At 42.6% G+C, this 245,999-nt stretch overlaps 1 protein-coding gene across 1 annotated transcript; it reads left to right on the top strand.

Annotated features, from left to right (window-relative positions):
• The first annotated feature begins 12,929 nt into the window (after positions 1-12,929).
• Positions 12,930-228,720, top strand: adamts17 (ADAM metallopeptidase with thrombospondin type 1 motif, 17). Its single transcript, XM_034222448.1, is given in 24 exon segments — positions 12,930-13,094; positions 13,416-13,783; positions 58,132-58,248; positions 58,251-58,305; positions 101,952-102,124; positions 103,379-103,462; positions 104,166-104,323; positions 133,042-133,085; positions 159,686-159,791; positions 166,016-166,156; positions 179,128-179,278; positions 181,762-181,863; positions 197,348-197,493; positions 198,810-198,979; positions 203,896-204,023; positions 206,526-206,646; positions 215,462-215,542; positions 216,279-216,436; positions 219,477-219,636; positions 220,869-221,004; positions 222,216-222,420; positions 223,760-223,912; positions 224,616-224,793; positions 226,119-228,720. Coding segments are annotated over 24 exon segments (3,345 nt in total). The 5' UTR covers positions 12,930-13,036; the 3' UTR covers positions 226,271-228,720.
• The last annotated feature ends 17,279 nt before the right edge of the window (positions 228,721-245,999 follow it).

Here is a 245,999-nt window from a genome sequence, read left to right as displayed (position 1 = left end):
TCATTGACTTAAATGTTCAAATAAATGTTGCTCTTCTGTCTATATTGGTCACATGATGCCCCTTGACTGAAATGCTTCCTGTTTAATATCCCCACTGATTTCCTTAACATTCTGGGATGATAGTCCACATCACAATTTACTCTAAACTGTCATATCCCTTTCATCACTCACCTCAGCAATGGACCTCTCTCCACTGTCCCTGTGTTCTGCCTCTGACTCACTCTCAAGCGCCTAGATGTCAAGAGAGGTGGTGAAGGGATCATTATTCATTGAGCAGTATACTCTTTCACATTGAATCATAACAAGTCTACTGAATGTAAATACAACTGACTCTAAAGTAAGTCCCAGTCTGTGACATTGGACATTTTGAAGACTCCAAGCCCCAAGCAGTAGGTAGAATATTAGCTAGTCTATGTAATGTGCAAAGAAAATAAATAGTTAACTGAATACTGGGATGGAAATTGCCTATAAGCACTCAGTAAAACATAAACACACACAAAAAGCTTCTGAATGATAAGAAGTATAATTAAAACATAATGCACATTACCATTTTGAGAGAGAGTACCTAAGTTAAAGAACTCAGAAAAGAATCTCTTATCGAACTGAGGCTCCAGTAAAACACACTGACTCTACATGGACATCATGGTGTTTACATGAGCACAGAGAGATGGGGTTATTCATGTTCCCTGTTGTTGAATTATGAAATGTAATATATGAATTCTGTTTATTTAATATTCTTATACTAATCACTTCCTGTATTCCCGTGATAAAAGGGACATGCGCAATAAAACGTGTCACTTCCGTTTGAAGCACAGCTGATGGTGTATGTGTGTATTTATTCCTCTGTCACGTTAACTATGTTCACGGTATTCCTGCCCTAAGATCATGGCATCGCTAACAGGTTATGGGCCCAGGAGGGACCATGGAAGCCGGTGGAACCGTTTGTGTTTCGACGGAGATGAGAAGAACTACGAGTTATGGGAGACAAAGTTTTTGGGTCATCTGCGACTGCTAGGATTGAAGGCTGCCATCCTAGAGGAGCCAGGTGAAGAGGATGAGGCTGATGATCAGAAAAACGATGAAGCCTATGCGGAATTGATCCAGGTACTGGACGATAAAAGCCTTTCACTGATCATGAGAGAAGCAGCGGACAACGGAAGAAAAGCGTTACAAATATTGAGGGACCACTACGCTGGGAAAGGGAAACCACGGGTGATCAGCCTCTACACTGAACTAACGTCGCTGCAGAAAGCCGCTAATGAGAGCGTCACTGACTATATTATTCGTGCCGAAACGGCAATTACAGCACTGAGAAATGCTGAAGAGACTCTTAGCGACGAGCTGCTGATAGCCATGATTTTAAAGGGACTGCCAATCTGTTTTAGGCCGTTTGCCATCCACATTACACAAGGGGATGAGAAGCTAACTTTTGGTGAGTTCAAAACAAAGTTGAGGAGCTATGAAAGCACAGAAAAATACAATGCCAACTTGAGTGAGGAATCTGATAATATTATGAAAGCGAGTGGCTGGGTTAAGTGGAGAGATGGCCCCAATATCACCTGCTACAACTGCGGTCAGAAAGGACACCGGGCTCGTGAGTGTCGAAGTGCGAGCAGCAAAGACCAGAGACGGTGGTGCAGTTTTTGCAAAAATTCCACACATATAGATGCAAACTGCAGACGCAAAGAGAGAGACAATGCTAAACAAGCAACTGACGTTGAGGACCACTCATTTGTTTTTAAAGTACGTGACAGTCCAGTAACCGGAGTTACACAAAAAGGGCTGATGGTCGACACCGGAGCAACGTCACACATAATAACGAACATCGACAAGTTTAAAAGGTTCGATGAGACTTTTCAACCGAAAGACCACTTTTTGAATTGGCTGACGGGACAAGAACAAGTGGTGTCGCTTTGAAGAAAGGAGAGGCGGAGGTCTGCCTGCAAGACACGGAGGGACGACGAGTGACAGCGATGCTGAAGGACGCGCTCTATATACCGTCCTATCCTCAAGACATTTTCTCTGTTAAAGCAGCGACAGCCAACGGAGCATCAGTGAACTTTCGTCAGGGTTGTAACCAGCTGATTCACCAGAGAGGTAAAATATTTGACATCAAGGAATATGATAGACTTTATTTTTTAAACACTGTGGACTGTGAAGCTGAGGACGATGCATGTTATGGATGTTATGACATTCAAACATGGCATGAAATACTTGGTCACTGTAACTATGATGATGTGTCACAACTGGAAAAAGTCACTGAGGGGATGAAAATTAAGGGTGGGATTGATAAATCTAACCTTAACTGTGAAGTGTGTACTCAAGGTAAATTTGCTCAGAGTAGGAACAGACAACCAGATGCAAGAGCTAAAGCAGCGCTCAATCTTGTGCACACTGATTTAGCAGGTCCCATTGAGCCAGAGGCTAAGGAGGGATTCAGATACACATTGGCTTTTACAGATGACTTTTCAGGGGCAGTATTTGTGTATTTCCTAAAAGCTAAAAGTGATACTTTCAAAGCCACAGAAAAATTCATTGCTGATGTCGCACCTTATGGTAAAATCAAATGTATAAGGTCTGATAACGGTACAGAATTCACCGGGACAAACTTTCAATCGCTCCTTAGACAACATGCAATACGACATGAAACTTCAGCACCTTACTCACCCCATCAAAATGGGACAGCTGAGAGAAACTGGAGAACACTTTTTGAAATGGCAAGATGCATGCTTCTTGAGAGCAATTTACCAAAGAAGCTATGGACATATGCCGTCATGACTGCAGCTGTAATACGTAACAGATGTTACAACAGACGTGTAGGACAGACACCTTATTATATGCTGACAGGACGTAAGCCGAACCTCTCGAAAATGAATATATTTGGATCTGTATGCTATGCATACAAGCAGGAAAAGAAAAAGTTAGACCTCGAGGTGTGAGAAGGGTATTTTTGTAGGGTATGATAAAAACAGCCCAGCATACCTAGTCTACAACCCAGACACTGGTAGTGTTCGAAAACACAGGCAAGTGAAGTTTGTCACAAAAAGTATAGTCGAGCGACATACACAGACTGATTTTGAGGCAAGTGATGATGATTTTTTATGAGAAAAGGTTTGTATCCACCAAGCCAGAAACCCAGGGGGACTGACTCGTGTCCAAAAGAGACACAGGAGGCTCGAACTGAGACAGATGACACAAACACTCAGACAGGAAAGGGAGCAGAAGGTCAAAATAGAAGCTATCCCCAAAGAGAAAGGAGGAGACCTCAGTATTTACAGGACTATGAATGTAAAGTACAGTGTGACGACCAGAAGTATGTAAATATTGACTACTGCTACAGAGTAATGTGTAATGTACCAAACACCTTTAAAGAGGCCATGAATTCAGCAGAGTCAAAACTCTGGACTGATGCTATGCAGGAGGAAATCAATTCTCTTAAGGAAAATGACACATTCACATTGACCACACTACCAGAGGGCAAAAATGCAGTGGGGGGTAGATGGGTCTATACAATCAAAGAAAACACAGAAAAGACTGAGATATATAAAGCCAGATATGTTGCCAAGGGATATAGTCAAGTGGCAGGAATAGACTATAAGGAGACATTTTCCCCGACTGCAAACATGACATCAGTACGAAGTTTGATGCAATTGGCAGCTCAACATGACTTACACCTACATCAGATGGATGTTAAAACTGCATATTTACACGCTCCAATTGATTGTGAGCTCTATGTACAGCAACCTGAAGGTTTTGAGGTCAAGTCAGACACAGATGAAAAGCTAGTCTGCAAGCTGAATAAATCACTGTATGGGTTAAAACAATCTGGAAGAAACTGGAATAAAATGTTGCATGATCATCTCTGTGAGAACGGTTTTGCACAAAACCCAGCTGATCACTGTGTCTACAGTAAAGGAATAGAAAATGAGAGGATCATTCTGATTATTTGGGTGGATGACTTAGTTATCGCAGCTAATGATATTCACACAATTAATACTGTGAAAGAAATGTTGAGCACAAAATTCAAAATGAAGGATCTTGGGAAACTTAAACATTTCCTAGGCATTGACTTTACTCAGGAAAAAGGAGAAATAAAGATGGGTCAACAGAAATTCATTACAAAAATACTGGAAAAGTTTGGTATGAATGACTGTAAGCCAAGGTCCACCCCGTGTGAACAGAAACACAACTTTGATGATGATGGTGAAGCTGTTGATGCAACACAATATCGTGAAGTGGTAGGCAGCTTAATATATTTAATGACATCTACACGGCCTGATCTAAGTTGGATAGTCAGTAAACTGTCACAGTATTTTTCAGAGCCAAAAGAACAACACTGGTTAACTGCTAATCATGTATTGAGGTACTTAAAGGGCACAATTAATCAGGAGCTATGTTTTAAACAACAAGATGAAAAACTGAAACTTGTTGCATACTGTGATGCGGATTGGGCAACAGACCAAAATGACAGACGGAGTATAACAGGGTACTGTTTTAGTCTAACTAGCAATGGGCCTGTTATTTCTTGGAGATCAAAGAAACAGCAAACAGTAGCTTTGTCGACATGTGAGGCAGAGTACATGGCACTGGCTGCCACAGCACAAGAGAGTGTGTATCTTGTGCAGCTAATAGAGAGCATGGATAGTGAGGGTCAATATACTCCTGTAAAAATCTTTGAAGATAACCAGGGTGCAATTGCTCTATCCAAGAACCCAGTATGTCGTCAACGATCATTTTGTTCGAACTGTACTGAGTGATAACATGATAACCATTGACTATTGCCCTACAGCTGATATGGTTGCTGATATTTTCACTAAGCTTGCAACAAAGGTAAAAAGTGAGACATTTGTAAAGTATTTGTTTGGAATGTAAATAACCCCAGAAGTTTCAAACACTGTGTTATTGTGCAGGTGTATAAGGTGTTTACATTTGAATTCATGTTGAGAAATTGTGCAGTATAAGAGTAAGTGGGGGTGTTGAATTATGAAATGTAATATATGAATTCTGTTTATTTAATACTCTTATACTAATCACTTCCTGTATTCCCGTGATAAAAGGGACATGCGCAATAAAACGTGTCACTTCCGTTTGAAGCACAGCTGATGGTGTATGTGTGTATTTACTCCTCTGTCACGTTAACTATGTTCACGGTATTCCTGCCCTAAGATCATGGCATCGCTAACACCTGTTTACATGATAAATACTAGTGTAACGTCCGAGGTGTTAAGGCTTCAATGATATTTCTGTGTAACAAAAACTCAGGAACTTAGTACTTTTTGGAGCGTCCCAGATAGTGCCTCCGTTTATTATTGTACAGTCACACCACGCTCTCCTTCACCACACCAGGACAAACTGCGCATGCGCACAACACATGACCTCTCAACCCAATGCTTACACTAGTAACCTGGCATTTCGATGCCTTTTCTCATCTAAACTATTCAGTATTTGTATCTCTCTATCCAGTGTGCGAACTATACCACGGTCTCCGGGGGAGCCGGGATTTTTTTTTTTTTTGCGGGGGGGGTAAATGCTGATCCGTGCATTAATAGCAACAGCACAGACATAGGCCTATTATAAAGAGAACATCTGTTGCACACGGGGTGGTGCCACAGGTCTACATTTACATGAAACGTCCCGATGGATCATGTTCATATCAACAGATTTCCCGAGCATGTATACAAACGCAAACTTCTATCAACTTGATAATAAATAATCCACGGACCACCAATGTAATGTTTGACTGTTTAATTAAATCAACTTAAAATAACTCAAAAACAGGCTACATTGTTTCACATGGGCTATAGCCTATTATGGCTGTAGCCTACACAGAGCCGCACACACGCGATAAGAGCAGCCAGCGGCACCAACCATGAACAATATTCATATTAATAATACAGCTATAGCACAACACAACTCTCTCACTGCCTGGAGAGACGCGACGCCACACACACAACACAACGGCTCGTCTTCTTGTGTCTCTTCAGCCCCCAAGGTAACGTTAGCTGTCAAGTTAGCACTAGCACTGACGTTAGCTCCCTCCTCTCTCGGTTCTGTTGTAGCAGCAGTCACAACGTACGATGTGCTACCACCAGCTACATTCGGTTGGTCTTCTTGATCAGGTTGTTTGGCCGTCTTTTTAAAGAAATTGCCCAAGGTAAGTTGTTTTTTTCTTTTCGACATGTCAGCAGCAGCAACAATGCCTGGTAAACATGCAGTGCTAACTAAACGAGCTTGCGAGTGAGTGGGTAGTGGGTGGAGCTGCGGGCAGCGTGCAAGCAGGCGACACTTTTTTTCATGAATCATAAACTCTAAATATAATTTTATTTCACTTATTTTACACCTTTGAAAAAAAAAAACATGCCCAAAATGGAATTTATTTGGTCATCATATCAGTATTTTAGAGAGCTCCCCCCAAATTTCACAAACCATGTTCCCAGGGGAGCTCATGTCACCACTAGGGGAGCTATAGCTCCCCCTGCTCCCCTCCAGTTCGCACCCTGTCTCTATCATGGGCCCTTCTCACTTTTCTTATTTTTCATTTCCTCGCTCCTCGGGGTCCTTCTGACTTCGGTTAAATGGATTTCTTGCGTCTCTCACTTGCGTCGTTTCCCTGCGTCTAGTCCCTCCCACCAGGGAAGCATGGAGGGACGCAAGGAAACCACGAGAAGCAGGGAAATTAGGCCCATTCCCAAACCGCCCCCTACACCTACACCCTACCCCCTACCCAGTGGTGTAGTGGGCGTTGGACGCGGGGGTACGCCGTACCCCCACTTATTTGGAGCATGATCTTTTTTTTAATAGTCTAATAAATATAAAATAATTGCCAGTCTTATCAGTTGTAAGTGTGTATTTGTTGTAATAATGACAAAAACATAATACATTTCACAGTAATTATAATAAAAAATAAAAACGATTTCCTTAAAAAATGATGATTCTTGGAAACTGGGCTGCAAAGTTTGTTAATCCATTTCGGATGTATCAGTCTTCAAAATGCAGTGTGTGTGTGTGTGTGTGTGTGTGTGTGTGTGTGTGTGTGTGTGTGTGTGTGTGTGTGAGAAGCAGCGCTGTCTACTTATTTGCAATATAGGCTAGGCCTAATCAGAATAATTTCAAGTCCAGATTCAATGTTGTTTGCATAAGTAGGCTATATTTTTGGTTTTGTTTATTTAATAAGTTAATTTCAGGACAACTTTGGGAATTTTGTTTGTTTTGTTATGAATTTTAAATAGATTTTGAAAGTATATGTGAGATAGAGAAGCAGCGCTGTCTGCTTAGTTGCAATACTGTAGCTCAGGGGTGCCCAACCTTTTTTGAACCGAGAGCTACTTTTAAAGTTGCCAGTCTGCCGAGATCTACCAGTCCAAATAGAGAGGCGTAGCCATTACTACCAGGTAAATACACACTTCTACTTGTATAAAACTGACCTTTGTACGATTAATACTTCATAAAATACTGCAGATGCTTTATCTTACCTCTTTCTAATCTACACACATACAAGTATTTAAGTGAAGTTACACAACAATGTTGTTGATACAGAGATTGAGTTTATTCACACGTCACATACTACAGTGGGTAATGTTTTCAAGAAACATTGAACAGTGCTGCCACATATGACACAGGGAAAAAGAAAAGACTCTGAACTCTTTATTTGCCATTATATACAAATAGTGTTGCTACAAAAGTAGCAGTTAGTTAGTTAGGCTTACTAATAAGACAACTCAGATCTGAAGCTACACAGGAATCTGCTGCCAAAGTGCAATAAAAAAGACAACATTAATAGAATCAAACCCTTTTTTTGTTGCATTTTAGTAGAGTATACAAATAAATGCCTTTTTAATAGGATGCAAGCAACACTAGTTTCTTAACCTGAATTGATAATAGACTATAATCAATTTAAGTTTGCATTCTTATACCATTTTGTACAATAATTATAATGAATGAGTTCAAACAAACTAAAACTTACAGCTGATTAATAACGGTATCTAACTTGAGTTTTTATTATATCAAAAACCTGTTGAAATGCTGCTGTTATGTTTACTGTCCCCCAAAAGCCCGTCGGCAGCCTCCAGGAATGCTCCTTTCACAACTTCGCCGTCTTTGAAAGACTTCATGTGTTTCGCAAGAACGTGCCTGACACGATAAGATGCTCTGGTAGCAGCCTTGCTCTTGTTGTTGGGCCTGGTGAAAATGGACTGCTGTGCATTTAGCTGTGCTTTCAGGCCCCTCCCCTTTTGGAGCGTAGGGCAGAATTAGGAGGGAATTCCGTCTCGTAGCGTTTGTGCACTGTTTTGAAATGCCGCTCCTAAATTACCCTTCTTCGATAAAGCCACGCTCGCATTGCAGATGAGACAGATGGACTTTGAATTGGAATAGTTACACAAATAATCATTCTCCCACTCGGAGTGAAAATTATATATTTTGGGCTTTCTTGCTTCTGCCATAATTGCGGTCTTGTGTGTGTGCGGACTGTCACTCCTGTTGACACGGACAATGTCAGCGAACTAGTGCACTGCCCACTGCCCACCAGCCACGCCCCGACACAGGGGTCACGCTGGCCAATCACAAAGCTTTGATGCGTTCAAGTGCATTATTCTGGCACAGGAAGATTATGTTATAGGACGTTAACGATAAAACTGAATATTGTTGTTCTATTTTTAGACACATCTCGCGATCGACTAGGAATCTCCCCGCGATCGACCGGTCGATCGCGATCGACTGGATGGGCACCCCTGCTGTAGCTTATGCAATTTAGGCCTATAAATTGTTTATGTAATTTATGTGCCTGTGTGTCCATGGTTTTGAGTCTATGTGTGTGTTGAGCGCAGCGCCGTCTGCTTTTTGCAGTACAGTAACTAAAGTAGGACTAAGCATACCGGTAGTTTCTGTGGACCTGTTTGCCCGTTTTGTGAGTGCACTGCGCGCGTGCGCACTTGTGTGGCATTGTTTGGGATGACCTGATTAAAATAGCGTCCCCCCAGTAAAAAAAATCCCCACTACACCACTGCCCCTACCCCTCCGTTTGCGCGTTCACGCGGAGGGTCCGCCATATTGAGGGCTGTTCCAAACCAACGAGTGTGGAGCGGTGTGGAGGGGGAGTGGGCTATCAAGCCCTCAAACAACGAGTCTGCAGCGGTACTGACTTGAGACCGGTCTCTATCTGACCGGAGTCACGCTGTATGTGTCCGTCAGGAAACAAGCTGTTTACAAGTAGTTCCAGCAAACATCCGCTGATAAACTGCGATGTTAACAACCTCATGATAACCTCATATGTTTTTAACTTAGGATCGTACCTGTGTTTAGTCTAGAAAAAGGTAAATGTGTGCATTCTATTATAAAGTTGTGTATATTTACAGACTGTTGCAAAAACTAAGAAGCTTATAAACATCAGGTTTAAAACTAAAAGAGCTTTGAAACACAATGAAAGATGTTTGGAGTTTTATTTGAGTTATTCATTTAAACTTTTTGTCTAAGAGATGCTGATTTGAAACCGTTGTTACATACAGTTACGGCATTTCCTGTTTCTGCCGGAGAGAGGGGAGTTTGTCCCAAAGCTTGCTGCTGTATTTACTCCCTCCATCTGACAGGAGGGAGCCTCATTGAGCTGCGAGTGTGGCTACAGACGGAGTTCACTCCATCACGGAGGGGTAGGGTCGAGGGAGTGGTTTGGGATTGGGCCTTAATCTATTGATTCGTGTTCACCAACACGATTTTCCCCTTTTTTTCGTATCACACAGAACGATTTTAAAAGCAATGTATTTCTATTGGTAGCATGTTTCGTGCCTGCAGCACGTCTTTTTGTCCGTTCGGGTCGTGGAAGACCGGAAGCTGTGGGGTTCATAAAAACATATTCTTACTCAATATCAAGCCACGATTATTGTTTTTATTTCAAATCGTATAATGTCGGACTTTTTTTGTCGTCTGTGAGGAAAATAAATGGGGCTCAGAGCCTCAGAATATTGAACTCTGTGTTTTTTTAAATCTTTTTTTCCTTCTAATTTGTTATTCTTTTCAAAAATAACACACTGTTATTTACTTACCAATAACACACAATTATCCTTGCTTTTATTTATTTGTTTAATTCCATAATCTCGGGCTTTGTTGGCGTCCGTCAGGAACTGAATTTCAAAATAAAAATAACCGTATCGCATCATTGCGATACACAGCCACTGAACTGATTACCCAAGATCCTCAGCTATGGTTTAAGCTCGCTGATTGGATGTTTTAGCCGCAATGCATGTAGGGATATGGTGTTCATCCCATATCAAATCCGAAAAACTTTTTTTTTAAAAGAAAATAATACTTTATTCCGAGTGTTCTTGCTTTTCTCTTTGAAAGTCATCACATAACGGCATTGTAATACACGGTTCGGCTGCATTACATATTACAGATCTGCCGTAGTTCTTTATTTATAGAGCCCTGATTAGAAGACCTTTGGAAAAACTGGAAGAAATGCCGCCGAAACTGAATACTTGACGTGGATCATAAATATATCAACAATTAAACAACATCTTCAATTTCTCTTCACACAATATTATTATGGCTGTGTGTACCTTGTGTGCACCGCCTAGTGGTCAAAGCACGTTATTGAATTATTGTTTTTATGTGTTATATTTCATTAAAAAAATATTAAGAGTACATACTTTCATAGGGGGAAAGTAGAAGGTCTGTGATAGAAATATATAATATAAAAAATCAAGAAGATACTATAAGTGATCTCTACAATAAAACAGTTTAGTGCAGCATGTACAAAGATATTAATATGAGGATGTGCAAAACAGAAAAACAAATTAACCTTTATTTAAACATTAAATAATACTTTAGATTAAGGTCTTCTTTTAAATAAGAAAAAAACTTTGGGGGTATCTATCTACAGATAAATATTAAGCCTGACAAAGTATTTAACGTCTAATATATTGCTTTCCTGCAATGTTAACTATGTTGAAGCACTTATTTTAAACTGATATTATACATATGAATTATACTCTTATGTATGTAGATAGTATAAGAAATGTGCAGAATATGACAGTTTAATGGTGGAGGTATACACACATATTGATAGATGTCTTGTAATGCGCTGTTGAGGAACCTGTGACCCAAGTTTTTCATTCATTGCATAACTACACCATAGTTGTGTATATGATATGTCAATAAACCTTAGAAAATCTTGAAATCTTGAAAGGGATGTGCAAAATAGCCTTAATATACAGTCTTTAATGAACTATTAGTAGAGAATAACGAGTAATGAATATACTTTATTACTCGTTTCCATTCATGTCAATTGCACATAAATGTTTAGTCTTCTCAAGCACCAACTATCAAATATCTCTCCTGATTGTTGGCACTTGACAATCACCTTACCTGCATTTTACTCAGGTGTAACTAAAGTCTGATTTAAGGGTTGTTTATATTTCACATCATTAATCAGAATCTGCAAAGTAACTCAAATAAGTGTAGTGGAGTAAAGATACCAGGTTAACCTCTGAATTGTATTGGAGTAGAATTACAAATTATCAATGAGCTGTCATGTGGGTATTAATGCTGCGCATTATGGACACAAGCGATTTTCACCCATTTATTAATTATATGTTTTACATTTGATAACACCAATGTGTTTAATACTGGCAACTTCTAATTGTGGGAAAAACGAAAACGTTCAGTAGAGACGTCCCATAGAACATTTTGTGAAACACAATAGCCAGCATGTGTAGTTCTGGGGGGGCGTTCGATTCCAGTTTTGGATAGTCTGGCGTGGTTTCGTTCCACTTCAAACAGCTGTTTGACGCTCTGCGTAACCTTGGCGCACTGCCACTCCAACATCCAATCCCAGAGCTTGAAGATTAATCATGGAGACTGTAGTCCTAAACGATAGCTGGGGATTATGGGTAGTGTAATGTCTTCGGCCATCCTAAACTCAGAAATGTTTTTCGGATTTGATATGGCATTAACACCATATCCCTACATGCATTGCGGCTAAAACATCCAATCAGCGAGCTTAAACCATAGCTGAGGATCTTGGGTAATCAGTTCAGTGGCTGTGTATCGCAATGATGCTACGTCTGTTTCCGGTTATTTTTATTTTGAAATTCAGTTCCTGACGGACGCCAACAAAGCCCGAGATTATGGAATTAAACAAATAAATAAAAGCAAGGATAATTGTGTGTTATTGGTGAGTAAATAACAGTGTGTTATTTTGAAAAAAATAACAAATTAGAAGGAAAAAAAGATTTAAAAAAATACAGATTTCATTATTCTGAGGCTCTGAGCCCCATTTATTTTCCTCACAGACGACAAAAAAAGTCCGACATTATACGATTTAAAATAAAAACAATAATCGTGGCTTGATATTGAGTAAGAACATGTTTTTATATTATTTCCAAGGCACTCCTTATAATTATTGGGATAAACAGGTTTGAAATAATTTCAATGGATACTATAGGACAGTAAACCAAAAATATCGCTTAAAACTGGAGAGATAAAAAAATATGCATAGATAAATAAATGTAAACTGGGTAAAATAAGATATAACAAAAATAAAGCCAGCTAAAATCTCGCCTTGGGCAGCACATTGTCTAGAGCCGGCCCTGCACACACACACACACACACACACACACACACACACACACACACACACACACACACACACACACACACACACACACACACACACACACACACACACACACACACACACACACACACACACACACACACACACACACAAATTAAAGCTAATTCTCCGAACTTTCTTTCTCCACTTGAAACCACGTGTAGGGTTTCAACCTCAACAGTGACGGAAAGCTTCACTGACCAATGAAAACGAAGGATATCTCGGCCTCCCTCGGCTCAGGGTCTTATGGAACCAATGGCGCAGCAGCAGAGGCGGGGCCTGTCGGAGGAGGCGTGTCCTGCAGCACAGAGACCCTCCAGCCGGGGTTACTGCAACTTCTCCAGTTTAGGGAAACTGCGCCGTCCGCTATAGTCCCCTTAACACCACCCGCCACCTCTTCTCCTTTATTATACCCTGCTTTGCTTTACCATGCATAACAGCCTTGTTCCCCATGTGCTCCTCTCTTTTCTCTGCATCGGATTGAGTGGTAAGTACTGACTTCGAACTCTTTACGTAGGAGCTGTGAGTGTGTACGCCTATTTCTCTTAGATATAGGTCATGACTAGAGCAATCCTATTCCTCCCTCTAACAGTGTTACTAAAGAGCAGTTGTATGAAGTTGCCTCCTCCTGTCTGCTTGTTAGATCCCCACCATGGGAGTGCAGTTTCAGCAGATTGTTAGTGGAGCTGCGGCTGAACGTGGCTCAGTCACGGAGCATGAGAGCACGGTTCAGTCAGTTCACAGAGGCAGGACAGGCTGTGTATGGCCGCTGTTTGATGGAAACTAACGCCCCCCCCCTCTTCCACAGCCCAGACTGAGCTGGAGACGGATGAGGTGGTCCCCCGGCTGCTGTCCGGGCAGGAGGCGCACCTGTCCCCCCGACACACCGTCCGCTCCCTGCGGCGCCGCGGCCAGCGCTCCCTGCACGGCCCGGGCGGAGGACCCTCTGACCCGGATCACATCATCCTGTCACTGCCCGCTTTCGGAAGGAGCCTCTATTTAAATCTGACGCGGGACAGTGCGTTTCTCTCCCGGGACTTTGTGGTGGAGGAGCGGCTGAGCGGAGAGCAGAGCCCGGCAGTGAGCAGCCTGTCCCGGGAGCAGCTCTGCTTCTACTCCGGCTCCATCATCAACCACACCGACTCCTTGGCGTCCCTCAGCACCTGTGGAGGCCTGGTAAACTGTTCTTCTCTTTTTGGACCTGTTGATAGCTTTCATGTCATTCAGAAATCACAGCAGCTCCACATTGTAGAGAATGTATTTAATGATTACATTAACGCAGGCTGGTTGACAGTAGCTCAACCCCCCTGAAGCTCCTTTCGCATCAGGTTAAGGCTATGCATGTAATATGTTGGACCTGCTGACCTGCAGGGGGTCAGTCAGTTCAAAGTCACACTTTACAGTCAAATACTGTACAAACTAACACAACTGCATTTTAAATGTGGGGATGCCAGCTTCCAAAGATAAATCTGCCAGAATCAAAATTGCAGAACTGTTTCTAAAATTATTCAAAAGACCAGCGTTCAAAACATGAAGTCACTCAATTTTCACTTACTAGCTTTTATGGAGCACTGACAGCCTCTCAGTCACATCAGTAGATGGAAGATGAGCAAACTGTCTTCCGATGAAGACAAATAAAAACTAGTACGTTTATGAAAAGGTTATCAAACTGGTTTTGTAAACATTTCAAATTGATTGCGATACAGTGAAATACAAAGATCCCTCCAGCAAATTGGGATAGATAACATGGGCAACATGTATTTAGGGAGGTCAAACCCTCTAAATGACAGCACAGGCTAGCCAAAGATCTCAAACAGAAGGTTTAACCTCCGCCAGGACTCTCTATCGGCCAGTCTGCTGTTCTGTTGCACTTTTCTTTAACCTTCCTTTGGATGAAGGTTAAAGTTTAGTTTTTTAGTTTAGTTTATTTATTTTTTTCGAGCGTGTAAAACCAAAGAAAATACAAATGAAACAAAATATGATACAGACATGATACAGCAGGGGCGGACTGGGAGAAAAAAGTGGCCCGAGGATTAATTGACAGACAGGCCCACTTAATGCGCAGCATGTATCGGCCGGCCGGCGACGAAAGCATGTTACTTAACAAAAAACCCTATGCATTTTATGTTATTCTGGACCATTATTCATATAGTAATCACATTACCTGAGCCCTTGAGTTGCCTAGAGCAAAATAGTTACAGCATATATTTAGTGATTTTAATGTTAACAGATCATTGATGCATTAACATTTTGACCCAATTTGCCTGACTTGGCACATGGAATAAAACATGGGCGTAGGAAGCATCCTCAATGTGGGTGAGACAATTTAACAGGGGGTGTGGGCAGGTGGTGGACCTCACCTCCTCTAGGGGGGTCCGGGGGCAAGCTCCCCCGGGAAGATTTTTGTTTTAAATGTTGAATTTAAATGCATCAATCTGGTCCATTTTGAGAGCAAAATTAGGGACTAAATCTATGGATACATCTCTCAACACCCATATGAAACAGAACTGTAAACAGATTTACTTTTTCTTTCAACATTTATTTGAACAGCAAGTGGAGGCAAAAGTGACTGCACCCAAAACAATAAACCTGCTAGCTAACTAGCCTAAACTCAGTAACAGAATGTGGGCAACACGTTCTTCTCCACAGCCGCGCGACCTCTGAGTCAGACGTCACTTCCCCCTCTTCTATCCTACGGGTGCAGCCACTCCCCCTGAACCCCGTTTCCCTGCCAACCCAAAAAATCTTCAGTAATAGCCTATCAGCAGAGATGGGGTCGTTACTAAAAAAAAGTAATATATTACATATTACATATTACTTAAAAAAAAAAGTAATATATTACACTACTTCGTTACTCTCTACATAAAGTAACTCGTTACTTTACTCGTTACTTTACTCGCAGGGCCGGCCCGCCCCTCCCTGCAGGCAGATCACGCAGACTGCTAAAGTTTCAAATGTTCTCTTTAGTTCAGTTTCCATTGTCGCATCAGACTGATCCAGATCCTGAATGTTTTCCTATCTGACCGTGGCTGTCCTCTGTCTCCTGCTATCTGTATATTTTGCGCAGTCTATCTCTGCTCACGCTGTTGAGTCGGCGTGTTCTCCTGCGTGTTGGCCATGTGTTGCACTGGAACCAGACACCGCAAAGACTTCAGCCGAGCACGTACGAACTGCGCATGCGTGAGTGGCAATAACTCTCCTTACCAGCAGGCGGCGGTAGTGTGTATTCATCATTCAAAACAGGCAACAACCGGAAAACAGAGAAGAAGAACAGACTGCTAAACAAACAACAAATAGCTGTGCGTTAGCTTCACCTTAACATGTGTTCTTTGCAGGTGTTTGTTGAGGTTTGATTATGACTGATTTTAGTAAGTAACGCGTGTCGGGGCAATGTTAGTAACTGTAGTGTGATTACTGAATTATAAAAGTAGCGCGTTACACTACTCCGTTACCGACAAAAGTAATATTATTACAGTAACTTTGTAACGCGTTACACCCAACTCTGCCTATCAGATAGCGCTGTGGGCGGGACATTGCTCGTGTACACAGAGTGGTGACTGCAGCCAGAGAAACGGCCGCATCAGAGCCAAAGTTTTATCGGCAATTTGATAAAAAAAGGCTGATACCGATAATCGGTCAAATGCGGAATATCGGCCCCGATAATCGGCCAACCCCTAATATGCATGTTATGTACACATTATCGAAGTGATACTGACATCCACCTGAAGCCTTCATTAGAACAAATGTCATGTTTTTAATGTTGTTTAATAGTCTGCAATAATCACTAATTTATTAGTGTCAAGATTGGGAAGTCACATAGTAATAAATGTAAATGTATTATTACCTCACTGAATTAGTAATTTCTGCAGCAGCTCACTTTTCTCTACAACACCATCTATAATTTGGTCACTATCCAGCATCTTCAAAACATCTGGTTGAGTAGCCATGAGCATAAAGGCCTCCAGGTTCTGTTGAGAGAGCGAGCTCCTGAGCCTGTTTTTGATGAATTTTAGTGTTGAAAAGCTTCGCTCGCATGCTACCTGTGTGACAGACAAGGTATGCAGGAACCTATATGCAAGGCCAATGATGTGGTATGCATCTGTCAGGAGGTTGTACTGCTTAAGGATACGGTAGCAACACCATGGGCAGTCCTTGCAAGATGAGCACTTTTTATATACCATCTCCGCTTCATCTTCAGCATCCTCTGGCCCAGCCTCTGTTGTCTTGGTTGTGTATTCCTCAAATACAGATGTCTTCAACCTATTCCACTGTCCTGCCAGACTGATGAGCTCACTCTGTAAATTGGCCACCGTTGCTCTGTCATCAAATGGCAGCAAGCACTTGCTTAATTCTTGGAGTGCTGCCTCTGGGAAACCACCGGCATAAGATGTTACCTGGCTGAATCTTTTTGGGTCCAGAAGTGCCAAATCAGCATACAAAGTGCCATTTTTGAGGAAGCGCTGGTGCATGCTTCCTGTGACTGTGTCCATGATTTGATTATGGACATCAATCTTGTATGATGTTTCAGCATCAGTCACAGCCTCATCCTTGGACATCTCTCCAGGCATGGTTTTCTTCTTTCTACCCCGTTTCTGTGGCAAAGCGGCCTCAACCTCCAGCTCAGTCTCCTCACTCTGCTCCTCTGTTTGATTGTTGGCCCACTGGACGAATGTGGCGGCCGCCGTCTTGACTTTCTCGAAGTCTCTGGTCATATCTTTCAGCTGTGTTTCTGCAGCCACAATCATCCGATGAGCTGTCAGGATGTCCATTCCACTTGTCTGAAGGTATTTTGAGACTGGTGAGGTGACCTGGACAATTCTCAGGAAGATCTGAGCTGTAAGTATTGTTTCATACCTCAGAAGCTGGGTGATGTATCCACGTGCATTGACCCGTGCAGTGGCGTTGATGGTCTGTCCATGTTGAATGGCGGAGAGGGTATGAAGGACATCAACATACAGGGCATTATCTGGCTTTCCAAAAGAGCCAAATACCTTAGTCACAGCAACGTCTTTGGACCACCAGCGTGTCTCTCCAATCGGGGCGAGACGTCTGTGTCTTGGGTCTTTGCTCTCCTTCTCCCAGTTTTAGGGCTGTACAAGGGCGTGGAATCAAATGCACGATGCAGAGACAAACAAAGTATCAAAAATAAAGTGTTTTAATGTAGACAGGTCATAACACACTGAATACATAAAGAAACAAAACAAAAACTATTAATACACTAATCTAACTCTATGGACGATAACTCTATTGACAATGACAAAAGGATCTTACGCTGGAAGGCTTGGAACACACAAGACAATCTGGCAACGAGACAGGGGAAGACGAAAACTATATATACTAGACCAGGGGTATTCAACTAAAATGCAACGAGGTCCAGTTAGAGAAAATCTCCCCATGCTAAGGTCCGGAACATCATAATGTCTAAGTTGCTTTATGAATTAGTGTGATATTGAAGTAGCTGTAGCTTTATCAACGTCTGCATGTAATCAACAACTGACTGCCAATCAAATAAAGAAAGTACAATTCAAAAACAACAATATTTATAGTCAATGAACATTGAACTATACAGATATACAGTAAATACTGTGGATATGTGTATTGTTCCTCTCGGGCTGCATTTACAAATAAAATAGAGTGTAGCAGCAGCTTGAGTTTCTCTTTTTCTTTGTTAACCGTTTCACATCATGACTTAACAGTTTCAGCCGATTATAGAACAATATCAGTCTTTACACATCATAGCAATTGAACAGTTTTAAAGTTTCTCTTTCTGTCCCTCTTATATTGCAGTCCTTCACTCACTTTGTTTTGTTCAGTGCGAGAATTGAGCTTGAGCTTGTCCTGCCAGGAGTTAGTAAATCTGGGCTGAAATGGTGTCAGGGCCATTCTCACACACATGCAGGTGCTCATTGGTTTCAGTGATGCAAACACAGGTATGGTGAAAAAAGAGAGAACTATTCCAAGCAGAAAAAAAACAGCATAATATACCATCTGACAAAGGCCTGTGCTATAATGCTTCAATTAACTGGCTATTCTTTATAATATACTCAGATCAATAGGAGACAGAGATGTTAAGTTAAAAATCAAGGGTTTTTATTATTATTTACAGCAGGGGTGGGGACCCTTTTTCCTTTCAATTTTTACATCATCCTCCGAGGGTCGTACAAATGATTGAACTCAACCTCTGCTTAAAAAAACTAAAATCACAGCCCATTCATTTCGCCTTTCTTTCATGCTGTGCAAAGAAAAAGCAACCTCTTAAATATTGAAGTTAAAAGCATCAATCTGGTGCACTTTGAGAGCAACATGAAGAGATCTATGGATACATCTTTCAACACCCATATGAAACAGAACTGTAAGCAGATTTTTCTTTTTGGATATTTTACAAATCACTCCCCTTTTAAACTCTATTCCTGTTATTTTTAACAACTTTTTTGTGACTGTCATATAGTATTTTATACCTGTTTTTGATTTAGTCTCTAATGTCTCATTAATAACTATAATGATCATATCAAGGTGTGCCTTAACCTCACTGAGTTGAGGTTATTTGAGCCTCTCAGGAGAGAGCTCTCTTCCACCTGGTTGTAGAAAAGCTCTTTAAATTCGTTAGCATAGCTAGTTAACCAGATGCTAATAACAACAGATCGCCACTGTGCTTACAACTAAAGACACAGCCACGCAAACACTGCGGCATGTGTACGGCTCCTTATGGGTACTGCAATATCTGAAGGGCTGGAGCGGCGTTCCGGTGCTCTCTGTCAGCACTCCTTTCATACGAGACATATACCAGTGAAGACACGTTACACTCGTGTTGTGTTCAAGGAACCTGTCCTTGGCCAGGACAAACGGGTACTCGCTTGTTTAATTATTTTTGCGGTCTAGATTTCTTCTTCTTTTTTGAAGTGAGAAGTTGTCCGTCAATCGGACTGACGGACGGACTCCCCACCCCCACCCCAAAACGAAAACTCTTCGGTTCTCCACGAATTACACAAGTCACCCAAATCAGCGTTAAAAAAGCGGGAGGCGCCGAAAAATCCCCTATTAATGTATTGATTATAGCTCCGGGTCCGTATAGGTCGGCATCTGGGTCCGGATCCGGACCGCGGTCCGCCTGTTGCCGACCCCTGTACTAGACAGACAACACCAGGTGAAGACAATTAGACAATCACAACCGTGGGAAAACAGACAAGGCAGGAAACGTACTTTAGACACATGAGGGTAGACAAGACTATCAAAGTAAAACAGGAACCTATCTAAACACATAACATGAAACCTAAACTAGGGAACAATCTTAACAGAGCCGTCTACGCACAACACCCAGATGTTCATCCTCTGGTAGGACTCTCTGATGAAGACAGCGATGTTGTTCAACAGGGAAAAAAGAGACCCACTTGCCAATACACACTGTGTTGTGTCTGCCAGGACGAGGTTCAGGACGTGTGCGTAGCACCATACATGGACATGGGTGGGGGACATTTTGGCGAGCAGTGCAGAGAAGCCTTTATATTGCATATTGGAAGCCCCATCGGTGGAATTTCCAATACACTGCCTCACATCCAGTTTCATGGTCTCCAGTACTTCATTCACAACAAGTTGTGCAAAGTTCTGCCCAGTGGATGCCTCACATTTAATCACAGCAACAAATCGCTCATGAACCATGTCTGTCACATATCGTATGACAGCAGAGCACTGATCTTGGGCTGTGATGTCCTGTGTGGTGTCAATCTGGACAGAATACATGCCAGATTCCCGGACTTCAGTGGCGATGGTGGCCTTCATTAGGCGTTGGATGGTGGTGATGATGTTGTTGATGGTTGTTTTAGATAGGAGCAGGGGCGGATCTAGACAAATATTCATGGGGTGGCAAGAGGGTGTTAGGAGATTTTGAGGGGTGGCATCCGCTGGCAGAAGTATATGCTGATTTAAATCGCAATCATATCAATCAATTAGGGGTGTAACGGTACACGTACCCATACTGAAATTATTCGGTACGGGCCCTTTGGTTCGGTCCACGTGTGCACCGAACCAATTTGAGGAACTGTCGAAATGGCGAACGCAGATAAAGTTGAGCTCGAAAATCCTCCAGCATCATTGAAGTCTCCGGTTTTGGAACATTTTGGTTTCGCAGTTACGTACAAGGATGACGGGCAAAGACAGGTGGACCGAACCAAAGCTGTTTGTTGGCATTGTTCAACTAAAATTGGTTACGCGGCTGGCAATACATCAAACTTGCACACTCATTTGAAAAGGCATCACCCGAACGTGAATATCACCGGTACCAAAAGAAAAAAGACTGAAGTGTAAACCCAACTCCCGCTAGCATGTAAGCCTCCACCACTCGAACAAGTTCAGACCGAGCCAAAGCTATTACAAACGCCAAATATCCTTATGTTGCTATGTTAGCAAAGCGCTACCTGGCTGTATCTACTACTTCTGTCCATAGAGAGGGTTTTCTCCACAGCAGGAGACATTGTTAGTGCCAGCAGATCTGCCCTTTCAGCAAGCAATGTGGACAAGTTCATTTTTCTTTAAAAAAACATGAAAATACAATGACAAGCAAGTCCTAATGTCAAACTGGCTGCTTAGGTGCTAGTACAAATACAGATTATTTCAGTTCATCGAAATGCTGCACCTTAATGTTTATTTTATTATATTTTGTATTTATTTGAGTGAATATTCACAGTTTAATAATAATTAAAAACCCAAAACTAATAGTTTATGTTTTGTGAGTACTAGTACAGTAAAGTTCAAATACAGATTATTTCAGTTCATCGAAATGCTGCGTCTGGTGGCCGGGCTTGCCACGGAGCCCGGCCGGGCCCAGCCCGAAAAGGCAACGTGGGCAACACCTCCGCTTCTCCGTCCCGCGGGCCCACCACCTACGGGAAACATCAATGGGGTCGGGTGCGCTGCCAGAAGGGTGGCAGTGAAAGCGGAGGGTCTCGACGGACCAGACCCGGGCGACAGAAGCTGGCTTTGGGGACGTGGAACGTCACCTCTCTGGGGGGGAAGGAGCCGGAGCTTGTGCGGAAGGTGGAGCGTTACCAGTTGGATCTGGTTGGGCTCACCTCTACGCACAGCGTCGGCTCTGGAACCTTACTTCTGGATAGGGGTTGGACTCTATTCTTCTCCGGAGTTGCTCAAGGTGTGAGGCGCCGGGCGGGTGTGGGGATACTCACAAGTCCCCGGTTAGGTGCTTCGTTGTTGGAGTTTACCCCAGTGGACGAGAGGGTCGCCTCCCTACGCCTGCGGGTTATGGGGGGGAAAACTCTGACTGTTGTGTGTGCTTATGCACCCAACAGCAGTTCAGAGTATACGGCCTTCTTGGAGACCCTGGAAAGAGTCCTGTATGGGGCTCCTGAAGGGGACTCTTTAATCTTGCTGGGAGACTTCAACGCACATGTGGGCAATGATGGAGACACTTGGAGGGGCGTGATTGGGAGGAACGGCCCCCCTGATCTGAACCGGAGTGGTGGTTTGTTACTGGACTTCTGTGCTAGTCATGGATTGGCCATAACAAACACCATGTTCGAACATAAGGATGCTCATAAGTGTACGTGGTACCAGAGCACCCTAGGCAGAAGGTCCATGATCGATTTCGTTATCGTATCATCGGACCTGAGGCCGTATGTTTTGGACACTCGGGTAAAGAGAGGGGCGGAGTTGTCAACTGATCACCATCTGGTGGTGAGTTGGGTCGAGTGGCGGGGGAAGCCTCTGGATAGACCTGGTAAGCCCAAACGTGTAGTTCGGGTGAACTGGGAACGTCTGGAGGAGGCCCAAGTTCAGGAGGCCTTCAACTCACACCTCCGGCGGAGCTTTTCGGGCATTCCTGTGGAGGTTGGGGACATTGAACCAGAGTGGTCGGTGTTCAAAGCCTCTATTGCCGAAGCCGCGGCGGGGAGCTGTGGTCTCAAGGTCCTAGGTGCCTCAAGGGGCGGTAACCCTCGAACCTCCTGGTGGACACCGGTGGTCAGGGAAGCCGTCCGACTGAAGAAGGAGGCCTTCAGGGATTTGTTATCCCGGGGGACTCCCGAGGCAGTTGCAAGGTACCGACAGGCCCGAAGGGCAGCAGCCTCATCCGTGGCCGAGGCAAAGCAGCGGGTGTGGGAGAAGTTCGGAGAAGACATGGAGAAGGACTTTCGGGCGGCACCAAAGTTGTTCTGGAAAACTGTCCGACACCTCAGGAGGGGGAAGCAGGGAACCATCCAAGCTGTGTACAGTAAGGATGGGACGTTGTTGACCTCAACTGATGGAGTGTTAGGGCGTTGGAAGGAACACTTTGAGGAACTCCTGAACCCGACAACTCCGCCCTCTATGTTAGAGGCAGAGCTGGAGTATGACGGGGGATCAACACCAATCTCCCGGGGGGAGGTCACTGAGGTCGTCAAACAACTCCACAGTGGCAAAGCCCCGGGGGTGGATGAGATCCGCCCGGAAATGCTGAAGGCTCTGGGTGTTGAGGGACTGTCATGGTTGACACGTCTCATCAACGTTGCGTGGAAGTCGGAAACAGTACCGAAGGAGTGGCAGACCGGGGTGGTGGTTCCCCTATTTAAAAAGGGGGATCAGAGGGTGTGTGCCAATTACAGAGGCATCACACTACTCAGCCTCCCCGGGAAAGTTTACTCTAAGGTACTCGAAAGGAGGGTCAGGCCGATTGTCGAACCTCAGATTGAGGAGGAACAATGCGGATTCCGTCCTGGTCGTGGAACGACGGATCAGCTTTTTACTCTCGCAAGGATCCTGGAGGGGGCCTGGGAGTACGCTTATCCGGTCTACATGTGTTTTGTAGACTTGGAGAAGGCGTATGACCGAGTTCCCATGGAGTTACTGTGGGAGGTGCTGCGGGAGTATGGGGTGAGGGGGTCTCTACTCAGGGCCATCCAATCTCTGTACTCCCAAAGCGAGAGCTGTGTCCGGGTCCTCGGCAGTAAGTCGGACCCATTTCCGGTGAGGGTTGGCCTCCGCCAGGGCTGCGCTTTGTCACCAATCCTGTTTGTAATATACATGGATCGGATTTCGAGGCGTAGTCATGGGGGGGGGGGGTCTGCAGTTTGGTGGACTAAGGATTGCACCACTGCTTTTTGCAGATGATGTGGTTCTAATGGCTTCATCGGTCTGCGACCTTCAGCACTCACTGGATCGGTTCGCAACCGAGTGTGAAGCGGCTGGGATGAGGATCAGCACCTCCAAATCTGAGGCCATGGTTCTCAGCAGGAAACCGATGGACTGTCCACTCCAGGTAGGGAATGAGTCCTTACCCCAAGTGAAGGAGTTCAAGTATCTCGGGGTCTTGTTCTCGAGTGAGGGAACAATGGAGCGTGAGATGGGCCGGAGAATCGGAGCAGCGGGAGCGGTACTGCAGTCGCTTTACCGCACCGTTGTGACGAAAAGGGAGCTGAGCCAGAAGGCAAAGCTCTCGGTCTTCCGGGCCATTTTCGTTCCTACCCTCACCTATGGTCATGAAGGATGGGTCATGACCGAAAGAACGAGATCGCGGATACAAGCGGCCGAGATGGGTTTTCTCCGCAGGGTGTCTGGTGTCTCCCTTAGGGATAAGGTGAGAAGTTCGGTCATCAGGGAGGGACTCGGAGTTGAGCCGCTCCTCCTTCGCGTCGAAAGGAGCCAGTTGAGGTGGTTCGGGCACCTAGTTAGGATGCCACCTGGGCGCCTCCCTAGGGAGGTGTTCCAGGCACGTCCAGCTGGGAAGAGACCAAGAGGTAGACCTAGGACCAGGTGGAGGGATTATATCTCTTCGCTGGCCTGGGAGCGCCTTGGGATCCCCCAGTCAGAGCTGGTTGATGTCGCCAGGGAAAAGAAAGTTTGGGGCTCTCTGCTGGAACTGCTACCCCCCGCGACCCGACCACGGATAAGCGGGAGAAGATGGATGGATGGATGGAAATGCTGCACCTTAATGTTTATTTTATTATATTTTGTATTTATTTGAATACATTATTCACAGTTTAATAATAATTAAAAATATATATATAATGTTTTGTGATAATTTTTTCTGCTGTACCGAAAACGTACCGTACCGAACCGAACCGTGACCTAAAAACCGAGGTACGTACCGAACCGAAATGTTTGTGAACCGTTACACCCCTACAATCAATGTTAACTTGGAAAGCCACAATATTAATATTTTAACTCAATCACATAGGTGATATTATTGTGGCACATCAGTAAAGCCTTACATATACATATATAAGGTGGCAGACGTAATTTAATGAATTTTAACTGAACAATAACTGAATGAGTTTGTCTCACTCTTAGACCAGCAGGGGAACCAAATCTATGCAGACTGCTGCAATAAGTACATTAATTAACTGTCTCATCGATGTTTGTCTGAATGAATATGATACTATTAACAATCATATTATTCCTGTCAGCTGTCAATCACTGTTAATAAATAATAATAATAATAATAATAATAGATTTAATTTGTTAGCGCTTTTACAGGTGCTCAAAGACGCTTTACAGATATAGTGAAGAACTGTTATGATTCACATATTCATTTATTATTGAATAAACTATATTTTTTGGAGGAGTTAATGATGAATTTTCATCAAGATGCTTGCTCGCCCTCCTTCAAATTTGAAAAACAAGTAATTATATCATTATTGATATACAGTTACAACCTTGACTTTACATCAGAAAGAACAAACATTAAAGAAGTGACTAACTGCATCAGTTAGGCTTAAAAAACGTGTATTCAGCTAAAACATAAACATCGCTGCAGTTATTATCCAGTGGAAAGTCCTTACCTACTGGCCTAGTTAAATCAAAGTGGTTACTTTCTGTTGGCTGGGCAGTGTAGTTTTACACACCGTCTTATTTTACTTTCTCAGGACTTAGAACAGTTTTTTGGGGGCAGAACCCCTCAAAGAAAAAAATATATATACACGCATACAAGAGCCGCATTCACACCGCAGGACTTTCCCTGGTACTTTGTAGTGCTGGGGGGAAACGATTATTTTGAAAACGATTAATCGGGCGATTATTTGATCGATTAGTCGACTAATCGAACGATTATTTTTCTGTTGTTCAATTCATAAAAAACGTAATGTAAACACATTTTTTTTCACGATACTGTGTCTCAGGGGATCTTAATATTTAAGAACCTATTAATGTGTTATACCAGATTAACGGAAATAATCTCAGCTAACTGACGATATAAACCATATTTACCAAAACAAAACACAAGTCTCATAAGAAGCATCTAAATGACCCCTGAGCGAAAAATGCTAACGGACATTGGCACAGATCTCAAGATAAAAGTACCCTTATTACTTATCGTAGCTGCACATACAAGATATCCGATTAAAGCTGAGACTCCACAGATTATGTAGGTACATAGTATCATCACTGAGTGATCCGGACTCGCGACAGGGGAAGCAAATACAGTCATCACAACACGTACCTTCACAGAGCTTCTAGGGAGATCGTCTCACCACCGTAGCTGTCAATCTGATCAAAATACGTGTTCAATGGCATTAAAATGAGAAAAAACGCGGCTGAATCGGTTAATCCATAGGTTTTTAACGTCTATGTATAAAAAAATGATTGAATTTATAATCCATAATTCCATTTTAATGTAAAAATCGGAGAGCAAATGCTAGCTGCTAATGGTTGCCACCACAGCTAGCTGCTGCTTCCGGTCAAGCAGCAGTCTCAGTGAGATATAAATATATAAATATCTTTGCGTTTTGGACTAACTTTAAAATATTCCCATGCTTTTGAAGACCTAGGGCGAGATGTTTTCGTTTGAGGGCTTCGTGCGCAATCCTGTGAGGAGGAGTTGGTAGCCGTTTCAGTCTCCATTGTGTTAGAAGTGCGATTGCGAACTGCTTGTTGCTTTGGGTGACCCACGTGTGTGTGGCGACCATATATACAGTCTATGGTGGCGACGCGTCGACGCGGAAATATGTCGTCGACGATATTTTGAAGTCGACGCGTCGCTACAGCACTAGTACTTTGGTTCTTTAGTTCCGTTAGTTAATGTCGAGTTCACACCGCCGGGACTACTCAGTGCCGGGAACTCTTTTGGCCATTACTTTGGTTCTTTAGTTCCGTTAGTTAATGTCGAGTTCACACCGCCGGGACTACTCAGTGCCGGGAACTCTTTTGGCCATTTTCAGTCCCTGCTAGAGAGGTGGTACGAACCTGGTGATAAAAGAGTGCCAATTTCTATTCTATTTCTATTGGCTGGGCGAATTGCAAACCACGTCCCGTTAGACTCTGAATTTTTTTTGTTAGGCAGCCATTTTTTTCCTCGCTACAAAACCACATCCACACCTGAGGGAGTAGTTTTTTTGTACTTTAAAGCATGACTACACGTACAACACCGGAGCGGTGGAATGATGAGGAAGTGTCGGCGCTTCTGGCAATTTACTCCGAGGACGGGATGCAGCAGCTTCTACAGAAAGCAGTTCCCAACTCTAAATGTTTTGAGCGATGTTCGCAAAAGCTACTTGAGCTGGGAATCGTGCACAGTGCACACGGATGCCGGGTAAAAATAAAGAAACTCAGGCAGGACTATAAGAAAATTAAAGACCACAATAATAAGAGTGGTAACGATTTTCTATTGTTATTATATATATATTGCCACTGTTTTTTAATAGTGACACCTAACTTGCACTAAGGTGTGTCTGCTGCTATATATATATTCCCACTGTTACATTTTTTTGAAACTACTTACACTTTATTTTACATTCCACACTTTTATTTAACTTCAATGTACATGCATACGACACACCTGGAACAGCGTGATGCCGTTATTGTTATGTCTTGACTGTGCAATAAAACAAACAAACTGGCGAAGCTTTATTTATTGTGTCCCACCCCAAATGTGCAGAATAGAAGAATGTGAGAGCAGACAGGTGTCGGTGGTTGAATTTATCTACAATGTTACAACCTTGTGCAGCAATGGCAGGGGCAGAAACACAAGTCTTACACACATAAACACAAGTCATTTATCATGTCATTTGTTTTAGATAAATAAGGGAAAAACACCAAACAAGGGTTAATGTCCTTTTCCAAAATCAGCCTGAGGGGGTAATATATAATAAATACATAAAGATAAAGTCCATTGTTATAATGGGGTATTTTATTTGTAAATTACCCTTATGAACTCCATCATGTCTGAGGTCGGAAAGTAAACAAACGCCTCATACAGCGGGTGGGCTTTATACCCCCTCCCCCGTGTAGTTCTTCTTCTCTCGTTTTTTGTTGTACTCGCCGTGAAGTGGTTTTGCGGCCTGCCAGTAAACCCAGAGAAGAAGAAGACGAAGTGACGTCAGCGTAATCTTGCCTCAGGGAAAGTCCTGCGGTGTGAATGCGATTGGCACTAGCCCCCTGGCGGATTCAGTGCCGTGGTACTTTAGTGCCGGCACTGAAGTACGGCAAGTCCTGCGGTGTGAAAGCGGCTAAGGTCATAATCTTAACAGTTTTTTATGCTCATCGAGTCATCCGTGAGCAGAGCATCAAGTTGGCATGCCTATTACAGCTGAATGCGGCGATTACCATCTTGTTCAGCAAAACGCCTCACAAACTTATTAAGATCAACAGCTGTAGTGCGTTTTGATTCAATGCTGAGTACAGCCAAACTTGACATTCTCTTCTCTGTCATTGTAGACCGCAACTACCTCATTCCTTCCGTCTACTTGAGTCCGAAAGGCTTCTCGTTTTGCGCCGTCCCCCCGTTCAAGTGAATTCGCCACCAATCATATTTCCACTCTCGCGCCAGGGCCGGGGGAGGGGTTACAAGACTCGCGTCTTGTGCTGCATTCACTTGCACTCGGACATTAGAGATTTTCTCTCATAAATGTCCGATGAGCCACAACTTTTCTTTCAAAACAAAGATGCCAACTGGGGTGGCAGCTGGGGTGGCAAGGCTATTGTTTAGGGTGGCAGTTGCCACCCCATGCCACCCCGGTAGATCCGCCCCTGGATAGGAGAGTGACAAGGGCACCTCTACCTTGTCTCAAACCAGACTGGTGTATTTGCTTGCTCTTTTCTATACAGAGAGTGAGGTGTTCCTTGAGACACACATCATATTTCCCCAGCAAAACAATCATCTCTAAAAAGTTACCATGATCAATGGTGTCATCATCTAGTGTATATAATGCCTCCGCCTGCATGCCCCTGTAGCTCAAACCCCTTTGACCAATGAGCTTCAACACATCTATGATGCGCTCCAACACTTGATGCTTCCTGCGGACTTCCTCTCTGTGACGTGACATCTGAGGTCCCATGAGAAGGTCCTGAATTGTGTTTTTTGAGAACCTGAGGAAATATGCCTCAGCGCAACCTCTGTGAGCATGGCTCTGCTCATGCTCCTCGACTCTCTGATGTATGTGTGTGAAGTTGGTCATGCCAGTGATGAAGGAGTTGCTATCTCTAGGATTAGCAAAAGCCATACGAAGGGAGTAGAAGAGTACTTCTCTGGCTTCACTGTATGATAGCCATTTCCTGTTTGTGCCGTCTTTGCAAAAAAAAGCTCTCTGCACTACAGCCTTGTCTGCCTTCTGCTGGGGGTGAAAACGGAAGAATAGGTCTAATGTGTCTGACATCGGCCTGGTGAAATCATCAACTGGGGTGGCACTGACATCCTGGCCTTGACTATCTCTGTCAGTGTCAGCAGCAGGATCATCTTCAGCCTACATAAGTGATTAGTATTGATTAGTATGTTACGTTATTATGTTACCACCATGTTATTATTATGTATGTAAACCAAGTAAAGTCTTAAAGACAGTAACAGGCTAATTTCCACCAGACAGTAACTTTAGTCTAGGCAGGTTGACAAATAATGGACCCTTTCTTATTTTTAGTATTAATAAGGTAACCTAACGTCTAAGCTAATCAAACAAAAGACAGTATAAGCAATCATAGTAGTCTCATTGATTCACCAGCCAAGTCAAGTGGCTATAATGTTCAAATAGATTACCGTTGTCAATGAGTGAAGCAAATCTACCAGCAGCTTGCATATTTCACCAGAATTTGGTCAGTGAATGGTGTTAATTTTACCCTGTCCCTGTGAACACACAATGTACTGTAGGCAATAGCCTATCTAACGCATTAGCTAGCTAGAAATAGGCTAGCTAGCTAATATTACCTCATCTGCTACATTAAAAAGCAAGCTAGCATTAGCCAAATGAGGATTTTCACTTTCAGCATCAATCATAACATTAACTTACCATCATATTACTGCTGGTACTGGGCTCTGGATGCCGCTGTGCTGTGTCAGTTTCATTGCTGGACTCACTGCCACTGGGAATGGCCGCTGTGTCGGCTAACGTTACATCAGCTTCTCCGGTGGTGGTTGTACTACAACTAGAACCAGCTGCAGGACCAAACGAAAAGTCTGTAATTTTTTTTGATTTTGCTGAACCTTCCTCAAGTGCTTTCATTTTTTCATCCCTAAGTTTTTGTGCACCTCCTTTACGCTTTGGAGCTTGTTTATCCATCAGTAACTCACTCCTGATCTTTCACTGCGCAGTGACAGCTGCTACGGGCCTGATGGGGAGTGGCCAGAACACTTACAAATGCGGGCACTTACAAATGTGGGCCGGTAGGATTTAGTTAAGCAAAAAAAAAAGAAAAAAGGGAGTGGCCGGAACACTTTAGCCGGTAGGATTTAGGCAACAAAATAATAATAATATATATATATATATTATTTTTTTTTGGCCCTCCGGCCCACGCACAGCACCGGCCCACCGGGGAAACTCCCGGTATTCCCAATGGCCAGTCCGCCCCTGTGATACAGTACTATACAAATGAATGCAATAACAAAACGAAATATTTAATTAATAATTGAATAATCTGTAGTATCATTGTCTGATATCAATAAACAAAGCTTTAGCTAATTACACGTCCGAAAAGGGGTCGGAAGAAGTTTACACTTATTTAATCCGACCCCTTCTCCCTTTTTTTTTAAAATTACATTTTTTTTTTTTTTATTACATCTTAATATATGTATAATTTATATAATCATTCATATAATATATACAGGCAAGTTAGGAGAATGGTCTCTATATATATATATATACACATATGTACATACACAAATTCATACAAACACAAATTCATAAATAGAATACAAAACAAGAATATAAACAGTTATGGTTTAGCAATGTCATCCCTGTACCTTGTGAGAATTGTCTTTATACCTCTTTTTGAATAGTTTGATGTTTGGACATCCCTTTAGCTCCTCACTCAAATTGTTCCAGATCTTCACCCCACAAACAGAAACACAAAAACTTCTCTTTGTTGTGCGCACCCTAACATTAGTGAATATAAATGAACCAGGTAAATAATAATTCCCTTGTCTTTCATTGAACAATATCTGAATACTCCAGGTCATTGAACGTGTTTTGCCTTAAACATGATCTGTGCAATTTGGAATTCAACAAGATCTGACAGTTTTAATAATTTTAGCTCTAAGAATAATGGGTTTGTATGATCCCTATAGCCGACATTTTTAATAAGTCTTATTGCTCTTTTTTGTAGAATAAATAGGGATTGTGTTGTAGTTTTATAATTACTGCCCCAAACCTCTGCACAGTAACTTAAATAAGGTAACACCAATGAACAGTAAAGAATGTAGAGGGAATTTTGATCAAGAATCTGTTTTGCCTTGTTTAATATTGCAATACTTCTTGAGACTTTGGAATGAATATGTTTTATGTGTGGTAAAAAAGAAAAGTATACATTTCCCCAACTGTAAGCAATAGAGTTCCACATTATCTGAGGCCTTTGGATAATGCTCTCTGTGCAGGTAGGTTCAGGCTCAGCCCTGGACTCTGCAGAAACAGGCCTGAAGTGTGCTCCTTTACTTCCTCCATATATCCTCAGTGACAGTTTAAAGGTCCCATGTCATGACCATTTCCACTGATCATAATTCCATTGTTGAGGTCTACTAAAATAGATATTGTGCAATGTTCCAAACTCACATTGGTTTCTCATACAGCATCTCTGTATAGTATGTGCATCTCTGTCCTAAACGGCTTGTTGGAGCTCCTGCCCCCCCCTCCCTGTGAGCCCAGTGGCCGTCTGCGAGACAGCGAGACACAGCGAAACCTAGCCCGAACACACACACACCCGCAGCCTGGCTGGGAGTTTGTGTGTGTGCTCACACACCGACTCACAGCCTCGCCGTGTCCCGCCGTCTCAGGGAGGAGAAATCGGCGGAGCTGCAGCTGAGAAAAGATTGAGTGTGTGTGTGTGTGAGGAAGTCACGTAACTTAACGGCTCCACGGATTGGTGGACCAATGGGTCCATTTGGGTATGGGCACGTCACTGTACCCAGGAAGAAAACAAGAAATGTCCAACGAGGCGTTCTGGGGCAGCATAGACAGGTCTTCTCTGTGTTAGAGTTTTACTCCCTACAGGGTGTACTTTGAGGGTTTGTGACTGCAGACCGTTTACATGCAGAAAAACCTTCATAACACAAGGGGACGGGTGATAACCGGAAAAGCATGACATGGGACCTTTAAGCATTCAGCTGCCTACAATGAATGAGCAGATCATTGTCCAGCTGCTTACAAGACACGTGGAGGTTTATATGGGAGGAAAAACGCTGGCAGCTGCAGCGTACAGTATGAACGCAGGGCTGCATAATTCCTGGGATATTCGATTTGGAAACTAATGGGAATTAAGTGGAAATAGTGGGAAATAATGGGAGTAAATAGAAATATAGGCGTTATTTACTGAGGCTGTATTTACCACCTCATATAAAGATATAAACAAACTTTTACCACAAATAATTGTAAACCCTTCTAATATAAATGAAATAAAGTGTTAGTTAAACTTGAATTTAATGAGTTGTGTCATTAACATTGTATTGGACTTTCATTAAACAACAACAATAAGCATACAGTTATTTTCTCAGACAGTGCACATAGTTACAATTAAAATAATGGTTTATTCTTTCAACCAAACATGCCAGAACACCAAGTTTAGCTTTTTGGTATTTCCCCAAAAAAAGTTAGATATATGTGTGACATTTGAATTGTGCAACATTTCTCAGATTCCAAACATCTTCTGACCAATTGTTCAAAGGTAATACAACTTTGGTCCTATTTTGGTTGCTTGGTCAACCATTCCCATCAGTAACAATAACACTCACCAAAAGAACCCACTCAAAATAGAGTGATCCTCAGGGCATTTAGTGACAGCAATTCCAGTACATATTTTTTCCAACAGTGAGCCCATCATTTCCTTTTCATTATACCAGTCTGATAAATCCCATTTGAATGATGTGTTTACCGTCAAATATCAGTTTGAATAAAACAGTATTGTAATGGCTAAACCCACAGATATAATTGCAATTGAATCGAACAAAGCTAAGCTAAAGGTGGCTGATCTTTCACGTGATGATGTTTACTAGTCCCATTTAGCCACTTTTTTGCAATTTTGTCAACACGTAAAGCTTAAGTCATTCATCTTTTCAGCTTGTATTAACCACAGACCTTATTTTAGGAATCTAACCAAAAACACGTAAAACAAAAAGCATTGACGTTGAGGTGAGGCAAACCCTGAAGTGCTAAAATGCTGACTCATTCCTGCACGACTCCATTGTGATAAAAGCATTACAGTGTTTCCCACAGATCTGAAATATACTTGGGGGGGGTGGCGGTAAGGTGAGGTGACGCGCAACATTAACCTTTCTGTTGGTCGCTTGTGAGCAGACCCTTCACGCGATGGCAGAGCAAACAGGTACAGCCAGGGCCGGACCGAGACAATAAGTCAAGGCGGAAATGATACACCCAGCCAGGCCACTACCAGTTTTTTTTTGTGCCATTCTGCTGGATTTATTTGTCAATATTTACAGCGTTGCTGCCCGTAGGGATAGCCCTCTAGTTTAAATCTACTACCAAAGAATACATATATGGACATGGGTTACTATTTAAATAAAATTGTACATGTATTTAGGAACCTGTCCATGTGATTTTAAGTGGGGGTGGACCTCAAATCCTCTAGGGGGGTCCGGGCGATTTTGGAGTGAAATGCATCAATCTGGTGCATTTTGAGGGGGAAATAAAGAGACTAGATCTATGGGAACAGAACACCCATATGAAACAGAACTGTATACATTTCAATAATCATAAAATCATGGCCATAATAAAAAAATTTTTTGGTGCATTTATAGTTGCGAGTGTGTCTGGGCTCCTGAATCAGCCTCTCCTGTCTCGCTCCTCTCGCTCCTCTCCCTCCTCTCCCTCCTCTCGCTCCTCTCGCTCCTCTCGCTCCTCTCGCTCCTCTCGCTCCTCTCGCTCCTCTCGCTCCTCTCCCTCCTCTCCCTCCTCTCCCTCCTCTCCCCCCTGCTCCTCTTTGAGGCAGCAGCAAAGACTAGTTTTAGCTGTCAACATGTTTTAAAAGTGTATCTTACCTTTTTTCACCTAGTTAACTTTTTTTGTATTCATGCATATTTAACTAATCACTACCCTCTCAAAGGGAAATATGTGTTTACATAAATGGTGACCAAACCGTTTGAGACCCACTGAGAACTTAGACTAAGTTAACTATCTAAACACTCAGAGAGTCCTTCACCTCACCTGAGCTGAGGTTATCCCGAGCTTGAATGACACACAGAGACCAATCAAGGGCTTTGATTTATGATCTGTATGACAGTGGCCATGTCGGCAGGCCACATCATGTAGACAGCCAGTCCCCCTGTGTGAGGCAGACCACATCATGTAGACAGCCAGTCCCCCTGTGTGAGGCAGACCACATCATGTAGACAGCCAGTCCCCCTGTGTGAGGCAGACCACATCATGTAGACAGCCAGTCCCCTTGTGTGAGGCAGACCACATCATGTAGACAGCCAGTCCCCCTGTGTGAGGCAGGCCACATCATGTAGAGTCTAACACATTCCAATTTGTCCACTGCCATTCAACTCCTGCACAGTTACAAATATGAGAATACTCGTCAACACACACATGAACCTGAGCCCCACCTGGGTCAAGCTGCTGATTTAACTGACACTCTGCGGCCATGACATATTAACTGTGTGTGTGTGTGTGTGTGTGTGTGTGTGTGTGTGTGTGTGAGTAGAGTCTAGACAAATACTGACAGCCTGATCACACTCAGACTTAACATCAAACACTGTATGTGTGTGTGGAGCTACCAGTTTTACATTAAAATCATAATGCAGGGTTTCCCACACATAGACTTTACTTGGGCGGGCTGCCCAGGTATATTAACGGCCGCCCAAGTATATTTCGCAATCCATTTAGTTTTTAAAAGTTTTTTTTTGTTGTTATGTATTGTGAACGCAACGCTGCGCAAATGTGGGTCTGCCTCACAGGGTGACTGGCTGTCTACATGATGTGGTCTGCCTCACAGGGTGACTGGCTGTCTACATGATGTGGTCTGCCTCACACAGGGGGACTGGCTGTCTACATGATGTGGTCTGCCTCACACAGGGTGACTGGCTGTCTACATGATGTGGTCTGCCTCACAGGGTGACTGGCTGTCTACATAATGTGGTCTGCCTCACACAGGGGGACTGGCTGTCTACATGATGTGGTCTGCCTCACACAGGGTGACTGGCTGTCTACATGATGTGGTCTGCCTCACAGGGTGACTGGCTGTCTACATGATGTGGTCTGCCTCACACAGGGGGACTGGCTGTCTACATGATGTGGTCTGCCTCACAGGGTGACTGGCTGTCTACATGATGTGGTCTGCCTCACAGGGTGACTGGCTGTCTACATGATGTGGTCTGCCTCACACAGGGGGACTGGCTGTCTACATGATGTGGTCTGCCTCACACAGGGTGACTGGCTGTCTACATGATGTGGTCTGCCTCACAGGGTGACTGGCTGTCTACATGATGTGGTCTGCCTCACACAGGGGGACTGGCTGTCTACATGATGTGGTCTGCCTCACAGGGTGACTGGCTGTCTACATGATGTGGTCTGCCTCACAGGGTGACTGGCTGTCTACATGATGTGGTCTGCCTCACACAGGGGGACTGGCTGTCTACATGATGTGGTCTGCCTCACACAGGGTGACTGGCTGTCTACATGATGTGGTCTGCCTCACAGGGTGACTGGCTGTCTACATGATGTGGTCTGCCTCACAGGGTGACTGGCTGTCTACATGATGTGGTCTGCCTCACACAGGGGGACTGGCTGTCTACATGATGTGGTCTGCCTCACAGGGTGACTGGCTGTCTACATGATGTGGTCCGCCTCACACAGGGGGACTGGCTGTCTACATGATGTGGTCTGCCTCACAGGGTGACTGGCTGTCTACATGATGTGGTCTGCCTCACACAGGGTGACTGGCTGTCTACATGATGTGGTCTGCCTCACAAACACTTAAATGCTACATTTCAAATGTTTACAATCCATCACTAAATTCATGGCAAACCAATTTTAACATCATGCAATAACACTAAGACGACATTAGTTGCATTGAACTGATCTTTTTAATAAGTTGTACTAACAATGTAGTGAAACATGGGCTTGAGCTTCACTGAAGATCTTTGTCATTCTGACAGGGAGGCAAACTGCAGTTATTACACTTCACGTTTTGAAATATGTGTAACTCTGTTAATATAAAACCCACACTGCTCAAACTTCGTTACTTTTCCTAAAATTGGTATATTTATTTATTTTGGGGCGTGGGGAATGAAGAGAAAAAGATATGAGCATTTTATGAGCATGGGATTTTGACCCCTCATATAAACATGTGTATAATGCTGCGCTATACTTTGCGGCCACACGCCGTTGCCAAGCAACGCTTATTGTTTAGGTCCTTTGAAAAGCAGGCAGTCATATAATTAACTAGAAATAGCTAGATCTGATAGATTTGGACATAAACGCGAGTGAAGACCGGATGCGAGAGAGGGATCAGAGATCAGATCAGCTGCTGCTGACAGAGAGGGCAGCTCTGCATGATCACAGCTCCGCCGCTGTGACGGATCGTTGAGCGGAGCAAAATACACTAAGAGTTAGACCTAACACACTTAGCTATTTCATCTACTCTGGAACTAGCTAAACTAGTTATAAATATATGTATTCTTTACTATCGGGTCACTTATTACAGGTTCAGCGAGCTGCACGAGACTGACGGGCTGTCAGGAGAGGGAGAGGAAAAGAGAGCACCCCGTTTATTGTTCCCATTTTATTATCCAGAATTACTGTAAACTTTTGAATAAAGTAGTTCATCTACTATTAGTAGTTTGTTTAAATGCATTACTTATGTTTTTTTTTTCATGAACATAAAATAAATCTCACGTACCCCCTGCAGTACTCCAACGTACCCCTAGGGGTCCGCGTACCCCCATTTGAGAACCACTGCTCTACCACACAGAACAACACCATTTATATAAACACCTATCATGACAGGGCACCCACAGCCAAGTGACAATTAAAAATGAAATAAGTCGGCACGGCGGCCCACATTGAAAATGACTTTGGCCAACCTCTGATGATCAAAACACAAAGTCCATCCTCCTGTCCTTTTGGATGAAGTACTTGATGGCGGGGTCATGCAGCTGATCCTTTGCTTTTAAAGCAATCAGCAATTCCTTCTCGATCGAAATGAAGGCCAATTATTGTCACAGGTATTGTCAGGATGATGCATGAGAGGGTGGTACACCTGTTTCATGCTTTCACTCAGTTCTTTTTTGAGGAGAAACTGATGAATGTCGGCTGGGCTTTTCCCCAAAATGTCAGACATGCCGTACATCACGGCGAGTTCCGTGTGCAGTCGAAGCTGGTCGAAATACCCGCCGTAGCTCTCCATGAAACTGTTCAAGGCAGCAGTTGGGAAATAGTTACAGTAATGCAGTAATGAACTGTTGCCGGTCCAGAAGAGCCAGGAATTCCAGCTTTTTGTGGTCACTGAAGCGGTTGGCAATCTGGGTTAGCAGGCTGTCAATTACGCTGCAGTGGAGCTCCCTGTACCGTGCACAAACGTCTCCTTGAGCTCCACGGCCGCGCGGGAGGGCCAACCAAAGCCTGTGTTTCATCGTAGACGCTGTCAAAGTTCCCCTTCTCTTGTTCAATTTGTCGCTGTAGCTGATCCACTCTGGCCAGGCAGAACTGCATATCAAAACCTTTGTTTTGAAGTATTAGAAAAACAACATCCGAGTACGAGAAGATAGCGTGGAAGGTTTTCAACCAAAAGCTGAAATCGAAGCTGGTAAGGAGGGTGATGAACGGTTTCCTCATCAAACTCTGTGTGATGGTCTACGATGTGCTCGAACACCTACGAGAGTAATGCTTAGTTTAGAAAAAACAACTTATAGACCTCCAGTAAACACTAAGATTTTCATTTAATGTAATACTAGCGTAGTTCTTTACCTTCATGTTTTTATGAGTGGGTAGTTTCCAACACTATATCATTTCTTTATTATTGTTAATATTTCCATTACGTTCATTGTTATTATTATCTTACCTCTCTCAATTCCCTGGTCTTATCTGCCACTGTGCACACCAAGCGAGAATGAAAGCACCAGCGAGTAGGAGCTGTCCGTGGAAGCCTATGCTGGCAAATATCATCCAGTAGCTTGGTGCGCTTTGCTGAGCGGCTGAAAAAGGTGTCCAAGCCAGAGAGGTGGGAGAAGAGGACCTTACACTCTCTTATCTTGGAAGCTCCCTTTGCCAAGACGAGATGTAAGATGTGAGCATAGCAGTGAATGAAAAGGGCCTGTGGAATTGTTTCCTTAACTTTCGGTTGCACCCCATTCAATCCAGAGGCCATAACAGCTGCTCCATCGTAGCGCTGCGCGACCACTTTGTCAATACAGCCACTCTCCCTCAGGAACTCCAGCAGCCGTGTAGCTATGGCCTCTGCTCGTTTGTCCTCTGTCACATCTTCATACTTGAAAAACCCCTCTTTTATCCCATCTTCAGTGACATATCGAAGCACATTGCGCCACGTTGCTAATGTCTGTTGTTTCATCCAACATGATCGCCACAAAAGGTGCCTTTCTCAGCTCCTCTTTCATGCTATTACATTACATTACATGTTACTTGCTATCCGTCATTGCACTAGCGACAGCACCAGTGGCGAGCCGTCAGGGCCCTCTAGGCCCTCTGTGAGGGCCTAAAATATTCTAAAACATAATATTTGAAAACATAAAGAAAAAAAAAACATTTTCTTAAAATATTATTTTTTAGATTTTTTTGTTGTTAAATTTGTCATTAGTTTTACCAAAATAACTTGATTTAATTGTATTTAAAATAACATTTCCAAAGAAATAAATCCTTCAAATCTGCCTATTCAGTTTCTGTTGGAATGTGAAGGGTTAAATGCCGTCTCTGCGAGTTATGTGAAGACGGGAGAGCTTGTTGGTCCCTCTCTACATTCACAGAGGGCCCGCTATAGTAACTCAATGAGAGCGTAATGTCAAATGACAGTACAATTGACCAATCATATCTTCCCTCTAAATGGGCGGGCTTTATTTTCGCGGACTTTATGACAAGATCCGCCCGCTGTGAGGTCTATGCAAGTGGTGCAGTGACGCATCCTAAAACCCGGAAGTAAGCTTCGCTCGGATTCCCTCGACAGAAAGCAACGGGATTTCTCCATAGGATTTTGGAAAATAGCTGGAAATAAGGTCTGTGGAACGAACCTGTTAGATAAATGCACGTTTTGTTCAGCCGGATAATATCCACATGTCTACCCTACTTTTATTATTTTTGAATCATAAATCTAATCGATAGATTTATGATCGATAGATTTATGATTAGCATAAGTTCGTTCATGATGGCTCACTTCAGTGATAGTGATGACATCGTTGCGAAATTATTAACCGAGTCATTTTCAAGATTGAGTTCCAATGATAAACTGGAGTGGCAAAGGATCAGCTGCATGACCCGCCATCAAGTGCTTCAGGACAGGAGGATGGACTTTGTGTTTGAGTGATTTGATCATCAAAGGTAGGCCTAAGTCATTTTCAATGTGGGCCGCCGTGCCGACTTAATTCATTTGTAATTGTTACTTGGCTGTAAGTAAGGGAGCCTGTCATGATAGGTGTTTATATAAATGGTGTTGTTTTGTGTGGTAGAGGGTCGCTGTCATTGATGCGTTTTGCATCCCGGGCCGCTGTTTTGATATTCCGCTGAAGTATATGCTGTGACGTAATATCTCTTCTTTTCTTTCGAGGGAAGGGGGGGGTCAGAGGGCCTAGGTATAAAAGTCACGGCTCGCCACTGGACAGCACTGATCAGGTCATTCTGAATCCTTGAAGACGTGCCGGTAAAGACTATTGATGTGGCTACTAGGTGTGTCAGCAGGTCGCTGTCATATTCTGCCACTAAATCCAGCAACTCTATGTAATTCCCCTTGTTTGATGAAGTTACACTCTCATCGTGACCTCGGAACAGCAACTCCTGCTTGCCCAAGTACACCACACAATTTATGAGGCGTTTCAAAAGTCCTCGGTTCCTCTTCACATTTTCATTATGAGCGATGACACTCCGGCGTTGTTGCTCATCCAGCTGGAGCTCTATCCTGGTGTCCCCTAATGTTTTAAGGTGAATAGTATCTCTGAGGTGACCTGAAGCATTCTGATGGCGATGTGCTGATTTGGATAAACTTCCTAAATCAGAATATCCATCTCTAGGCAATGACCCACTGTCCACGCCAAAAAGCAAGCAATCCCAGCAGTACAGCTTTTGTTCCCTGGTTGATCCGGTCATCCAGTTGTATCTGGCGTAATTGCCGATATTAAAATGCCTCTCGAACCGTTTTTTTTTTTTAACTGAATTAAGCTGTGGTATTGCTCGCCCTTTGGTAATTAACTCCAATTTATCAGTGTAACTCATTCTTGAAAATGACTCGGTTAGTAGTTTCGCAACGATGTTATCACTATCACTGACATGAGCCATCGTGAATGAACGTATGCTAATTAGCTACTTCCGCCTAGCTTGACCCGTTGTTATAACACATGCATAAACTTGGCAGCGCAGCGGGTGAAACTTGTCATAAAGTCTGCGATAATAAAGCCCACCCATTTAGAGGGAAGATATGATTGGTCAATTGTACTGTCACTTGACATTACTCTCTCGTTGTTTTACTATAGCGGGCCCTCTGTGAATGTACAGCAGGACAACCAATCAGCTCCTGTCTTGTGACTCGCACAGACGAGCTTCTTTCATTTAACCCTTCACATTCCAACAGAAACTGAATAGGCAGATTCGAAGGATTTATTTCTTTGGAAATGTTATTTTAAATACAATTAAATTAAGTTTTTTTTGGTAAAACTAATGAAAAATATAACAAAAATAATATTAAATATATAATATACTAATTTAAAAAAAAATGTTTTTAAATATAATTTTTTAGAATATCTTAGACCCTCACAGAGGGCCTAGAGGGCCCTGACAGCTCGCCACTGGTTAATTATTTTAACGATTAATCAATTAATCTTGTTCTTTAAAAGTCACTTAATACTGCAAAAAGCAGGAATTGCGAAAAGCAGAAAACGGTGAATGTTAAGCATGTTTGCTAACTCGATTGAATGGTTTATCAGATTTGTAGATGATTAATGTTTAGCCAGTTGACTAACGGATCATTGCTTTCAGTCCTACAGATAACGATAGACAGGGGTGCACATAACCTTTTTAGTGAGTTACTCAGATGAGTACCAGGAGACAGCGTTTGGTACTCACCCCACACGTAGCGTGGTGTTAATAAGTACAGTCTTCCCAACCCAGTCTCACAAAAAAACGTGTAATAATAACTACGTTGGTCCACAACTTGGGACGTAGTATTTCTACAAAAACGCCTCTGAAATTGTAGGATCCCTACGTTTTTTTTCACCATTCCTTCCAATGGCTGGCGTCTATGTCATGTGATCTTCACATTTCTCCCTGCAGAACAAAAAAACAGGGGAAAATAACGTATCTATGCCACAATTTTAGATGCGGATTTTGTTAAACTAATACGTTTGCGCTGTGGACCAACACTATACATTGACGGGATAACACCATTAAACAGTTACACAACATGACAGAAATAATATCGATAGCAGCGTCCCTAGCAACCACCTTGGTAACAATGAAAACGTTGTATGGACACAATTTCCTGAAGTAATCTTCGTAATAACTAGCAAACTAAAGATCATGTACATCCACTGCACACATAATCTGAAATAACAACTCATATTTCTCGCATCAAATGACATCAAAACGCATTTTAATGGCCAAACTAACTTTAAAATAGGCATTTTCCACCGAGAATAAAACGAAGTTCGGCCATGTTTTCTTTTTCTGCAGGGAGAAATTTGAAGATCACGTGACATAGACGCCAGCCATTGGAATGAATGGTGAAAAAAAACGTAGGGATCTTACAATTTCAGAGGCGTTTTTGTAGAAATACTACGTCCTACGTTGTGGACCAACGTAGTTATTACACGTTTTTTTGTGAGACTGGGTTGGTCTTCCTCACTGTCCTCCTCAGTGTCTCCTTCACTGTCCTCTATTTACACTTCTTGCATGCTAGATAGTAGTGTTGCACGGTGTACCGATACTTGAAAGGTACCGCGATACCCTGCCATTAAAAACGGTACGATTCCTCCGTTTCATTAGTATCGGTACTTTAAGAATGATGGGGAAAAGTACTCCGGTGAGAAAGCGCCGTTTTAATAAGAGCCGTGTGTGTTCAGCGCTCTGCTTCCACTCTCCCTGCACTGCAGCCGTGCCTGCAGTCCCGCCCCTCTCAAACACGTTCTAAGTCCCTCCCCTCTCTCGTGCACGCGGCCACGCGCTAGCTGCCAGAGCATGTGAGAAAACTAGAAGCATGGCTGCAAGTGGGAGTGCAGCTGCCGCTGCGCCTCGGCTTGTTGACAAAAAAGACGCCAGAAGCGAAATTTGGAAGTATTTGAGCTATATCTCTGACAGTGAGGGCAAGCCTACGGACACCACGAGGCCTGTCTGTGAGACATGTTTTAGATCCCTGCAAACCAAGGGAGCCAACACATCAAACTTGGCTAAGCACCTGCCGACCGGAATCCAGAGCTGTTTAAATAATTTAAAGACAGACAGGTTAGCGAATGTGTAACATGCCCATGCCCTCAAATCTAAGTCAAACCAGTGTAATTTATTTTGTGACAAACGAGGCAATTAATGGCAATGATAACTGTCTAATATGGCTATATTTTTAGCTAACTTACCAATGTGGCTAACATCTGCAATATACATTTTGTCAATAATTATTTATATTACTGTACTATTACATGTTAATAAAATATAAAACAAATTATATTTTATAAAACAAAAAAGTTGTTTGAGATGATGCTTAATTTTATTTAATACGAATTATTGTCATTTATTTTGTTTATTGTTCTCATTGTTTAAAAGTTTGTGTTATGGTTCTGGTGTGAAATAAAGCACAATAATTACATTTAAGACTGTTTTCCTTTTTTTAAGAAAAGTATCGAAAAAGAATCGGAATCGCAATTCTTGACTTGGTATCGGTATCGAAACCAAAATGTTGGTATCGTGACAACACTACTAGATAGTGTTAATTTCGTTGACTAAAACTATGACGAAATATGTTCGTCAACGACCTTTTTTTCCATGACGAAAACGAGACGATGACGAGACGGCACCGACGGCAGTAAACAATAACTGTAACGAAATCATCATGTAATATCGTTGACGAAAAGTGACGAGACGAAAATGTAGTTTACTAAATAAAAACTATGCCAAAATCTCTCTTTACTTTCGTTGACGAAAAATGAGGAGACGAAATATTATCAAAGATAACGTTACATCTCTGATAGTCAGTTTTTCTCCCAGCAGTTCCATTTCCGGTGCTGCGCTGGGCAGCAGCTGTGTGTGTCAAGGGCGCCGGAAGCGGGGGGGCCATTGGCCCCCCCACTTTACGGCCCTGCCCCACATTTTCGCAGCAGCGGATGCCGCGGAACCCTGTACACATCCCGTTTCAATAATTCCCCTCCACTCTAAAGTCGCATCTAAAAGGAACGCCATCTGATCTAGCTGTGTATATGTTTGTTATTGTTGATTGTTATATTCAATCTCATTAGCTACAGGCATTTTTGAAGCTTGTAAAGGGAAGAACACAGCTCGCCTCTCACTCGCCACTCTGCTCTTCTACAGCGCCGCTCCCCCTCCCTCCGCTGACATTATGAATGTAAGGCATAGTAATCATAGATAACACCGCAGGGTCCGTTACAGTTTGTTTTCATCTGATTTCAAATAAACAAAGTCTTGGCTTTCAGAATATTAAACTTGTTTCGGCAAATTCAGATGATAAATACAGCTTTGAAGCTTTTAACGGCATAATTACAAGCGGAGAACGGAGTAACTTAACGTCACAGCAGGCATAACAACAGCCGGTGTTTCTCCTGAAAGTTTTCCCCGGGAAACAAACGCAAAAATACACAAACACACACACGTATACACACACACACACACACACACACACACACACACACACACACACACACACACACACACTCGCAAGCTTCCCCCAGACCAGTAATCCAAACGAAAATATCTTCCCTCCGTACTACTTTGATCATTTGCTCCGCTAATAATCAATCAGATCGATCCAGAGAAGAGAAAACTTTAAAGGCCTTTTTCTCAAAATGATGACTCGGTGACAGTCATTATATAATGTGACATATTTTGCTTAATATAGTACAAAAACAATCCTGATATCATTAGAAAGCTAGGAATCTCCTCTTTCCAACAGTGTATACAACTCAAAATGTGTCTTCGGATCAATGCGACTGATTTCGATGGAGCAGGTCACTTTGCATTAGGTAAAATACAGCAGGCAGACATAACAGGAAGAATATGTACATTTTAATCCAATCAAATAGGACATTATCACACCATTCAAATGTATCCATGTACATTACAACCAATAACAAAGCTTAGATGTGTTTATTTGTTACGTTGTTTACGTTATGTGTTACGTTGTTCAGTGTGTGTCAGCCGTTAACCTATAAACTTGCAAACATGTCAAGAACCGGTGCATAAGAAAACAAAATACAGTCAAACTAAGCTGAAATTCAACAACTTGAATGTCACATCCCTGACATCCACAACTCCGGAGCCTGGTCCTTCAACCATAGAACCAGCGCAGCCAGATGAACCCCAGCAGCAGCTCTGCGGCCGCAGAGGCTGTCAAAACCGCCGCCGCCGGCATCGTTGAACCGAAACAGGCTGGTTCCGACTGCATGGAGGTTTGTTGTCGGGACATTGTGACGGGCCAATAAAAGCTTATTTGGGCAAAGAGAAGGTACTTCAATGCAGAATGGTACAAAAACAGAGAGTGGTTAATTATATGCAAAACCACTAAACGAGCCTTCTGTGAAATATGCAGATGTGCTGCTGTCAAACGGCTTGTAACTTTCTCCAAATGTGGAGATGACAGCTTTGTAAATACCGAGTTAATAACTGGAACTTTTCACAGAGCTTACTTCAGTCAAACACCAGTCTACATTCAGCTTGTCAAACAAGAGCGTAGCAGGAAAAAAGAAGAGATGGAATGAGCAACTGCGCTGTCATATGTGTGGGCTGGTCTGTATAGTTTAATTTACAGGAAAGGAGTGAGCAGAGGGTTGAGTTGTCCATTCTTGTTCTGTTTTCTCTGACTATCTTCCTCCTGAAGACCCTCTCAGACTTTCATTTGCTCGCGCTACTAAAATTACACGTTACCATGGAAACCAAACAATGGTGTAGCTGTATTGAAGTCCGAGTGGAAACAGTAACATTTGGTGCGTTATGTTAGAATGAAACAAATCAGATTTAGTCAGAAATCGGGAGAAATGCGGGATAAATATGACCCCGGGAGGAAAACGGGAGTTTCCCGCGAAAATCGTGAGGGTTGGCAAGTAGGCTATGTCACATACACACGCACTTTTTGGCCCCCCCCACTTCTGAAATGAATCCGGCGCCGCTGGTGTGTGTCTGTACTGCGCGCGGCGGTAGATTTGAATTACACCGGGCAGCGGCAAAATATGAACTGTCAGGAAGACTCGGGTCTAACTCATGGTCTAACTAACCTTATTTAACAGAAAAATAAAATGGCAACAACAGGGCTTGGGAGCAGTGGTCGCACTCGCCTTAACCGAATACCCCCCTGTCAGCGCGTGATAAATTGTGCACTCGACGGATAATAATGGATTATGACGGAAATGTTACGATCCTGTCCGTCAAAATGACTGACAACGAAAAAGTCTAAAGCCACCACTGCTTGGGAGAAAGAAACTATGTGATATTTGGGCCCTTTTTCGCTACAATGAGGCGGAGAAAAAAAGCGAATGCATTGTTTTATCAGAAGGGAAGCAATGTGGCCATAACACAGCTGGTACAAACACCACAAACCTGACCATAATACTCTCTGCAAAGCTGCTTTCTAATCAACCTGTGTTTTTCATCAAATAAGGACAAGATATAATCTTATTGTGAAATACGTTTGACTAAAATGACAAATTATTGGTTTTGACTAGACTACTTTGACTGAAATGTTCTATATAATCTGATGACTAAAAAAGACTCATCAGTTTTCATTGACAAAAAGTAGACTAAAATAAGACTAAAATGCTCAGACTTTTAGTCGACTAAAACTTGACTAAATAAAAACAGGATGAAGGTGACTAAATATGACTAAAACTAAAAAGAAAATTTAACACAGGACTAAGACTAAAACTAAATAAAAAAATAGCTGACGAAATTAACACTAATGCTAGATGATGAAGATGCACCTCCCTGTCTCTTTTTAAACCTCCAATTTGCTTTCTCCAAAACTTGTTGCCAAAACTGTGAAGTCCTTGCATTTCCTGAGGCCAAGTTGAAGGATCAAATACTAAGAAATGATCACATGACTTGAAGTCATATCTGATTTCAGATGTGGGAAGTTACTAAGTACACTTATTCAAGTACTCTACTTAAGTACAATTTTGAGATACTTGTAGTTGACTTGAGTATTTCTATTTGATGCTACTTTGTACTTCTACTCCTCTACAGTTCAGAGGTAAATGGTGTACTTTTACTCCACTACATGTATTTATACCTTTAGTTACTTCACAGATGTGGATGAATGATGTGAAATATAATCAAGTCTTAAATCAGACTTTACTTCCACCTGGAGTAAATTCACAAGCTACCCTGCATTATACAAAGTCATTCAAACAAATGTTATAACACTTCAATGATCAATAATTATAAAACACATCATATAAATTATTATGAAATGGACCAATCTGCACAATGACTACTTTTACTTTTGGTACTTTAACTATATTTTGATGATACTTTTCTACTTTTACTTGAACATTTTGAATGCAGGACTTTTACTGTAAAAGAGTATTCCTACACAAGATCTGAGTACTTCTTCCACCTCGGTCTGATTTCAAACTCTTCCATTAACAGCTCGAGTAAGTTTGCAACTCTGTGTTTTACTCCACTTTGTTGTAAATCAAACTGCAGCAGCTTGCCCACAGAGCATGAACGTTGTGATCAGCTGATTTTGCGCAGTTCTCCAGTGTGTGCACGTGCACAGAATGTGCACAGGGGAGTCTCCCACCGCAGCCAGTTGACGTAGTTTTGGTAAATTCTGTTGTTCATACCGACGTTACTGTCTGTCTGTGCACACGGCGACCAACTCTGTCGTCCGGTGATCTAAGCCTCTGCCTCCTGTAAGCTTCACAGGTCCGTCGGCTATGGCCTGCGCGGCTCGGCCAGCACCAGTTCAGTCAGTCCAAGAAAGTCTGAAGATCTTTTGGGGAGCAAAGCGCCAAAGTGGCTGCTTAATGTCTTTGGTTTTTTGGACATGTCTAATAGTTTACTCCACTGAAACACGTGTAGACGAAATAAGTGTTTTGTTTTCATGACCTATCAGGTACGCAAAGGCGCGTAGTGACACAAGTGACGTTACGCATTTCAGATTTTTGCCGCGCATGCGTACCTGCGTACCAGTTATGTGCACCCCTGACAATAGAGTACTACAGAGCACTGACTGACTCTAAAAAATCAATATTGTTATTCATTTAAAATATTCAGTCAGGCTTAATTTGGACGATGCTGGTTGTGTCATTCTTAAATGCTAAATTAAGAGTGAACAGGCGGGAGCCGAGCACTCTGCCCTGATGGACGCCGGTGTTCAGAAATCTGACCATCAGTCTGAACGGAGGAAATCAATCATCCAGAGTCTGCTACATATTTCAGTTTTATTGGGGAGATTGTGTTGAATGCTTTTCTGAAATCAACAAAAAGCTATATAATGCAGGTGTTTTCAGGTGTGAAGGATGTGAGGAGGGAAGTAATCACATCCTAAAGGAATTTGCAACTAATGAAATAAATGCCATGGCAACATCTTTGACGGACAAGGACAGTATAAATCAGCAAATGGCCCAACCCAACAAGGAATGGATCCTCCAAAGAAAAATGGCATCAGTCACTTTTTAAATGGATTAATGACTTATGTTTACATTACATTGCATTTAGCTGACACTTTTATCCAAAGCGACTTACAATAAGTGCATTCGACCAGGAAGATACAAACTTGAAGAAAACAGAATCATATAAGTACATCAGGAGCTAAATATTTCAAGTGCTACTCAACTGGCTTTAGATAAGCCAGTCCTTTATTAGTATATAAGTGCTTTGTTAGTATATAAGTGCTTAGTTAGTATATGAGTGCTTTATTAGTATATAAGTGCTTTGTTAGTATATAAGTGCTTAGTTAGTCATTGTATCGCACGAAGTGGAGTCGAAAGAGATGAGTTTTCAGTCTGCGCCGGAAGATGTGTAAGCTTTATTCAATTGATAACAAACTACAGTGGGCATGTGAGTTTAGGCTATTGTCTGTCAGGAGGAAAATAGTTTTGGAGCCAAATCTTCAGAATCAGAATACCTTTATTCGTCCCACAGAGGGGACATTTGCATACAATCTTAACCAATCTATGGGTTTGAAAAGCACTGATAAATATGTGATCCCACTGAGAGTGGAATCAGATCAGGAAATGGCCAATATGGGTCAAAGAAAAGTCAGGAAGAAACTCCTACGACAAGGACAGATTATAACACAAGCACGGGAGAACTGATTGCCTGTCAAATGACAACATTTTACAGTTGTCACATTTAGAAGTTGTATCTTCCAGAGGTTTTGTTTTGAAGTCTTTTGTGCCAAGTCCTCATCAAATTTCAAGACATCTGTTAGTTGAAATATTTTAGTTTATTTACAGCAGAGAAACACAGGATGTCCCTAAACATAATAATAGTCATACTGATAATAATAATAATAAACAGAAAGTATGTGTGATGCCCTTGTGGGTCCATTACATTATTACATTACATTACATTTAGCTGACGCTTTTATCCAAAGCGACTTACAATAAGTGCGTTCGACCAACAAAATACAAACTTGAAGAAAACAGAATCATATAAGTACATCAGGTTTCATAGAGCTAAAACATTTCAAGTGCTACTCCACTGGCTTTAGGTAAGCCAGCCCTTTATTAGTATAAAAGTGCTTTGTTAATAGTTCTATCGCTCAAAGTGGAGTCGAAAGAGATGAGTTTTCAGTCTGCGCCGGAAGGTGTGTAAGCTATCAGCTGTCCTGATGTCAATGGGGAGCTCATTCCACAATTTTGGAGCCAGGATAGCAAACCCACGTGTTTTTGCTGATGGGAACTTGGGTCCCCTTCGCAGCGAGGGTGCAGCGAGTCGTTTGGCTGATGCAGAGCGGAGTGCACGTGCTGGGGTGTACGGTTTAACCATGTCCTGGATGTAGGAAGGGCCAGATCCATTCGCAGCATGGTACGCAAGTACCAGTGTCTTGAAGTGGATTCTAGCAGTTACCGGAAGCCAGTGAAGGGAGCGGAGGAGCGGCGTGGTGTGGGAACATTTAGGAAGGTTGAAGACCAGACGAGTCGCTGCATTCTGGATGAGCTGCAGAGGTCGGATGGCACATGCAGATAGACCAGCCAGGAGGGAGTTGCAGTAGTCTAGGCATGAGATGACGAGAGCCTGGACCAGAACCTCCATCAGTAGAGAGGGTGTGGCTGTTCTGTCTGTGCTGCATTGGCTCCAGTGATTGCATTGATTACAGTAACTCAGGGCACCTGGGTCTGGTGTCGTGCAGCTATTTGAAGCCTTTCTGCTCCTCTCTGGTCTCTTTCTGCTTTTTCCTGCAGGCACCCGGCTCTGATGAGTATAAACCATGAGTTGACTTGAACAGTGTTGTGCAAATAAACACCTTTACCTACCCGTTGACATGTTGTGTCTCCTTTTTGTTGTGGCCTTTTGAGCCAGGTCGCAACAAATGGGGGCTCGTCCAACGGGTTATTTGTTTAAAAAGTTTGTGTAGTGCTCAGAGCACATGGTGTCATTGAGCAGCTGATTCGTTGTTGTGGTCCAGCTGTGTCCTGGCTTGTCGCTGCTATTTGGGGGACACATCATGTCTTTTGGGTTTCAGGAAGCTGTAGTGTTTGACATGTCGTCAGGTTTTGTGTGCCAATCAGAAGGTAAGATGTTGCTGTTTGTTACGCTTTTGTAAAAGAGATTTTCCCCGCTAGGCTTAAGTGGCGTTTCCCCTTGGGTTGCGTCTGTTTTTTTTTTTTTTTTTCATAGTGTTGTGGTGACGTGGTTAGTGTCAGCTGTTTTCGGACAGCTGTCTCGGGGGCACGTCCGCGTGAGTTCTTGGTGTTACCTGCGTGCAGGTCGCTCCATAACTCCGCCGGGTTCCAGTGCGTAATTACCCACTGCAAACCACATGAAGACTAGGTGAGATTAGGAAGATTTTGTTTAGGCAGTTAGGGGGAAACTCTCTGTGGGGTTAATCTTATGCCCATGCGTGTTGGCAGTTTAATACTTTGCTTTCTGATTGGCTATTATGACTTCCTTGTCAGCGTTTGTGGATGCGCCCTCAGTGTCTTTCTTAGATGGTTGCCAGAAGGCGCAGTTGGTCGAAATAGCAGAGCACTATGACATTGCTGTTGTGGGGAGCAAGCGGAAACATGACATTAAAACTGTCATTGTGTCATCTTTGTTTGAGCAGGGGGTGTTGCAGAAGAGTGAGTCTGGTGCAGCAGGGTTCATGCCGGTAGTGGTTCAGACAGCTGGTTTGACGTTCGAGCAGCAAAAGGAGCTTTTGGCCATGCAGTTTGATCAGGAAAGGTTGCAGTTGGAGTTGAAGTTGGAGCAGGAGAAGTTGCAGTTGGAGTTTAGGTTGGAGCAGGAGAAGTTGCAGTTGGAGATGAGGGGTCAGCAGCAGGAGGTAGAGAAGCGTTTAGAGGTGGAGAAGATGAAATGTGAGGTGGAACATGCTAGATTACGGCTGATGGGAGAGGGCAAGTTTTCTCCAGGGGAGGATGGTGGTGATAGGTCGGCATCAGGCAGTGGCGATATCATTTCTTACTTGCGATTAGTGCCAAAGTTCAATGAGCGTGACCCGGACATTTTTTTCACTCTATTTGAACGCATAGCAGAGGCAAGAAACTGGTCAGATTCGGACAGAGTGCTGTTACTTCAGTGTGTACTCACTGGGCGAGCACAGGTAGCCTATTCAGCTGTTTGTGGCGAAAATGCTTTGGACTATGATAGAGTAAAATCAGCGGTGTTGAAGTCTTACGAACTGGTTCCTGAAGCGTATCGTCAAAGGTTCAGAAGTTGGGTCAAGGGAGATAAGCAGACACATGTGGAATTTATCCGTGATTTAACTTCTCATTTTCAGCGGTGGTGCGCGGCAGCAAAGGTTGCAAGTTTTGACGGTCTTTGTGAGCTCATTGTCTTGGAACAATTAAAAAACATTCTCCCTCAGCGTGTGGCCACTTATGTGAATGAACAGAAACCTTCCACCGCGTTTAGAGCTGCTGAATTAGCGGACGATTTTGTGTTGACACATAAGGGCAGTTTTACTGAGAAGTATTCTAGGGGTGATTGGAAACGTGGAGAAGACAATGGCTATGCCCGCGGTGGTGCAACGTTTTCACCAGGCTCCTCCCGTAGATTTGTAGGTACAGGGCGACCTGAGGGGGCCAAAGTGGACCTATGTCATTATTGCAGAGAAGGGGGTCATTGGAAGGAGCAGTGTCCGTTGCTGGAAACTAAGGGGAAGCCTCGTTTGTCACCACATGCTCCAGCCATGTGTTGTTCTGCCGTGTTGGATAAAAAACCGTTGGGTGTAGGCTCGGACATGGTGCCTGATAAGAAGCCGGTTTGTGCCGACCCGGATGCGGGTTCTGGTTTTGCGCCGTTCATCACTGAAGCTGTTGTATCAGTAGTCGGTAGTGACAAGTATGTTCCGATTAAGGTGTTGCGTGACACAGCAGCTAGATACTCATTTATTGTTGAGTCAGTGTTGCCTTTTTCGCCAGAGACAGAGACTGGGGATTTTGTGCTGATGAGGGGCATGGAGATGGGCTTGATTCCTGTGCGACGTCATACAGTAGTGTTGGATTGTTAGCTGGTACGGGGAGTTGTGTCTATCGGCGTGCGTCCCGCATTGCCACTTGATGGGGTACAGATGATTTTGGGCAACGATCTTGCTGGTAGTGCTGTGTAGGCGGGTGTGCCACCGCCTGTGGTGGTTTCCAGGCCGTTGACATCTGTAGAGCCAGATGAGAGCGCTTTGCAATTTCCAAGTGTGTCTCCAGTTTATACTATTACGCGTGTGCAGAGCCGTAGGATGTCTACTGACCTACCTGTTTCGGAGTCTGGAAAAAGTGGTCCAGCACGGTCCTTTGACTTTCAGATCGAGACAAAGAAGAAGGAGAAGACAGTCAAAGTGGTGAAGGAGAAGAAAGAGAGGAAACCCCACAAAGCGAAGGAGAGGAGGCCGAAGGAGAGGAGGCCGAAGGAGAGGAGGCCGAAGGAGAGGAGGCCGAAGAAGAGGAGGCCGAAGGAGGTCAGCGAGGCCGATGAGCGCCTACATGCTGTGGCTCAACGCCAGCCAACCCAAGGAGGAGTGGGACATAAAGGCAGTGGAGGCGAAGAAGCAGTACGAAATCGCAAGGCAAGAGTTCGAAGACAGCGGCGGAGGAGGAGCGTCCTCCAGCCCTAAGAAGGAAAGTAAAAAAGCTGGAGTTAAGAAGAAGGATATTGGGTTGTCGTGGACCCCTTTGGGGCCCCGTCTTAAGGGGGGGCTGTGATGCCCCTGTGGGTCCATCAGTAGAGAGGGTGTGGCTGTTTTGTCTGTGCTGCATTGGCTCCAGTGATTGCATTGATTACAGTAACTCAGGGCACCTGGGTCTGGTGTCCTGCAGCTATTTGAAGCCTCTCTGCTCCTCTCTGGTCTCTCTCTGCTTTTTCCTGCAGGCACCCGACTCTGATGAGTATAAACCATGAGTTGACTTGAACAGTGTTGTGCAAATAAACAGCTTTACCTACCCGTTGACATGTTGTGTCTCCTTTTTGTTGTGGCCTTTTGAGCCAGGTCGCAACAGTATGTTAAAGAGCATTATTTTTCTATTCAGAGTTTCTCACAGTACTGCAATAACTTCCATAACTAAATGGATTTATGCTTCAGAGATGAAATCAAACTTCTGCAGCTCAGAAAGGAGGGATTTCAGAACACCTCACATCCTCCCACAGCTGTCTCCATGGTTATGATATACTTCCCTCCCCAGCTAATGCCTATGAATAGTATCATGTCGCTGTGTTTGTGGAGCTGCAGAAATACTTTAATCCATCCTCCAGTCCACGTTCTGCTGGCTAACAGCATTTGTTATCCGGGGGCTCAGCCAGGAGTGGAATGTGTGTGAAGCGTTGGAGCAGAGGAGCTGCTGCTGTGTTTTATAGCATACCTCTGTGCTGCAGTCAGAGCAGGCATCAGTCTGCTCTCTGCCGCTGTGCAGACCTCACACATTTTTGCTGGAAAGTGTGCAAAACAGCATTACTACAGTTTGCACTCTGACATGAGAGCTGATTTGATTTATAGATTTATAGAGTGTCTACACTTTGCTCTCGCAAGAGTTTCTCAGAAGCAGCAGAGAGTTTCTTGACCACTTAGAGCAGTGATTCTCAAATGGGGTACGTTGGGGTACTGCAGGGGGTACGTGAGATAAAAAAAATAAAAAAAAGGTTAATTAAAAAAATAATCTTAGTAAAATAAGTTAAATAGAAAACACAATGTTAAATAAAACATTCCTAGAACCACCAAGGGGGTCCTCATATAAACCTGTCAAATGTGTGTATTGTATTTTATAGTTTTTCACAATAACATATTACTTAAATTGAAAAACTGTGTTATGTTATTTTTTTTTCATGCATAAAATTAAAATATCCTTAGTGTGTTGTAATTTATACCACGAAGGAGTTAATACATCACACCCTGAGGGAACATCACTATATTGTAATTATTCATATAGGCTTTTTCGATCAAAACATTTCGGGATCGGTCAGGGGTTACTTGGCTGAGAAAATGTTTCAAAGGGGGTACATTACTGAACAAAGTTTGAGAAGCACTGACTTAGAGGATGGAGTTGGAGCTTCATGTCGGGCTGACTGCCCAGCACATTTTATTCAAGCCCACATGTTCCATATAAAATGTGTAACAGCCAGTTACAATTTGAATGATATAAGTTATTCTGATATGATAAACAGTTTATTTGCATAAATGCAATCCGCTGTTACACCGCTGCCTTTTATAAAAGTAACATAATAGGAGGGCCTATTATGGTTTTCCCTCTCCTGTACTGTGTTGTATAGTTTTCTGTGCATGTAAATGGTCTGCAAAGGCTAAAATCCCTGTGTTCCGTCCAGAGGGAGTTTCTCCCCCCCCCTCCTTTGTTTTCTTCTGTAATATAATGACATCACTATGCAGAGGTGTGGACTCGAGTCACATGACTTGGACTCGAGTCAGACTCGAGTCACACATTTTATGACTTGAGACTCGACTTGACAACATCACAAAAGACTTGCGACTCGACTTGGACTTGAACACCAATGACTCGGGACTTGACTTGGACTTGAGCCTTCTGACTTGAGGTGACTTGCTACTTTAATTCAGAGGTCTCCAACACGCCGATCGCGAGCTGCCGCTAGAAGAGCAGACTCCCGTCGGGGAAAGCAGAATCTTCAGCCGCTCCTACTCTGGCTGAGAATCCTTGCAGGCAGGGGCGGGTCTTTATTTAGCTGGGCCACCATGCGGCCAATCATATGCGAGGACACACTAGGATCATACCATTATGTGAAAGAAGGGTGGGGGCACAGCATGTGCAGAGCGACGGGGAGACGGGGAGCCGGATTTAAATGCAAGCGCGTCGGAAAAAGTCAAGAAATGAGCGAAAACCGAAAAAAGAAGCAGCATCTGGCTGCTTTTCAATGATACTGGAGAAAGCAAAGCTGAGTGCAGGATTTCTAAAATGAGAATAACCTTCAGAGCAGGGTAAACACTCAGGATTTATTGTCAGAGGTGGGAGAAGTTCAGACAATTAAAAAAAGTTACAATCAGGGTTCCCGCGGGGTCTTAACAAGTCTTAAAAAGTCTTACATTTGATAATCAGAATTTAAGGCCTTAAAAAGGTCTTAAATATGATTCAGAAGGTCTTAAAAATTATCGGATTTGAAAGGTACTTCTGTGTTGCGATAGCGTCTAAATGTGTTTTGGGGGAAATGTCCGGGCTGCAAAGTAACCAGTACGGTAATAGCCTTTCAGTTCCCCCCAACAATTTGTATTGAATTAAATCAACATGGAACCAGTAATCACTAACTTTGTTTCCCCCGGCCCCTTGTTGGAGAACACCCAGCTAGTAACCTAGCAACCAAGCTTCAGCTCATGTAGCCTATCTTCGAATCTACTTACAAATAAATATGGGGAAGTGTAAGTTCAACCGTATTTGGTTGGAAAACATCTAATTTAGTGCTTGGTTGAAACCAGTGGAGGGAACGTGTTTGAAGCCCGCTGCACCTTTTGCAAAATAAATTAGTGTTTGTTTTGCTAATGTAGGGTTAGCTAATGTAGCGTTAGCTAGTGGAGCGTTAGCTAGTGCAGCAGCAGCTAGTGCAGCGTTAGCTAGTGCAGCAGCAGCTAGTGCAGCGTTAGCTAGTGGAGTGTTAGCTAGTGCAGCAGCTCCCGCAACAACACCGGGGGACCTCCGGGCGAAGTTTGGGTCTACGTCAACCCTAAAAGCGGAGGTGCTGTAGACGCTAAATACCGTAGATAAACACCAATCATACAACAGCAACGATGACATAGTGTAGCCAAGGCAGCAGAGCTCAGTCTGAATATAGCTCTTGTCACTCTCTCTCAGAGACACACTTCACACACACACACACACACACACACACACACACACACACACACACACACACACACACACACACACACACACACACACACACACACACACACACACACACACACACACACACTAGGGCTGCTCGATTATGGCAATAATCAAGATTATGTTGGTCAATAATTAATATCACGATTATTAAATATGATTATTCATTGACTTTGAAAACATCCATTTATTGAACTTTAAAACAGATAATAATTTGAACAGTATCTTTTGATCTGTTGATTACCCTGAACGTATAATTCAACTGAAAAACCAATACAAAAATTAATTAAATAAATGATACATTACTAAAAAATTCATTAGATCAAATATGTTGTAGTGCACTGTCACAACCTAGCAAAGCAAAATAATCGTTTTTTCCGATTATGTTGTTTTCGTAATTGTGGCAGGCCAAAATCGTAATTGCGATTAAAATATGATTAATTGCACAGCCCTAACACACACACACACACTCAAGCGCACACACATACACACTTTTTGTCTAACACGCTAACACAGTTCTGTACTGTTACGCTGTTGTGTTCAGTCATTGTTCTTATGTTGAACATGAATACATTTACTTTGTAAGTGATTATGGGACGTATTTCTTCTTTATATACATTTTCCTTCATACTTTATTGCCGTGAAATAGGTCTTAAATTCTATTCAAAGTGGTCTTAAAAAGGTGTTAAAAAGTCTTAAATTTGAGTTGGCGAAACCTGCAGGAACCCTGTACAATAAAAAGTCCTGCATTCAAAATGTTACAAGTAAAAGTACAAAAGTATTAGCATCAATATATACTTAAAGTACCACCTGCAGAGGGTTCTAGATTAAGGTGTTCTTTTCCCCATAGAGACCACCTGGCTGCACATTATCCCTTGCATAAAGATAGATTGTGGTCCCTTATAACATGTTGTACATAGTGGAAATAAACATTCTGGTCACCTTAACATCAGGGATCTTATCCATTAAACTCCTTCTGAATCAAACCGTCACGGTAGCCTTACCTTACTGATCCCTCTTAAATTAGAAAAACACACGTTACTTTACCAGCAGAGAGAAAATGGATTATTAAATTATTAATGTGACTAATAAAGAGCAATTTGATTATTAAGTATTATTCTGTTGATCGATGTCATTACATTTGGTGAAAAACACATAATGACTTGTTTATGACTCGTTTTGTCAAAGTTTAGGACTTGGACTTGACTTGAACTTGCCCATCCTGACTTGAGACTTGACTTGGACTTGCAAGACAATGACTTGAGACTTGACTTGGACTTGAGCGCAAAGACTTGAGACTTGACTCGGACTTGCAAAACAATGACTTGGTCCCACCTCTGTCACTATGTAACACTTGTGATTCTATTGGCTAGCACTCCAACACATTATACGTGATAGGCTAAGGGGCGGGACATCTCTAAGCGGCTAAGCGGCTGACCAATCACAAGAGAGCCGGCCAGTTAACCATGAACCTCAACATGAGCATAATATCTCCTTTTTAATATTCCATTGATAGTAATTCTGATCTCTGTCCTGGAGGAGCAATTAATATCTGATGGAGATATTTCTAACATCTAAGACAGGTGTCAGGAAGAGATGTGTGCACACACACACACACACACACACACACACACACACACACACACACACACACACACACACACACACACACACACACACACACACACACACACACACACACACACACACACACAAAAGCTGTACCTTGTATGCTGTCGTTCATCTTCAGGTATGTCGTACTTTGCATTGTACCGTTGTGACATTAGTCTTTATCTCTGGATTCACCATCAGACAACGTGAGGAGAACTGTCACTCTGTTAGAGAGCTTGAGTCTTTAGGGGGCGGAGGAGTGGACTTGTCTAGAAGACCACTGCAGTCCCACTTGTAGGGACACTCATTCTGACAGGGTTCTGCAGATGTTGTGCTAGTACTAGTAGATAAAAGACGTTTCTTTCAAAGCTTATGAAAACCAAACAATCGCGTCTAATATTTTCTGCAGTGCAAAATGGTTTATTATATAGAGTAGAATGAGCATTTGGTAATGGTTGTAAACCATACAAATGTATAGGGATGGAATGCTTTTATAAACTGGCTGTCAACAGAATCAATATTGTGTTAAATTAATAAGTGATCATTAGGGAAAAAAAGATACAGCAAAACAATGCTGCTGGTTGCATTATATTTAAACACGCTCCATTCACCATACAAGCTGTTAAACTGCTACTTTTCTCAACTGTAGAACAGTCTCCTAATGGGAATCACACTTTGATGTCTCGTACAGACTGGGTTCATCCACATCGGAGAGGAGCGCCTTTTCATCGAGCCACTGGGTGAACATCGCCCCTCACAGTCCTTCTCCGGACTGAAGCACCAGCTGCAGAGACACCAACGCTCTGCCCCCCCCCCGGCTCTGCTCTGCACGCTGACCCGCCACACTTCTGTGGGACTGCACAAGGTGAGTGTGACAGAGAGCCACACTGGAGAGCACCCCCCTACATACATCCATCATAACTTAGAAACAAATATTTTAGAGATGGAATAAACAGGAAACATAGTAGGGCTGCTCGATTATGGCAAAAATCATAATCACAATTATTTTGGTCAATATTGATATCACGATTATTTAATTCTTATTAATTGATTATTTAATTCATTGACTTTTAAAACATCCATTTATTGAACTTTAAAATAAATAATAATAATAATTTGAACAGTATCTTTAACAGTTGATTACCCTGAACTTTAAGTATAACTCAACTGCAAAGTATTCAGCTGAAGCCACATATTGTTCAACTTCCCCACGGCATTTGTCATATAGGGCATGCAGTGCAGATCTGGTGAAATGATGCCGAGATGGCATCGCTTGTCCATAGTGTTAACTAGTTGTCCATAGTGCTAACCAGTTGCTAACCGTACTAACTGGGCACATGTCTTTAGCTATGTAGAATGTGATGGCATCTGTTATATCTTTGTGTCTTTGCGAGCTGGTTGAGTAGGCCGTTGCACTGTAAAGCGCGTCCTTAATTGATGACTGTGATGTGGTGGATGAAGTCGAGGGGGCACGCTCGTGAACTGTCAACGGGGGGGCGGGGGAGCCTTGCTGCGGGGAAACTGTGGACCTCTGTCGCCTGTCAGCGCAACTGAAATGATGACGTTTATAAAAAGCGGGCCGAGCCGGCCCTCTGTGATTCTCCAGAACACAACGATGGCCAGTCCGCCCCTGCTGCATTTATTTTTGTTCAAAGAGCGGAATTCGTTTTACCTTTCTTGTTCACAAGTTGCTCTTGTTCTGCCATCTTTGCTCGCGCTGAACTCACACAACTATTGTCACTCACAACCTGGTTGAGAGGGCTTTTAGGGAGGGGCGAAAACGCACGCAGCAAAATAATTGTTTTATTTAGATTACGTTGTTTTCGTAATCGTTGCAAGCCAAAATCGTAATCGAGATTAAAATACGATAAATTGCACTATGTACTAAAACATAGTGCACTTGCTCATGTGAAGTCCATTTTGTGTTCAGATATGCAATCGCCTCAAATCCTTATATGTTTTCACAGCTCAGTATGGGCATTTATGTATAAAGAGAACTGGATACAGTGTTGGAGGAGGGACCCCGTTCATTCCTATGAAAGTTGTTCAGTAGCGCAAGAAGCCAAAATTGCCTGACTCTTGTGTACAAAAATACTCCTATCTAGGCCCATAGAGCATGAACAGGTTGCGTTTTTCTTGACTGACACTGAAGTTGTAGCACCTTTGTTTGGCTAGGCCTGTCGCGATAATCAATTAATTGACTTATCGTACGATAAATAAAAATGAACTCGATAACTTTTCTGAGCTCGATAAATTGCCGTTTACATGCGTGTTTGTTTACATATAGATGTGACCAACATTTTAGCCAGGCGCGCTGTGGCTGCTGGTGTCAGTACCATATGTGTTCGCCCTACCATATGTGTTCGGGGTCCGTCGCTTACCAATGACGTCACGCATTGTGATTGGCTGTACGGTAATCGCACGCTGATTGGTGTAACTAGGGGCGCTGACTAGCGTATACCGGGGGTACACGAATGAGTGTAGGTAGAGAGAGAGAGAGAGAAGGAGAAGAATAAGAGAAATCGGGGTTGTTAAAATGGTGACCGAGATTTCAGCTAAGTACTTCTCACAGGAAAAGAGGGATGGAGGGATCAGAGCTCAGGAGACCAGCAGGAGACTGATGTCCAAGAATGAGTCAAAGCAGGACTTGTGCAACCTGGCAAAGTTCAAGAAGTCAGAAGATTGATCTTTATAATCTTAACCAGTTATATATATGCAGTTCCCCTGTTAATACATATTTAAAAATGATTTGGCTTTGTCAATATAAATTATTTCCCTTATATCTTTTACTATCTTGTATAGAGGTTCGAAAGGGTAACATTGCCAATTTAGAAATACAAAACGATGTAGGTTAGTTATCCTAAAAATAAGCTCATATTTGAATTCCCCATAAAAAAACACATAATTTAGACACCCCCATGTTAGGATTTCCTTCAGATTCATGTTAGCACCTGAGTATGACCCGCCCTATTGGTGTATGATCAAATTTGATTTCTAATTTTAAATAAAGGAAACAAATTCACAGTTATTGTCAAACAGGAGTTAAATACATTTCTTGCTTATTCTAAAAATGTATTTCACCATATTCATATTTAAATGATTGGGAAATTACGTTGTAATGATAATAAATCCCCTCCCTCGTTCAGATTAATGTCGATTGTTATTTTTTATGTTTGAATGTTAAAAAATAACAATCTACAGTGTTGTAGAGCCGATGAATGGGAGTCGGAGGTGGCGTTTTTAGTATGGAAGTCACTCCACACTTTATTTTCCATCACATTACAGCAAAGCAGGATGATCTTGTATACACGCTACACAAGCTAGAATGACAACACAACAACGGTGCACTCACTAACTCGTCCATGGTGCAACACACACTATATAACCCAGTGAATTGTGTCCCGTAAATGTCACCACAGTGTAAACATAATTATGTAAATAACCCAATTTGTGTTCTGTGAAACGTAAAAGGATATTACATTGTTTTTGTTACTTTCGTTGCAGTGTCTTAAATGTCATTTAGGTTAACTTCCTGTTTTATTTAGAATTATTATTATTACCTATTGGGTTGCCGTACAGCCAATGCGTGATGTCATTGGTAAGCGTAACGGACCCCGAACACATCTGGTAGGCCGAACACATATGGTACCTACACCGGCCAGGCGTGCTGTGAGGGCTCACACACAGCCAGGTCAGGACACTCTGCGTGCAGCAGTGTAGTAGCCAAATTAATAATATAGAGACAAGCAGGAGACAACGTGTGACTTACTCGAGGGGAATTTGAAGTTAAATGGAAGTGGTTGCAAAACCTAATACCACATCTCCGGTGTGGGAATATTTTGGATTTAAGCCAAATCAACGAGGCGAACCTACGGACTTGAATGAGCCGGGTGGTGTGTTGCATTTGTTTAAAAAGGTAGCAACAAAAGCTAGCAATACGACCAACCTTAAACTGCACCTGAAACACAACCTACCCATTCCGTTTTCCCAGCTGGGAGCAAACACGGCAGCTGGAGATGGAGAGCCCCCCAGAAATCTTTCATAGGGGTGGCCAAATGGGGCCACTGAAAATCTTGGGTGGCCCACCAAAACCAATAATTTAATTGTCGTAAAAGTATAGACTAGATGAAAACAATGGCAAAGAGAATCACCTACTGATATACTGATATACTTTGGTTTCTTATTTTACATTTTCTGATACTATTCAGTGAATATAATACGGATAGTTAACATTTTACTTCAAACAACATTTAAAAGAACCTTGTTTTGTGTTATGTATACATGTGTTGGTGATTTATTGTTTTGTTTTTTATATAGTTGTTCTTTCCTTTTAAAAAGACAAATACAGCTTAATTAAAATAAGTTCCTTTATTGTAAGGCACAAAATGTTCAGCATTCTCAACACATACAATACACAACAGCAACACAACATGTTCTTCAGTTATATTATGTCTCTAGGTTATAAATAGTTTTAGACTGAACAAAGCTGTTTGTGTCACACTGGGATCAAAGATGATTGACATGACTTTATTAAATCAAGTTTTAAAACATGATTATTTTATTTCAACAGGACCCAAAAACACAAGGGGTATAAAATGGTAAATACATACTGTGATTGAACACAAAAACACCATCTATTATTGACCTTTATAGCAAATTAAAAACATTATAAATGATACAAAACACCACCTTTTAGCAGGGGCGGCGGGTGCTGTAGGCTAGGGAAGGCTAAGCCTTCCCAAATATTTGTGTCACTGCATCCTGGTAAAATAAAAATATAATGTATTTGACATTAGCGCTGCTATGCAGCCACCTGTGCACTGTACCACGAAGCCAGTTCAACAGACCCTGGATATGCTTGAGTTATCTTAACTAACCCTAACAAACGCGCTCTCGCTAAGCGGTCCTACGACGCTGGTTATCAACTCGGTAAATCAAGCCAGGATTTCTCTCTCCAGCTGAGAATGCGTTCACGTGAAAGGGGCGGGGTTAGCTACATTTGACCAATCACAAACAGGGACAAGTCAGTGTGCGAAAAAGTACACGTCCCACCGTCCGGGACGTGTTATTTACAATATCGGACAAGTAGATCTTTCAATTGACTTGTCCGGCGGACAAGTGAAGTTTTTCGGCCTGATTTATTGACAAATTATTGATACATTCAGTTTACAAAAGGCAGAACTCATTCGCAAATTGTACGTGTCCGCCATTGTTCGTTTAGAAGTGTTAGTTTCGGTTCTGCTTGTCGATTCCTAACGGCCCGTCCACACTACAGCGTCGACAGCTTCAATCTGCCCATTCACTTTGAATGGGGTGACGTCACGTTGCCTCGCTTTTTCGCCGAACTGAATTGTGGGTAGCATAGCGGTCCGTCTCCGGCGTCAGAAGTTGAACAATGTTCAACTTCTGACGCCGGAGACGATTTAGTGGTCTGTAAATCGTTGGATAATTTTTTTGAAACTAAATAAACTACCCAGTATGAACACTTGTATAGCCCTTATTAAAAACATTCGTTCCTCAAGTTGTAATAATGTGCTAATAACGTTATTCTGAGAGTTATTTCCCTCTGCATTATGAACGCGCATCTAACCCACGGGACCGCGCCGCCCGGCACGTTCATGTTACGTGTCCCGACCAATCAGAGCACACTGTGCTCACAGGGAGGGTGGGGGCTGGAGCTATTGGAGCTACAACGAGCCGTTAAAGGCAGAGAGTGAAATTCAGTGAATACACGTAGTTTACAGAGATGCTGTTTGAGAAACCAATGTGAGTTGCATTTATCTTTACCCATGGATGCACAATAAGAACGGATCCATATCGTCTCACAGAGCTGTAATAATGGATATATTGCACATGTTTGCTATAATTCATTATCATACTACATGGGCTGTATGATTAAATCTTGTACCGTAAATGTTGTATTAAATAAAGTTAATATTACTTATTATTATAAGTGTATATATATATATACAGTGCAATAATTATTTCATGCTAAATGAAGCTCTGTTGCTTGGATATCACTAGATCCTGTTACAGCGTAATATAAGTACATAACGATTGACGCAGCTGCCCCCCCCACTGTAGAGCCTTGCCCCCCCAGCTGCCCCCCTAACTTTTGTTTCCCTAAAACTGTACTAAAACAAACCTACACTATTTCCACAAGCTTCTCAAGCAACAAAACAAGCATTACATTAGTTAAAATTGAATCATTTTAAATATCATTTTAGGCCCGTTAAAAACGCAGCTACGGCCCTGCATTAAACTGCGGAGCGGCGTTCACACAGACCGCGGCTCACACCGCTGCAGAGAGGGAGGGAGCTAGCTGTCCCAGCACCTATCGATCAGCTTCCCCTGGGAGCATTTCCCTTTCCACTAGTTTTGTTTTTACTAAGGACGAGAGCTTGAAACTAAATATTAATAAAACGCTGCCGTTTGAATCGATAGCGTTTAACAGACGGGCGCTGTTTGGGGCGTTACGTTACAAAATACTACGCAGACAGCGTTAGCTGGGAGATCGATCACTTTGCTAAACTACGCGGTAGCCTACTATTAAATCCACGTAAACTACACATCACAGCCATGAGGCCAGATCAATGAAACCAGGATTCATCCTTTACCGTAAAAACTGGATCCAAACACAGCTGCATGTGTGCGCTTGATCAATACTTTCTGATGTTATATTTATGATATGCTACATATTAGCTAGGCTACATGGCCCTAACGTGTAAAGTTATACAAGCATTTGTACCAGTGCTTTTCACAAGTAGACTCTTGCAGGCCAGAGTATTGGAGTGATTCAACAACAGCAAAAAGACATATGAGAAGTGATCAGGACGAACAGAAAGAGGAAAAGGAAAAGAGAGACGAAGAGACCAGGAGGGTCAGAGCAGGAGGAAGAGGAGGAGATGAAGAGACCAGGAGGCTCAGAGCAGGAGGAAGAGGAGGAGATGAAGACATTAGTGAAGAAGAAGAAATATATGTGAGGAATAAAGATGAAGTATCAGAAAGAGGGCCAGAGGCAGGGATCAGGAGGCAGATGAAACTCCAGCTGGACCACATGGTATGTTCTTATTCTCCTTACATATTCCATTAAAGCAGCACAATCTAGCAGCTCTTAGTATTGACTAATATTGATTGAAATGTGTTGCTGCACAGGTCACCTTTAGCTCTCTGAAGAGATGGGTGATGTCATTTGTGTACTTAATTATAATTAAGTACTTACAGTATGCAGAATTCTGGGTATTCTCTGAATCGGGTGCCTTTGGGTCTTTATATCTTTGAAAAATGAAACCAAAATGTTTGGTCATAACATCTGGTAGTGGACTACTTACATTTTCCCACCTCTGGCACAACATATAAATAATTACTAGGAATTTCCTTGAAAAAATGTAACAGGGTTGAAGTTTTTGACAAAAAGTAGGCATGAGACCTTGTTTAGCTAAGATATGGCACCACATGGAAGTCAAGGACATTACAAAATTGTAATATTTTGCAAAACTATTGTTTATTTTTGTAATAAACAATTATTTACTATTATTAATTCATACAACATAGTTGAAATGTTGAGCTTGTCAATCTTAATCTGAAATATAGGTAAGAGAAGAAACTGACACTTTTGTGATGTAATTCCCTCAATGCAGATCACGGACTGATCCATTATTTTAATAGGAGGGTAAATGGTATGGCGTGACGGGGTTGAAACAAACTGAGGGACAATATTGCAATTTCATAGATAATTCAAGTATTTTTTCAGAATTGATTTTTGATCAGTTAAAGTTGACAAGCATGTGATTATATTAGCAGCAACATTTTGGGATAATTGGCCATTTTGATTTGTTTAATATTAAATTAATATGTAATAATGCTTAGTGATGACATGCAAATATGTCTGTCTAAGACAACCAATTTTTTTTAAAACAAAATATATATTTAATTTTACATTGTAATGCAAAACAACCTGTTCCATTAATTCATTGCTTTAAAATACATTTTGTAATTTCCTTTCATTTAAAATGGTTGAGGTAAGCTTGGGGGACTCAAAGGGCACCCGATTGTTTGTCTGAACACCTTGTTTCTCTTGTACATTAAGAACACTTGTGTTAGGGCATGAATTAACAATACATAGGTTATATAGAGTATAACATACCACGTACTGTCCGCCCTCCTATGCCATCCTGGCATGACCTCTTGCCTCCCCTTTGCCCCCCCCCCATTTAAAATGTTCTAGAACCGCCACTGGAACTAACTAAACAATGCAGAGATTATTTTTATATAATTGTATTCAATAACCGTAAGACATTAAACAGTATGAAGTGATTTGTAAATAGGAATACAGATTTTACTTAATGTTTTCATAAATATATTTTTCTCCCAGTTTGACTTATTTTTACCCTCTCAAAGAACCGGAATCGAGAACCGAAAATAACCGGAATCGAAAAGCAGAACCGGAATCGTTAAAATCCAAACGATACCCAACCCCATGTGTGATGCAGTACAATCTTACCGCTCACTTACGTTAGCGGTGTCGTAAAAACCGTGGGAAAATGTAAAATACGATGACAAAGAAGAAGATTCCAGTGGCCCCAATGTTTGTCCATTCTGGACAAGTGAAAAATGTATTCGGACAAGTAAATTGCCAAACTCACTTGTCCATGGACAAGTACTCTCTAAAAACTTTTTCTCACACTGCAAGTGTACTGACAGCGCAGCGTCATACTTCATTAATGAAAAGTAAACTAATATTAGACGAATATGAACTTTAAACATCCATGATGACTTAAACATATAATCCAGGATACAAGCCACATAGTTGCACCTGCAAGGAGAATACAGAACAACTGGTTAAAAAATAAATAAACTACAGAGTGTTTGAAAGCGTAACAGTTTTATGATATCACTGCCCCATCTAAGACACGAGTGGATCTGACTTTAATTACATTTGAGTTGAGTGTTTCGTCAACTTAATGTGTTGCTTAAAATAATGCTTCTGCATACAGTATGTGACACTGTGAGTGTTGCACGGCCAGATACGGCTCAGCTGACTCAGATAAGGAGATAATATAGGCTATATTATGATATTATATGATCGATGATCTGATTGAATGTGATATGAATGATAAGTGCGACACGTCGGCGTCTTCTCTGCATACAGCAGTTTAAACTGTATTTCCTTTATCCTGTAATATGACTTGATAGATTTAAACTCCGCACACCGAGCTCTGATTGGTCAGCAGGCGGTGCTTTCACTGAGTTGAGTTATTTTCTATAGACGCCGGAGGTGGGCAGCGTCAGGTCAAAAAAAGTGATTTAGCCTTCCCAAACCTGAGCCTCACGCCTATGCCTTTTAGTATTAGACAGAAAATAGGTGACGAGACATATTTCTATTTTTTTTTTTAGATTAGGCCACTGTGGTGAGAGTAATACATATAGCTTGTATTCCATTTGTTTTGAAAATGTATATTTATACTGGTTACCCTTTTTTTTATTAGCATACAGAACATTATGAAAACAAACTTGACTAATGGTCGGCTCATAACCTCAGAACACAGAAGAGGAAAAACTGCATAGATTCTCGTTTCATTTTGAAGGAGCTGCAGACCTAAAGTATGTAGAAGACTTAAATGATTAAAAAGGTCACAATCACATTAATAAAACTGTACTTAGGTTTTAGTTTCACTTTTACAAAACAGAGTTCCACATGTACTTTCTAGCATGTATAGCCATCTCCTCACTAGCCTATATGCTGCTCTCCTGTCAGCTCTGTCTCTCCTTTACTCATCTTCTTCTTAAAATAAGAAGAGATGTCTGTTGACTTTCTCTTCATTTTCTGCAAATTGACTGTGATTACACACAGTCAGAGATGGGGTCGTTACTAAAAAAAAGTAATATATTACATATTACTTTACTCGTTACTTTACTCGTTACTTTACTCGCAGGGCCGGCCCGCCCCTCCCTACAGGCAGATCACGCAGACTGCTAAAGTTTCAAATGTTCTCTTTAGTTCAGTTTCCATTGTCGCATAAGACTGATCCAGATCCTGAATGTTTTCCTATCTGACCGTGGCTGTCCTCTGTCTCCTGCTATCTGTATATTTTGCGCAGTCTATCTCTGCTCACCCTGTTGCTTTGTAACGCGTTACACCCAACTCTGCACACAGCAGTGATTAATAGTAGCCTACGCATTACACCAGCCCAGCATACCGACATCAGCTAACGTTAGCTTAGCAAGCTAAACTAACGCTAACTAGGATAGCCGCCAAAGTGTGTTTACAGACGAATTATACCTGAAGTCAAGCCAGCCTTTACTGAGCCCCGAGCCTGTTTTCCAGGTCTTCCCGTGTTTTTCTCGTTTTAATGCCATTGAACACACATTTTGATCAGAATAACAGCTAAAGGTTAGCATATCTCCGTGTTTTGCTACCTAAAGCTAACACACTAAAGCCTAAGTGTTGTGGGGCTTAACAGGCAACAAACGTATACGACTTACCTTCTAGAAGTCTGGTGGATTTTTGTCAACTCCAGTCCAGTCAGTAGAAAGAAACGTTTTGCTGCAACCTGCTGCTGTCTGTGCGAGTATCAGAGTGGTTCGCGCGAGTATCAGAGTGGTGCGCGCGAGTATCAGAGTGGTGCGCGCGAGTATCAGAGTGGTGCGCGCGAGTATCAGAGTGGTGCGCGCGAGTATCAGAGTGGTGCGCACGAGTATCAGAGTGGTGCGCCGAGTATCAGAGTGTTACCATGGTAGCAGTGGGAGAGGGAGGGGCTGCAGTATGAGCGTTGGAAGCTCAAATCAAGCGACTCTCTGGCTGTGTATTTGTTGTTAAATATCAGATAAACTACTACGCATACGTGACTGGCGAGGCGGTGTGTGTGGTGGGGGGGCCAGTGGGGGGGCCAACAAAAATATCAGGGTGGCCATGGCCCCCCCTGGCCCCCCCTGCTGGCGCCGCTGCACCTTCCCAACAGTTTACAATCAAAGATGCATTTGCCCAACAATGCAAACATGTTGTTGTTCCTTGCTCGAAAACTTTGAAATACAGATTTGGATATGGCCTGTTGAGGCATCTGGGTCTTTGGACAGTGGACTGTACACTTGACTGTTGTTTTAAGGAGGTTTGTTTTGCTTGTGAGACAATGTGTGCTCATATTTATTTGTATATATATATATATATATATATATATATATATATATATATATATATATATATATTAGGGCTGTCAAACGATTACAATTTTTAATCAGATTAATCACAGCTTAAAAATGAATTAATCATGATTAATCACCATTCGAACCATGTCCAAAATATGCCATTTATTTATGCATATTGTTGTGGGAATGGAAAGATAAATGAAAGAAGGCGGATATATCCATTTAACATACAGTGTGTATGTTTATTATAACATTTTTCTGCGTGTCAAAATGAAAGACAGCCCACACACTTATCAATCATCAAACCGTGGGGTCTTAATTCATTACGTGTTGATTTCTATCAACGGGGGAGTACTTCAGGAAAGTCGACAGGGGGGCGGCTAGTGGAGTACTTCGTGACCACAGAGTGTGAACGTTGTGATCAGCTGTTTTAGCGCAGTTCTCCAGTGAAGGGGGGGAGTCTCCCTCCGTAGCCGGTTGGCGTAGTTTTGGCACAATTCCGTTGTACAGACCGACGTTAACAGCAGCCCTGTCTGTGCACACTGCACACGGAGACCGACTCTGTCGTTCGGTGATCTAACCGCCTTCTGGAAAAGCTTCACAAGTACGTCGGTACGCAAATGCGCTTTGTGACACAAGTGACGGTACGCATTTCAGAGAGATTACGCACATAACCTGCGTACCAGTTATGTGCACCCCTGTACTACAGCAAAAGTATTCTCCGTCGGGACTTCCTGCAACAACACCACGCCGTTATCAAAGATGTTCTATTGAGAAGACGATCACTACGTGACAAAAGTTTTCAAAACCGTGGCTACTGAAATCAATCTTACTAACTGCTGTCTGTGCAATTTACTCCGCGCGAGTTGGCAGACTTTATTTTGCTTACTTTAACATCATTTTTCATGGTGGGGCTAAGCCATTTCTTGGTATGGGTGTAGCCTACCCCAGCCATACCCTGGCGCTGCCACTGGTGGCACGTATGGGGCGGGCCATTCTGCACATGCGTTAAATGCGTTAAATATTTTAACGCAATTAATTCAAAAAATTAATTACCGGCGTTAACGCGATAATTTTGACAGCACTAATATATATATTAGGGCTAACGCATTAATAACGCAAAAAAAAATTAACGCCACTAATTATTTTAACGCGATTAACGCATGTGTATTTTTTGTCCTCGGCCGCCCCGTAGTTTCAGAGCGCATCGAGTTTAAAATACCATCTACAAGCTGATGCTGACAGCCCCGCTCCTGCCGCCCGCTTGTGGCAGACCACACTTCCACGCTCACAGGCAGGCACCGACTGGCTGTTGGGAGGACCGGGAGGGTGTCTGTATGTGTGGCCCGAGCGAGCGAGAGAGAGACCTTACGTGCATTGTTGTTGTTAGCATCTGGTGCTAGCTAGCTGCACTAACGGATATGGAGCTGTTTAAATGAAAACAGAGGAGCGACATTTCGCCACAACTGCGCCGAGCACTTGACTTTATGCAGGAAGCCAGACAGTGGGACATTGTACGAAAAGACAGCACACTCAGCACGGATAGTGCAACATGATTGCAGCGTCCAGGCAGCTCCGGTTCGAGCATATGCCTTGAGTTGCACATAGCTCCAACGATCCATCACTCACACACACACACACACACACACACACACACACACACACACACACACACACACACACACACACACACACACACACACACACACACACACACACACACACACACACACACACACACACACACACACACACACACACACACACACACACACACACACACACACACACACACACACACACACACACACACACACACACATTATTGTATGAGAGAGGTTTCAGGTTGAATTGAGACGAATATTTGTAATGTTCAGAGGTTGTTGTGTTTAATATTCATGAGAATATTTGTCATTGTTCAAATAATAATAAACATTAGCATAAAGCATATTTGTCCACTCATATGATACTAAGACTATTAAAAACTTGAAAAATATTCCTCTAAGGTACATTTAGAACAGATACAAAATGTGCGATTAATCGCGATTAACTATTTTAATCGACTGACAGCCCTTATATATATATATATATATATATATATATATATATATATATATTGAGAGAGAGAGCTCTGTTTTCCAGCCTGAGTCTATTTAATTGATTGTTTTGGTTGTGTGATTTTAATTAATTTGTTATAATTAAATGTATTTGTTTTATTTATTATATATCATTTATATATTTGAATATTATTTCACATTTCATTTGCAATGTTGAATGTTCAGTAAAAAAATATGTTTCAAAGGATGTACTTGAATTATTATTATATATCATCATTATGTCAGTGGTCTAAAATGGTCCGGGAAAATGTAATGTCCAACAAAATTAATTATCGTGACAGGCCTACGTTTGGCCAGTACAGAAATGTGCTTCAACGTCCAGCGCACTTCCAGGAGGCTTGAACGGGGTTACGTATTGTAACCCTTATATTACCACAGGCGGAGCCCTCTACTGGACTCTATGGGTACTACCTTACAGAAGCTGCAGCTGATTCAGAACGCTGCTGCTCGAGTCCTCACTAACACTAAGAAAGTGGATCACATCACTCCTGTTCTGAAGTCTTTACACTGGCTTCCTGTGTGTCAAAGAATAGATTTCAAAATACTGCTGCTGGTTTATAAAGCACTGAATGGTTTAGGCCCAAAATACATTTCTGACCTCCTGCTAAATGATGAACCATCCAGATCTCTCAGGTCTTCAGGGACTGGTCAGCTTTCTGTCCCCAGAGTCAGAACTAAACATGGAGAAGCAGCGTTCAGTTATTATGCTCCAAATATCTGGAACAAACTCCCAGAAACCTGCAGGTCCGCTGCAACTCTGACTACTTTTAAATCCAGGCTGAAGACTTTTCTTTTTGTCGCTGCTTTTAATTGAACTATTCATATCTTAGACTGCACTGTAACTTTGATCCATGTACTTTTTCTTTTAATGTTTCTTTTATTAGCTTTTCTTTTTAATGACTGATTTTAGATGCCATTTTCTTAATGTCTTTCATTTTTTGTAAAGCACTTTGAATTGCCTTGTGTTGAAAAGTGCTATATAAATAAACTTGCCTTGCCTTGCCTACCTTATCCTGCGTGCATTCCCCCACTGAGACTTCTATAGACGTAGCCGGCCTAGGGCGGGCCTACCTGAATGCGCGCGCATCACACCGTATATAAGGAGGCCTTGCCTCCTGCCCATCATCCTACACCTCTCTTCCGCGAGCGAAATAGGACAGACAGTGCCCTGAGTAGAGGGCTCAGCCTGTGCTAATATAACAATGGTTACAATACGTAACCCAACGTTATATCTCTCACAGGCTCCGCCCTCTACTGGACTCTATGGGTACAGTGGGTGGAGCCCTGATGTATGTACGCACTGTCGTCCAACACCATTCCACCCTACTGCCCCTGACCGGCTTTCCTGGTCAGCAGCTGCTGCCCCACATTCTCCTTTAACCCGGTTGTGACCGAGGAGAAATCTGGGCTGTGGCTGACAGAGCAAACCCTGCTGCGCTTACCTCGCAGAAAGTGTGCTCAAAAAACAGTGCTTTATTTGGGGGGTGGACTTCACCTCCTCTAGGGGGGTCACCCCCGGGAAGAGTTTTTTTTTTAAATGTTGAAGTGAAATGCCTCAATCTGGTGCACTTTGAGCACAACATGAATTTATGGACACAGCTCTCAGCACTCATATGAAAGGGAGCTGTATACTTTTCAATAATCCAAACATCTTTAGAATATGATCACAACCAATAACAAATAATTTAAACTTGTTTATTCTTATCTTGTGTTACCTAGTTAGCATTCTATCTGTAGTTCCAATAATCCAAAATTCGTTTTACAGATAGCAAATAAGCATGACTCGGACAAGATACGTCTCAGGATAGTTTGCTTGACTCTTTACTTAAACAAAAAGGGTATCAAATACAAACACGTATTTCTCAGGTCAAAAACGATGTTGCTCTGTGCTTCTTACTCCTTCACACACACACACACACACACACACACACACACACACACACACACACACACACACACACACACACACACACACACACACACACACACACACACACACACACACACACACACACACACACACACACACACACAATCACCAGCAGCTGCCGTCGGCTATAACGTCTCGTAATCACGAACATCTGCGGTCGTCTATGTCGTCAATTTCACACGGCTGGTTCAAATAAATTATATGATAGCACTAACAACAAAGGATTATAATATTCAAATATATCAAACTATACATTTTTAACATATGGCTCCTACATTTCCGTTCCCTAATTGGCTAGGCGGGGAGCATACCAATTATTAAAATAAACCTAAATAGGACCATATAATCTAAACATAATGAAGGAACTTATATTCTTCTTTTACTGGGAGTCCATTTTGTTTTCAATATATTTCAGTACAGTAGTACTGTCTGTCCAGAAGATAGATTGCTCCAGCTGAACCTGGAGCTCTCTTCTTAGCATCTTGTCGACCTTGACAGCGACGACTGCTGCTGTCAACTCCATTCTCGGGATGGTGATGTGTTTCAGTGGGGCGACTCTGGACTTTCCGATCTGCAAGGAAACCTTTATTTTGCCTTGGTTGTTTGTTTGCACGATGTAGGTAGCCGTTCCATATGCATCCATGCTGGCATCGGAAAAGTGGTGGAGCTGTGCCATCTTCAGGGGTTCAAACCCTGCCGGTTTGACTTATCTCTGCACATAAACTTTGACAGCTGCTCAAGGTCGGCCGGCCACTGTCTATCTTTTCATCCCAGCCTCTCTTTTCCCTACAAAGGTCTCTCAGAAGGAGCTTCACTGGTAGTACCAATGGGGCCAGGAACCCGAGGGGGTTGTAGGTGGAGCTAACGATGGACAGGATTCCTCGTCTTGTAGCAGCTTTGTCCTGTGGTTGCACTTTGAACCTGAAGGTGTCTGATTCAGTGCACCACTGAGTACCAAGGGCTCTTTCCATAGGAAGCTGCTTATGGTTCAGGTCAAAATATTTGACTTCCGTTGTTCTGTCTTCTTTAGGGATGGACGACAAGACGACTCTACTGTTGCTGACCCACTTTGTTAGCCCGAAACCTCCACTGGCGCACATATGTCTGAGGTCCCTGGCCAAAGCAACAGCATGGTCTTCTGAATCCACAGACTTTAAACAGTCATCCACATAAAAGTTTCTGAGAACCGTTTCCACCACCTTGGGTGTTGTTTTGCTTCCTCCATTCTGTGCTGTTCTTCCTAGTGCATATGATGCACAGCTGGGAGACGAGGTAGCGCCGAACAGATGCACTGTCATTCAGTAGTCTTCCATCGGTTTGTTCAGATCACCATCCTGCTACCATAGGAAATGCAGAAGATCCACATCTTGGTGTTTCTTTGGGTGGTAGAGACCGTGATGAGGTATGTACCACACACGTCCATCTTCTCGGCTTAACTGTTCCATGGGGATTTTGACAGCGTAGCCTTTTCCATTTATACCCGTCATGAAGTCCTTGTAATCTTTGTACAGGTCCGGGTTTTTGCTGAGCTTTCTTTGGAGACTTGCGGCACGCTGCTCTGCCATAGAGCGGCTGTTGCATTTTGGCTGTCTCGTTTCACAGTGGTAAGCCAATGCAGTAGTGCCCATCCCTTAACTCTGCAGATTTTACCACTGACCGCATGAACTGATGATCCTCCTGGGACCTCTCTTCTTTGTCTTCACAGCTGAGTTCTGAGAAGTCTGTGTTATATTGCTTGATCAACAGTTCCTCTATGTTAGCTATGGAGATGTGGTTGGCTGTAATGTGGCTCACAACTCCATCCTGGGTGTCTTAGCGAGCAGACTTGACAGGTCATCCTTTTATTGCAGTTTCTGCTAAGGTGTCCCTGTGTAAGACATCCAAAACAGAGGCCTTTAGCTTTCAGAAACTCAATCCTGTCTTTCGGTTGTTGCTCTTTGATGATTCTGCAGGAATCGAGTGTGTGGTCTCTATGGCAAAACAAACAGGGTTTTTGAAAAGCATTGACAGGCTTTGCGGCTGAGGGGCTGTACTTTAAGTTTGAGGGCGGTGTTTTCTCTTCACTCATTGGAGCGACAGCTGTGGCAAAACTGCTTCCCATTTGCCAGCCTGACTTCCAAGCTTTAGAGTCCGTGGCCGTAGCTTTGACTTTTCCCTCCGTAGTTGTCCTGGTATCATGCATGCTTCCAAAGAGGGGGTCGTTAGCCATTTGTGATTGTCTGTATATATATGTCACTAGGTCTGTAAACCTTGCTCTTCGTTCCTTTTTCTCTTGAACCTTTAAAGCAGCACTCTTCCATCTTTCTTTTACTTTGTAGGGGAGCTTTGAGGCGACAACTCATGTTAGTTGGGTTGTTCATTTCATCCATGTGCTCTATGTCCTCCATGGCATTACGGCACATAATCAGAAAAAGGGCATAGGCATTCAGAGCTTTTCCGTCTTCAGATCTGATCTGTGGCCACTTTAGAGCTTTATCCATATAGGCGGTAGCAATTTTAAGTGAATCACCATAATGTTTCTGGAGTAGAGCCCTGGCTTCTTTGTAGCCTCTCTGTGGTGCTCACAACTGCGGACGAGCTCTTGAGGTTCCCCTCCGGTGAACTGTTCCAAGTAGTAGAATTTATCGCTGCTGCTCTCTGCCTTGCTGTCGATGACATGGTTGAAGGCTCTTATAAAGGACTTGTAGGTGAGCGGGTCTCCCTTGAACACGGGCAAGTCTCGTTTAGGAAGATAAGACAGGTTGCGCTGCCTTAGCATCTCTGTAATCTGACTTTGACGCTGCATCACATCGTAGCTGTCCCTCTCCTCTCCTCTACGGTGACCTTCCCTGGGGCCCGGTCCGTGTGCTGCATCAGAAGCTCCATCCTGCGTGTCCATCCACATGCTTGACTGTGTTGGGCGTGGCTTGACAGTTCCTTTTAGCAGGTGTGCTGAGGCAAGTTTCTCACCATATTTAGCTTTTTTGGAAGCAGTTCTGGATCCGGTGCCAGATGTCTCTGACTTGACATGACGTTGGCTGCGATTGAGGTAGCTGCTCATACCATCCTGCTGGTCTTCATACCCGTCAAGCACCTTTAACTTTGCATCTCATTCAGCTACAGCTGCATCCATCTCTAATTGTTCTCTTTGAGCTTTGAGCTGCTGGAGCTGTTTTGCTTGCTGCTGTATTAGAGAGGCTTCTTCTTCCTCAAGAGCCTGCTTCTTCTTTAAGGATGCTGCTCGAGCTAGCAGCACTGCCTTTTCAGCTTCCGCCCTTCTGCGAGCAGAAGAGACAGTAGAAGAAGCCACTGTGTGGTGACTGGCTCTGGAGGCGCTGTCTTCAGGCCTGATATCATCTACTTCAGACGAGCAGGCTTCCTCTTCATGGTCCTCTTTTGTGCCTTCGCGTACTCCTTTAACTGTTCAATGTTTGCTGACTTGGATTAAACCAGTGTTGCTGGTCTTCAGACGCCTCCTCTTCAGGTAAGAGAGTTACAAAATCCTTGTTAATGTCATTAAACTCTCCATATAATTTAGCAAAGTCATTCAGGATTTCTTCTTCCACTTTATTCACATTGCTATCATTTTCTTTAAGACGTTTCAGCTCATTAACCTTCTTGGTGAGCTGGCCCAGCTTCGCTCTCCTTAATCCATTGAGCCTGTGGAGCCTCTCCTCTTTGGCCTTTTCCGTGGGCTTTAGCTCCCTCTTGTGGCTCCTTTCGGTTAGTTCTTCCATGGCTCTTTCAAATTAAACTTACTACAGTGCTTAAACTCAACTGAAGGTGTCCAACAGTAAACACTTCGTTTTTATAGAAAATGTCTTTGTTGCACTGTCTTTCTTAAAGAACAACTTATTTAAATGTCTTTTACAAAGGAAAAGCAAAGGTAATCAGCTGGTAGTTGGAATCAGCTGATCCATTCAGACTCCCTCTTCTGTCGGAGAGTAGCGATCTCCCATCCGTCTTCAAACATTAACATAACAACAGGCCACTTCACCGTCTTTTGTTCTTCGGGTGTCCCACTTAATGCGCCGATCTCCGTGTGTGGAAGAGCAGTCTTTATGAAGAAGAAGAAGATGAAGATTCAACTTATTGTCATTACGTAGTACCGGTACTATGCAACAAAACGGTTTCTCTGCATTTGTCCCATCCTAGTGTTAGGAGCAGTGGGCTGCCATTATGTACGGCGCCCGGGGAGCCGTGTAGGGAACGGTGCCTTGCTCAGGGACACCTCGGTAGCACTTGGTCTTTCCGGGACTTGAACTGGTGACCTTCCAGTTGCCAAGCCAAGTCCCTATGGACTTCACCACCATATCTTCACCTTTCATGCGACACCCTCACTGGAATCTCTCCTTCATAGCTCGGCTTCTCCAGAGCGTAGTTTTTGACAAATGTAGTTCCAGTAATCCAAAATTCGTTTTACAGATAGCAAATAAGCATGACTCGGACAAGATACGTCTCAGGATAGTTTGCTTGACTTTTTACTTAAACAAAAAGGGTATCAAATACAAACACGTATTTCCTCAGGTCAAAAACTATGTTGCTCTGTGCTTCTTACTCCTTCTCATACACACACACACACAATCACCAGCAGCTGCCGTCGGCTATAACGTCTCGTAATCACGAACATCTGCGGTCGTCTATGTCGTAAATGTCACACGGCTGGTTCAAATAAATGATATGATAGCACTAACAACAACGGATTCCAGTATTCAAATATATCAAACTATACATTTTTAACATATGGCACTACACTATCTTGTCATTTATGCATATTTTACTAATCACTCCCCTTTTAAACTGTTTTTTACTGTCCTATAGTACACATTGGAATGATTTCTTACAACTAGGCTATATTAAATATATAAAGGTGTGCTCTCTCTAGCTCTCTCGCTCTCTCTCGCTCGCTCACAGAGGCTGTGTGCTCCTCCGTGGCGATGACGGCTTGCGTTAAACAATTATAATAAACATAGGCCTATTTGTAAAGTGGGGGGACACAAACGGGATTTAGAAAAGTGTCACGGTTAAACTCCTTAGTGGTGAGGTGCCGCTCCACATTGTTTTTTATTCCCGACTGCAACACTGTGTGTGTGTGTGTGTGTGTGTGTGTGTGTGTGTGTGTGTGTGTGTGTGTGTGTGTGTGTGTTGTGTGTGTGTGTGTGTGTGTGTGTGTGTGTGTGTGTGTGTGTGTGTGTGTGTGTGTGTGTGTGTGTGTGTGTGTGTGTGTGTGTGTGTGTGTGTGTGTGTGTGTGTGTGTGTGTGTGTGTGTGTGTGTGAGCAGAATCGGATTGGCCATCGGGAGATTCGGGACTTTTCCCGGTGGGCCGCTGGCTCTGGCATAGGTGGGCCGTGGACTTTCACAGCGCCGGTACCGCACCCGCCGCTGCAAACACCCGCCGCTGCAAACACCCGCCGCTGCAAACACCCGCCTTTGCGAGGCTCCGGCGAGTCCGGCGCAGCGGCGCTGTGAAAGCATACAGGTTCGATTCCGGCCTGAGGTCCAACATTTTTTAAATAAATAAAAAAATCTCCAGTTCATCGCGTCCATTCGCGACCCACCTATCACATCTCTGCGCCCCACCAGTGGGGCGCGCCCCACACTTTGAGAAACGCTGCACTATGGGCAGCAACGCTGTAAATATTGACAAATAAATCCAGCAAAATGGCACACAGAACTGGTAGTGGCCTAGCTGGGTGTATAATTCCCGGCCTGACTTATTGTCCCAGTCCGGCCCTGGTGTGATGCATGCGCAATCCGCGCATTCAGGTAGGCCCGCCCTAGGCCGGCTACGTCTATAGAAGTCTCAGTGGGGGAATGCACGCAGGATAAGGTAGTACCCATAGAGTCCAGTAGAGGGCGGAGCCTGGTATAACCACGCCCCCAGGAAGTGAGCCAAACGCGTCTATCAATTTTCCAACCCAGTTTAGATTTAACCACGCCCACTACATCCTCAACGTAGCTCTGCTTGACTGCGTCATGGATGTATAACGAGAACTTCGCTGTTCCCATGGTAACAATGCTGAAGAGATATCACGTCCATTCTAGCTGATACTAGAACTAGCCCATGAACTGATATGGGCTGCTAAATTAATCAATTTAGTGTTAATCAGATCACAAAAAACAAGCTAACTAATCCTCCCGAGGTCCCTCTCCCTCACTTCCTGCCATTTAGAGACATGTTCACTGGGGGATGAGCAGACTGGAGCTCTGGAGACGCTCCGTCATTAGCCGCTGTATCAACCTGATTGAAGTCAGTGCAAGTGCAAGCCATGCTGCAACACATCACAGCAGTCTGCAGCAAGAGGAATATTTAATACACTCTGACAGTGTTGGAAAGTAACAAAGAACAATAATATTTAACATTAACTCAGCTCTGCATATCGGTTGTCAGTCATATTAAAAGTGTTATTTTCATCAATCTACTTTGATAAAGATGCTCTATGAAGGTAAAGTAGCTGTAAAATTCATATTTTGTTGGACGAAAATGCCAAGGGTGAGTCTCTGGCGCTGCCTCGATGCTTTCGTAATGCGGAAGTGGGCATCTAAACTGGCTTGGATGAGAGGATTCTGTGTCAGCGTATCGGAGGAGGCGCTTAAGGTACCCACCAGTGGGCTATGGATGCAGAAGATCCGGGTACTTTTGCTCTCTAGTGTCAGTTTGTTTTGGTTTCGTGCACCACTGAGCAACTTTTATAGCAATGAGAGTGCTCTATGAAAGTATTTGAATGTGTTACATTTGCTTAGGTACTGGATTGAAACAAACTGACAGAAGTGAGGGTGTGTACCTACAGTATACAGTATCGTGTCGTGACGATAATCGCGATATGCGCATGCGCGATATTCACATCGCGTGGACGTGCGATTTAAAAAAAAAATTAAATCTTTTTTTTTTTACATCTTTTTTTTTAGGACATGCGATATTAAGGCAAATGAAGGCAAATTAACTCAAACACGTCATGTTACAATTATTTTGCTGCTTGCTAAAAAAGGAAAACTTGCGCGTCTCTCATGTCAGGGGTACTTGAGTGAGTGACATGCAGGCTCTGCATGCACAGCAAACCACTAATCACAATCAAATCCTCAAAGCAAACGGACCCGGTGATTAAAGGTAAAAACACTGAATAAAGTCGTTTCATGTGTTTCTCCAGGGCAGTTCGGCGCTGCTAACCGAGCTAGCTCAGCTTGTTGCTCTGATAACTTAAGATCCAGACGTCCGTGACTAAAATCCTTCATCCGGTTAAATATAGTTACAAAAATACCAATTGTATAGCATTAAAGTTCAAGAAAGGATGGTTTGCGGTGAAAAAAGAACGGTCTTTTCTTCAATTCCTGTATGTTTTCATATCGCAATATATATCGCAGGGGGGGAAAAAATCGCAATGGCGGTTTTTTCCAATATCGTGCAGCCCTAGTGTATGTTAATAGTTAATAATCATTACTGAAAAAGTTATACATTTTTGGTTAATACAACATTCTTTATTGATCATGTAAACTAATGTTTTAGTTTCAATATATTAAGAACAGCATAAATGACTGTGTTAGAAGAACAAAGAACCGGCATGTGTGTCATTGATCCCAGAACAAAGAGACCTTTGAGACTCACAGAAGAACCACAGAAATGAAAGTTACAGGTGAGATTCCTCTCTGTAGTAATAACACAAGTTAACAGCTAAGACTGGGAACATGCAGACATGATCAAAACAAACAAACCTTCAGGTTAGATTAACTGATTTGTAAAGAAAATCAAAGATGAACTTCCCTCTCTGTGTACAGAGCCAGCTCCTGTTCCCCGCTTCCACTTACCCTGCTGTGTGCAAACACTTTTACTGTAAAGTGCATTCATTCTGGCAGTAATAACACTCATTTTCAGTTTGCCCTCCAAATAAACTGGTTTAGAATGTGAGGATGATCTGGTTTGTTTCCACTCTGCCGCATGCTCTGAGTCCTGCTGTTGTTATTTTCAGAGCTTTACTTCAGGTTTGTACAATATAATCATAAAATAATCAGAATTAGACTGGACGTTCTTACTTCTGTAGCTCCTGCCTCCTATGTAATGATAGAAAGATCTTCACGGCTCCACTTTGCAAAGTTATGAACTTTGAACTTATGATCACCTGCATGAAATTGCTCTTTCATGTGGACAACTCAATGATACTACCCTAAAATATGATTTTTCAAAACCCATTTGTCTTGCTTGATAAATTCCTTAACAATTGTTTCATACAATTCGACAAAAAGTACTCTTTAAGCAATAAGTCCTGTTTCTCGCTTGAGGCCAGGAAAAGGCTAGTCACTGTGACCTTTTGACCTGTGCTGGACTTTGGTGATTTGTTATATATGAATGCACCTGCCAATTACCTGAGCAAGTTAGATGCCGCCTATCACAGTGCACTGAGATTTTTGACAAATTGTAAAGCACTTACGCATCACTGTACCCTGTATACCAAGGCGGTTATGCCATCACTTACTGTACGGAGGCTCAGTCACTGGTACTTTTTCATTTACAAAGCCATGTTGGATAAACTACCATCTTATATCTGCTCCCTGATCTCTCTGCGAATTGAAAGTACTTATTGCCTGAGATCGCATGCTGTGGTTTTATTAAATGTGCCAAGTGCTAGGACTGTCTTAGGGAAGAAAGCTTTTAGATGTGCAGCTCCACTAACATGGAACAGTCTGCAAAAAGAATGGAAAATTACCAAGCTAGTACCACTACATGTTTTTAAAGCTCGGTTGGATGCTACAAAATCAGATGCTGTTGGTACCTGTACTTGTGGTTAAATATGTAAATTGTAATCCCTGTACATTTTGCTGTATGATGTCCTTTTGTTGTTCTGTTGTTTATGTTTGTATGTCTTCTTGTGGAACCTACTGCTGCAGGTCTCCCTTGAAAAAGAGATCATTGATCTCAATGGGATTTTACCTGGATAAATAAAGGTTTTGAATTAAATTAAATGTAATCCCTTTGCAAGGTATATACATTAGCCATTTCTCTTCCCCTCACCTTAAAAACCCTGTAACATTGTTCCAATCCCTGCAGTGATGTGCATGCAGGGAGCTGTATGAATGAACTACTGTAAACCCCACGGCCCCCCCCGACCGCCCGTCGGAACATCCTGGGAAGCAGTGCTAATAAATCATATGTCTCAGAGCAGCATTTACTGCTATCTGATACACTTTGATGTTCATTCAGCTCCAGTGTGTTCGGATGAGTGGAATGCAGATGTTTCCTTATTTAACGTGGATCTCCTTTCTGCTGAGTTCATGTTGGAACCTGCTGAGCTGTAAACATTATCAAACACAGCAAACCCCCCGCTCTTCTACATTGATAATGAGAATATTTTCCTAACCCTTGGTGTCTCCTTGCCAACATTTTTGAGCCAGGCCCTGTGTAACACACCTGAACAGAGAATCTACTCAAAGCCCTGATGGCTGGCTTGGGAAGTCATGGAAAAGTTTGAATAGTTGCAGAATGGAGTTGTACAGTATGTAGCAAACATATTTCTGTTCTGGAGGCTCAGTGACTGAGTGAAGCCAGAGAAGCCGTCACATAGCCACAAGTCTGTTTCAGTTTGACAGACGTTTCTCTCAGAGCCTCATCGGAGGCAGGAATCATTTTGGTGCAAGCAAAACATAATCACAAAACCATACAAAAAATCATTTTCGCCGTAACCTATGTGTATTCAGAGAGTCAGGTGTAGTTGCTTTCACTTTTCTGTTGCTACATTGCAAGGAAGTGGTCATTGAAAATGGCACAGTGTCATGGAAACTCAAGATGAGTGTGGTTAGTGTAATTTTGTAAGGGGTAAATTAATTCCAGTTAAATGTAATTGAACTATTCTATAGGTGACTACTAAAATCATGATACTGGTGTGACAGTATGGGTATAACGCAGGCTCTGAAGGAAACTGTGCAAACCCTCTTGAAGGCAAACCCAATAAGTTGGCCATTTTTTGCACTTTTCATGTGCCATATTGTTTGGTACCATTTGAAGACCTTTTACTTCAAAAGTTTTTCATAAGACCGGGTTTGGTTAATACCTGCTTTATAAACGTAAATCAAAGTCCACACAATTGCAGCGCCACGTACGCTAACGGCCACTTTGGAATGCCTATCCTACTGACAGCCTGTATTGTATTTCTGATGAACCTGAAATTAACAACGCGGCTCACAGGCCCAAAAGAACCCCGCATTTCATTACTAAATAACGTACATTATTTGGGCTGTGGGAGTCCTCCCACACATGCAAGACTATTTTCATTTATATTTGTGTTTTATTTCCGAAAATATTTTCCCTTTAATTGCCAATACAGTGAAAAGAGGTAGAATCATGTTGACATTCTGTGATATCATACCATTACCATGATACCATGATGTACATGTCAGATACATGGTCCACCACTACTGTACAGCTGCTAGTTGCAGCTCAAAAATAGTTAAACTGTATGACTGAAAGACAAAGTCTCTGCTGATGAGTCCAGTCAACATTGTCACAATATCTAGACCAGCATTTCTCATGAGCTGTGATAGGTGGGTCGCGAATGGACGCGATGAACGGGAGATTATTATTATTTTTTTAAATAAACTTTTTGGACCTCAGGCCCCAGCTCACACTGTCCGCTCCTCACAGCAGCGAGCCGTGCAACGTCCCGCCAACACGGCACCCAGACCCCACGCAGCATTCTCATCTGTTTGTCATTACTGGTGTCATGTCCTGGTTGCTAACAAACGCCATTGTAAAACATAATCACTGATGTTCAGCTGTAACGGTGGTGGACTCATCAGAACAGAGTGGGCGAGCTGACCAATCAGAGCACAGTGGGCTCATAGGGAGGGGGGGCAGGAGCTCCAACAAGCTGTGTAGGACAGAGAGTGAATACACATACTATACAGAGATGCTGTTTGAGAAACCAATGTGAGTTTGGAACATTGAACAATGTAAACAGGGCTGCACATAACTGGTGCGCACCTCCGCCAAAAAAAGAGCACCGTGTGATTTGAAAAAAGGCGCATTTGCGTACCAACATTGAGAGAGAGAGAGAGGGAGAGGGAGAAGAGAGAGAGGAGAGAGAGAAGAGAGAAAAGAGAAGAGAGAAGAGAGAAAGATATTTGCGAGTTGCATATGAACTCAGGGCCGGCCCGTAGCACTGGCGTAATAGATGTTCGCCTAGGGCGCCAGATCTGGGGAGGTGCTGCGCTGGCAGCTCTGGGAGGGAAAAAAACATTTTAACCGTTGGGGCTCATCCTAATATTCGGCCTTGATGTAACAATATTCATAATTAAGTAAATGTAACACCCTTTTCACCCCGGTTACACGTTTCATTTGCCCTGTACGATGGGCGCTGTAAGTGATGAAAGCGGGGGATGTTGGCTTATCTGGCGCCCGCAGCTCACAGACAAAATGCGAGTGAGTGAGGGAGAGAGGGAGGGTGCACCGGTACCAGCGCTGTTGATATTAGAATCTGGTGCCGTGCTAGCTGCTCTAACGGATATAAGAAGGAGATGTTTCTACAATAATGTGGAGGGAGAGTCCTCTCCAGTCAGACTGAGAGGCTGATAACTACAGCTCAGTGAGGTAAGGACTCTTGAGTGTTTAGATAGTTAACTTTAGTCTAAGTTCAAACGGTTTGGTCACAATTGATGTAAACACATATTTCCAAGGCACTCCTTTATAATTATTGGGATAAACAGGTTTGAAATCATTCCAATGTATACTATAGGACAGTAACCAAAAATATCCTTTAAAACTGGAGAGATTAAAAAAAATGCATAAATAAATAAATGTTAAGGTAAAATAAGATATGAATGAACAACACAAATACAATAAGTTTCATTTGTTATTGGCTATGGTAGGTTATTGGTTATGTTCACATACTTATTTGATTACATCCACTTGTCTAAGATGACAACAGAGACTTTCGACCCAAATCCAGCTGTTGACTTGTGGATGCAAGCAGCTAATCACAGACTCAACCAGAGAGAAAGTAGTAGGCCTACATCATCAGCTACCATGTCTGACAGAGAGGAAGACAGTGAGGAGAACAGTCAGGAGGGAAGTGATGACAGCTTGTAGGATTACTGGTCGTGCTAATGTTGTCTTGTGTTCACCTCTGCATGTGTGTTCTGTGTTCACCTCTGCACGTGTGTTTAGTGTTCACCTCTGCATGTGTGTTCTGTGTTCACCTCTGCATGTGTGTTTTGTGTTCACCTCTGCACGTGTGTTTAGTGTTCACCTCTGCATGTGTGTTCTGTGCCGTGTGTCTGGCAAATAAAGTCCAGCCCCCCTCAAAAGTTACGGTTTATTTCATTTTAAGGATGAGCACCAAGCAACATCTCCAGGTGCTCCTTTGAGAACCAGGGCAAACAAGTTATGTGCACCCTGAATATAAATCTATTCTAGTAGACCTCAACAATGGAAATAAGATCAGTAGAAATGGCCATGACATGGGACCTTTAAAGTGTGTATGCTCCTGGTGTCCTGAGGTGCGATGGATGAAGGGAAGGCCAGACATTACATTCTTTCCTCTGCATTCATGTCTGCCTGGACCCAGCCAGTCCTCTATTTCCTGTTGTCCAATTCTCTCCTCTCCTTTTTCACCAAAGCTTCCATTTCCTCCCCAAAACCACATGATCTCTGGAGGGAGAGGCGAACTGAGGCAGACTTTATATCCATTAGGAGTCTGCTCTGTCCAGAGGAATTCACAAAATGACAAACTCTCTCCCTCCCTCTCAATGTCAGTCATATTCAAGTGGCCTTATTGGCAGAACTCCATACAATGCAGTATTGCTGAAGTAATACACAATATAAAATGGACAAAAACAATATAAAAGGGCTATAGATTAAAAAAAAAAAAAAGATAAAGATGTAAGCTTGGGCTCATCAGATGTTGGAAGTCTTGGCAGGCTGACACACATCCTGCTGCCAGTCTAACATGACAGAAGGGACTCCTATATAGCCATAAATTAGCAACAAAACCAAAAGGAGGAATTTCCCTCTGTCAACTAAGATGGAGTATTAGCAGTGGTGGAAGAAGTACTCAGATTTGTTACTTATATAAAAGTAGCAATACTACATTTTTAATGTAACTTTGTTACAAGTAAAAGACCTGCATTCAAAATCTTACTTAAAGGTGGGGTAGGTAAGTTTGAGAAACTGGCTCGAGATACACTTTTTGTTATATTCCATGGAATGCTCTTAACATCCCGATAGCAATGAATATCTGAAGTGCTTTGACAATAAATCCATAAAAAAATATCATCTGTGGAAGCCGTGGCTCTGTAAAAAGCACGACCAATCATCTGAGCCGGCCCGGCTAAAGTAACTGGATGGCCTACCTGACTGTCAGCCTTCCATCTGTGCACAAACTCATCTCGTGCCCTCATTGGTCATGTGCGCGTTCGTGTGTGTTGGAGGAGGGGCTCTGTGAGGAAGTGGAAGATTTTTTCCTGTATTTTCAAATTCTAGCGCACTCCAGCTGGTTTCTCCAAAATTACCTACCCCACCTTTAAGTAAGAATATACAAATATACTTTAAAGGTCCCATGTCTTGGCCATTTCTACTGATCATAATTCCATTGTTGAGGTCTACTAGAATAGATTTACATTGTTCAATGTTCCAAACTCACATTGGTTTCTCATACAGCATCTCTGTATAGTATGTGTATTCACTGAATTTCACTCTCTGTCCTAAATGCCTTGTTGGAGCACCTGCCCCCCCCCCCCCTCCCTGTGAGCCCAGTGTGCTCTGATTGGTCAGCTCGCTGCTGCGAGGAGATGACAGTGTGACCTGGCTTACTGGTGTGGGTTCCTGCTTGCTGCGAGACAGTGAGACATTGCGAATGGACACGGGAAGGGGGGGGGGTGCTGAGGGGGCTGCCCATCATCCCCCCCGCACCCCAAACGCGGCGCACTTACAGTGTAAGCGCGCCCCCCCCCCCCCCCCAACGCGTCACATTTTTGCCGCTGAAAGAGTATGTGTGTGTGAGGAGCTCCACGGATTGGTCCAATGGGTCCATTTGGGTATGGGCACGTCACTTAGTACCAGGAAGAAAAAGCTAAATCTCCAACGAGGCGTTCTGGGGCAGCAGAGACAGGTCTTCTCTGTGTTAGAGTTTTACTCGCTACAGGGTGCACTTTGAGGGTTTGTGACTCTGCAGACCGTTTACATGCAGAAAAACTACATAACACAAGGGGACGGGTGATAACCGGAAAAGCATGACATGGGACATTTAAATGCCAAAAGTAAAAGTACTTCTTATGAGTAATGTCCCTTTTTAGAATCTTATATATATTGAGTAACTGAGTTACTATTATATCACAGCTGGTAAATGTAGAGCTAATTTGTATAACAGTGGTTCCCAACCCTTTTTCAGTTAGGCCCCCTTTGAGTAATTGGAAATATTTTCGAGCCCCCCCTAACCCTGTTCCCACTGAGATTGGTATAATTAATTGTATATAGTTGTACAAACATTACATTTTCTCTGCTAATAATAACGTAAGTGTAAATAATGAGGCCTAATTGAAACAATAACAAATACTGCTTATCGATCCGGTACTGTAACAGTATTTTTATAGGTTATCTTTGTAATTTTTTAAGATATAAACTAAACAAATTAGAAACAGAATCAACATTGATTTATTTTATGTATAGTGTGGATTATGGGCTGCTTGCACACATACCTGCAGTAGTGATAGTAACTGAGTAGATTTACTCAAGTACTGTACTTATTTTGAGGTACTTAAGTATTTCAACTTTTGCTTCTTGATCTGAGCACTTACACACACGTAATTGGGGCAACATTACTCCGCGTTTAGCCCCCCCTGCAATAGCGCTGCTGATTGGGAACCACTTTTGTATAACGTTATACTCAGGGTTCCCGCGGGGTCTTAAAACGTCTTAAAAAGTCGTACATTTGATAATCAGAATTTAAGGCCTTAAAAAGTCTTAAATATGATCGAAAAAATAAGAACAGTCTTAACCCTTGGGCCCACCATCCAGTAGCAGCAGCTGCTGCGGGGGGCTTTCTTCTCACAATCTGTGAGGACACCCTGGTTTTCCCCAGCTCCTGGGAGAACGACCTTCATTCTTCTCTGTCCCCTCACTGTGGGGGTCCGGCCCACAGTGAGGGGACACACTCCACTTTCAGAGGAAGGGTCAGAGGAACTCAAAGAAATGCTGGACTCCAGAGAGCATTCAGTGTCAGACCCCCCCTCGAACCTTGTGTCTTCTTCAGATGAGAACCTTGTGTCTTCTTCAGCTCGCTGGCAGATGAAGGCTGCAAGATTATTTCTGAAGTCTCTTCTGCACTGAAATGCTTCTTCATTTTAGTTCCTTCTCTTTGCTTCAGGTCTTTCGCCTTCTCTGCTCACCAATTAAATAAGCCCTTGGTCAAACTGCATGTTTATCTTTGGCAGCTAGGTGCATAAACACACTAACAGTTGCTTTTGAGTAATCAAGCAGCTCTTCAAAGACACATCAAACACATCCCTCAAAAGATGGCCTTTTTTTTTTACCAATGAAATGATCCGTGCATGCTTACAGATTCTCACAGACACACAGACACACACATATACACACACAATTTAATTTAATTTTTTGTGTTTTTTTTTAAAAAGAGAAATTAAATAATTACAATTATTAAACAGGCATTGAAAGGGTTAAAATCCTGAAAATTATTGAATGTTTGGTAGTTTTGAGTACGTAGAAGTGATTCATGAAAAAAAAAGTTGAAACAAATATTGATGTATGATGATTTAATAGCAGTTTTTTGGGGCGGGTATGCAGAGGGTGCAAAATGCATCACGAGAGTATAAAAAACATGTAAGAGTAAACGACAATGGATTTCAAAAATGTTACTCAAAAGAAGACTTCTTACAAAATTCCATGCCAAAGGCTGTAACCAAGCTGAAATGATCACCAAATTTAAAAAAATGTACAAAAATGCCCGAGGAGGGCACAAGGGTTAAATATGATTTAGAAGGTCTTAAAAATGACTGGATTTGAAAGGTAGTTCTGTGTCGCCATCACGTCTAAATGCGTTTTGGGGAAAATGTCCGGGCTGCAAAGTAACCAGTACAGTAATACCAAGCCCCCAGGAAGTGCGCCGGACTCTGAGGAGAATATTCGTTGTGGCCAAACGGCGGTACTACACTTCCGTTAGGTTGCTGGGCCCGGAAACACTTTTTCCCATTGACTTACATTGGGAAAGAGTGGTCTGTAAATCGTTGGATAATTTTTTTTAACTAAATAAACTACCCAGTATGAACACTTGTATAGCCCTTATTAAAAACATTCGGTCCTCAAGTTGTAAAAATGTGCTAATAACGTTATTCTGAGAGTTATTTCCCTCTGCATTATGAACGTGCATCTAACCCACGGGACCTCGCCGCCCGGCACGTTCATGTTATGTGTTCAGTACTACATGCGTTTTACCTTTACCCATGGATGCACAATAAGAACGGACCCATATCGCCTTATCATTCGGGTGTTCAGAGCAGAGCTCCCTGTCGGAGCGGCAGAGCGTGATGTGAACAGAATTTTTTTTCTGTCGCAATATTATTTAAGGAATCGTTGAGCTAGCTAACTAGCATACATTGTCACTATCTGCTAACGTTAGCTTTAGCCTTCGTTTTCTAATAGTTTTTTTCATAGGCTATAAACAGAGGTGGTATAAGTATAGATCTTGGAATTGATTAAAAGTAGAAGTACTCAATCAATCAATCAATGTTTATTTATATAGCCCAATATCACAAATGTTACATTTGTCTCAGTGGACTTCACAGTTTGTACAGAATATCAGTATGACAATATGACACCCTCTGTCCTTAGACCCTCACATCGTACAAGGAAAAACTTCCGGAGAAAACCCACAGTTTAAAGGGAAAAATGGGAGAAACCTCAGGGAGAGCAACAGAGGAGGGATCCCTCTCCCAGGACGGACAGACGTGCAATAGATGCCGTGTGTAAAAACATAGGTAGTCCAAATGTTTGGAAATGCATGTGTGTATAATAAGAAGATGAATCCACGAGGATGTCAGCTATCTTGTGGGAGCCATCTCAGATACTCAGATCTTGTACTAGAGTAAAAGTATAAGTACTCAGGTCTTGTTCTTGAGTAAAAGTAGAAGTACTCAGATCTTGTACTTGAGTAAAAGTACCAGAGTGTAGGAATACTCTGTTACAGTAAAAGTCCTGCATTCAAAATGTTCCTCAAGTAAAAGTAGAAAAGTATTCTCATCACAATATAGTGAAAGTAGCGACAGTAAAAGTAGTCGTTGTGCAGATTGGTCCATTTCAGAATAATATATATGATATGTTTTATAATGATTGATCATGAAAGTGTTCTCAAAGCTGGTAAAGGTGCAGCTAGTTTGAATGACTTTGTATACTGCAGGGTAGCTTGTGGATTTACTCCAGGTGGAACTAAAGTCTGATTTAACACTTGGTTATATTTCACATCATTCATCCACATCTGTGAAGTAACTGAAGGGATTAAATACATGTAGTGGAGTAAAAGTACACCATGTACCTCTGAATTGTAGAGGAGTAGAAGAACAAAGTATCAAAAGATTGAAATACTTAAACAAAGTACAAGTATCTAAAAATTGTACCCAAGTATAGTACTTGTTGAGTTTATGAACTTAGTTAAAGGACACAGGGTGTCGTTTTCTCATACTGATATTCTGCACAAACTGTGCTGTTGTATTTGCTGTAAAGTGTCCTTACTGTAAGGTAATTATTATATGTACAGCACTTTGGCTCGACCAAAAATCTTTTAAAAATGTGCTATATAAATAAAACTTGATTTGATTTGATTAGTTACTTTACACCAGTGGCTATAAAGATAGAAAGACTACGCCTTGAACAGAGGCATGAAAATACATTTTCAAAATGCTCAACAGTGCTGCCAGAATTACAAACTGACTGCTACACTATTAAATTAAATGCTTATATATATTTATATTAGATGTGACTCTTTGGCGTTTCTGTTATTATTACCTGCTGCTTTAGTTGTTCTGACTGCTAACATCCTCTGTTATTCCTCATTTTAAAGCCGATATTCCGTGGGGTCGGGGGGCTCGGATCCTTGTCACCTTTTTCATACCTGATGAGTTTGCATCCCTGATATATATATATTAGGGCTGTCAAGTTAACGCGTTAATAACGCGTTAACGCAAAAAAAAATTAACGCCACTAATTATTTTAACGCGATTAACGCATGTGTATTTTTTTTCCTCGGCCGCCCCGTAGTTTCAGAGCGCATCGAGTTTAAAATACCATCTACAAGCTGATGTTGACAGCCCCGCTCCTGCCGCCCGCTTGTGGCAGACCACACTTCCACGCTCACCGGCAGGCACCGACTGGCCATCTGGAGGACCGGGAGGGTGTCTGTATGTGTGGCCCGAGCGAGCGAGAGAGAGACCTTACGTGCATTGTTGTTGTTAGCATCTGGTGCTAGCTAGCTGCGCTAACAGATATAAGGAGCTGCTTAAATGAAAACAGAGGAGCGACATTTCGCCGACAACTGCGCCGAGCACTTGACTTTATGCAGGAAGCCAGACAGTGGGACATTGTACGAGAAGTCAGCACACTCAGAACGGATAGTGCAACATGATTGCAGCGTCCAGGCAGCTCCCGTTCGAGCATATGCCTTGAGTTGCACATAGCTCCAACGATCCATCACACACACACACACACACACACACACACACACACACACACACACACACACACACACACACACACACACACACACACACACACACACACACACACACACACACACACACACACACACACACACACCATTTTTATTGTATTAGGTTCCAGGTTGAATTGAGGCGAATATTTGTAATGTTCAATCAATCAATCAATCAATCAATCAATCAATCAATCAATGTTTATTTATATAGCCCAATATCACAAATGTTACATTTGTCTCAGTGGACTTTACAGTTTGTACAAAATATCAGTATGACAATACAATATGTTCAGAAGTTGTGTTTAATATTCATGAGAATATTTGTCATTGTTCAAATGATAATAAACATTAGCATAAAGCATATTTGTCCACTCACATGTTGATAAGAGTATTAAAAACTTGAAAAATATTCCTCTAAGGTACATTTAAAACAGATCAAAAATGTGCGATTAATTTGCGATTAATCGCGATTAACTATTTTAATCGACTGACAGCCCTAATATATATATATATATATATATATATATATACATACATACATATATATACATATATACACATATATATATATATGTGTATATATATGTATATGTATATATGTATATATATGTATATGTATGTATATATGTATGTATATATATATGTATGTATATATGTATATATGTTACAACAACCTTTGTTGTCAAAAAACAAATAACAAGTTGTATTGTAGTGTTTATTTTAGTGTTGTTTTATGCTTATCCACATTTTGATTTCAGAGCACAGGAGAATGCTGAACAAAACCATCTAGTTATAATATTTATTCAGCTGAAAAAGTCAAAGCTCTACGAAAATGTAATTAAAAGTATATTGCACATGGTTGGTATTTAACAACAAGGGGTGTTATAGTCTGTGTTGTAGTGTGTGATATTGGTATTTATGGAAACATTTTACACCTTTCCTTCAAGTACTATATGTTTTAGTTACTTGTGGGGTACTTAACATGAATAATCAGTTACTATCCTTTTACTCCATCACATTTCAAAGAGAAATAGGCTATTGTTATTTTAACTCCATCACAGTAATCCATCATCAGCTTTACTTTTTAGATAAAGATTTAAATCACAATTGATCATAACTCAAAATACATATATATTTATATATTACCAAGTGGTTTCATGTACAACCCACAAAAGTATCATGCTAAATGAAGCTTGCTTGGATATCACTAGATCCTGTTATCAGCGTAATATAAAAGTCCATAACGATTTATGGTTACATTAGCATCATTACTAGCTAGCCGCTAGCTGCTAACTGCCGCGGCCACCAATATAATACTAATAATAATAACTTGGATTTCTATAGCGCCTTTCATAATACCCAAGGTCGCTTTACAAGGAAGAATAGAATATCAAATCCATCATAACAATCCAGTACCATGCTGTCATGAACGCGCGGTGCTGTTACGTGTACAAATTGACATGCTTAATGTGAACGAGCCTTTTGGGGGCGTGGTTAAAGTTGCGCATGCTCTATGAGCGCACATACGGGTACTTCTCAGGCATGACGGGTAATCTGTGACGTTTCGCTCTTTCAAAAGTTGTGCCATTTTATCTTCATGCGCCAATGAGCAGCTCTCATAGGAATGAATGAGTCCCACGCTGTATCCAGTTCTTATTATACATCCATGGGTAATAGCCTTTCAGTTCCCCCCAACAATTTGTATTGAAATAAATCAACATGGAACCAGTAATCACTAACTTTGTTTCCCCCGGCCCCTTATCGGAGATCACCCAGCTAGTAACCTAGCAACCAAGCTATCTTCGAATCTACTTACAAATAAATATGGGGAAGTGTAAGTTCAACCGTATTTGGTTGGAAAACATCGAATTGAGTGCTTGGTTGAAACCAGTGGAGGAGAACGTGTTTGAAGCCCACTGCACCTTTTGCAAAATAAATTAGCGTTTGTTTTGCTAATGCAGCGTTAGCTAGTGCAGCAGCTCCCGCAACAACATCGGGGGACCTCCGGGCGACGTGTGGGTCTACGTCAACCCTAAAAGAGGAGGTGCTGTAGACGCTAAATACCGTAGCTAGTGATGGCAAAATTAAGCTTTGAATGAAGCATCGAACCACTTGGACAATTGTGTCGGAAATAGGTTAATTTCTCGAAGCTTCAGTTACAGCGACCTCTCCTGGCGAAGTGCAAGGCTGCAGTGGGTTTAACGTATCTTTGCCTTGAAAAATATTCGATGCACACACACACACTAAGACTGAATATCATGTTCTATTTGCAATTAAAGATTGATAATTGTGTGTATTGGGTTATTGAGAAGAGACTAGAGAGTGCTGGACATGTTTTTGGGCGGAGAGGGCCTTTTATCAGTCATTAAAGTATTAAAGTTGAAAAGCAATGATTACAAGTTTAACTATTCCGGGCTTTGAACCAGCTGCGCGGAGGACATCGCCGCATCCTGGCCACCGGCTCTATTCACTGGGCTATCTATTCCTTACACCATTGAAGTGTTTTTATATTACTAATTGTCTTTTTGTTCACAACTTCTCCACATTTCGTAAGTGTTTCACGAGCCAGAACGACCTATCTTTCTTCCTGGCTTGCTGTATAATGATACAATTCAAATGCAATACCAACAACAGCTCAACAGCAACAACGCAAACTACGACAACAACCCACATTTTGCGCATTGTTTAGAGCGGTCATAAAGTGTTGAAGCACTCAAATTCGAAACTAAGCTTCGAAGCACTGCTTCTATGGAATAGGAAGTCCAGGGTTGAAGCTCCGTTCGAAGCTTCAGTGTCAAACTGCCATCACTAACCGTAGCTAAACACCAATCATACAACAGCATGAAGGCAGCAGAGCTCTGAATATAGCTCTTGTCACTCTCTCACACACCCACACACACACACACACACACACACACACATACCATATATGTATATATATACACACACACACACACACACACACACACACACACACACACACACACACACACACACACACACACACACAGAGAGACATACACACACAGAGACATACACACTTTTTGTCTAACACAGACAGTACTGTTATGCTGTTATGTTCAGTCATCGTTCTTATGTTGAACATGAATACATTTACTTTGTTAGTAATTATGGGACGTATTTCTTCTTTCACAGCAATTTTCCTTCATACTTTCTTGCCGTGAAATAGGTCTTAAATTCTATTCAAAGTGGTCTTAAAAAGGTCTTAAAAAGTCTTACATTTGAGTTGGTGAAACCTGCAGGAGCCCTGTATACTGCTGTTGGATATCTTAACCTATAAATATATGTCAAAGTGCATTCAATAATTTAATGAACTTTCGATTATGTTTTAGCTAATCATCTAAATCTTAAAGTAACTAGGAACTAAAAGCTGTCAAATAAATGTAGTGGAGTAGAAGTATAAAGTAGCATAAACAGAGAATACTCAGGTAGAATACCTCAAAATTGTACTTAGTAAGTAAATACATTTACACCACTGATACTCAGTGACACTCTCAGAATTTTGTTTACATTTTAGATTTAGAAGATTTATCTGAATCAGATATAAATTCCGACACTGACCCTGCGTCCTCCTGCGGTCACACAGCTTTGCTCTTGATCTTTTGTGAGATGCACTTTAGGGAAGGCGGTAAAGTTAGTGTTTGTGTGGACAATTAGCCACACAATTGTGATCTTTGTGTCTCACCAGAAGTGCTGGAGTTTCAGTACGTTTCACTCTTCTAACTGATGAAGAGCAGTTGGCAGTTTCTTCCCTAAAGGTTATTTCTTCTTTAATGTGTTCTGTGTCCCAGAGGCTCTACCACATCAGCAGAGCAATAATGTAATCTATAGCAGACTAAAGAGCATGACCTATTTCTCTTTAAATCTTGAATGAATCATTTTGTCTGACAAAGTTTGTTTCCAATTGTAAAATTGTCCTTGTGTCCCTGTATTCTGGGACGTTTCTGACTTCTTTCGTGTAACGTCAGAGGTCCAACTCGGTGTCGTGTAGCCATGCCCGCATCTCTGGTCCTAAGTCGAAGAGGCTGGCTTCCGAGGTTGGTCTATATAAAGGGCAGGTGGTTATTATATGTTCGGCAGTCTGTTCAGGGTCACCGCACTCGCATGCATCACTGTCTGCCAGGCCCCACTTCTTCATTGATGTTTTGAAGCGACCGACCCCAGTTCGTAGGCGGTTTAGTGTGGTCCATTGCCGGCGTGGTAGGTCGTCTCCTCCTATGGTGCCATCTCCTGGGTCCCAGATGTAGCGATGGATGCGGGAGGGCCCGGCTAGCTCCCACTCCTGCTTCCAAGCAGCCGCCAACCATGCATCTCTGGAGAGGTCCTCAGAGGTGGAATTGAGAATCTCTTGTGCTGCCTTGTTGAAGGGGAGGCAGGACTTGAGCCTACTTTTGTTTCTGACTGATCAGTATTGGGTTAGTTGACACGTCCCAGGTTGGGTGGGTGTGACAGCAGGACCAGGTCATCAGCATAAAGGAGACTTCAATTCAGCGTCTTTTAGATGGGGTTACTTAAAAGACATAGTGTTGGACATCAGAAATATCAACAGAAGACAGACAGGTAGTAAACACTAACAGGAACATGGTATGGGCTTAGTTATATAAAATGGTGTCTGGCTCAGGAAACAAACTTGTCTTACTCTACTTCACTTCTCTTCGTTCCAATAAGGATAGAAACAACAATCTCCCTTCACTAAATTATATCAGCATGTAGTACTTTTCTGCTTTCAGCATTAAAGGTCGTCCAGTTCAAAGTTTTTTCACCAAATCACAGCCGAAAGTTGATCGAATAAAGAATCAACGCCGCAGAAGCATAGACTAATGTCAGCGGTCCTGTGAGGTAACTAGAGTCAGTGAGAAACCTGCGCTCTGTGTTCAGGCCTCCTGTTAGACCAGGGGTGGGCAAACTTTTTGGCTCGGGGGACTTTTAAAATTTGACAGACGGGCCGGGCCAGTAGCAGATCGGTGAAAACATATTTAGCTGTCCACTCCTCATTAAACACTCGGCACTCATTGTCGACTTTTCTTTTCTTTGGTCCACTCATTGTTACTGATGCAGGTTCAAAGGTGAATTATTGTGTCATTGCGTCATCGTTTGCGTCATGACGTAACCGCTTACGTGTCTTCTTATGACCCACACAGCGTTTTACGTCGCTGATTTTCACCGCAACACCGCTCACAACAACATCAATAGAGGACTGCGTCGGGTAGTTGTTAATCATACGAAGCCAGATTAAATGAAATAACTACTTCTCCAACCTTATACCTTTCTCCAGAGTGCCGTGGTTCATTGTTTATTAATGTGGTTCAGCGGCATTACCGACAGCATTACCGCCCGCTGCAGCGCTGCTCGTCCACCGGAGTTTATTCTCCCGTTAACTCGCGGCAGCGGACGCTGTAAAGTATTCACTGTCTGACTGTCACACAAGCAGCTGATAAATATCCCCATCCCCATAAGTGAATGTGTTTTAGTCTGAAAGCTGTTTGGCATCACAACGCTGTTATGAAAGTTTCTCTGGCATTCTACAGGTGATGTTAGCATAGCAACCAAAGCTAATCAGACTATCTTGACTACTTGTTGCTATCATATTGTGGCATAAGCCGTTTTCTACATGCATATTTTACCGGCGTAGTTTTCGTTATGATTTTACTTATGATGGCCACATGTAGCCCATGTATTGATTCCATCCGATAGCTGCAATAATACAAAACAAGGAAAACGTCTGCCTCTTCATAAAGGTCAATAACAGTGAACGGATGGTTATTAAAGTAAGGTCAAATAAACAGGATCACACTAAGCCTGGTTAGTGTTGCCTGACTTTATATAAGTGTGTGCTCGCGTTCTAGTCACTTTGCTCAGCGCTACTGCTTGTTACAACTTGTATTCGCTGTACTCGCCATGAACTGTTATTGCTCAGGTTAATCTCGACCCCCTCCAATGTAAGCGTGACGTATTTGGTTCTTAGATCTTGCCGGTTGTGTCTAGAGTGCGCCATCTAGTGGGATCAACTGAAATGCCGGTTATTGCAGGAAAAAGGCAAAATGAATGCGGCCTTTACTATAATTTGGCCAATTTTGTACCAATATTCGGCAGGCCGGATTAAAATGACCAACGGGCAGTATATGGCCCGCGGGCCTTAGTTTGCCCATGCCTGTGTTAGAGGTACTATCAGTAAGGAAGATCTTGACTTGTTCCAGGGAAAGTCAACATGCAACAACAAAGTCAACATACTATGCACAATAATACAGGGGAGATCCTAAATCTTTCTTTGACTTTTCCCTTCTGGAAAGTTCAAACACTATATTAATACAGTTATTCCTGCAAAATAAGGAATACATTAACTGTGTGAATCTTTTTACATATGTTCATATTATGTATTAGAGTAGCAATAGGCATCGACGGGTATCCATAAGAAGTATCGTAAACAGTATTGGTATTGATAAATTCCCTTTGAAAACCATCCCTAATATCACCATTCTCCCAAGTTATTACGATAACCTTAGCTCTGTTACAACTAAAAGTTATGTTACAGATATTCCCTGTATTTAAAAATAAAGATTGCTTTTCTTTTAACCTGACACTGGTGAGTCACCCATGATAATATGTATCAATTATGAAAAAACTATTATTTTATTCCTTTACTTGCTACTCCTGACCACTGAGCCAGGTTACTTTTTAAGTCGTACTGCAGTCTATCTACAGTAATGACATTCTTGCTTTATGAGTGGAATCTGAGACTGTCACCCAGTCAGCAGGGAAAATAAAAGGAAGTTAAAGCAACAGTGGAGCCCAGGCATCTGCTTCTTTCATGGCTGGAGACCAAGTCCAGAGCCCCATACCTCCCTCTGGTCCTGAGGAGATACTCTTACACCCAGTGGGATGAGTCACAAGGGTCTCCCTCATGGATTTATCTTGAAAAAACATCAGTGCTAGTTTTTCACTCAGGCTGTTTGAATCAAGTTAATCTTGTCGCCCAGAAAATATCTTTTTTTTGGATCATCTGACGTTATTTTTCTACACCTGTATTAATGTGCTTATTATCCATAAGATCTGCTCAAAATAAAAATGCAACAACAATTGTGATTATATAGAGTTCCCCTTACAATTATTGCAGCTCATGTCTATTTTAGGACAGCCAAACTCCCTGAGGTGAACCCTGCCCTCAGGTTACTGTAAATCTGCATCTGGTCAGTCGCAAGTTCCTCCCCTACAGAACCCTTATTTAGGAAGCACTGCTTGCATTTGAGCTGTATCTATTGATACAGTACAAGGTGCTGCACCTAACACACATTTTGACATTACTTTTCTGATAGCAATTTATCTGTAGTAGCAATGGTTGAAAGATTTGCTTTTGCTATAGGGGATTAAGTAACCTCTGAGCCTTATGGCCAAACAGCGACTCATACTGTATGCCACAGCATAACGTGAATTCCTTGGTTGACACCATAGGTTGACACGCAGCAAGAAAATAATGTATTATTTGTTAACCATGCACTAAGCTCTGAGTTGGTTTCATATTAGGAAAGACCCCCCCATTGGCCTTTCTTTCATTCTGTGCAAAGAAAAAGCAACCTCTTAATCCAGATATCTTACCATGACTCGCGCATGCATGCACGTGCAAGGTGTGGCATGACCACCAAAACAGAAAGATATGTTGTCCCACAAAGTGCTGTGTAGGCAGACTATTGTTTTCTGTGGGGCTGCTGCTGGTTTCAAAGCACTGTGTTATTTCTTTATTTGTGACTCAAACACATCCTATTTTCTTTCCTTTTACAAGGTTTTCTCCCTTAAAGCATTGAGCAGCTCACTGAGTCATGCTGAGTGTCTCAGTGCTCTGCCTGGGTGGGATATGTAGCAACTTCATGGGACCACTTGCTCTTAGTGGTCTTTTCTCTGAGCTTACACTTGAGTTGAGTTGAGACTTGAAGAAATCCACAAAATCGCCCGAAGCCCTCAATTATTCCTATCCTTAACCATGGCAGAGTTTTAGTAGCCTAAACTTAATCAAACCTTTACCACCAACCCTGAAAATCAAGAAAGCCCACATGTTTTTTTTTTGGAGGGCAACATCAAATTAGGTTGCATGATTTGTTCACGTAATTACTGTACAGACTTTTAAAGTTTGATATGAAAAAACAATATAACCCTATGATAAGGGAGGCATTCATAGCTAGCCTAAGTCACATGTAAACATTCTGGCTGTACCCCAAACAGCTGTCCTACAGTAGAACCAGTTCAGGTCCCCCAGTCATTGTTCTGTTTGTGTTTCCAGTCTAGTCATACACTGGCTCCTTCCAGTTACAATGATTATTCTACAAAACTTTGCAAACGAGGCAAGTAACGGAACATTTTTACTCAAATATAGAGACTCAAACAACAAAAAGGAATTTATTAGATGGCTGTTTGGCTTCCGATGAATTGAGTCCTCTTGGTCCAGAGTCTGTCCTGGGTGAATTCATATTGCAGTGTTGCAGGCAGCCTTCACTCTGGTGCTGCATTGCCATCAGTCACATTTGTACACTCCAGGAAACAAGCGAAACAGACACCAGATGGGCTGAACAGTACAGAGCTCATTCAAAGAAGAGCTTGGCCCCTGCAGACGTGTTCGCTGAGTGGCTGCAGTAAGCAGTCCCAGATTGACGCTGGAGCTCCCAGCTAGCTCAATACATGGAGGAATGTTCAAACCTCCTAAAGCTGACTTAATGTCAACAGTAATAATGATGATGGTGAGGAAGATGAAGAATTGGATTGATGTACTGGAGGATCTAAGTTTGGTGTGAGCCAAGTATTTTGTCAGCTCATTATTGTCAGGGGCAGGAGGTAATCAGGACCCAAATGCAGAATAACGAGATGGGGTATACAAGTAAAGTGAGTCGCCTAAAACTAACCATATATCAACCTGTTTTTCTTTGCCATAATCTTTCCCTTATCTTTCCATGCACACAAAATGTACTGTATAAAGAAATGCTAGCATCAGATGTATTTTGCAGAATTATCCAAGGTAGATTTTAAGGATGAAAAAAGATAGCTTAGGAGAGAGTTCTATTCCCACCTACATTTCAGCCCTCACTAACCGCTGAATGAAGGGATTGAATGTTGGGGTGGCACAGTTTCCCACCAATGCAAATGCTAGACAGGAAGTTTGGAATGCTGTCACAGAATCTGACAGTCCTTGTTTGAAACACACTCTGACCTTCTCTTCCTTTCCTATGGGCGGGGGTTGCTGTTGTTGTGGGGGTTCAGTTTATTGGCGATTTTCAGCACTTGACTGTTCATGTAGTTGTTACTCAGTTTGACTGCGCCACACAGTACAGAGGGTTTTTGTATATCAGTGTATTTCACCACCTGTTTCTGATGACAGCTCCAGATAAACGTCTCCTGATGCAGTCCTCTGATTCTTGGTGTCGTGGATGTTTTGATTCTTAAACAATATCAAATGTTTTGTTGAAATGCAAACCATTTGAAGACTCAGAGCCTTTTCCAAAATAAAGCATTTAGAAATTCTGGATTCCTGTCCTTACAGAGTGGTAGCTATGGGAACGATCAGGAGGAGGTTAGTTGTTGAACTAGACGTGAGCCAAACCCAGAGATAAACATACACTTTCAGTGTAAGCACATGTTCTGACAGAGTTCATCATAATATCTCTGACACTGTCACTATGTGTGCACAGCTACATACACTGAACAAAAATATAAACGCAACACTTTTGTTTTTGCTCCCATTTTTCACGAGATGAACTCAAAGATCTAAAACATTTTCTATATACACAAAATAACCATTTATCTCAAATATTGTTCAAAAATCTGAAAAAATCTGTGATAGTGAGCACTTCTCCTTTGCCGAGATAATCCATCCCACCTCACAGGTGTGGCATATCAAGATGCTGATTAGACAGCATGATTATTGCACAGGTGTGCCTTAGGCTGGCCACAATAAAAGGCCACTCTGAAACGTGCAGTTTTGCTTTATTGGGGGGGTCTGGGGGGGGTCCGAAAACCAGTCAGTATCTGGTGTGAGGGGTAGGGGTAGGGTTAGGGTTAGGGTAATGTTGTGAATCGAGTGGCCTGTGTTCGTCGTCCATTACATACGCCTGCCCATACCATAACCCCACCACCACCATGGGCCACTTGATTCACAACATTACCCTAACCCTAACCCTAACCCTACCCCTAACCTTACCCCTACCCCTAACCCTACCCCTCACACCAGATACTGACTATGTTGTCAGTATTAGCTGACCATCCTTCCTGTATGAACCCTATAAAAACACACTTGCCTCCCTATACTATGACACCTAAATCCTAAGTCTGTGCAGCTTCACATTCAGTCACTCTGCAAATGGAGATGCTGCAGCTGTGGAAAGGGTGCTAGGATTATTTACTCAATCAGAGGCATTTTTAATACCTTTTTCAAATATGGAATTACTTATTTTGGTCATGGGACCAGAAAGCTACAAAACAAATCCTCCTGATTGACGTTGCACTGTAGTTCGGCTCAGCTTTAGGTAACTTGATATATCTAGTCCCACACACATACACACTGCAGTAACAAAAAGGTCTCTGTGTTACTGTTTAACGCTGGGTCTTTCTCTTTGTCTCTCTTCCTGTGTATGGTAGGGAAGAAGAAGGAAAAGATGTCCAAAGTGGGGGAGGAGGGTCGGGGGAGGAGGAACGCCATCCGCCTGCATGAAGCCTACACAGTGGAGACGGTGGTGGTGGCCGACTCCGACATGGTGCAGTACCACGGGGCCGAGGCGGCGCAGAGGTTCCTGCTGACCGTCATGAACATGGTGAGCACATCAGAAACAATAACAGCAGGACCCTCTGAGGGTTCATAGGGTCAAATGGTATGTTTTCTGTATCGAATCTGTTCTGTTTAAAACAGGGGCCTGAGTCTCCCCTCAGACCTTTGAAAAAGAACCCCCCCTTGGGGTGTGCTTCCAAATAGCATATTTTTCTAGTCACTTATTCAATTGTTCCCATCAAGGAGAGTGTTTGCTGTATCATGCGGCCGCTTCAAGAAACAGCGTTGCACCTTGAGAAGTTGAAAATATCTTGACACTGCATTAGTGTGCTGGAGATGTCACCGTTAACAAATGATCATAAGACCAATAGGACTATTTGTGGCAGGAGGACACTGTAAATAATTCCGCTATATCGTCCTCTGCCTTCTGCTATACGATGTCAGATTCAGAATTGAAGCTCATTCATACAATCTCTGAAAGTGGGCTCCTCCAGTTGGTGCTCATGGTGAAAAGACAAAAACAATCTGAGACTCATGTATGCTTGGTGGAAACTGTGGAAAATAACATCCAGAGAGCTGCAGGCTGTTTAGGGCGTGAGCTTCTCAATATTAAGGAAGGGTCACTTTAGAAACGTTGTCTTGATTATATTAAGACATTCTAACGATTGGTGCATTTCCTTCTACTTCTTTATGTCAAGTGTGCAGGTTATACAAAACAAGCCTGACGGGGGTTATTACAGGTGTTTCAGCCATGGGCAATATGTGAACATTATGTAAGCATGTTAACATTTGTTAAAAGAAAACCTCAATAAAACAAGAAACTTGAAAATAAGAGTTATATGCAGTACATTATTACCTATACTTTCATAACGATGTAGGTCGACAACACACTTTCATAAGAATGTCTTTAAGATTTGAGCTGTCTTGGATGTGATAGTACTGTGACCCTGCAGCACTGTGTGTGAGAGGAAGTGTGTGCACGTGGCTGCTCTGCCTCTACGCCCAGCTGTTCCTGTCTGAGACTGAGGACAGAGCAGAGGGAGGCATTAGAGATGTTATACACTAAATTACACACAAATGAAGTTGAGACACAAGCCTAAGACAAAGTGTTACAAATGATATATAATCATGCTCATGTTCAGGTTCATAACTATATCTAGGGGGGTAGTGTGCGTGAGAGAAACGATATAGGGCCTCTTTAATCAATAGCATCATTAAACTGGACAATAAACATCCACTTGTTATAAACTCCTGCTCTTGGGTCTGTCCCTCACTGCCCCCCCCCCTGCTGCTCTCTCAGGTCTACAACATGTTCCACCACCGGAGTCTGGGCATCAGGATCAACATCAGAGTCACCAAGCTGGTGCTGCTCCACAGCCGCCCGGTGAGTGACCCTCTCTGACCCTGTGTGAGTGTGTGAGAGGTCATGACTCTCAGGAAAGAGGTTTACTTTTCCTCCTTTGAAATGCCAGGGACAGGATTCATGTCCAAATTAAGAATAATCTGCATTTAAGACTTTACATAATTTGTTTCTCATTTATTTCGGGGTTTGTATCTAATATAATGCTCAGATGTTCACAAAGATCTACTTCCCACACACAAGATGTTTATTAAAGAAGAATGGGCAGTGAGAACGTGTGCACCTCATACCTCAGATATGCAGTTCACACAGAAAGCAGGTGTGTGTGAAGTATTGATATGTTCCATTACCAAATATTTCAAAAATATAGAATACGTTAATACAGTTGAAAGGAGATTCGATGGAATTGCACTTTTTTTTCAAAACTAAATAACAAATTATAACAAAGTTATTATTTTTTCTAATTACATAATAAGCCATTTTAAAATGTCTTAATTCAAACTGACTGTTAGAGTAAGGCTGATGAACAGGTGGGTTACAGCAGTACGGGGAGAGGGTTACTGCTCACTAACAACACTGATCTAAAAAACACAGTGCAACATATACTTTGAATATTTCCCAATCTATCTGCTACTCCATTTGTTTCATACAGTCCTTTACTGTTTTATGCTGCTAATTATCTTTTCTACCTTTTGAATGTATGTATTGTGTTCACATGCCTCTTCAGGGGAAGCTGAAGGTGGGCCACCATGGGGAGCGGGCTCTGGAGAGCTTCTGTCACTGGCAGTATCAGGAGTTTGGGGGGCCGCGGTACCTCGGCACCAACCACGTTCCTGGAGGAAGGGACGACACCCCCCCAGTGGACACGGCAGTGCTCGTCACCAGGTATGAACCCAGCACCCCCCCCACATGAAGGGATGAGTAATTTATTACATGGGCTGTCACTTCCATTATAACTGCTGGGAGACTGCTGCTGTGAGGTCGTGCGTTCATTAATCAAAAGGTTGTTGGCGTAATTGCCAGCCCCCCCAGTCAACTTGTTTGATGGAGGTTAAGATACTAAACCCACTGTTGCTCCTGATGGCCCACAGTAGTTGACTTTGTGTTTTATAAACACAGTCCATTTACTATAAAGACCAAAAATCTCACTTATTCAAGTTTTAGAAAAATAACATTCAAACTATTTTGAACATTATCTAAAGAAATCCTAACCTATGCCGTACAGTTGACGTTGATTTGTTTATTATAATGAGCATTGTTTATCCATCTGATACCTCACAAAGGTGTCCCTTCCTGACTCCTTACAGTAAGGCGTCTTACAGTCAGTACATCTGTGTGAGGTAACAGGTGATGCAAGTCAGTTTAGCACTGTAGTTACCTGCATACAGTCGACCAGTAATCAGATGACTTCTCCTCTGGTTTCTTTGGTGAATCCACAGTGACAGGACACACAGAGCTCAGCTTCTCCTCACAGCACACACACCAACAGGGCATGCTTCTGTGATTAGCTCTCCTTCACCCGGCTGCTCAGGTTACCTTACTGTTGGAAGTCTTTGTAGTGCTCATTTAAAACCCTCGCAGAGACCCGGGTGTGTGTGTGATTTTTCACAATTCTTTCTGCCATGATCTTTAGATTCAGAGCCTTTGACTTCTGTGTTTCTGCTTCAACACAAATGATAGGCTTTAGGCTTCTGCGTTCTTTCAGGTGGAGCAGCATTAAAACAATGTTTTGTGGTTAGTATTGTGTTGTGTTTGTCTATGACTCTGTCTATGAGCCTCGTGACTCTAGTCTAACATTTAGCCCTGGTGCTGCTCAGGCTCCTGTAGATTTTTGCAGTTTAAAAAAAATCATTTTCTACTCCCTCTTTGTTCTGACATTGATGTTCTGCCACCTTCTTCTTGTACCGTTTTTCACGTAGAGTAACATCATTGTCATGTGATAGCAGTGGCGGCACCACTGCAGGGCCGGCCTCGGCATAGGCAGTATAGGCGAATGCTAAGGGCGCATCAACCCATAGGGGGCGCCGGAAAAAAGAAAAAAAAAAAAGTTAGAAATTAAAAATAATTTTTTTTTTTTTTTTCATAATACACAATTTCCCGATTTTGGATCAACAAAGTACATCTTATTATCTTATACTAACAGAACTACGCGTACAGCGCCCATAAACTATGGCACACCCCCCCAAAATCAAGTTGAACTGCCCCAGTCCCAGTAAAAAGGTTTATGTGAAATTGTTCTTTTTTTTAAATAATGGTTTTAGTGTGCAATTATAGGTTTTAATTTATTTTGTATTTGTATTTGTATTCATTTAAAATAAATCAAACTCCCAAAAAACATACACAGCTTCTGTGTGCTTTTATTAACATTGGAATTTACATTGTAAGCGGCCGCGGGGGTGAGAGCTTTAGAGAGCTCTCTCCTGAAAGACTGAGAGGCTCTGATAACCTCAGCTCAGTGAGGTAAAGGCACACCTCTATATGATCATTATAGTTATAAAAAAATAAGAGAATAGATGAAAAACAGGTATAAAATACTGACAGTACAAAAAAGTTGTTATTAATAAACAAGAATACAGTTTGAAAGGGGAGTGATTTGTAAAATATCCATAAAGAAAAAGAAAATCTGTTTACAGTTCTGTTTCATATGGGTGTTGAGAGATGTATCCATAGATCTCTTCATGTTGCTCTCAAAGTGCACCAGATTGATGCTTTTAACTTCAATATTTTAAAAAAAAGTCTTCCCGGGGGCATCTTTCTGTTTTGGTGGTCATGCCACTACCGGTTGGGGGGGGGGGGGGCGCCAGCTAAAATCTTGCCTAGGGCGGCAAATTGGTCAGGGCCGGCCCTGGGCACCAGGGTATGGCTGGGGTAGGCTACAGCCATACCAAGAAATGGCTTAGCCCCACCATGAACAATTATGTTAAAGTAAGCATGTTGAGAACACGGATTGCGAAAATATACGGGTCGTGTCCACAACACACAAACTGATCCTGCTGTAACAACAAGTGCACGTTACTGACGCAATATGGTTGAGACCATTCGGGCTTATGCTAGAAGAGGGGTGCAAGGAATAGTCTAAGTAGTGGGGGAATTTTATACACTAAATGTGTGGAAATTCTCTGGCGTTATAATATCAGCGCGGCCGCGGTCAGATCAAAATGCCTCTGAATGCAATTTGAAAAGACCTACAGCCAATCAGAGAAACGAAACGTTGGGTCTGCGTCATGCCTTACTGATGAGATCAATCGGAACCGCCATTCAGTATCCCCATTGGATCTTCAACGTGTACTATCATGCGCAGGGTTGGGAGGGTTACTTTGTAAATGTAATCAGTTACTGATTACTGAATACATGGCTCTGAAAGTAATCCGAATACAGTTACAGTTACGTGTCTTAAAAAAGTAACATATTCAGATTACTTTTGGATGACTTTCTTTTTCTCCACAGATGAGTATGTTTTGGTGAACAGGAGACACAAAAAGCAAAAGGAAACTGAACGTGTTTTTACTGTGCACCAGTCTGCCTTGATCTATGTATTCATGTCCGTGACTCTCACAGTATCTGCTGCCCACAGCTGTTTTATAGAAGGAAAACCTCCTTCACTTCTTGAAATCTCTGCAGCACCAGGAGGCAGCGGGAGGGTTAACTCAGCCTCTGAGAAGAGGAGCGCGCAGTGCCTTCACTGTGTTTACCTTCAGAATCATTAGAAAGGCTAAAGAGCGACCACAGGCTGATGTGTTTTAACCCCACACACACACACACACACACACACACACACACACACACACACACACACACACACACACACACACACACACACACACACACACACACACACACACACACACACACACACACATACACACACAGAGACACACACACACACACACACACACACACAGAGACACACACACACACACACACACACACACACCACACACACACACACACACACACACACACACACACACACACACACACACACACACACACACACCTACACACAAACTGCCCGATTATTCCCCTTTTATTAGTTTTATAAAGGAGATCTCCGGTCACCAAGGCGCATGATGTGTGTGTGTCCGTTCGTTGTTTATTTCCCTTTTATAAAGCAGTAAGGTAACTTTATCGAAGTCGGGATAACAATAAAGAGAGCCAAAAAAAGCAAACGTTGACTTACCTCCAAGTGCTTTTTAAGTTTAAACGTGGAGTCCTTTGATGCAGACAGTGTATTGATGGTTCGAAGACCCAAGGTACATTGGACCGTGATATTCTTCCCATGGTCTTGTTTAAATTCGAAGTGGTGTCGATATCGCCACGATTTAAACGCAGACTTTTGTTCCTCCATGTTTCGTTGTTATTGTTTCACCGAGCGGACCCGCCCCCTTTTTTTTCAAACGCTCCCTTTTTTGGTCCATCTGCGGCGGTAATAGGTTTTGTGCGCTGTGATGATTCGGCTGTACCTTTAATAATGAATATTAAATGTTGTGAGGAAATCTTTCAACCAATAATTCCAATAAGTAATCCAAAATGTATTCACTTCAGGTTTACGAAAGTAACTGTAATCAGATTACTCGTTTTTCAAATGTAATGCCGGCTGAATACAGTTACTTGAATTTTGTATTCTGATTACGTAACACCGTTACATGTATTCCGTTACAACCCAACCCTGATCATACGTCACGTTCACAGTGACCCCTTTTTATTTACTACAAGACAAATGTACCGTTTTATTTCATACAGTTCCATTTGGATTGAGACATTGCAAATACTGACTTGAGCCCCACCACCGTATGGGTTAGCCCTACCATAGATTACCCAACAAAAATACCCAACAAGACAGAGTCTGGAACAACATAAAACATTCCTAATTTGGGATTAGCTATTATTACCTGCTGTAACACCAGGGAGGGGGGGGGCGGGTGAAAGGAATCCTTTTGTCTAAATGAGTACTCATGTCTGCTGTCAGATCCTATCCTGTCTCCTCTTGCTGTGAGCGGAGGGAGGAGGGCAGGAATACAGTGGCCTTTTGTTCTTCAGGTGGTTTGTTATAAACCCCCCCCCCCCCTCTGTCATAAGGCGTCCTGTGTGAGGACAGAATCAGTCAGGATCAACATCTGCAGGAAGGGGAGGAGAGGGGTGATGCCAGCAGCCGTCAGGGAGGGAGAGAGGCGGCATGCCGGCAAATTAAAGTGTGACACAGCACTCTGGTTTCCTGGTGTGTGTGTGTGTGTGTGTGTGTGTGTGTGTGTGTGTGTGTGTGTGTGTGTGTGTGTGTGTGTGTGTGTGTGTGTGTGTGTGTGTGTGTGTGTGTGTGTGTGTGGTGTGTGTGTGTGTGTGTGTGTGTGAGAGTGTGAGTGAGACTCTTCTGGAGCTGGTGGGAAGCTCATGTGTGTGACACCTGTCTCCCGGCTTATTAACTGCCTGTTATGGGAGATAAGCAGATATTTGATCCTGGCCTCTGGATGACTGCATGTCACTCACACTGGATTACTCACATTCAGAAGATTAGAGCTGTGCTACATGAACACGCTTTCAGAACAAAATACCTCCGACTCTGTTTGATGAAAGGTTGACATTTTGATACATTGGAAAACAAATCAGCAATGAAGCCTTTCAGAGGCAGCTGCTGGGAACTGCTCCTCTGTCAGTGGCTGGCAGCAAGCTTTTGGAAAGCAATTGCATAACGTTTTCCCTGGTGCTGCAAGGATTGTTAAATTCATTTTTTTTAAAAGGGCATGATTAAAAGCTTTCAAAAACGTAAAGGAGTTCGATTTGAATAACCAGGATTTATTTAGGTATTTACAAGTAAGAGATTTCTTTGAGAAAGAAGTGAAACCACACCAGCAGCACGAAAGGAACAGAGTGATTATAACATTGTGTAAAGCATACAACAGTGTCTCTTGTAAAGGGATGTCAGCGCTGTACCAAGGTCTAGTCATGAACAGGAAAACTTCTACACTGCATGTTCCAGATAAATGGATGAAAGAGAGCAATATACTGTTGTCCAATAAAGACTGGTTTAATATACACTGATTTGTTTTTGCTCCCATTTTTCACGAGATGAACTCAAAGATCTAAAACATTTTCTATATACACAAAATAACAATTTCTCTCAAATATTGTTCACAAATCTGAAAAAATCTGTGATAGTGAGCACTTCTCCTTTGCCGAGATAATCCATCCCACCTCACAGGTGTGGCATATCAAGATGCTGATTAGACAGCATGATTATTGCACAGGTGTGTCTTAGGCTGGCCATAATAAAAGGCCACTCTGAAACGTGCATTTTTGCTTTATTGGGGGGGGTCTGGGGGGGTCCGAAAACCAGTCAGTATCTGGTGTGAGGGTTAGGGTTAGGGTTAGGGTAATGTTGTGAATCGAGTGGCCCATGGTGGTGGTGGGGTTATGGTATGGGCAGGCGTATGTTATGGACGACGAACACAGGCCACTCGATTCACAACATTACCCTAACCCTACCCCTCACACCAGATACTGACTGGTTTTCGGACCCCCCCAGACCCGAACACAGGTGTATTTTATTGATGGCATTGTGAATGCACAGAGATACCGTGACGAGATCCTGAGGCCCATTGTTGTGCCATTCATCCACGACCATCACCTCATGTTGCAGCATGATAATGCACGGCCCCATGTTGCAAGGATCTGTACACAATTCCTGGAGGCTGAAAACATCCCAGTTCTTGCATGGCCAGCATACTCACCGGACATGTCACCCATTGAGCATGTTTAGGATGCTCTGGATCGGCGTATACGACAGCGTGTTCCAGTTCCTGCCAATATCCAGCAACTTGGCACAGCCATTGAAGAGGAGTGGACCAACATTCCACAGGCCACAATCAACAACCTGATCAACTCTATGCGAAGGAGATGTGTTGCACTGCGTGAGGCAAATGGTGGTCACACCAGATACTGACTGGTTTTCGGACCCCCCCAATAAAGCAAAACTGCACGTTTCAGAGTGGCCTTTTATTGTGGCCAGCCTAAGGCACACCTGTGCAATAATCATGCTGTCTAATCAGCATCTTGATATGCCACACCTGTGAGGTGGGATGGATTATCTCGGCAAAGGAGAAGTGCTCACTATCACAGATTTTTTCAGATTTGTGAACAATATTTGAGAGAAATGGTTATTTTGTGTATATAGAAAATGTTTTAGATCTTTGAGTTCATCTCATGAAAAATGGGAGCAAACACTCATTTTCTGGTTGATATGAATGTGGCGTCTCCACTGGGACGTGTCTCCATGCTTTAATGTTCAGAAAGCTCTTTATTGTTCTCATGCTGCAGCACCTCTTTTCACCCTTAGCTGGCAACCGCTTAGAGATGTCCTGCCCCTTAGCCTATCACGTACCATGTGCTAGGAGAGAAATTCCCCCTGGAGGGAACACAGGGATTTTAGCCTGTGCAGACCATTTACATTTTTTACAAAACCTATAGAACACACTACAGGAGAGGGAAGCCCCCAAAAGCATGATGTGGCCTCTTTAAGCACCTACTTTTGAAGGTGCACCTCGTCATGCACCTCGTTGCAGCAATGCAACACACCTGGGCAGATCTACAGGAGGGGAAAAGGCAGCCATAACACCTCTGTTCTTCAGCCCTCTGACTGTGTATCCCTAACTCCTTCCCTACGTCACATCCACTACAGTACATGTCATCAGGTGCTGAGTTTCAGCCAATTCAACTGAATAAATGATACTGACTTGTTCCACTGTGACTGTGCAGCACTCCCATGACTAGTGAGCTGGACGTTATGTCAGACCAGTAGATTAAACAGTTGGGACAGGCCAGTGAAACGTAACCAGGTGGAAGGAGGTGAACATCTGTGTGCCTCCAGATATAATATACTTCAACCTCTTTAAGGCTTTTATAACTGCCAGTGTTGCAAGGGAGAGAATATGAGACAAGAAGACATTCAATATTGAGTGTGTTTGAACTTACAGCAACCTTCCACGTGACTTCTGTGCAGTGTCTGAGGAAGCGTCCTCCACACTGATCTCTTTATGTCTCTAAGTGTTTGTGTCCTCCTGAGAAGCAGACAGCTGGGTGTCACCGTGTCCTCTGAACACTGATCCTCACAGGTCTGCACAGCGGGGTCTCATACGTTTGGGATGATGGTTTGACTAAATAGTATTCCATCTCTTTTTATTTGACTCACTTTGTTATTGCTATGTTCAGTCATTCAGTATTACCTTTTAGTTTCCATCCGTGTGTGGTTAAAGAGGGATCCTTCTTATTTAAACAATCAATGTCTGTAGAATTCCACCAACAAAGTTATAATAATGACGTTTTTTATTGGACTGGGTCTGAATGTCTTTGCCTGTTCTCACTTAGAGAACTTGTTGACCCATTGCAGCACAGGGTGGTCTTTCATACACACATAAACAGAGTCTAATGGCCAAATCACTGCATGACTTCATGGCTATGATTGCCTCATTTGACGGTGATCATGTAGAGCACTGTGTGAGTGCACTGTCAGTTGCTTGCTCGTGTCAATCAAATAATGCATGAAGTGGCGATTTGACTTATTTTCTTTTCAAAGACACTTGTCAGAAATAGTTCAAAACATCCCATTTCTTATAAATGTACCCAGTGTCTGAACTGTAGTGGACAGAATGTGATGGCCATGAGATCTGAGCAGTGTTTTTGTTTGCAATGTGGAATAGTTTGACAGGACAATAGTCATGTTTTTCACTGGTAAACTAAAAAAATGTGGTCTCCAAGAAGATCAAAAGATTAAAGCTATTTGTTTAAATTAGTTATATAACCTTTTTTTTATATTTGTCTCCCTTTCTCCTAACCTTAAAAGTGCCAGGTCAATCTGAACAGTGGTACTGTCATGGCCTCTGTTGACCTGGAGAGGAATGGTTCCAGACATAAACTCAGGATTCATAAAAATGTACTGCACGAGAACAGCTGGGAAGGATTAAACAAATAACAAAAGGTACTCAAAAAGACAGAAATTGAAATGTTCTTCATCTTGTAAGTTAAAGAGATTTGTAGGTTGAAACGTTGCAACATTACATTGTTAGTAGCTTTCTAACTTAAAGGTAACTGATAGCCATTTTGGACACTCGTGGCTTGGTTAAAGCAAGGCTTTAATCCTTTTCAAACACTATCAACACACACATACACACAATCGTTAAGTATGGAGCAGCAGGTCTTGTGGAGGTTTGGTTCCCAGATGTGGGTTACCCCTGTGCAGTTGTTCACACCTAGCTGAGCAGCCTCACATGTCAGTGGTAAGCCCCCCCAACCCCCACACACATTCAGACTGCCCAGGTCGTAAAACTTGCTGCTTTAAAATCTTTATGACTCCAAAATAGGTAGTTTGTGTGATTCATCTAGATCTGCAATAAAATACTGTTTTTAGGGTTGTATCGGGTCCTTGTCACCTTTGTCCTACCTGATGAGTTTGCCTCCCTGTTTATTCTTGCTTCTTACAGTGGTAGCTAACAGACAGTCCTAACCCTGAGCTAAACTGAACACTGTTTTCCTCTCTAACTAAGCTAACTTTCTCTCTGCACTCACTTACCATGGTCATCACATACAACAACAACTCTTTTTCCCACAACCCCTTGCGGCTTCCATCCTAAAAGGGACAGGCAAGGCCTGTAAAACCATAATCAAAGTTATTGAAACGTTTTTTAGGTGAAGGTGAGAAAGTAGTATTGCAGCATGTAGAGCAGGGGTGGGGAACCTTTTCCCTCTCAAGGGCCATTTACATTTTTACAACATCCTCCGAGGGCCGTACAAATGATTGACCTCTGCTTAAAAAAACTAAAATCACACCCCATTCATTTCACCTTTCTTTCATGCTGTGCAAAGAAAAAGCAACCTCTGAATCCAGATATCTCACCATGACTCGCGCATGCATGCACGTGCACGGTTGTGGCATGACCACCAAATCAGAAAGATATGGACACAAGATGTGTGCCAATGTATTTAGTTTCCTTTCCATGTGAACATGATTTAAGTGGGGGGGAAGATTTTTTTTGTGAAGTTAAAAGCATCAATCTGGTGCACTTTGAGAGCAAAATAAAGAGATCTACTGTATGGAAACATCTCTCAACACCCATATGAAACAGAACTGGAAGCAGATCTCTTTTTCTTTATGGATATTTTACAAATCACTCCCCTTTCAAACTGTATTCTTGTTTATTAATAACAACTTTTTACTGTCTTTTTACCTGTTTCCTTTATTCTCTTATTTATTTATAACTATAATGATCATATAAAGATGTGCCTTTACCTCACTGGTTGGAGAAAAAGCTTCTTATATTCGTTAGCATAGCTAGCTAACCAGATGCTAATAACAAAGTTATTGACTGTATGATCAGTATGACAGATGAGCAGATCGCCACTGGGCTTGCTTTCAACTAAAGACACAGCCACGCAGAAACTGCGGCATGTGTACGGCTCCTTATGGGTACTGCAATTTTTGAAGTCCCGGTGTAGGTACCATATCTGCACGGCCTACCAGATCAGCACGGGGTCCGTTACGCTTACTTTTGCTTTTAATGTTTAATTGACAGCACTGTAACTTTTATCCATGTATTTTTTCTTTTAATGTTGATTTTATTAGCTTTTCTTTTTAATGACTGATTTTAAATGCCATTTTCTTAATCTCTTTCATTTTTTGTAAAGCACTTTGAATTGCCTTGTGTTGAAAAGTGCTATATAAATAAACTTGCCTTGCCTTGCCTTGCCTTGCCTTGCCTAATGACGTCACGCATTGGCTGTACGGCAACCCAAGAGGACATTTTACACGGCCAAATTCCGCAAAGAATATTAAAAAATAACAATCGACAGTGAATGTATGTTAGTGGAACTGTGTCAGGAAGGTGAAGTGATAATTAAGTAATGTTATTGAAGAACTGAAATGCATAAAATTGAAAGTTAATATGTATCATATCCCTCCGAAATATGGTCCTAGATTTTACTGATGATTTAGAATTTATTGAAACTCCAGACTCAACGTAAGAGCTTGTGTCTCTTCGGGGGGTGCTAACATTTAAACATAAACGTTATTCTTTACTTTCTCCGTCTTTATGATATCAGATACCTTCATGTTGTTTCCATAGCAACAACAACTTCATGTCAACAGCTCCTGTTTCACCTGCTTAATACAGTTATCATCACTGCTACTGTGGTCACATCGGGGACCCGTAACATTTACAATAGTTGAGATGTGAAGGGTGTGAACAGACAGTAAACACGTTCAGAGGATGAACGTGTGCTGTCTGTGGGAGTTGATGCTGTTGACAGGAAGTTGTTGTTGCTATGGAAACACCAGATACCATTTCGGAGGGATATGATACATATTAACTTTCAATTTTATGCATTTCAGTTCTTCAATAACATTACTTAATTAACACTTCACTTTCCTGACACAGTTCCACTAACATACATTCACTGTCGATTGTTATTTTTTTATATTCTTTGCGGAATTTGGCCGTGTAAAAGGTCCTCTTGGGTTGCCGTACAGCCAATGCGTGACGTCATTAGTAAGCGTAACGGACCCCGTGCTAATCTGGTAGGCCGTGCAGATATGGTACCTGTCACTACCCGATCTGCAGCTCTGCCCGATCTGCAGTGTGCATGTGTGAAATGGTCCGCCATATTGGACAACTCCGGACGGCAACCCAAGTAGGACACTTGACACAGTGGCTTTTGGCAAAACACAAAAAGAAAACTCGAGAGAGATGAGTTATTGTTATTACAACGTGACTTCACTATTATTTAACAACTCTTTGTATTGGGTTCTTTTATTTGGGGTTAAGTACATTGTCAGAATAAGTGAGAAATGGATTTAACTTCTGTTAGACAGCTATATGCCATACATTTTTGCATACATTCACAGTAAATATGTATTCAGTATGATAGCTGTCCAACTGACAATGTACTTAACCCCAAATAAAAGAACCCAATAAAAAGAGTTAAATAATAGTGAAGTCACGTTGTAATAACAATAACTCATCTCTCTCGAGTTTTCTTTTTGAGCTTTGCCAAAAGCCACTGTGTCAAGTGTCCTACTTGGGTTGCCGTCCGGAGTTGTCCAATATGGCGGACCATCTCGCACATGCGCAGTACAGATAGGGCAGAGCTGCAGATCGGGTAGTGACAGTACGCATAGATATAAACACTAGATGACTCACCCGCGCTGCTGGCCAATGGAGACCGACGTTGCCACATGGCGGCCATCTTGCCACAGGCAGCTCGCTCATTCATAACATTGTGTCTATGGTGCTCTATTGAAATAACCGTAGATTGCTCAATTTTCAACTAATTCTCAAACGGTTTGGTTTGTTATAAACATCAAAGATGTAGTTATGAAACTGTATACTTATAATTATAGTCATGAACTTTTTTTTTTCAACATGTTTTGTTGTCTCCTGTATCATAGCCATGCTAATAACGTTTATAATAAACCAAACCGTTTGTAAATCAGTCAAGAATTCAGCGAGTTAAGAGTATTTTTGTGCAGATCATTCACCTCACAACAGCTGTAGCAGTAGTTGTTGACTGTGGCAAGATGTCCGCCAGTGAGCTACGCTGGAGACTCCCCCTTGAGCCATCTAGTGTTTATATACTCAAAGAAATAACTCTTTGAATGAACGTAATTAAATCATGGACAATATTTCCACATGATTAAATCACTTTCTTTCAAGATTAAGCAATTTGATTTGTCCAACTTAATTTACTTGGGTTGGGTCAACGTAATCTATTAGGATTGATACTACTTATTTATAAGGTTTGTTACCAACTTCATTTACCTGGGTTGGGTCAACGTAATTGCTTAAAGCTGAAAGAAAGCCATTTCATCACGTGTTTACACATTTAAAACGTTTAGAGTGAACAGCAACAGAAACAGAATTTCAACAGTCTACAGTCTAGTGAGCTTCAAGGGTGGAAACATAACACAAACGCAAGGTGTTGAAATAAAATTGTATTTCACAAAATAGGCAGAGAAATGCTTTACACTGGCAGATGCTTGAAAAAAATAAGGTTTCTTCCCAAATATTATATGAAATATAATACGAGGATGCATTCGCGTCTCACGTCATTGCTGTCAGTCTAAGTATGCAGATTAGAGAACATGCAATAAAAAAAGCCCATTAAGAACACCATCTCAGCCAACAAGCAGACTGGGTTTCACTGTTATTAAATATAACAGTGAATATATATTTCACAAAATAGGCAAAGATAAACAATGCTTTACACTGACAGATATTAAATATAACAGTGAATATATATTTCACAAAATAGCTTTATACTGACAGATGCTTGAAAAAACACAGTTTCTTCCCAAATATTAAAATGTTTCAACTTTAGGGTGAACAGTATAACAAACTTGAGTTTCAACAGTAGACCAAATAAGGCAACATGGTAACATCTGCCTCCTCGCACAGCCCTCTGCTCAGTGAGGTCCACGTAACCATGCTACAGCCAACTTTGAATGCTTACTTTTATACTTCTTGCATATAATCAACATTTCTGTCAAAGAGGTGAGTCACCCAATCTCTGATGGCTGCGTGTTTGGAACATGAGGCGATCCCAAACAGTGATATTAGGCACGGGAAAGCAATGTTTTGAGAACTTGTCCTTTTGTGGATAGTCTGTTTCCATCTAGCTCCATCATTATTTTCTGCAGTGCTTCAAATGTAAACTTCAGCTCTGGAGGGTAGCTCAAGTTTAGAGCATACACGAGAGCAAACATCATCGCCACCGCAAAAGATACGTTTCCCAACTCATCCAGCACTTCGAGCCCCTCCAGAATGATCCCAACGTTCTCGGGTCATCCCCAGGCTCTGCACCTTCGTGTCGAATGACAAATATTCCAAAGACCGTCTCTGCCATTGCCGTTTGACTGCTGTTGTCGATGCTCTGTGAAAAAACAAATAAGAAGGAGAGTGATTTTCACTGATGTGCATTACATCCCATTTCTATAATCTTGAGCTTTATGTAGTTTGGGTTTTCCAAATTGAAAAAAAAGAAAGAACAAAAAACACTGTTCCCAAAAAGCATTAACACATCCAACATCATCATAAAGGCAACATTTCCCTAAGGGTTAGTTTTTAGAAGAAACACAATCCATTCCAACTATGATCATCCTCCTCTTTGTGAAGATGAAAAAGGTACATCAACATACCATGTATTCCTTCACCAGCTTCTCTGGATCTTCATTGAAGTAGACACAAAGACCTTTGAGGATGCATTCGCGTCTCACGTCAATGCTGTCAGTCTAAGTATGCAGGTCAGAGAACATGCAATAAAAAAGCCCATTAAGAACAACAAGCAGACTGGGTTTCACCGTTTCACAAATGTTTTCTTTAAAACCCTGAATGTAATATTGCACTTTAATTAAATGGGTTTAGTTTGGATAGATAATATACTATGCAATTTAAGCAATACATTTTTCTAAAAAAGGAAAACAATTAGTTGTCTTATTTTGAATATTTAAAATGGCTTTTTATTGAAGAAATACTTTTGCTTTAAAAAGGTAATCTGTTTCCAATTACTCGATTAATCAATGGAATAATTGATAGAATACTCGATTACTAAAATAATCGATAGCTGCAGCCCTACAGTACACTCAGTGACCATTGGGGTAGGAACATCTGCCATTTCCATGAAAGACTGCTGAACAGCTTTGTAGTGCGTTATTTTAGGCCTTCATAATAGTATGCCGCTCACTCTGATACAATGACCCCCACTGGGGGAATGGATGTGGTGCTAAGTGTCAAAAAAATATCGAACACATAATGCTCCGGATGCTATGCTATTCACGGAACATCCTAGACTTTGTACAGCTCCTACAGTTTCTTTGTCACCTTTACATTGTTTTCATACCTGGGTTATGGGAAGCATGATGCTTTTGATCTTCTTCTCTTGAACTCCACCTTTCTTGGTATACACGTCGATCAGGCTTGTAGAGTGAATATCCAGCGAAGAGAAGAACTTGGATTGCAAATTAATTGTTGTGATTCTCTTAAATTCTGCATTCACCTACAACAAAAAAACAAAACTCAGATTGGCTATTTTGATGTCACTGTTCACAGGTTTGATTGAGCAGTTCAGTACGTTTAAGACATGCAATTGCATAAATCATGTATTTATTTATATGATTCCTGCATACAAATGCAACTGTACATACACAATTCAGAATTTGTCAATATGTCTTTTATATGGCACATACTGTGCAGTCCGTAAGCATTCATTGTCTACTATATATATCCCAATAAAGTAAAAAGGGGACGTTCCTTCACACATTCATTCACTTACCTCATGCACATGGAAGAGAGCCGGCCACCTGGTTTTGAAATCGGCTATCATTGGTGCCTGCCGAACAACCTCTTGCCTTCTGCATGCAAAGGTCTTTTCCATCAATGTTGCCACCTTGTCCTCATTATTCCTTTGTATTACTTCTGAGAGGAGGGTCACTCTTAACTTTTCAAGCGTCTCTGCCGTTTCCCCGGATGGGTAGGTGGGGCAGTAATTCACCTCTGCTTTTGTCGGCTTTTTCACACCATAGGCAGGACTGCATTTGCCATCAGGTTTGTGTTTTAGGGCATTTACTACAACTTTGGGGCATCCAAGCCGCCTAAGCTTTGTTCGGTAGTTAGCAAGTTTATATTTCAAGCTCGTCTTCCATCCGCCATATCCAGTGAAAGAACCGGGTTCTTTCAAACATGGAAGTGATGAGACAAGAGCTTTTGCTACCTCCTCAAACTCACTGTCAGAGAGGTAGACTTTGTACTCTATAATCTTCTCAGCTAAGCCATCAAGAATGGCAGATTTAAGTTTGTTGTCAGGACTCAACAATGTTCCGTCCGTTTTGAAAGTAGCGTTGGCCCTGTCCAGCTGTAGTTCAGTGTCGTAAGAGAACCGGGGCACAATTGTTACGGTGTGTGAAGCAGGCAGGACCCAAATGCAGATGAAAGTGAAAATTCCTTTATTTCAAGGCTAGGTGATAAACAAAGACAAAACAGAACACTCACCGACGAACTAGTCATGACACAAGACGAACCGACACTGAACACAGGAAGAGACAAGACTAAATACAGGGAGGGGTAATCACAAGACGAGAAACAGCCGGGCAGGGGAGGAGAAACACAAGGGCCACAGGTGAAAACAATCAGACAACTAGACACACCAGGGAAACTAACGACGGGAGGAAAAACACAGGGAAAAGGACCCGACAATATACCCAGAGGAAAACATGACAGGGAGAACAGCAAAACACCCAAACCAAGACATAGAAAACGTGACATAACACAATAATCGTAACAGAACCCCCCCCTCAAGGGACGGATTACAGACGTCCCTAAAACACCAAAACAGTCCCATAAACGTCCAAAAAAAACAATGTCCAGCAGGGTGGGTGGAGGAGGACCGGAGGAGGGACATAAAACTAGGGCCACCAGGGTGGGTGGAGGGGGTCAGGAGGACGGGTTTGGGCTGACAACCCAGGAGCACCGCGGAGGATCCGGAAGGGATCTCGGGCGGACGGCCCGGGGGCAAGGCAGAAGCCGAGAAGGGGGACTCGGGCGTACGGCCTGGGGACAAGACAGAGTCCAAGGTGGGGGTTATGGAGGAGCGAAGGCCACCGCGGGCGAACTCAGGGGGCCGAGCATGAGGGCGAAGGCCGTGGCTCTCAGGGGGCCGGGATCGAGGGTGAAGACTAGACAGCTCCGGAGGCCGGGCAGGAAGGCGCTGACGGGACAGCGCCGGAGGCCGGGCAGGACCCGGTGTCGGCCGGACAGGAACCGGAGCTGGTGGGACAGACCTCGAAAGGATCCCCCACGGAAGAGGACCAGGACACGGGATTGGCAGGACCCCCGGCAGGAGGGCAGTCGGCGGGACCTCCAACGGGACAGGACATGGAGCCGGCAGGACCCCCAGCGGAACCTCCATCGGCATAGGACGTAGGGTTGGCAGGACCCCCGGCAGGAGAGTAGTCGGCGGGGCCTCCAACGAGACAGGACAAGGAGCTGGCAGGACCCCCGGCAGGGGAGTAGACGGCGGGACCTCCAACGGGACAGGACAAAGGGTTGGCAGGACCCCCGGCAGGAGAGTAGTCAGCGGGGCCTCAAACGGCACAGGACAAAGGGTTGGCAGGACCCCCGGCAGGAAAGTAGATGGCGAGACCTCCAACGGGACAGGACAAAGGGTTGGCAGGACCCCCGGCAGGAGAGTAGACGGCGGGACCTCCAACGGGACAGACATACAATTGGTAGGACCCCCGGCAGAGGAGTAGTCGACGGGGCCTCCAACGGGACAGGACATTGGGTAGGGACTTGAGACGTGACTCGAGAAGGGACTCGAGAGGAGACTCGAGAGGAGAACCAAGGGGGAACTCGAGAGGGGACTCGAGAGGGGAACTAAAGAGGGAACTGGAAAGGGGACTAGAGGAGAGAGGAGGGACTAGAGGAGGAACTAGAGAAGGGAACTTGAGAGGGGACTCGCGAGGGGAACTAGAGAGGGGACTCGAGGAGGGACTAAAGGAGGGACTAGAGCAGGGACTAAAGGAGGGACTAGAGGAGGGACTAAAGGAGGGACTAGAGGAGGGAACTCGAGAGGGAACTTGAGAGGGAACTGGAGAGGGGACTCGAGAGGGAACTGGAGAGGGGACTCGAGAGGGAACTGGAGAGGGGACTCGAGAGGGGACTCGAGAGGGGACTCGAGAGGGGACTTGAGAAGGAACTTGAGAGGAAACTGGAGAGGGGACTCGAGAGGAAACTTGAGATGGGACTGTGGCAGCTGGGGCCAGAGCTGGGTCTGGAACCATGGCTGCGGGGGCTGGAATTGAAGCCAGAATCATGGCTGTATGGTCCGGTTCTGAAGCCGGAAACATGGCTGTAAGGTCCGGTTCTGGAGCCGGAAACATGGCTGTAAGGTCCGGTTCTGGAGCTGGAAACATGGCTGAATCGGCCGGCTCTGGAGCCGGAATTGTGGCTGCTCGGGCTGCTAGCCTGGCCTTGCGACGACTCCTCTTAGCAGCCGCCTGAATACTCCGTAGACCTCCATAAGCCAGCCGAGTTCCGGAATACAACTCCTGGACAGGAGCAGGAACTGGGGCAGAAGCACGGCTTGACTTCAGGCGGAACCCACCAAGGCGTATGGTGCCAGGTTGGGAATTGGGAGACATGGAGTTAGCATGCCTGGGGCTAGCAGGCCGGGAATCACATGTTTCAAGGAAGTCCAAAATCCAGTCAGGTAAGAACTCCACAAAACATAGTTTCTCTGCTGCCAACCGGAGCGCCTCTACCAGAGCGGCGCTCTTCTGCCGAACACTGGACGCTCCCTTCCACCAATCGAAGCAGCAAGCCAGATAGAAGGTAAAATGCTGTAATTCTACCTCCCATGGATCATCTGCTGGGTCCATTTGAAGGTCGGTTCGTAATGTTACGGTGTGTGAAGCAGGCAGGACCCAAATGCAGATGAAAGTGAAAATTCCTTTATTTCAAGGCTAGGTGATAAACAAAGACAAAATAGAACACTCACCGACGAACTAGTCATGACACAAGACGAACCGACACTGAACACAGGAAGAGAAAAGACTAAATACAGGGAGGGGTAATCACAAGACGAGAAACAGCCGGGCAGGGGAGGAGAAACACAAGGGCCACAGGTGAAAACAATCAGACAACTAGACACACCAAGGAAACTAACGACGTGAGGAAAAACACAGGTAAAAGGACCCGACAATATACCCAGAGGAAAACATGACAGGGAGAACAGCAAAACACCCAAACCAAGACATAGAAAACGTGACATAACACAATAACCGTAACAACAATGAAGACAGGGGGCCATCCAGATGATCTTGACGTGGACTCAGGAGAAGACAGTAGGTCAGTATTGACGGAGCTTCCAGATGAGAGAGATAAGGAGTCATTTAGACAGCGGGAAGTGGCAGCAGCTGAGTAGGGAGGGGGCAGGGAACCAACAGGCTGTGCAGGTGCAACTGATGTAAAGATGACCTTGATGGAACTTCTGTCCTGGACATCTGATGTTGACAGCAAGTTGGTGAATTCATTCCCAAACTAAGCATCCATGAATTGGAGCCTGAATTCCCCTTCTATTCCACACTGCCTCTTAATTTGCTGTGTGAGTTCAGTGACAGACTCTGGAATCCCATCTGGAAGGATCAATCTCTGGGAACTGTTTTCTCCTGAAATGATTCTGAGCTTCACTGGAGTAGCCATGCCACGGCCGTATGTGAAAGAGGGATGACAAAATTAGCCTACATGTTATACAGAACTTGTTTTTCAAGGGATGCACAAGGGTTAATCTTAATTTCAACAGAGCAATGAGAGGACAAAATAACCATTCAATGTTAAATCTGTCGGTTACCTCATATGTCTGTGTCTTTTTAATGTCACCATTCTGAGAGGTCCAACAAAGTAGTCTGCCAAAGGATAGTCATCTGCCAGTTCCTCAAGCTCAATCAAAACAGTTTCTCTTGTTGGACTCAGCTCAAAGGCTCTGAAATGCTCCCTATACCACACATACAGCCTTCTCACCATGAAACATAGTCTCTCCTGTACAATGCAAATCTGAAGAATCTCTCCAAAGTCAGGCAGTCCACTTGTAGACCCATGAGCAACTATCATCCCATTTCTGAATGTTACCCCTTTGCTTGACACACACTTTGTTAAGTGAACTTCAGTTGTACCATGGAAGTTCTGGGCAATAGTCTGAGCTATTTCTTGTTTCAATACATCCAAAGGCACTGTTGAGACCTTTGTTATTTCCAGGGCAGCTTCATCAAAACTGGATGATACCAGTTGATAGGAAATCATTAGCTGATGCTTAGTAGCTAGCGAGAGGGGCACATTTTTAAAGCAATTGGTGTGTCGCGCAACCTGCTTAAAAAAACTGTGCTTGGCCTCAAAACGCATGGTCCAGAGGCCCACAAGAGGACCAAACATCCTGATCAGTTGTGGATAGTGCTCCAGATAATGATGCTTTGGTAGCAGTCACACATCAGGGAAGAGTTCTTGGTACTTTTGTCTGTGCTCTGAAATCTTGCCCTCAAGATAGGCAATTGACTCATCTGTTTTTCTTGAAGCAACCACAAGCTCTGCAATGTCTTTTAAGTCCAACAGTATTTGCCATGCAATTTCACCCTCAGGCACCAGATGCCCAATTATGAATGGGAGTAGTCTCAACAGAGCCCAATTTTCATGGGCATTCCCACCTATTGTTTTTCTTTTAGAAAATGTGTGTGGGATCACATGTGGCCTGTTTGTTTTGTCTGCCCACTTATAAGGGAACTGCAGGATAGATTTGTTGAGTGTTTCAAGATTGAAATATTTCTTAGATATCAGCAATGCCAAACAACGTGCAAGCTCTACTGGCACTAACCCCTCAAAAATATCATGCATAATATCTGGAGGATAACCCGTGTGAATACAGAAGTGGTCAAGAGATTGAGTGATGGAACAATGTCTTTTCACCCCAAAACAGCTTGCCCCATTCTCCTGCGCTGATTTCACATGAGAGTCATGGAGTTATTTTGTCCTTAGACTGAATGCACCTGACTTTACCTCTTTTGTTTGAATGTCTGTACTTGTTGCTGTGCAAAATCGGCAGATATATCCACCAGAAAAGCTCTCATTGAAACCAGCTATACTGTGAGCTCCCAGTTTGTCTGCCGCAACAACCTGAATGGTGCCTTTAAGACATCTGCCAAGCAATGGAATGAAAACACCAACTTGTTCTAGAGTTATCATATCTTGAAGAAGAGGATGTAAGACACGGTCATAACCATACTTCTTCTGAATGTTACCCCTTTGCTTGACACACACTTTGTTAAGTGAACTTCAGTTGTACCATGGAAATTGTGTAAAACATCATCAGTTTTACACAAGACCGCCAGGTAAATCAAGGATAGTGATGAATGTGAGCCTGGAGGCAAATTACTCAAAGTCCAGTAGATTCCACAAAGCTTATGCTTCTTGCGAGAAGTACCCAGAGGATTGCAAATCTCAAAGTCATCTATGTATATAGTCAACAAAATTCTTAAGTCATCCCCTGATAGAAAACCGTTTTCCTTGAAGTGTGAACCATCCTGGGAAGATTTGTACGTCTGTTGTTCACCAGTCCCCCTATTACTCTGCTGCACTCTGTGGTTTTCAACCACCTTATCTACAACATCTTTCCTCTGAAAGAGCTGCTGCAAAGACTTGAGTACAGGCACATACTGAAAACTCCTTTTTTCCTTGGCATCAAGTATGTACTCTATGGGTTCTACAACATTAAAGCTGTCTTTGTAATACTGATTGCGGAGATAAGATGTCCTTAGGGGACCACCCTTCCCTATGGCTTTGAGCAAAGGGTTTGATGCGCAGAGAGCAGTGGCTACTTCTGTTATCACAGACTTATAAGTTGCGGGACTATGTTTCTGAAATACACCTTCAAGAATGTTAATGGAGAGGGGCAATGTTGCTGAACTTAAGTAGTGCAGTTCTTCCAAAAACTCATAAATGTTTGTACCCGGCACATGTGCAAAATGCTCTAACTTGAGCAACGATGCAGCAAAGTTTTTCTCAATTACTTTGGAAGAGTTCTGAGTTACATCCACATCACTACTTGAACAAGCACTGTGTACTTCAACTGCAGAGTCATCTTGATTATGTGCGTATTCCTCAGGATTATCAGAGGATTCTTGTGCAACTAGAGTGGTTCTAACTACACCTGGCTTGAAATCTTTCAACGTATGCGGTTTGTGTTTCCTGTTTTTGTGAGAGTGAAATGTTGCATATATATTTGTTTCAAAACTGCAACCCACAAACATACAAGGAACAGTCTCATGACTCTTAAAATGAGTTCCAATGTGTACAAAATAATCCCTCTCTGTAGGAAGATCGCTCGAAGTGCACAAATGACAACTGAATATTGACAACTCCAGCTGCTCCTGAGAGTTTTGTTTGGGATGGGCTCTATTTAAATGAATGTGCAAAGCATTCCATGTCTTAAATGTACATGGGCAGTTTGTGTGTGGGCATGGATAGCGTTGCCTATGCCGGTGATGTAGTCTAAAATGCTTTGGTAACTCATATCTACCAGAAAGAGATTCACTACACTCCTTACACCTCCACATTTGCCCACCAAAACAAAATCACCAGCAAAAAATTAAAAAAACATTTCAATCATGAACTTGAGAATGGCAGATGACACCTTTTACCTCACTGATGAAGTTGGGTTAGGGTTATTTAAAATATATAAATAATATTTCACATCAAAAGAAACAGCACCATGGTTGTTTTATTGTAGCTGAAACTTTAACAAAATAAATAACTCAGTTACCTCTAATCATTAACCCATGTTTGTATAATTGTGTTAACTCTGTGTGTTGCTGCTAGCATACATAACACCTGACGTGGAAACGTTACTCGTGGATGGGGCTACAGAGCTACTAAAAGAAAAGTCGAAAACGGTGCATTTCTGTGTGAGTGTGGTGTACTTTTGCAAGATGTTTAGACGGCTCTCTGCCCTGTATGTGTGTGTGTGTGTGTGTGTGTGTGTGTGTGTGTGTGTGTGTGTGTGTGTGTGTGTGTGTGTGTGTTGCATGTAGCAGCCGCGTGTGTAGACTGCCCCGCCCCCTCGCACAGACGCTGGATTGGAAAGATCGAAAATACTCAAAATAATCATAGACGCATTTTGCAGTCTTTTTGTGTATTAAAAACGGAGTTGGCGAAACTAAAACTGCAATATAATGTTTGTGTAGCATAACACACATAACATGTTTTAAATGTCTCCAGTACCGATACAAAGACTGATAACATTGGAGCTTAACGGTACCAGAGTCTTTAATAATTAATTCCCGGGACTCCTTTGATTAATACCGGGGCTCAGTACCCTACTGAATTGTTATTCTTTCACACACAGTGACGTCACAGCTACCCACAATGCAACGCGCACCATATATTTTTTTATAAAGACGCCATTTTTCTGGAGGTGCAAAAATCCTGGCGATGCTAATATAAACAGCTAGCTAATGTAGCCAGGCAGAGCGCACTAGGTTTTTTTTCTGAATTAACGACCGAAGAAATCGCTGCATGTCTTCGGATTACATCTCTGGACTTTAGGGGTGTGCTCTAGGTCGTTACCAACGTAAACTAGAGCTGTGTGGGTTGTTAGATGTACAATGTATGGAATTACGACCCTCAAAAGTGGCCTTCGGTCGATTTTGGCATCTACGTCTATCTTCTGGAAACACCAGGTGAATACCCCACTTGTCACAATAATATTATCATGCCAATGCATATATGTGGTATTTTAGAGTTGACTATATTGATTAAGGCAATAGACTATGATATTCTGTATGCACCTCGCGTTAAATGGTTGATACCGGAAGTACGGTGTCGCCCTCGGCCCAAAACCCGTATGTGTGTGTGAAAGAATATTATCCTATATTACTCAAAGTTGAAGTGCTTGTTTTTGCCACTGACAGGCACACGTATTATTATTAAGTGCCTGACAACATTATTACTGAAAATGCGTGGACATCAATATTTAAAATCGAGGAATATTAAGGAAACGTTGCCGATTTTCAGCCGGCTCTTTGTCACTGCAGTGCAGGCAGCATGTAGGTTACTTGCCCGGGGGTGCAGTGACACAGAGCCGAACATAACTATATGCTGAGCAGGGAGAGCTAGCGGAGAGACAGAGAGTGCGACTACTAGGGCTGTAGCGATACACTAATCTCACGATACGATACGATACACGATATTCAGCTCACAATACGATATATATCACGATATTCAGCCAACGATACGATTCGATACGATTCGATACAATTCGATACACTTACATCATTTTCTGAAAGATTTTAAAGGGACAGTGTGATTTTGGTGACATCTTGTGAGTGTTCCATTGACTTGGATTGAATTAATTCAACTGAAAACTGAAAGCATCAATTATACAATATATGGCTCTGACAGAGAGTCTACAGCTTGCAAATGCTGGACAAAATGAATCAAAAGATGTGGTGAGAAAATGAGTTTCATTTATTGAAACAGTGCAAACTGTAGCTTACAAGCCTTTGAAACGTAAGTAAAGTGCAGTATCACAATGGACAATGGAGAATTAAAAGGGGCACTGTTCTGAACAGATTATTTTACATCATTTTTAGCTTAACACAGAATATGAGGTAGCCAATAATTCAAGTCACTAAGAACAACATTTAATGTAAAATGTACCTGCCAATAATTCAAGTCCAAAGGAGTAACATTTAAGCCAACAACACTAAACAGAAAGGCTCCTCTCTACATAACTGCATCTACATTCTCTTCAGATTTTTCTTCAGGAATATAATCTGATCAACGTGGTCTGGCAGAAGTGCACTTCTCTGAGCAGTGACGATATCTCCGGCGGTAGAGAAGACCCTCTCCGAGGAGACACTAGTGCCAGGGATGCACAGGTACCTTTTAGCAAGGTGTGACAAGAGTGGATACTCATACTGGTGCTCCTTCCACCAGACCAGTCCAACTTCCAAGAGATCTGCCTCCTTGTAGCGGGTCATCTGCTCCTTGGCCTGGTTCTCTTGGGTATTTGTCTTGGGTTGTGCTCCACCACTGTATCGTTCACCACCAAGAAGGGCAGCCAGTAGGGGTGTTGAAAATAATCGTTTCTATGATGCATTGCAAAGCGGACGTGGACGATTCGGTATCGATGCAGTGACGGAAGATAATCGGTTATAGCGTAGGTCTAGTAACGTTGCTTCCTGATTTTCCGGCCGCGGCTTTACTATAACGTTTTTTTTTCTGTCACTTTAATATCAAATCGGTCGGTGACGCAGAGATCAGGGAACAGACGTGACAACGGCACAGCAACACCAAACACGGAGCAGTCTGTTTTATCCACCAACACAACACCACCAGTCCAGAACCAACAGCAGAAGGACCCGCTCTGAATCACTCTTAATTTAATTAAGTCTTGGATTGCAAAGTATGAATGTCCTCTAGCAATTTTCAGACGATATATACGTGTGTAAAGTTTGTGAAGGCAGGAGGAAAAAAGCTTCCGCGATCACCGTCTCCTCTCCGTTCCTCCAAACCCCGCCCCCTCCCTGAAAATAATGAGTGACAGGCTGATAGTGACCCGATAGAAACTTTATTATTCCCTTAATCACTGAGATATAATGAAGCTAACTTAATCTCATACATTCATGGGATTTATGTAACAGTAAGACAGAGAATGTAAGTGTGCACCCACATGCAGTATTTTTGTTGTTATATGCTGTTGTAAATACTCCTGTTGTCTGCTGTGTTCAGACTCAAGTCCTGTGTGTGATGCCACATTCAGGACATTCAGTGTCCTTTTTTTAACAGAAGACCGTTGCTAGAAGCTGCAGCTAGACTGCAGAAGCATTATTTTTTTGTTTTTGAGGATGGAACAACTTCACACACAGATATAGGGAGGCTAGACCTATACAATTGATTTATTTTGGTTTATAAATTAATGTCAAGACATTTATGTTATAGATTTCTGAAGCACTTTCTAAATAATAAAAAGAGAGTTAATATGTATTTACTGCATGTATGCATTGATAAAAAATCAGCCATGTGCAGTAATATAGAAAATTGAGGATGCAACGCATTGGTATGAATCGTGATGCATTGGGATGCATCGGGATGCATCGGGATATCGAATTGAATCGAATCGTTGACAGGATAATCGTAATCGAATCGAATCGTGAGACCAGTGAAGATGCACAGCCCTAGCAGCCAGTGGACAAGACGGCTTTGGATTCCTGGGTAGAGGATGCTGACCTTCAAATAAATAAACAATAAAAACAAAAACACATTATTTATAGTTAATCACATTCCATAATTCCTACTCAGAGGTTCAGACAACACAGTGTGCTTCACTGGATAACAATGGGTGATACTGACCTTGACTGGTCTCTCCTTCCTTGAATCGCACACCATCATCTACAGTCTCTTCTTCGGATGCCATCCCCTCATCATCAGCGCTACCATTACATTTTCCTGTGCCCTCTTCGACCACACTCCAAAGGGACAACTAAATGAAATAGGTCAACATGAAATGAAATTCATGAGCTTTCACTGTAATAAATCTTTTAATTATTGTATTTAAAATCTATGCCTTTAAAACTGTTAACATTATAGTATTTATGCTTTTGAAACAATTTAATATTTATGCATTTTAAATAGTTAACGTTGTAGGATTTATGCTTTTTAAACAATTTAATATTTATGCATTTTAAACAGTTAACGTTGAAGGATTTGCCTTTTAAACTTTGAACAATGTATTATTTAGGCCTATGCTTACTCTCACCAGGAGATGTTACATAGGATACAAGGCCAAGGGTTAAACCTAGCAGTACCATCATTGCCTTACCTCTGATGGCATTGGCTGATCCTGAGCCTCTGCAATCAGTCCATCATAAACTTCCTGTCTTTGGTTCTCAGTCAGGAAGGGAAGACTTTTGAATCTTGGATCCATTGCTGAACATGCATGGAGAGTTGCCCTGAGGTCGATGTACCTCTTCTGAAGATCCCCAGACATGGCAGCCTTCATCTCTTTTATGACTGCAGATTCACCTTCGATCGGTTTCAGTCCATTGATCAGTGTGTCCTGGAGGGGTGCGATGACTGACAGCGTGGGGGTCTTCTCCTTGGACATGTACTGTGTAGCCTCCTTCATGGGCTTCAGCGCGCTGACTACTTCTTCAGCTGTTGTCACGTCTGACTCAGTCAGTGTGCACAGATCCTTCTCGGTCTTCCTCACCTCACTCGAGAGCAGGGCTGCGCAGATGGCCGGTTGTTGCTCAAGGAATCTTTCCAGCATGTCGTGTGCACTGTTCCACCTGTAGTTAAATACAAGTAAGAAACTTTATTTATAGATTTATTTCAATGTATTTATTAATGACAAAATAAATTAGTAATAAAAACAAAATAAACAATTGAAAAGTAACTACGCACAAACCTTGTAACCACGTCCGTCATCAGCTTGTGCTCTGGTAGTTGTAGAAGCCTCTGTTTCTCTTTCAGCATGTGGTTGGCTGTGGTGCTTCGTCTGAAGAAGTTCACAATGCGTCTCACTCTTCCCAACAGGCGTGCGACTGCTGTGATTTTGAGGGCACGTTGTGCAGCCAGATTTAGGGTGTGTGCGTAGCATTTGACGTGAAGTGTGAACGCTGCCTCCTCAGCTGCTATTGTCATATTTGACGCGTTGTCAGTGACAATTACTGGATCCTTTTCTGTGATTTCCCACTCAGCGAGGGCCTTTCTTAGATGTTCTGCCAGGTTGTGTCCGGTGTGGCTCTCGGGCATGTCCCTGGTTTGTAATACATACGTAACAAGCTCCCATTCCTCGTTAATAAAGTGGGCCGTGATGGTGACATATGCTTCAGTTGTTCGCGAGGTCCACCCGTCGCACGTCAGGGCAACTCTCTCCGCTTTGCCCAGGGAGGCTTTGACGTGTGCCTTTGTCTGAGCATACAGCCTGGGAACGCAAACCTTGGTGTGGTGTTGGCGGGTTGGAACAGGATAGCGGGGCTCCATCGCGTTCACCATGCGCCGAAAGCCTATGTTTTTCACCACGGAATAAGGTCTCAAATCCTGACAAATAAAGTAGGCAATGGACTCTGTAATCTTCTGCGACCTTGGTGAAGTAGATGGGAACTTGTGGGAACAACCGCGATCGCTGTCCAGCACGGTTTGTTTTGGGTCACGCCGCGGCCGCAGCTTCTTGAGTTCCTCAGTTAGCATTACCTTGTCCGGGTGGTGACGTTGTAGGTGGGTTCGTAGGTTTGTGGTATTTCCAGAGTATTTCACGTTTGTGTGACACAGCTTGCAAACCGCCATAGTTTTATCTAAATTGTCGCTTTCCTTCTTCTTTTTAAAGCCGAAGTGCTCCCACACATCTGCTTTTAAGCACGAAGGTGCTGGGTTAATGTTTGCCGCCATTCTCCTATACCGCTTCGCACTCACTGCGAGAAGAAGACACCGGCGTCTGTGTATCTAGAAATGCTCTACAGCGACACTAGCGGCTCGGCTGGCTGACGTAATCGCTCTTCATGCAAAGCGAACGGGGGAATGGGCAGCGAGCAGAGTGCCAGGCGGAACACGGGGGATTTGAATGGGACTTAATGTATCGATACCCGCGGCTGAAATATCGATACTTTCTCGGGAAACAAAATATCGATATATATCGCGGGATCAATTAAATTGCACAGCCCTAGCGACTACTGACACTGGCAGAGCGGCACCCGTCACGTAACATTAATTGCAGAGCGAAAACCACAGTGGCAGTCAGCTCCGCATGGCAGCTAGCTTGGCAGCTAATTTACGTGACGCAGCCGAATAACGGCACAACATTCCTTTGTAAAAGGGGCTGATATTACTGACATATAAGAGCCTGGGGTAGCACACTTTCCGTTTAACTTTCCCAGGGTAATGCTACCGTCATTTAGTTTTCAATCCTGATATCCTATATTTGAACCATCTCCCTAACTGGCAGTTACACAGACTAGATAGTTAACGACGTTAGCTTTAGCATGTTCGTCGGCTCATTCGGCTTTTTAAGTGAGATAACAAATAACACTAAATAACTAATTAACTATCAACGTTACCACAATATCGCTCATGGACTAGCAGTTGATGACATTTATTAACAGCTTCCCAGTTAGATGACAATGTTTTCTGCTTACCTCCTCCAACTTTCGCCAACGGTCTTTATTGTCTCAATGATCCTCTCTCGCGATGATGATGGTTAAGTTTACGCCCAAATATCGCGAGTGCACACAGGATGCAGGGAAAAACCTTTCCCGCCAGATCGCGGTCAAAATCAAACAGTGCAGAGTCTGGCAGAGTTCTCTTAATACATCCATGGAAGTGTCCAAGAGCAGTCAAGAATGTAGCATGCCTTATTGTTCAAGCTGTGTTTGTTGTTTCACATATTTACAACCGTGAACATTTAAAAGTAGATTGATTTTTGTCTCTGTTTACATTAGTTGGTGTCATAGACTGTGGTTGGTATCCAGTTTATTGGTGGTTATACCTTCTGCTCTGGAGTGGGAATCAGATATACCCTAATCCCTTTGTCTCAGTTTATCTCAACATGAATGAATCTAATAAATGTGAAGTTGTTGCGATTCATGCAAACCATACATGTTTTCATCACATCATCTTGGAAACATGAAATTATTACGTTGAAAATACATGTTGCATTTTATTTGATGTAACAGCCAGCCAAAGCCTTTTTTTTTTGTGTTGACAGTACCTACACCGGCCTTGAGCGGCGTTCTGGTGCTCTCCGTCAGAACTGCACCCCTGTCAGACGAGACATATACCACGTGATGACACGTTAGGCTCGTGTTGTGTTCAAGGACCCTGACCTTGGCCAGGAAAAACAGGCACTCGCTTGTTTAATTATTTTGCGGTCTAGATTTCTAAAAGAAAAATCTTTTTTGCGTGTGTTTATAAATTACCTCGAGGGCCGTACCAAATGGTCTCGCGGTCCGTATACGGCCTGGAGGCCGGAGGTTCCCCACCCCTGAGTATTTAAGATGATCTAAACTGCTCTTATTTCTCTTTCAGGACAGATTTCTGCGTTCATAAAGACGAGCCATGTGATACTGTGGGTGAGTATCACTATGTCAGGAGCTATCTCAAACACAACTACACACACACACACACACACACACACACACACACACACACACACACACACACACACACACACACACACACACACACACACACACACACACACACACACACACACACACACACACACACACACCAATCATCCATCGACCATTAATTCTGCTGATGGTAACTTGACCAAAGGAATATGGAGTTCCAAAACTGTCTATGTCAACTGTCAATGCAGCATTCTGCATTGCATTCAAACAAACACAGCTGTGTGTTACTGGTCATGAGGACTCCCCCCCATGATAATTCAAGGCTGAAAAGTTTGGGAACCCCTGCTCTATGGCACTTCCACATTATCGGTACTTCCTGTTATGTATGGTGTTGCCAACTTAATCAACCTTTACTTGCCAAATCAACTGTGTTAAAGCTTTAAATAATCTATTATTAATTAAAAAGTTCAGGCTGTGTATAGCAATGATGCTCGAAATGTCCCTTATAGGCCTACGTCTGTTTCTGGTTATTTTTATTTTGAAATTCAGTTCCTGACGGACGCCAAAAAAGCCAGAGATTATGGATTTAAACAAATAAATAAAAACAAGGATAATTGTGTGTTATTGGTGAGTAAATAACAGTGTGTTATGTAGAAAAGAATAACAAGTTAGAAGGAAAAAAAGATTTAAAAAAATACAGATTTCAGTATTCTGAGGCTCTGAGCCCCATTTATTTTCCTCACAGACGACAAAAAAAGTCCGACATACGATTTAAAATAAAAACAATAATCGTGGCTTGATATTGAGTAAGAACATGTTTTTATGAACCCCACAGCTTCTGGTCTTCCAAGACCCGAACGGACAAAAAGACGTGCTGCAGGCACGAAACATACTACCAATAGAAATACATTGCTTTTAAAATTGTTCTGTGTGACACGAAAAAAAGGGGAAAATCGTGTTGGTGAACACGAATCAATAGATTAAATGTCGTGACTATAACACGAAATGCCGTGAGACTGGGTTGAGCTGCCGTACCAGGCCGTGATGCAGCCAGTCAGGATCCTCTCTATGGTGCACCTGTAGAAGGTCAGGACCCTCTCTATGGTGCACCTGTAGAAGTAGCAGAGTATCCTGGAGTCCATGTTGAACCTCCTCAGCCTGCGGAGGAAGAAGAGCCGCTGTTTTGGTGATGGTGGTGGTGTGAAGAGTCCATGTCAGGTCTCCACCGTAGTCCCATTGATGGCGATGGGGGCGTGGCCCTCTCTCTGCTGCTTCCTGTAATCCACCATCAGCTCCTTGGTTTTGCTAACGTTGAGATGGAGGTTGTTATCCTGGCACCAAGATGTCAGGTTTTCGACCTCCTCTCTGTACGCCGTCTCGTCGCCGTCTGTGATCTGGCCGATGACGGTCGTGTCGTCAGCAAACTTCACGATGGTGTTGGAGCTGTGTGTGGCCATGCAGTCGCGAGTGAACAGGGAGTAGAGGAGAGGGCTGAGCACGCAGCCTTGAGGGGCTCCGGTGTTAAGGATCAGGGTGGAGGATGTGATGTTTCCCACCCGCACTGCCTGGGGTCTGCCCGTCAGGAAGTTCAGGATCCAGTCACAGAGGGCGATGTTGAGCCCGAGGTCTCTGAGCTTGATGGCCAGCTTGGAGGGCACAATGATGTTGAAAGCTGAACTGTAATCAATGAACAGCATTGTCACATATGTGTTCCTCTGGTCCAGGTGTGAGAGGGCAGTGTGGAGGGGGGGGGGGGCTATGGCGTCGTCTGTGGACCTGTTTGCTCTGTAGGCAAACTGCAGGGGGTCCAGAGAGTCAGGGAGGGAGGAGGTGATGAAGGTTTTGACTACCCGCTCAAAGCACTTCATAATGATGGAGGTGAGTGCTACTGGGCGGTAGTCATTGAGGCTGGTGAGGAACGATGGTGGAGTGTTTCAAACATGTGGGGACTACAGACTGCAGCAGGGACCTGTTGAAGATGTCTGTGAACACCTCTGCCAGCTGAACTGCACACACCCTGAGAACACGGCCAGGGATGCCATCAGGTCCAGGAGCCTTGTGTGGGTTAACCCTTTTAAAGGATTTACACACATCTGCCCTGTTTAAAGCAAAAGTGCAGGGCTCCTGATCCTTCTCTGCACCCCCAGCCTGGCTGCTCTCAAATCGAGCAGGAGTCTAGGTTAACTTGCTTTATAGATGTCAACACTGTGGGCTTTGTCTCCCCTTCTGGCAGTGAGAGTTATTATGAACTATCAACATGACCTGGTATGGAGTCCGACCATCCGAGCTGCTTTGGTACATTTATAGACACACTACAGAATTGTGCTTGTATGAGATGAGATTTTGGGCCATGTTCACTTGTCATAATTGTTCTTTGGTTGACAGTCTTTTCGTACATGCGATGATTTTTGATCTGTCCTGTTTCCATCCTTATCATTTATTGGAAGATCTCCTTAAGGGGTTAGCCAGGGCCGTGTCAGACAACAAATTATTTATAGTTGTTATGTATGGTCAGACCAAGGCAGAGGAAAAAGCTGTCCGTCATAGAGAGTGAGGGAACGAAATGCGTTTCAAACATAGGGATAATGGTATCACATTTTCAAACAGACCCTTTTTGAAGGCATGGTTTAGCATCCGGTTCATATGAAAATTGAGAGAAGTACCAAAAAGGATCTTGAGCAGGAAGTTGAGAGCCTGCTCCTTTCTCACCCTGCACAAGTTTCAGGCTGAATCCATGGACTCATTGCCGTAGAATCCCTGTGAACGGTGAATTTACAAATGCTTTCATGTTGAAGTCAACTTTGGATAACTTTCACCCATGAATTTGCACCGTTGATTAATTACAAACTCTTCTGACAATGTTGACCTTTAAGGGAACTGGATAAGGGAGAGGCAAGAAAAAATATCAAGCTCTAATATTCATGTTCATTTCATATAGCCTTACTCTGCCACAATATAAATCGTTCCAAAAAAGGAGATGTAGCATGTTTCTCAGCTTTGAGTTTCATTAAAGACTAGATCAGTCTTGAATATATTAATTAAAACAAATGAATCACTTAATACATTGACCAATTGATTGAAACTTGGCAGCAGATTCCGCATATGGGCCAGTTAATGCTGGGCGCACAAAATGACACCCTGTGCATCTGCCACCCACATCACTCCAACATGGGACTGCCGATGGAACAGATATCTGCTGCAAATATATTTAACTAACATAATAATTAGATAATTAATTGCAGATTAACTTCCTCTTGATCAAATAATCCATTAATCTCTGCAGCTCTAGAATATAAACTCTATGCTGGCATTAGACTGTTAAACATGAATACACATATGAAAGTGTTCATAAGCACTGTGATAGTTAATTTAAGGTGCTATGTAGGAAGAGAGCGGTTGGTGATATTCTCTGACCGTTGCTCAGTGAACCATGTCAGCTCAGCCTCAGTGACCCACAGGTGTGAGGAAGCAGTTATTATTTATTTTGTTACCTTTTTACCCAGAGGCAGCCTGGCTGTCTGTAGTAGTACCAACGAGTGAATTCAGTTGGACCTCCTTCTCCACACTTGAACTTTTTCACTTATTTCGCACCAGTAAAATTCGAACAGGTTCAGCAGAAGGCGCTGTAGGCGGTCAGAGTTCCATGCAAAATAACTTTATTTTTTATCAAGTACAGAAAACAAAGTCCAAACAAACCCCAGGATCATACTGCTAAAGAAACGTTGTAATAGCATTTGATAGCTAAAGCCTTCTTGTTGCTAATTGGTTGACCTAGGTGGAGGACAATAAACCACCTCCCCTATTCTTTATCGTAACCCTTTTTCGCATACGTTTCCGTACACGTTTCCCTGCACTACATTGACCGACACTTGACCTTTTGTCCACTTTCCTATCGTAACTTTGCACCACATTAACTTCATGAGAATATTTGTTTACCTGAACCTACTAGTGTGGCCTCTTCATTTACATTTAACCTTGACACTCTTAATTCCACAGTTTGTGAGGCCTTGTTTTTTTTAACCTAGTTCGAGGAGTCCTTTTCTACTACAGTGTATAACATTATATTTATTGCAACATATCCTAACACTTAAAGTGTACCAAGATGTTTGGACCGAGAGAGCTGATCACTCTTTCTCCTCATGCTCCATGACATAAAGTGCAGCCGCTTTAAAATGTCGCTACGCCCCCCGGATCATTATGGGCCCCTTCATTAACATACATTGAGAAGGGGATTACGTGCAGATCAACACATCGGCTATTAATGAGTTATAATGGTTCTCCAGCTGGTGATCATCAAAACAACTTCTTGAAGCACATTTCTGAATGTGACTTAGATCATTGTTCCGTACATTTTGCCTGCTGCTCGTGTCTCTGAGAGCAAGCGTTGATATGTGCACTGACATCCCAGCCCAAACACAACTGATGACCATGTGAAGTACCAACTGCGTCGAAACATGGATATATTATTCAACAGCATACTTAGAATAGACAAAGATTTGAAAACAAATGACCATTAAAGATGGTAGTGGACCACTTCCCAGATATAATAACTGTCTCTTCTTTGTAAGACTTCAAAAGCAGTTCTCAGAGAGCACATCCCCCTTCTTTTGCAACACTTCCTTAATTTTAGCTTGAAAGGCTATAGCCTTCAAGCTAAAATTAAGGAAGTGTTGCAAAAAGAATCAGAACTCCATCTATAAGCCAGTGCTTTCTGCTGCTCACAAATTAAAAACTGTCTCAACGATCAAATCAGCCAGTGATACAAACTATTCAAACACTCCACTGAACTCAAACAATTAACCTTCAACAAGCTATGACAAGTATTTAGCATTTACATACCCATCCACCCATCATAATCAACTGTGGAATTTGTGGCTCTATATAAACAGCATTGAACTTTTTTAACAAACAACACTAATGATTGTTATGAGCAGATCATTTGAGGGTTTGCCTAACAACCAGACCCTGCTTTGAATAGTTCATTACAGTTCAACAGCCTCGCAAACTGTAGCCTCTGAACTACTTCTAAAACAGTCTCAACAAAAACTGAACATTATACCCTTCACAAAGGCAGGATTTACTGCGGGACAGCTGTCTTAGCCTCAAGTGTCTGTTGTGTTTTAGGCAGTTGTATGCTGCTAATGTCTTTCTTCTTGGAAGCTGTAACTGTGTGTTTAGTTGTGCACCATTTCTTCCAACATAACTCGTGTTTTTAAAGGTCCCATGCCATGCTTTTCCGGTTATTACCCGTCCCCTTGTGTGTTATGAAGGTTTTTATGCATGTAAACGTTGTGCAGAGTCAAAAACCCTCAAAGTACACCCTGTAGCGAGTAAAACTCTAACACAGAAAAGACCTGCCCAAAACGCCTCCTTGGAGATTTCTCATTTTCCAATGTTTTCTTCCTGGGTATCGTGACGTAGGGATACACAGTAGCCACGCCCAGAGCTATGGCCGCACCCTCTGCCAGCAGAACATATATACTGTTGGAAGCTCAGGTTCAGTTCAAAACTGTATCCAGTCATGCCAACGAGGGTCTGTTTCCTGTCTTGTGAGGGGAAATCTTCAATGTATGCCTTACCCGGTAGTTCGGGTACACAACCTGTAAGTATGCATTGTTGTTTGTGTATTTATGATGTATAAAACAAACAAGGTATGTACCACGACTAAATGGATAAATGTTATTCGGGCTGCTAAGCCATTGACACAGTGCTAACTGGGCTAACTAAGTTGCTAGCGTTTCCATATATCAACTTCAATGTCAGCAGATGGCCTTACATGTATCTCATAGCAGGAGAATGTCTGCATTCACACACGAAATACTCATAGACAGTATACTCCGGGTGATTTACCGTACGGTCAGTCGCGAAACTTAATTACATTATAGTTGGCGTTCCTAGCGTGTATGCTACTGAGCTAAACAAGAAGGCTACCAAGAGCTAGACATGCTAGGGAAAACATTGTTTTTATGCCAGCTACAATGAATGACCGAACGTAGCAGACTACCCGTCTAAGATTGCAATTGTAAACATGTTCTTGCTAGCCTAATATGAACCACTAGCTGTTGTTCGTAGTAGGTTGGCATATTACACTGAACAACTAGCAAACGTAGGTTAGCATATTAATCTAGCTGGCAAGCTAACAAACCTAAAACAACTAAGTTTCTCTAATATTTTGTGATTTGCATTTGATTTCATCCAGCCAGATCAGGAAACTCCTGGCGTATCCGTCCGACAACACATGACAGGAAGACCACTCTGATGCCTCGTCCTAAAAAGCTCCGGCACCAGCTTACAAAGCTGCGATAGGCAAGATGCCGAAAACGCCTATAAGGGGAGGAATGGATGATATACATATGTATATTTACACATGTTCATTTTGTACATTTCTAAAAATAAAGTTTGATGGAAATACTTAGTAGCCTTTCTTCCCTGAATTATTTGCTCCTATAACATCCATCCATCCTTCCATCTTCTCCCGTTATCCGTGGTCGGGTCGCGGGGGTAGCAGTTCCAGCAGAGAGCCCCAAACTTTCTTTTCCCTGGCGACATCAACCAGCTCTGACTGGGGGATCCCAAGGCGCTCCCAGGCCAGTGAAGAGATATAATCCCTCCACCTGGTCCTAGGTCTACCCCTTGGTCTCTTCCCAGCTGGACGTGCCTGGAACACCTCCCTAGGGAGGCGCCCAGGTGGCATCCTAACTAGGTGCCTGAACCACCTCAACTGGCTCCTTTCGACGCGAAGGAGGAGCGGCTCAACTCCGAGTCCCTCCCTGATGACCGAACTTCTCACCTTATCCCTAAGGGAGACACCAGCCACCCTGCGGAGAAAACCCATCTCGGCCTATAACATATCATTCATATATAGCAAACCATGATTTGATTTTTCATCAAACAGTAGTAGTTTACTATACAGAGATGCTGTATGAGAAACCAATGTGAGTTTGGGAAATTGCGCAGTATAAATCTATTTTAGTAGACCTCAACAATGGAATTGTGATCAGTAGAAATGGCCATGACATGGGACCTTTAACATTCCATAACGGAGAACAAACACATTGCATGGAGTTAAAGTGATGCTGCAGCTGTCGGAGAATCTTATCCATCTGGAGATCATAGACATTTAAATTTGATTATTTTTAAATCTATCATGTCATACTCTGTTTGGCATCTTTGGAAACTAGAAGTTTCTCAAATTGTCTTCCCTTTCATTTATTTTTTAACAATTTGTTACAGACACATACAAAAAACACATATGGAGATGCTTACATAAATGCACCTTTTGTACATCAGATATAATCATTCGTGTCCTCGATGGATACCACAAAGACATAAATTGAACTTGATGTTATCAATCTTCATATTGTACAAACATTAACAACACAGTGTGGATACTGTCATTCCCATCAACATGACCCTATGATACCTGAACTGTGTATTAAACTCCAGATGACACATGTACACGTGCAGTGAATCAAAGGAAATAATAAAGAAAGAAAATAAAAGAAATAAATCGGTGCATTTTTTTAACCTGTTTCTTCAATGAACTATGCTGGTGGGCCATGGCTTCAGCCAAGAAACTATTGCCATTTGTTTGCAATTAGAAATAGAATTCTCACTAAGAAAATCTCATTTCTATCAGAAGTAGACCCAGTGCATAAAGTGTTGGATCAAAGCTTAGGCCCAGTACCTTACCTTTCATTAATACTTTTGGAATCATGGATTATGGATCCACTGGCAGTTATTTCATAGAATCAGAAAACTAGTGTTTTGGTGTGACTATGAATAAAAATAGGACCTCTGATTGGCTCTATATCTCAGTCTTACGCACTTTACCCGTACCTAATCACAAACAGTATTATCAGCATGAACATAGCTATGAGGTAATGGAAATGCCCGGTGCATGTGTGCAGTGAGGCGAGCTGCCCCACCCCACCCCGTAATACTCTCAACCTGCTAATCTCCCTGCGCAGTGTGTGACCCGCTCTGAGCCCCACTGCGATCACACACTCAGAAAAGTCCTGCTTCAAACCCTGCCACCCACGCTCCCTGTTCATCCTTTCTCAAGCTTTTTCAGGTCGAAAAGCCCTCAAACACACACACACACACACACACACACACACACACACACACACACACACACACACACACACACACACACACACACACACACCACACACACACACACACACACACACACACACACACACACACACACACACAAAAGGCCAGGGGCAGAGGTGGGAGAAGTACTCAGATCTTGTACCTAAGTAGAAGTACCAGAATGTAGTAATACTCTGTTGCAAGTAAAAGTCCTGCATTCAAAATGTTACTCAAGTAAAAGTACAAGTATTGGCATCAAAATATACTGAAAGTACCAAAAGTAAAAGTAGTCATTGTGCAGATTGGTCCATTTCAGAATAATATATATGATATGTTTTATAATGATTGATCATGAAAGTGTTCTCAAAGCTGGTAAAGGTGCAGCTAGTTTGAATGACTTTGTATACTGCAGGGTAGCTTGTGAATTTACTCCAGGTGGTCTGATTTAACACTTGATTATATTTCACATCATTCATCCACATCTGTAAAGTAGCTAAAGGTATTAAATACATGTAGTGGAGTAGAAGTACAAAGTAGCCTAAATGGAAATAATAAAGTACAAGTACCTCAATATTGTTCTTAAAGGTCCCATGTCATGGCCATTTCTACTGATTATATTTCCATTGTTGAGGTCTACTAGAATATATTTAAATTGTGCAATTTTCCAAAATCACATTGTTTTCTCATACAGCATCTCTGTATAGTATGTGTATTCACCAGGTATCCATTCTCTGTCCTAAACGGCTTGTTGGAGCTCCTGCCCCCCCCTGGTCGGGACTTTTGCGAGGCTCGTTGCTGCGAGCTGCGGACAGGTTTCCGGGTCGGCGATACAGCGAAACACAGCGAAACTCATCCTGAGCACACACAAACACTCACAGCCGAAGTAAAAACAATAAGTGTGGCTTGATATTGAGTAAGAAAAATATTTATAACGCTGTGAGAATGGGTAAAACTCTGAAATGTTTTGTAGAGCCGCCATTTTATTATCCTCGCATTAGCATTATTAGCATTAGCATTCTCCCAGCGCACAAATGCAGAGAGACTAACTTATGGCAACACAAAAGAAAACATGGGAGCGGTGGAGATGAGGAGGTGTCGGCGTTCTGGCGATTTACTCGGAAGTCCCCAACTCCGGGGACTTCCGGCCGGGGACTTCGGGTGGCAGTATACGCCGTGAAGTGGTTTGCGGCCTGCCATTAAACCCAAAGCAGAAGAAGACGAAGTGATGTCAGCGGCTCATTTGCGTAATCTTCCCTCAGGGAACTTATTCCGGTGTGAACGCAATCTGTACTAAGTGCCCTGGGGTAATAAGTACCGGGGCACTAAGTACGGCAAAGTACTTGGTGTGAAATAAGGGATCCAGTTGTGTGAGGTGCTCCACGGATTGGTCCATTTGGACCGTTTACATGCATACAAACCTTCATAACACACAAGGGGACGGGTAATAACCGGAAAAGCATGACATGGGCCCTTTAAGTACAGTACTTGAGTAAATGTACTTAGTTAGTCAAAAACACTGGTCAGGGGAAAGCATTGGTTCGTAAGTTGTTGGTCTGTTTTATTGAACCTCACCTGGTATTGTTTGTACATTATTTCATCCGGATCATGTAATAAACAATAATCTGAGAGAAAGAGAGATAAAACAAAAAACGTGTGTGCTGGTGGTACAGTGCTTCTCAAAGTGTGGTCCGCGGACCACTGGTGGTCCGTGAGCGCCCCCTAGTGGTCTGTGAGTATATTGGTAACATTTCACATTTGAAATAAATAAATAAATAAAGGTTTTCCGCACTCTCGCGGGAATATCTCCGCAATCGAGCGAGTTTCAGTTTAACTTTCGATTGCATGATATAGCCCAGCGCAACACCTTAATCGCACATGTTGCCACTTGTTTGTACCATTTTCAGGCGATTTGTAATCTGTTCTAGAAAAACGATGTGTTTTTTTATATTTGTGGAGTTAAGTGGTCCGCGAGTGTTTTTTAATTGGTTAAGTGGCCCTTGGTATGAAAAAGTTTGAGAAACACTGGCGTAGAGGAACAGATAGAGGGAACTTGCATACTCTAGTTTATTTAATATAGATGTAGAATTAAATTAATCTCTGTATAAAATGTTGGGCATCCTCACAAGTTATCAGGCAAAGAACTAGCAACAGATAGCAGCTACAGATGGACAATGTTATTGTTTCTCCATTTATTTTTTAGGCTAGTTTAGATGGATGGATGGATTAGGCTAGTTTAGATGGATGGAGGGGATGACACAGGTAAAGGACTGTAGGCTGGATTTGAACCTGGGTCCACTGCAGCAGGGACAGAGCCCTAGTACATTTGTTTTTTGATATATGAACATCATCTATTTTGTCGGGTTTATTAGAGATAGATAAAGTAATACAACATGACAGAAAGTTAAACAAATTAAAAAGGCAGTTAAATACGCAATTCGTTTTGATTGCCTTTGTATTCATAATGTTTTTAATAGTGCTACTATATTGTTTTATTTCTCGGTAAAATTTGTTTTCTTTTTATGAATATGAAATTTCCCTAAAAATAAAATTAACTGTAAAAAAGATTATAAATCTGCGCCCATACTATTACCTCTGAAGGATGTAAAAATTTCGTTTTCCTTAAAGAATATACTATATTCTACCTCATGCCAAAACATTCTCCAATACATACATTCAAAGACTTTCTTCTTGTAAATTACAAAAAGTACAGGAATGTAAGTCCAGTAAATGAGTTACTCCATGATAAATATTGTTGTCTGACAGTAAATTAAAGTGAGTATGTGGTGGCATGTGGTTTGGGAACATTTTTCAGTGATTGTTAAACTGAATAAGTTTGCCTGTGTGTTTCTGTGGTACACATGACATACAGTATGTGACCCAGAGTTAAAGATCAAACGTCTTTATGAGGTGGTCAGGATGCTTTACAACCACATCTACAGTGCCTTGTGTGTGTGTGTGTGTGTGTGTGTGTGTGTGTGTGTGTGTGTGTGTGTGTTTGTGTGTGTGTGTGTGTGTGTGTGCGCGTGTGCATGCGTGCATGCGCATGTGCGTGTGTGAACAAAGTGTCTGACTCAGGCCTGAGGTGTCAGCACACAGAGCTTTGACTGTGAGGATTCAGCGGATCAATAGAAAGCCCTTCGTGTTGTAACGGCTAATTAGCCTAAAATAAATGGCCGGCTGAAGCTGCTGGTGGCTGGTGGCACAGGCTGAGGGTCCGGAGGCCTGACCGGGCTTTGGGGCTCTTTTGAGGCTGTCCGGCATCACTGTTTGATCACCAGTTGCCCCCTAACACCGGGTCAAAGCCCAGTGCTGATAACCCCCGCGCTGAGGATCCAGCTCTTTGTGTGGGGGCTTAAGCCTCAGAAGTGCTGGCTTCACTGGATCTTTGATGCTGCAAAAAATCTGAGCCGCATCTGTGACCTCACTGCGGAGCGTCACCACTCACATACCACACACTTTGTTTTATTCACATGGGCTTTATAGCCAGGGCCTGTATGCAAAGGCTTCCTTAGGACTTGCATCCAGGGCGATTTAGGGGGACTTTTAAAGCTCAGATTCTCATTCATTATAATAAAAGCTGCTTATTTAGCACTATGTTTTATTTGCGTCTTCATTAAATGTCCATAACACACATTTGTGTTTGATATATTGTAAATTAATGCTTTAGTAAACCAAAGAACATCTAGGTGGAATAAAGTTCAGCCACTCTTAAACCAATATTCACAGTGGAAAATGAATCTTTAGATCAAACTGAATAGGCCACTCTAACTATTGTTATATACAAAACTATTAAGCTAACTACTGGAGCAAACAACTTGTAATTTCCCAATGTCATTCAATAGCATAAATTAAATATAAGTGTGTGTGTGTGTGTGTGTGTGTGTGTGTGTGTGTGTGTGTGTGTGTGTGTGTGTGTGTGTGTGTGTGTGTGTGTGTGTGTGTGTGTGTGTGTGTGTGTGTGTGTGTGTGTGTGTGTGTGTGTGTGTGTGGCATAATGTGACTGTCTTGTAAAGTTAATGCAAACAAAGTGGCCTGCCTGAGTAATTCATTAGTAAAAACTCTTATTCTCAGTCAGTTTCATATGATTTATTATAGTGTTGAAAGTTCAAAACATATAAGCACTTTGGCAAGTTATGGCATAAGTTATAGAATGCGGAATAAGCGACTTAATTGACATGATCTGCATTTCTCAGTCACAACCGGTTGTTTCCAGGAACGGCCGGATGGTGCTTCACGTTAAATGTTGTTGCCGAAAGGTATTGTGGGACAGCATGTTCTCCTCTCCCTTCATTAAGGAAGGTCCAATGTCTCCTAAGCTGTAGGAGGTTATAAAGGAAGTTTCAAAGCTCCTTTTCTATCATCCAGAGCACCTCCTCTTTTTGCGGCCCTCAGATTAATTTATAAACAACGTAATTAATTAAAAGAAATATATTTTTAATTTCTTTACTTGCAGTTCTGATACTGTCCACTAGAATCCTAGTTACGTCGCAAGCAGCGTACATGATTTAGTTCGGCAGCCAAATTCCGCAAAAATAATCTGTTTGTGTGTATTGTGTTTGTTTCCCGGGGAAACCCTTACAAGAAACATCGGCTGTTGTTATGCCTGCTGTGACGTTAAGTTACTCCGTTCTCCGCTTGTAATTATGCCTTTACAAGCTTAAAGGTTGTATTTATCATCTGAATATGGCGAAAACAAGTTTAATATTCTAAAAACCAAGACTTTTTTTATTTGAAATCAGATGAAAACAAATTGTCACTGACCCTGCCGTGTTATCTATGATTACTAGATGCCTTTCATTCATAATTTCAGCCGGAGGGAGGGGGAGCGGCGCTGAGGAACAGCAGAGTGCAGGTTGACAGGTGTCTGTGTTGACACTCCCCTTATTGTATGTCAGCAGAGACAGGCTACAAGTGTCTTAGGTTCAAGTTAGACAACTAATGTCTGTGTTAGTGTTCATGACTTCATGCTTATGTCATCTTAATGGTTAATCTCAATGCACACACATTTTCCGTGCTTTCCAATAGTTTAAAATAGTTTTATTCCACTGTTAAATAACCTGTTCAATACAAACATGCCACTTGTAAAAATTAAATAACATTTCTGTGAACTGATATTTGTTTAGTGAGCTTATTAGGGGGTGTTCCCTGAAAGATTGTAAAATGTCAATGAAGATGTCAGTCTTAGTATATTTGTTAATAATTACATACAATACATGGAATTTGTGTGTGTGTGTGTTCCAAGTGAATCTGTGGCCCCCACCACCATCCAAGTTGCCCATCCCTGATCTAGAGAGTCCGATCAGCTCTCATCATGGCTGCCACCTCATCATCATTTCCCTTCATAAGGAATTCCTAAGCAAAATTGACAATTCGACTGCAACCCCTGTCTTTTTTCTCATAGTGCTATGTTTGAACCTGCTTTCAAAGTGGTTTTGCCAAAATGTTGGCGTTGGTTAACTCTACTCTGTGTTTCCATGTACAGAAGGATGCTTTTCTGTTTTCAGATTGGGAACCTTTGGAATGTTTGATGATGTCAGATGTAGATGAATGAGCCTAGTGTCTGGTCTGTTGTCAGAGTTAAGGTAGCTAACTAGCTCGCAAGGCCAGGTTTGCATCTTGTCAAACTACTATTACCATTGTTAAACGTATTGTTCTTAGCTTGTCTAACCTAGCTTTTAAGTCACAATACGTTTGTTCCGAACATGGCTAAAAGTTACATTAAGAAAAGGGTCACTTCACCACCCCTCCATCCAGGGCCGTATCCACCATTGAGGTAATTTTACGTAGCCTCGATTAAAGCAAACAGAAGAAGACGACATGTATCGTATCAACAAACCACCGCAGCCCGGACTTGTATCGGAGCAGCGGAGGAGTGATGAGGTATCTAGAGATCTGAGTCCAGCGGGCTGCTTGTGTTTCTGTTCATCAGGACATCATATTTGTTTTTAACATATGTAACATTAAGCTGTCTGTGGCTCTTTCCTGCTGTAATGATGCACATTTCCCCTCTGTGGGACTAATAAAGGTATTCTGATTCTGATATGACCAGCAGATCCTGTGTGAACGCACTACGTTAGTCAGTGGACGTCCGATATTGCAGCTGTAGGCTATACTTTGGTTTAAATTGCGTGAATAAACTAGCTAGAGAGCTAAAGTTAATTACATTCATCCAATGTCAGAAGGATTACCTTTTAACAAACGTTGTAATGCTTTTCTTTCATTTCAATTTGAGTAAAACATTGAAGATATAACATTGTATTGTTTTCTTTTTACACTGACTCAGATATAATGAAAAGATCTATCTATCCATCTATCTATATATCTATCTATAACAATAGTCTTCATTTACAATATAGACAATAGGCATACTTTTAAACAACATACATATATTGCAGTTTTGATGTCATAACATACAATTGTATAACATACATTTTGCCTACATTTTTGTTCTCTTTTGAGAATCAAACATAACAGATTTAAATTAAAAAAAGAATGCAAACAAACAAGTGAAATGAACTAAATGGCTGAATTTCTTTGAATTCACTGTGAGAAGAAGCAAAAAGTGAACAACGAGGGAGAGATTGAACAAAGAGAAAGAGTCGAGGACAGAGAGAGTAATGAACAGGAAGAAGACAGAGAGACTCAAGGCAAGGCAAGGCAAGGCAAGGCAAGGCAAGGCAAGGCAAGGCAAGGCAAGGCAAGGCAAGGCAAGGCAAGGCAAGGCAAGGCAAGGCAAGGCAAGGCAAGGCAAGGCAAGGCAAGGCAAGGCAAGGCAAGGCAAGGCAAGGCAAGGCAAGGCAAGGCAAGGCAAGGCAAGGCAAGGCAAGGCAAGGCAAGGCAAGGCAAGGCAAGGCAAGGCAAGGCAAGGCAAGGCAAGGCAAGGCAAGGCAAGGCAAGGCAAGGCAAGGCAAGGCAAGGCAAGGCAAGGCAAGGCAAGGCAAGGCAAGGCAAGGCAAGGCAAGGCAAGGCAAGTTTATTTATATAGCACCTTTCAACACAAGGCAATTCAAAGTGCTTTACAAAAAATGAAAGACATTAAGAAAATGGCATTTAAAATCAGTCATTAAAAAGAAAAGCTAATAAAATAAACATTAAAAGAAAAAGTACATGGATAAAAGTTACAGTGCAGTCTAAGATATGAATAGTTCAATTAAAAGCAGCGACAAAAAGAAAAGTCTTCAGCCTGGATTTAAAAGTATTCAGAGTTGCAGCGGACCTGCAGGTTTCTGGGAGTTTGTTCCAGATATTTGGAGCATAATAACTGAACGCTGCTTCTCCATGTTTAGTTCTGACTCTAGGGACAGAAAGCTGACCAGTCCCTGAAGACCTGAGAGATCTGGATGGTTCATCATTTAGCAGGAGGTCAGAAATGTATTTTGGGCCTAAACCATTCAGTGCTTTATAAACCAGCAGCAGTATTTTGAAATCTATTCTTTGACACACAGGAAGCCAGTGTAAAGACTTCAGAACTGGAGTGATGTGATCCACTTTCTTAGTGTTAGTGAGGACTTGAGCAGCGGCGTTCTGAATTAGCTACAGCTTTCTAATAGATGTTTTAGTGAGACCTGTGAAGACACCATTGCAGTAGTCGAGTCAACTGAAGATAAATGCATGGACAAGTGTTTCCAAATCCTGCTGTGACATTAGTCTTTTAATCCTAGATATATTCTTTAGGTGATAGTAGGCTGATTTAGTAACAGTTTTAATGTGACTGTTGAAACTCAGCTCAGAGTCCATGACTACACCTAGATTTCTGGCTTTATCTGTTGTTTTGAACATTGCAGACTGAAGCTCAGCGCTAACTTTTATACGTTCTGCCTTGGCTCCAAAAACCATTACCTCAGTTTTATCTTTGTTTAATTGGAGAAAGTTCTGACACATCCAGTCATTGATTTGTTCAATGCACTTACTCAGTGTTTGAATTGGAGCATAGTCTCCTGGTGAAATTGTTATGTAAATGTGTGTGTCATCTGCATAGCTATGGTAACTTATTTTGTTGTTTTTTATTATCTGAATCAGTGGAAGCATGTTAAAGAGAAGAGGCCCCAAGATGGAGCCTTGAGGTACCCCACATGTCATATTTGTCAACTCAAATGTGTATTTACCTATAGAAACAAAGTTGTTTCTGTCCTTTAAGTAGGATTCAAACCAATTTAGAACTGTTTCCGAAAGTCCCACCCAGTTTTCCAGTCGGTCTAGTAATATGCTGTGGTCAACAGTATCAAGCGCAGCACTGAGATCTAATAATACTAACACTGAAGTTCTGCCACTGTCTGTGTTTAAGTGGATGTCATTAAAGACCTTTACAAGAGCAGTCTCAGTGCTGTGGTTTGGACGAAAGCCTGACTGGAAAACATCGAAACAGTTATTTAAATGCAAGAAATTACTCAACTGTTGAAAAACAACTTTTTCAATGATTTTACCTAGAAATGGGAGGTTTGATATGGGCCTGTAATTGTTCATTACTGAAGCATCTAGATTATTCTTTTTTAAGAGCGGTTTAATGACTGCAATTTTCAGGGCCTGTGGAAAAATACCTAAGTGAAGAGATTTGTTTACTATATGAAGTAGATCTGAGGCCATGCAAGGCAAAACATCTTTGAAAAATCCTGTTGGAATAATATCAAGGCAGCAGGAGGAGGATTTCAGAAGTTGAATAATGTCCTCTAGGTTTTTATCATTAATCTGATGGAATTGTGTCATGGTGTTTGAATTGATGTTAAGTGGACACAGAGACAACACATTTGCTGTTCCTGATGCAGAGGCACTGACTGCTTGTCTGATTTTCTGAATTTTGTCAGTGAAAAAGGCAAAATCATTGCACGCCCTGGTGGATAGAAATTCAGAGGCTACTGACACTGGGGGGTTAGTTAGTCTGTCGACGGTAGCAAACAAGGCACGTGCGTTGTTTTTGTTTTTGGTAATGATGTCAGAGAAGAACGATTGTCGTGCGTTTTTAAATCCCAAATTATAAAGGCCAAGTCTCTCTTTATAGATTTCAAAGTGAACCTGGAGATTTGTTTTTCGCCACCTGCGTTCAGCTTTTCGACATTCTCTTTTTTCTGTTTTCACGGTCATGGCCTTTCTCCATGAAGATATTTTCTTCCCAGACACTTCCTTTACCTTAGTGGGAGCAATGGCATCTATAACATTTTTAATTTTTTAATTAAAATGATCTACTAGCTCATTTACTGAGATGTTAGCAGGGGCACGTGTGGAAGAAAAATTCTGAGTAAACATTTCCCTAGTATTTTCAGTTAAATATCGCTTTGTGGTTACCTCTTTTTGAAAAATGTTGTGAACAGAAATAGAGCTCTCAAAGAAAACACAGGAATGGTCAGAGAGTGCAACATCAGTCACCACAACCTTAGAGATATTCAGACCATTTGAGATAATTAAGTCCAGAGTGTGCCCCTTATTGTGCGTGGGCTCCGTCACATGCTGAGTCAGTATATAGCTATCAAGAACAGTATCGTGGCGTGGGAAAAAAATTAGGGGAAGCCAATAATACGTCCTTTCTTTTGGGTCGGGGGTGTGGTGGTCAATGTAATAACGTAACCAGATGAGTGATTACAGCACCCGGTATCATTTTACACACATTTGTATCAGATGCAGGACTTACACACGCCTGTTATCTAACCGACAGGTCCGCACGCACTCTCCAGCCGAAACTCTAATAAGCATTCATTCACAAACTAAATCAGGAGACCTTTAACGTTTTACGTCCGATTCGCTCCTTTTTTCCTCGCTGTACACAGCTCCAGTTTGGGCATTGGCCTGTCATCAGATTGTATTTGTTGTTGCCGCTGTAGCGGAAGTTTAGTACAATTATTTTTGATGAAATACTCCAAATCTCCACCCTCCATAATTGCACTTGCTTCAGTTGCTTGCTACTTTCTAACGGCGGTGAGAGTGATGCAGTGACGCTATCTATCTTCTATTGATTCGATTTATGATTCGAAAATTATAAAAGTAGGGTAGACATGTGGATATTATCCGACTGAACAAAACTTGCATTTATCTAACAGGTTCGTTTTCCACTGACCTTATTTCGAGCTATTTTCCTAAATCCTATGGAGAAATCTCATTGCTTTTTTGTCGAGGGAAACCGAGCGCAGCTTACTTCCGGATTTTAGGGTGCGTCACTGCAACACTAAATTGATGCGATTTGATTGGATTGTGAGGCAAGGGAAGCCAGCCGCCTCTGGCTTCACTTGGCATGGCCCTGACCAATCACAGGTTGGCAGGGGCATCACGTGAGTCTCATCTGATTGGTCAATCCCTCAATTTTTTTTCACCAAGGGAAGCCAGATTCGGCTGGCCTCCTCTCGCAACAGTGAGTGCAATCTACTGTTTCACCATAACATCTAGAGGGGCGCTGTTTGTTTCACTCTTTGTAAAATACTCAATGAGAATGGGGGAGAGACGGACCGGCAGCAACACACAGCAAAGGAGAATTATCGAAACAAAACAAAGTGTTTTTATTTATTTATTTAAATTTTAACTACAAACTGAAAAAACAGGGGAAGCCTGGCTTCCCTTGGCCTCCGGGAGAAAACGCCACTGATCAAGAACACAAAACAGTTATTTTGCCCCTCTGTCCTGGGGGTTGTCAACATGGATGTTAAAATCACCAACAATGACTAGACGGTCAAATTCAATACACACTATAGACAGCAGTTCGGTAAAATCATCAAAAAAGCTTGCACAGTATTTGGGTGGTCTATAGATATTTAGGAACAGAGCTTGAGAGGAGCATTTCAGCTGAAGGGCCACATATTCAAAATAAGCAAAGTTCCCATACGATGTCTTCCTGCATTGAAGGGAATCATTGAACAGAATAGCAACTCCACTCCCTTTCTTATGCATTATTTCCTGACTCATACAACTAAAGTTGGGAGGGGTTGATTCGATAAGAACAGCTGCACTGTTATTTTGTTCAATCCAAGTTTCTGTTAAAAACATAAAATCGAGATTGTGCTCAGTGATAAAATCATTGATTAAAAATATTTTTCCTGCCAAAGACCTGACATTTAATAAAGCTAGTTTAAGTTCGTTAAACACACTATCAGTCAGGTTTTTTGTAACGAGCTGTGGCTGACATGGAATCACTGCTAAATTAGATAAACTCACACAAACGTTTGAGCGCTTCCTGTTTCTATGATTCACCGCTCTTAATCTATTACCTATCAACACAGATATCGGCAAAGCTACAGGCAGGCAGGGCCCCGGCATGTCCTCAAAAGAGTTGAGAGTGCCATACGCCCTTGAGCCTGGACCCAGCAGATATCAGTTTGCAGCGTTTTGTACACACACATCCCTATCAGACTTTGAAGGGGAGGCAGGACTCACCACCCTGCTCCTCTCATCATAGGAGGGCAGGGTGAGGGCTACACTGTAGAAAGGGGGGTTTGGAAATCTACTTCCATCTTCTTTGTATTGTTTTGGTTTGGATGATTGTGGTAGGCATGGTGATGAAGCCGGGGGAGATGGTGCGTATCTCTGCTTCGGTGATTTTGGTGGACGTCGTTGAGGGGCGGGGGTAAAGGACATGCTGCCAACCCTGCGTGTCGCCTTCATGCGGTCATCGAACTCCAGGGGGGTGGGCGAGGGTGAAAGGGTGAGCGGAGAGTAGAGAGAGCTGGGGGATGAATGAAGAGTATCCTCAAAGGCGTTGACAGGGGGGGTGACGGGCAGTGGAGACTCCTCCATTTGTCTCATAGGTCTCCCATAATCAGAACATTCCTCAGGCGGGTGCAGTGATACTTCTTCAGGGTTTTCTGCGCGATGTGTTGGGTCTTTCTCCTGTTTTGATTCCTCTTGCCGCTTGTCCTTGGCAGAGGGAACAGATTGATGACGCAGACAGTTGAATACATTAGATAAACAATTTCACTCCTGACTTGTTCAGGCAAACTCCATTTGCCTTGAAAAGATGTCTCCGATCCCAGAAAAAGTTAAAATTGTCAATAAAAGGAACAGAATGGTCAGTACAGGCAGTTGAAAGCCAGGTTTTCAGTGCAAACAATCTGCTGAATCTCTCCACTCCTCTTCTGACTGGCGGTAGAGGGCCACTGATGAACACCTCTGCATTTAGAGAGCTGACAGTTTCCAACAGACATTTAAAGTATTTTTTCAGCATTTCTGACTCTTGTTTCACAACATCATTTGTTCCAATATGTAGTACCACATTTTTCACAGTCGGATGTTCAGCCCCAATATGCAGGATTGGGTATACCCCCGAACCCCCCTAGCACGTTTGGACCTCGGTATTTAGGAAATCCTGGATACGGCCCTGCCTCCATCGTCTATGCACCCTTTTCACCTCTGCTTCGAGTGTTTGGGGACCAGGATATAGCAGAGGCGGTGCCATTCACGTTTGCCGTTCGTGAACGTATGCCTATTGTCTATATTCGCTCCCCCTAGCACTGCCGCCGAAACTGATGTGCCGCCTCCGCCATTGGTTCTACGTCCCGGTGCGCCCGGCGCAGCCAGCCTTCGTTTCGCCCCCATTGCCCGATATCTGGCAGTGTGCGGAGGCGTCGTGGCGACAGCCACTGAAGACGAAGGCTCCAGTGGCTGGTATGGTGGGGATCCTCAGGGTGCAGGGCCGCAAGGACACGGCGTGTCCCGACGTGCCCCCCCTTGACGAGAGCCTGGCAGCCCATCTGCTCCCACAGGTAGCAGGATGGGCGGAGGGTAAGAAGCCTCTGCCCCTGCTGCCTCGTGACCGAGAGACGCTGGAATATTTTTGATAAAATATTCCGGCTCGGAGCACAGATGGCGGCAGCGGCGAATAATCTGGGTGTGCTGGGCGTGTCGCTGATTGCTCCACAGCAGGACGCCCCCGCCTCTCCATCTCAAGATCGGAGTGATTATTTGGAACGCAGCATCGGGCAGATGAATAATCTGATTCATGGTGTGGCCGCCGCAGCTGGCCGTGTAATGTTCCTGGCCACAGTGGGATCACGCCACGTCTGGCTGGGACTCACAGCTCTTTCCAGGAAGGACCGTGATGATCTCCTAGGGGCCCCCGTATCCACGGAGGGGCTCTTCGGATCGATCTCATCGGTCACACAGCGTTTCAGACGCTTGGAGGAAGAAAAGTCGCAGCTTAGCCGTATGCTGCCGCTGGCTCTTCCTCAAAGGGGAGAGCGCGGCATCACGGTGAGAAGGAGAGAAAGGCGCCGGTTTGGAGCATCCATGGCTTCCGCTGCTCCTTCTACCTCCTCGGCTGATCCTGCGGAACCGGCTCAATACCGGCACCCGCGGGGACAGGCTACGCGATCCCGACAGGCCTCTGCTCCGTGCCAACAGAGAGCTTCGGGGTGGGGTGGGCCGTCCTCCCAGAAATGACGGGCTGTGGGAGGAAGCGTCCCGGCGGCGAGAGCTGTGTGCCTCACCACCCAAGACGCGAGGGCGAGTTCTTCCGCCTCCTCCCACTGTAAAGTCATGAAAAGTGATGTGTGTGTGACGAATGCATTGAATAAAAACAATTGCATTTATCCCACAGTAAGAGTAATTTCTCTCCACAATTCCACATTTCCCCATGATGTCTTGTTGAATTCGGCAAGATCCGTTTCATACGATGTTAACTGGGCACCCATTATGAGACACGGCTCCCCACTCGCCGCCCCCGTTGTAATTCCAGTAAAGGAGGCAGCCGGTGGGCGCGCGCGCATGTGAGTGTGATAAACCGCAGGAAGTGCTGTCAAAGCACTATGCGTCCTCTATTCAGGGGCATAAGAGAGGCAAATCTATCATCCCAGGAGGAGATAGGTTTCCTTTCAACAGAGATTCAGGCCCTGTTGCATAAACAGGCTGTGTCTGTTGTGCACTCTCAGGACAGAGAAAAGGGTACTCCATGTACTTCCTGGTTTCCAAGAAGACAGGAGAATTCAGACCCATTCTGGATCTTCGCATCCTGAATCAGCACATTGTCTGCAAAAAGTTCCATATGTTAACCATAAAACAATTACTGGCACTGTTGCAGCCGGGCGATTGGTTCGCAAACCATCGACTTGAGACGCTTACTTTCATGTCAAAATTGCTCCAAAGCACAGAAAGTATGCGTTTTGCCTTCCAGGGGATAGCCTACGAGTACAACAGACTACCGTTCGGCTATCCCCTATCCCCACGGACGTTCAGCAAATGTGTGGCCACAGTGCTCCAGCCGCTTCGCAACCATGGCATGAGGGGTTTATTTTATCTCAACGACCTCATAGTCATGGCCAGGTCCAGGGAATGGGTAATGTTCCACACAGCCCAATTGATCCTACACCTAACCAAGTTGGGATTTGCGGTCAATTGGAAGAAGAGCTGTCCCATACCTCACCAGCAGGTGGATTATCTGGGGATTTTGCTCAAAGCAGCCCCCATCGAGAGTGAGGGGTACGCCCCCATCGAGAGCGAGGTGTACACTCCATCGAGAAGCAGGGCACTCTGTCAGAGGACATACAGACTTGGTGCGAGGAAGGGAGTCTAGAGCCTCTGTCCGGTACATTAGGCTCTATTCTATCCTGAGGGGATCAGGAAACAGCGCCCAGTGGTGCATGTCTCCACCCAGCAATGGGAACTGCCATCGGTGCTCAAGGCTTTGGTTACAGAACCGTTTGAGCCTCTGGAGCTCTCCTCCCTGTAGGCGCTATCATTGAGAGAGAAATAAGCAAAAAGAAACAGCTTTGCTGCTTGCTTTGACGAATGCGAACTGGTCGCTCTATCGGTGCACCCGAGTTGCCTTCTGGTTCGTGGTGACCATAGCAGGGTGACACTCAGACCGAATCCCTCCTCTGTTCCCAAGAACCTAAGGAGTTCTTCCAGGTCGAGGGCTTTAGTCGTCCACCTATGCACGGCGGCGTCTTGGTCTACGCCAGGCCCGTTCATAAGGTAAGTATCTCTTAGACATGTCTGGCTCCTTTTTCATCGTTGGTGCTTGCTGGGGCAACACAGGACTGGTGAAAGGAGCAGGGCTGTGGGTCAGTAAGCTGTATCCGACCCCCTTGGACATAATGCTATGACGACCCCTGCTTTGCTATCTCCTGTTGTGTGTGTGTGGCCCTTTAATGTTCTTCCTTTGTCTGTCAGCATTGATTGAGGACACCTGGCTGCTAGTTCCGGAGGGTTAAAAGGCCTGAGCCAGACTCTCGATGACTCTCTCCGCGGAGGACCTGTTTTGGGAGAGCAGCCTTTTCGTTTATGCTTTTGCCTTGCCTTTATGTTAGTTTTGTTTAACGTTGGGTTGTGGTTAATACATATATTTTCATATATATTGTCCTTGCCACGCTTTTGTTATGGCCAAGATCCAGGTCATGACAATGCACTTACGTTGTCCCATGCTCCTTAGGGACCTGGGAAACGTAAGCCCCATACAGGGCTGGAGGACTCTCCCCACTAGGGTCCGTGCACACACTACACGAGGTAAGCGTGTGAGTGTGGAGGACATAGTACACTTACGTTTTCCCTATGCTCCTTAGGGACCTTGGAAACGTGGTGCACAGTGTGTAGTCCAGTGGTTCTCAAAGTGGGGGGCGCAGAGACATGACAGGGGGGGCGCGAGAGACCAAGAGGAAAAATGGTTATTAAAAAAAAAAAAATCGTAAAAAAAAAAAAAAAAGATCATATTTTGAAAAAGTATTGATTCGAAAATAATATGATACAGTACTATTACGTCTGGGTCTCTGTGTTTCATTAAAGCTCGGCTCTGTGTGTGTGTGTGTGTGTGTGTGTGTGTGTGTGTGTGTGTGTGTGTGTGTGTGTGTGTGTGTGTGTGTGTGTGTGTGTGTGTGTGTGTGTGTGTGTGTGTGTGTGTGTGTGTGTGTGGAACGAGCCATTTTGTGTGCGTGCGCGAGCGAGAGAGAGATAGCGCACCGGTACCGGAGATCGTTGTTGTTAGCTTCTGGTGCTAGTGAGCTACGCTAACGGATATAAGGAGTTTTTTTAACAACAAAGTGGAGGAGAGTCCTCTCCTGTCAGACTGAGAGACTCAGTGAGCTAAAGTGTTATCTCAGTGGGTCTCAAACGTTTTGGTCCCCATTAATGTAAACAATTATTTCCGAGGCACACGTTTATATGATCATTATAGTTATAAAAAAATAAGAGAATAAATTAAAAACAGGTATGAAATACTATATGACATTAAAAAAAGAATAAAGTTGAAAAGGGGAGTGATTTGTAAAATATCCATAAAGAAAAAGTAAATCTGTTTACAGTTCTGTTTCAAATGGGTGTTGAGAGATGTATCCATAGATCTCTTCATTTTGCTCTCAAAGTGCACCAGATTGATGCATTTAACTTCAATATTTAAAAATCTTCCCAGGGGAGCTTGCCCCCGGACCCCACTATGTGAGGTCCACACACCACCTATAAAAATAGCACTTTACCCCTGCTTACACCTATATGCCGTGAGCTGATTATCGAGCCTTCATTGTAACAGTCGCGGGACCATTGTGTATTTGCGTGGGGAGTGTTGCAGTAGAAAATTCCACTGTAGCGCCCGGTACATTAATGGGAAACCCTAAATGTTTGAGCAGCCTCTAACGTCAAGCTACCCCATAGCACCCCCAAAAGAAATCTCTGGCGCCGCAACTGAGCCTGACTATTTGTGTTGGGGGGGCCCGACTTTTTTTTTTCTCCTGACAGAAAAAGTTTGAGAACCACTGGTGTAGTCACTTGCACTGGCACCTGCAGGGTGGAGCTATGGGCTTATTCAGACCAATTAGGCTCTACCCAGCCAAGTAAGCTGTGGCCCCGACTTCTCCACGGTCTTAACCGGGTGATAGGAAGTTGGGGTGCGGTGGCTGTTAGCCAAAGGCCGGTCAGGGGCAGTGGTGGGTCGATGTTGTGGGACGACAGGGCGTTTATCCATCGGGGCTCCACCCACTGTACCCATAGAGTCCAGTAGAGGGCGGAGCCTGTGTGAGATAGAATGGTTGGTTACGTATTGTTACCCTAGTTCTATAAGCACAGACGGAGCCCTCTACCTAGGGGCCCTGTCTTTCCTATGCTGCTCGCTGAAGAGGGTGTAGGATGACAGTCAGGAGGCGTAGCCGCCTTATATACTGTGTGCCTGCGCGCCCATTCAGGTAGGCTCGCCCTGATTGGCCGGCTACGTTTATACAACTTCAGTGTGTGAACGCTCGCGTATCATTGATGAGAGTAGTACCCATAGAGTCCAGTTCTATAAGCCTGTGCGTATAGAACTAGGGTTACAATACGTAACCCACCGTTTCACCGCCTGTGAACAACTAAAAAGGGTCTTCACTTCTCACCTCACTACATAGGAGATAGACGCCAGTAGCTCGGAAAACTAACGAAGACAAATGGATCTTTGGCCACTACTGGACAAACTCTTTTAGCTAACTCTCAGCTTCTTATTTGCAGTCACTGGAGCTTTATAATGACCCACACTGACAGATTTGTGACAAAACGGGAATGTCGATTAAATTGAACCTAAAGTCTATATCATCTCCACTCTGAGGTTTATCTAAGAGGCGAACATCCAGCTGATCCTCTGTTTCTTACGACCAGCTCTTATCGAACTGAACCTGAATCCTGAAGCTTCATTCATTTCACCAGACAGTGAAGTGATACGTGTGTTTGCTGGGTTGGCTGAGTAGACTCTGTTCTTCTCTGCCTGTCATCTCTTTTTTATTTATTATTTGTTTCGTTTTCATGACAGTCTTAATCTAAATGAGGTTTCGCGAGGCGCCATAGACCGACAGAAAGTGTGTGTGTTTGTGTGGGTGTGTGTGTGCACACACGCGTGTCTGTGTGATGTGCCTAGTTGAAAGGTTGATTGAATATTTTTGGAACTTCTTTACGCAGATCCTCCGCTTCTAAGGTTGCGTTCACACCAGCCTTGTATAGTCCGGTTGAATCGAACCCTGGAGATTTTAACCCCTTGTTGCGGTTTGTTTGTGTCCACTGAAACATAGGAAGCGTAGTATTTACGTGTCTGATTATATAATCCCATGCGCCGTCCACTAGAGTCTGTTGATATGCTCTCCAGATTAACAGCAGCATGAAAATAACCTGCCGATGCTCCATTTCTACAGTAGAAATTGCTGGGATTTGCGTTTTTACTCTCTTAATGTCTGACCAATTGTTGAACAGTATTTCAATGCACATTACTTTTGTTTACAGTTTATAGTCCGTTTGCCTGAGATGCGACTCGCGTTTGCCATACAAAGGAACTTCATAGGACACTTAACTCTGATTGGTTAACTCCTGCTTTTGCTTCTACAACTTTCTGATACCAGTGGTGGAGATTATTGACCAGAACATGAGTAAGCTGAATGCAACTCCATTTTAGGAGTTTTTCCATAGCCCATTGAAACTCCATACAATACAGTGAAGGGAACAGTTACTGGGTCATATATAATCCAAGCATCTGTTAATCAGAAGTGAATAGAGACACCTTTTACCCAGTTTGTTATTTGAAATCACCAATTATAAATTGTTATTTATTAAACTCACTGTTTTGTCATGTTGCTGTGTTACAGGTATTGCGTATCTGGGGGGTGTCTGCAGTACCAAGAGGAAGTGTGTGTTAGCTGAGGACAATGGACTCAACCTGGCCTTCACCATAGCTCACGAGCTGGGACACAAGTAGGTTTCACTCTCCTGCATGTCATGATGTCATACTGATACTCTCATGTCCATGTTGCCGTTGTGAGAATGTTGGGAGAGTGTGCGGTGGACCAGTCCAGAGTACAGACTGGAGTCTAAATCCCTTCCATGTTGATAAGGAACTAAATATGCAATTCATTTAATAAACAGGTTTGTGCATTGGCTTTACAGTTTATTAAATCAGATATAGTTTATGGATGCTGCATTACAAGGCATTGCATGAGTAAGAAATATAATAAAAACAAAGAAATATAGTAAATATAAAACATATCAACAGTAGAAAAATATGTGCTGTATTTATAGAGCATCTATTGAATACACAGTGTAAAATATACAGAGTGAGTTAGACTACGCTGTAATAGACCAACTTTCTATTAAAGGTCACCTATCATGCTATTTTTAGGCAATAGCATAGGTCTCAGATATATACAAATAAATAAAAAACATGTCTATGAAGTGTTTTGCTCAAAATACCAAACAGATCACCCATTCTAGCCATGCCTCATATCCATCTGTTTCACTTCCTGTTTCAAAAATTGCTAAAAATAAAAAAGGAGGTGTCTGAGCTCATGCGGGACCCAGCAGCTACTGTCTAAACTAAATGCTGCCGTGATGAAACGCCATATCATGGATTATCAAGGATCATTTCTGAAACAGTTTGGAGCTCAAAGGCTTTCTCTCTTGCCGGTTATACCACAAGGTGAGTTCCTTTTTACTTCCTGCTTCTTCACATACATGCTCTCCAGTACAGGTTAGCTCTGAATGTTAGCGATGCTAATGTAAACACCGACCATATTACGTCCAAAACAGTCGGGCATTGTTTCTGATAGCAACGTTTCTGATAGTGCTGTGAGTCCGCTGCCGATATTATGTGAAATCGCCGCAAATCTGGATCAGCTCCGTTGTAGCCCCGTTTTTAGAGATTTGGGTACGGACGAAAAGAGAGAGGGTTTTATTTTCTGACGCTGCGTGAGTTCCCTGACACACCGGGGACCAGTGGCGAGCCGTGACTTTTATACCTGGGCCCTCTGACCCCCACCCCTTCCCTCGAGTTATTACGTCACAGCGTATACTTCAGCGGAATATCAAAACATCGGCCCGGGGTGCAAAACGCATCAATGAAAGCGACCCTCTACCACACAAAACAACACCTGTAAATAACCCTATTTGTGTTCTTTGAAATTGAAAAGGATATTGCATTGTGTTTGTTACTTTCGTTTTAGTTGTATGTCTTAAGTGTAATTTGGCATGCTTTTATTTTGAAGGCGAGTTAACGCTGTTGACAGGAAGTTGTTGTTGCTATGGAAACAAGAAAAGTTTCACAGCGGGCGGAACTTGTCATAAAGTTCGCGATAATAACACCCACCCATTTAGAGGGAAGATATGATTGGTCAATTGTACTGTCATTTGACATTACTCTCTCGTTCAGTTACTATAGCGGGGCCCTCTGTGAATTCATAGCTGGACCGCATGGACGTCCCACGCTCCTCTCTTCACACTCGCAGAGACGAGCTTTCATTTAACCCTTTACATTCCAACAGAAACTGAATAGGCAGATTCGAAGGATTTATTTCTTTGGAAATGTTATTTTAAATACAATTAAATCAAGTTATTTTGGTAAAACTAATGAAAAATATAGCTAAAAAGATATATTTTTTTAAATATAAAAAAAATATATATATTTTTTTAATGTTTTTAAATATTATTTTGTAGAATATCTTAGAGGGCCTAGAGGGCCTTGATGGCTCGCCACTGCCGGGGACACATATTTATGTATAAAAGACATACAAAAGTGCATTTTGCATCATAGGTCTCCTTTAACACAAAATATATGAACATAGCATACATTATACAATATACAATCATGCAAGTTGCTCTTTTTTGTATTAATAATTAAATGCAATGAGGTATTTGAATACAATGTGTTCCCGTTGTATGTTGTCTGTTAAAAAACTAAATTATAGGTAGGGGAGTGCTCTGCCAGCCAGAGGAGGTGTGGTCCAGGCTGAACATTTAACCAATCAACAGCCAAATGAATTGTCCCTCACACCTTATCATCTGTTGAATGAAAATCTGTTTCTACTCAGACCCATCAGACAAACCAACAGGGATGGTGTAAGAGGATATGTCCACGGTGGAGTTCAGTAGAGAGTTGTTCCCCCTCCATCTCACCCTGCCCTCCAGAAGCGGTGGCTGTGAACAGTGAACCATTTTGAGTTGCTTTTTTTAAGTGCGAGTCTCACTTCAGGATAAATAGCAGGCTGTATTTGATACACTCTGCAGTGCTCTGACTGCTGGACACATTTTCTGTGTCTTCTGTCCACAAACAGTGAGAGGACGGGTTCCCTGACTGATGTTTTCTGTGCAAGCAAACATGCCGGATACTTCAGACTGATTCCCAAACTCCACTTTCTCTCCTTTTGCTCTTTTCTCTCAGCACATTCATGGAGACATAACACTGGGAAGGATCACAGATTAAATGTCCATTCAGGCTCCCTCAGGATGTCCTACAGTACATTTGCTCCTGCTGTTCTCCATTTACACTGCTTTGTTTGCTTTTATGCCACTTCATTGTTATTTTGTAGTGTGCCCTTTGCAGCTGTATGGAATATAGTGTGACAAAATAATGTCAGTTCATGGTGCGATCACTCGTCATGTGACCTGTGTAGAATGAGTCTCATGTGATGATGAGGGATCAGTTATGAGAGGGAGATTGTAACCCTAGTCTGTTCAAAGAGGATCTTTGGATGTAACAAACATGTCACCCATATTAATACACTTGTTATCATGGGATCTGTCATCCACACGCAGGTCATGTGACCATCAAGGTTTCTGAGCAAAAATCATGCCTCACAAACTTCAGAGCAGTTTGGTGATGCTTAACTTTTTTAAATGAAGAAAGAGATTGGAGGTGATGTTCATACTGTATAAAGTTTGAGCTATATTCTTGTTACCAATAGTCCAGGGACAGTTGTGACTCTTGTCAAACATTACTTTCCCATTTAAGGAAAAATAGATAATTTAGTTCCTGAAAGATTATTTTATTTCGTTTATGAATAAGTATGGGTTCCTCAATTGGTGGATACAGAAAATCAATAGAAAAGGTCTTGCAGTGAGGCCATAAAGAGTGACTGGGACATTAATGTAAGCTCAGGCGAGTTCTTCTGCACGCTGTAAGAGGTGTGTTAAAGCTGGAAACATGCACTCTGCTGCACATAAAGGCATCATTCACAGGCCTGTTAACCTGAGCGTGTGCCAGACTCACCTGGACATTATGCCAAGTGTATGAGGCAGCTCCCTCAGGACTCTTCACAGTTTACACAGAGCTGGCAAACACTGCCCATGAACATGCACATTAAAAGATAACTGTGTTACATGAGCACACACACTGGTTCACAAACACACAAACACACACACACAGTAACTATTAAAGCTTCTATAAACCCTGAGCTCAGGCTGGCGTAGAATTGTAAGTTTTAATGGAAACACAGCACACTAAGGTAGTTTGAATAAAAGCTGCACACATATTGTATATACTCATTTATGTTAGCAGGTAATATGTATCTATCACAGTGCAGCATTCAGTATACATACATTATATCAGCTAAGTTACTGCAGTGTTCCCCTGAGGCTGATGAGCATGTTCTTAGTTTTGTAGGTATTTGGTCTGAACCAAAATATTGATAAAATGAATACCTGGTAGAGGTGCTGAATAAAAAGTCTAAATATCACCAAATAGATTACAATTCATCCTGTGGAGAACTTTAAGTTTGTACTAAACTCCATGAGAGTCAAACCAGTAGTTGTTCCAGTATTTGACCCTTAATAAAATCAATCAATCACATCGCCATGCCTAGAACCACCATGCTAGTTAGTATGTTGGTCATGTTAGCCTACACGTCGATCTACCATGATATCTAATAACATGATTCTGAATCATTAGAATGAAGTCCGACATGTAGCCCACGCATCGACAGCCACTTCATTGGAGAGCTGCAGTGATGACCCTCTGTATAATGTGAGCTACACAGAGCATGTTAGAGCAGAACAATCTGTCAGTGTTTGGTTACACCGAGGTATTGATGGTCTTACTGACGTCCAGCGTTCTCCAGTCAGTGACACACATGTAGCTTTTGTCAGTTTCTCCGCTTTTCTTTGCCTTTTCACTCCCATGCAATTCATGGCAAAAATCCATGCTGGAAAGATGGGAGGAATGGGTTAAGGTTTCCAGATGAATCGTGCGTTAATGCGTTAATGCGTTAATGCATTGACAGCCCTACTTTTTTATATATATCGCTCCTTCAGCAGCTCCTCATCAGAGGATTGTATTTATGTGTGTGATTGTTGTTTATCTTTTAGATTCATGCCAAAATCACATATCCATTACACCATCCTGTTGATGCATGAACAGCACACAGCACAGATGATGATCAGCTGCTGGGGTGATTATGTAATACTCTCTCAGTCACATCTGCTCTCTGAAGCAGCTGTTCAAAGCCAGTTAAACATGATAATGACAGCTCAGCAAACAGGAAGCTCCCTCACAGATCTGCAGCCAGAGACAGACCGGCATCCTCACTCATTATTGACTAATAGTAATGATATCATCTTTTTTTACTGTATACACTTAGGCCCAATCCCAAACCACGCCCTACACCCTACCCCTACACAGTCCCCCTCCGTGACAGAGTGACACACGAGGCTCCCTCCTGTCAGATGGAGGGAGTAAATACAGCAGCAAGCTTTGGGACGTTCTCCCCTCTCTCCGGCAGAAACAGGAAATGCCGTAACCGTGTGGAGGGGGAGTGGGCTATCAAGCCCTCAAACAACGAGTCTGCAGCGGTGCTGACTTGAGATCGGTCTCTACCTGACCGGAGTCACGCTGTGTGTGTCCGTCAGGAAACAAGCTGTTTACAAGTAGTTCCAGCAAACATCCACTGATAAACTGCGATGTTAACAACCTCATGATAACCTCATATGTTTTTAACTTAGGATCGTACCTGTGTTTAGTCTAGAAAAAGGTAAATGTGTGCATTTTATTATAAAGTTGTGTATATGTACAGACTGTTGCAAAAACTAAGAAGCTTATAAACATCAGGTTTAAAACTAAAAGAGCTTTGAAACACAATGAAAGATGTTTGGAGTTTTATTTGAGTTATTCATTTAAACTTTTTGTCTAAGAGATGCTGATTTGAAACCGTTGTTACATACAGTTACGGCATTTCCTGTTTCTGCCGGAGAGAGGGGAGTTTGTCCCAAAGCTTGCTGCTGTATTTACTCCCTCCATCTGACGGGAGGGAGCCTCGTTGAGCTGCGAGTGTGACTCTGACACGGAGTGGGTAGGGTGTGGTTTGGAATTGGGCCTACAGTACGTGTTACCGTGCTGCTGGTTGTAGGGAAGTCAGTGCACGGTGGCCGGGGTTCACCCATGTTGTGTGTGTGTGTGTGTGTGTGTGTGTGTGTGTGTGTGTGTGTGTGTGTGTGTGTGTGTGTGTGTGTGTGTGTGTGTGTGTGTGTGTGTGTGTGTGTGTGTGTGTGTGTGTGTGTGTGTGTGTGTGTGTGTGTGTGTGTGTGTGTGTGTGTGTGTGTGTGTGTGTGTGTGTGTACTGTATCTGCGTGCTTACAGTGTCTATGTTACTTTTGCACAGATCTCAAACGGAAATCATGATTTTCTGCAAACACACACCTCAGTCACAACTTGCATAGAGTGATCATTTAGCAATATGTCTTTGTTTCAAACCCTGGGTCGTTTTTATTCTGGGAAGTGTGTGTATCTACTTAAGATCTCTCATTGGCTGTCCAACAACATAATTACTGACCCCAAACATTTCCTGAACAGCAAATATGAATTGTTTCCATCAGATTGGAGGTACAGAGTCCCACGATTGAATAAAGTTAGACTGAAGCACTCCTTTGTGCACCAGTCAATCATCAAATCAAACACAGAGCTACATCCCAGATCTAATGTTAGAGGGTCTTGAGCATGTTTCTCATCAGTGATCGTGATGCTATTTCAAATGTCTGTTCTTGTCTTAAATATTTGACCTTGTTGATGTTACAAATGGAGCTTCTGTGATTCAGCAAAAATGTCAGACTCTAACTGAAAAGTGTTATCGTATCATATCATTGAAAACAAATGTATATTGAATGAATGATCCTAATCTTTAACCCAGTGTCAATGTATATCCACATCCGCTCCTCAGCATGGGGATGAGCCACGACGACGACCACGCCACCTGCACCGGTCACTCCCACATCATGTCTGGGGAGTGGGTGAAGGGCAGGAACCCCAGCGACCTGTCCTGGTCCTCCTGCAGCAGAGACGACCTGGAGAACTTCCTCAGGTGAGACACAGCTACAGGCACCACTTACTGACCAGGGGGGGAACATAAACACGTACGTTCTCTCAGTTTCAAGTTCATTATTTCAGATAAAACATTAATAACGATATGATACAATAATCCTTTAATGATCAAGTCTGAAATGTGACTTGCATCACAGCCAGTTAACCATTCAGTGTATGCAGTACTGTATATGTAGTTCTTTATGTAAACAACACTCATTAGTATATCTATATAGAAACTGATGCCCCAGCCAGTTGCCTTATGGTCAACTCCAGCTCAGTTCTGATTGGATTTGATTTATTATTCTTGTTTTTTTATGATTATGCAAACAGCATTTTTGAAGTTTAAAATAAATGCTGGAAAATAATCCTTGGGCTCTGTGAAAACAAACAAAGAGCAGATATTTGTGGAAGGCACGAGAGGAAGTCTTTACTTTTGCTCAGCCTGTATATCTAACAGGGTTCGTACGGTCATTGAAACCCTGGAAAAGTCATGGAAATTCAAAATGCAAATTCCAGGCCCTGGAAAAGTTCTGGAAAACAATATTTTTCCCAAAGTTTTGGAAAAGTCATGGAAATGTAAAGTTGCGTCAAATTGTATTTACATTTTATCTAATCGCCGAAATAATCTGCGGTCGCGAGCTGTTATGTGCCATCATGACGCGCATGGTGTTATTTTTTAATATATGAAGCGCGAGCTGTGAGCTCGAGTCTTCTTGCCTGTCAGGCCGGTTGATCTCTGCTGCTCCGGGATGAGGGTCAGCTACATTATCTACGGTGCGTTCGTTAACTGTGCGGAGTCACTGTGGCACAGACTGAGCCGCTGGTGAACAGCTGTTAGAACGGGCCGTTCAGGTGTTCAGAGCAGAGCGGCAGAGCGTGATGTGCACTGAAACGTTTTTCTGTCGCAATATCATTTAAGGAATCGTTGAGCTAGCTAGCTAGCTAGCTAGCATATATTGCCACTATCTGCTAACGTTAGCTTTAGCCTTCGTTTTCTAATAGTTTTTTTCATAGGGTATAAACAGAGGTGGTATAAGTATAGATATTGTGCTAGAGTAAAAGTAGAAGTACTCAGATCTTGTACTTGAGTAAAAGTAGAAGTACTCAGATCTTGTACTTGATTAAAAGTAGAAGTACTCAGATCTTGTACTTGAGTAAAAGTAGAAGTACTCAGATCTTGTAGTAAAAGTAGAAGTACTCAGATCTTGTACTTGAGTAAAAGTAGAAGTACCAGGGTGTAGAAATACTCTGTTACAGTAAAAGTCCTGCATTCAAAATGTTCCTCAAGTAAAAGTAGAAAAGTATTATCATCAAAATATAGTTAAAGTAGCGACAGTAAAAGTAGTCATTGTGCAGTTTGGTCCATTTCAGAATAATATATATGATGTGTTTTATAATGATTGATCATTAAAGTGTTCTCAAAGCTGGTAAAGGTGCAGCTAGTTTGAATGACTTTGTACACTGCAAAAACGCCCTGTCAAATTTAAGGCCAAACGTTCTAGATATAAGCATACTTGCACTTAAAACAAGCAAATTTCACTTGATAAGATGTCTTAAAACAAGTCAGGCTGTCCGACTGTCATTAGCCGCTTTCACACCGCAGGACTTGCGGTACTTTAGTACCACGGCACTGAATCCGCCAGGGGGCTAGTGCCATAAACGCATTCACACCGCAGTACTTTCCCTGAGGCAAGATTACGCTGACGTCACTTCGTCTTCTTCTTCTCTGGGTTTACTGGCAGGCCGCAAAACCACTTCACGGCGAGTACAACAAAAAACGAGAGAAGAAGAACTACACGGGGGAGGGGGTATAAAGCCCACCCGCTGTATGAGGCGTTTGTTTACTTTCCGACCTCAGACATGATGGAGTTCATAAGGGTAATTTACAAATAAAATACCCCATTATAACAATGGACTTTATCTTTATGTATTTATTATATATTACCCCCTCAGGCTGATTTTGGAAAAGGACATTAACCCTTGTTTGGTGTTTTTCCCTTATTTATCTAAAACAAATGACATGATAAATGATTTGTGTTTATGTGTGTAAGACTTGTGTTTCTGCCCCTGCCATTGCTGCACATTGTAGATACATTCAACCACCGACACCTGTCTGCTCTCACATTCTTCTATTCTGCACATTTGGGGTGGGACACAATAAATAAAGCTTCGCCAGTTTGTTTGTTTTATTGCACAGTCAAGACATAACAATAACGGCATCACGCTGTTCCAGGTGTGTCGTATGCATGTAAATTGAAGTTAAATAAAAGTGTGAAATGTAAAATAAAGTGTAAGTAGTTTCAAACAATGTAACAGTGGCAATATATATAGCAGCAGACACACCTTAGTGCAAGTTAGGTGTCAGTATTAAAAACAGTGGCAATATATATATATAATAACAATAGAAAATCGTTACCACTCTTATTATTGTGGTCTTTAATTTTCTTATAGTCCTGCCTGAGTTTCTTTATTTTTACCCGGCATCCGTGTGCACTGTGCACGATTCCCAGCTCAAGTAGCTTTTGCGAACATCGCTCAAAACATTTGGAGTTGGGAACTTCTTTCTGTAGAAGCTGCTGCATCCCGTCCTCAGAGTAAATTGCCAGAAGCGCCGACACTTCCTCATCATTCCACCGCTCCGGTGTTGTACGTGTAGTCATGCTTTAAAGTACAAACAACCTATTCGCTCAAGTTGGATGTGGTTTTGTAGCGAGGAAAGAAATGGCTGCCTAACAAAACAAAATCAGAGTCTAACGGGGCGTGGTTTGCAATTCGCCCAGCCAATAGAAATAGAATAGAAATTGGCACTCTTTTATCACCAGGTTACTATCACCTCTCTAGCACGGACTAAAAATTGCCAAAAGAGTTCCCGGCACTGAGTAGTCCCAACGGTGTGAACGCGACATTATTGGTACTAACGGAACTAAAGAACCAAAGTACCAGGGAAAGTCCTGCGGTGTGAATGCGCCTATTATAGCACATACAATCTTTGAAATAAGATTAAAAAGACTAATTTCAAGCACTCTAGTTAAGCCTATTTAATGCAAAAGAAGCCTATTATCACTCAAAACTAGGGTACTTTTAGCATCAAATTACTTAAAATGAGATTTAGGGAGGCGTGTGGCACAGTGGGTAGTGCGTTGGTGTTAGGATCAGGGGAGCATAGGTTCAAACCCCACTGCAGTCAGCATGTCGTTGTGTCCCTGAAGACACCACAGTATTGAGTATGTAAGTCGCTTTGGATAAAAGCGATAACAAGTTACATGTAATGAAATTCTTGTTTTTAGGGAGATAAATTAGAACACATGCTCTTAAAATAAGTAAACATGACAATTCTTTCAAAAAACACGTTTTTATTAAGTCAGTCCATAACAAACAGGATCATTTATTAAATGAACAAAGCTCTTCAACATATATACATCCTCATAGAACTTACAAACATTGGACACAGAATTCAAGTTCTCTACTTTTTTGTGAATTCTGCCCATTCAGCTATTGCTTTTTTGTATGAATGAGTAAGGTCACTCTCGTGAATACTGTCCTTCAGTACCTCAGTCTGGATGACGGATAGGAGAGTAGCAACACATTTGGGGTAGGTGAGGTGGAAGGTGTAAAAACACCCCATCAGGATGAGTGGAGCCTCGTGCATAATTTCCCTAGGTAGGGTCATCAGTGGGATTTTGCCAACAGGAGGTTAGTAGAGTCCAGGATGACTGGACTGGTGATGGGCCGTTTCTGGAGAAACATATTGGGGTCCTCGGATGGCTGAGAGCAACAAAGTAGAGACAAAAAGTAGAAACAAATTAAACCTCAGGGAATATCAAGTTTTATTTCAGTTTAACTGATACTGACTCAGACTCACCTCAAGAACATGGAACAGTGCCTCACTTGCTGACCCAAGCTTTTTGGGTGGGGCAGTTGGGGAAGGAAACATTGAGGGAAGTGCCTTCATCAAAGCAATCGCTTGTCCAGCTGAAAAACAACATGGATACATGATCAAATGCATTGTGCTTGTTTTTGTTAGGCAATTTGACTTTGACATTAAGTGTTGTGTAACTGAAAAGTAAGCACAAAAGCAAACAAATAGTTCTGTGCAGAGCCCAAGGGAGTATAAGCTAATCATGGAAAAACGATGCTGTTGGTGTGTATGCGTGTATCCCTGAAGCGACATGAATCTTAATGTCACCTTGGGAAATTGTACATAAACTGGTGCTACTTTTTTTTCAAAATTGGCCTGAATGAGACAGAGACAGAGCGTGGGATCACCAAAATCAAACGGTTCTCCTAGGGATATTGAATGTGCACAGCGAAATGAAAGAGTGAAATAAAAACCATTGCAGTTATTGGATCAGCAAACTGAAAGTTTGGCTGGATAGTGGGGGGGCAGCGGTTGGGGTGAATTTATAATATCCCTGACACTTTCACTGCAGGGGATTATAAAAAGCACTTGTCAGTTGCACAAGGGAAAGCAAAACCATAAGGGTCACCTGTATGCATGACATAAGGTAGTAGTGTTTAAACCCTCTAGTGACCACTACTACCTCATAACTACCATTTTGCCATAATTCAGTCATCAAAAAGGAGATCCTGTCCTATCAAAATAATGAAAATAAGCTAATACAATCACATCCCATGCGGCCATTAAATGGTCACCCCAACCTATAAAACATCAGTGTTATCTATACATAATGCTTACATGTATCCAGACCCATTGGTGGCTTCAACGACTTGTTCCACACTCCAAAGAACAGCGCATTTTCGCAAAAGCTTTCCCATCTGGCTTTGATCTGGTCAGTGAAGTTCTTGTTGCCTGCCTCTAGAATTTGGCCCATCTCGTCCAAAACCTGAGTGTAAAAATCAATAGAACTTTGATACAGAGAAAACAGCAAACAGATGTTAGATGTCTAAATAATTAACAAGAGATTTACCTTTTAAGAGTGACACAGTTGTGTCATCAAATCTATCCATCTCACCATGAAGAAGCATTCTGTAATTTACAGGAAAAGACGGCCACTGTCATTTTAAAAGTCAACCCCAAAAAAAATCACATTAAAAAGGCATCAGACACTAAATTGTAAAATTGCTGTGATTCACTATGAACTAGCTAGGTCGACGTTAGCTAGTCTACCACCACCCTTTGCGTTTATAACTAACTGCTAGCTTTTAACTGATACAATTACTGAATACCAAAAGAAAACGTATGATATTAACGTCGGCTAATGTTGTGTTCCTTACAGACAGTTTATTTATCTGAGAGTAGTTAACGTTAGCTAGCTTAATTTTTACATACCCCATTAGTGAGGTTAAGGTTAGCTGGCAACACGTGCTTCGTAGTTAGCTAGCTAGCTATCTTAGCTAATTCAGCTAACAGTTAACCAATCATGCCCGGCGCCGTGGGAGGGCCGGGCCCTCCCATTTGACATTCTTGCCCTCCCCCAATAAACACGATTCTTATTATTTATAAAAAAAAAAAAGAAAAGTTTTTTCTTTTTTTTTATTATAAATAAACTGAACTTTCATACGATGTATGTGATGTCAGATAGTAACTAAAACAAAAAAATCGCAGGCTACGTCAAATAAATTCATGTGTATGTTGTGATTTGTGATTCGTCCACATTTAGACCAATCACAGCGTCACACTCTATTATATTCTGGATTTGTTTATTGTGTATTCTGTAGACTCCCATTTATGTTTGAATTACACAATGGACATAAGAAATTGGCTCAAAAGGTCTAAGGATTTATTAAAACGAAATAGCGATGAAAGAGCTGGAGCCGATGGTCCTGCTGGCGACCATGCACCTGCCATTGCAGCAGCACGCCTTAATGTCACAAGCTTGACCTCGGCAAACCCCGGGGCTGAGTTAGCGAGCCCAAGCCTTGATTCATCAACGCTGTCCCGCTCCGAGGCACAGCTCCTTGTGCCCCTACCATCACCACCTGCGTTGCCACACCCTGTACCACACCCGCCAGCATCCTCCTGCTCCGTGCCAGTGCCTCCACTACAGACGCTACCTTGCAGCACATCAACGCAGGCCCGGTTCTACGGGGGTGCATAAGGGTGCATTGCACCCTCAGTTGAGTCGTTATGCACCCTCATTTGAAAAATGAAAAGTGAAAAAAAAAAAATGTGAAAAATATTACATTTTGCCTACTATTACTAACAATAGTAGTAATAATAAGAAGAATATAGTTGAAATAAAATAAATTGTGATTGTGGTTGAATAGCATTGTCTGCTGCATTTATTTGATCAATTTAAATGGTAAGTAACGTTATTATGTCAGGTGCGCGTGACCTGTGCCGCTGCACATTCATCATCTGCAAGGTGCTTACACAGCAGTCAATGATGGACATCAGAAAATGGTTAAAACAACCAGCCCTTATCGCCAGCAGTAACACTGCATCTACTGCAGGTAATAACAGTTCAGATCATGGGGACATTACGGCTACAACAACTGGCGCCATGCTCTTATAGGCTATGTGATAAGGGACTGGGAAGGCATAATCAAGCAAAGAGCACATAGATCCATAGATCTCTTAATGTTGCTCTCAAAGTGCACCAGATTGATGCTTTTAACTTCAATATAAAAGAAAAAAAATCTTCCCGGGGGAACATGCCTCCGGACCCCCCCAGAGGAGGTGAGGACCCCCCTAGAGGGTGTTAGGTCCACTCCCCACTTATAAAAATAGCACCCTCTCTAATCTCAGATGCACCCTGAGTCATTTTGTTCTGGAACCGGGCCTGCATCAACGGGTATTGGGCCAGCAACCGCTCAAAGATCAACAGCCCCAGATGATCTTGGGGTTAATAAACCCAACCAGGTGAAACTGGATCGTTATCCAGGGAGATTGTTTTCAGGAAAGAAGCGCACTTTTGCCGCTGCATGGTACAACAACAGACCATGGCTTGAATATTCGTTAAAAGCAGAGGCAGCCTTTTGTTTCCCCTGTAGACAGTTTAAAGTCAATACATCTTCATCTGATGCGGCTTTTACTGTAAAAGGTTTTTGCGACTGGAAACACGCATTACAGACTGATAAAGGACTGCTAAGGCATGCCGCATCAAAAGAACATATTTCATGTGTGAGTTTGTGGAGAGAGAGACAGATAAGCGAGGAAACAAATAAGGAAATTAGTACTTTGGTGCAGATCAGCTGGCACGGAACCGTTATTACGTGTCAGCTATCGTTGATATTATAGCTTTGCTCTGTCAACCAACTCCCTCTCAGAGGTGACCACGATTCACTCCACAGCATGTCCGAGTCAGGCAGTGGGCTCTTCCTATCGCTGTTTGAGTATGCAGTACAAGTACAAAGATGCAGAGTTGGCCAAAATAATGGAAAGCATTCCCCACACAGCAACATACACCTCTCACGACATGCAAAATGCCACAATAGACCTAACAGCAGTTCATCGTCTCCGTCTCTACTATTTCTCTCCGAGTGCAACGATGAGGAAGCTGCCATCCTTAACCAGTGTGCCTTGCTCGTGATTAGCAGTGTTTGTGCTGCCACGCACACAATGTTTCAAAAGTGGTTTCTATGTTGCCCTTTATTTGTGTATGTATTTGCGATAAGTGTGCGTCTTTGCGCAATGCTGTTGGCCTTGCTGTTTGATATATATATTGTGCCGCAGGCCCGCAGCACGTGACGGTGTTGTGTGCCCTCCCATGAAAATCATATGCCCTCCCTTTAGATGTGTTCTGGCGCCGGGTCTGTAACCAATGAATGTACTACTATTTAATAAATTGAAAGCACTAATATGGTACATACGCCTATGGACTTTTACGGCCCGTCCACACAGCGGCGTGCGTTGAAGCTTCCAACGCTTCTGCCCATTCACTTTAAATGGGGTGACGTCACTTTTAGCCGAACTGCATTTTGGGAAGCGACGTGGAGCGTTGCTGGCTTCAAAAGTTGAGCAATGTTCAACTTTTGACCATCGAGGCGTCAGCCAATGAAATCCCGTTTATTCCAATCTGCCAGTACAAGCGCTAGCCAATCAAACTGCGTGTATGCTGGGAGAGACTACGCAGGTCATTTCCTCATATTCCAAAAAATGGAGGGAAAATTCATTATAGCGGTAGTGAATCACCCGGTGCTGTATGATCAGTCTCTGTTCATCTACCGGGATACAAACCGGAGGAGCGAGGCATGGAGGGAGGTGGCAGAGACAGTGGGTGAAACTGGTAGGTTTTCGCCTGTTTGGGGATTTTATATCCAGTTTACTTCGTTTTAACATTGCTATTGCTTTGTATGTCGGGGACGGGAGATTCATGTGATTGGTTGTTGGTCGCGTTGCTCACAAAATATCCCCAAGCTTCAGACACGCCCACCGCCAAGCGTCAACGCACGGCGCTGTGTGGACGGTAGTGCTGGGGGGAAACGATTATTTTGAAAACGATTAATCGGGCGATTATTTGATCGATTAGTCGACTAATCTAACGATTATTTTTATGTTGTTCAATTCATAAAAAACGTAATGTAAAAAAAATTGTTCACGATACTGTGTCTCAGGGGATCTTAATATTTAAGAACCTATTAATGTGTTATACCAGATTAACGGAAATAATCTCAGCTAACTGACGATACAAACCATGTTTACCAAAACAAAACACAAGTCTCACAAGAAGCATCTAAATGACCCCTGAGCGAAAAATGCTAACGGACATTGGCACAGAACTCAAGATAAAAGTACCCTTATTACTTATCGTAGCTGCACATACAATATATCCGATTAAAGCTGAGACTCCACAGATTATGTAGGTATATAGTATCATCACTGAGTGATCCGGACTCGCGACAGGGGAAGCAAATACAGTCATCATAACACGTACCTTTACAGAGCTTCTAGGGAGATCGTCTCACCACCGTAGCTGTCAATCTGATCAAAAGACGTGTTCAATGGCATTAAAATGAGAAAAACGCGGCTGAATCGGTTAATCCATAGGTTCTTAACGTCTATGTATAAAAAAAGTATTGAATTTATAATCCATAATTCAATTTTTATATAAAAATCGGAGAGCAAATGCTAGCTGCTAATGGTAGCCACCACAGCTAGCTGCTGCTTCCGGTCTAGGCTATGCAGCAGTCTCACACACACACATTACCAAATAAGGACTATGTGGGAGTTCCCCTCGATTCCATTGGCTCTGACGGTCAGAAAGAGATGTCACATGTCAAAATCCAGCAGTCTCCATTGTGTTTGAAGTGCGATTGCGAACTGCTTGTTGCTTTGGGTGACCCACGTGTGTGTGTCGACGCGGAAATATGTCGTCGACGGTATTTTGAAGTCGACGATGTCGACGCGTCGCTACAGCACTAGTGGACGGGCCGTTATTCCTACGTTCAGTTACTAACGTTACCTTCGGCCCGTCCACACAGCGGAACTGCACTTAACTGCACTTCTTGGTCGCTGACCTGCCTCTCTGGTGAAGGTGAACTAAGCAACGTGTTACGGCCCGTACACACAGCAGCTTTTGGCGATTTGTCCACCGCTTCCAGCGCGTCTCCGCCCATTGACTTTGAATGGGGATGACGTCACTTTCCCTCGCTTGTCGCCGAACTGCATTGTGGGGGGGCGAGGCGAAGATTTCCAGGATTTCCAGGATGTTCAGGATTCCAAAGTTGAACAATGTTCAACTTTTGAGGCTGAGCTGGAAGCGACAGCCAATCAGATCCGTTTATGCAAATCTGACAGTTCAAGCGCTAGCCAATCAAACCGCGTGCAAGCTGGGAGAACCAGACCCGCAGTTCATTTCTATATTCCACAAAAATGGAGGAGAAGTTAGTTATTGCCGTAGCAAATCACCCGGTTCTTTATGACCAGTCCCTATTTACTTACCGGGATACAAACTGGAGGAGCGAGGCATGGAGGGAGGTGGCAGAGGCAGTGGGTGAAACTGGTAGGTTTTCGCTTGTTTGGAGATTTTATATCCAGTTTACTTCGTTGCTAGTTTACTTCGTTGCTAGCAAGCATAGACAGTATCATTAGCCAGCATGGAATGTAGCATAAAATAGCACCATAGACATTAATCTCATAAATGTTCAAAATGTTAAAAGAAATAGTGGAGAAGAACCGGGTTTTTTTGCTTTGTATGTCGGGGGCGGGAGATTCATGTGATTGGTTGTTGGTCGCGAAATCCCCAAGCTTTCAGACACGCCCAGCTCCAAGATTTTCAAGATTTTTGAAAAGCTGCTGTGTGGACGTACCGTTACATTCCGCTGGCGCTGCGGAGCTTGGCTTGTGGTGCGTTCAGGTGATCCTCGTGAAATAGGAAATTCCCCGTTTGCCATCATTTGGACACAAACAGCCATCCACTTGTAAACACTGAGGACTGAGGAGGATCTCTATGTAAATAATATAGTACTGGCATTCGTTGTTTACATCTTTTAGTGGATATTGTCATTGATCCAGCTTCTGACAAACACATGGTAAATAAAGTCACTAATTTTCCGACTTTATGAGTGATGACAAACACCACATGGATGCACATTCCAGGTTTTTCTTCTTTCAGGGCCAATGCGAAGCAGAGTAGGGGCGGGTCTTTGCATAATTAAATAATGCAGCAAGCGCCAAATTCGCACACACCACTGAGAGCAATCGTTATAGTCGTCCACATCTGATGAAGTGTGTGAACATTCAAGTCAAAGATATTGTGATATTTTTTTTTGTTATCCATATCGCTCAGCCATACTTGGTGTGTTAAGCTGTTCATGTTTAAATGTGTAATGTGGCATGGATTGTTTGAACATGTGTGGTGTGATAAATGCACCACAACCTCAGAAATTAAGATATTGTTCTTTGTCCAGTATTGCTTATAGATCAGTGATTCTCAAACTTCTTTCAATAATGTACCCCCTTTGAAAAAAAATGCAGCCATGTACCCCCTGATCAGCGCAAAAACAATTTGTTAAGGGAAGAAATGCCTATATAAAGAGGTACAGCACAGCGCTGCACCATCAGTGTCTGATTTATTAAAACAACAACATTGTAACTGAGAAACACTTAAATGCTACATTTTAAATGTTTACAATCCATCACTAAATTCATGGCAAACCAATTTTAACATCATGCAATAACACTAAGACGACATTAGTTGCATTGAACTGATCTTTTTAATAAGTTGTACTTACAATGTAGTGAAACATGGGCTTGTGCTTCACTGAGGATCTTTGTTATTCTCAGTGACAGGAAGGCCTCTGCAGTTATTACACTTCGCGTTTTGAAATATGTGTAACTCTGTTCATATAAAACCACTCTGCTCAAACTTCCTTACTGTTCCTAAAATTGGTGTATTATTTTTTTTTTTCATTAACATACAAATAAATCTCACGTACCCCCTGCAGTACTCCAACGTACCCCTAGGGGTCCGCGTACCCCCATTTGAGAACCACTGCCATAGATAATAAGAGACCAGATAACAGGGGAAAGAGATGTTGCTTGAAGGAAGAGGGAGGGGTACTGAGTAGCTGGCAGCCCCTCCCAACAGTGTCCTCACTGCTCAGGGACCCCCACCTTGTTACCAGTTCCAGGGCAGTAACAGAGTAGAGATTGCACACCTACCTCAAGAGTCAATGTCATGCATATCATCAGTTATTCTGGTCCATATCCTTTAGGAGAGTGTGTTATGATGATTATCAGTTCATTTGTTGATTATCATTAAAAGAGATGTTAATTCTTGTTTGAATTGTGTCTTTACCAGCTGGGAAAATAACTTATGTTAACCACAGAGCTGATGCTTGAAATTCATTTGTTTTCTTCTTGCCATACTAGTGCTTAAAATAAGGCTTTTTAGCTTTGAGGTGGATGTTTTATAGACAGGTCCCTTGTATCTAGTTAAACATAACTAAAATAAAGACAAAGTTGCTTATCAAGACAAGGCAAGTAACATTTACTAGAATTAAGTCAAAAAAAATCTTCCATAGAAAGCACTAGATAAGCTATTTAAACTCAAATCAAGACAAACTACATTTAGAATCTAAATATAAGATTATTACACTTGGTTAGATCTGCAGTGTTCTGCAGTGTACTGCAGGGTAGCTTGTGGATTTACTCCAGGTGGAACTAAAGTCTGATTTAACACTTTACTCACATTATTCATCCACATTTTGTAAAGTAACTAAAGGTATTAAATACATGTAGTGGAGTAGAAGGACACCCTTTACCTCTGAACTGTAGAGGAGTAGAAGTACACAGTAGCAAAACATTGAAATACTTAATAAAGTAGAAGTATCTCAAAATTGTACCCACGTATAGTACTTGTTGAGTTTATGAACTTAGTTACTTTACACCAGTGGCTATAAAAGATAGAAAGACTAAGCCTTGCACAGAGGCATGAAAATACATTTTCAAAATGCTCAACAGTGCTGCCAGAATTACAAACTGACTGCTACACAATTAAAATAAATGCTTTTATATATTTCTATTAGATGTGACTCTTTGGCGTTTCTGTTATTATTACCTGCTGCTTTAGTTGTTCTGACTGCTAACATCCTCTGTTATCCCTAAACCGATATTCCGTGGGGTCGGGGGGCTCGGATCCTTGTCACCTTTTTCATACCTGATGACTTTGCCTCCCTGACTGCAGTTGCTTCAGCGTGTAGAAGCTAGTAAGCCTACTATTTGATTTGCTTTAGATAGGCACAACATGTTTCATATGCAGACCTTATTTTCCTGTTCCATGTTCAAATAAACCATTTTCAGTGGTCATTTTTTTTTGTTCATGGAAAATGAGGTAAAGGTCATTGAGAAGTCATGGAAAAGTCATTGGTGAAAAAGTGTATGAACCCTGATCTAACCATCAAGGCTCATTTTTTTCTCAGACCAATGTTGTCCAAATCTAATATATAGATATATTATATACAGTATATATATATGATAAAAGTCTCTTTTCGATTTCGATGACAAAGGAAACAGTTCCCTGGTCAGCCTGTTGTAGCCTGTCCCTCTCTTGTGTCTTTAAGTAGGTCCAAAGCCAGCGCCTGCCTCCTGCACACGGACCCCCGAAGCCGCTACCAAGTGAGACTCCCCCCCAAGCTGCCGGGCATGCACTACAGCGTGGACGAGCAGTGCCAGATCCTGTTTGGAACCAACGCCACCTTCTGCAACGACATGGAGGTACAACACTCTGTTCGTTATTCCGTTTCTATTAGATATGAATTAACCTCAACAATCCATGAAACACCACGAGCAGAGTATAAAGTACGGTGCATATATGTTGGCATGGGGAGAAAAAGGTTATAACACCAATGCAAAAATAAAATATCTATCCATTGACATGTCAGTGTAGAAACTGGAGAAGGAATCCTACAAATGAAAGATGTCACATTGATCCATGTAGGAATGCTGGGCTGGTGTTTCATTTGCTCTCTCTCTTGGTCAGGGTACTTGATGATTTAGTAAAGTCACATGATGGTGTCATGCCATTCCCCACAGCCTTTCTCTATCTGCAGAGGTTTATATCAAACAGTAAATATCAGATGACTGTTAATTTCCATCTGCTCTCTCAGGTTTTACATGGGGACTACTTACGTACACGTGTATACACACATCTACACACACATGGTGCTCAGCAGTCAGCTATACTGCAGCAGGGACAGAAGGTGTGCTGAGTGGAACCTCCTTCTTCTGAGATCAGCGTCATGTGTTGTGGAGAGTGTTCAGCTAACCTTCACATGTAATGTATACAGTGGTTGTGCAGTGTGTGTACAGAGTGGACTCTGAGGCTGAGAAAAATGCTTGAGATTCCAGCGTTAGGACCGGTGTGACTGAACCTGATATTAAGGAGGCTGCTGCAGAGTGAATCCAGCTGGCAGCCAGCATCAGGCCTGTCATGTGATTCAAAAGTCACATTCAGAGTAAAGCAGTGTCCTGTTCACTGTATTCTCCTGCAGACAGCAATATGTAGTGTGCTGCCACAGGATTCAACTTATGCAAAACCATACTACATAACGCCCCTCTCAGATACAGGTATTTATTTACATTAACAAAAAACCCGTTTCATTTGAAGCAGACCCACTGTTAAACTGTCTTTATTTGTACTTTCCCCTAATTTAATAATGATAAACCCTCTCTATTATAATACTGTTTGCTGTTGAAGTCAGCAGATGTGTTCCATTGAACCTCTCCTAGGACATATCCTTTAATCCTTCCCTGTCCTGGAAGGTCTTCAATGTGAAACGTCAAAAGAGAGTTTTATTTAATAATCAAAAGACAAAAGGAGAAGAGGTAAATGCTGACATGTTTAGGTAAAAGGCTAAACTGAGGGCTGGTTCTTTTGAGCTATTTCCTCTCTGTTAGTGTATGCATATATTTAAATAAGTTCAAACATTATACATATCGCTACAAATATATTGACTAATTGTGCAGAGCCCATAATTGATCTGTGGAGCCATTGAAACCACTCTATATATACTGCATTTAGAATAAAGATGTGTATTGCCTGCCCTGTTGGGGTTCAATAGGGACAGACTGTGGACTAACAATGTGAGCATGGTGGGGAGGGTTACTTTAAAAATGTATTCTGTTACAATGACTAGTTACCTGTACAAAATGTAATCAGCGAGCTAATCTGATTATCACTATATAAAAGTAGTTACTCCATTACTTTAGATTACCTCAATATCAAATGCAATGCAAATACATTAATTAAAGAGAAATAAAAAGATGTTTTATACTGAAGTGTATTATGTTACACAACAGAACAATGTGACCTTAGAAAAGAAGAAGCCCAGATATTTAGGATGCAAACGGGTTTTATTCAAAGTAAAAGCTGCTTTTCCTTCAGCATATTCAGACAGCAGCCAACACTGACACACATGAGCACATACACATCACATGTCACTTGTTAGACGCTTTTATCCAAAGAGACTTACATACTCAACACTGTGGGCAATCCCCACAGGAGCACTTTGGGGGGAAGTGTCTCAGGGACACGACGACATGCTGACTGCAGTGGGGTTTGAACCTGTGACCCCCTGATCCCAACACCAACGCACTAATCCACTGCGCCACACGCCTCCCTACAGTTTAAAGAAGCAGGAATAGAATCTGAGCTGACAGAAAATGCTCCGTTTTAGTTTAATACACACACACACACACACACACACACACACACACACACACACACACACACACACACACACACACACACACACACACACACTACTTTATGACAGGTTCACCTGCTGAATTAAAAACAGAACAAATGAAGCAAAGAAAGTGAAAACCATGAAGCAGATTCAGGCAGTAGAATTATAGATTCACACTCAAAGTATTATCCTACAGAACAGAACAGCTCTAAGAGAAGAGATGTAGTTAACATCAGCTCCTTTCAAATGTTTTTGTTTCCAGTCAATGATCCAAAAACAAGCGCTCACAGCAGGAAGTACATGAGCGATGACATGAGTAATTGGATCAAATATGTTTTTGATGCTTCATGAACCCCGGCGTTTATGCGACAACTCACATGAAGTGTGTGTGTGTGTGTGTGTGTGTGTGTGTGTGTGTGTGTGTGTGTGTGTGTGTGTGTGTGTGTGTGTGTGTGTGTGTGTGTGTGTGTGTGTGTGTGTGTGTGTGTGTGTGTGTGTGTGTGTCATCAGCACCTGATGTGTGCAGGCTTGTGGTGTTTAGTCGAGGGAGATGCTTCCTGCAAGACCAAACTGGACGCTCCTCTGGATGGAACAGAGTGTGGAGCAGACAAGGTAGGAGCGCCTCACACACTATGGCAAGCCATTTGAGTATTTATTCCATATCCTTGATATCAGACGGCAGCTGCCTACACTAGTTGGCTCTTTGATTTAACTTGTTATTGATATATATATTTATGTGAAATATGGTCACACTAGTTTGGCACTCTGCTTTAGTAGTTAAATAAAACATTATACTAGTCACTCTTTTTCAGCAACTAGTGGCACTTTTGTCTGACTAGTTACCACATAAGGTTCAAGGTTCTTTATTGTCAAACTAACATAGCTACAGAGTAATTATGTCGTAATAATAACATAAGCCTTACTAGTGACGCCAGGAGCAGCACTTGTAGCACCAAAGTCCCAACTTGTAAGCTTTTTGATGAACTAGTGACTCTCTGACCGTACTAGTGACACTAACAGTCTTACAAGTTAACCCTCTGGAGTCTAAGGGTATTTTCTCGATTGTTAGATGTTTTCTTAAATCACCTTTTAAATGTATTTCTTCTAACATGGCACCCATGTGTTACATATCAAAATGTTCAGGACAATCTCTAGTATTGATATATATGCAAATTACTCACCTTAGAGCACTGTTTGATGAGATAAGTAGCTCAAAAGCTTAACATTTGACATCCGATTTTCGGAAATTCTTCAAAACTTTTGTGAAAACACAAATTTACTCATGTGATCGAATTGTTTTGGTGTTTTAGATTTGGTTACCAAAGTCTTAGGATCACAAAAGCAGTGAAATATTTGAATTACACTGTATATAAATATGTTATTCATGTCTAAAATGAAAAAAAGTTAAATTCGAATTTTGAGTAAAATAGGTGTTTATCACTCTACTTTCACCACAGCAGGGACTGAGATACATTAGGACTGAATAATGACTTCATATTACATACCAAGGTTCATGTGATGTGTACAAATACAAATTGAGCATTCAACCTTTTTTTTCAACCAACAATTTATTATAAATGTTTTTTTCAACCAACTATTTATATAAATATAAGAAACTGGAAAATCTAACTATTTACAATATTGAACATCAGAACTTTCAACCAACTATTCATTATAAATGTCAAGACAGTGTCAAGGTCTTTGTCTGTCTTCCAAGACAGTGGGTCTGGCTGCTGTGAAGATGGGGGTGATGGTGCATGGGCTGCTGTGTAGGTGGGGTGTACAAGTGCTATACGAGACCTCCACGAGACCTCCTTGCTGGCTGGATTGAAGGTGATGGCTGTGGTGGAGCCTTTGTGCTGAGGTGTATCTTGACCTGGTGGCAGCCGCAGATGGAGGTGGAGGCAGCTGTAGTGATGCTGGTCTGCTGGTCCTTGATGGCTCTGGTGAAGGCCCTTGAGCCACGGTAGATCTTGACCTGGGGGCAGGCACAGATGGATGTTCTGGCTGCTGGATAAACGCCGCCTGTGGGCCACTAGGCCCAGACAGCTGTGAAACCTCTCTGTAAAACAAATTAAAACGTAGGACAATAATTACAACTAATTTCATTGAAATAAAGTTCAAGTAAAATGTTGCTCAAGCACAAATAACAATGCACACATAAAAAGAAAGTTTGGGAGGTTGGAGGAGTCTTTCTCTCTCTCTCTCACACACAACACACACACACACACACACACACACACACACACACACACACACACACACACCCACACATATTTCCAGTTACTTTACATTCAGTATAAAATCACAGACACACATATACATAGGCTACATCTGATTACAAAGTCTCATCTGTACAGAACAGTATGATAAAATAATCGATGGCAAAAACATGTCACTGTAAATGTCTCCGTTGTGGGAATTATAATCACAAACAGCAAGTGTATTTCGAATACCCCACAAACAATTAAACAATCCTTCTTCCCACAGTTCACTTTTAAATCCAAAACGTTCCACTTCGGGTTTTCTTCAAAATAAATAAAACAGTCAATTTACCACGGCAGAATGTCAGTCATTTTAGTCAATCCAGTCGGTTTGAGAAATCCAGTCCTGGTTTTCAAGGTGGTTGGGAGATGACCGGCTCCTTTCAGATTTGTAAACACTAATCCGGAAACGTGATGCGACAGAAGGGTATGATCTATGATGCATGGATGTATAATAAGAACTGGGCTGCAGTCGAATAGTCCATTTAGCTTAGGAACTGTAGGAGCAAACACAGTAGTGGTGGCTTAAAGCCCACTTCTGCTCCGCGCCGTCCGTTTAGATGAGCCTGGTCAGATTAATAAAAGAAGGAGTTCAAAACACCGGCATAAAAGTTATAACAATAATCTGATTTTAATGGTAAAAAACACAATACGAAATACAGAGTGCCCTGAAACAGAGCACTCCGGGCTCCCCACTCTACTGCTGTGCGATACAGATATCGGGACCAGCCAGTCAGAAACAGGGGCATTTTGCATGAATAAACAACAGTATATATGGACATATTTGGGGCGGAGAGTCACTTCTTATCTTCCACCTAACTTCACTCCTTGAATTTCCCAAGGAAGGTTTCACACAAACTATTCTTTCCCAAACAATCAAACATTGTACACAGATATATTGGTATCAAACATTGTACACAGATATATTGGTATCAAACATTGTACACAGATATATTGGTATCAAACATTGTACACAGATATATTGGTGCTTGAGATTATATTGGCCCCGGAAAGAACCTTGAAAAGAACCTGTGTGTGTGCTGGTGGAGGGAAGTGTATGTGTGTGTGTGTGTGCTGGTATCTGGGTCAGGAAGTGTATGTGTGTGTGTGTGCTGATGGGAGGAAGTGTATGTGTGTGTAGCAGGGTATCTGGGTCAGTGAGTGTAAGTAAGAAGGTTTATATATATAGGATTACTTTAAAACAGTCCCAAATAATACATGTTCACTTCAATACAGTTCAAGATAATACCTGTTTAGAACAATATCTGTTTACTTTAATCCCTCTTTTGATCTCACCTTCAGAGATCAACTTATACACAGCATTTGAAACATAACCACTGTCATTCTTTTCTACTGTCTGTTCTCCAACATTTATATAAATCCATCAGAAGCTAGGATTTAGAGCACTTTAAAACCTTTAGGAACAGTCCACCATAACAACTTATTATGACAGTGGTGGGAGACCAAAATATGTTAAAAAATTGTACTTGTCGGCTGAGTCATCGTGCTCGTCCTCCTCCGACGCGTAAGCCAGCAAGGGCATTTGGTACGAAGGGGAAGGGGCAGCTTCTCCCTCAAAAAATGGGATATTAAAACAAAGTTCCTCAAAAAATGGGATATTAAAACAAAGTTCCTCAAAAAATGGGATATTGAAACAAAGATCCTCAAAAAATGGGATATTAGAACAAACTCCACACCGGCTATATCAACCTGTTTCAGCGGAGAGTGGAGTCCCCTGTGCCGTCCTGGCTTGCCGTGTCTTTGTCCCCCCGATCCGCTGACGGCGGCTTCCGGGTCGATGCTGGAGAGATGTCTTCCCGATCCTCCTTCTCTGGCCCGCTAATGACGCCTCCCGAGTCGACTGCTGGAGAGATGTCCTCCCGATCCTCCGGCCCGCTGATGACGTCCTCCCGATCCTCCGGCCCGCTGATGATGCCTCCCGGGTCGATTTCCTTGACGGGGGCCAGGTCTGTCCTGATGTCGTCTAGGGTCCTCGCAGGTGTTTTCCCGACCGCACACTGGCTCCAGTAGTACCAGTTGTCCCCCTTTCCTCCTAGACGGACGGCATGAGAGATCCGCTGGGTCACTCGGTAGGGGCCGGAAAACCTGGGGTTGAGCCACTTTGTCCTGATGACCTTCAGCCAGACGAATTCCGCTGTGTCGGCCTCCTGGGTCCCCCTTTTGGCGCCAGCAACCTGTGTGGATAAATCTGATACAAATCCCTCAAGCCTACGCTCAGGGCTCCTGGGCCCTCAGCTTTTTGATCCCCCACTGCGTATGAATACAGAATTCCAACAAACTGTCATCAAATGTCTTTCTATTATGAATTTAGATGAAATGTATATCCCCATAATGACCTAAACAATAAAGTCTATGGCTTTTACTTCTTTACCAGGCTAGTTACATGATGTTGTCTACATTAAATTCTGTCTCATTACTTTACTATGTTTTAGCTTTAACTGTAATATGTTCTTTCTACATTTCAAACCTCAGTTACTTTAATACCTGTTGAAACATTACTCACAGGTCAACTTCTTCAGTATTCCATTCTGGAATTACATCTCTCACAGTAGCCCCTTGGCCACTGATTCTGCATCTGTGTTACCTGCTATAACTCAATCAATATTAGAAACATGTCAACATCCATCAAACAGTATCTTATCCCCAGATATGGAGCAGGTCAATTCTAAAACTGTCAATCAATGGTCAGATTGAAAAATGTAGATTGTGAAGTTTACACTCCCCCTTTTTACACATGAACTCATGTGTAACCAAAATCCTGTATGGGAAGAAAACCTTCAGGTAATAATGGATTATAAGAAAATACCAAACATTTTTCCCAAATGTACATCCATCATTTCCACAGTAAACACTTCAGTGAAATGAAGTGTTTCTCTCCATCCTTCAGTCCTAAAAGAAACAGAATCTTCATGTTTTAGTTTGAGTTTCACATTCTGCAAACAGCCACTGCCTGTGGGAGTAAAATATCATCAAGTAGATTAGAAACGAGTCACAAGTGCGGTTTTCCAATTCTGTGGAATGTTAGGAAACTCTCATTTCCCACAGAGCCCCAGAATAATGTGTTAGTCCAAAAGCATGCTTGATTAGTCATTGTTTTAAATCATGCAGTTGCACTGATCACATGTCATGTCAGGTTGTAAAGTCAAGTTTGGTCAGGTACACCCCAGAGTCAGTCATTGACAGTGCCTTCTCAAGTTACACTGTCAGTCAGGGTCAAAGGTCAGTTGGTCTCAGTCTTTTTGGCCATGTATCGTGCTCTGCAGAGACTTTGATATTTCAGCATAGGCCAGTATCCTTTGTCTACAAAAATCTGTCATATATGGAGCGCCATCATTTATTAATTCACGATTACAACTATCATTTTCCAGATATCTCTAACTTTTCATTGGGACAGCTGTTTCCCACATTTCCTGCAACTTGGTACAAAACTCACTTCCTTATAGTACTACTACTGCAGTTCATTAACACCTAATCTATATTAAAATGTCTAATAGATCAGAAACTTGTGCATATAATTATTTTCTCGAGTCAAAACATTATCAGGATCTGTAAAGCTCTGCCATGTATTTCATAACTCATATTAATGTATCTTCAATTCTGGTCTACCTAAAAAACAATGTTAAACTCTTTAACAGTGCGTGGAACCCTGGGTGTCCGAACATGCAACAATTACTCCTTCCTTTATTAAGGATTTAAAAACAGAAGTCATTTTGTATGTCCATCCGAAAGCCCTCCTATGGTAATAACTATGCCACAATGGTGAAACCAGTACCTCAAATTGAAATACTATATTTTGTTTAGAACTAGCTTTCCCTTCAACATGGCCTATATAAATAAATATGTGTCTGATCTTATAGAGATGTTACTAAAACTCTCCCTTTGAACTGATCAATACTGTAACAAATTAAAACACTACCAAATTCACACATGAATAAAAACTCTAAAAGAATAATTTGTAAACATGATGAAAAGATTGAAGAATATGGTTCTACACTGTACTCCTAACTCCCAAACACCCACTACTTAAAGTCTAGTGCATACTTCCATCATGCCCCCCCCCCCCCCTTTTCCATCAGTGTGTTTTAGGATGATTTTTCACTTCACTTTAATAGTTTTTCTCTTTACCGCTATTTTTTATTTACCAATTGATTAATTCATCGTTAATACATCTTCTTATCTTCACTTATTTATCAAGTCAATTCAAGTTCTTTAAATTTGGTTCTTTAAAATACATTAGTAGATACCTTGTGGAGTATTCACAATAACTAATCCTCTCTATGAAATCCGTTCATCTTTAAGCAGATACTATTTCCTTATTTATCTTTTGTTCATGATAACAATGGTATAACAAGCACATGTTTTACCCATAGCTAGTTTCTATGTCAAGATTATTATGTGTGACATAATAATCAGATGTCTCGTTTGCTAAACAAGAATATTAAACTTTAATCATTTCAGTATTCCAGACCATCATTTAAACAAGCAGCCTCTTATCTAAACACTAAGCATTAAGGTTTCTACACCACCCCCTGGGAAACTCTTGCACAATTATGCTGTAAAATCATTGCATCATTCCTTCACAGTCTGAACAATCTGAGACAAGCATGTCTCAAGATCTTGTCATAATGAGCACAGTCAGTGATGCAGCTGTAGTCAGTGGCAGGGTCCCCAAAAAAGCTAGGACCGGCCCTGGTCAGTGGGCTTCAAGGAAACTCTCCCTGGCATTGGGATGAGGGAAGGAATCACTTGGCAGACACACGTTGTCCACTGTACAGCAGAAATCCCCCCAAAACCGCAGTACCTCTTCACACCACTGTTGCCTTGACAACGAGGCACAAGCACAATGTCAATACCTCCTCAGAGATGCGTTCTTTGCACACTTCTTCTGTTTGCAGTGAGCAACTCTTCACCAACACACTGATTCAGAGAACCCAAAAGGTGGTGCACAACTATCCAATGCTGCTGTAATCACAGCCATTCAGCTACTGAGAAAAACTCAATTTAAATCTCTCTCCCAACGGGTTACAAAATAAAACGGCTGAGGTCAGGAATGCTGAAACATGTGAATGTTAAAACAAACTAATGATAGCCTATTCTTTATTACTTCAGTTCTAAGTTAATAGGCAAAACAAAGACACCCTCCTTAACCACTATAGGCCTACTAATCTTTTATCTACTTGGTTATTCTATTAATTTTCAAATTGTTTATCTAAGTTGTGTTACAAGCATGGTGAGGTTGTAACAGAATACACAAATAACTGTATTCAATCCGCGCCGTATTTGAAAACTGTAATTAATTAAAATCAATGTTTAACGACGTAATATAAGTTAAATATATTGTTAAGCTAATTACTGTTTTATTGTGAAGGCATCTCTGGTGAACAGCGGCCTGTGGCTTTTATTTTGAAAGGCCGTTCCGGAAATATACTCCGTAATATGAACAGTGAGTTTGACTTCTAGAAACACGGAAAGTTACGATAACAATCGTTTGATTGATTGATTGATTGATTGATTGATTGAAAAGTTTATTAACAGCTTGTATATTGGGTACAGTGCAGTACAGCTCAAAACATACAATTGTTAAGGGGATGCAGACCAGAGAAAGACTTTCGTCTTGTTTACATCAGGGTCCCCCATTTCCAATTCATCATGTCATTTAAGACATATAAGACATATTTGACATACAGATGGCTTATTTACAATTTACATACAGGTGGTTTTTTTACATACAGATTGCTTGTTTACAATTTTCATTTTAGATTTCGTTCTAATACATCCTAACCGGACATTTAAGACATACCAAGTCTACAGATATACAGTTAGTAACAGAGTCTAAAATGCGAGTATATACATAGATGGGGGGGGGGGAAGCTGTCCATGGAACGACAGGTTGAGATTTGAACCATTACCGGGGCCAGTTTTGCAATGCTCTCCCCCGAAGGTGCTCTTTAAGAGAGGTTTTGAAGGTAAGTATAGTTTTACTTTCCTTTACAGTTGAGGGAAGAGCGTTCCACCTTGATGTGGTATAATTGCGAAACGTGTATTCCCCCTTTTTTGTGCCAAATCTGGGTTTCACATGATTTGTGGAGCTCCCTCTGGTGTTATGATCATGGTATTCCTTGACCTTTGGGAAGAATTTTGACATGTACATGGGTACCATAGAGGTGTAGTGGATCTTGTAGACCAGGCCCATTGCAAGTAGCTGTACTCTGTCGTCTACTCTAAGCCATCCTAGGTTGTCAAAGTGGGCAGAGGTGAGGTGGGTTCTAGATGAAAGGTCAAGCAGTAGTCTGACCAGTTTATTTTGCGATGTTTGAAGTTTTATTTTTAGCGCCTTGGAGGTGCTATGGTACCATGACGTGCAAGCATAGTCATAGTGCCCTTGAATGAGTGCTCCTGCCAGAGTTTTCAGGGTGTTTTTGTTTACCAGAGAGGAGATCCGGTATAGGAATCTAGTTCTTTGATTGACTTTTTTTATTACATTGGATGCCATTTTGTCACAGGAGAGGTTTGCCTCAAGAATAGATCCTAGGTATGTAATTTCCTTCTTACTTGTGACAATAATGTCGCCCACTGCAACTGAGAAGTCGTCGGATTTGCTGAGATTATGTTTCGAACCGAAGAGAATGGACTCTGTTTTAATGCATTAAATAAAGTCATGAAAGAGACAAGGAGGAGAAAAGGCGTGTGGAAGTAAGCAATGAACTGAAAATGCCACCAATCATTGAAAACCAAAGCGGGCATAAGCACCCCTGTCATATACACATTCATAGATTCCTTCTGACTGACAAGCGTTCAAAAACCCTTCTGCTTATCACTTAGGCTACTACTTTTTTTATTATTCATAACCTAAAAATACAATTGTGATGAATAGCTTGCTCTTTTTCTGATTGAAACAAAGGGTCTACTCTTCTACAGAATCAGAAAGTACAAATACTGACACCCCGGCTCCGGCTGGAGCTCTCAGCCTTTTCAAGAGAAGGGCGCTTCTTTCAACAACTAACCACAAACTATTGGTATACCAAAACATTTACCAACATAAAACAAGGTCTTTACGAATCAACAATGACAACCAACAGACAGAACAATCAACAAACAGATTTCCAAATGTCTCGTCGGCTCCTACTCTGTCCTCTTCCGTCATTTTATTTTTTAGGAACCTCAGGTCTGCACAAGCCTTTTTCTTATCTCTCTGTTTGATTCCACTGAGAATCAATCTCTCAGTATGTTCCCATTGTTCGCGGAAGCTTCCGGGAATTGGAACGCCTAAATCACTCTTTTCAAATTCTCCTTCCATTATGACTTCGTATCTATTATCTGACTAGGTTGATATGTGTTCACTTGTATGTATTAATACACTGAACAAATCTTGTCGTTACTCTTGATGTCCTTATTCTATTTATTTTGAATGTCTTGTCCTTAATTCAAAGTTTTTCCAGCGTGAAACAACACAGAATATTGTTACACACCCTGTTCGCCACCAGAGGGCAGCAGCTGACCACAAATGAGCTTCCTCTGTCTGATGAAGCTCTCAGCTCTGCAACTGTCTCCTGTCACTATGTCATATGCTCTCTTTTCTCAATTGTTACACAGATTCGACGTAAAAAGATCACACATACATTCTGTCCGGCTTTTTTTGTGCAATGTATTATTTCAACAGATAATTCTGGCTTTTGAGAGCGCTTCAACACCTCTCTTTAGAGATGTGACCCTCACATGGAGATTAAACCCAAGCCAAAAAAATCCTTTATCGTCACGTTTAGCCGTTCAGATCAACCCCACAGCAAGCGTTTGCGAAATCCGGTCGTTTCAAATTGATTTTGAAATGTGCGTATTTCCTCTTGAATACCCACATATAATATCGACATCAGCTTTTTGTCAGCCTATAGTCTACAGAATTTCCCCAGCGAGTCAGCCGTGCAGGGGACCTCGCTGGTTCACTTTGTTCTTTAGTGAGTTAAGGTACTGGAATGCAATACCAGACTCTTACACACACTCAGTGCCTTATAGGTCCGGAATGTCCTACCTGACTCTTATACAAACACTTTCTTAAATATAACTCGATGCCTCAAGTCTGGAATGTCCTACCTGACTCTGAGCACCGACTTTGCTTTAGTGAGCTAAGGTACTGGAATGCAATACCAGACTCTTACACACACTTTCTACAGTATTGTATTTTTTACCGTGACTAAGAACACTGAGAACGCCACTGACAACTCTAAAAATGTTGTAGCAAAGCCAAATCACAGATTTTGGTAATCAACAGGTATCTGTTTTACCTTTGTATCATGTAGGACGTCCTGGTTTAGTTGTCAACGGTGTCCAGGTGTCCTCCCCATGACTGAATTCCGTCCGCTAGCTGTCGATGGTCCTTCTAGAGACCAGCACTCATCACGTCGGGAGGTCACCAGCTTGTAGGAGCAAACACAGTAGTGGTGGCTTAAAGCCCACCTCTGCTCCGCGCCGTCCTTTAGATGAGCCTGGTCAGATTTAATAAAAGAAGGAGTTCAAAACACCAGCATAAAAGTTATAACAATAATCTGATTTTAATGGTAAAAAACACAATACGAAAATACAGAGTGCCCTGAAACAGAGCACTCCGGGCTCCCCACTCTACTGCTGTGCGATACAGATATCGGGACCAGCCAGTCAGAAACAGGGGGCATTTTTGCATGACTAAACAACAGTATATATGGACATATTTGGGGCGGAGATGTGTGTCTGTCCCATTTTACTCCTAAGCGAATCAGAGAGTCCGTGGGAAGGAGTTTGGGTCGGTTGCTCACTCCCCTAGGTGTTCTTACTGGTTGGATTCACTTTGGGTCGGGCCCAATACAGCGAATCAGAGTTCTGGGAAAAAGTATTTTTCTGAGCGTGACAGCTTCGGAAGTAAACAAGGACAGAGTCACTTTTTATCTTGCACCTGGGTTCACTCCTTTACTTTCCCAAGGAAGATCTCACACAAACTATTCCTTTCCAGACAATCAAACATTGTACACAGATATATTGGTACTTGAGATTATATTGGCCCCAGAAAGAACCTTGAAAAGAACCTGTGTGTGTGCTGGTGGGGGGAAGTGTATGTGTGTGTATGTGTGTGTGTGTGTGTGTGTGTGTGTGTGTGTGTGTGTGTGTGTGTGTGTGTGTGTGTGTGTGTGTGTGTGTGTGTGTGTGTGTGTGTGTGTGTGTGTGTGTGTGTGTGTGTGTGTGTGTGTGTGTGTGTGTGTGTGTACTGGTATTTGGGTCATGGAGTGTATGTGTGTGTGCTGGAGACAGGAGGTGTATGTGTGTGTGTCAGGGTATCTGGGTCATGGAGTGTAGGTAAGAAGGTTTATATATATATATATAGGATTACTTTAAAACAGTCCCAAATAATACATGTTCACTTCAATACAGTTCAAGATAATACCTGTTTACTTTAATACAGTTTAGAACAGTATCTGTTTACTGTAGTGACTACCAGTGTTTACATTTCTGATTGTTACAATACGCACACTCGCGCCAACAAAAACACACACACAAAGCAGAAACAGAAACATTTATTTTTCTAGGCAAAACAGAGACTGACTGACTTCCTACGGACAGTATTTTAACAGTAGGCACTAAATACCCGACTGATGCGCCTCAATTCTTTGAGACGTTGCTAAAAACATTGCTACGGCTCTCCCTCACAGAGCTGAACTGACCAATCAGAATCTGGGTCCCGCCTGCTTCATTTGCATATGAATCACTAGTGAACGTGTTAACCCTAACCCTAAGGCCTTCACATTCACTAGTGAGCCATATGAACTGCAACTAGTTAACTAGTGGATGCATATTGCAGCTTACACGTTAACTAGTGTTAAGGCAAAATGTTCACTAGTTAACTGAGAAAAGATTGTCCCACTCTTGACCTAACAATCAACATCGGCCCCTCTGTTGTTTCCCCGACTCAGACTGCAAGGAATCTGGGTGTGACCCTAGATAACAACCTGTCCTTCACTGCAAACATCGCTGCTACAACCCGTTGCTGCAGATACACGCTTTACAACATCAGGAAGATACGTCCCCAGCTGACTCAGAAAGCGACTCAGGTTCTGGTCCAGGCTCTCGTCATCTCACGCCTAGACTACTGCAACTCCCTCCTGGCTGGTCTACCTGCATGTGCCATCCGACCTCTGCAGCTCACCCAGAATGCAGCGGCTCGTCTGGTCTTCAAACTTCCTAAATGTTCCCACACCACTCCGCTCCTCCGCTCCCTTCACTGGCTTCCAGTAACTGCTAGAATCCACTTCAAGACACTGGTACTTGCGTACCATGCTGCGAATGGATCTGGCCCTTCCTACATCCAGGACATGGTTAAACCGTACACCCCAGCGCGTGCACTACGCTCTGCATCAGCCAAACAGCTCGCTGCACCCGCACTACAAGGGGGACCCAAGTTCCCATCAGCAAAAACACGTGGGTTTGCTGTCCTGGCTCCAAAATGGTGGAATGAGCTCCCCATTGACATCAGGACAGCAGATAGCTTACACACCTTCCAGACTGAAAACTCATCTCCTTCGACTCCACTTCGAGCGATAGAACTATTAACAAAGCACTTATATACTAATAAAGGGCTGGCTTATCTAAAGCCAGTTGAGTAGCACTTGAAATGTTTTTGCTCTATGAGGCCTGATGTACTTATATGATTCTGTTTTCTTCAAGTTTGTATCTTGTTGGTCGAATGCACTTATTGTAAGTCGCTTTGGACAAAAGCGTCAGCTAAATGCAATGTAATGTTAACGAGTTGAAGCCTCTTTTGGTCTTACAAGCTGACTAGTGAGGCTCAAAATGTGCACTAGTTAACTAGTGAGGTCCAAAGTGTCCACTAAATACACTAGTACAATTGTTTTGCCCTCCACTAGTTGACTATTAAAAAAAACTTCTGTGTCACTAGTTTACTAGTGACTCCTCTAAGGCTTCAGTAGATAACTAGTGAGATAAAGTGTGTGTAACTAGTTAACTAGTAAGGTAAAAACAATTGTACTAGTGTATCTAGTGGACACTTTGGACCTCACTAGTTAACTAGTGCACATTTTGAGCCTCACTAGTCAGCTTTCAAGACCAAAAGAGGCTTCAACTAGCATTCACTAGTTAACGTGTAAGTTGCATTATGCATCCACTAGTTAACTAGTTGCAGTTCCTATGGCTCACTAGTTAATGTGAAAGGGTTAGGGTTAACACGTTCACTAGTGAGCCATATGCAAATGAAGCAGGCGGGACCCAGATTTTAATTGGTCAGTTCAGCTCTGTGAGGGAGAGCCGTAGCAATGTTTTTAGCAACGTCTCGAAGACGTGAGGCGGTATTTGGTGCCTACTGTTAAAATATTGTCCGTGGGAAATCAGTCAGTCTCTGTTTTGCCTAGAAAAATACATGTTTCTGTTTCTGCTTTGTTCCGCTTTGTGTGTGTGTTTTTGTTGGTGCCCTCGAGACACAACAGTAGAGGAAGTGATGGTGGGACATTTTATCAGCGGTGCTCATTCAATTAAATTCAAATTCAATTCAAAACCTTTATTTATCCAGGTAAAATCCCATTGAGATCAATGATCTCTTTTTCAAGGGAGACCTGCAGCAGTAGGTTCCACAAGAAGACATAAAAACATAAACAACAGAACAACAAAAGGACATCATACAGCAAAATGTACAGGGATTACAATTTACATATTTAACCACATGTACAGGTACCAACAGCATCTGATTGTGTAGCATCCAACCGAGCTTTAAAAACATGTAGTGGTACTAGCTTGGTAATTTTCCATTCTTTTTGCAGACTGTTCCATGTTAGTGGAGCTGCACATCTAAAAGCTTTCTTCCCTAAGACAGTCCTAGCACTTGGCACATTTAATAAAACCACAGCATGCGATCTCAGGCAATAAGTACTTTCAATTCGCAGAGAGATCAGGGAGCAGATATAAGATGGTAGTTTATCCAACATGGCTCTGTAAATGAAAAAGTACCAGTGACTGAGCCTCCGTACAGTAAGTGATGGCATAACCGCCTTGGTATACAGGGTACAGTGATGCGTAAGTGCTTTACAATTTGTCAAAAATCTCAGTGCACTGTGATAGGCGGCATCTAACTTGCTCAGGCAATAGGCAGGTGCATTCATATATAACAAATCACCATAGTCCAGCACAGGTAAAAAGGTCACAGAGCCTTTTCCTGGCCTCAAGCGAGAAACAGGACTTATTCCTGTAAAAGAAACCTAGCCTATCCCTCAGCTTTTTAAACAGGTTATTGACATGAAGTTTAAAAGTGAGACAGTCATCAAGCCAGATACCCAAGTATTTGTAACAGGTAACCACTTCAAGTTGTATTCCTTGCGTAGTTACAATATCCAAAGCAGTCTCTGGTGTATTTTTAGAAATGAAATGAATAAAGCTGAAACACTGGACAGATCTTAGAATCAGGGTAACGATAGACCCGTATGAAGATAAACAACCTCTCCATATATTGCCTTAGACTAATATTTATGGAAGTCACAGCGATCTCTCAACCTCTCAGCTGTGATTCGAAGAGGGTTATTCCTCCTTCTACCCACCATAGATGTCACTCTGTTATCACAGTGCTATTCTAATACAAGCACCTTTCAAATGGCAGCTTAATAAAATGTTTTAAAGAGGGTCTATATTGCTGTCTGCAGTTCTAAGGCAACTTTCTAATTTTAAGTCTTCAATGTTCTTACCTAATTTGATATACTGTCATATGATCATAATTACACAAATACTTTTGTTTAATATTTTTGTAAATACGGTCATATGAGTCATGACTGTATTTTAAAACACAGTGTATTTAAGCTCTTAAAGAAACTATTTGGGCTGGGTGGCGCTCTATAGCTTAGGGCCAATAGGAGACCTCGATGCATTATTTCCCCTCCTCCTCATTAGCATTCTGTGCAACTACTGGGACTAGTGAGCATTTGGGATCCACTAGTACCACTAGTGAACATTTTAAGCCTCACTAGTTCACTAGTTGAATTTCAATGTATCTCACTAGTAAACTAGTAAAGGCAAAAGGTTCACTAGTTAAGGTGTAGACATTGTGAGCCCCACTAGTTAACTAGTAAGGTCAAAAGAGGCGTTAACTAGTGAACCTTTTGCCTTTACTAGTTAACTAGTGAGTGATTCTGGGTGCTACTAGTTAACTAGTGCAGACACATGTATGCCACTAAGTTCTGCTTCTTTTTTGTAACTAGTTAACATGTCAAAGTCTTTGCAGTGCACTAGTTAACTTGTAAGACTGTTAGTGTCACTAGTACGGTCAGAGAGTCACTAGTTCATCAAAAAGCTTACAAGTTGGGACTTTGGTGCTACAAGTGCTGCTCCTCGCGTCACTAGTAAGGCTTATGTTGTAACTAGTCAGACAAAAGTGCCACTAGTTGCTGAAAAATAGTGACTAGTATAATGTTTTATTGAACTAGTAAAGCAGAGTGCCAAACTAGTTTGACCATAAATCTAACAAGTGAAATCAAAGAGCCAGCTAGTGTTGGCAGCTGCCATGTGATATCAAGGATATGTAATAAATACTCAAATGGCTTGCCATGCACCCCCACCACACATAATCTGACCCCCACCTCTCTCAGGCTGCTCCAACAATAATGATGACTGTGAAGTGCAGTTGAAATTATTTGTAATCTGTGTGTGTGTGTGTGTGTGTGTGTGTGTGTGTGTGTGTGTGTGTGTGTGTGTGTGTGTGTGTGTGTGTGTGTGTGTGTGTGTGTGTGTGTGTGTGTGTGTGTGTGTGTGTGTGTGTGTGTGTGTGTGTGTGTGTGTGTGTGTGTGTGTGTCAGTGGTGCAGGGCAGGAGAGTGTGTCAGTAAGACCCCCATCCCGCAGCATGTGGACGGGGACTGGAGTCCGTGGAGCCAGTGGAGCATGTGCAGCAGGACCTGCGGTACTGGAGTCCAGTTCAGACAGAGGAAATGTGACAACCCTCCGTATGTCACCCCACTGTCCGTCTGTGTGTGTGTTTATGTAAACATATTCCCTCAAAGCAACAACAATGCAACAATATTTTCCTTCGATGGGAGGGGGACAACCTGCAGATAACCGTTGGGCTCCAACCAGGAAACACAGCGGCTGACACAGCTGAGGGAACAGCAGCAACGTTGTATATATTTTAAAATAAAATAATTTAAGACCATAAAAATAAAATAGGCCAGTGACATTTGAACACAGCAACACATTTCTAACATTTATGATAACATGCTTAAGGTGAGTGATACATTCATCTATCAGGCATCACTGGTCTGTCTGTAGGCAGTAGCTTGAGAACCGGAGGGTCGCCAGAGTGTGGAGAGTAGGCTGACACTATGAGAGGTGCCCTTGAGCAACGGTACTGTATATATTAGCTAGACTTTACACTAGGATGGGATATAAAATATAGTCCTAAATTCACTGTATGTGTGGTGCTGTTTACATGTACACGTGTGACGATTGGAGAGAAGTTAATTAAAATCCTCCATTTCTGTCAAAGCCAAGCAAGCACCATAATGCTGCTTCATGTTGGATCAAACTGATGGACAGTGAATCAGTAAGCATTACATACTGCTTATTATCTATTCTTTACCGTAGGTGCATAACGGATGTTATATTGTTCATCTCTAGAACATTGGGAGCAGATCTTCATGCAGAGTGGAGCTCTTCATCCAACTGTGTTTACACCACATGCTTGTTGACACAATGACAACTTTCTCTTCAAAAACGGTTTTGCTTTTAATACTAACATGTATAAACAGATTGTCCCATGAGTATACCCACACACGAAATGTTTCAATCATGTGTAACTACAAAACTTAGCATTGGATGTGATGTATTCTTTTGTATTTTACACACAAACGCATGTGTATCTATCAAAGCATGATTGTCCTCCATCTTTGGAGCAGGTGCCACGCTGCTTTAAAAAGCTCTCCAACTAAAATGATTCTAATGTGACGTCTACATTAACGTTCAAACAAGCATGCATTGTTTAGCTTTCCCTTTCTCCCAAGGTCCTGTGGGTAGTCTTGACACTGTTGCATATCATGTTTGCATTGTGTTAAACAATCAAACACAATGATGATTCATACCTGCTGACAAACCTGTGATTGAACAGACCCTTAATACCCTTCTATCTCCTAGTTTCCTTAACTGAATGTGTGTGTGTGTGTGTGTGTGTGTGTGTGTGTGTGTGTGTGTGTGTGTGTGTGTGTGTGTGTGTGTGTGTGTGTGTGTGTGTATATGTGTGTGTGTGTGTGTGTGTGTGTGTGTTTAGGCCTGGTCCTGGGGGGCAACACTGTCAGAAGCTCAGTGTGGAGCACAAGGCCTGTGAACGCCCCCCCTGTCCCAAAGGAACCCCCTCCTTCAGAGACCTGCAGTGTCTGTCCTACGACCGGCACGCCAGCAAGAAGAAGGGCGGCATGCTGACTGCCATTATCAATGATGGTGACACACACACACACACACACACACACACACACACACACACACACACACACACACACACACACACACACACACACACACACACACACACACACACACACACACACATGCTTTGGGGATACATTGAAATACTCCCCCCTTTGAGAATACATCATATAACTGACCTTATACTTCAGATAAAACACAAGCAATCCATTGTGCATGGATGATTTGTTTATTGGTTGGTTCAGGTGAGCATCCTTAATTCCCAACATTTTGAACAATAGCATGACCAATTTATATTTGTATGGGGGATTGTGTATTTACAGAGCCAGACACAGAGAGACTGTGCTGAAAATGTGTGATGTCACCCTTAAGGTGCGCATCATTTCCTGCTGAATATATTCCTTTACGAGACAATTGATGTCACTGCAAGGAGAGAACAACAAAGACCGTGTTTGCTTTTGTTAGCAACCCTAGACATACCAGGTCACAGTTGGAATGCCATTTATACTTGGCATCAATACATTTGTATGTAAACATGATTACTTTCAGCTGACACTGCTATCCAAAGAGACTTCCAATAAGTGCAATAAACCATAAAGACACAACCTCAGAACAGTTCAAAACGTATTTTAATTCATTTAATGGCCAAGGAGCAAAACAGGTGGGTTTTCAGTTTGCCCCATTTTGGAGCCAGGACAAAAAACATGCGTTATTTGTCGAGGTGCACCTGGGTCCACCTCGCAGTGAGGGAGTAGCAAGCCGATTGGCTGATGCAGAGGGAAGTGCACGTGCTGGAGTGTATAGTTTGATCAGTGTTCAGAACCATAAGTGAGCAACAGTCAGAAGAAGGGGGGGCTGAGAGGAGGGAGACAGGTACAGTTTTAGAGGAAATGGGGAGAGAGTAGGATATGAAGTAGCGATCAGAGATGTGAAGTGAGGCTACAGAGGGGAAAGAGGTGGAGCAGTTTCTAGTGGCGATCAGTTCTAGGAGATTGCCAGCTTTGTGAGGAGCTGGGGAAGGAGACGGTGAGAGAGTAAAGGAGTTTAGCAGGAGAAGTAAATCAAACAACCTCTCTGTCTGGATGTTGAAGTCACAGAGAAGAACCAGCATGATGACCTCCAAGAATCCCCCATTGGACCTGGTGGGCAGTGCAGAACAGCAGTGGTTATTTTAATGGGGTTAGTTATTGTTAGAGTGTGAAATTCAAAAGAAGCAGTTAAGTGCGGGATTAGGTAGAGCAAAAAAAACGACATGTAAGTGATATAAGAAGACCAGAGCCGCCTCCTCTAGCAGAGGGGCGGGGTGGGTGGGTGAAGTCGGCTGTGGACAGAGCAGTGGGGGGGAGGAGTTGTCTATCCAAACCGAGTCTTGGGAGACTCAGCCAGAAATGAACTCAGTCTTTTGAGTAGCAGACTGGCGGTTCCTGTGACAAGGTGTTGTTTGTGAGTTGAGCAGGTTGTAGAGATTAGAGCGGACAGGTTATGGTGCTCAGAATGTGTACAAGCTCTATAATATCTACAAGAAGAATCATGGACTGGAATGGAAAGTAAACACATGTCTGAAAAGGAGAGGGGAAAATCACAAATTGATACTTAGCCCAGTTAAAGTTGAGTTAGCCCCACTAGACTCCTGCAAGACCCCTTTGTCTTTGTGTGTCTTCGACTGACGAGTCTGAGTCTGACGCTATGAGAACATGCTGCTTCATCAGGCTTCATTACTCAGTGGACTACACTCCCCCTGCCTGAACATTGCTCTGAAGAGAAAGCAGTGGGCCTTTTGCAGGTTGAATGTTATAATTGCTGCCACTTATTATAACATTCAACATTCATAACAACCCGAGCTGGAGTTTTCAAACTACAAGATTAAATGCTTAAAACATTAGATATTACCCAAAGAGATTTGACAACAGTTTATAACAGAGAAATAAACTGAGCTAATTCCTTTGCAGTCCAGAAGTCACATTTCTCTAGTTTCAGTGCACTTATTTAGCTGTTTGTGTGACATGTGATTCAGCTAAGGAGTCAGAGGGTCACAGAGGGCGGAGACTGTAATTCACCACAGGTGTCATAGAATGGAACCTCCTGCAATCCCTGTGATATCCATCTGCCTTTGTTTTCTCATGCTTTCCCAAAGTGGACTGATACGGATCCAAACAGACACTCCTTTACTCTCATCCAGAGCACTCAAAGTTCTTAGTTAAACAGAGTCTCTCAGCAGCTCAGGTCATCACAGCTGCTTCGCTTTGATTTAGGAGCTTTATTCTCACAGGATGTGAATATGTGTCTGAAGGGTCGACCAATAGCAATCCTCCTCTCTCCTTCCTTTGATCACTCAACAACGCTTGTGCTGTCCCCGGTATATGTAGTGTATAGCTTAACAGCCAGATAAACTCCCTCCGTACACCAAGACTCTGAAGACGTGCATCCTTTGCCCACAGGTGTAATGGTATAAGGATGGTGTGAAAATACGATGCGATCAAAGGCATGAAGACGTGTGCAGATGTAGCTGGATTTCTTACAAACAATAACACATTGCTCACAGAGCCGTGCTTTGCCTATTTCCTCTCTAATGGTCACCTGACACACCCATCTGATGATGTCATCCTGACTCTTAAAGCGACCACGACCAGGCACAATGGGCACACAAAGAATAGCCCAGAAACTGCAAACAAGAGTAAACTTAGCTGTAACAGAACAACGCTCATTGGTTAATACACATTCTATCAATCCTTAAAAACATTCATTTCAACATTAATGTCAATATTGTTTGAACTCATAAAAATAAACGAAGTGGTTAATTGTTCCTATTCTTGATGTATTTCCCTTTATAATCGTCGTAAGCACATAAGCCTGTAAACTGAAATTATACTTCGTATTTAGGATATCTCAGATTTTAACAATATCAATCCAAATAATGACAATATTTTAATAATATGATTGTTAAATGCAACCTTAGTGTTTTTGACTTTCTTTACCTATCGTGCCAACACACCAAATCTTTCTGAAGATACAATGTTAATATCTCTGTTAATAACTCAGACAACCCTGGGCTGAGTAAGACACTATGCTCACAGACAACAGAGGAAATGGTGTTTGGCCCCATCTAGCCTTCATAAAGTCCCTATTATCACCCATAATGAAAGAAATCAAGCAGGTACTTCCATATAAATACTTGTGTGTAATGATAGACCATCTTCTATTCTGGAAACACACAAAGAATATATCTGTAAAGGACAAAACACAGCATTTATTTCCCGCCCCGTATTAGGTCCTTTGGGGAGAGTAGACAAATTCTTCTTCTTTCTTTACATCTGTGATTTTGTCTGTTCTATAGTCACAATACTACATGCTTACCCTGGTTGTCCACTGCTTTCAAATCAAAACTGCTCCACCAGTAGAACATCTGCTCAAAGACTAGGTCAGCCCTGTGAGAGCCTCTATGAATGAGCAGACCATAATAACATGAACGTGATACTGACCAACAACCATGGCTTAAACAGTGAATATGAATTGTTTCCATCAGATCGGAGATACAGGGTCCCACAGTTTTTAAGGTTAGCTTGAAGCACTCTTTGGTGCACTAGTCAATCCTCAAATGAATGAATCCTAGTCAGTTGTACGTTCTCCTCACGGTCTGTCACATATTGAATGAATGAAAACGTTATTACAGACTCAGGGTCCAGATAAAAGACAAGGCATTACATATAATAAATTACATACACAGCATAAAAATAATTCATAGTTTAAGAATAATTTAAATCAGTGTCCTACAAAGAGACAACTATACCAATGTCTCCACAGCTGTGATTGGTAGCGTGTAGTACTAAACCTTATGTTCGATAAGGCCAAGAGGATTTCATTATCACAGTCATTAAGCCGGCTTGTAGAGTATTGACTCCTGCAGCCACACACATTTCACTTGCACTAGACCATCGAGGTCTCTTCAATAATATTCTCATGGCATCATTATAAGCTACTTGAAGTTTCCGTAAACTTGCTTTTCTGTAGTTTGACCACAGACGTGCCGTTTAGAGCGGTGTGCAATATGCTCTGAACAGAGACATCTTCACTCCATCTGTACATACACCAAACTTACGTAGGAGAATGTTTGCTTGTGCATACATATCAGTGATTGTAATACCATGTTAGATGCTTGATTCCTTTTCTCTTGTCTTGATCATTTAACTTCTTTCAAAGGTGTCATTGTTTAGTATCGTACCTGTCATAGACAAATGGCATGATCCAGGCTACAGGTAAGTAGCCACAGGTAAGCCCCCCTGTCGGGCTACCATCCAACTCACACTTAGCCACCTAGCTGTCCTGCAGGCGTTTCGGTTAGAGCTGATGCATTCTTAAATATTGAAATGAATGTTAGAGAAATTTAAGCTTTAACAAAGCTCTGCCATAAGCATCCTTTACCCACACTCTGTATCCTCCACTGTCTCTGACCTGCGGACCCAACAGTGATAGAGAGCACACCACAGTGCTCACAGACAGCTGATGCTGTTTGCCTCTGGTCTCCACCAATCTGTTGTCCAATGCTGTCTCACTGATGTAGTGTTACCGACAGCTGTCACATACATCTTTGAGTGGATAGTCATCATAGCTGACCTCACATGACCTCCACAGGCTGGTACTTTGGAAATTGTAAATAAAGGTAGTTTCAAATGTCAAGTCAATGACAGGCAGGTGCTCCCATTCATAAATTAAGTTTTCTGTGTTTCTGAATAACACTGAATGGATCCGCATTGTTTGTTATTGTGCCTTTTATTACACTTGTAGTTATACTAACCACATGCTTGTGTGTATGTGTGTGTGTGTGTGTGTGTGTGTGTGTGTGTGTGTGTGTGTGTGTGTGTGTGTGTGTGTGTGTGTGTGTGTGTGTGTGTGTGTGTGTGTGTGTGTGTGTGTGTGTGTGTGTGTGTGTGCAGATAAGCCCTGTGTGTTGTTCTGCAGCCCTCTGGGCCGAGATGTCCCCGTCCTGGTGTCTGACAGAGTGATGGACGGGACCCCCTGTGGCCCCTATGAAGCTGACCTGTGTGTGAACGGAAGGTGTCAGGTACACACTCACACACACCCAAATATGCAAATACTCCTTCAGAATCCTGTCACCAGATGTGATCAGACTTCCTGCGGCCTGGTGCCCGGCCTGCTCTCCTGCACTGAGACAAATGCTGTGTCTTTGGTGTACTTCTGCATTTACGTGCTTTGAGTGCATAAGTGTGTGCCAATGCCAAGTGCGGCAAAATGCACCATGCCTCGTTGCTAGCTAAAAATGGCGACTGTCACATCCTGTGAGGGCCAGGCACCAAGGAAAGTGCGGTGGACATTGAAGTGGTCAAACGGTGGTACTACAACTTCTGTGTCAGTCCGTGATGTCATTGGGCATAACAATACAACTGCGCATGCTCTATGAGCTACATACGGTACTTCTGCTCTAACAGCCAGGAGAGAGGTTTTTATTTATTTTTTAAAAAACACTTTTCAACAAACAATTAAATTATTTTCTTATATACATCGAGAGAAGAATTCCCTTTTTTCCTCACACAAAGACAGAGTTAAAAGCGAGCTCCACCACAGAGCTGTAGTGTAACACCACCGGTTTAAAAACTCTTCCATGTTTCTCATCAGACAGTGAAATCTAAAATCTACACTCACTCGTGCCTTTACCAAAGATAAAAACATGTTAGTGAGTTGCTGACCGGCTGTACTGTTTATTTAGTTTTTCCTGCTTTTGTAGATTGATATTTTTTCCTGCCCCACAATAAAATGCAACAGTTCCCACTTCCCTGCATTCTGTTTCTTGTAGCCAGCACCACAAATAAAAGCAGTCTCTGTAAAAACCTCCCCACAGTCTAAAAACACTGTTTTTAAAACATTAAAAAGAGGCTTCAGTCTGTGGCAGTCCAGGTAGCAGTGTGTGATCGTCTCTCTGTCGGTGCAGGACGGACACTCGGAGGACACGGTGGGGTTTATCTTCCACACAAAGGCGTTAACGCCCAGGGCCCCGTGGACATACTTGCCAACCCTCCCGATTTTCGCGGGAGACTCCTGATTTCATTGCCCTCTCCCGGTTTCCTGCCGGGGTCATATTTCTCCCGATTTCTCCACACTCACAACAACTTCATACAGACATAAATAAAGCAGCTGCATTCGCCATACAGGAAACACACATTTAAAACGGTTTTGCCTGCCGTTTTTGTGTACACAAGCATTCATCAATGGTTCGGGAAGTGGCGCTGTACCTTAATAATATAAAGGCTTACGTATTTGCGTGCATTTCCTGTTCGGAAAGTGGCAATGTACTGAGAGTGGAGGTGTCCTGAGATTAGCGCCTGCAGGCAGGCTCCATTGACCTGTCAGCTCCGGACTGCGCAAAATGCGTACATAAAGCGCTACGTCATGAACGCAAGAAATCATACCCTCATGGGGGCGCACTCATGTGATTGGCTTAGAAATGAGGAGACATCTGATTGGCTATAGATAGAAAAAATTACAAGTACGAATCGGCTGACCGTCAGGGGAGTCTCAAAAAACCCACACACGAATGCACAGCGATCCGTGCACAGAAAGCGGGTTGTGTTTGCAGGTTCAGAGGATTTAAACGGAAAACTAATATGTGAGGATCAAAAATACATATGTAAAACTTTTTTCTGTATTTGGATTTTATTTACAAGTATATGAAACGGAACACATTTGTGTGTGCATTGAAAAACACAAGTGTGAATCCTTCTGTGTGCATGTGTGTATTATGAGACTGTTCTGAGCCCATAACATTATGTCAGTGGTCTAAAATGGTCTTACAACGGTGCCGACAATATTATCGTTTATCGCAATAATTTCCGGGAAAATGAATCCAACAAAATTAATTATCGTGAGAGGCCTATACATGAAACACACAGACACACACAAATCTACAGACTTACTCCAAACTGCCAAATATATTAATTAACACACTCTCACTCTCATATACTCTTTGACTCTATGTTGGCCTAGTAGAACAATAAGCAGCAGACTTTTACATGTTATCATTTCTACTGGATCTTAGATCTGCGCATGCGCAATACGGGTCGGGGATTGACCAACCGGCTCCCACTGCTCTGCTGTCTGTTAACGTTGTTAAGAGTGGTGGGGGCGGGGAGGGAGCGGGTCGACATTGTAAATAACCAACCAAAAACGATCACCGGTTCATCTTGTTTTTGGCGTGAGAATAGTTTGGGCAGCGTGAGAGCGTGAGATTGAGAGTGAAAGCGTGTGTCACACGCCAGATGCGTGAGAGTTGACAACCCTGTTACACATATGATGTTTGTCAATTTAAAAGATCATTTTCTAAGTCAAGAAAAAATAGTTTGTCGTAAAACTGTGAAGTAACACTTATTTTTGTGTGAAACCGCTCAATGAACTACATCTCTGGTCTCGCACAACACACGTCACCAGAATGAGGCGGAAAGTATTAAACAAGGTGGAAATCATTACACGTCTGGTTGAGAGCTGCTATTACTCCTTTTATTCACTGCGATAGAGAGATGATCGATGTTTCCCTCTGTTTTGTTTTGATCAGAGAATCGGCTGTGACAGCATCATCAGCTCCTCAGCCAAAGAGGACCGCTGTGGGGTTTGTAACGGAGACGGGCGCTCCTGTAAGATCGTGAGAGGAGACTTCAACCACACCAAGGGAATGGGTGAGTGTGTGTGTTTATATGTTCTTTCTCCATGTTAAAGGTCGCATGTCTTGGCCATTTCTACTGATCATAGTTCCATAGTTGAGGTCTACTAGAATAGATTTACATTGTTCAATGTTCCAAACTCACATTGGTTTCTCATACAGCATCTCTGTATAGTCTGTGTATTCACTCTCTGTCCTAAACGGCTTGTTGGAGCACCTGCCCCCCCCCCCTCCCTGTGATCTGATTGGTCGGGACGTTGCGAGGCTCAGTGCGCTGGCTTACTGGTGTAGTTTCCGGGTCGGGTACAGCGGGACAGCGCGAAACTCATCCTGAGCACACAAACACTCACAGCCGAAGTAAAAACAATAAGTGTGGCTTGATATTGAGTAAGAAAAAGGTTTATAACGCTGTGAGAATGGGTCTGCAGAGCATTTCTCCACGATCCCAACTCGACTATTACCAACCAGGGAGCTCTATGCAAGTCAAGGGGACTCCCTGTTAGTTGAAAATGTACGCTAAAGGTCCCCACCCCTCCTGGTGTGTGAGTAGCTCTGCGGATTGGTCCATTTTGGTTCCGGGAACAAATGGAAAAAGATAAATGTCCAACGAGGCGTTCTGGGGCAGCACAGACAGGTCTTCTCTGTGTTAGAGTTTTACTCCCTACAGGGTGTACTTTGAGGGTTTGTGACTCTGCAGACCGTTTACATGCAGAAAAACCTTCATAACACAAGGGGACGGGTGATAACCGGAAAAGCATGACATGGGACATTTAAAACCTTTTTCTATAAAACATCAGGTATCAGATTTAACATCCACTGCTGACATGATACATTTTATTTGATTTATTCTATGAATGCTTTGTCTTCCTATTGATTGCTTTATACCAAACATTTGAAATGAACAATATCATCAATCCTTCTAATGTGATCATGTGCACCCTCTGGAGTCTAAGGGTATTTTCTCGATTTTTAGATGTTTTCTTAAATCACCTTTTAAATGTATTTCTTCTAACATGGCACCCATGTGTTACATATCAAAATGTTCAGGACAATCTCTAGTATTGCTATATATGCAAATTACTCACCTTAGAGCACTGTTTGATGAGATAAGTAGCTCAAAAGCTTAAAATGTGACATCTGATTTTCGGAAAATCTTCAAAACTCTTGTGAAAACACCAATTTACTCATGTGATCGAATTGTTTTGGTGTTTTAGATTTGGTTACCAAAGTTTTAGGATTACAAAAGTAGTGAAATATTTCAATTACACTGTATATAAATGTGTTTTTCATGTCTAAAATGAAATTTTATAAATTCGAATTCTGAGTAAAACAGCTGTCAATCACTCTACTTTCACCACAGCAGGGACTGAGATATATCAGGACTGAATAATGACTTCATAATCAGTGTTGGGACTAACGCGTTACAAAGTAACGCATTACTGTAACGCCGTTATTTTTGGCAGTAACTAGTACTCTAACGCATTACTTTTTAAATGCAGTAACTCAGTTACCGTTACTACATGGTGCGTTACTCCGTTACTGCGTTAGTTTTTTTATGTAGTCAACAGCCAGGCGAACAGAGATGAGAACTGTACTTAAGTACAGTACTTGAGTAAATGTACTTAGATACTTCCTGTGTCACATGCGGAGACGGGCTGTGGGCGTGTTTGTGTTGTTTACTAACAAGACTATCATGGCGGCGGCGGAGCTCAAGTCTAGTTTCTCCACCTGGAGATATTCTCACTATTTCACTTTTGTCGAGCACAAAGAAAAGAAAGTTTCTGTTAAATGTAAGTTGTGTCTTGGCGGGTCAAAGAGCCTATCTACTGCCCAAACCAGTAATTCAAATCTCTTAAAACATCTGCAAAAACAACATGCTGGGACGAAGCTAGTAGCTAAGACCACAGAGACTCAGCCGACGCCACTCCACCTCCACCTAAGCAACAGCGGCTGGATTTTAACCAAGGGACTGCTAGCCAGGGAAAAGTCGATAAAGCCATTGCACGGTATGTTGTAGAACACATGCAGGCTATTGCTACAGTGGAGTCACCCGCTTTCAGGGAGCTAGTTAGCATGATAGCATGTCCGGGCGGCATATGGGACGGAAAACTTTTTCCAACTACCTGGAGAAAGAATATACAAAAATGGAAAGCCAGCTAATATCGATGCAATCCAGATTGCATATAATGCATGTCAAGTTGATCAACAGATTGCATTATTCTCCAATGCAATAACAGTACTGAAATGAAGGCTATAAGGGCATTAATGGGAGCCCTTTTTTTAAGTAACGAAAACGTTACTTTTCACAGTAACGCATTACTTTTTTGTAAGTAACTAGTAAAGTGACTGCGTTACTTTTGCAATGAAGTAACTAATAATGGTAACTAGTTACTGGTTTTCAGTAACTAGCACAACACTGTTCATAATACATAACAAGGTTCATGTGATGTGTAAAAAAAAAAGAATTGAGCATTAGAACTTTTTTGTTCAACCCACAATTTATTATAATACCAACAATGTATATAAATATAACTGGAAAATCTCACTATTTACAATATTGAACATCAGAACTTTTTTTCCTTCAACCAACTATTCATTATACACTGACAAAATGATCCTTCCTCCAGTAGTCCAATACATTGTCCAGTTTCAGCAGCCCCATGTATTTATAGAATCCTCTACAGTCAAGTCAGTCCATTTGTAGGTTTTACCCTTTCCCATCTCCTGTGCAGCCCGCTTGTTTGTGTTGGTACAGAGTGTCTGTACTGTTAGTGCACTGAAGAACAGCTTGAACAGGTCAAGGGGTTTGTTTGATACTGTTGAGCTGAGCTGTGGCCCGGGTGTGCGAACAGGTTGAAACCTGGAGACAGGGGGAGCAGTGTCAGGGTCTTCGCCTGTCTTCCAAGACAGTGGAGCTGGCTGCTGTGCAGGTGGGGGTGATGGTGCATGGGCAGCTGGTGGCTGTGTGGGAGGTACGTGTGCTCTACGAGACCTCTTTGCTGTCCGGGTTGATGGTGATGGCTGTGGCTGTGGTGGAGCTGAGGTGTATCTTGACCTCGTCGCAGGCAGCTGTCGTGATGCTGGTCCGCTAGTCATTGGTGGGGATGGCAGTGGTGAAGGCCCTTGATCCACGGTAGATCTCAACATGGTGGCAGGCACAGCTGGAGGCTCCTGGATAAATGTCATCTGTGGGCCGCTATGCCCAGGCAGCTGTGAAACCTCTCTGTAAAACAAATACAAATTGTGGGACAATAATTATTACGAAGTTCAACACACACACACACACACACACACACACCTATGTATTGTACTCCCCATTACTACATAGCACTCCCCACAAATAAATAAATTAAATGTCTCCGTTGTGGGACAAATAAAGGATTATCTCATGCATCTACACATGTAATCTTACTTATACACACCAAAATAACGTTTACACATAAATAAAGTTTACACAGAGTAAACGTTTACTAATCAAGAGTCTATTTTGTCCAAAGATAAAATTCATGACGGAAAAAATAAATGGCTGATGAATCTATTGTTCATTTTCGTGCTTCTCCCCACAAAATGGCAAATGCACATGTAAATAAGTATATGACAGTCTCATCTGTACAGAACAGTACGGTAAAATAATCACAGACACACATGTAAATAAGTCTATGACAAAGTCTCATCTGTACAGAACAGTATGATCAAATAAAATACATGTCTATAAATGTCTCCGTTGTGGGACGAATAAAGGATTATTTTTATTCATCTACACATGTAACCTTACTTATACATGCCAAAATAACGTTTACACATAAATAACATTTACACAGAGTAAACGTTTACTAATCAAGAGTCTATTTTGTCCCGAGAAAAAGTTCATGAGGGGAAAATAAAAAGGTTGATAAATCCATTGTTCATTTTCGCGGTACTCCTCACAAAATGGCCAATGCACTACAAGTTATATTTACACTTACCCATCCTCAAATGGATCCCTGCTGTCCCTGTATTCTTCAGAAGAAGAAGAGTCGAAGCCTTCAGGTTCTGATGAGCCATCTTCGTCACTGCCGCTCGCGAAAATAAAATCCAGCGCGTCCGCAACGGTAAAGTTCCTTCGAGACATTTTCTCTATCTTGATTGATTGATTGATTGAAAAGTTTATTAACAGCTTGTATATTGGGTACAGTACAGTACAGCTCAAATCATACAATTGTTAAGGGGATGCAGACCAGAGAAAGACTTTCGTCTTGTTTACATCAGGGTCCCCCATTTCCAATTCATCATGTCATTTAAGACATATAAGACATATTTGACATACAGATGGCTTATTTACAATTTACATACAGGTGGTCAGGTAGTCTTCTTCACAGACTAAAAGACTGAAACTGATGGGAGACAAGTGTTATATGTTTTTTTATTGGTGGGTAGGTCCTTAGATTTCTCGAGTGTCCATTGGTCATTTCAGACCGACATGGCTGCCGGCCGGCCGAGATGTCCTTGACTGACACACAAATCCACCAATCACAGTGTAATCAAGCTGCTTTGAGCGGCAATATTGGCTGTTGTGCCCTGGGTACAGTCTCACAGGAGATACTCTTGAAAAGCTACGATTCTAGCGATTCCGCAGATATCTGAATCATATATCAATAAATAAATAAATGTGCACTTGTGTTTGTGAAAACACCTAGGACTAACACGTTAACTAAGATAATGTCAATGTACTAAGAGATAACCCTTTATAAGGAGCAATGAGCTGTTAACCCCATGAATTGTATATTTCATGCTTGAAATCAATGACTGTGATTCAGACAGGAGTGTTTCTATTTCTGAAGAAGATTCTCATTCAACTTGAAACTGAATGTATGAATTATCCCCCCATGTTATCAGTACCATAAAAGTCCTTAAACATAAAGAGTTGCTGCAGTGTAGACAGTAGCTTTACATTCAGCCCTTACTGTCTTTACAGTATCATGATATAGTGTTGCTGTGACTCCACAAGAGTTTCTGAAGCATGTCATTCTTCCCTTGACCAACCCCTTTTGAAACAGTGTGAGCAGATCCATATCATTTGGACAGTAAAAAAGCACACATCTCCTCAGCATCACCCTCTCTGCACTCAGTCAGTCTTTATTAATGTGGCGTGGCATCAGTGATCATGGATATGTGATGATATTGCCAGAATGTGTAAACACTGTTAGATGAATGAGTAATCAGACACATCCTGCAGCAGTCACTCCTCAGGAAAGGGATCACAACATGAGTGGGAGTGTGTGTGTGTGTGTGTGTGTGTGTGTGTGTGTGTGTGTGTGTGTGTGTGTGTGTGTGTGTGTGTGTGTGTGTGTGTGTGTGTGTGTGTGTGTGTGTGTGTGTGTGTGTGCACACATGCATGCACAGGCTGCTGTGGTCCACAGGAAATGTGACCTCCATTCTACTTCCTTGTCTCGTCCTCCAGTTAACACTACGCAGTGTAAGAGGGTATCTACCTGTGTGATGGCTAAACCCAGAGCTGTGCCCAAGTGTTTCTCATGTAAGATGCATGCAGTGTGTGTGTGTGTGTGTGTGTGTGTGTGTGTGTGTGTGTGTGTGTGTGTGTGTGTGTGTGTGTGTGTGTGTGTGTGTATGTGTGTGTGTGTGTGTGTGTGTGTGTGTGTGTGTGTGTGTGTGTGTGTGTGTGTGTGTGTGTTTCCTGTACTGTCTGGAGTGTTTCACTGTAGGTAGAGGCTCCACTGGGTGTGTATTCTGAATCCTAAAATAATGAAGCTTGGTGACAGTTACATAAGCAGCTGTTTGACCCTGTTACCCATAACACCACTGTGAGGTATGCCAGGGACGCATTCCATTCAGCAGGCTGTTTCCTCCTCCCTGCCACGCTTCCAAGTGGAGAGGTGTCGGGGGAGGGGAAACAATCATCTGAAATAAACTGTGCACAGTTTGACATTTACAGTTTTGTATAAAACGTCAAATGTTGACATTTGGCTTCTTCAAATGTGCTGCTTGTAAACCCAGGTGAGCCCATGGCAGTGTGTGTCTAACCAGAGGTGCACAGGTGGGGGGGGCTGAGGGTGGGTGGACACCGCTGATCGGCTTGCGGGGGGGATCACTTTCAGCACGGCTCACAGGATGTCATGAACTCAACGTATTGAAATGCAAACAGTGTTTATTTCCTCTCCATGAACTAATCATATAAAAAGAGTTACTTAATAGACCGGATACCCTCACTGATGTTTATACTTAATACAATACCATTTATTTAATACAATTTGCTATTTAAACAGTATATAAACTGTATATATAAAACATGATTTAGGTTCTAATTGAAGTGGCGATATTATATTTAGATGCCTTCATTAAAAGGACATTCGGCATCAAATTGTTGTTGAGATTTTGAGAAAGCAGGATTTCGACAAAGATCTCCATGCAGCTAGCCGTGATGGCTGTTCAGGCTACTTTCTGTGCTCACTGTTTTAAAGCCTTTTAGCCTAAATCCTTGTTTTACCAAACCTCTACAATACTGATGGCATGTGCAAAGTTAGCACAACTGATAAAGTCAAAATGATTCATTAAATGTGTTCATTTTCACTTGTTTAGGATAAAGGGGCGACTTCTTGACTGTGCCTTGCAGTGTGTGTGTGTGTGTGTGTGTGTGTGTGTGTGTGTGTGTGTGTGTGTGTGTGTGTGTGTGTGTGTGTGTGTGTGTGTGTGTGTGTGTGTGTGTGTGTGTGTGTGTGTGTGTGTGTGTGTGTGTGTGTGTGTGTGTTTTAGGCTCAGAGGATGTTTTGGTAAGTATGAAGTCATGTGGTGTTTCTACTTGTGAATTACTTTTAATATGTTGGGCATTGTTTACTGGGTACAAAGCAGCTCACCTCTGCATTTCACTTATATGTACATTTCATCCAGAATTAATAATTACATTGCAATGCAAACAACTGATTTTCTTCTAATTGATGAAAATGACCAAATAAAAAATAAACAATGGCGAGTGAAGTGAAACAAACAAACACAAATGAGTAATGGTCCTTTAGAATCCAATAAAGCCCTGTTGCTTTATACTCACTATATCAATAGTCTAACCCTTAACACTGCTACAATAGTTGGCAGTGAGGTAGTGCTCAACATGTTACATGGGCTGGTGGCTGGTTGTGAAGCAGAGATGAACAGTACATTAGAATAGTGTGTGTTAGGGCCTGAATCCCAAAGGGGAGGTGTTTGGTGGAGCTGTCAGGTGGTGTTACAAATTCAGAGAGTGCAGTTGCTTAATTGATGCATGTATGAGATTGTAGATATCTCTGATATTTTATATTTAAAAGGAAGACTAATCATTGCAAATAGCCCTTATTTACTGTAAACTATAGTGAACAGTGTCTTTAGGGGCAAAGGGACCTACATTTCGCTCCAAACCTTTGAACATTTGTGGTAGTTGCGTCTGCATGTACATCATGTGCGTAACAGATGATTAAAGCTGAAGTCCCTGAGCACAAAGTCAAACTGAGAGCAGACTGTTCAACCCGACCCTTCTAATGAACCCTTCCTTCTACTTTCAAAATAAAAGCGGGAGCAGAGGCATTTTCTTACCTACTGCAGTGGTTCCCAAACGGTGTGCTGCAGCACACTGGTGTGCCGTGAGGCAAGTCCGGGTGTGCCGTGGGATTTTGTGCAACCATACGTTATTATTGCAATATACAACTACACAAAAATAATTATTTTTTAATTTACTATATCAGTACTTTGTAGGTTTATATGTACGTAATCTGCGCGACTTGCACGTCCACATCTCCACGTGCAGTGCTGCATAAACATGGCTGAGTCAGTATGCCCATTATTTGGAGTTCGTCCGAAGAATAGACAGGAATGTGACGGTGAGGTGCAAACTGTGTCCAGGCCAGAAGCTGTTATCCACTGCTGTAAACACCACGTGGTCAAACCTCAACACACACCTGCAAAGAACACATGCTAAGGTGAAGCTACCGCACAGCTATTTGTTGTTTGTTTATATCACGTAGTCTGTTCTTCTTCTCTGTCTTCCGGTTGTTGCCTGTTTTGAATGAACACACTACCGCCGCCTGCTGGTAAGGAAAGTTATTGCCACTCACGCATGTGCTCGGCGAGTAAAGTAACGAGTTACTTTATGTAGATAGTAACGAAGTAGTGTAATATATTACTTTTTTTAAAGTAATACATTTATAATTTATAATTTATAATGTGTAGTTCCGGACCATGGACAATGCAGCTTCCTTGCATTGACAGTTCTCTGTGCTGAATTTCTGCTGAGTTTCCTTTGCCTCATTTTTTATTTTGTGACCTGTCTGGTTTAAATGAGTGTGTTGCTGCTTTGATGAAGCCTAATTTGATAAAGTTTCAAATTAATTTCTGAAATATTTCGTAATATAGTTGTCTTTGTCACATTTTATTTGGCATTAGTAAATAATTATGCACATTTACAGATACTTTACATGATATGAGTGATAACACGTGTTATAAGGGCTATTTTGCACAATAGGTGTGCCTTGGGATTTTGACTTGTCCTTTGGTGTGCCTTGGGCACAAAAAGTTTGGGAACCACTGACCTACTGGATGGACATAAAGAGCAGTATTGGCAATGAATGTGTAATTAAGACTCAAATAAGGAGAGAAACATTTGACATACAACTCAATATATTGATTCCTGTTTTGAATTCAGTTGTAAAGATGGTGGAGCGTCTCTGATCCAGACACAGGTCACCAGCCGTGTTGTCTCCTTGGTTTCTCTGAATCTGTCTCCAGAGGTCAGACGGTGCCTTCAGGTTCCAGCACCCAGCATCTGTGTACACTCAGGTTTTAACCTCCTGCTGCTCTCCCTCCATCAGGCTACATCGAAGCTGTGGTGATCCCTGCAGGAGCCTGGAGGATCAAAGTTGTCGAGGACAGACCCTCACACAGCTTCCTGGGTAATGATGCCTGTGTTATAGGGTGGCAATAAGTCATGCTTTTGTTTTAACTTGATATTATAAAGGAAATGGTGATTGCAAAATGTAATGGCTGTAGAAAAGGCATCACTGCCTGGGAATACAATCATATAGATGTTAACCACTGCCTTTAATCATAGCACAGAGCTTAGGTGTCTATCCACCATGCTCACCATATATAAACAAGTAGATGAAAATCAACCGAATATGTTATATCAGAGGAAAAGTTGCAAAGCTGTCTGTCAAATATGAAAGGATAACTAACTTCCTGAAATGCTGATGTTTCTTTGTGAACATTTGGCAGCTGCTGTTGTGTCTACAAAAAACTACTTTAGTATAAATACTATGCATTTAAATGACTTCTTGTTCATTTGTATCTTATCTGGATAGATGTATGGAAAACATACACACTTTGTACTTTTCCCTCAAAAAATCAGTCCAAAATCTGGGGCATCCTTTACATGAATCAGAATCAATGCAGTAAGTAAAGACATTTAATGAAATGCCAATCAGTAGAAATCTGTGACTGTTGAACCTCCAGTGTTAACAGAACCACTTTTCATAACGGGAATCCCTCAAATAAACAGGAAGTGTACTGTGCACACATCAGTGTCTGGTGGATGAGGACACATGTTGTAACGATGGGCAGAAAGGACATTATCCTGAAATGAACACATGTTCAAAGTGCTGTTTCTGACCCCCCCTATCCCCCTCCCAGCGCTGAAGGACTCCAGTCAGAGGTCCATCAACAGCGACTGGAAGATCGAGCTGCCGGGAGAGTTCCAGCTGGCAGGGACCACGGTGCGCTACGTCAGGAGGGGCCTCTGGGAGAAAATGTCTGCCAAGGGACCCACCAAGGGCCCCCTACACCTGATGGTAAACACCAGCGTCTCAGAATGTCAGGGATGATATTCATGAGCAGGTCGTTATCATCAGGAGAAGAACCTGACGGAGGAGCCTTGACCCCCCCCTGAAGGGATTCTTCCCACTGTAATGACCGGGTCGCTGCACAATATCCCACTTATTACACGGCTACTTACTAAATCGATCAATCATTTGAAACATCTTTTTTTTTATATATCTTTTTTTTTCAGTTATAAAATAAATAGACATTGCTCCAGATAACAGAACATACAACAAAACATGTAACAACAAACAACTAAACAATACATAACGGGGCTGGGGGGGATGCAAGGATGACCTCCTAAGACATCTGATTGTGACATACACAGGACATTACATTACACAGGAGATGCTATATTGACAGGGTCAGATAGGAGAGCTGCGGACAGTGAACCGCAGTCCTCCTGTCTCCCCTCAAAATCCCCCAGCAGAGAAGCTGCACGCTCCATGTTCAGTAGGTCCAGATACTCCCTCAGCCATGAGTCCCTAGTAAAGCAGGCTGGTTTGCGTTCCTTCCAGTTTAGCAGGACGAGTCTTTTTGTGGCTAAACAGCCCAATGTCCAGAGCCGATCGGCAGTCCTTGCAACATTGCCATCTGGCTTGAGACCCAGCATGCAATGGGACATGCAGGGAAATTCACTTTGAAAGATTCAGACATTAAGGATATTTCTTCTGACCAAAGTGTTTTTACCGCTGGGCATTCCCAGAGTAGGTGCAACAATGTACCTCGCTTGCCACATTCATGTAAGTCATGTAAGTCATAAGTCTCTGTGTTTATTGTCCATCTTGGATTTTGTAACAGGGGTGATGTAAGCTCTATTGAGCATTTTGAACTGTATGATCCTGAATCTTACACATTTAGAAGAGAACATAGCTGACCTCCAAATGGAGTTCCATTGCAAAGCAGACAGAGAGATATTCAAGGCTTGCTCCCAGGCCTGGGAAACAACATCTTGATTTGAACATGATTTTATTGTTCAAAAGTGATCATATATAATATTTTTGGATTTATTTAGTACTGGCCGGAGACACAAACCCAGACACAACAACAGTGTAGGGGAGATGACATTCCCATCGCACAACAAAGTTAAATACATTGATCAAATAAAACAACAGTTATAAGGGTTATTACACTGCCAACCAATGGGAGTTGTCTTTGAATTTGCCTCTTGTTTTTCACCCAGCTTCTACTTCTTACAGATCTGGAGCGCGCACACTTTCAGATTTTGAGACAATACATCTTGCAGTAACCAAAATGTTTCAGTTTGTTTCAGTTTGCAGCATTCCCATTGTTTCGTAGAAAGAGTTGCATTTACAAGTAACACTAGCAGCACAGAGAGGACCACCCCCCCCCCCCACAGGCCTGAACACTTCATTCAGAGATTGGGCATCGTTGTGATGCAGTGGAATCTGGTTAATCTCATGTTAGGGATGTCAATTTGTGGCAAACAACGTCATCTTCAATTCATCTTCTTCTCCTCTGAGGGCACTGAGACCACTACTCATTGGATACTACATACTCATTTCAGTTTTTCCATGTATTTATATCAGTAGTGATTGAATATATGTGCTGCCATCCCTCTACAAATTCAACACTTCATTTACATTCAACTCTTTTTTCTTTTCAGTTTAAAATAGCAGTAGTTGTGTCCCTCATGAATAAGACAGGGACGTTTCACAGTGATTAGCTTATTGGCTAGGCCATATTTCATATCAGCATTCTTTACAACACACCACTAGCTCTACAGGTAAGTTATTTATTCAATTCACATATTATAGTTGAGTGCAGATAAACATGCTTATTTCACACAAATGAGTATATATTGCATGTTCTTACCTTAACTTGTACATTAACTCCATTCACCTATCCTTCTGACTTTGTTGTAGAAAGATCCATTTTTACTCCGCCTCCCCTGACCGCACATCCCTGGCCTCGATACATCTGGTTAATTAGTTGTGTTTTTTAAAGAATAGCTAATAAAGCTCTGCTAACTTCCCTATAACTTGAGATGGGTACAGCCATGGGAGGAGACTGGCACTGGGAGGTGCTTGTTGGCCCTTCCAGAGCAGGGCCCCAGCAAGGTGATGACCCCTGCTGAGAGCTCTGAGGTAACGCAGCTTGGCCGAATCAAATCCTAGTGTTGATTTACTGTCCAGTTTGTGACAACATGAAACTTTGCTAAGTTTGCTAACTACTGTCTTCTACGGACATAGATTAACGGCAGGTATAGTGAGGAAAGGTGGTTGAGTTTCAGCTCTGCGGGACTTTTATTTAATGGTCTCCTATCATGCGAAATGCAATTGTGTTTGTCTTTTCTACATAACTATGTGTCCCCGGTGCGTCAGGGAACTCACCAAGTGTCAGAAAATAAAACCCTCTCTCTTTTCCTCCGTACCCTAATCTCTAAAAACGGGTCTGCAACAGAGCTGATCCAGATTTGCGTCCGATATCACGTAATATCGGCAATGTGGGCTGGCTTTACGCCCATGGCCCTATCAGAAATGTCACTGTAACAATGCCCGACGTGTTCTGGAAGTAATATGGTCTGTGTAACATTAGCAAGCATCGCTAACACTCAGAGTTAAACCTGTAGAGAGCATGTGTGAAGAAGCAGGATATAAAAGGAACTCACCTTGTAGTAAACCCGCAAGAGAAAAAGCATTTGAGCTCCATACTGTTTCAGAAATATTCCTTGATGTGGTTTTTGGCGTTTAATCACGGCAGCATTTAGCTGAGTATCTACCGGTAGAATTGTCCTGCATGAGCTCCCCCTCCTTTTTCTATTTTTCCATTTATTTATTTTTGAGCAACAGACTCAGAATCAGCGTTTCTCTAACAGGGCATAACAGAGGGATATGAGGCATGGCTACAATGGGTGATCGGTTTGGTATTTTGAGCAAAACACATCATAGACATGTTTTTGATATATTTGTATATATCTGAGACCTATAATATATGCCTACAAATCGTATAATAGGAGACCTTTAAACCCCTCTCTGTCCCCCCCCCCAGGTGCTGCTCTTCCATGACCAGAGCTATGGGATCCACTATGAATACACCTTGCCCCTGAACACAACGCAGGACAGGAGGAGCGAGGAGCACAGGGAGCCAGAGTACCTGTACATCTGGACACACAGCAGCTGGCAGGACTGCACGGTGCAGTGTGGAGGAGGTGACACACACACACACACACACACACACACACACAGTTAGAGCAGCCTAATTGTGAGGCGTCCCGCTGCGGGTCTTGTGAGCAGCTCCTCTTATCCTCTTACTGCTTCGTATATAACGATCACCCAGTGATGACAATATTCAGATGTAATGACGTGAGAAGAGCACTTTGAAGTTGCAGTTCTCTGCAGGAGAGCAGGTCAGGTGCTCCTGGATTAGTATTCTGCTCTCTTAATGCTGGATTAGAGTAGATCCCCTGTGGATGTTTCCAGAACACACAGCACAGTGAGACCTGACCAGCTTCTGTGAGCTACCGTTCCCTGCAGTCCTACAAGGCACTGACATGTTGCACCATAAAGTTCAATTATTCCTCTTCTTACAAAACAAGGTAACGTAAATTGTCACTTCATGTTGCACAAACATAGAATATATATACAAATATTTGTATTATGTCAGAATTAAATGAAATAAAAGTTATAAAAAATATTCAAATACTTACTAGTTACTCTTTGGCTTTGTGTGCACTTCCTGTGTCTGCTTCTCCTTACTGAGAGCCATACTGACGGGGAATTATCCAGTCCAGTTTCTCATTTATTATTTTGCATTCAAATAGGAATGTCCTCAAGCCATGACAGCCATTTTCATCATCATCATCATCATCATCATCATCATCATCATCATCATCATTTTCCATGTGCCGATTCATAATCCATCCAGTTTGTTCAATATGAAATCCCCTCATGAGTGTAATGAGGGGATTTCATTATTGTTCCTCCCCTTCATTATAAGTATAATCTTTGTAAACAATTGAAGTTGCTCTTTCAATTAAAAATATTTGTCTTAGCTTGGACTGTGAGTGGTTTCAATGTTGATGATGATGATGATGATGATGATGATGATGATGATGATGATGATGATGATGATGAAGTGCTCTGTGTCTCATGATGCTTCACTGAAAACTGCTTTCTTTAACGTGAGAATGTGTGTGTGTGTGTGTGTGTGTGTGTGTGTGTGTGTGTGTGTGTGTGTGTGTGTGGGGGTGTGTGTGTGTGTGTGTGTGGTGTGTGTGTGTGTGTGTGTGTGTGTGTGTGTGTGTGTGTGTGTGTGTGTGTGTGTGTGTGTGTGTGTGGGGGGTGTGTGTGTGTGTGTGTGTGTGTGTGTGTGTGTGTGTGTGTGTGTGTGTGTGTGTGTGTGTGTGTGTGTGTGTGTGTGTGTGTGTGTGTGTGTGTGCAGGTGAGAGGAGGACGGTGGTTTCCTGTATGAGGATATTCAATAAAACCATGGAGAGGGTCAACGATAGCTACTGTCAGCCTGATAACAGACCCCTCCCCCAAATACGACTCTGCAACTCCCACCACTGCCAGTACCGGTGAGACACACACACACACACACACACACACACACACACACACACACACACACACACACACAGTGTTTTGTAACTGCTGGTTGCTTGCTGACTATTAACTAGGGATGGGTATCGTCTGAAATGTATCGATTCCGGTTCTGCTTATCGATTCCGGTTCTTATCGATTCCCCGTTTCGATTCCAAAATTGTAAAAGAAAGAGGTCAAACTTTTAGATAACAAAAATATCTTTATTCTTTTAAGCTTTAACTGACATGTTTACAAATAAAAAATATACATGCAATACAAATGTATTGCACAATAGCTGTGCTTTATTTTAACTGAGCTACAGTATGCCTGTGGCAAGCTATTAACAGGCATTACACTGTGCCTTGTCTTTTTCTTTCTTAGCGTAGTGGAGCCTCACTTTAGAGCGTTTACCGCGATCTATCTTTGGTGTTATGAAGTGACTGAGCTCGTGAACTGTCTACGGGAGGGCGGGGGAGCCTCGCTGCGGGGCAACTGTGGACCTCTGTCGCCTGTCTGCGCAGCTTACATAATGCCATTTAAAAATGAAGGGCGGTGCCGGCCGGCTCGGTACGCTGACGGCCGGCACCGCCCTTCATTTTTGTAAACGGCATCAACGGCCCGCTGACGACCGGCCGTTCTGTGATTCTCCAGAACACACAGATGGCCAGTCCGCTATGTATTCCACCGGGTCACCGCGGCGCAGACGGACCCGCGGCGCAGACGGACCCGCTGGAATACAGGGTCTACCGCATTTAGGAACCGTTAAGCGGAACCGTTAAGCAGAACCGAAATTGTGTATTTTGTACGGGTACCCGGCATTTTCTTATCGGTTCTCATCTGGAACCGAGTTTCGGTTCCCAACCCTAGTATTAACTGATCCTGTCATTTAGAAAGTGAATCGGGAATATTTTGTAAAAATGACATGAATCATTTACTTTTGATAATAAGCTTAAAAGGGAGTTTATAATGAGCATCTCTATTTACCTCTGTTAGAGTATATCTGGATTAAACGTAGAGTGTAAATGTAGGCACATTTACCATTAGCTTTTATTTTTACATTTTTTATCCATTTTATTATGACTAATAAAGTAAAGCAAGTTCTGGCCATAACTCCATATGAGCCTGTGCATTTCTTTACGTCACCCAATCTGTTGTTTGGTCCGTTGCACTGCGCAGACCTGAGACTGTCTGCTGTTGTCCACAGGTGGGTGACAGGGGATTGGGGGTCCTGCTCCATCACGTGTGGTAAAGGTCTCCAGCAGAGGGGGGTAGCGTGTGTTTACCACCTGCAGAATGGCACCCTCTTCCACACCAGAGACCTGTTCTGTCAGGGGGGGAAGCCCCCTGTTGTGCAGGGCTGCGTGGGGCGCCTCTGCCTCTCAGTGTGGGAGGCCTCAGAGTGGGCCCAGGTACGTCCCCTCACTGCGCTCATCTCGTGTGAAACAACTGTAGCTCTGGACCAATGGATAGGGTTCGCTCATGAAAAACCTGGAAAAGTCATTCAAATGTAGAATGCAATATCTCGTTTTTAGAATGTGCCTTTTAGTTGCATCAAATATAGTTTACTAGTGTATCCAAGCATCGGAATAGTATGTGTAGTTTATAACGTAAGTTGGCATGTAAACGTTGCAGTGTTTTGGTGGGGACCCGTACGTACATTCAGTCACACCCCCACTAGCTTCCAGTGTCCTCTGCATGCATGAGAGATCAATCATTTATGGCTTTTTAAGGACATTTAGCAGTTACTAAAGAGACTGACCCAAGACGCGCTACCTTTCACACTCATTGAAATCAAACAGCACCTAAAGAAGCAGTTGGTCACTTTGGTCCTCTTTGCTGAAAGTGTCGATGCATGAGACAGATACTCTGTTAGAATGTTCCTCTGCTTCCAGTGCTCGTATTGGCATTTGATAGATTCCATTGCACCGATGAAGAAAATCTATCAGAGCTGAGGGGTCTCCTGAAGCCCGATCAAACTGTCAGAGCAGGCCTCCCTAATCAAGCATGAATCAAGATGATTTTATTACATTGCTCAATACTCGCCTCAAAACATTTGAGGAACATGTTTGAGTGCAGTGGTTAGCTGTGCATTGAGAAGCTTTGACCTGAGGAGCAGAACCTTGTTCCAGGTTGATAGTTTGCTCAGCGTTCACAAGCAGAGCATCCTGAGCTCTGACTGGTCTTTTTCCTTTAGGTGTGTTTGAATCTTGAAAAGGCCATTTGGAGCTCAGAGACACAGATAGAGCAGATACTCTGTAAACTGACATTATTTTGGTAAAAACCCCTTCAGTTTGGGAATGTCTGTGAAATAGATTTGACGTTAAACTGAGCCTTAAATGCTTTGGTGCATTTTGAACACGTAAGTCATGTTTAGAAGTAGGAGATGTGTATTGGCTGAGGAATGTTTGATGTCCCTTTTATACTATGATTGTTACATTTAAAACAAGGTATAGGCATAGCGTGAAGAACTGTTCCTTTTTGGTTATGCAGTCCCGTTTTCAAAGTAGCACAGTTGTATAAATGAGTTAGCATGCTGCCAAACTAAGATCAAGAAGCATTTGTTCCATATTGCACATGTTGTTAATAAAAACATCAGAATCTGTAAAAGTCTAAAAACCATTTTAAAGTATGTATGTTTAGCTCAGCCAAGGTGTGGCTGCCTTATGAAGAATAGACCATATTAGACAGTCGTGTTGCTTCTTCCCTGACATTATACTGTGTCCTCTCTTTCTACATGTTCTCCTGCAGTGTTCCTCAGACTGTGGGCGAGGCGTTCACAGTCGCACAGTGACCTGCACAAACCCTCAGGGGGTCTGTGACCCTCAGTCCCAGCCCCCCCATGAGGAGCCTTGTGAGGACCACTCCAAATGTTACGAGTGGAAGACTGGAGACTGGTCCAAGGTACGACTACCTCCAGACTCCCTGCTTTATTCTGACACACTGAAACACCTCCAAGCATTCACTCACCAACAATATGGGAAATCCCGCCCTCTAGGGGAAACGCCATGAACATGCTTCATTTATTAAGGCAGAATATAATCTTCCCATGAAACTATTTTCTATATCGGCAAGCTACAACAGTTTAGGCAAGGGTACCTTCACAGCAGTTGGAGTCCATTTATTCAAATGTGTCATCAGTCTTTGATGGTGTGGCCTTCACTGTCCTTCAGACTGCTGTTGAATCATCTTCTTTTCATCACTTCCCTGTCTGTGGGGAAACAGACAAAGTCTCTCGGTAGGAGATGTTGTGAGCGCCCTGCATCACTCTGGTATCACAGTGAGATTTACTGTGGAGGACATTTCCTTCCTCAGTTTATTCATTGAATGTGTCTGACACACACACACACACACACACACACACACACACACACACACACACACACACACACACACACACACACACACACTGAAGCATCTCCAGCAGCCTCACTACACCACACTGCACAGGGTTCAATCTATGGATTATGAATAAGGGCCATCATATTTTTTAATAATATTTTGTCTCTAATCATGAACAATGCAACTAGAATTATTATAATAAATTAAAAAAGAAATAATTTAATGATGACATCAGTGAGATCTGACACCTGATTGGTTGTTTCAGTGCTCGTCGTCCTGTGGGAAGGGCCTGCAGTCACGAGTGGTCCAGTGTATGCACAAAGTAACAGGTCGTCATGGTAACGACTGCCCAGTGACGTTGAGACCGCCAACCTACCGACCCTGTCACCACGGCACCTGCAACGAGAAAATCAATGTGAACACCATCACCTCCCCCAGGCTAGGTGAGACTATTTTAATGTTAAATTTGCCTTCATCGTTCATAAAAGAGCAAAAAAACGAATACGTAAGCTAAAACATCATCATGAGGTGTGCCTTAAATGCTAATAAAGTATGTTGTTCCATCATGGTTGACATTTTACCTTTGCTAAAAGGTTTAAAAGCCTTATGCAAAAACCACAAACAAACCAAACCCATTGGTTCTTAAAGAGGTCCTACTGTGCTATAGTTGTTCTAGCATGTCAATGTTCTGCAAAGGCGAAAATCCCTGTGTTCCCTCCAGAGGGAGTTTCTCTCCGACACACTCCCCCACCCCCCCCTGCCTGAAACGCCTCCATTGGACTGCTTTGTTTACTTACTAAACAAAGTGACATCACTAACACTTTTCAGACAGAGGGTGAAAAGAGTTGCTGCAGCACAGGCAGTATGAGAAACATAAGCCGCGTTCACACCGCAGTACTTTTCCCACTTTAGTTCTGAAATGTCGCGTTCACACCAAAAAGAGCCGGAACTCAAATTAGTTCATGAGAAACTTTTCACCCCCTTTTCCGTCCCTGCTAGAGAGCAGGGACTTTCGTGGGAGAAAAAGGTTCCTGTGTCTGATTGGCTGGGCGGATTGCAAACCACGCCCCGTAAAACTCCCAAAAAGTGTTGTGAAGCTGCCATTTTATTATCCTCGCATTAGCATTATTAGCATTAGCATTATTAGCATTAGCCCAGCGCAGAAACGCAGAGAGACTAACTTATGGCAACACAAAATAAAACATGGGAGCGGTGGAGATGAGGAGGTGTCGGCGTTCTGGCGATTTACTCGGAAGGCTTCAGTAGAAGCTGCTGGGACTCCCAGCAGCTTCTACTGAAGCCTTCCCCAACTCCGGGGACTTCCGGCCGGGGACTCCAGGTGGCAGTATACGCCGTGAAGTGGTTTGCGGCCTGCCAGTAAACCCAAAGCAGAAGAAGAAGAAGTGACGTCAGCGGCTTCATTTGCCTAATCCTCCCCCAGGGACTTATTCCGGTGTGAACGCGATCTGTACTTAGTTCATGAGAACTAAAGAGTTCTCATGAACTAAGTACTCATGAACCTTTGTGGGAAAAGTACTGCGGTGTGAAAGCGCCTATAAAGAGCTTTTTGAACATTAAAGCATGGAGACATGTCCCAGTAGAGACACAGAATACTGATATGAACCTGAGCCTAATGTCCTCTTCAAATATGTTTGAGAGAATTCATTACATAAAAAAACCATTCTGGCACCGAGGCCTGTTGCTTGAGTGTGACCCTAATGTCTTCATCTTTATTGAATTGGATTGAAACACTCTCCCCACTCCCCAGCTGCTCTGACCTATAAGTGCCTGGGGGACCAGTGGACCGTGTACTGCCAGGTGATCCGGGAGAAGAACCTGTGTCAGGACATGAGGTGGTACCAGCGCTGCTGCGACACCTGTAGGGACTTCTATGCAAAGAAAATACTGCACAAGAGCTAATGACTGAATGCACCTCCTTTCCTCTACGTAATGCTCCTTTTTGTAAATGTTTTGAATATTGTTAAATGTATAAAAAAAACAATTTATATTATTGATGGAACTTTTTGTATTTAAAAAAGAAAATGGCAAGTACATGTAAATGTACATTTTTAAACGGGCTCATAAGCTTCTATATTTAATGAGACTTGAACATGTCAGATTTGTCTCTTGCTGTACACCAAACAGAATCTAAGGAGCATCTGAGAGGCCGCTCCACACGGCTCACTCACACAGCCATGAGTTTAAGTGCTGGATCTGATGGACTGTGGCACGTCTGTCAGGGCTCTCCTTACTTTATAAATATGCTCTCCATTGTATCTTTTACTCTGTTGTACTGTTTTATAACTAAATGTTGCAATTTCAAATGACTAGTATGTTTATATATAACCCAAATAATTATACTTAAGTATGAATTAAGTATACGTTTTGATCAGGAGACCCACGTCTCCAGGTCTGTGGACAGCTCATGTAGCATGGTGCGAGCATTACACGTCTTTCAGATGCAGTCAAGTTTAAATTATTGTTGCAAACAATATTATTGCCTGTTCTACGATGTTTTTACATTCACCCCTCAGATCCACCTCAGGGTAAAAAGCAGCATGAGCATAGACAAACAGCTGCTCTCATTGGCTGTTTCCCTGCCCATCATCCTGAGCATGGACATGGTATAGCCTTTAATCAGTCAATAGCTTTGTCGTAAGTGGTGAACAGGGGGGGAGGGAGGGGGGGAGGGACCTACCATGGCTGTTTTCAAGCATGTGCCTTTAGCATTCAGACAGGAGCTCTTTACTCATAGCCAGACACACTAGGTTCATGTCAAAATGATAGAAAAACCTCAAGTAAACATTTGAACTCTTGGCTTTTTAAACAATCCAATATATGATCATTTGTCCACATAACATGTCAACATCATACCTGAGGAAGATTCCATTATATTCGTCCTTTCTAATGTTCATATCAGGATCAAATCCTGTCCACATGACCAATCTGAATACTTATTATTGGTGGAAATGCAACTGGAGCTCTTTGGTAACTGATTGAACACCAGAAGAAGAGCTTCTGCACTTTAGCTGCAACAATAACAGTTAAGCAAGCCGACAATTATCTATAAACACAAAAACCTGGATGAAATGTATTCATGAACTTTATTTACTCCACTCACCCATAGTTATGCCGCCCATGATCTCCAATCTCCCCCACAGCTCACATGCAGTATAACCGTTTTGGCACATATGACATGGGATAGAAACAGACACATCCACTTGAACATCAGTGTACAATATATTCTTTATTGTTTAATTTAACGTAAGTAAAGCCAATGCACTGTGTAAAGACACATTTCCTTCATCAACACAGTGAAACATCAACACAGTGTAACATCAACACAGTGTAACATCGACACAGTGAAACATCGACACAGTGAAACATCGACACAGTGAAACATCGACACAGTGAAACATCGACACAGTGAAACATCAACACAGTGAAACATCAACACAGTGTAACATCGACACAGTGAAACATTGACACAGTGAAACATCAACACAGTGAAACATCAACACAGTGAAACATCAACACAGTGAAACACATATTACATATTTGTAATTACCACTATATCTTATCACCACTTCAATGTCATGCAAGGGCGTTGCTATCAATGGCATAGCGCTGTGATGATTCCCTTTTAAATATTTAAACAGCAGCTGCTTTTTGTTCTCCCTGCCCACCTTCACACAGTACCGGAGCTCGTGTGGTGTGTGTGTGTGTGTGTGTGTGTGTGTGTGTGTGTGTGTGTGTGTGTGTGTGTGTGTGTGTGTGGTGTGTGTGTGTGTGTGTGTGTGTGTGTGTGTGTGTGTGTGTGTGTGTGTGTGTGTGTGTGTGTGTGTTCACTAAGGGTTTAATGGTGCTATCTTCTGACCCGTGTCACTGTTGTGGAGTTCAGCTTATTGTCAGTAACGGTGCTATTGTCAATGTCAACAGTTGTCTGTTTTAATGTTGTAAGACTATTTAATAATGTTGCCATTTATTGTCTTTTTTTTTTCAATGTAGTGCAAATATTAACTATTTCTGTACTGTACTTTTTGTTGCACCGACAGTATGTTTGGTATGGACTGCCACTACATGTATTTAATGGTGCCGGTCCTGGATAAGTGGATGAACATGGACGGATGTTTGGAACTGAGTTCATATGTTTAACAGCCATGTTACCTGTTGTCTGCTGCATTTGTAGTCACACTATATTTGTGCTGTCATCCACTTTCTGTCCAATATTCCTCACATCATTCTGAGCAGGAGCCTGAATGGTAGGATCAAATTATATTGTAATAAGTCTACTGTAAAGTAATTCTTTGTTTTGTCACATAATAAATGATATGACCCACTAAGTTATGTGGAGTTACTATGGGCTTAGATATGTCTCATAATTATTTGTGTGAACATAAAAATAATTTGTGTGTAAATATGTGATTTGTAAATGTAAAACACCATCCACAAATGCATTTCAAAGATTTGCAAACTCACTGTGGCACTCTATTGCATCCCCGCATCAAAGACACAGACTCATGTTCCCACTAAAGTAGGGGTGAGTGTAATAAGGAGCCAAAGTTGACGATGCCAGGAGCATATAAGGATTTATCCACGATGTTGAAAATGTAAAAAAAAATATTTTAAAACATAAAGATAAAAAGGTTTTAAAAAGTAAATGTTTAATGTAAGCAGGTGACGCTACTCAGCCAATCAAATCGGTGCAGTCAGTGAGTCAGCACGATAGATTCAAACACACACAGAGACGATACAAGAAGGGAGAAACAGTCGGAGTCATTTCAAATGGCGTGCTCAAAAAAGAAAAAGGTAGACAGCGAAAACAGAGCATTTAATGACATGTTCTCTTACTGGACCTCTTTGAAATGCAATTGAATGCCCCTGCATTATAGCAACAACAACAACAATAATAATAATAGCAATGATAATTGGGAGGGGGGGGGCGCGGCTGTTCTTATGTTCTCTGAGGGGAGGCTCACCTTCCCACACTTTGAAAACCCCTGCTATAGCCCAAATTGCAGCACAAAATAGTTCTGCTGTGCTTTCTACAAACTTGCTTAAACTGAAGGCAATTAATCATTCCACCCAAATGGTGCAGGAAGGATTCATTAAGCATTCTCAGTGAGCTCACTCCCCAGATGGCATGTGTGCTTTCAGCCATGACTGTGTGTACGAATTGTGCGTGTCAAGCCCTTGGGTATATTTGCAGCTTCCCCGCTTGAAAGGGATGGTACAGTCCATAGGAGGTTTTAAACTGGGTTTCACTCGTACAATGACCACAACTTTGTTTCTTTTGAGTTCTTCTTTACTTTGGTATTTGTCGTTGCAGTACAGCTTATGTAGTAAGGTTGTAAGGTAAAAAACCTTAAATGAAAAATGAAAAATAATTTACTGTAAATACAATGCACATCAAATAATAAATGCAAAAATACATGCTTTACATATACTTTTTATCACTTGTGAATATTGTTTTTACTTTCTTAGTGTATTTTTATGAATTATGATTTTAACTTATGCAGTCTCATTAAAAATGCAAATATAATAGACTGAATTTTTAGCAGCATGCAAACCGTTTTTACCAATCTACATCTCTCAATAAACAAATCACATTCGTTTTTAAATCAACAATCATGTTGCTTTAGCTTGAGGACATCAAACAAACAAATGACACTGAACTAGAACGCACGTTCTAACGTGCGCCACGAACGGCAAGTTGTATGACTCTTAACTAAACACACAGTTCGTCTCTCACCGGCCGCTTCTCCAGCTTTTTATGGCTGCACCAGTGCTGCTTCTTCGACGTGTCTTCTGCTGGTTCGTTGCTGCTGCTGGACGCACGCTCTTTAGTTTGTCCCTTTCCAGCTTTGATTACTCCCTTCTTTCAGGTGCGGTGCTTTTAAAGGTGCAGCGACGCTGATTAGCAATTAGGGAATGATTTCAGACAGCTGCCTCTCTGTCAATCAGCCCGACTTTTTAACCCCTTGATCTCCTGTGAGGATTTTCCAAGTTGACTTCACACCTCCCACTCGACTTTCCAGTGCAGACACCTGGGAGGTCGCATGTTACAAAGGTAAACTTGGGTCAGACGCTTTGTTCTGCTCTTCAGCGGGAAGCAAGACGACCAGTCGACTGACGTCTCTGTGAAGAACTGTTGCTGGGATCTCTTCAAGTTTTTTCGATCTTTGGTGATTTGCTTTTGCTGTGGTAGGCCTTGTGACAGGAACAGGGTAGCTTGGGAAGGTTCTGACGTTGACATCCCTCACAATTCCATTGCTGTCCGAGTTGACACTGACCACTCTTGTAATCCTGAACTGACCCCTCAGGGCGTTTTGGTCTGCAATCCAGACGATGTCTCCGACTGCGACATTTCTCTTGGCTGTATGCCACTTGTTCGTTACGAATAGGTTAGGTCCAGCGAGTTGACTCCAGTGCCTCCAGAACTTGTTCACTTGCGCTTGCATTTCTTTAAGCCTTTTGTAGGGATAGTCACTGAAGTCAAATGTTCTGACATCTCCACTCTGCGATGCTCGTCCGAGCAGGAGACAGTTAGGAGTGATGAACTGAACACTGTCTTCTCGGCTCTGTGTTCTGGCGTCAATTGGTCTTTCATTCGTAAGATTGGCTGCCATGTAGAGAGTTGTTTGGAATTCACTCCAACTTAGCCCCGACTCTCCTCCCAGACTCTGCAGTGCTCACTTGATGATGCGCACAGCAGCTTCTGCAGCACCGTTCTGGTGTGGAGAATCGGCTGGATGAATTTTCCATGTCCATTCTGTGCCATTCTTGGCAGCTCTCTCTTCTAGTGTAGCTTTGTCAAGATTGGCAAGGAATCTGTACTGTTCTTCTAGGACTGACTTAGCCCCTACGAAGTTAGTACCTGGATCTGACCAGATCTTCTTTGGATGACCTCGTAGTGCTGTGAACCTCTGGTAGGCGAACAGGAAACTTTCAGTGGATTGAGAGTTCACCAGCTCTGTGTGAATAGCTCTGGAAGCCATGCAACAAAACACAACTCCCCAAACCTTCAGTGACACTCTTTTCTTGACATCATCCTTGAATTGGTACAGTCCGAAGAGGTCTACTGTTGTGTATTCAAAGGTGGCAGCTGGTTCTGTCCTCTCTGGAGGTAGATCACCCATTATTTGCTGGCATCTTTTTGCTTTAGTTTTTCTGCAGAGCATGCAGTTTTTGACCACTTTCTGAGCAATCCTCCGACCCTTCACGACCCATGCTCTCCTCCTCCTCATCTTGAGCAAGGTTCCGGCCACTCCATTGTGGTTCTCCTCATGGGCTTCTCGTGCTAACAGCGTTGATACCCAGGCTTCATACGACAAGATAGGGACAGCAACTTTCTCTTCATTGAAGATCTGCACGCGACCCCCACAGACCAACAAGCCAGTCTCTTGGTCTCTGTACACCACCAGCCTGTCTGTGGTTGTACTTGGGAAGGATGCACCTTGCTGTGCCGCAAGAAAGATGTCTCTTAGGGCATCTTCTCTCTCTTTCACTGAGATGACTTGTGAAGACGACACTGCCTCCCACTTTGGACTCTTTGCAGTTTCCCTCTAATAACTTCTTCGCTGCTCTCCAAATCCAAGCAACTGTCTTGACGAGTCGACTTAGGTTGCTGAACCGCTTGACGTTCACAAGGTTTAGGACAGCTGATCCTGCTGGTGGCCTTTTTGGGTGTGTTTGGGTTTGTTGCTGATCTAGCTTTAGCTCTGATGGGTTTTGTGTGTTGTCATCCTTTGGATCTGATGGCACTTGTGCCTTGGCTCTGGTTAGTGCTGCAACAAACGCTTTCTTTTGCAATCTGTTGACACTGTCTCTGGCAGGTGTCACCAAATCGTTGGCAGATTTAATTGGCCATTCATCCACTGGTAACTTCAAGAACGTTGGTCCGTTCTGCCATTCTGACCTTTCATCCAGGTCTTGAGGACTGGCCCCTCTGGTTATGATGTCAGCAATATTAAGAGGACCAGGAACCCACCACCAATCTTGGATCGCTGTTGTGTTCTGGATCTCTCCGATTCTGTTTGCAAAGAAGGTCTGATAACAATATCTCTCTCTCTGGATTGCACCGAGGACTGTTTGGCTATCAATCACATGGAACCACTTTCCAACCTGGATCTTGCTGTGCTGTTCGAAGTATTTTTTGAGACGTGAGGCAAACACTGCTTCGCACATCTCTGCCTTAACAGCATCACCTTTGTGGTCTAAAGGAGTTAGTTTTGCCTTGGACTCCACCAGAGTGACAAATGGGCCTTGGTCGGTGTTCCACCAGAGGTACATCACAGCACCGTAGGCATGCTCGCTTCCATCGGAGAATATTATTGCCCAAGGTTTTCCAATGAAGCTTGGAGGCGTTATGGCTCTGGTGAATGTAACCTGCCCGAGTTGCACATACTCTTCGAAGAGTCGGATTGCATCTTCTCTGAGGCTGTCTGACAATGCTGTATCCCAGGTGTCTTTGACAGGGCAGTTGTCGCTCTTTGCCTCCTGGAATGCTCTCCGCACAAGGATGGCACCCTTCTGCTTGGCAGGAGTTACCAGACCAACTGGATCATACAACCCTGAGACTTGACTCAGGAGGTTCCTTCTTGTCAAAGGGTTTGGGGTTTGTGCTCTTACTTGCGGTCTAGTAGAAGGTCTTGGCCAAGTCGCATCTTCTTCTTTCTCTTTGAGAAGTTAATGGATGCCATTACATGGATCTTGTCTTCTTCCACAAGGTAGCCTAGACCAAGCGCTTTGTTATCTTCATCCCTCATTTGATTCGGGAGGACCATGTTATTAACTTTGGTCTTCATTGGTTTGTTGTTCCCTTTCCTCCCACTTTGGCCTGAGAAGACCCAAGGCTTCAACAGGAAACCTCCAGCTTTCAGGATTTGCTCCACGTTTGTTGTGATTGTTTTCAGCTTCTCTAAGTCGTTGTGAGACGTGAGGATGTCGTCAACGTAGCTATCATGTTGTAGTACCCCTCGCTCCTCTTCAAGGTGGGCGAAAGGAGGTAGGTTGGCTGTTTCTCGCATTGCGAGCTGTGCGATGCATCCTGCAGGCTTGTCACCAATATTGACTCTGGTGATTGCGTACTCCTCCAACTCTTTGTCCTCAGAATCCCGCCAGAGGAACCTGTGGAGGTGCATCTCTCTATCTTCCAACCATACAGAATTGTACATTTTCCTGATGTCCCCTAAGGCAGCGTTGGTTCCCCCTCTGAACCTCAGGAGGACAGCACGTATCTGGTTAAGGACGTCTGGCCCTTTCATCAGCAAGTCGTTCATGCTGGTGCCTCTGAACTTTTGACTGCTGTTCCAGACGAGTCTTACTGGGGTTGTTGTAGAGTGTGGGTTTGGTGCAATAAGGTGACTCACGAACCATACTGGTCCTTTCCAGGTCATGATCTGCTCTTTAGTCAACTTGATTGCAGCTCTTCTGTCGATCATGTCATGCACTTGAGCTTTGTAGGCAGACTTCCACTCTGGTGCTTTGGCTAGCTGCTTCTCTGTTCTTAGGAATGTTGCTTCAACTGCACCTCTGTTGTTCGGCAGTGAGGCCGGATCCTCTAGCCAGGGATACTTTGCATGCCAATGTGGTTCTCTGCTGTGATCATCGCTCATGACATAGGTGAGTCCATCCTTTACCACCTCAAGCTCCCTTTCCTCTGCAAGGGTCATTTCCTTACCACCGGGCTGATAGTTTCCGCACCGGCAGCCTCCACATCTGGGCTTGCATGCTGCGCCAATGCTGTCCCATTGCCACCATTTCAGGAAACTCTCTTTGCTGGTCGAAACAGTTGATCCCTGTATTTCAGCTGCTTCTTTGCTTGAGGGGTTTTGTTCTGGAATGGGTTTAGTGAGCTCTTCATATTTCACAGCTGCTGCTCTCATTGATCTCGCTGTCACTTCAACCTCCTCAAACAGTCTGGGGTGGGTTCCTCCAACTGTTTTCCCGAGTGGTCCGTCCCACAGTATGAGCAACCCAGTCTCACGGCATTTCGTATTCACCAACACGATTTTTAATCTATTGATTCGTGTTCCCCAACACGATTTGCCCCTTTTTTTCGTGTTGCACAGCACGATTTTTTTTCGTGTTGCACAGCACGATTTTAAAAGCAATGTATTTCTACTGCTTGCAGCACGTATTTTTCTCCGGTCGGGTCGAGGAAGACCTGAAGCTGTGTGGTTCATAAAAACATGTTCTTACTCAATATCAAGCCACAGTTATTGCTTTTATTTTAAATCGTATAATTTCGGACTTTTGTTGCCGTCTGTGAGGAAAATAAATGGGGCTCAGAGCCTCAGAATACTGAAATCTGTATTTTTTAAATATTTGTTTCCTTCTAATTTGTTATTCTTTTCAAAATAACACACTGTTATTTACTCACCAATAATACACAATTATCCTTGATTTTATTTATTGGTTTAATTCCATAATCTCGGGCTTTTTTGGCGTCCGTCAGGGACTGAATTTCAAAATTAAAATAACCGGACATAGGCATTACCGAAGATCCTCAGCTATGGTTTTAAGCTCGCTTATTGGATGTTTTAGCCGCAATGCATGCTGGGATTTGGTGTTTATATGATCTGAAATCCGGAAAACATTTGTGTACCTTGTGTGCATCTAGTGGTTAAAGCATGTTATTGAATTATTGTGTTTGATTAAAAAAATATTAAGAGTACATACTTTCATAGGGGGAAAGTATAAATATAGAAATATAGAATATAAAAAATCAAGAAGATACTATAAGTGATCTCTACAATAAAACAGTTTAGTGCAGCATGTACAAAGATATTAATAGGAGGATGTGCAAAACAGAAAAACAAATTAACCTTTATTTAAACATTAAATAACAGATTAAGGTCTTCTTTCAAATAAGAAAAAAACGTTGGGGGTATCTATCTGCAGATAAATATTAAGCCTGTCAAAGTACTTAACGTCTAATATATTGCTTTCCTGCAATGTTAACTATGTTGAAGCACTTATTTTAACTGATATTATACATATGAATTATACTCTTATGTACTGTATGTAGATAGAATAAGAAATGTGCAGAATATGACAGTTTAATGGTGGAGGTTCACACATATTGATAGATGTCTTGTAATGCACTGTTGAGGAACCTGTGACCCAAGTGTTTCATTCATTGCATAACTACACCGTAGTTGTGTATATGATATGTCAATAAACCTTTGAAAATCTTGAAAGGGATGTGCAAAATAGCCATAATATACAGTCTTTAATTAATTATTAGTAGAGAATAACGAGTAATGAATATACTTTATTACTCGTTTCCATTCATGTCAATTGCAGATACATGTTTAGTCTTCTCAAGCACCAACTATCAAATATCTCTCCTGATTGTTGGCACTTGACAATCACCTTACCTGAATTTTACTCAGGTCTAACTAAAGTCTGATTTAAGGGTTGTTTATATTTCACATCATTAATCAGAATCTGCAAAGTAACTCAAATAAATGCAGTGGAGTAAAAATACCAGGTTAACCTCTGAATTGTAGTGGAGTAGAATTACAAAGTAACAATGAGCTGTCATGTGGGTATATATAGCGATTTTCACCCATTTATTAATTATAATAAATAATATATAATAGTTTTACATTTGATAACGCCAATGTGTTTAATACTGGCAACTTCTAATTGTGGGAAAAAACGAAAACGTTCAGTAGAGACGTCCCATAGAACATTTGGCGAAACACAATAGCCAGCATCCAGCATGTGTAGTTCTGGGGGGGCGTTCGATTCCAGTTTTGGATAGTCTGGCGTGGTTTCGTTCCATTTCCCACAGCTGTTTGACGCTCTGCGTAAACTTACGGGGACTGTAGTCCTAAACGATAGCTGGGGATTATGGGTAGTGTAGTGTCTTCGACCATCCTAAACTCAGAAAGGTTGACAATCGCAATGACGCTCGAAATGTCCCTTATAGGCCTACGTCTGTTTCCGGATATTTTATTTTGACATTCAGTTCCTGACTGACGCCAAAAAAGCCCGAGATTATGGAATTAAACCAATAAATAAAAGCAAGGATAATTGTGTGTTATTGGTGAGTAAATAACAGTGTGTTATTTTGAAAAGAATAACAAATTAGAAGGAAAAAAATGTTTAAAAAATACAGATTTCAGTATCCTGAGGCTCTGAGCCCCATTTATTTTCCTCACAGACGGCAACAAAAGTCCGAAATTATACGATTTAAAATAAAAGCAATAATTGTGGCTTGATATTGAGTAAGAACATGTTTTTATGAACCACACAGCTTCCGGTCTTCCTCGACCCGACTGGAGAAAAAGACGTGCTGCAAGCAGTAGAAATACATTGCTTTTAAAATCGTGCTGTGCAACACGAAAAAAAAAGGGGCAAATCGTGTTGGGGAACACGAATCAATAGATTATAATCGTGTTGGTGAACACGAAATGCCGTGAGACTGGGTTGGACACACACAACCCTCCGTCCCAAAGTTTATCATCTGGGGGATTTTTCTTACCGTAAATGAACAACACGATCAAAATGTTGTTCTGACTCTGTGACCCGCTAACTCAAAAACATGATAAGGCATTAGTCAGTTTTTAAAAAATGGCAGTTTACAAAGTTTAAGCCAGTTCCTGTAAAGATGACACACCTGATTTACTGTAGAAATAAGTGTTTGGTTAATCTTATTTTGTAGGACATACAATATTGTCAATCCAGGGGATTCAGAAAACTCTTCACTATTACATATAATGTGTTGTCATTTTGCAACAAAAGAGCTGCGCAATGCAATGACGTTGCAGATGAGTCCATGTATGGTTCACAAGAAAAACAAAACATAGAGCAAACCAAAAAAGGGCAACCAAAAAACTTTGTGAATGATCAGAACTGTTAATAGTTAATACGGCCTTTATCTTTAACATTAAACGTTTTGCGACATCAGGCAAATATTATCCATCAACTTGAGCATTCAAGCACTATAAGCATCTTTGATATAAAGTAAACACAGAATCTGTCTCCTCTTGTCCCACTGGAGTCCTCTTTCCTTCAGTCCACCCTTCAAGTGCAGCCTGCCACCACAGAGCCACACTGTCCTGCTGCTGCTTGGTTAGACTGAGTCTTATTTTCCTGTGACGGACATCAGCCAGGAACAGGCTGGGTAGTGGAATAGCATTAAGTACTAGCTGGGTTAGCTTAGCTCCTCTCTCTGCTCTCCTCCTGAGCCATCACTCCGTCCTTGGGGGTGTCAGATCTGGAAGCTTTTCCTTGTTGTTTGATATCATTTCTGAGAGAAGTGTATTATCTTTTTTATTTTGTATTTCAATTGTCTAAAATGTTGTTTATGTGTGTAAGATAGTTGTATAAATCATGTTACTGTGAAAATGTGGACATCATTATCTGAGGATCTGTTGGTGAGTTATGAGAAGGTTTTTTTGTCTGTAAAGATAAGGATAAAATAAAGTTATTGTATGTATTACAGGCAGTGGTGTAAAGTAACTAAGTAGATGTACTCAACTACTGTACTTAAGTACAATTTTGAGGTCCTTGTACTTTGTACATTTTTTGCTACTTTGTACTTCTACTATAGTTTTACTCCACTACATTTATGTAATACCTTTAGTTACTTTGCAGATTTTGATTAAAGATACAAAATATAATCAACACTTGAATAAAACTGTTGTTACACCTGGAGTACATTCACAAGCTACCCTGCAGCATAAAAAGGAATGCATATAAGCTGCACCTTTGATACCATTATAATCCAAACATATAAAATATATTATTCTGAAATGGTACAATCTGCATAATGATGAGTACTTCCACTTTTGGTACTTTCAGTATATGTTGATGTCAATACTTTTGTACTTTTACTTGGGTAACATATTGATGGCAGGACATTCACTTTTAACAGGGTATTCCTACACTCTGGTACTTCTGCTTTTACTCAAGTACAGGATCTTAGTATTTCTTCCACCTCTGATTTCATGTGAGCTGTCTGACTGTGCAACAGATACATGGCTGCAGCCTGTTCTCCCTGTATGGACATCTACAGGAAACATGAGGCATGACACTATGTGCTCTCACCTGGTTGGTTTATTGAGGGTGTTTCACAGCAGGATGCACTGCATGTTATCACTGTCACATCCACGCCAATAAGTGCTGGGGGGGGGGCAACACTTTCCACCCTGCGAGGTCGACCGGTGCCTGTTTTTTAGCTCATTCATTCATTTACTTACTACCCCTTTCACCCCTCACACAAACACATACACACAGGCACAAAGACACACACACACACGCACACATATGCACGCTTGCACACACACAGAGGTTGTAAGAGTTCATGGCAGGGTACACAAGGACCCCTCTGAACTCAAAAAGTTGGCTCCTTTCCAACGACTATCTCACCTCAGTTGCACAGCTCATAACAGAGTCTCCGTGCCCTGCTTGAACACACACACACACACACACACACACACACACACACACACACACACACACACACGTTAAAAACAGGCTAATATACTGCCGTGTTTTCCAAAACAACTGGGTTAGCCTGCTGGCAAGCACACTAAACAGCATTAAAAACCCTCTTTTGATCAGGATGACCTCGAGGCTTCGTTTCTCTATGACATCAACACACAGCGTGGGCACGGCCTGCACCCTGGCACGAAAAAGACAGACAGATGTTGTAACATGCAGCGTGAGTGATGAGCTGGTTAAAACCACATCAGACTCTGTAAACACGAATGAAGAAGAGAAAAAAAAACAGGCATGGAAAAAACAAGAGGAGAAAGCCTTGGAATAGTGCAGAATCACATTCAACAGAGGTACAGGTCACTTGCAAACATGTAAGAGCATGTGTGTGGTTTGAAGAATATGTCGCAGAAATAATAATATACTATATATATACACATATACTATTTGATGCTGAGTATTAACTCTGATTAACTTATGTTTAGCAGTTTTAATGTTTAACATGTTCCTCATCATAGTTAAGCATGTTAAGATGTGCTACTTAGCATTAAACACAAATAACTGATACTGTTAGCTTTGCAGGTATTTTTACCTGATGATGGGGCGCGATGAAAAGTCAAGGGATTATCACAACATATAAGGTTCAAGGTTCTTTATTTGGCATACGAACATAGCAACAGAGTAGTTATGTCGTTGAAAATCTAGTGCAAGTAAATATTAAAAAGTAAATACAAAAAGAAAAATTGTTTTAAAAAAGTGAAATAGTGAAATAAGAGTCTATTATGCAAGCTATTGGAATGATATATTAGATACATAGATAAATAATTACTAAGTAGCAGATGAATGTTATGGATGTTGTTTCAACAGTTCAGGTGTTTAACAGTCTTATTGCCTGTGGGATGAAACTGTCTCTGAATCTGGTGGTTTTTGTCCGGATGCTGCAGTACCGCCTGCCAGACGGCAGCAGACTGAACAGTTTGTGGCTGGGGTGATGGGGGTCTTTTATAATCCGGAGGGCTTTCTTCCTGAGCCGCTGGGAGTAGAGGTCCTCCATGGATGGCAGCTCCGTCCTGGTGATGTTCTGTGCAGTTTTCACCACCCTCTGTAAAGCCTTACTATTGAGGGCGGTGCAGCTGCCGTACCAGGCCGTGATGCAGCCAGTCAGGATAGTCTCTATGGTGCACCTGTAGAAGTTGCAGAGTATCCTGGAGTCCATGTTGAACCTCCTCAGCCTGCGGAGGAAGAAGAGCCGCTGTCAAGCTTTTTTGGTGATGGTGGTGGTGTGAAGAGTCCATGTCAGGTCCTCAGTGATGAGTTCATGTCAGGTCCTCAGTGATGAGTTCATGTCAGGTCCTCAGTGATGTGCACACAGAGGAACCTGAAGCTGCTGATTCTCTCCACCGTAGTCCCATTGATGGCGATGGGGGCGTGTCCCTCTCTCTGCTGCTTCCTGTAGTCCACAATCAGCTCCTTGGTTTTGCTAACGTTGAGATGGAGGTTGTTATCCTGGCACCAAGATGTCAGGTTTTCGACCTCCTCTCTGTACGCCGTCTCGTCGCCGTCTGTGATCTGACCGATGACGGTTGTGTCGTCAGCAAACTTCACGATGGTGTTGGAGCTGTGTGTGGCCACGCAGTCGTGTGTGAACAGAGAGTAGAGGAGAGAGCTGAGCACGCAGCCTTGAGGGGCTCCGGTGTTGAGGATCAGGGTGGAGGATGTGATGTTTCCCACCTGCACTGCCTGGGGTCTGCCCGTCAGGAAGTTCAGGATCCAGTTACAGAGGGCACTGTTGAGCCCGAGGTCTCTGAGCTTGATGACCAGCTTGGAGGTTGTGATTTTTGTCTTTTTGGGGACAGGAACGATGGTGGAGTGTTTAAAACATGTGGGGACTGCAGACTGCAGCAGGGACCTGTTGAAGATGTCTGTGAACACCTCTGCCAGCTGAACTGCACACACCCTGAGAACACGGCCAGGGATGCCATCAGGTCCAGGAGCCTTGTGTGGGTTAACCCTTTTAAAGGATTTAGACACATTTGGGAATGTTCGTACAGAAACCGTTGGTACCACGTCATCGATGCATTTCCCAATGTAGCAGATGACCATATCTGTGTGTGTTGATGTTATTGTCCTCAAACACACTCCAATCCGTAGATGCAAAGCAATTGTGACGACCCCTCCACACCACGTGGGGTGCCGTCTGGTTGTGGGTGTGCTTTGTGGGTGTTCACAGGTTCCGGTGGTGATGAGCCGCACCTGTCGGGGAGGATACCTGCCTGATGAGCTCGGCCTGGGGAAAAGTATATAGGAGGAGCCCAGCCGGATACGTCGCTCTCACTCCTTTGGGCACTCTCTCCGTGCCAGCCTCGGGGACCTGTGGCTGGTTCTTTTCATGACATTGATTATTGAGAATAAACAATTGGTATTTTCTTACCCTTCGTCTCTCCTCCCTGCTTTTTGTTGCAGCCCAGGAGCCGGGTTGTAACACAATCCTGCAGAGCTGAATCTGACTCCTCACTCCATCACTGTACTCTCCTTGTTACCGGTCTGTCCCTTTTAAGTTTCTGCTTATAAGTAGGCAGCAGCAGCAGTGAGATGTGGTCTGATTTGCCAAAGGGAGGTCGAGGGAGAGCCTTATATCCATGTTGAAAAGTGGAATAAACATGGTCCTATGTATATACTCGCATTTTAGACTCTGTTACTAACTGTATATCTGTAGACTTGGTATGTCTTAAATGTCCGGTTAGGATGTATTAGAACGAAATCTAAAATGAAAATTGTAAATAAGCAATCTGTATGTAAAAAAACCACCTGTATGTAAATTGTAAATAAGCCATCTGTATGTCAAATATGTCTTATATGTCTTATATGTCTTAAATGACATGATGAATTGGAAATGGGGGACCCTGATGTAAACAAGACGAAAGTCTTTCTCTGGTCTGCATCCCCTTAACAATTGTATGTTTTGAGCTGTACTGTACTGTACCCAATATACAAGCTGTTAATAAACTTTTCAATCAATCAATCAATCAGTCCAGTATGTTTCCCCCGCGCGTTGGGCAGCTGATGTGTTGGTAGTACTTCGGCAGGACCTTCTTCATGGTAGCGGTGTTAAAATCCCCGGCCACAACGAACGCCGCCTCTGGCCGTGAAGTCTCGGTCTTGTCAATAATCCCAAACAGCTGATCGAGTGCCGTGTTGTTGTCGGCTAGCTGCGGAATATACTGTACACTGCTGTTATCACAACAGATGTGAATTCTCTCGGCAGGTGAAAAGCCCGGCATGAGATCATGAGGTGCTCTAAATGAGCGGAACAGTCGGAAGAGATAACCCTCACATCTGTGCACCAGTTGTTATTAGTAATTACACACACACCGCCACCTTTACTTTTCCCCGAGTTAACAGTCCGGTCCTGACGAAAAATAGTGAATCCATTAGGAACAATGGCGGAATCCGGGATAGCGGGGTTGAGCCAAGTCTCAGTGAGAATTGAAAGGTTACAGTTCTTAATGACCCGTTGAAAAGCAATCCGACTTCTGAGTTAATCTAGCTTATTTTCAATGGATTGAACATTAGCCAGAAGAATACTCGGAGGAGGGGCTCGGTTTTCTTGTTTCCTCAGTCTGACCAGCAACCCGGCACGGGTGTCACAGTCTGCTCCATCATTCACCAGTAGTTTTCCATTCACCTGTCTCACCTGTTAATCACACGTTTTTGCTCACTCTCTTTCTCTTCTGCACCCATTCGCTTCACTGCCAGTATTTAAACCCTCACCAGACACACACCCGTTGCCAGATCGTACTTTGCCTTCATGCTAGTCTTTCACACGTTTGTTACCAGATTGCCTACCCGGTTCCGACCCTGCCTGTCCCCGACCTGCCTGCTCTGCCTGATCCCTGATCCTGCCTGTCCTTGGACTATCCTGCCTTGCCTGCTGTCTGACCCTGCCTGTACCTCCGTTGACCGCCTAGCCTACTCCCTGACCGGCCCTTACTCACCTTCTGCCCGCTGTCCTCTGGTTCGTTTGCCGGTACATCATCCGGCTGAATACTGTTCTGCTGGTATATCCCTCTGCTCTGGTATTATTACCAATAAAGTTCATTACCAATACTCCTTGGTTTCTCGAGTGCTGCATTTGGGTCTTTCATAAGATTTTGACAGCGGGACCCTCGCTTGGTCTTCCTCCTGCGTCTCTCAGGTAGGACAGCAACAGGTAGCCATGGCGAATCTCCATTGTCTGTCGGTGGGTTATTGTCCACGACGTTTTGGATGTGAAGAAGTTCCTCTCTGCTAGAGTTGGTGAGGTCGGCTTGCCTGTTGGTGGTCGGCTTGCACATTATATATGCTTCCGTTAGGCAATATTATAAGGAGGAATCATTCTGTAAATTTTCATTGTTATGCGGATGATACTCATCTATATTTATCAATCAAGCCTGATGAAATTAAAGATCTAAATACAAATTTAATTCAAGACTGCCTCAAGGACTTCAAAACGTGGATGACCTTAAACTTTTTTATGTTAAACACGACCAAAACTGAAGTTATTGTACTTGGCCCGAAGAATCTACGAAACAAATTATCTAAAGATATACTAACTATGGATGGCATTCATTTGGCCTCCAGTGAGACTGTAAGGAATCTTGGTGTTATATTTGATCAGGATTTATCCTTTAACGCCCACATAAAATCAATTTCAAGGACCGCCTACTTCCATCTACGTAACATTGCGAAAATCAGGCATATCTTGCCTCAAAACGATGCAGAGAAACTAGTCCATGCATTTGTTACTTCAAGGCTGGATTATTGTAACTCTTTATTATCAGGGTGTACCAAGAAGTCAGTTAAATCTGTCTTCCAGAAGCATGCAGTCCAGGATACGACGAGCGATCCCGATCATCCTCTCCCATACACCGCCCATGTGAGATGAATGAGGGGTATTGAAAACCCAGATGCATTTCTGTGCCTCCAGAAACTTCTCCACGCCATGCGGGTCAGGGAGGGATCCATCCATTTCGGGCTCTCTGCATGCGCCAATTAAATTGGTCCCACAATCTGAGCGACTTGACTTGACTTGCCCTCCTCTGGTACGGCGAGAGACCACCTCCCAAGGCCCGAATACATCTACTCCCACATATGAAAAGGGTGGTGCTGCCTGTAGCCGCTCGGCTGGCAGATCTGCCATCTGTTGGTGCTCTGTTTTCCCTCGAAGTCTTCTGCAGGTCACGCATTTGGAGAGCAGACTACTGATGCTTCGTTTAGCTCTCACCAGCCAGATTCCAGATGCTCTGACGGTGCCCTCTGTAAAATGCCTGCCTTGGTGTTTCACAGCATGGTGGTGATGACGAACAATGAGGGTTCCTAGATGGTGATGGCCTGGAATAATGATGGGGTTGGTTTCGTCTGTGCTTAACTGAGACTCTTTGATGCGACCTCCCACTCTGAGTATTCCAGTGCTGTCGACAAAGGGATGTAGTTTCCGCAGACTGCTGTTGATAGGAAGGTTGCCTGACGTTTCGATACACCTGAACTCTTCTACGTTGCACACTTTTGATCACCAGTATCTTAGCTTTCTCCATCTCCCCATTGGAAAGCCCCTTGTGGCAGATGTGCCACCCGTGACAGGTGTCCACCTGTCTAGCTTGGGAGAAAGACGAAGCGATGTGGACTAAGTGTCCTACTGCCTTGATGAGAGTGTCAAAGTCAGAGAAGCGCTCAAAGCGTGCTGTGTTCAAAGTGTCCTTTTTGATGTTAGTGATGTTAACAACAACTTGTGGGCGAACCTCGGAATCTGAGATGGAGTCAACTAGGTCTAAGATCTCTTGACGTTCTGGTTTTGGTGAAGACGGGTTCCGGAGAAAGGCTGGCCCGGTGAGCCATGTTGTACTTCCCAGAAGTGACGCTGGCACGGATCGAGTCCCATGGTCTGCTGGGTTATGATCGGTGGACACATACTGCCACTGTTCTGGAGCTGAGGACTGACGGATTTGCTGAACTCTGTTGTTCACGTAAACGTAGAACCTCCTGGATTGATTATGGATGTAGCCAAGTACCACCTTACTGTCTGTGTAGTACTCGATGCTGTCAAACTTCAGATCCATTTCGTCCACTATCATGTCGGCTATCTCGACAGCGAGAACTGCCGCACAAAGCTCCAACCGAGGTATAGAAAGGTCTGGTTTTGGAGCTAGTCTGGCCTTTCCAAAGACGAAGCCGACTTCTACTCGTCCATCATTGTTGGTTACTTTCAAGTATTCCACGGCTGAAACTGCCTTCACTGATGCGTCCGCAAAGATGCATAGTTCTCTGCGCTGAGCATTAGGGCTTGAGATAGTCGTGTAGGCTCTTGGTATTTTGAGATCTTTAAGGTCTTGAAGAGACTCCCTCCATCTGTCCCAATCTGCTTCCATGCCTTTTGGAAGGAGAGAATCCCATTCTTCAGCTTGTATGGAGAGTTATCTGAGGAGTAGCCTTCCCTGTATAGTTACTGGGGTAAGGAAACCAAGGGGGTCGTAAATACTATTCACGGTTGAAAGCACTCCTCGCCGGGTGAAGGGTTTCTGTTCAGCAGCAACTTGGAACATGAACGTATCTGCTGTTATGCTCCATGTCACTCCTAGAGTCTGTTGCAGTGGCATATCGTCGCTGAAAAGATTGCGCTCTTGGATGTCTTTGGCCCGATCTTCTGGGCTGAAAGCATCGATGACGGCTTGTCGGTTTGAGGCCACTTTATGCAACCGAAGGTTGGAAACTGCGAGCATTTCTTGAGCTCGCTTGAGGACACTGATAAATTCTCCCTCAGTGGGGCAGGACTTTAACAAGTCGTCAACGTAGAACTCTCTTTCGACCAACCTTCTTGCATCGCTGCCGAAGTGGTTTTCTTCTTCTCTTGCTTCTCTCCTCAACCCATAGATGGCAACGGCTGGGGAAGGGCTGTTTCCAAAGACGTGGACACGCATTCTGTACTCCACGATGTCGCTGTCGAGATCGTTATTGCGATACCACAGGAAACGCAGAAAATCTCTATGCTCTTTTTTCACGACGAAACAGTGAAACATGTGCTGGACTACAGCTGTTATTGCGACGAGATCTTTTCTGAACCTCATGAGTACACCAATGAGGGTGTTGTTCAGGTCTGGGCCTCGGAGAAGCACGTTGTTGAGTGAGACGCCCTGATAGGCTGCACTAGAGTCGAAGACAA

This window comes from Gymnodraco acuticeps, unplaced genomic scaffold (assembly GCF_902827175.1).
Source record: "Gymnodraco acuticeps unplaced genomic scaffold, fGymAcu1.1, whole genome shotgun sequence".
Lineage (NCBI taxonomy): Eukaryota > Metazoa > Chordata > Actinopteri > Perciformes > Bathydraconidae > Gymnodraco > Gymnodraco acuticeps.
This window is presented reverse-complemented; position numbering and strand designations above follow the sequence as displayed.